This window comes from Apis laboriosa, unplaced genomic scaffold (genome assembly GCF_014066325.1).
Source record: "Apis laboriosa isolate Shangri-la unplaced genomic scaffold, ASM1406632v1 scaffold1_cov151, whole genome shotgun sequence".
Taxonomy (NCBI): Eukaryota; Metazoa; Arthropoda; class Insecta; order Hymenoptera; family Apidae; genus Apis; species Apis laboriosa.
Window position 1 is genome coordinate 597,239 of NW_025222279.1, and position 288,358 is coordinate 885,596.

Consider the following 288,358-nt stretch of genomic DNA (forward strand, 5'->3'; position numbering starts at 1 on the left):
ATTCGTCAATCACTGTCACGAACAGTGACCTACACGCTTCTCGTACAGGTACGCAAACTCGTACGCAAACCGCATCTCGAACCAGATTCCCTTCTATCGTCTCGTGTCTCTCGAAATCTCTCCAAGTCTTCGGTTGTCTGCGGTTAACCGCAACGGAAAGCTCACAAGTGTGAACCCTGTATAAAGGAATTTCGGGCATCCGTGGCTGGGCCACGGATGCACTCGAATTCCTCCCAGGAGAAAATTCCTGAATCGCGTGCGGACACGAACGTGGCCAGAATCCGCGTAGGCGAGGAAAATACCATCGGCAAAGCATTGTTTCGACCGCGGCCGACCGTGCTATCCTACTCGACCATGAATTAATTATACGCAACCGGGTTTAATTGTTTAATTGGCAACCACCGACCGCCAAATTATCCGGGCGGAGGAATCGTCGTTTTGTCCGCGATTCGCGCTACGGGGTGGTTCTTTCCCCGTATTGGAGAAGAATTGTTATTGCGGCGCAGGGTCGAGTGGAGGAGGTAAGGGGAGAAAAGGGGAGAAACGATTCAGAAAGAATTACGAATACAGTTATATAATTATAACACGGACGTAGGAAGAGAAGAAGAATTTAAGGATTTTGATCATGGAGGAAATTAATTGAGTTGTTCGAATAATGTTCAATTATGGTGGAAATTTGAGAAGAAGTTACTTTCTCGTTAATCTACGATGAAACGATTGAATCGTCACGAGAAAGGTATTAATTATTGAAGCTCTAACTTGTTAACTTCAAATTAATTACCGAGTCTTTTAGGAATTTCTGTTATTAATTACTATTAATCACATCTTCGAGCACGTGGAAATATTCTGTTTTCCTCTGATTCTGTAACTTCGAGAAAGATTCCTTTCTTCCTAGCTTGATTTAGAAATATTCTTCCTGAAATTTTCTTTCCCGTTCAGCTACACTCACGACACTAGCTTTCTCGTCGCGTACCTAAGCGATAATAGCGTAACTAATAAACACGATTTCGATTCTGTGTTTACTTTCCCACCGCTCATCATGTACGTTGTACGTAGAATCCGTACACAACACGGATTATAAAACGTTAAATCTTCGCGATTCTCCGAATTTCTTATTCCATGTATCTATGTACATACGAGGAAAAAAGAAAAACAAAATAGAAGAAGATTTATCCTTCGAGAGATTCTCACCAATATTTACGTCGTCTTTTGGCATTACGAGCATCGTAAAACTCGTCGTATCGTCGTGAAGAATATTTTTCGCAACTATCGAATGAACTTTATCCTAGTTCGAAGGATACTTTGTCAAAGTTCACGCTAAGACGATCTATAAAAAAATCGAGGGAAGGAGAAAGAGAGAGAGAGAGAGAGAAAGGAGGAAGAGTGCGTAAATCCCTCGGATTTTTTTAAATGTAAAGCTCGCGCTTTGGAAATTCAGGCGAAACCTCTCCACGCTCCTCCACCCGACCGTGTCGAAAAATTCTCATTTGCATCTCGAGAGAGTGGCCTCCACTCCCCCCTCGGATACATAAATAATTCTGAACACGAGGAAACTAACGTAGCCGCGGAAGCGATTTATCTCTCGTTTAAGACACGCTTTGCAATTGTTTCGCTTAATAATATCTATTTGCGAACGGATCTTATTTGGGTCAATTATTCCTGTAAAAAAAAAAAAAAATAAAAAAAAAAATAAAAAAGAAAAACTAATTATCGTATTTCAATGTCCCTTTTGAGAGCGAGCGCTCCTTTGAATAAAGGAAAGTTGTCAGCGTTGTGTATAATCTCGTTCCCTCTTTTCTTGTCTCGAGGTAATTAAGTTGAAGGATTAATTAGAAGGAGAGTGCGAGGAAAGAAATAAGGATACTTGGATAAAATCAGGAACTGTTAGTATTTTTCGAATGGATCAAAATTTTCTCGAAATTGAGTTGATGCTTATATTCTAATACATTGACAAAATATGTTCATTAAGGAAATAATATCTTCTTTGTTTCCATTTCATTATCATTTAATGATACGTAAATTCTCACATCTGAATATTTTATTTTGAAAATAAAAAGGATTATTTATTAACCACCTTTTATTCTGAACTCGGTGTTCACTTAGATGAAATTATTTATTTAAAATTTATTTAAAAATTAACCCATTAATCAATTCAAGTCAACTATAATTTTCAGTATTCGCAAAAAAATGTGTGAATAAATCATTCCTCTTGATAAATCTCAAACATCGGTTCTCTGTATTTTTCTTAGTACAATTTTCTTTCTGGAAACAGAGTCTTTGTTTCGTTATCGTTTCATTCTGAAAACTTCCTTTTTCTCGAGTAAATCGATAAGAAACAAATTTAGAGGAAACTCGAACGTTCTTCGTCGATGCATTGGAATGACGGAAGCAACGATCCACGAATAACGGGTATCTTCCTGCATGGAATTCGTTTCGTCCGCGTCACTTGATACAATGGCAAATCGTCGGGTAAAACTATCGATCCATGACCATTTTAATGAATTACAAGGTACGAACATCCGTGCTCGATCGATATCCAATGAATCAAGATCCGTCAAGAACCGAGATCCCGATGAAACTTCGAGGTTATGTCGAGGAAACTGGATCTGATTGACGAAGAAAAGTGTGACAAGGTTGCTCGACGATCGAGCCACGGAATGTTCCTTGTGGATAAAATCGGGAACGCGAGAACAAAATCTCACGTAACTTTGAATAAGATGAAAATTATATCGAGATTTTTGTTGAAACAATCTTTTTTGTACAATCTTTTAGAGAGAAAATGGAAGAATTAGAAGACTGCGCGTAACATTTTCCATTTATTAATAGAAAATTTTAATTTTCCATTCTGAAACTTTTGAGAAATTTTTCTATACAATTTTAAATAATAATTCCCCTCACTGCTTCTTTACGGAGATAAACTATTCCTCTGGAAACTAATTAGATATTCTTTTAGAAATTGTTCACCCCATGAGAACGTGACTCCATCTCTGTTGTGACGCTTGACGTTAATGAAACAAAACATAAATGAAGAAAATTAAGAATTGGAGTTAATCCAGGAAAAGGAAAGACCAGGGAAAACAATTACAACAGTGGAAAGAATTAATTATTTCCATCTTCACTTTTCCCCGGGTTTTAAAAATTCAATCCTGTTGAATAATATTCTCATAGATGACTCTACTTAATAGAAGCACGGCAGCGAGAGCCATCAATCTCGAATATACCACGATCACGTATCCCTGATATACTGATCGAGACAAATGAAGGGTAAAGATCGCTAGTAAACTAAGGAATTAGGGGCGTGCACCGCACAATGTTAGTAGAACGCAATCTCGTTACGCGTTACACCATCGAATCCACCATCGAATTTAACGTATCAACATTGATGTAGATCATTGAATAAACCGTGATGATTCACGGATAATTATCGTGTGCTCACCGATCATCGTGATCGTGCAGCTCTCAATTAAACGACATCGATAAATTTCTTTTCGATTCGAAACGAATCGTGATTGAACGATCGTTTATATATTATTTCGTACATCATTTTGTTGTTGTCCGGTCGAACGATTTTATTTTTTATCGAGGATGGATAAAGATCGGATATCAACTGGGAAATCCGATTTTCAATTTTCCCTAATTTTCACACTCTGTTTGCGCGTCTACAAACGGCGGGCAAAGCTGCCAATCAATCTTCAATTCCATCGATCATCAGCCGAGCGTGATCGGGATCGTTGGTCGTTGGAAAATTGTCGACTAATAATCGTGTGAAAATTCGCAGGAAAATTGAATAAAGATGGCTAGTCGAACGAAGGGGGATAAGACGCTTAACGATCCATTAACTGGTTCTGAATGCAGTTCGCGTTAATCGGACAGGGAAATCGGTGGTAACTGCGATCCAGATGGTGGTGGTTCGGGTAAATTCGAGTAAATGATTGGATTAATGAATGTAGTAATGAATGAATTGATATATTATATAGTAGGTTGAATCAAAATATAATTTTTTTTTTTTTTTGATTCGTCTGTGGATTTAAAAGGCGAGTGGATTTATTAAAATGAGATTGATTAAGGAGGTTGTAGGTGAAATTTATCATCAAAGGGAAAATCATTTTTAATGAGAATTAAATCCTCGTTCCACGTTATTATGTTAAAATGTTTGTTCTTTTAAGCTCGAACAATTTTTTACAACGTTTAAACTTCAATCTGATTCCTCGAGAGATGTTTTTTTTCACGGTTTCAATTTATTTTTTTTTTTTTTTTTTTTTTATATATACGTTACGTTTCAATCTCGACTTTCTTGAAAATTCTTTTATAAATTTAATTAACTTTTTTTGAAAATTCTTTTCTACGGATTCTATTAACTTTTTAGAGAAAAAAAAAAACAAAAATAAAAACTAAAACTTCTAATCAAGTTTTTTGAAATATTTTTTTCTTTCACGTACCGTTAAATTTATAAAAAAAACAATATCTCAACTATTGTTATTCTTTACCATATACGATCAAACAAATCTTTAAATGATACCTTCTTCTTTTACATAAAACATAAAAACGAAGCAAAAAAAAGCAGGAATCAAATTCTCGAGTAAAATTCTCATTTGTCGGTCATCAGTCTCATCTTCATCAATTTTCAAAAAAAAAAAAAGAAAAAATAATTTCGAATCTTCCATGCAACATCCTTGCATTTAATTTTATATAAGAATTTGCGCTGCATTTTCGGATACCTCTTCAACAAGGAATTTTCCAAGAGCAATCTTCGATGCCACTTACGATCGTATGCCACATCAGAAGTACCAATTTGAACATAAGTCCCCGTTGAAAGGAGCCGCGTTTGTAGTCGTGGAATGGAATCGATTCTTGCCTGGGGCAATGATGAAGGGAACGCGAGGTCGATCGAGACAGATATTCATCCGTTTAAACATTCTTTCGTTTTCGTACAGTGAATCGTTCGACCTAACTTTCTATAAGATGTATAATAGCAAGTAACAAATAACACGTAACAGGAAAACTGTTATTTTTATTAATTTAACTTACGTTCAAATTGGTACTAGTGATGTGACGATCGTAAGTGGCATCGAAGATTGCTGTTAGAAAATTTGATTTTTGCGCAATTGGTATTGCACACGATACGAATCCGCTTTGTTGCTGTAATCGAATTATAAGGAAACCTGTTAATTTAATCAAGAGAATCTATCGTTGCAACGTTCTTCGTCGATTCGTTAAATTTTTTTTCGAATTTCCATTTTGAATTGAACCGACGAACCGAAATTTTTCTTGAAATTTTGAGATTGAATTTTTTTCACTCGAAAAATTCCATTTCGAATTTTACGAATGAATTGGATTCTTAGAATTTGTTTAAATATCTCTTCGAATACAATAGCGGTTATCAATTCAGAATCGTTAGAAAGAAAATAGAATATTATTTTTTAATTAATATTGGATGGAATTCAAGAACAGCAAGACGCGTTGATAAATTTTTCACGATTCTTCTCGTTTGCTCTTTTCCTTGTTCCACAATTCAGGAACAAGAATAAACGATTCGATTCACGTAAGTACATATTACATAGTTGGAGAAGTCGTGCAGTTTGTACAACACTCGAGCCCAAAGGGGTCACACGATCCGGTTGCATAACACTGGCGCGACTTTACGTCCTTCCGGCCCCGATGTGTAACAAGCACACATCCTGTGCTCCCTATCCCTAGAATATCGTCGCTTGTTCCAGGAAAGCGAGGAAATTTTAAGCAGATTGTTGGCCACGAATGCAAGTCGAATCGTAAATTTAACGAATCGGATTTTCAAATATTTTTTTTCGACAAAAATCCCTATCCGTCGTCTTTTCCCTCTCTCCACGATTCGTAGCAAATTATAACATAAAAAAATAATAAAAAAAAATTGCAGAATAAAAAAGATTTCGTTCTTGGGATAAAGCGAGATTTTTGCTCGAAGCCTGTTTTATTTTCAATTTTTTTCTCCACGTTCTCTTTCGAGTCATTTTCACGAAAGGTTAGTCGCGCGACTGGTCAATGAAATGAATGGAAGAGAGAAAGAGAGAAGAGAGAAAGGATTTTATTATCGCGTATCACGCGTTTGGTCGCGATAAGTCGTCGACATTCGACGATACCACGAATCGATTCTTGGAAAACGAAAAAAAAATTGAATTTGCTCATTGGCGGGGCGAAATTGTTCTCCATCGATTTTCCATTAATCTCTGGAATATATAGTTTATTGCTTCTAGCATTTTTTTAAAGTATTTTTCGAGAGTGAAAGAGTGTAATTTTCTGCTAGTGGATATTATGTTGAAAAAATACTTTTCGTATTCTAGTCAAGTCTGTTTGTACTCTTAGATGATACGATAAATGAAACGAATTGAGAACGAACCCTCGAAGAGAAAGTTTTCATTTTCAAATTATTCGAATTGCGAAGAAATGGTTTATTTCTGGAAAATTTTTTTTGAGGGAGGAGAAGAAACGTACGTTCTGACCGACTTTCTTTTCTTTGTTACTCATTGTCTTTTGGAATTTCAAGTAATTACTGAAAACACGCGATGGACCGCATGTGAAAACAGGGTCGGTCGCGATTAATCGCCGGTGAACCGTATCTTTTCTTGTTTTAGCACTCGTTGTTTCTTGAATCGTGCAAATCAAGACACGTGTCTGATTTGCAAGCGAACCATGAAGGGACAGCGAATCAGAGTGAACCACTTTCCTCTTAATCATGCTCTCTTCGTATTCATAGAGTGTTCTTAGTGTCTGTTGCATAATCGAAAAATAATATTTTTAATGGAATCTTACGAACCACCGGTATTACGAATTACCAATATATTAAAAAATTTCTCTTCCATAGTCAGTAATAAAAAAAGAAAAAGAAAAAAATGAGATTTTACATAATTTTACAAATTATAAACCATCTGAATATTTTAGAGAATATTTTAAAAAATTGTTCGACTAGATAATTAATATTGTACGTTGATTTTTCAGAACACGCGAATGCAGGATAAAAACAAAATTGTATCTACAATTGAAAAATAGAAAATTCGCGAATTTACAAAAATTTCGAGAATAAAAATTCTATTTTGACGAGAGAAAATAATTCTTGACGATAATAGATTCCAGAAAAAATCATGATATGCAAATTCATGCATATAAATATTTTACACGTCTTTTCACTTCATATAATTTTCATTATTTTTTCAATTTTTCCGGATATTACGAGGAAACTTTTAATATTTAAAATTTTAATATCGATGAGATATATCCAATCGCAAACACCTGAAATTCATAATTGAGTAATGCAAGAGCGATGAGTAAGCTATTTTCGCCTAGATCCGTGAGATTGCATGGAAATTACGTGAAATTTTTCTGGAAGCGCCCCACGTGTTTGCTTCCTGTCAGCCAATGTTATTAAAATTTATTAAAATTCTTTCCTCGAAAAATAACATCCTCGATATTTTGGATACTTTTATAAGAAATTTTCAAGATTTATGAGATTTACTCAAAAAGTTTGCGCGTACAGTTCTCTTTATTGGAAAAAGTAAATTTGATCTAACTGTTTAAAATATCTAAAATTCTAAGAAACATAATATATTTGTATATATTGTACGATTATTTCTTCCAGTTTTGAAACAATTGGCAAATTTTTATACCACAGAAAACTATCTTATCCAAATGTGATGATTATAATTGCAACAGTATGATAATTAAGATGGAAATTCAACTTACAACAATTTAATTAAATTTCTTTAAATCAAATTTCTTTTTCGCCATTGTCACCCAATTACATTCTATCGTTATATTTCTTTCATGTGTAGATTTTTATCCATCGATGTTTGAAACGAATGCTCGTCGGACACGAATATTCTTGGATTTTTATTGAGTTCGTCCTCGAGAAATTTTTCAGATAAAAGCGTTACGTTGTGATCGTAACGCAGAGTTTCATTGATAATACCATGGCGTTAAACTCGACGCGTAAAGTTGGAGGATTTTAATTATCGTCGAGCATCACGAGAATCATCAACGCCCACGCTCACCTCCTATGTAGGATAACTCTTGTTTGAAATCGAACGAACGAATTCCAATCTCGTTATGATCGAGAGATAAATAAATACTCTCCTCTATTTTCCTTCTTTGAAAAACTAATCATGGTTTAAACTTTATATATATATATTTATGCTACGCGATGATATAATTGAATTTCATCAGAAATTCTTTTCTCTACTTTTTTACTTTCCTTATAAAACATATTCACCGTTCTAAAATAATTAATAAATCAATTATTCTTAAATATTTTTAAAACACAAGAAAATAAAATCAGAACTCTATTATATATATATATATATATATATATATATATACATTTCACAAACACGAGAAGCAATTACATCTTCTAAAATCTCTCTATCAAATTCCACTCTCATCACTTCATTCAAAATGTAAGAAATTTCCACTTGCAAAAGAATTCGACTTAATCCCGTCCAATGAAACCTGTCCCTTCGTCGAAACTTATTCTTTTGACCCGATGCAAACGAGGGACTCCTTTTTAATCATCGAGTGGATACCATTCAATCCCTCCCTCCCCTCTTCCCAGGCTACGTTCTTTTATAAAGGCATCGCGATAAAACGCCCTCGTAGTAACGCCCTGCTCCACACCACCCATTAAAATTGAAATGTGATTGCAGTTTCGTTTAACGATGTTAAATAGGAATTCCGTGGACCGGCCGCCGCTTAACGACCGTAACGACCGTAACGCCACCAAGGTTACGCCTCGTTTCGCCTCCTTGTTCCACGGATGGAACTGCAACGGAAGCGAAAAGGTCCCATCGCTCCTGCTTCCTGCTAAGAGGTACGGTTGTAACGCAATTACGTGACCGCGAAATATGGAGCTTCGATAGTTACGGTTGATGCGTCATTCGTGAATGATTGGAGAAAACGTGTTCGTGAAGAGGCGATATATTTTTTCCTGTAATTAATTCTTCATTCGTGTTGTATACTTGATTTGATCAATGGGTAACATTCTTTTTTACCGTGCGAGAGTAGAGAAGTATGTAGGAAAAATATAAAGGAAAGGAAAGTGTGGATCTGTAATTTTTTTAATTTGATCAATGAAACTCGCGTGATTATGAAAATTATACGTCAAATTAGTCTTCTATCGATTTTTTTATTTAAGACGCTTCGATGAAATCGTAGTCATTGATCGTGTTTTTTTTTTCTTTTAAATTCGTTATAAAAATAAATATCGTATACGGCCTATACAATTTTGTAATTTTGCTTTACTTTCTTCAGGTAGAAAAAAATCCATTCTCTTGGACGATGGTTTGAATTCCACGGTTTAAATTTCACAGTAGATTAAGCTCTATCAGATGTTGGCGCGATAAAGTTTCACGGGAAGTTTCTTTAGGCGTTTCAAAGATACGAGAAGAGACATTGCACGGGGTAAATAAATCCAAGCGTACAAGTATCTCGAAATGTTGTCTGCGAACCGAACTCGTAATATTTATCGGATATCTCGAAAGGAAGATTCGCCATTCTTCTCGTAAATCTCGCTTAGTTTATTAAAGTTTCAAAGTCGAGATGAAAATTTGAAAAATCTTTCATAATAAATAAACGATCGTGTCAGATAATTTACATGATTAAACATCGTTCGATTAAATCGACTATTATTCGACTTTTCAATATTTGCGTATCGCGTCTCGTATGCAATCTTTTAAACTCAATGTAAATTATTTAAATCCTCTTTGATTTCCTCGTAATTCTGAATTCTTTGAATTATGATTATTGACTCTTTGCGAACTCTCTGATTTTAAATTACGACTGTTGACTCTAGCGAAAGTTGTTAACCTCTTTAAGAATTTATTTATTGAATCTCTGGTTTCCCTGTTGTCCAAAAGTTTCAATAGTTCTCATTTTTTCATTCTCATTCTTTCAAGAAGAGGTTGAACTTTACAGGATATGAATTATGATCTTTCATATATAATTCAGAGTTTATTTCAAATAATCATAAAAAAGTATGAAAAAGTAAAATACTATCTGAATAACTATTTCTCTTTAATCATTGTTTCATACTCAGATTTTCAGCAATAATAAGAATGATCTGTATCCTATCCTAATGGCAAAATCAGACACTGGTTTCCAGCTGGTTCCACCAAAAAAGAGTAAGCCAGTATGGATTAGTAACACGACCACGGTTCATACAAAAACAATCAACCACCAAAAAAGTGACAATTTTAGCTAGCCTTTCGACACCTGAGAAATTTATATTGCTACACTATATTACTTGTATTATATCCATAAAACAAATACAATAAAATAAATACTTCAAAAATCTTAACTAGCAATAATAGATCATAAAAGTTTCCAAAATAAATATTTCAAAAATCTTAAACAGCAATTATTGTAAAGACCTTTCAAATTTCCAAGTCTCTGTATTACGTATTATCAATATTATCAATATACATTTATAAACAAACGTTTTGTTTCAAAATCGGTCAAAATACTCGATCATACTCTTCGAGATGTAAAAGTTGTATCAGGAAACGTGTTCCAATGGAAAATCTTGGACCGCTATTAGAATCATTATCGGCTTGATATATAGATATTGTTCTTAGCGAGAAAGTTATGAGAGCGTGGGATACCTGATGGTATTACCTCTATATGGTGGGAAGAATCATGTCGAAGTTGGCTACTATAAATAAACAACCGTGAAAGAAATGGGGAAAGTATGGCGATGTTCGATCCGAGGATTTTCCCTGAAGAATAGCCAAAAAAAAAAAAGACGAATTCGTGAAAGCGTTTCGTTGTTCTTTTCACGCGTTTTCCTTTTTTTTTCTTTCTTCTTTTTTTTTTTTTTTTTTTTTTTTTTTTACAACTCTGACGTTATTTTCCAAACAATCGCCTCGGTGGTTATTCGAAAATTATTGAATCGTGAAAATATCACGCGATATTTTTCCGTTTTACAAGTGTGATAAATTGAAGCGGCGACGTTGAAATTGGAAAAAACTGAAGTAATTTCATTGTGGTTTACTTGTTATTGGAAAATGGTGTGATTTATGTGGTATTTTTAAAGAAACAAAGAAATGTTGAGGATATTTTAGCTCGGTAAAAATAAAAAATTATAAAATAAAACGACAAAATTTGAGAAAAAAGAATATGAAGATATAGATACGATGAGAATAAAGTCTTGATGTGATGACAACAACTTTTTCGTTCGTTCGATTGTGTAATCGTGTAACGTTAATTTATCAGTAATATGTTTAACTAAATAAATCCATCTCCGGAAATCTTATTACATATTCAAATTATATGTAAAATTGAACATAAAATAATGTATAATCTCGATTTAATTGAATTCTGTATCATAATTTGTTTTTAATTTTAGAAGAATATTCCCAAAACATACAGGAAAAATATTTTCACGAATTCCACGAATTTTTATTTCTTTTTTTGAAACTTATGCATCAAGCAAAATATTTATACTTTATTTTAATATATGTTGCTTCGATAGATCTTCGAATTTAATGTATCAATAAAAATTCATACCGCGTTTCTCACGGTGGAATCACCTGTGGAATCACGAGAACGCGACGATAGATTTTTCGAACAATTTTTCAAAAATTTTTCCCCTTCGAGTGCTTTTTATATTTAACTTATATCCTTTATCCACGTTATCTATAATTTTTCTCCAACACAAATGGAGTGTTACAGATGGTTATCGATGCTGGTAATACCGTGTTAAATCTGCTCAAATTATTAAACAAAGATCGATTGAGATAACGTTGCCAATCATGATCGAGAGAAATTATTCTCACTTCAATTTCAAATTTTTCAAAAATATCTTATATCGCTCGATACAATTAAATATCGACAACCATTATCATTGTTCACTACACTTGTATTGTTCAACCCTTTCGTATCGACGATCCAATAATCAATAGATAATTAAAAAAAAAAAAACAAGGAACATTTTCTCGTTCTCTCATTCTCATTCTCACCACACAGTTACAAGAACAAGTCTCTAGATTCATTCCCTCATTCGTTCTGACAGTTCGAAATAATTATTTTTACAGCTTTTTACGCCCTCTTTTTTTTTTTTTTTTTTTTGAAATTCTCGTCCCCGTGGATATCGCGAAGAAACACGCCACGTAATGCTTCGTTCTTTACAGTATTTCTTGCAGTGTGTCGACTGAAATTAGCGAGCCGAAACAAACTGTGCTCGCACGTGATACGTTGAAAGCCCGTTTTACGACTGATCCGATTGTGTAAACAGCCTTAAGTCTTCTTCTTTGACGCCGCGTTTGTATAATAATCAGAGTTTCCAGAATGAAAGCTTAGGCTCAGTTGTTTAAATTGGCTCGATCGTTGTTCTCGACGTATTGGATTCTTCGTTCCAATAGGAATTGTTCCGTTTCGATGTTTCGAAGTTGCAACAATGTACTTTTGACAATTTGTTATCAATGTATTGGTGGTTGGAATAAAACGGAATTTGGAAAATTTGAGATATATTAATATTTACATCGTTCGATAATTTATTGCTGCGCGTTGAAAATTGGAACGAATCGGAATTTTGAAAATTTGAAACGGTGACGTTTGCGAATTTATTTCGAAAATTTGATAATAGTAAATTGGAAATATGGAAATTAATGATACCAATATTGGTACCATTCGATATTATATTAATTTGTTGAGAAATATCAATTCTTGTAATACCATTTTTTGAAATTAATTTTCAGAGGAAATCTCTAACGTCAATGATGATGAATATAAAAATTCCCTTCTTAATTCCATTTTTTCACGAGTATATTTTTATCTGTATTCAATTGTATATAATATTGAAATTAATTAATATTAAAATTAATCAATATATATAATATTGAAATTATTGAAAAACTGCATTGAATGACGCTCGGTAACATCATGGTTGCAGTTTACTTATTTCTTATTGATCTTTCTTTATTAAAGCCAATGATTCTTGTTCTTCAAAACACGATGGATCTTTCCTGCGATTATTTTCTTTCAATTTTTCAACGTGTCACCTGCGAATACAAACTCGTTCCTTCTCGAGATTTTATACATTTATGCGCTAATTAATTTATTTTACATTACACGACTTGTATGTAGGTACAGAAAATTGATACGATTCTTTTTTTTTTTTTCTTGTTCTTTCATAAGACAATTGATAGTTATAAAGTTGATCGAATTCACTCAATTCTCGTGAAATGATTTATTAGGTTGTCCAGAAAGTAATTACGTAATACTTTAATACTTGAAATAAAGATTTTCAAAATTTATATTTCTTAATCTCAAGCTGTGTCGCTCAGACTTGTACAAAATTTTTAAAAGTACTATTTTTATACTATCTTTCTTGCAAACAAATTTTTTTGTAACGAGTTAATTAAAAAACTTTTTACTTATTTTTCAATAATTCACAAAATTTTTACTTTCATTTTCATTTAGGACAACCTAACAATATTATTGGTGTAATGCACACGAATTTTCGTCTTTTAAACTTCCATCGAGTCAAATAAGAATCACAATTCTCTATCTAATCTAAACGACACAACACCAACAAATCAAGTAAATAAACTTCATTTTTTTTCTTTTTTTTCTCTTTTTTTTTTCTTTTGGTGTTCACTTCGATGCAATAATACATTGATCCTCTGTTTCAGGAATTCGATTCGTGATTTAATAATTCCTAACTTAGTACCGATAAATTCTTCGTAACGCGTCATTGAATATTCGCCTCCGTCCCATGATTTACATACGAATTTCATCGTTCCAAATCTTCCACCAACTAAATCGATCCGAAACACGCCGATAAAATACCCGAAACGCGGCCGCAAACCTCTCGAGATCGCTCGCGAGATATTCTTCTCGAGAGTCTCGGAAACAATTTGATCTCGATCCCCGCCACGATTTCCCCCCTCTCCTGCGCAACGCGCGTGTTGTCACGAGGGTGGAGGGTGGAGGATGGAGGAGGAGGAGGAGAGTCGAACGAGTGGAAATAATGGAGGAAGGACAAGGAAAATAAGAAGAAGAAGATTATGCGAGCCGCGTTTTGTCCCCGGAGAGAATTCGTTCCTCCCCTCGTGGATGTGGCGTGTTGATCTTCTTTTGACCCGTGGATCGAATAGAATTCTTCGTGAAAAGGCGCGTCGCTGATAAGACGCACGTCTCCTCTTTCGAAACGTGGCTCTGTTTTTTGTTTGGCACCGGGAATCGTTCGTTTCCTCTTCGCTGAAACGATCGATATCGATCGATGATTATGTTGATAATTATATGGTATATACAAGATATATTTTTTCTTTCTTGGTTAATTCATACGAGGTGTGCGGAATGCATTCGTGAAAGACATGGAAGATCGATCTTGGAGGAACGAATGGAAATTGTTACACAAAAATGTCAAGTTTCCTGTAACTTTAATATTTTATTGTTTCGGATGGAAATTTTTGTATTCCTTTCTTTTTTTCTTGTTTGCTTCTGAAATCGATTCTCCAAAATTGTTTCACGAATATACATCGATGCATATTGGTGCAAATCATTCCCCGAATTCACTTACGGAAGTCAAGAAAATAGAGAAGATAAATTTCGACTTGTCTTTTCACGTTCTTACGGATATTGTGACGATATATATATTAATATTTTCACTGAAATAACGTTCATGTTATTAACAGGAATACACGAATGTGAAGATACAATTAAATTCGAAACAATGTAAGCAAATTGGGGGATGATTGTACTTTCCAATTAACGTTCATGCTCGATCCACGAACGACGGTTTCCTGTAAGGAGATTAGTCTCGCCTGTTCAGCTTCTTCCAAAAGAGGTTAGTTCGCAATATCTCTGCATTTATGGATATCGAGAAGTTTGACGTTCTTGGCAAAGTTACGCGAAACACCCATGTTGCTCTTGACCTATATTTCCATCGAAGAGTAACGGCTCGGGTCAAGAAACGCTTCATTTCATTTCTCAACCGATTTCCTCCCATTTCCTGCGTCCTTTCTCCTTTTAACCGCTCGAAAATAAATACGGGAAACGGACATTTACAGTCGGTTAACGCTCGAGAAACTTTTTTGGTACCACGATCACGAGGACAAATGTGAATAAAAATTCGATGATATAATAATAAAAATCCTTTCTAATATCGTACGATATTAAAACTCTTCTTAAAAAAACAAATCCTTTCTCCCTCCCCTTTCTTTCCTCTAAGAGGGATTCTTTCTCCACGCGCGACGAATCCTAGGCTCATTGGTCCACCGCGACGAGGAGAAGAATTATAGACCGTTGTTTCCACACTACTTTGTTGAATCGTCGAATTCCCCCTCACCCACCCTTCGTCTACACTTGAGTCAACAACGTCAGCTGCACCCCGTTCTTCAACGCGTCTTTCTCCCTCTGGCCCTGCTCCTTCGGCTCATTGCCTATGGTGATGTTCGATCGTGACGTCATGGTCACCGTGGTCGTCGAAGTTTTGCTGATCAACAGCCCCCTCTCCGCGTCCTCGTCCTCCAACTCCAGCCTCGAGTGGCCGGATACGACCAACCGATTCGATTGAAGCTTGTCCGCGTTCGCCTTGTTCCTGCGGGGAAACACGCTGTTCTCGATGTGCAACGTGGCGTTCACGTCCTTGCCAGCGGCGCAGGTACACGCTTTCAAGAAACTCTTTTTAAAATTATCGCTTAGAAACGCGTACAGGATCGGGTTCATCGCGCTGTTGCTGTAACTGAGGAAACCGGCGAGCAGGAAGCTGGTGATCGTGATCTTGCTCTGACACTGTTTGGGCGGGGTGTAGATGAGCGCCACCTGCATCAGCCAGTAGGGCAGCCAGCACAGAACGTAAACCGTGATCACGGTGAGCACGAGTTTCGTCACTTTGCGATGAGATCGTTTCTTCTCCTTCGACTTGTTCTTCGGCCCCACCGTTTGCAATTTCCTGATCACGAGGAAGTAGAAGATCAGTATGAGCATCAATGGGATGGCGAAGCCTAAGATGAACGTGTACAATGTGAAGGTGGTGTGACCTCCGCGATCGTTGGGCCAGTAGATGTTGCAGTTGATCCCTTTCTCCGATTCCATGGCGTTCGCGTACAGGAATATAGGTATCATGAAGAGCGCGCTAGTTGCCCAGGCCGTCAACGAGACCACCTTCGAGATGAACGGCGTCCGAATTTTAGGCGAGGAGATCGGATGGCAAACGGCGATGTAACGATCCGCGCTCATGATGAAGAGGAATATGCTGCTGGTGAACTGGTTGATACTTGTTGTGGTCATGTACGCCTTGCACATTATCTTCCCGAATATCCAACTGCGCAGACTCATCGTTGTGACGAGGAACGGTATACCTATCAGGAAACACTCGTCCGCTATCGCCAGGTTCACGATGTACATGTTCGTTACGGTTTGCATTTTCGAGAATCGCAACACCACGTAGATGACGAGTGTGTTGCCGAGGAGGCCGACGATGCAGACGATGGAGTAAAGAATCTGGTTGACCAACGAAATGATCGGCAGATCGGCCTCGCAGTTCTGGATAGTCGAGTCCTCTTGACTCGTTATCTGAGAGTAATCGATACTCGTGCCGCTTATCATGGTAGTTATCGTGCTTGTCATCGTGGTGTTCATCTTGTTGTCGGATACTTGTTTATTAAATTGTATTCCTCGAAAAAAAAAAAAATTTCTCGAAACCGCTCCTTATTATTTCTTCTTCTTTCTCTTTGCGTCGTGGAGATTTTTCGCTCGCTTTATCTCGCGGATCTGACCAGAAATCTGTCTGTGATCGATCACTCAGGGAAGATGGATCATCGCCACGAGGGAACGAAAGAATCCTCCAAGATTTCTCGGTGTTCGTGTGTCGAAGGGTTGGATCGGTTTTCACTGGTTAAGCGCGCGTATTCTATCGGGAATCGAGGGACAGACGAGGGATGGCTGCGTCGACGACGACGATGCGGAGGACGGGGCCGACGTCATTCCGTCAGCCGTGAAACGATCGCACTTCCGGCGATAACTCGAAACTCACTGGTTTGCACTGTTGATGCTGCTTTCCGGAACGAATCTGGAACAGAAGGAAAGACGGATTTTTAGATTTTTAAGATTTAAGGTTTCACGGAATCGATTTCTTTTGAAAATGAATTTCTTGGAAAGGATTTACGGAATTTCACGCGTGAAGAAATTAATTTTCTTGCCTTTATACCGAAAAAAAGAAAAACCTTGTGATCAAATTGCCCGAGGTTTCGAATCGATTATCGACAACAATAGAATCAATTTGTGTAGCAGTTTTTTTTTTTTTTTTTTTTTTTTATATAAGATTTATATATATATAGGAGAAAGGGAGCGATTGAAAAGTTTGAATCGCTTTAATTTCAAACTCTTTATCGCCTTTTATATCTACTTTTCCAATCGTAGCTTTTATATCCTCTTAAATGTATTAATTTTCTGCAAATAAAATTTAATCAGTTTTTGCCGACTCAAAAAGTTTCGTCCGTTATTTCGAAACTTTTATTTTAGAATCGTCGTACGTGTTTGGATACGTGCAAATATTAAACAATTACATGTTCTACACGATTAATTAACTATTCATTTAAATAACCGAGTATTATATAATACTTATACTTATACTATAATTATTATATATAATTAACAAGTAAACAGTTGTTTACCTTGTTATTGCAAACAATTTCCAATTTTTCCTGTCCGCGGATGAAATTTCACGTTTATTATTACACAATTGACGCAGAACGTTGAATTAAACCTGCGCAAACAAACTGGAACATCCGAAATATACACTATACACTAAATAAATAACAATATTGAATGATTGTACAATTTTCTAAGGTAAGATGAGTCTTAAAATGTGTCTAAGTGATTAGTAACGATTAACGTGAATCTCATAAAATTGAAGTCAAAGATAATACAGCAATTTTCCAAATAATTTATTATCTCGAAAGTAAATTAATAGCGATATTTACGTGCAATCTTATGTAACACTTTCCCTATTCAGTCAAATGAACCTTAACAATTTAATATCAACTTAATATCTTGTGATGTTTTATAATATTAAAAATATATAAAATATTTAAAAAATTCGAAAATGATGTACAATCACGGAGAAAAAGAAAAAAAATTCTTAAGCGAAGCAAAATATTAATTTTTCCTTTGCGCAAGTAAGCAAACTTTAATATAAATTCTCTTCATATCCTGTCACTTTTATCTCCCTATTAATACATGCCTCTTATTCTACAAAAGACGCATAAGATCATTTTCTTCTCGAACAACAACGCAACAACTTCTGACGGAATACGGATCCACGGGAACAAGAAGAGGAATTTTGAGGTTGAGAAAGCTATAAATCTCGTTGACGATTCGAGGAGAAGGGGGAGGGAGCAGGGAAGAGAAACGGGAAGTGAACAAGCTATGTGTCGACTTGAGAGTTTGGCGTTTTGGAAAACCGCAAGCTCACCACCACGTTCGTAAACTGAGCAAACAGGTCGAGAAACTCGAGATCTCCTCGCGAAATCGCGTCAGGTGTTCCCTGTAACTCTCGAATGTTTACGGGAACGAATGGACGAAACTAAGCTAAACGTGTCCTGGATGGTTAAACGTTTCAATTGCTGTAACAGATTTGGACGGATTCGTTTTGATTTTTCGCTCCGTTATTCGTCGAGAGCCAGAATCGAGTTCAGAAGCGAGAATCTTGTTGGAGAATCTGAACGTGAGAGATCAGGTTTAAGGTTCGATGATTGTTTCGTTAATTTTTTTTAAATCGTACTCCTTTGAGAAGAGAAATTTTATTAAGGATGTACGAAGTAATTTAAATAATAAGAGAGAGGCCAAGCGATGATTACATATATATATATTTAGGGATCTTTGTGTAAGAGGATTAAGGTTTTAGTTGTGCTTACAAGTTCAACAAGTTATCTATTGTTAAGGATCTTGATGTTGCTCAGCTTAGGAATAATTTATGGGGGATAGTGGTATCGCGGGTGATGAATGGATGAGAATATTCAAATGCTTAACAATGGTTAATTTGGAGGCATATTATAACTTTAAGTTTTGAGAATTTAATTATGAATGATAAGGATTTGATAAACGAGACGATGCGGAGTAAGCGACGAGATAAAGTGTTATGGAGAAAAAGATTCTTTAAAAATATGAATTTGTTCTTAGAAAAATCAGAATAGAGAAATCAAGAATGATTTCTGAAAAAAGAGTTCTGAATCACACTGAATGAGTATAAATATATATCCATCAGATAAAATTCTTCGTTTCTCCATTTTATTTTATTTTATTTTATTTTTTTTTTATCATTTGTAAATTTTCCGGTTTCCATGTCGTTTCCAATTTGCTTTATGGATTTTGCACGGAAGATCTCCCATTACGGCACGTTCCATTAAAAAATGCAACTTTTCTCCCCCGACTCGAATCATTGGAAGAGGTTGATTTCCATGAAAGCGGCACGTTCTATGCTCGGCTCGCTACTTTGCATAAGCTCGTATCAACTACAACCATAGCGGACGGATGCAACGAGAATCTCGATTCATATTCGTAAATACGATGCGCTGTTTGTGCGTCACGTTTTCACGGCCCATTTTCGAATTTCATCTCCTTTTTTTTTTTTTTCTGAACATATGTAAAATATCGCCCGAGAAAATTGGTAATTGGCAAACTTGGCGCTTTATTTGTTCCGAAAAAAAAAAAAATAGGATTTTATCTAGAAAATCTTTATTTACTCGAATGGATAACAATATCCAAAGCAAAGTTTAAATTAAAAAAGTACAAGTTTCTGTTAAAATAAAGAGAGATATTTTTGATGTTGATTTCATTTGATCGTTCTGGAATTTATTTATAATTAGATTGCGGATACAACTCGTTTTTGCACTTACTACAAAATTTGAAATTTGTACTTTCTTTAAAAACTTACGGAATATATGATAAAAAAACACGAAATATAGCGATATTTAAGGAATAAAGAAAATTTAGTCATATTCGTATAAATTTTATATAAGAATCTACGAAAATGCAATGTGGTTAGAATTAAAACTAAGAATTAAAAATAAACAAATATATATATAAATATATCCATGCCTCGAGGAAAATTAATTTTCTTCAACAATATTCAATAATTATAAAATTAATAGAATAATAATTAAAATTCGAAACGAACAATACGAACTTTTTATTTCGATTTAAATTTTTTCATTTAAACTTCCTAATGATTGTTCTAAAGAATAATCATTATCGTTTCGAGAACGTATTCAGAAAAAGTATCATTATCAGAAAAATTCGTCTTATTTGGTATCTCATTTTCGTTTATCACGCTTCGTGTATTCTCCAGTTTCATTAAACGGGGAATCATTATCGGTATCCAATGAAAAAGGATTTTATCCGCGGTTCTATCAATGCGCTGAAATATTATTCGTTGCCCTTTCCATCGGAAAGTTCATCGAAATTTGTATTAATATACAAACTGAACTGAAGATGATAGCCGAGAATCTGCTAGGAAATGCGAAATTTCGAACATTCGATTTGTTCATCGCTCGATAAGCTTCGAGATGAGAAAGAGGGTGATATAATTCGAGAATGATGATATAAATTGCATCCTTATCGATATTATTTCACAGGCTAGAGAGAGTTAATTTTTCAAATGCGATGTTGTTACGTAAAAAGTCATAAATTATTCCAGAATATTCAGAACTGATCAACGGGATAAGAATTGTGAAACATATTTCTTGAACTATTATATTTTCTCCACAAATTTGATGTGAAAATATTAATCATTATAGTCATGATGGAATTCAATGTACGAGGCCTTTCGCATTACAATTTTCTATTGTAAATTCTGAAATAAAAAATGTGAAACAGTAATTATACAGAATTTGAAAATAAATGTTTTGCTATTAAATATCAAATTTTTAACGAACTTAGTCTTCATTAAAAGATCGGAGAAGAAAAATTTTATTTCGATATCTGTCCTATTATTAAGCATACATTAAAAAGAAATGACAATTGTATGGAAGATTCATTTGACTTGCACTTAGAAATTCTTAACGAGGAAGGAAAGAAGTAAATGACAGTATGAGAAACATTTCTGTGAAAAAATTCGCGCAATGTCGATTAACGAGGGTCGATCGATCGCCATTATTTTCTTTCCTAGCAATTACTCGTGGAACAATTGTCTTAACGTTTCAACCATTTGCTTTACCATTTCCTTTTAACGCTCGTTAATTTATTTTCGCATTGTTTGAGAAACGAGTAAACGACAATTAAATGTAAATATGGAACGAACGAATGCTTTGATCAAATATTTTGAAAATTATTTACAAAGCAATTAACTTCATTCATCGATATTTCAATATTGCCAAGATTAAATTCGATCGTCGTCGTCAAAAAAATATATATATTTAAAATAAATAAAAAACACCGTGTGTTGGAATAATTTTATTGCTAGAAACGCGAATTCTTATTGTGTTCTCGATGTACAATTTACCAGAAATGATCATCAACAAAATTTCGATCGAATTATCGCGATCAGGATACGAGAATTGACAGGATATTATTAGTAGATATCTCTGTAAGGTTCCAGATAATCAACGACACTTACTTGGCTGAAATCCAAAAGTCTCGTGGATAGCAACACGTGGAATTTCGGTATTAAATTTAAACATTTCACGATACAACCGTCTTTTATTACTTCTTTTATCCCTCCTTTTTTCTCTAAATCCCTCATTACATCTTACATCTTCGTTTTCTTCTTCTTATTATTATTATCTACATAATGGCTTCTGTCTCCTTGTAATATCATATAAAAAAAAAAAAAAAATGAATGGAGCACAATATCCAAGGAAAAACTAATAATAATAACACTTCGCATTGTATCCGTACTCTTTTGTCCCATTCTTTATCAGTTCCCTTTATTCTCTTCTTTACTTCAGAAGGAAGAAAGTCATAATTCCATTCGTGTCTACAATTAACGGCCGTGTATCACGAAGAAGAAAAATATCACGGTAATATCTTTCTTCGTATAATTTTCTTGCTGTTTTTAATGAGATGCGGGTCATAAACGAATCATCATCGTTTTGAGCGATAAACTCCTCCGATATTAATCCGATATCGTATATATCGTATAATGGAGAAAAAGATGATTAATTTCGCGATATTTATTTTCTCAATAAATTTCTATTCCACTGTAACTTTATAGTTAAAATGATTAAATCGGCTGTCTGTTTATGATGATACGCTAATTTACATAGATACGTGTCTTATTGCGATGAATTGGCCGGTATATCACTGCGAGTCCGACTTATGAACGATGCGTATCACTGAGGATGGATTCACCGTGGCCCGAAATTGATAGTGTGAATATTACGGGATTAAATATTTATTGGACTACGAGAAATAGAACATGTGGATTGATCACGAGGATTTAAGGTCGGATTAATATTAATTTCAAGCTTTGAAAATATGCGCGACCTTGCGTTTTATATTGAACACCGACGATTGAATAATTCATTTAGGCTATCAATGAAAACAATAGTTTCGATCCGGTATTGAAATTTCAAGGCTAAATATTTACCTATATTTCCCGTGAAAATAAAATAATTCTTTTTCTTTCTTTAGTTTTGAATTTGCAAAGTTGAATTTTTATTCAAAATTCAAAAACAAAAAACAGTATAAAACTCTATTAAGCGAGGAAACATGATGCCTCGGTTTTGATATCTTCGAAAGATGGAAATAGATCCGCCATCCCCCGTGAATCCCCCAACAGGTTGTAAATTTATCATTGCAAATTCGAGTGGGTGAAGGATAGAATAAAAAAAAGAAAAAAAGAAAAAACTTTGCATATCGATATACGATCCCGTTTCTTGTTTCGATACCTTTGTTCAGTCGATCCTGGATCCAGTTAAGCGTACGTAAATATTGCCGGAAACGTTTAATTGGTCATCGAGAGTTGCAGTTATGAAATCGATAGCGTGGAAATGAATTTATTCATATGAATGTTTATCAGAAGATCAATCCGTATTTGAAACATTTTTGAAATGTTATTTGTACCGGCTTGTTTTATTCGAATATACGAGTAATTTGGAATTTTACCTTTATTATAAAAAGAAGTAATCTTCGTATTTAACTTAATCAAATCACGTGAATTATATCGATCCATGTTATTTATTTCAACTTTAATTTTATGTTAACTTTAAGTCAACTTTAATTTTAGGTTACGCTATTATTATATCGTGTACATTTCGCGTCATGGATTTCATTACATTATTATATTTCACTGGTTATTAATTATTCCAAGAACAGGATCTTAAATCATTGCAAAATAATTAATCATATTTTTAATCTATTTTTCTTTCTTCCAATATTCAATAGAACAATATTATGAATAAATAATAAATGTATACATAATTTATAAATCGTATAAAGCTCATAGATAATTAGCCAGTAATTAACGGGAGAGCAAAGAGAATAACTAAAACGTCCACAGCGATGGAATCTTTCGTTTGATTAAACAAAATTCATATTTTACGAATATCCAGCAGGATATTTTCATAATATTATTTATACTTTGTCGAGTAAAAATCGTTCCACTTCGCACGATCTATTCTATAATATATTTCGACTATACTATCGTTCTATCTAAACTCTATCGTATATAGTATTCAGGAGTTCGATGACTCTTCTCGTACATTAATAGCCATAATATCGTAAAATTCGGCAATTGCACTTTCTCGTGCAATTTCGAGATCGAAACAAAAAAAAAAAAAAGATCTCGTCGTATCGATATTACGTTAATAACCTCGGTACATTCCGTCGAATGAAGCATCGATTAAGGGTTGAAAAAGATGGAATCGATTGCGAATCGATACGAGTGAGCGAAATACGAAGCGAATTACATTTACGAAGACCGTAAACTGGTTTTACGATCGAACGCGAAGATTCCAGTTACCACAGGAAATCGGTTCACGCACCGATGTAACGGTATTAACTTGGAATTAAATTCAGAAAATGCTCCTTTCCTTCGTTCGAGAAATGTTTTCTATTTTAAAGATAAACGGATGAGTGAAATAAATGTTATAAGATAAATTTGATTCGTGTTGCCCGTGAAAAAAATTTGCGAAAAAATCACAGTTCACTCTATAATTTTCAAATGTACAAGAGTTAAAATTTAAAGATGCATAGAAATCTCTTCTTGATAGAAAAAATTAAATTTTATTTTTCCTGAAAATATTATTTAATACTATCTTTGCCATATTTTTAAAAATATATTATGTGCAATTTTAGTAACGTGTACAATTCGCGAATTATAGTACAATATTTACAGAGAAAAGTTGTTTCGATCTATCTAACAATTTCCACGAAAAATCAAAAATCATCATCAATCATAATTATCAAATGAAATTCAAATAAAGGACATTTTCCATAGATCCAACAATTCAACATTAAAATTATAATCACAACAATCCTAAGCTTTCTTTGCAAAATCTCCAGCAACATATATTTTTTCACGCGCAATTTATTTTTCTTTCCCCGAAAACAACTATGATTATTGAAAATCTGAAATGCGACTTAAACCACGATCTCGCTCTCCTATTCATCCCGTGATTAATGCGCAGTCTTAATTCCTCGGATTCCGCTAATTCTATTGCCCCACGTGATATACAACCATGACCTAGACAAAGACATATTATTACTCCACCGCATAATAGCAAGGTCACCGAGTGTTCAGTTGTTATTGCCGCCGTCTCCGAAGGGAACAATGCCTGTATTTCCGTGTTTCACGCGAACGAAGAACCCGTGAATAACGTGATGTCTCCGTAAACAAACTCGTCGTTCAGACCGATCCTCCGCGTCGCCGGTTAAAAAAGTAACGACTCGATGGATTCGATATCCGAGCCTTCGTAACCGATACGAATACGCTTTTCAACCGAGAATCGAGGAATCGAATGAAGATGAATATATCGATTTGAAAGATCCAGATTCTCTCGACACGGTTTCAAACCATTCGTTTCCGCTTCAACTTTTCCCTTCTTTCTGGCCGAGGCCCGATTTTTCGCGTAAAATGAACTGTGATGAATCTTGATTTTTTTATTTTAGATTGGAAAAGAGGAAATTTTAATCTTTCATTTTATTCGTATTCAAGGGAAAGAGTTTTCGTGGTAAAATAAAATAATGGAATTGAGTGGAAATGAATTGTATTGGCAGTTATTTTAAATTATAATTGTGCGAAAGAAATGATTTTGATTATGGATTATGAAAAATATATTTACGAGAGGATTAATCAAAAGACGATTTATTAAGAGAAAGAAATTCTTATGAAGGAGGAAAGTATTTTAATTCTAATAAACTGCGTTTAATTATACTAGTTGTCTATGTAGAATTGATTTTGTTGATATTGTTCGACTTCGAACGGGATCAAATTGATCGAATTCTATTATCATCGAACGTAAAGTATATCTGTGAAATATTGATCCTTTGAAGAATATCAGTTCTGGATATCAAGATAAAGATAAAGTTGTCGTACAAAAATATAAGTCGAGACTTGTTTTTCAAGTTATAAGCAATTTAATTTTCCACTAGAAGCAACTATATATAAAGTAACCTGAGACAGTGAACTCGGCTAGTTGTTCGTAGAGAATATTCAATATTCCGTTACAATATTACTTTCAAACTCGCTCAACGAAAAATTTTCAGAACTATGCGCTCGTATCATTTCAGATACATATTTGCAACGATACACGTGGAGAAAAGGATATTAAATGCGAGTGAAAAAAACTTCCACATTTTCACATTTTGCTATAAATTTAACATTTCGTTCTGTATCGTCGATAATACGGTGAAAAAGAAAAAATTGTAAAAAATTCTTAAAAAATGATGACGTTCCACGAAAATTCGTTCCACGTGTATTTGTAGAAAACACACATTTGGATACACGCGAGGATAATACAATTCGACGCTCATTGGTCCATGTGGAGGCAAGCCAGGGAGAGGGTGTTGTGCATCGAATCGATAACACGGCAAGATGGATGGACGTGTTAAATCGGACGGCTACAAAAGGAAGGAGGAAAACTGAAACGATGATCGTCGAGTAAACACGCTACAGCGAATTTTGTTTCTCTTAATAATCCTCTATCAAAAAATTAAATTTCACAATGAAAATATCCGTCAATGGGATTATATCCATAACGATGATCCTGGTAGCGATTCTTGACGCGGTAGATCGACGTTATATAAATTAACTGGATCCTTCGAACGCAAAAAGACATTGACCGAACGATGAAATATCTTCGAATAACTTTTGAATAGAATCACAAGACGACCCGTCGACGGGATTAATTAATTAATAATAAATAACGATCCAATTCTCGGATTAATTTTTTAATTACCAGACGTGGAGAGCGTCTCGAATTATTTTCTCCGAACGACAAAATTGGCGAGAGAATATTTTCACCGTCGTCGAGAGTTGAACGGGAATTTCAGAGTCGTATGCCTCTTCCAGCGACACGGATTCTCTTACGATCGAGCAAGTACGTCGGTCCTCGACGTTGAAAATAATGTCGGATTCGCGATTATCCTCGCCAAAAACGTGTCCATTTTTAGTGGCAATTTTCCAAACCAGAAATGTTGTTTTCGTTTCTCGCCTCTCGTTCCGACATTTGGCCAACAATGAAATCTGACTTTGGATATCTGTTTGCCGTTTCTGTTAATAGCCTTCCGGTTCCAACAGTTTGATATCTCGTCGAGAAGAGACGAGATTCGAGGAAGGAAACGACTGAAAAATAATTTTCGTTCGGCAAACAGAGGCTGGCGAGAATAACAAGGTCTTTCATATTCTATGCCAATAGGATTATTCTGAATCGAAGTTTTTCTACAATTATGTAAACTGTTTATGTTTCACGAACCAGGTTCCTCGAAGTTATTAAGTTTTTAGAATGCCAAATGGCTTGTTGTTATTTGTATATGTATTATATTAGCTGTATCATGTGAAAGTCCAAATCATGGAAGAAGGACTTTGAAATGATTTAATTAATTTCACCGTTTTATCGTAGAATATTGGAAAAATGATAGTAATTTTAGTCTTTGCAGGATTTATGCTTTGGTCGAGAGAAAGACGAATAATAATAGAAATATTTGAATATTCTTTATCATAAGCTTGCTACGCTTCTACGCATTCTGTTGAAAAGATATTGGATTATTGATTTAAATTATTCGTATTCGTAAAAATTCCACGAAATCATTCATTTTGTTTAAAATATATTTCTTCGTTATTAATATAATAAACGGATAAATTTTTACAATATCGTTATATAAAAGAAGCTAATTAAAGTATTGATAATAAAATGAATTCTTCAGATATAAAATAATTTTTCAGACAGAATGTAGATAGATAGATGAACAGATTCTTTAACAACGAACTTTAACGTTGTATTTCTCGTTCTAAAAGCGATACTCCATCATATACATCATTATACTTATTTATTACTTCATCATTATCCAGGAAAATTATCTAAATGCAAACGCAGAAGTTGCACACGCACAAGATTGTTCCTTTGACTGATGGCGACTGATAGATGGAAAAGTTTCTAGACACGATGATTAATGGAACTAGTTCAATATTACCTATAATCTTGCTAAAAGATTCACAATTCTTCTCAACGCCTGTCCAAGTTTAATTAAATTTTTTTCAAACACACGAGCCTTCTCGTCCAAGTAATGTTTTACAAATATCAAACTGGGCGAGGGGGCAGTCATGACATTTCGACTTGGTAATTTACTTTTCTGTATGGGACGTTAAAGCTAGTTCTACCAGTTTTCTAGGTCGGATACAAAGTTTTTAAATCGTCCCCCCTTCGAATTTCCAACCGGTCTCGTAAAAAACAAGTTTCCTACATTTTAACTTGCTTCAACTTGCTTCAACAAGCCAGTTGTTGGAACATCCACGACACTACCTTTATTTTTAGTTAAATCACTCGCGGAAAAGTTTGCGCGATTATTAATTAAAATTTAGAAGTTTATGTGGCATTGTAGAGGACAGTGTAATTAAGTAATTTCGATATTTCAAATGTTATCGCGTTTTCGCGTCCATCCTTTTAACACAAGGTTTCGTGAAAAAGAAAGGAAAGGAAAAAATAAAATTTGTTCACTTGAAACTTTGAAGGTCCGTTGTTTGCTCGAGTAAAATTTATTTTTTCATCATCCTCGTGCATAAAGCGACTTAATTATATTTTAATAAAAATAAAAATATTCAAATTATTATCTCACTATTACTTTTCTTTGTAAAATTTTTTTCTTACTAATTACGCTTTTAAACTTTTCTCCATATTCGCAAGAATATCAAACATTATATTACATTATATCAATCGCCATTAGACAATTCGAAGGATTAAATTCGAAGCGTGAACCAGATTCCCGAGAGGACATCATCGTTCACGCGGAGATTGTTCCGTCAATAGCTCTCAATTTCGAGAATTGATCTGTCCCAAGGGTTGGTTAGAGAACTTTTAAATCGTTAGCCGTCTGTTATCGTATTTGTTCGATCGTGTCGGCCGAGTTTCGATTTTGACTCGGTGCATGTGTGAGCTCGAACTAGATGGAAGAAAATTATAGCCATTCGAGATTAATTCATCAACTGTGTAACGTTTTTGAAGAATTTCTGAACATCGTGGAAAATCAGTTAATTTTTCACGTTGCACCAGATTCGCGATAAAAACAAATCAAGATGATGGTTCTACAAAGGATAAAAGTTTCAAAATAATCGGTATCGATTGGAAAATTTCATCGGATTCGACTGAAATTCGTCAAAGGATAATGCATTCGTGAATATTGCAGTCACGAGACAATAACTGTTTTTTTTACGAGCACGCTCGTAAATGCGCGCTCGATGCCCAAGGGTAATTTTCAAAACTTGGATCTAAGTTTTTCAAGCCCGAAGAAAAGAAGCGATTTCGAGTTTCGGTATCTTTACGACCTAAATATTTCTTCGTGTCTATAAAAACGTCGAGAGCGTACTTTCTTAAAGGAATACGTCGAGGTTGATTTGATGTACGGAGGACTAGAGAAAAACGTTGAACGAGAAAAATGCAAGATTTCTTTAAGATATATCTTCTTTAAGATAGAAGTTGTTCATTTTTCTTTTATTTTTTTTTTTTTTTTTTTTAATATAATATCTTTGCGATGTATACGGTTGGATATAAATTCAACGTCCGAAACTTTGCTCGAAACTTTCTCGATTTTGTACTTAGGATTATACCCTCGTGTCGAGGAATCTGTTTTTGGAGAAACTCTGTTTGGAAGAAGTTTGGAAGATTCGATTGGCTGCATTCGAAAGATAAATGTCAGATAAACGTACGTGCAGACATAGGAACAGTTCTATTATTTTATAGATCTAAGGTATTATATATACCTTCTTTTGATCATCTTTTTTTTTCACTTTTACATGATTTGAACACGAACAGTTGCGTAATTTGTTTCAAAACTCGATTAAAATTAGGAAATCTTTGAACCGCTATAACTTCGAAGATAATGACTTTTAATCAACGTACGAACGATCATTAGAAACGCAGAATCTTACCCTTTAAGATGTTTTTTTATTTATCTCGATACGACTTCTGGTTCTTGAGATATCATCGTGTAGAGAAAATGGTAATTTTTAATCTATTCACTATCTCTACCCTTGTTGCTTACTCTCGCTCGCACCTTGTCTCACTGACCTATCCCAAATTCTGGACAAATTCGCGATTCCTGAAAAAACAAATAGTATTTTTGAGGAAAAAATATAGGTCACTGAGTCATTGACTTATTTATAATTCCAACGAAACTGTGTTAAATGCATATTATGCACACTTTGAATCTTTATACAAATCTATATATCGAACGAATTAAGATATCGAAATAGAACAAAAAAGAGATTCAATGGCATGATTTCCTCTACTTTACGAGTGTGTTTTAATAATATTTTCTATATTATTTGTACACGTTTTCTTATTAATTGACATTAATAAATCATAAATTTCAAATTGCATTTCTCGTTTCTTAAAATTATCAACACACGTGCTACTAACATTGAATTAATTCTTACCTAATCTTTACGAATTTTTAAACAAATATATAATATATACTCCATCATCCACACTGATAAAGCGATACATACAAACAAACATACATACATACGTATATCGATCTTCCCCTGCTGCTTTCCCATAAACGTCTATCCTTTTCAAAGTCTATCGAGATTGATGCGCGGTTTTATCGTTCGGTCTTGCATCCGAAATCTCCTCGACGATCGAATCTCGTCGATGCGTCACTCGAGGGTATATCGGAAGCGGCCGATCGATCGATCCCGAAAAATTTCTCGTCGGCGCAGGCTGGCTCGCGCGAATCTCCACTTTCACGAATTTATGCGCGACAAATTGAAGGGAACGGCGAATCTCGATCGAGGGACGATTTGCCAAATTTTCGTGTCGGGGTGGAACAACTTTTCTGGAAACGCGATTCTCGCTTTCAATGGTGGGGGGAGGGATGATAGAAAACGTGGCGGAAGGATTTACGAGGGAATGGAAGGAAGAATGCGTGCATCGACATCGCGAAGACGAAGAATGTTAATTAATGAGGGAAATCCGTCAAGGCATTCTTGTTCCTTGGTTTTAATCGAAAATTGTAGTGTGTGAAATTTATGGTGAAAGTGTATATTGAAAAACGAATGGAATTTAGATTGGTATTCGTTGTATAATGTAGACAAAAATAATATATTTAATTTAAAAGAGGTTTTTTTTTTCGAAATTATTGGTTTTGTATTTAAGTAAAATAAATAATAGGTTAGGGGAAAGTGTAAATCAATATGACTAAGTCTGAAATTTTAATCGGTTGCTATTTTTGGAATAGTTAAAATCTCGAATTAATAAAATTAAAAAAAAATTGTCGTTCGTTTTTTTCATTTTATAGCTCGTTCAATCGTTACACGTTTTTTCGTAAACGAAATATTATATTATACTTGTCACTTCCTTCGTGTAGAAAACTTGATATATACTTATCGAGTTATGTCGTGTAAGAGAAATGAAAGAAATTTTTCAAAAATCTTTCCTTTCGCAAAGGCACAAACGTACTCTTTACTTTGAACTATTCTCTCGAGAAGTCAGGTTCTTTTGAATAGAAGAAAAAGGGCTTGTCTCAAAGGGCGATGTTTAAAGACGTGCAACCAACATTCTCGTTCTAACTTCGTATTGTTACGTCGAGCAAACACAAATTGGTGAAATTTTCATGAATCATTGATGTATTTCAACGTTGTGACAATAACGAAACACGCATCGAAACAAACGCTAAATTCTTCTTGCAGAAGAAATTCTGTTTCCAACACGATGAATCGCATCTTTAACGAAGATGTGCGATCTTTTGATGAAGAAACTTATGTTTCTCCTATTGTTTCTTGATATAATATAAAGCAATTTTGTTGCTTGAATGAATGAAACATTGATCGTTTGAAACTACACAATATATATTTGTGAAAGTTTCGAATAATAAAATTTCAAATACACAATGGATGAAAAATCTGGCTTCACAATAATTTGAGAGTTTTATATAAAATATCGCGCCAAAAGCAAAAAAATAAAACAGTTTCTCGAATAGGAATAAATTGAAAATATGGAATAACAAGTTTGAATTTAAATTTCTATTCTTATTTAAAAATTTTAAAATTATTTATTTAAATACTTTTAATCAAATTAGTAAAATTAGACAAATAGATATTCTTATTATCAAATGAATGAAACAAAGATCAATATATTCAATTGTACGAATCAATAAATCGATCATTCAACAAATCTACACACCAGATTGTCAATTCAAAGTTTAATAAAAATGCGAATCAGTGCACGTTCAATTAAATTTTATTAAAACTTCACTGAATTGATAACTATAATGATTATAATTACTTTAAATTTTAATTAAATTTAATCTCTTATCGATTGAATTTCCTGTACTATATATTCCTCGCTGTATCGTCTATTCTATGAATATTTTATCGCGTTCTCTTACAATTAATTCTACGCGTCGCACAAAACGGAGTGTAGAAATAAAACAGGTTGAAACGTATCGAACGACAAATCGCCGATATTTGTCCTCCCCTGGAATGCGTCTGAAATAACAAGGGGCGTCTATCTGGACAACGAGACGCGAATACCGTTTTTGTTTAAACATTGAAATTGGAAATACGCGGACAGAAAGATAAACTCGTGTGTACGTTGAAAAACGTCTGCTCTCGAGGCGGATAACGATAATTCTAAACGAAACGGGGATCCGGATTGGCCGGCGAGCGAAAATACCGGGAATAAAACGAAAAAGGAGAACGATCATCGCCGTGGATGGAGATTTGTCGACGAAAAATTGGCAGCCAAATGATTCTCGTGATTGGTCGAGTGGATTCAACTCGAATCAGTTTTGTCTCCGGATTGATAACCTAACAGCATCCAACTATGAACCATGGCACGTTTCGATGCAGTTTGTGCGATTTTTTGTAATCGAAGCCTCGATTTATGAAGTTTCGAATGGACAAAGAAGGATTATAAAGAAGTTCTATGATGTTTTACACGTTCTATGATGACACGTTTTAATATTGTTTGTATTTGTGAAATTGAAATCGTCGATGTGATTTGATACATACTTGTTGTGGATTATTTTCACGCGAGAAATGTTTGAAAACCGATGATTTTTGACATTGTGCGATGAAAGGATTTGAATTATTACAATTTAAATGAGAAATATTCAAAATTTTTATTTCGAATATTTTATTATAGAAGAAATTAATATTGAATATCGATATTAGGATTAATTTATTTGTCTATATTGTCTATAATTAATTGTTTATATAATATATATTGTATATAATATTATATTGTATAATAATATTATATATTTGTTGAAGATTAGATAATGAGCAATAAGGACTAGTGCAAATTAGCATATTGATGATTCGAAAAATAAAGATTTTCAATGTAGTGAGAATGTTTGAATATAGAGAGAATTTTTAATTTTTCATCATCTGGTGCAAATCTCTTAGGAATAACAATCTCAAATGAGAAAAATGAAAAAAAAAAAAGAATATGCATATGCAAAAATAAAAATTGAGAATGCATGTGTATAGAAGTTAAAACTTGATTGAGAGTTACTCGAGAGACGAGATTCACTCATGAAAAAAAGTTCTTTTTCACTCATGAAAAAAAGTTGAATGAGAGAACAACTTTTAAAAGTACCATGTCGTTATCTATTATCTTATTTCTCGTCATACGTAGTTTTATTTAAAAATCTATTCTCGAGTAAAATTTTCTGTCTATAATCCAAGATAGCTGCAATACAGACAAAGTTTCTTTAAATAAAAATGAAGATGAATAAGAAATAATAAAACAAAAAATTTCGATTAATGATCACAGATGTTAAGCTTCTCTTATTAATCAAATTTGATTGAAAATCGTAAAATTAAGGAAATATATTTCAAGAAATTTTTTTTAAGAAAATTTCTAAATTATAAATATGTCTGATAATTCCTCAAGTTCTTTAAATCGTTTCACCAGATTTTTCCAAAATAATAAATTCGTTTTCAATAGACTGTTACAATAGAAAATGTTTTAGATCCTTTAAAATCTCTTTTTTGCTCTTTTATCATTGATATGCATTCTACAAAATCTTGAATCACAAATACATTATTATTAAAAAACATCTAACAGAAGATGGATCAGATTTTTTATTAAAAATATTTTAAATATAATTTTTTTGTATAACGAATAATCTTTTCTAAAATATATTATACGATGATCGTAATATAATATTTCAACGAAATGTACCTGAAACTTTCCAATTCAATCTACCCGCGAAGAGTTTATTTTCTACGCTTCGATCGATCGACGAATGCTGATCAAACAATTCATGGATGAATAATTTGTGCGTAAACGTTTCTGACTGGTGGCTGTTTGCAAATTATGACATTATTTTTGCTCGAATTTCATGAGAAATGGCTATTATTATTTAACCACTCGAAAAAGACGCATACATACATGCATACACACGCACACACGCACACACGTCACACACACGTGCACGCACTGCACGAACATACACATACGCCTCGCATCGCACGAATACACGCACACGCCACGCATCGCATGAACACACGCAGATACATATAGGGAGAGAGTAGAGTTCCATCATAAATGTGCCCTATATATTCGAGAATAAATAACACGATTAAATAAATTATCAAAATATAAAAGGATTTATATAAATGTCTTTGTGCGGAATTATTTGTTTTTATAATATAAATTTTCCTGCTATTTTCGAACGATATGAGCTTTCGTTATGCCAATTTTATATTATTTGTTTATTTTTTTTTTTTATAAATCTATACTTTCTTTTATGAATATTGATATTAAAAAATTTTTTAAATATTATTAAGGTTATTAAAGTTATTATATTAAGAGCATTTTTTATTTAAATAAAAATCATATATTAAATTTTGTAATTAAAATTCCAAAAATAAATTATTTCCTCATATATATATTTTATTCATAATTTTATTCTCTGATTCAGAGAATTGTTAATATTTTTCTCTAACTATGATTTATAAATGGAGAATTGAAAATTTATTTAAGTGATATAATCTGATCGAAAGAAAATAGAATTATATTATAATTTCACATTATTTGAAGTTATTTAATAAAAGTTATTTTAATATATTAATTAAAACCAAATTAAAATCAATCCAATACTGAAATTAAATAAAAAGATACGAAAAAAATTATACTTTTTTAAAATATAAATTTTATTAAATAATTCACTTATATCATTATATTTCTCAGCCAATATTTAAATTAATTTATTAATTTGTGAAATAAATTTAAAAAAATCAAATTTAACTTTTTTATTTATCCAATTTATCTTAAATTTTTTCATCTAAATCAAAATAAATTAAAATGATTTTATTTTCTTAAAACTAATTTTTATCAATATTCATCCAAAAGTTCTAAATTATCTTGTATAAATATAAAATTTTGTTAGATTAGTAGCTTTTTTTAATAATTTTGCGAAATCAATTAATATCCAAATACTTATAAATAGGAATATACATCGATAAAAGTTATAACAGATAAAAGTTTCTACAAGATAACAGAGTGCCAGGTAATCTGCAAGTTAAACAAGACGAGAAATGGAAGTTGACGGGAGCAGATTGAAAACACGCTTTCGAGCCTTTTAATGTCCGTCAGCTAAGATAAAATGCATTGCTTTAGCGTTGTAATTAAGCAAGAAACTCATTCGATGTATTAATTAAATTGAAAGAAAAAGCGAAAACGCGGACAAAATCGTGCTAATCATACTCAGTTACCATGGAATGGAAACAGACCATTGCTGATAGAAATAAATCTTATCAATATAATATTAATATTAGAATTAATATTAAAATTATTCTTTAAGAGAAAATTTTCATTTCTTAACTTTAACTTTTAATTCGATGAAACGTATTAATCATTTCTCAATGTACCTACCTGGATAATCTGGATTTAATGAATTTCCATGACCGTTAAAAATAATTTATGCAGTGAAAATATCACCTTTTACACTAAACTGATATTTTAAGAAAGGAAAAATATTCCCAATTATTTTAAGTATTTTAATATTTTAAGTCTTTAATATGCATATTTTACAATATGCAGAATTTTTAATATTATTCCACTTTTGATTTTAATAATCAAATTTAAAACATAAAATATTTATTCATAGATTATTCACGTTGATTTTTGTTTAAACTTTTTAAAATTTCACAAAATAATTAAAAATAAAAAGAAATAAAATTTAAAATAATTTTAAATAAATTTTAGAATAATTTTTAACACTTTATTCTCATGCATTGTCGGTTCAAAGATTAAAAGTTATCCAATAAAATTTTTATCAATTTTAAATTGATGAAACGTTAAATAAACTATATTTGCCTCAATCTACGTTTATTTGTCGTATTTTAACATTAATCTTACTTTAATATTACAATTACATCCTACAATATTTATATATATAATATTTCTAATCTCACTCGCACTTTTTGATTGTCTTCCATGATATCCTTCTATCTATATTTTCTTCATCGTTTTTATAATCATAAACGGTTACATTTCTTTTGTATAATAATAATTTCAAAATTTGATTGGTTACTTTACAAACAAAATTAAACTGAATTCAACCTATCATATTTCTCGATTCATATATTCGTTCGTTTTCCATGTATATCTCACTCATCATATGTTCCTACAATCACGAACAGTTACATTTCTTTTGTATAATAATAATTTCGAAATTTGATTGATTGCATTACAAACAAAATTATACTAAATTTAGCCTATCATATTTCTCAATTCATATATTCGTTTGTTTTTCTATGTATATCTCACTCATCATACGTTCCTAATCACGAACGGTTATATTTCTTTTGTATAATAATAACTTCAAAATTTGATTGGTCACATTATACATGAAACAAAATTAAGCTAAGCCTATTATATTTCTCGATTCATGTACTCGTTCGTTCTTTTATATATATCTCACTCATCATATGTTCCTAGAATTGTGAATAGTTTTATTTCTTTTATATAATATTAATTTCAAAATTTGATTGATCACATTATAAATAAAATTAAACTAAATCTAGCCTATCATATTTCTCAATCCATATACTCGCTTGTTCTTCCATGTATATCTCACTCATCATACGTTCCTATAATCACGAATGGTTACATTTCTTTTGTATAATAATAATTTCGAAATTTGATTGGTCGAAATTTGATTATACATGAAACAAAATTAAGCTAAGCTTATCATATTTCTCGATTCATGTACTTGTTCATTCTTTTATGTATATCTCACTCATCATACGTTCCTAAAATTATGAATACTTTTATTTCTTTTGTATAATAATAATTTCAAAATTTGATTGATCACATTATAAATAAAATTAAACTAAATCTAGTCTATATATCATATTTCTCAAACCATATACTCGCTTGTTCTTCCATGTATATCTCACTCATCATACGTTCCTATAATCACGAACGGTTATATTTCTTTTGTATAATAATAATTTCGAAATTTGATTGGTCAAAATTTGATTATACATGAAACAAAATTAAGCTAAGCCTATCATATTTCTCGATTCATGTACTCGTTCGTTCTTTTATGTATATCTCACTCATCATACGTTCCTAAAATTATGAATAATTTTATTTCTTTTGTAATAATTTTTTTTTTTGTAATAATAATAATTTCAAAATTTGATTGATCACATTATAAATAAAATTAAACTAAATCTAGTCTATATATCATATTTCTCGATTCATATATTCGTTCGTTTTCCATATATATCTCACTCATCATACGTTCCCATAATCACGAACAGTTACATTTCTTTTGTATAATAATAATTTCGAAATTTGATTAGTCGCATTACAAACAAAATTAAACTAAATTTAACCTATCATATTTCTCGATTCATATATTCGTTCGTTTTCTATGTATATTTCACTCATCATAAGTTCCTACAATCATGACAGTTTTATTCACTTTATCGCTACAATAATAATTTCAAAATTTAGTTGTGCAGTGACATATGAAACAAAATCAAGATAAATCCCATATTTCAATATAAATAATAATACAAGAAGTATATGTGCATCATGAAATTTGAATAAAGTTTAAGTGTCCCGCTAAATTTGTATTATTCTCTGATGACGTCATACGATTCGTCAAAAATGATCAGTCTATGCCTGTTTTTAATTTCGTTTTTAAATTAATTTGTTAACGAATTTGAAAGTGCAAATTTATTTCAAAGAGAATCTTTACTGCTATCTTCTCTTTGACTCGTGCCATGAATGAATCATCAAAATCATTGTCAAGTTTTGCATTGTGTTGCAACAATTCTGCTGCTTTGCAGAGGCGTTGCACGTGTTGCTGTGTAACAAGCTCGTTTCTCGATAAATTTTCCGACGAGAGTCTACAGACGACCCTTTGCACAACGTATTGCGTTACTCAGATTACATGTGGACCTGATAAATAAACCATACATTGCGCATCATCCTTGAAAACCCTTTTCATCTACGAATTTAGCAAAGGTAATTTCATTTTATCCTTTAGAAATTAATTTATATGCAATAATTTATATGCAATTTTAATGCAAACTAATGATAAAGATTTGAAAATTTCCTTTATTGCTTTTTCTTCTAACTTTTTGATGAGATTGAGTTCAATAGTATAAATTGAATTTTTCATAGTAACTTTCTTTTCGTGAAAGTTTTTTGTTATGTTAAATTGTTCAAGTATTATTTAAATTGTTCTAATATTGAAAAGTTTTTAAATTATGAAAAGAATTACTTATCAAATTTTAGAAAAATATTCGTTGGAAATTTTACTTAAATTTTTTAGAGTATGGAAAAATTTACCATTATTAAAATTTAACATTTTTCGTATACATTTCGTATTTTTCAAATTATAAAATTTAACTTTTAATGAAATCTTCTCTATTATATAATAGAGTGTTATAGTTGTGCTAAATTTTCGAATATGAATTACTACTAAAATGATAACCAAGTTGTAGCCAGTGTATGAATTTCATTTTCTTACGTTCAGTTTCGAGCGAACAACTTTAACTATTCTCAAGTTGTTTACGAACAATTCTAATCAATGGCTATAATATTATCTACCACAACTATAATTCAGTTATTTGATTCGAGGAATTTCATTTCATCATTTAATATTTCTCTTTTCTTAAATCAATGAAATTTACATTCTGAAAAATCTTTTTATAGTTACATTACAGTTCTTGCATATTATCAAAATTTTATGCGTATTTTTGATTGATTATACAATAGCGTGTCTTTTTATTAACTTTGCAACTAATTGAGTTTGACAAAATTGCGATGTAATGAAATGATTAATCAACAGGCATGACTCGACTACTTTGATATCTCAAACAATGTGGAACATTGCAGACTAGGATTGACGTTAATACCATGATTTCCCGTCAAAGCATCTCTCCGACTAAATCGTCTATCTGCAGCTTCGTGGTTGTTTGAATCCTTTATATTCTATATTGATTGACAATGATTGAACGTAAACCTATTATTAACTATTATGGGTAACTATAATCATCAATACTATAAAATTCAAAAGTATTAAATTTATACTAATGGTTTTTCAAAAAAATGATTCTATTACAAATTTTTATTCGAATAGCAAAATTAATGAAAAGATTTAATAGCATTTCAGATAAAAAATATAGAAACAATTTTTATTAATCAAAACAAATTTTTATTAATCAATCTTTTTCAATGATTTATAATTTAATCACGATACGTGACAATTCGAACGAATTGATTAATAATATTTTTGAGTTTAACTTTTGCTAAATCATGCTCTCGGTGTTAATTAATTAATAATAACAAATGAACTGTCTCGTGATTTGATACCCGTAAATCTTATAAAATTAATGCATTCGATTCTCATTTAATGGCTTGATATTCTACTTTGAATATTTTAAACGAGATTTTACTATATTAATATTATTTTTGCAATTCTATTAATTATTTTCGAATTATTGAATTCTGCATTTAAATTTTAGACTAAATCTTTTTAATATTTGAATTTTAAATAACATTCATGATTATTTTTCTTTTATTTTCTATCATATATAAATTCTAATTTTATTTTTTCCATATATAATTCTATACCATAATAAATTTTGTATTTTTATTATTCGTTCTTAAATTATTTGTAATATTTTCGTCTCTTTATTTCGATCATAGTTTTAAATTCTAAAAATATCAAATATAGAGCTTTCGAAAAATATTATATTATATTTAAACTTATAGGATATTTATATTCCTTGTTTTTAACAAATATAACTTTAAATTTTAAAAAACCTTTTATATTATGGATTCTAGATTTTTTTTTTTTTTTTGCTTCAGAAATAAAGTTTTTAATATTTAAAAATTCTTGGATCTATATTTGGATTTAAAAGATTTATTTTTTCTTTTTTTTTTTGATTTTAACAATTGTAGCTTTCAAGAAACATTATTAATTCAGAAGCATTAAAAATATAAAGTTTTTCAATATTTAATGAATTTTAAATTTGAATTTATACAATATTTTTTTTCTCTTCTTTTTCTTAAATTTTTAAAGCAAAGCTATCGGTAACCAAGAATATTCTCAGTCTTCGAACTTAAACTTTTCCTTCTTATCTTTCACTTCCAACAATTACACATTTAAATCTTAAGATCGTTGAGAAGTTTGTGCTTGCAAAATCTAATGAATTCTAAACTCCAAGCTTTTATTCTTTATTCTATCCAACATTATCTAATATTGAATTCTAAGATCTTTAAATCTTCAAATCATATTATTATTACTTAAATTTTTAATTGATTTTATTTGATCTTTAATAAAGAAAAAGTAAAATTATATCATGAATCATATAAACTCGAAATGTTTTTATGCTTTGTTGTGCCATTGAAATTAATTTCTAATAAATATAATTTTTCCTTCCTTTTCCATTTTCAAAATAATGTTAAAAAAATATATAAGGAGAACAGTAATTTTTAACAATATTAAATTTTGGTTGATCGTCAGATGTCTAATTTCCATTATAAAAATATATTATTCAAATTTAATAACTTTCATCGATCTAGTTCATCACGATATACCAATAAAACGCTTTCAAAAGTTCCATATCAAGCTTGTGATTAATAAAGCAGCATTAATGCGATTAAAAGGATAACAAAGTTCGCAGCGACGAATGAAATTTTCGATTATAACGCGATTATCTACATCGTTCTAAGTTCAGTTCTCACAACTGAACCGCGAAATTATTGATTCATTGATTTTTTTACTATATTTTCTATGTCTCTATGTGAAAAAAAAAAATAATTCGATCGCCATGAAAAAATTGAATAAACGACATGCACGGAAAAAAACAATATCTTCATTTTCCTTATATATCGATGGCCCTCGAAGCTTGACAATTTCGAAATAAAAATGAAAACTTTTTAAAAACAATTTTCTAACGTGTTTTATAAAACGGATCATTTGCAATAGCATAATCAAAATATTAATTTGATTATCATTAATCTTATAGAATTCACAAGTGGATACGGATGTTTCATTAAAACTGAAGAAAAGAAACTTCGTTGAAAAAACGAAAGTTAATATATCTCAACGGAAATTCTCAACGGAAGTTGAGAACGGAACTACGAAAATGGACGAAACTTTCAACATTTACACTTTAGAGAAATTCACGAAGCGATCTAAACTTTTCGTATCTTTTATCTTGTATTCGAAGCAGACTTTCGGATAGAAATTTCTCAGCAAGCGAACGGAAAGAGAAATGAAGAAGAGACCTCAATCTTTAGAACTTCGAATCGTTTCTCGAGAAGAAACGAGAACTCGATAATCTCGAGAAAAAAAGGATGTTGATTGCTATAATGATCGAATTCTGATTATTTTCAGCGGAACTGGTATTGTGAAACTCGGGATATCCGCTTTAAAAAGTCGCTTGTTTGACGATAAAAAGACGAGATCTCCAAGTTTCGTCGAAAGATCAAAGAACGATTCGTGGGATATCTATGGGGGATATTATATCGATTCTATAAATGATATGTATATTTTCCAACAGATTTAATTACTCCATATTCCTCGTCGTTGATATTCAGAAATAAATTTCGAATAATTAATGTCGAAGAAGGACAGAGTTATTGTGTTCTGTGATCTGATATGTTTTTTGTAAGTTATTTTATATAACAATTTCATTTTCAATTTAGTAATATATAAAATATAATAATATTTAATTTTAATTTAATTTTATTTATTGGATATAGATTACTGGAAAGAAAGAAAAATCCACAGAATTCAACAGGTCAGTATGATAAATATTAATTCTATTATTATTACCTCGCATTTTTCATTCTATTTTTTCTCTCTTCTCTAAAATAGAATTTCCTCGTATCATCACGTTAGTTGGCACAACAACAAGCATTCTAAGGGAATTCTCGATGGAATGGAAAAGGACTATTCATTCGTGAAAATTTCGTATCGAAGCACGATCGAAGCAAGCGATCGACGAGAATTCGAGGAGGAAATAGGTGAATTTCCATGGTAGGCCTTCTACTGTCACTTTGTCGCGATCGAGCCGATCTTCGACCTCATTAAGGATCACATCCGACAGTATTATCGTCGGTGAGGCATAAATGAAGTGTACATTAAGGTGAACGAGAAGATATTGAGCAAGTATTCGAGGTATAGTTCGATCATTGAATAAGAAATAAGCGATGTATCGAACAATTTATTTATGTTATGCTCGAATAATACCAAAAATAAATAATTTGATTCTTTCTTCTTTTTATTTGGATTAATTATTTGGAGGATAATCGAATTAAATAAATCGAATTAAAATAATTGATAAATCGTTAGACGGATGTTAATATATTCATTAAATAAAAAAAAATTAATCGACTTTTATTTTTTAAATTAGGGACCAGTTTAAATTTGTATTGAAGTGAGAAGTAGATATAATGAGTTCCTTTGATATTGAATTCAATGTATGCATTAAGTTTCATCTGTTTTATTTTTTTCATTTTGATTCCATATTCTATTACAATTTATTCTGTCATAAAAGATATCGTAATATCGTAAAGAAAATTATTTATAAAATAAATATAAAATATTTTTTTTTAAAATTAATTTTAAATTTTAAATAAAAGTTGTCCGAATAATCAATGACTCAGATAGGGAAATATTAGGAAACTCGAGATCCTAAATATTTATTCGTCACTATACGAGGTTGAATTTTTTATAAACCACACTCATGAAGATAAAATAAGCGTACATCCTCCAAAGCAAGCGCGAAGTAAAACGTCAAAAATGTATATATCTCAAGGGTAATTTGATTTGCTTCATCTTTTTCTGTCTTTCTTGCTTATCTGTCCTCCTTCTCGAAAATGTATCTCATACGTGGTCACCTACATGCAGTAATGCATTTTCTGATAAGACCAGACCATAGGGAACATTTTAAATTTAATTGAAACGACAATGCTTTCATTTGAAAGTCCTGGAATTGAAAACTTTCAATTTTATCATATATTGCACTTTTAAATAGATATAACTTCATGTGTACAAAACTTTTCTTTAGAAAATTCATGATTTCTGACAAAACGTCCAGCCTTAAAATGGTTTTTCATGCATATCTTTGTTGATGTTATTTTAACAAAAGTAATTTATTCGAGTATAAACAAGATTTACGATATTTTAACTTGTTCACAAAGGATTGTAAAAGGAAGAAATTTCTTCCGAAGGCTGCGTTTGACAGAAGTAAATTCCTCGTAGGTTTCTCCTTTGAGACAGAAAAAAAGAGTCATTGATCGTGGAAGGATATTCACGAAGTGTATTTTTCTTACTTTTGATAAAAACTTCATCATTGATTATTTTTTTTCATTTAATTTTTTTATTGGAATATAGAGAGAGCATGTTATTTTTTTTTCTAAGAATTATGAAGTATATAATAAAGATTTAATCTAATTTAGAATATCTTTCACTTGAAGCTGATTTCATTATCTTAGATCATTTCAGTGATCTTAAATTACTGATTATTAATAAGTCAAAAAAGATTGTTTTCTTTTCGCTCTATTTTTTTTAATTCTTTTTTTTATAGCAAGATTAATCTTATCTATTCAACAGAATTAGATTATCAAACAACCAACAATAGAAAATGTTTCGTCGTAACAAACAATGCTTTCTACGATTTTGCTCTGTATCGCATTAATAAGATGTTGGATCAGTTGCCATTAAGAGAAGGAAAAAAGAGATTTGGAAGCGAAAAAAAGAAAGAACGGTGCCATGATGATAACGAATGATAAATTTAGTGAGGAGGATTTTGCATTCATTCACATGTATCAATAAGATCTTATGAATATGGAACACTGCCTCCATAATCGTTTCGCAACAATGCATTGCAACTATTCAAATGGATCAATTCAGATTTTCTTTGCATTCTGACGAAATACATACAATGGCTATTTAAATAAATGCTTCATTAAATCAATAATGAAGAGGTAATTCGGATGGTATAGATAATTTAAACAGAATTAAACAATTAAAATTAGAATAAGCAAAGTTTGAAGAGTTTCAATTTAAGTTTTCATCATCAATATCATAAAATTATTCCATATATAAAATATTTTCTTTATTAATAGTAAATAATATATCTGAAAATATTATAACAAAGAAGATAATGTGTTAATAAGAAATTTCAAAAGTTAGAAAAGAAATGGAATATTTGATTTTATTCAGAACAAATTTTCTGTTTAATAATAATACTGGAGGGAAAAAGGAATGCAAGAATATCAGAGATATAATAGAAAATCGAATGAAACGAATTCGAAGGAAACGTTTAAAATTCAAGGACCAAAGAGTTCAATTAAATATTAATGACACAACTTTTCCCACAGTTTCGTATTCGTATTCTGATGCACGATATATTAAATCAACTACCGTGAAAGCGTTAACTATATATTTATAACAAAGCAAAAACAGCCAATGAGTTTTTCATTTTCAAGATGACCTCGATCCAACATATCTCCGGACAATAACAAAAATGTTTAATTCAATATCTGTATCTCGTCGAATATTTCCGTGTAATCTCATTTCGACATACATATATGTATGGCATAAATCCTTTCTATTACTTCCTATATATGTATGTTTGAACATTTATCCATCCTTCGTGATTGTTTCTCGTTTTCAAGATTGATTACACGAGCGTCTCATAAGGGAAACAATATGAAAAACATCGTTTCGTTATTAATTGATTGTTACTCGCATGAATAAAAATGGATATATAATATCTGCATTGATCAAATCGATTTTAATGATCGTAGAATTTATTTCGAAAAAAATAATACGATATCCATTTGTAAAATCTATGCATAGAAAGAAAATGAATATCTCTAGTATTATTCTTTGAAAAGTATAAATTTAAAAATCCTCGATCGATCGTCAAGTATTTTGACTTATCGAAAATTATACATGTTTTAAGAGAAAATAAAAATGTAATAGCTATTCATAAGAAGAAGATGAATATCTCTGATATTCTTCCTTAAAAATCAAATCAATAGAGATCGAAGTTTCAGGAAAATTTCTATAGAAATACGTGCAATCGATGCTATTGCATAGTTTCCGAAGAGAGAAAATAATATTTCGTTTAAATATGTTCCACGTGCAATGAATATAATATTGAGAGAGATTTGTCTGTAATATAAAAATTAACCTCCATCGGATTGAATTTTCGTTGAAATTTCGAAATTCATCTGGTTTCTCGTTAATGAATATGATAAATACGGTACACTGGAGATATAATGATACATCGGGGAAATCCGAATAAAAATTCTGATTTAACGATTTAACGAATAAACGTAATCGGAAATCGCGCATATTGCGATCGATGAGAAATATAATAAATGGATATATACCGAGGTCAATTCCTCGCTGGAAATAAATGCGTATGATTCCATTATTAACGCATTGCGATTGTTTTAGATATTTTAATGCGAATAATTGTAATAATCAGTATTTGGTTGGAACTGATATATAAAAATTAAATAAATAAAAATTAAGAATATTTCTTATTCTATTTTATAATTTTAATTTATTCTTTTTGACTTAATTCTTGAACGATAGTTCAGAACAACAATGCTAAATTCTGATATAAATTCGTCTTCGATTATATTTTATTATGTCAATGCAATTTTAACATAATCGTAACATAATCGTATTAAAAAAGCTACTATTTAACAAGTACAAGAATAACGTTCCATTTATTCTCAGTAAGTTCATATCGAAATTAATTAAAAAAGGTAGCTCTCTTTTGTCGCGTAAATTTAATTATATCCGAATTTCTCAAAATGCAAGTCAAAATCTCGTACACAAAAATTTTTAATCACAGATTGTGATTAAATTGACAGAAAAAAATTTCACAAAACACGAAAATTATTAAACACGAACAAATTTTATTTATAAATAATTATTTTCAATTTCAGTAAATTCTAACGATCGCGTAATCATCAAGGATTTTTTTCAAACGTTTTAATTTGTAACACGAGTATTATCTTTATACCAAAATTCGAATGTTTTACACACCAGTTAATTTCTGTAGTACTAATATTATACATCATACCAACTATTATAATATTATACATTAGAGTTTTATTTATTGAAAAATTCATGCTTTACCTTTCAATTAAATGAATTATGATTAATGATGTTAGCAGACATATTTCATCGCTAGATTACGGATTTTCATTTCATTTCATTTATGAAAAATTTAAATTTACAAAAATCTGCACGAATAACGTAATAATATACAAAAACGTATAAAAAAATTACCGATCTCGTGCATTCATGCATATCTTATAATGCATCATCGAAAACCAAAACCAATTCGCAAAATAAAATTATTTACTAACCTCATCCTTCTCGCAAACCAACTTATTGAACCAATAAAATTCCCAATAAGTCAGCGTTCGATTCCTAATAAATTCGAGAAGTCCGTCCATCGATCTGCCGTGTCGTTATTTTTTCGCCAACGATAGAAATATTTTAGGAACGAAATATAACCGCGGTGTTGTTCGACACGCTCTCGAAAGCGGCTCCTTAAGAACTGTGGCAAAACACTAGAGTTCTATTTATCCATCGCGGACACTCGTTTCGGGACATGATAAATATTCCAAGGAATAACAATATTACCTTGTAATTATTTCGACAGATATAAACATAACCCGTGTGTTTATCTCTCTTTTCGTTATATACAGTATACTCGAAAGTTATTATATTTGAAAGTGAAGATACGGAAAACGAAATAAAAGATTGTTCGAGCGAAACTTTCGAAACTCGGAGTTTCGAAGAGAGAAAGAGAGGTGAATCGAAGATGAAGAGGGTGTACGCTTATTCTGGATATTTCTTTTATTTTGGAAATTCGTTCCGATTTCCGGGTCACCGAGATCTTTCGAGAAGAGAGTGGAAAGTTGATGTTGGCCTCTGAAAAACGAGCAAGATCCATAAAACGTTCGACGTTTAAAACGTCGGGGTTCCTGAGAGATGAATTGAACTCTCTTAGGCTGCCCTACGATTGTAAAAAGATTCTCGGAATTGGATTTACCGAAATCTCGGATTCGGGCATCTTTCGGTCGACTCGAACGATTTGAAATGCATATCTCTGAATCCGATTAAGATCCCTTCTAAGGATCGTCCTTAATTATCCATCTTTTATCCACGATAGCCAACGTTCTCGCAAATTAAATCGCGATCGCGAAAATGGAGATGAAACGAAAATCGGCGTGGATTTTGTAACATTGGAAATAGAACATTTGTGTTTTGTGTTCGAAAAGGAGATAATTTTTTGACCAATGTCAGATATGAAACACATAGAAGCTGATCGATTCCTTTGAAGCCAATCATTTGAATTCTGATGTAATTAAGTTAGTTATAAATTATTACTATTAAATTAGAAAGTTGATTTGTTTGGTTTTTCAATAATTTATATGGTATAATTTAATTTCTGTGTTCAATTATATATGCAATTGAAGAGGTTCAATTTAAACCATAAAGAAATCAAACTGATTAACTTCAATGTTTAATTCTTGACTTAATTATGCGTTTTAACTGTGAAATTATTCGAAATTATTAGAAATGATTAATCTGTTTTGGCTTTTAAGCAATTTCATATAGCAATCACGAATGAATTTAGTATTTTAACTTGTGTACTTGATTCTCGTATCGTATATGTAATTCAATTTTCAAATTTCAGGTCCATACATTTTCCAGGTCAATGAAGGGATGTTATTTTAATAACAACACGTAATTTCACATCGCATGGAGATATTATTATTTATTATTTATGATCGTAATATTATTATTTACGAATTATACTTACGACTCCGCGGCATTTTTATGGCGATACTATAAAAATGACACGGGCTGATTCTTGAAACAAGCCGACTTTCGTCTCGCCGATCCGGCTCTTCGAATAATTGGCAATAAACCCAGTTCTACAGAAACGGAGAAACTTATATCGAGTTTGATACACGTGGATCAGTTGATAAGTTTCATCACGTGTTTCTTTGCCTCTCTTTACGATTATTTTTTTCATTTAATTCGTTAGAGATTGATGTGTTTGATAAAATTGCATTTATCGTATTTGATATTCATTTCTTGTCATCTTGCAAAGGAAAGATAGACAGAGTGAACATAATAAATTTACTTATTCCTTTATTAATCATAATTACATTTTTAAAAAAAATCTAAGAATAAAAATACTAGAAAATAGTCAATGCCACGAATAAATTTTTTCAATGAAATTTTCTTTGCGATTATCTGGAACTAATCTGTATGCAAGAGAATAATGAAAAGATAGAAGGAGCGAAAAATAGAAAAAATAAAAAACCGAGAGAATCTTCCCTTAATAACGTAATACGTTAAATTGATCGCTTTATCTCTGCACGACGCGACGTCAAATCACGTGTTACGTAAAAAAAAGTCTCCCTTTTTTTTTTTCATCACAGACATTGTCGTCTGTAACTTTCTTGAAATCTCGATAATCCATTATTCTTTGCGCGCTGTCTCTCCATTAGCAGCAAATACAATAACAAAAACTCGATTCTTTTTGACCTTCTTTTCTTGTTAAACTTTATAAATGAGATCTCTTTTTATCAAGTTCGAGAAACTTGACAGGTACTCTGTTCTTAGAAGAGCGATGGAGTTTCATAAAGATGGAAATTGCTATCTTCAAAGCGCGAGTCTTTATGATATTTCTACCAGGCAGTGGAAAAACGAATGGTAGAAGCGAAATTAGCTGCCAACCTTAAAAATTCTTCTACATTCTTCTATCTTTGATCTACAGTTGCTAATAAACATCTTTGTATATTTTAAGAAATAGTTATTTTAAAATTAATTATATGTCGCTATATGACAATTTATTTATCAACGCACAAAACAATATTAAATAATTATATTTATATTATTATTATTTAATATTATTTTATTGTATGCAGCTCTGTTTCCTATGAATTATTACTTTTATTGACGGTGAAAAAGAATTAACTTGGAAATACTGGTTCACCAAGAAAGTAAGAAAGACTAAACTACTTTTAATTAGAGGCAAAGAATCAAATGATCAAAGAACCGCGAATTCTACGTTTCCTTTCCTACATTTTATTTCTCTGACCATCTCAATTCCATTACAATGGAACCAATTAACACAAAGCACCACTCGCTATGAAATATCCAACCAAGACGAAATAATTACCCAAGCGAATCAATCTTATTGTTAATGAAAAACTCGTTAGTCATAAATCATTCCTATCGCAACATACCAATAAATTCACGAGATTCTTGATTCGATTTATCACTGATCCATTTCTTCTTCGTCGTGCCTCCTCGTATCTCGTCCATTCGTGAAAAATTCTCTCCTTTTTTTTTTCTCTCTCTGTTGAAAAAGTCTACGACAATTACGAAGATTACGTAATCCCGGAAAATCAAGCGTCGAAACCGTGACGGATGTATTTTCCGACCGATCAACGTTCTTTCGACACGATCGAGTTCTTTGCCTCGATCGCTCCATCCGATATGCAAATGCGTGGACGATTAATGGCGGTCGGCCAACATTTCTTCGCGATGTATACGAGATAATGCTCGTTGCTGATTTTCCGCCGGATAATCGGCGAATTTTATGCTGTTTAAATCCGTGAAACAAAAAAAATTTATACACTCGAAAGCACAGTAGACAGGTTGTGAAATATATTTTAAGTTAGATTTAAAAAAATTGTTATAGATTGTAATAATGTTAGGATCTCGATCATCGCGAAGAATTGAATATTGGAAATATATCGAAATATTCTGAATCGTGACAATTACGAGGATAGATTAAGAGATTCTTAACGATCGACAATTTATTATTTAATTATTAATATTGATAACTGATAAAACAAGTTATTAAAAAAATTGTTTAGAATTAATCAAAATATTATTTCATCTTCATTTATTTGGAATACTCTCCATAACGAAGTCAATTGTCCTCGCATAATTTCCACTTCTTGCATATTCGGAATATAAAATATTTCTCCAAACTCTAATGAGAAAATCCGGAACTGGAGACGAAAAATAAGGGATAAGTTGGGGGATCTGTCGAGGGAAAATATGGATCGTTAAAAACTTCTCGATTTCAACGAATCAGTTTAGCCAACTTTCAACGAATCTTCGAACTCGTTTGTAATATTGAATCGAGAATTTAATAACTCCAATAAGACGTCTCTATTCGCGTCGAGGTATAACATTGTATCCCATCGTTGACCCATCGAGATTCGTGATTTCATGGAATCCAACGCGATGGCTTTATATTCTGTCAACGTAAAACGAGACTGATACGATTTTTAATCCATCATTCCTCGCTTCGTTTCGTGGTAACGAATGAAACACGCCGGTGTTTTATAGGGGACAACACCAGGGGAAATTCGACGAATTGGATACGTGACAGAGAGAGAGAAAGAGAGAAAGAGTTGGGGATAGGATGTTTGATAAAATTGCTGTCACGCGAATTCTCATTTTTCCTTGTCACCTGACTATTATTTCGAGCGAAATATTTAGAAATATCGTTAATGGTTATATTAATAATATTTATTTGTTTATTCGGCATCTCGATGTTAAATGGAGGGAAGGATATGGAAAAGGATTGTTATTTTATGATATTTGTTCAATCGTGTTTAAATTGTTTGAACGACGATGAGAAAAATTGGACGAATTGTGGTGGAATTTCTTTGTTCTTTGTTAAGTTTTTGTTCTTTTGTTCCGTGGTCGAATGTATTAATAAATTTGTTTGCTTTTTCGATTTTATGATTATTATTTAACGTTCGATTCGTTTAATTTGTGCAAATGATGGGAAGAAGATTGGACGAATTGTGGTGGAATTCTTTTGTTCTTCTTAATTACGTATTGATTGTATCGGTGTGAATATATTAATTTATTCGTTTGTTATCCTTTGTTCGAGTAAAATTAACGATTGTATATGATCGTTTTATAATTCGTTTTAAAACGTAAATCGTAAGATCAACGTAATATGGAATAACGTTGGAATATTTGAATTTGATAGGATTGCTCGAAATGCAAACCACTTGAAAATTATTATTTTCATTCTTCATTTTCAACAAATGTAATATGCAACAATAATTTCGGAGAAAATTAAAATATCATTATTGCATAGCATAATAATAATTTAATACTCTTTTAATTTCGAAAACTTAATACTTCTTCTTATATAAAAAGATAATCGTACAATTTTTATTTATACATTTTCAATACTTTCTCTCTTTTCCATCAGCCTTTTTTTCTTCTTTTTTATAATATATCTCTACATTTATTTATCTACTTAACAAAAGTAATACTTTTCATATTACAATTGTCAATATCAAAGAATTTCAAAAAAATAACAGCAAAATATTTTCAATAGCTTCTCCTTCGTCCATCGCCATCCTTCTTTCCCACTATTTATTCTTATATTTAATAAAAATACATAAATTCATCTCTCGCGATTATCGAAAATCTATAGAAAAGCTCTTGTTACGTTCTTTTCATTCCTCTCATAACGTAACCCACCATGGAGCCGAATAGCGGTCGCGCTAATTGCCAGGCGCTAATACATGTTTCAAAAATGACACGATGAACCCAATTAAACTTACCCCTAACTCTGATGAACACGTATCGAATGGGGGATTAACGATACGACAAAAGCAGGAAAATCGAATAGAACCGGGTAAGGCGATTAGAGCCACGATGAAATTTTCGATATAATATCTTATCGAGTTTCCACGCTCGTTACAGCGTTTAATGCTTGTCAATTACACGAAGGCCTCGTTAAACGATTACGCTTTTGTCATGGTCCAGTTAAAAGCGGATGCGTTTCGTAAAATTTCGAAAAAAACAGCTGCGAAATGGCCGACCTGAATACTCGAACGTGATAATGATCGATGATACACGCTGTCAACATCGTTTCACAATCGACTCGTGAAACTTTGATGTTCTTTCTTTCGTAGAAAATCGATCGATTAAACCGATCTTTGAATCGAGAAAATCGAACGAAATATAAATTGAGAACTGATTCACGATGGAATCGAGTGGTAAAAAGAAGTGATTTTTGAAAAAACTTTTAAACTGATATATTTGATAAAACGTTTTTAAAATTATACGAATTTTTTCTACTTGAATAATTATAAAATGGGGAAGGATATTCAAAAAGCGATTTAAACAAAAGTTAAATTTATGGAAAGAAATTTTTTGATCCAATACTTGTCTAACTCCAAAGTGGAATAAATCAAAATTTTTGTCAGTTCAATAAACAATTGTTGAGATGATTTTATAAAAATCAGCGAATACACGAATCATCTTTCTTTTCTCATCTTAATAACTTTTTAGAAATTGCAATAAATTCATTGTCGTTTCGTTGCGATAATTTGGAATTTACCCGCATCTGTTCTAAAATCTACAACCGTTTACAAGTGAATCATTCACGATAAACGTCATAGATAAATTCAAAGCGCAAATAGACAATCGATAATAACAAATATTTCTAGTGACTAATGATAAGCAGGCGATGGCCATCACGATTTTCTCTCTCGAACAGATGTTAGTTAAAAATAGAGCCACCATGTTTCGCATTAATACGTTATCGCGTAATAAATGTAATAATTTAATGTACGCCAACATGGCGTCGAATGTTTGTTGCTCCATTATTCATTGGGAAATGGATGAAAATCAACGATCGTTGTTCAACGTTATCGTTTCGGCGTGATCCATCTTTGCTTGCTTAATATTAATGCAACTGTGGCACGTTTACACGATTAGCATTTAGACAATGTTATCCCCACAGGGTAATTACATTTTTCTGACATAAATTTTAAAAAATAATTCTTATCGAATGTTTTCGTTATTCCATTTTTTTTTTGTCTTATCGATTTGTTAACTCCCTGTGTCAATCTGATTTCAATTCCAGTTTACTTTTTACCCTCCGCGTCGTTTAGATCGTGTAACATGCACTCTTCCAACAGTTCAACTTCCTCTCAACGTGTCGTTACCACGCCACACAAACGCAATAATGTTCCTATATACGAAAGCGAGAGAAAGTTCCACGATAGATGGTTTCTCTGAACTTCAAGCATTTCCACTCTCGCAAACGGTCATTCGACTTTGCAACCCCCGAATAAATTCCTGACAATTCGTGACACGTTTTAAATGTTGCTTGAAAAAATTTCTTCACGTTCACGTATGAGAAAATTATTGATAAATCTTGAATGATCAGATGAAAGACATCGTTAAATTAATTGATGAACGTATTAAAAATTGTATCTTATAGAATCTTTGTGACTAATTTTTTATAAACTTAACTTCAATATAATTAAAAAATTATCGAGGAGAAATTTAAAAAAATTTAAAGAATATTTGAATTGCAGATGTAAAAAATCTCAGCATCAATTTTTGACTTCGATAAGAAATTAAAATTCGTTAAAATCCTTTTCTCCTCCAAAAAATCCATAAAATCTAGTTAACGCATTAATCATCTACAACCTAAAAAGAAAACGTTTGAAATAGAAGAAAAATTAAATGGAATTTAAAAAACTGGAATGTGAATAAAACAAAAAAAACTTCGCGAAAGATGCGCAATCGAAACAAAGATACGGGAAAAGGGATGAATTTTTCAACAATCAGGGAGAGTTAAATTAGAATTTGTAAGATAAATCACCCTGCAAAAAGTGCGGTCAGCGCACAAATAAAGGTGAGAAAACAGGATGAAACAAATATCGCTCTGTTTTTGAGGGCAAATATAGGGGTAGCGCAGTCATCGATTGGTTATCGATAATATGTATATGTCTCTCTATTTGCCCAATATTTGGCGTCTTTGTGGCGGTGACAGATCGTGTGCTCGCCACAGATTGAACCTTCTCGGCGTGACGCGAATTACAAAGGGTAGCCGCGTGGAAGAGGGTGGCTGGAAAATGCCGCCATTTCTAAATGCTTTGTTTCGAACAAAGCAAATATCAAACTCTCTCGTGCGTGTCACCATTCCACTCACCTTTTTTTTTTGTTTCTTTCGTTTTTATTTCACAATTAATTAATTGGATTCCCGATTAATCGATGCGCGAAGAGATTAATACAATCAGAAAAAACATAATCGTCTGTTGATGCTATTCGTCTTATCTGTTTCTTATCTGTTTATCATCGATGTTACTTTTGCAAAAGTGAAAATGAATAAAAAATAAATGGATATATTGTGGAGGATAAGAACATACGCAAGGAGAATAAACAGGATAGCTTAGTTTCAGGGTTCATTTTGGGGATAGATCGTATGAAACTACCCTCTTAACCACAACTCCACGTAGAATTTCGTTCTAGTAAAACTAATAATATAGGAAAAAGAATCTAGTAGTGGTAGTGCGTTTTTTTTCTCGTTTTCGTTCGTGATTATTCTTCTCCAACCCTCAAAGGTTGTAACGAAACTAATAAACGCAGGAGGAAAACAAAAAAAAAAATAATTGACTGGTGCTGTATTTTCATTCGTGACTTTCTCCTCCAATGAAAATGAAACGTTGTAATGAAATTAATACGAACGTAGGAGGGAAAAGTAATCGATTAATGACACTATAATTTTCTCGTGAATTCTCTCGATAAGTCAAGGATATTAAACAAAGTTATAAATTAAAGATCTGAATATATTATGAACAAAGAAAAATATATATCATTTCTTGAAAATTCTATCATTGTACGTATTACTTAATTTTATTTAATTCGATGCCTATATTATATTCCTTTAATAGTTAATCGATTCTGAGAAAGCGAGGGGATATATATATATAATGGCTCTCTCTTCAAGACGAGAAACAGGTTGCACGTTTCCGTGACGAGACATCTTGTTGACTCCTCGTGGAATTTCGAATTTCGAGCGTTGTGACGAAACTAATGGACGAACACCTTTATACGTGGCAACTTCTCTGAAAACGGGTGTTGGGGATGAAACGTGGCGTAAAGTCAGTCAACGCCGCATCAAAGTGCGAACACGGTTGCCTTTATCGGCCATCCGACGGTTAATTCCACCTACGACTTTGGCCTTCGGCCTTGCGTTTCGATTGGCCACACCCAGAAAGGACCTGTTGATGTCGATATGCCAGAACCCGCCCTATTTCCGCGACTGTCAACGTGAAAATCTTCCATTTTCACGAACTTGATGGACGTGTGTTGTGCCTAGAGGTGAAGGGAAGCGATGGGTTATGTCTTAATGGATCGAACGTTTCTTGGAATTGTTTATTCTTATATGCTATTGTATTTATTGCGATCGATATGTGATAGACTTTGGCAAAGTAGAGTGTCAATTTTCTGTAAAATATTCTTATTCGAATATTTTTATTTTATTCGAAGAAGATTGTTGTATTACGAATTCTTTCTTTCTTTTTTTTCTTTTGGTAGTCAATTTTCTGTAAAATATTCTTATTCGAATATTTTTATTTTATTCGAAGAAGATTGTTGTATTACGAATTCTTTCTTTCTTTTTTTTCTTTTGGTAGCTTGGAAAGATTAGAAGAAGAAGAAAAAATTTTATTATTCTACCATTTTTGTAAATGATTAATCCTATTAATCTAAGATTTGCAATTAAACAAAGTATATTAAAAAAAAAACAAGTACAAAACGTAATGGATGTTTCCATTACCTCAGCCACGCCTACGGGTAAAGATAACGAACAACTACGGGAAAGAAAAACGAAACAAAAAGCATCCTTATAATTTTCCAGAATATTTCCAATATATTTTAAATCTACCGCCACTGATTGATATAAAATAATTAAATAATTAATTTGATTATTTCGTTCAAAAGTATCTCGATTAACAATGTCCAACAATTAATTAATTAATTTTCACATTATTTATTTCATATATTCTACCGTTTAAATTTAAATTTTTTTGAAGATTTACACATTTGTAAAAAAATTCATATTTGCCAATGCGTAATCAAAGGCAAGTTCAATATGTTATATACGGGTATATAACTACTTCTCGATCAACATGCTATATCAAGGCTTTCGTAATCAAACTTTCGACTACACGAATAGTTTGCACGAAATGGATATCGATGTTTGACAGTTTCGGTCGAGATTAAATGGTTCTTGGCCACTTTTCGCATCGGTGGATACGCGTGGAATAACGAAAGGGATGAGAACAGAATTCATTCGTATTCTGCGTTTGCCGATAGTTCTCAATTCGAGTCGCGTCACCGGTTGCCGGGGTTAATTTAACCGGAGGGTTAATTCGCGTTACCCTGTAATTACGTTACCCGAGCGAAAGAGATGCGAAAGCTTGCTAAGATAAAGAGCATGGATGGAAAAGTTCGTTTAATTGCGATTCCAGTTTCAAAGAACGTTCAATCATTCGTACAATCGTCCCCGAGTTTTTATGACTTTTCTTATTTATGTACAGTCCTTTTCGGTCGTGGTATTATCCTCTGTTTGACAAGAAATAAAAATTTCATTCGATGAATATATGGCTTACACGTAGATCTTATTAAACATTATCTTTGAATTTGATATGAAGGTAATAAAATATCTCAAATTAAATTTCTGTAGAAGTTAAAATCGTGTAAAGAAATATGTAGAACGCGCGAAATATTTCTTTGAATTCGAAATGTCTGTAAGTATGCAATTGTAAACGTGAAAAAAATAAGAATTTCGATCATTTTGCTTACAAAATGAAAAAAATTATAAACTCTACAATACAATAATACAAAGTATTTGCAAAAATCGAAATATTTATGAAAAAAACTAATTTCGTGTTTCAAAAATTAATAAAAATTTTTTAATAAAAAAAGTGTAAATTGTATCGCATTCTCAGTAGTAGAGGTCGTTGTTAACTCGGCCGTATTCCATGCCACCAAGACCATTCTGCGCCCCTGTTTAATAGCTTTCGCCGTGCCATTTCTTGCTCTTATTCTTTCACTATATTTGTCTTCCGTCGTATATAAAGAAACGTTGTAGGGATTGTAGAAAAGGGACAAAAGGGAAAACCGAATATAAATTACAAACAACGTCTGAAAGAGAGAACTCTTGGTTTAAGTATTTTCAAAGTTGAACTGTTCGTCCTTTTGTCTCATATTAATCTCGTTTTACTTTTATCTCGAGAGTGATAACTTAATATTCGTTATTTTCTTTGTGTCGAGATAAATTTGATGTAAAAATGCGTTCTCTTTACAAAGAAGAAAATCCTTTAAAAACCATCAACTTGTAGTTTTCTGCATATTTTTCATCTTTTTAATAAATAAGATAATCATAAAAGTCTTCACATTGTGCAAATTCAACTAAGTAATATTATCTAATATTAATACTGTTTCGTAGGAGCAGTAAAATTTTTTTAATTATCTGAACACTAAATTTACTTTTAATTTTAATATTTTTCAAGTGGTACGAGATAAAGCAAAACTTCAAACATATAAATTATTCAGATTTTAATTCTCTATTGTTCCTTCTTCTAAAAAAAAAATATTCCAATTATATTCAAAACATAAAAAAGAAAAAAAAAAAGAAAAATTTCGAATCCAAAGAGAAATTGTCTCAAGTATAACCCATCTTCTGCTTTACATATACACAAGATCTTCAGATTTCACGCATAAATTTCCCTGTAAGACAATATACCACTAGATTTTACGACTGATCGTAAATATCCATTCTCAAAAACAAAACAAAAAGACAAAAAGAAGAAAAGAAAAATGCCGTAGCCTCACTTTGTCAAAGTTTTGCGCGATAAAAGAAAAAAGTAAAAAGATTTCACGAACCTCGATGTATAAATTTGAAAAAACGGGCATATTTAATCTTTCTAACCCGGTTCCACTCTCGCGCTACTCGAAACCTCTCCATCCACATAATTTTCTCGCTAGATTCATAGCGGTACAGATTCATAGATCCACAGCTCCGGATCGTTATTTTCGGTACGCGAACTTTCTTACAATGGTTACGTGACACCGTCGACAACGACGTTCTGGTGGAAATCCTGTTATCTGAAAATGGCAGTGTAGACCGGCGCACGGTGCCAATAAAGGCACCAATGCGCGTTTTCACGGTGCAATGTGGTGTCAAATGAAAAGAAAGGATCCCATTGCGATAATCGACTATACCGTTGCCGAATTACCTCCAACCAATTGAACTTTCGCGTGAATAACGAATAAATGAATTAAATCGTAGGTAAAAGGAATTTCGAAATGAGAAATGCATTCGCGTTTCAACGTGAACGCTTTTTGTTTGAAGCTCTCTGCATGCTTTTGTTTGAATTCGAATTGAATCTGTCGAAGAATGGGTCGGGCTTGTAATAACCAATTCGTCCAACTAATTTTCCCTGCAAATTATGATTAATCCATTAGAGAGTATCATGTTTTTGAGAAATATTTTTTTACTCGAACTTACCAATTTTCTTTTTTGCTTGATCGTGAAATTGGAAAAGATCAAGTAGAAATTTTAAAGATAACGTAACTTGATCACGTTAACTGATCCATTCAGAAATAAATTCGTACAAACTCGTTTATTCACACAAGTAAAGTGAGTACAGTATATGAAACTCAAATAGATATCGCTAAAGTTTCTATTTATAAATAGAGTTCATATAAACATAGCTTTCTCTCTCTCTGTATTGAATTTCCAATACACGTTGATTGGTGGTAATCTCTCTGTTGAAAGGAAAAGGGAGGAGAAATAACAACGTGTAAGAGACACTTGGAAAAATTATCGGACGAGAGAGATACTTGATGAAGGTTATATACCACGCCTCGCCTCTGACGTGAAGTGGAGACCAGCGGAACAGGCCTAAGCGCCTTTCCTCTTCCTCGAATCCTACAAATTTAAGGCTTGTCCGAGATGGAGCAACAAAGAGCAGCGCGATAAGATGGATATCCCGAGGGCAAAGTGTTGCGAGACAAAGTGACAGAAGACAGGATTTTTTTTTTCTCACGAGACCAAAGCGATTGTTGGTGGGGAAATTGCGAGGATAATTGAATTGCCTTGAGCAATCCGTAAATTCATTTTTAATCATATTTTTAATCAACACGAAAATTGTTCGTAAATCACTTTTAATCCGTCGATCATCGAATGGATAAATACCGTTTGACGAAAAATTCTATTACAAAAGCAAATTTCGATTACATAAAATATAATGACATAAAATTGAAATTGATTGATAAACGTGATTTGAAATTCAATTCACGATTTTTTATCGAATTGTAATCTATCGACTCGTTAATGTAAAAGCTCTATAATTTAAAATTGTCCAAAATAGTTTCGTGTGGACTAAATTTCAAGGGAAAATAAACGATTCGATCTGGAAATTGATTAATGTAAACGAATATCTCCTATTCTGAGATTTCTTTAAGGATTAGGGCACGCAACCTCGTATATTAAAATAAACTGTTTGTGAAACGGTTACCCGGAATTTGCTTATCTCTATGTATTGCAAAAAGTAAATTGAAATTTTTTCTCTCTTGTGGTTTTTACTTTACGTTAATGTTGCTTCAAAATTTGTTCAAATGGGACCCTTGAAAGCACTCGTGGAGAGGATGCAGGATGTTTAAAAATGTAATATCGTTTGCTTTGTATAATTTTGCTCTCTTCATAGTGCTTTTATGCTTTGATAATTCTAGCTAGATGTGATATAAAAAAAAAATATAATAATAAATTATAATAAAATTTGAATTGGAGAATGAACGAATGTTTTAATTTGAATTTTTTAAATATATATTTTATACATTTTATTAAAGTAAAAGAATCTTTCAGAAAACTTTTCCATTATAGCCATATCTATATTATTTTTGATTTATTCAATAGAATAATTCTTTGCCAATCATAATATCCAAAATTAGAATAAATTTTTATTTTTATTTTCTCGAAACGAAAAAATTCTATTCCTTTTCTTGAATTTATCGAGGATATTATTCAACTGTTTTTTTGCACTCTGAAAAATAAAATATTCAAGATTATTTTCTTTCAAGCTTAGACCATCTAAGTTACATCTAATCTTTGCAAAATATTTTCTATTGGAATGAAAGTAATTAGAAGGTGAGCATCGAAAATAGAAACTTTAATGGATTTGATGATTTCCTTTCTGATAAAGAAACATTGTAAAAAAGTGGACGTTGTCCATCGATCAAGAAAAATTTTCAGATGAGACAAAACGAACTATAGCCGCATCTCGTTCATCTTGCAATATATCTTCCTTTATTTCCCTCCTTTCAATCGTATCAGTTGGTTCGATATTATAGCAAGAATAATGTTGGATGCCGTCATTGCGTCTGGAAAAATCGGAAATTCTTTAATAACTGTTCCGCAATATCGAGATTTTCATCAAGCTAGTTTGATTCTTTTCAATTGAACAAACCGATTCTTTTCTCCAGCGTTTTATTACTATTAAATATTTATTTTATTGTATACATAATCTTGTACTAATTGTACAAAATATCCCAAAAAAATATAAGAGAAGATTGATTTTCCTGAAATAATTAAAATTTTTCTTTGCAAAAACTTTAACGAGTTATTTGTAAGAAACACTAGCCAATTATCAAACAAAATCATTTTGTTGGAATAATTTTTCTTTATGCAATTATAGTGTATGCAATATTCTCTATGTATCCTTTGCAATTTCAAAAATTTGAGTAATCCTATCATCCAAACTTCTAAAACTATTAACACTTTTCAAAAGAATACCTTTTTAATTTTTGTTCACACACATACATGTACATTCAAGTTTTCAATAATTTATTTTTATTTTATTTCTGTAACTCATACGTATATTATAGAATTATAATATAATTATAATAAATCGTACATGTGAAATTTTTATGCAAAGATACGTTGTACGTTGCTTTTACCATAAGAGCAAGGTTAACGCACAATGTAAAAAGGATTCTTATGTCACATAGCGAGTTGATATGATTGAGTGGCAGTTATGAGTGAATAAATTTTCATACGCATAAAGTGGATCTTTTCAAGTCAAGTGAACCAAGCTTAAGTAGAAGCTGAAACATGAATAAAATTTTGCAAAAATTTCATAAAATATTTTTCTATATATCAGGATATTATTTCATTTCTGTATTCCCTTTCCTTGACAAACTCGAGCTTTGAAAATTAGCGATTTCATCCAGAAAAATCGTGATTTCTCGAACCAATTGTTGAGCAGCATTATGAAGATGGATTGAATGTCGGAGAATAACACGATTTATTATTCGAGAATGTAGATTCTGTAAATATAAAGTAAATATTGAGAGTTTAATTTAAGTAAGTTGTCGAAGAAAAAAATAAGCTATTATTTTTTCGCTGTATTTTTCTTTAATATTAAAGTATTTCAAGTTATTCTAAAACTATTAATTTATTTTTTTAAATAGTAATAAAAAGACGATAAAAAATCGTAAAATAACTTTTAAAAGATCGTAAAAGAAAGACTTTAAATATCAAACTCTTGGTACAAAAATTCTGAGTCAAAAAAAAATTTTACGAAATTTTATAGAATCGTTCAATTAAGTATAAAATTTTTGAGGAAAATTTCGAAAAATTATTTTTGTTTCCTCAGTGTAAATTAATTTGGCCAAATGAAATTATTTTATTATCTTTTGTTCAAGAAATTATTAACAATTCAGAGGTCGAAATTTTTTTCTGTAAATAATTATTATTTTTAGAAAATATCACTCGATCTTGGTATGCCACGTTGTTACTTGCTCTCACGTGCATTAAGAACTGCATTCACAATAGAATAAAAGTCTTATCCTAGGAAAGAAATATCATTTACAATCCTCTTCAAAGACAAAAAAAGAAAACGATATTTCTTATAGGATGTTCTAATGCTTCTATCTTACACAGTCTTCTTCTTTTCGCCATTTCTTGTATCAACTTTTCAAAGATATCTCTCTCATCAGATTATATACGCGACAAGAAAAAACAAGAAAAACACGAAACGATTCCTTGATTCTTATTCGAATCAGTAAATTTCCAAAATAAAATTGCCGTTAAAAGTAATCACCTAAATACACTGCCTATGTTTTTATGTTTTCACGTTAAGGATCTTCGAGAAGGTTCGTCGAAAGGAAAGTCTTTTCATCTTCCAGAATTGTTGCTCCAAAACGAGGGGGCGGATTTATGATGGTGGAGAAGCGCGAGAAGATATAAAAGTAATCGTCCAAAATAAAATCCAGAAACGTATTCCCGAGAATGTAACTACGAATGTAATTAAAAAAAGAAAATTCATCAAAGATCACATCATCGTTTTGCATTCAAGTTGCATTTATCGATGAAAGAGGGAATGAATTCCATTTAAGAGTGAATCAATGGGGGTGGAATTGTGTAAACGCGAAACTTTTATCATTAATGTCATTTCTGTGGCAAAAAAACTTCGTCTGAAATAAGGTAATTTCATGCGTAATCAGCATGTAAAAGTTCAGTGGTTTAAGATTGAAGAGTATTTAAATAAAGTTCGCGGATTTCAGGATTCTCTTGAATCGTTCACTCTTTCGTATTTAACTTTCTCATAAAATGTTATTAAACCATTCTTTAAATTTTTAATTTTTAATTTTAATGATTTAAAATTTTATATAATTTTGGATATTTTCACACAATTGTTTCGCCCTTGTCATGTAATTTATAATTATTAAGGATAAGTTTTAATGGATAATATTGATTATAATTATATTTTGAAAAAAACAATACTTCATTTGCATTGATTTAATATTTATTGTATTCAAGATGTATATAAAATATGCGTACATTAATTATCAAATACTTGTATCAATTTAATTTTAACAATTTTTTAAACTCTGAAGCTTTTGATTGTTCTTGGGAAGAGATATATTAATTATCCGGGATATAACGAGTTTTTCTTCCACTCCGTTTTTTCAATTTTTAAACGACTTATCCTTTTAAACGACAGAAATCCAAGTTTTATAGCGAAATAAAAAAAATAATGAATTATATATCATAATTCCCCACAGAAAAATTTGAATATAAAATAAGCTCGTTTTTCAAGAAGCACGATGTTAAAATTATTACGATATAATACCTGGAAAAAAATTCGTATCACTTTTCCTGGACAATAAAATTAATGTAATAAAATCAAACGATTATATATTTTTTTTTTGTTTTCGTCTATGCAACTCGATTCAAGAAATTCCATGGAATGGAAACAGGAATTACGTTGATATTGGAATTCCGAGAAATATGTAGTTTTATTGATCTCCCGAGTGTACAAAGACACGAGTTGGCATGCATATCTGAGGTCAGATATTCCGCTATAATGCGAGATATGTGTGTCCATAAATAAAACTCTTGTATAAACGAATGTTTCATTTATACGAAATATTTCAAAAATGAATTTTATAATTTTGCAATAACAATGGTATACTTTTTAATTGAAAAACATAACACGAAATATTGACAGGGAAAAAGAACAGATATTATCTTGATAGTTTTTCTTTTTTTTTTCTTTTTTACACAAAAGTACAATGCACATATGGTATTATTTTAAAATTCAATGTTTATTTTTATCAGACGACAAAAAGCTGGCTGTGTAAACAAATAATAGATAGGAAAATTTGAAAAATTCGATCACTTCGAAAAATAAATATAGAATGTGTGAATGAAAAATAAAATAAAAGATCTGCTTTCGATCGAATGTTCACAGTTGCGATAAAGAACAACACTTGTTCTATCAATTTTCACGTAAATTCTCTGTTGTGTAAAAATAAAGACGTGATCCATTGTTATCAATCTTTTATCAATCTCAATATATTCATTCTTTATGTATTTCTTTCCGTTAATAGCCAATGCAACTTGCATATAATTGTTCTGAAAATTTATATAAATAGACATATATATATAAGGATTAAATATATATTGATTTTTTATAACACTTTGTCGAAAATTTGTTCAAAGTTAAACGTATAAAATAATTTTGTTATGAGTCAACAAATTTATAATTCTCTACAATGTATAATAATATACAACAAATATTTTGCTATACAAAAATTTAAATCTATTCGTTCGAAAGAGTTAAGGATATTAAAATATTTTTCCCAAAGAAGAAATCAGCACTTGATTTTTAATCCAAATCTTCGAAGATTTTCCTAAGTAAATTCTATAAAATAGAATATATTTATGATGTTCTATTTCTATCAATCAATGAGTGATCACAATCAAAAATTAATATCGCAAGAATTTCTAAAATAGCACAAACAAGTTTCCAACGTTTGAAAACACAGTAACGACGCATAATCATAGAAAAGAGCATCAAAGTATCCTGTTGCGAGTATCGATTGTTGCTCCATGGGACGCAAGTCAACACCCCGATCGTAACAAGGATATACCTCCCTTTTTCCCTTGCTCTTCACGTTCTAATCCATCGAATGTCGTCCTTCTATATTGTTTACAGCTGCTTTATTACACGATAATCTGGACAAGCCGAGCAAGGAAGGAACTTTTATAGAAACCGAGTAGCCATATACGTTACACGCTTCGTAAAGAATATACATCGTTAAAACGATAATTCGATTGTTAAAACGACCATGAAAGAAACTCGTCGTGCAAACTTTCTATACTTGTTCAATGCGACATCTTGTCCTTGAAAGTCGACGACTATCTGCATAGATCCTCGATCATCTCGTGTTATTGCTGACCACGCGAGACGATATTCATTATTCATTGCATTCGAGCAACTTCCAAGATGAAACTCTTTATGGGTCAACTGTTATCGCATCACTGATTTTTCAAAGAACTTTTGGCACCTTGAAAGAGATATAAATATAAGTCGTACACGCTTGATCCAATATTTTTCGCCTCCTTACCCCGCTGGATCGATGATCGCAATTGCTTTGGTATTTCTTTGAACGTAATCGAGTTCCAGCTTTGGCGGGTCACCGAGTATCTCTGATATCCCGAGTGGCTTTGAGTGGTGGGTATAATGGAGACAGAAGCCTCGGTATGGACTATTCTCCACTCGAAATCCAGGGATTCGAACGATGATGCAAGTGCATAGGAATCGTGCACGAGATATGGAGACGTCTTACGTTGGATAATTAGAGATGCCTTACGGAGAATATTCTTGTTTTTGAATTTTAATCTTCGCGATTTACTCGTGATTTGAACGAATTATTGCACGATCGCGAAGGAAAGCGTAAATTCAATAGCGAATTGATGAAATTTGATAAAGAAACGAGGGTTTCTTGTCGAATGAAATTTCGTCGAGAGATGTGAAGAATGTTCGAACTAAACGAGTGTAAAACTTAACTCTATTTGAAGATGTTACTCTCAGATTCTTGGCAACTGTCCATTGGTTACCGAAGAGTATTCTTGGAATCGAAGAATCTATTGTGAAAATTCTTTAATCGATTCATCCATTATTCCCGAATTAAATGTAATTTGATATAATTCATTTTATATCGATAAGGAAATATTTGTTGTCGAATCGATTTTTTTCGATAAGTTATTACTTATTGCATATTCGACACTAATTTGACACTAATTTGACACTCCAGTGTTTATAATAATTCTTTAACGAAAGATTTTACAAAAAAAAATTTCCATTTGATCGATGTTCTCATATTTGTGTATACACAAAATATATCTTTGTTACGGTATATTTCCTACGCGCCCATAAATTAAACTAAGTTTTTATTTATTCAAAGTTCCAAGTTCTAAAGTTTCATTAAATCTAGCAAAGTTCCATGTACGGTATCTGGCAAAGTTTTGCAAGATGTCTGACTACGGACAACATTATCTACTTCGCGCGACCATGTCTACTCCGCGTTTGAATTTACGTCCTCTATAAATTTGCTTTACGTTGAAGACATCCAAGAGGAGATGTGAAATTTATCTATTCGAGCTCGTTCGAATCGGTCGGACCCAATCGTAAGTAGTTGGAGCGTGGTCGGGCAATATCCTGACCGTAACTACTTCGAACCGCATTGAATTCGCGCGATGAATTTGAACTCGTCCAAACCTATCATTCAATCTTGCCAAGATTAAATTACCTCGTTATGATAGATAGACGTAATCACGACTAATACGCATCGAATTTGAACGCACACGTTTAACAAACGACCACAGATGGCTCGAATTAAACGCGATTACGGGCCGCTCAATCATCGAGCGAAACTACTTTGTCTCGAATCTCGTTACAACTGTTCGGTTACTATTAATTTATCGAATTTCATCGTCGACCGAAGCCACTCTGCTTAAACACGCCAAGCATTCGAAACTTTCTTCGTTTTAATTCGATTTTAATTGGAATTAGTTTGAACCAGGCATTTGAGAATAAGATCGGTCGAATAAATAACGTTTGTCTTCGGCGATAGGAAAAAGTACATTAGGTTAAATTCGTTTGGTTTCAAAGGAGACATTATCCGATATTAATAATCTTTTTATACGAGACGTAGAAGAGTTATTAAGGGCAATTTCCTTTTTCTTTTGAACCTTTTGTAAGTGACTAAAATAATCGATTAATATATTTTGTTTTTCGTAATTGAATTGCAATAATTATCAACTAAGTTTATTATTTTATAAAACGTTTTATCAGAATATTTAGAAAGACAAAGTTGATCTTTTTTCTTTTCCTTTACATTTCTATATATTAAAAAAGTTATTAACATCAAAGCGAACAATTTGTTTAGTTTATAGTTTCTTTTATCCCCAAAAACATGCAAGTGACCTATTTCGAATTCATAATTATGCTTGGAATCATATTTGCAACAGTTTTGCATGTCGTTTGTTTAAACGCAACTGTTATTTTCCACTGTTGTTTCCTCCTCTTGGAATATATAAATGCAAAACAAAGAGAAGTAACTGTAAAATCTTATATACGTTTCTCCACAAGCTTTTCGTTCTAGGAAGTCCTTTTCGTGTTCGAAATTCATAACGCGTGTGCAGCAAAGTTTGATCTCTAAGAATTTCGTGAGATAGAGACGTTTCCACGCTTTTATCAGAGATTTGCATGTATGGATGGAAAAGAATAAAGCAGAAATGAACTCAGCTGCTTTCAAAATGGTTGATTCTGATATTTATACAAATTCAAACTCACGACTCGAAAGAGAGAAAAATCGAGCGCAACTTTTAAATTGATATCACAAATTTCAAAGAAACTCATCCGATGTGTTAACTCAATCGATACAAATATCTCGAACTCCATCAAATTTTTTCAACGCACAACGAATCGTTAAAATATCGCATTTCAATAACTGACTACATTGTTCTCGATGATCATGAGATACACGTTCTATTTTCTATCGTTTCCTCCACCAAGCGCAAAATTTATCAAAACGCAACGAACCTGTTCATAAACTCTTTGTTCTTTTGTTTAGATTTTTATTCTCGTATGAACACTAGAAAGAAAAAAAAAAAATACTCACAGCTCTTCCTTTGTATCTATTTTCTCGTATAGTTTCTCTTTTCTTGCCGTGAACGCCGACAGACATATGTCCACGCGATAAAAAGAAACTATCAAAATCTATTGAGAGAAAAATCAATTTTTTCTTCAATAGATTTCTTTCTCTCTTTTTTCTTTCTAATTCAAAAAAAAAAATTGTACATTGTAACGTATAAAATGTTTCGATAACGTTGCTGATAAAAAGAAATTCATCGGTTTCTCTTTACAAAGAAACAAATACCAGCGCGAATGAAAAGCACAGTTTTCCATCCGTAAAGACTATCATTCGCAACCCCTCGCGTACCTTTATTTTCATACACCCTCTGCCATTTATTTCCCTCCTCTTGAATTTTCTCATAAAGTCGTCACAATTGATGATCAGATTTTTTCACATTTTCCTTCGTTATAGGGAACGCGGATCGAACTGAACCGTGAAATTTGTCGGAGGATCGATGAGGGATCGAGTTTATCGATCTTCTTCCATCTCGCTGCAACGAAGAAAATTTCGAAATTATTATTATAAACACGCTTGTAATTCTTTTATCGCGCGTGTGGTTTCATCACGAATACGTTGACTCGACAATTACGGGCGTGAAGATGAAAAAGGGAAGACGATCGAACAGTTCCGCGAAACGGTTTCACCGTAATGGCGACCATTTTCATTTAATTCCACCGCGGGTAACAATACGATTGGCTTTAAAAGTTGATTGCGGGAACTTCTGGTTTAATTATCTGGAGAAAGTATGTGTAGATATTGGTGTCTTTTTTTTTATGACGGTGAATGCACTTTGTAGTTAGATTAAATGATCGCTTAAATGTCGAAAAAAAGAAAAGAAATTGTTCTAATTTTTTCGTGAAAAAAATGATAATTTTTTTCATTCTCAAAATATTAATTTAAAAATTGAAGACAATAAAACATTGAAAAAAGCTTTGTTTTAAAAATATTTATTTATTTAATTTTTTTATTTAATCATAGATTGAAAATTTAGTATTTCATTATTATGTTTGGTAATAATTTTGTAATAAAATATTAATACTATTTTTTTAATGTCTTTTTTTTTTGCTTGTATTATATTGAAACGACGTAGGATTCAGAATTATGAGGCAATATTTTTTATTCAAGAAAATCGTGATAAATTATAAAAGAAATATAAAATAATACAAGAAATATAAAAATCTGTATATTTCATGTAGAATTATTTTTCACGTTTTCATTAATCAAACTCATGTATTTAAATTTTTTTTTTTACATCCATAAATTAAAAAAATTATTCAAATATATCAAGTTTTTCAGGAGGAGAAATTAAAGAGGAAATAAAAGAGTACAACATGAAATACAACGTATAATAAAACTTCAATAATGTAACAAAATGATTTTTACGAAAAATTACATCAAACTCTCTTATGAACGGAAGACATAACGAATTGCTATGAACAAAGAACAATTTTCAACGTGCTTCAAATTCTTTCCTTTTTTATTCGCTAAAAAAATTCAAAAAAATGATAATAAAATTAATCTACATTTTTATTTATTAAACACATATTAATAACATGTAATCATAACATGTTTCTTATTCACGTTTCGAGAAAAATGTCAAACGAAAAATATAATTAAAATCCTTCTCGAAATCGATCTTATATCTGCGACGAAATAATTAATAATCGTCACCTTATCGAATTTAAACTAAAAACAAAGAGACAAGATGAATTTCGAGACTCTCGTGTTTCTGAGAACCATTAATTCGCTTTGAGACCACTAGTTTCATTCGCTGAGAATAAAAATTAATACGCCAATTTGTACGAGCTTAAATATTTTGTTACCGGACGACAAATGATATCGTAGATAATATTTTTATATTATACAAGTTGTTAAATTCTCGACAGTTGGATCACAGATGTTATCCGTGACAAAGATGCGGATAATCGCTCGAAGTTTCACTTGGTCGACGACATGATCTCTCATAATGGCTGTGACAAGTAATTGCCATAATTAAGGCGCGGTGTGCGGGTTTAGGATTGGATTGGCTTGAGTGCTACTATCGTTCCTTGAAATTCGATGCTTGGACGATTCGAAGAGAGAAGATTGTGTTGTATAGAAATAAAAATGGAAAAACATTCATTTTTTCTGTTCAATAGAGTTATTATTATTGTATTGTATGCGAGTAATAGAATTGGATATCAAGTGGATGAAGCGAAAATGAATGATGAATATTTGAAGAATATCAGAAGATAGAAATAAAAACAATATTTCACTTGTGAAAATATTGAATTGTAGGAAGAATATTATAAAGATAAATATTTGATTTATATAAATATGATAAAATAATAGATACTTAATATTATTACATGAATCTAAAATTCACAAAAACTTTTTTAATATCCTTTAAAAATGTCTGTACTATAGCAATATATTAGAAATAAAGTGGAGTAAATGATTTTGAAGAATACATGCATGAATTAATTGAGTTCAGAAAAAAGTTGGAAAGGAGTAAGAACTGGAAAGGACTTCGAGAAGAATTAATGAGACTTTTTATTATATTGGCCCTAAATCTTTTGAATAAGAACTCATTTATACCCTATAGTTCTCAGTACTATTGTTAATTTCAATTTTCTCTCAGCTACACTTCTACTCGATAACAAGACAAATACATAAAGGGAACATACCGAAATTGAGGAAAGCTTTGCGGATTTGAAAGCGCTTCTTTCGTTACGTTGATGCAAACGGAAAATAACCCAGTAATATTCCATCCATGTAACGTGGCCTTCGCGCTTTCCCTCTTTCCACCCTTCTCTCGCCCTGTCTTTATTCCTTTTTTTTATGTTTGCTATTTTGTTTCCCACCCAAATGAGACGAAGATAAAAACGAACGAAATCCGGCATTTTATCTGAAAAAAGAAAAAGAAGCAGAAATAGCACTCGAAAGAAGACGAGATAGCATCTGCCAACCAGACCACGTTTAACCCTTTTATCGATTAGGTTGCCAACGTCTGGTAACAATGTTTGCTTAACGCCAGTTCACGTGGCTGTTCAAGGAACTTTGGATCTCCTCTCATCCTTGCAAGAAGATCTTTCTTCCGGATACACCTGTCTACGTATACATTCTATTTGAAAATAAAAAACTGCAAATATGTTTTATCGTTTTATCGTTTATCTTTCTTAGGGTGATTTTCTATTTGAATATAAAGGTTGATTGCACAAGATATTGGAAATCTTGGTTTGAATTGTTTTGGAACTTGGATTCTTTTTAATCTAAAATATTAAAGTTTTTGTATTAAAGTTGTATTCTATTATGTATTTATTGAATGAAAAAATGTAATTCTTAAATATTTGGTTATTATGAATGTATTTATAAAGAATAAGTTAATTGATACAATATTGGCTATTTTAGTTATGAATATGAATATTTGTTTAGAGAATAGACTACACGTAATTGTATCGATTGGGTAGCAGCATTGTTAACTTTGAGTCCACCATTGATAAAATTTCGTTTAGAATTCCATTTAAAAGTCAGTTATGCGAATGACTTTTACTTCTCTTTCTTGCAACCATTTCAAAAATTTCATTTTCTTTGTATGTGCCAGAATTTAATCGAATACACGATTTTTTGTCCAAAAATATAGCTATATATAGTATAACGAGTAATTTGAGAAATTCCTGTACAATGTACAATTGTTTTCGCATTTCTTTTTCTTTTTCTTTTTTTTTCTAATTTTTAATATTAATATTACTCCACAGTCTATGTGAGATATAACATACTCACTACAATATTGCATTAATTATTAATTTAATTTTAATTTTACAATGTCGCTATATCTTTGAACATATAAATTTCATTATTTACATTTTTATAATCATATATATTATGGACAAAAATTTTTTGTCCAGCGTTAAATCGTCATAAAATAAGATAAGCAAAAAGTTCACCCCATGATATAAATTACGCGAATTAAACACAAACGCTACTTCTTCCCTTTTATTTTTCGTGCCACTATTAAACTGACTGCTTTTTATTGCTTGGACAATTAACCTCGTTTAGATAGCGATGAACATGAGGGTTTTCGCGAAAGCTTATAGGGATAGTTATAGAATATATACTTCGTTCTAACACCTTTTTTTTTCGTGAATTGTCGAATAGGGAATTGAGGGACTGATGAATTTCCGTTACGAGACATCTTGTGTTTATCCATCCTTCTGGAAGAATTCACAGAATTTAGAGAGACAGGAAGTTTTTGTACTAAATTTCTATATTCATTTTTAATCGTTTAATCAACGAGACTGGAAAGAGTGGACAACGTTAATTGAAGATTAAATATAAAAAACATCTTATTTTGCTTCTTAATCTTCTTTTTTTCCTAATTAATAATTTCGAGTTATTAAAATGAAAATATCGAAGTGTAGAACATTTAAAAAGTTTCTTCATATTTTTTTTTTTTTTTAATAAATGAGATTTTCTCAACCTTTCTTAATAACTTGTTATTTAATATCAAATTATCTTCATGAATTATTCACATCCTGTGAATTAAATAAAAACAGGACTGCATCTGGAATAAAACTCAATTTTAATGCTAACTAAATCTGGTTGAAATTCAAAAATTTTAACTCATTAGCACAATTATTTTTTAATATCGTACAATACATAATTAAACCTACCGTTTAGTTTAGTATAAACTTTAAATAAAAACAAAGCAGATTTAGTAATACACATATCCTTTTTCTCGATCAATTCTCCAAATCACTTTTACAACACGATTAATCCTCCTGCTCTAATCTCACAGAGATACGAGAAAATAAATTAAATCAAACTGCAAATTCTCCTCACCCTTATTCCGGGATCGAACGTAGAAAATTGAAATTAATAATCTGTTTCAAACGTTGTTCGAATCTCCAGCGGTGCTCGACTTGTTAGTCGATTAAGTCGCCTGATGAATTCACTCGAGTTCCACTCGTATTTGTCGCGTAATATGTTCCACGAGAGAGTTACGCGATCCGAATTTCGCTGTAGGGGGTGGTGGCGCCGAGCGTGTTACTCGTGTCAGGGAGGAGGGGGAAAGGGAAGGGGGGGAGGGAAAGGGTAGGATTCGCGTGAGTGGCGGAAATTCGTGGCGTTCATCTTTGGTCTATGGCGAAACGGGTGGCAATTTTGCGATCGTGAAAGGGATCTCTAAACATCGGCCACGGTATTAAAGCAGTGCCGTTCAATTTAACCGGTGGCGTCGTGTTAATACCGGTGGGTTTGTAAATTTCTGGCGCAATCACGTTTATTAGTTCTCGTCGATGCCGTGGGACGTCTTGTTTCAAGCCGTGGTCACGAGGATTTGATCGAGGAAGGGGGACGAGTGAAAAGTGGCAACGTATATTTGCAATGAGAGATAAATTACATTTTGGAATCGAATGAGAAGTTTATGTCCGAACGGGTTATATCTCTCGTATATGATGTTACCGATAATTACAGTTCTTCTAAGCGAAGTAAATTTATCGTTGGTTGCGTAATAAACTATTTCACTATTTTCTTTCCGTTATAAATGCTTAATGTAAATATTGATTTTTTTTTTAATAATATAAAAATAAAGAAGAGAATAAAAATAAAAGATATTTTATCAATAATTATTTGCTAGATAAGAAAATAATATAAATTCGTAGATGATTAATTAAACTTTATTATTTTTTCAACTTAACAACGTATAAATTCTAGATTAAGCTTATTAAAATCTTTGCTTTCTTTCTTTTTTTTTTTTTTTTGTTTTCAGCTCTTGTCGAGAAAAAAGACATTCTTCAACAGCTTTCATCGCAACCTATACGAGAAGACTGCTAGATAATGCGAATCATTGCCAACTCGGACGAAAGGATGCGTTTGAAATTTGATGGCTTTTGTCGGAAATAAATTCCGAACATAATACCGGCGTAAAGTGAGATAATTGTACACAGGATAGTTTGTAAAACTTTATCTCTGTATATCCTCCTCTTTCATCTATCTCTCCTTTCTTTTTTTTTTTTTTATTTGTACTTTCAATCCATCTGTACGCTTCTCTTCGTATATTTATTTTTCTTCTTTTTCGTTTTCACTTCTCTCCACTTTAGCATTCCTTTTTTCCCCTCTAATCCTTCCGCAATCTCCTCTCTTTCCGCACTGTGTTTCTTTTTTTCCTCTTATCTCTTATCCATTTTGTATATACGATTCCCTATTCCTCCGCACTTCCATAGAAGAATATTCGAAAAGAGTCAAGGTTCTGTTACGATTTAGCCGCAAATGACGAGGAGAACGGCGGAAAGATGATCTAAATTCGATAAATCCAACGATGCCACGTGTATGATCCGCATATAAATATAATTCTCTCGCCTATTTCGACAAATGGCAAGAGGCGAAAAATCGATTTGACCGCGTTCGATTTACATCGAAAAAGGGTGTGCCTCCTCCGTTTCCCCCTGTTTTCCAGGAGATAAAGACTCGTGCGTGTCACGTCACGTAATCCCTCGCCGCGAAATTTAGTGGAAAAATGCGTTCCATGATCGCTATAAATATTCCTGGAATTCGAACTATTTTAATCCACGAGTTTGATCGTTTAATCTACATTGAAAGAAATATATGGTTCCAAATACGGTATGCCTCTTTTGAAAAATTTCAAATTGACAAATAAATTCTATAATTAAATATTATAAAACTGAAAAAAAAAGAAAACAATTAAATTATATGAATTATCGATCTTTTAACTTGACTTAACACTCTGTATAAATACCAATTAAAAAAATATACTCTGGTCTAACGACAAGATAGCATCGAGATCGATTCTCGATCAAAGCAACGTGCATATCGTGCAACCATTCGTGTCAGGGAAATTTAATATATCTGGTAACCAGCATCGCATTGGCACTCGACCGACTTGTGCGTTTCATCAACAAATTCCAAGTGGATTTATCTGTGACTGGAGGAGAATGGAATGGACAATGGACTCGACTGAACGCACCATCGTGTATACACCTAATAACATATATAATAAACATATATAATAACAATATCATATTTTTTATACTCCTATTTTTCTACTCGTGTTCATTTCTTTGTTAGGGCGAGAACCTAAAAAAAGGGTATCGCCTGGCAATGTTACTTACTTCGAGAATATCTTGTGAGAGCAACTTTACTGTTGCGCAGAGATTATAGAAAAGGGTACCTGTAGACCATAGCATCGTACCTATAGAAAGGAATATCAATGAAGAAAGCTTTCTATCGGAAAGAACTATCCACTCCAAAAAGTTACCTATGAAAAAAAGGTACCTATGGCAGAGAGCTATCTATGGAAATAGCCTTTTCTGAATACTTACAGCATGGATGCACGTTTTTCACGTATTCTTTCACACGTGTCCGTTCCTATGGATGGAACAAAACGAGAGATAGAAATAGAGAACGAAAGAAAGTAGAGAAAGAGAGAAAGAGAGACTACGGAGAAGATACCTACCTATGAAAGTTACCTATATACGGGTCATGGCGCATGTCAAACCTGAGAGGGTGCGGCAGAAAACGGTACCTCGAGGACTAAACCGCCACCAGGGTGGATCCGTCCTTTTCTATGCTCGTGTTTTCCCTTGTACTCGACTCCCGCAAATCCTCCGGACGCGGACGTTCCCTTTATCGGGGTCCACGTTTCAACATGTGTGTGTGTGTGTGTCGCGCGCGCGTCAGCTCGGCTAAATCTCGCTACGTGCTCGTTTTCGATGCTCGACACACTTTCTTTGTTACCGATCCCCGCCAATTCGGCCCGTTCCTACGATTTCTTCCCCTTTTCTCGCCTCTTCTTCTCTCCATCGCTTCATTCTCTCAAAGTGATCACTTCCTTCTCTCCTTTTCCCCCCTTTCCCCTTCCTTTTTTTTCTTTACACTCTTTTTCTGCTCTCAAATCTCGCAAATAATAAAAAGTTGGTCGAATAGCCGAGCGTTTCTCTCTCTCTCCGATCTTCTTCTCGATTCTCCATGATATAGAATTCCAAAGGATTTTTCCTTCGATTTTCTTCCCTCGATTTCTCTGCTTTTGAATCAGGAAAAGGAAATTTCACTATACGTTGACCCGAACTGTTTGCACCGATTTATCTCTCGTGCACATCTGTTTCTTCGCAAGTTCTCCCCCGAAGTTCTCGTTGGTTTTTTTTCCGATTAAAATTTGAATTCAGGTGAAAATCGAGAGAGAAAGATGAAACGTCTATGTTTGTTGGTCTTTTGCCAGAAATCCCGGTTCTGTCACAGCTTCCTCTATCGGATTATCCCTTTTCGTTAGCAATATGGACTTGTTTGGGAAACTAATATAGTGGGATCTGTGTTTTTTTTTTTATTTCTTTTGATTTTGCTTGGCTTATTCTTGAATTCTTCCTTCAAATCTAATTTTATCAGAGTATTTCTCCTATTTAGTCCTTTTTTCCTTTCTTTTCCTTTTCTTCTTTGGATCTTTATTTGTTTCAGGAATCGACAGAGAATCTCTTCGTGTTTCGGAGGAAATTCTTTCGAATTTCAAGCTCTTCAATTAGTAGTGGGATTATTGCTTTCTTTGTTGAGAAAAAAAAGACAAAGAAATCCTAGTTTATCCATGATTCGTTGCCGTAATCATGCGATTAACTGACTCAACATCTCTAATCTTCAAATGCAAACAAGATTTCTATCTAACTTACGGAAGAAAAGTTTTAAAACTTTTTTTGTTTCGAGTGATTGATTTCTCGTTCACCAGGGCAACTTCCAACGATAAACTTATTGCCATTAACTTTATTGGAAGCTTTAAAAATTCTATCATTCGATTAAATATTCATCATCCCTTCGATCGATGCTTCTTCGTAGATCATTAAATAATTTAAATTTCTATATTTATTCAAGAGATATTCCCATTCGTTAGGATCTAGCACATTAATGAAAATATCCTCCTTTGCCTTTCATCGCTATTTGCTGGAATAAATCGAATTTACAAGAGGTACAACCGACCAGAAGGAAATGCAATGCTCCAATACACGCATCATCGACCGGAAAGTTGAAGGATGGCGTGCAATCGGAGACAGCTTTGTAAATTTCTTGTGTAAATTTCTTTCTAGTGTCAATGTGAATTACAATTAAATGTAAATATGAATTCGTGAAAATCACACGAACGATTAAAAATAAACGAAAAGCAATTTTTTAAGCAGCTAAGTATCCATAAAATTGCATATTATATGGAATATCCAATTATTGATAAAAATTTGATTCTATCTGAAGCAATTATCTATTTTATGTAAATCTACGCAAGTATGATAATCTTGATTGTATTAGAATGAGGTCATTTTATAATAATTTGATAGCTATCGTGGAAAAGGAACAGTTTGATTAAAAAAATTTGAATATTCCAGCAGTATGCCATTTTCCAGAATATTATTGTACAATGGATGAAGATATGTATTTTATTACGTATTTTATTATACGTATTAATTGAACGTTAATTGGAAAATTAGATAAAATGTTTAATTACAAATCGGTCGAAAGCAATATTATAATTCATAATTTTTTAATATCCTTTCAAACAACTCGTGATATTAAAATCAATCCAATTAAAGAAATTAGCGTTGAATTCGCAATTTAATTTTTTTTTATTTGAAAAAATTTGACTTTTGTCTATCTCTATACCAAATTTAATATCGAATGATTCTTTTTGTTCTATTGAACATCGCGAAAACAATGGATCCCAAAAAATTTTTACAATTTCAATGGAAAAATTTTTATGATGCATATGAAACCGCAACATAACCGATATAGAATTGTTATTTTTCAACGATGGACAAAAAATCCATAATAGTGAATATTTCTAACAATTACATAAATTTTAATTCTAAATTCTTAATGGAGAATTAAACCGTACTAAAGAATATTCGACAATTAGAATTTATATATCAGAAGATTTAAAAATAAAAAGAATCCATTTCTTAAGTTAAATTATTTTTCTAAGAAAACATATTTACATGAAAAAATGCTGATAAAAATATATAAGAGAGCAAAAACCTGCCTCGTTACAAAAGTTTTTTTAATTATTTAATTTTAGACATAGGACAAACGAACAGAGCTTAACCTCCTGAAACAATATTTATAAACATAATTACTTACAACGCAGCAGGACACGATCGATCCATCAAATTTTCGCAACATATAGGTCATCTTGTCACATATTTATATTATTGCCACGTATATATCTAGAAATCTAACCGAGTTCTTGGTCGAATCACAGCTGTCACACTAATGAACACGAATCTTCTTTCATAGCTTTGCTCCTGTGACGTGTTATAAGAAAAAGAGGAATAAGAACGAGGAAGATGGCAACTCGAAGATTATTCGTAGCTGGTTGGAAGATATTTAGGGATCCTGACGATGACGTGAAGTTATTAAACATTGAGCAAGTTACGTAAAACTTACGTGACAGCACCGTGACAGTGAATGTGTTCTCACGAGTTCAATATGTATGGTGTACATAGAGGTAATTCGTGAAGTTTAGTGGAAACTGGCTTTGCTGATAAAACTTGCATATACCGCTTCTTCTGCTTCCATTGAGCCCCTGGATTATGCAAAATTTAACCCCCCTGCTTAGCAATTTTAGTATCGAATCGTTTTTAATTCTTTTAAAGCCGGTGTTTGTAATTCGAAGCTTTAATTGGATCATGGATCAATTTTTAAAAGCTTTTGGCATTAGGATGAAAATTAATAAATATCGAAATTATTTCTTATCAAACAATTGCGATTATATTTGTATAATCTTTTTCTGTGATTCTTAATTATCTGCCATTTTGTTTTTTAGTGATAAAATTTTAAAATATTTTCATTTAAAAAATATTAGAAAAACTTCTAATGAAACTTTAATATTTGGTATAAAAATTATAAATTTTAACTGTGTGCATTTTTAGTCAAATTATAAATTAAATAATTTATATTTGTATAAATATATATATATATATTTTTTTTTTAAGTGAGCACACATATTGAAAATAACCAACGAAGAATACTAGATCGACTTATTTTTTTTAATTTAACTTTATAGCATATATACTGCACTAAGCAATCCCTTAAATATCGTCTCTATATAATATATAATATTTTTAATTTTCTCGTTTCCAATTAATTTAATCATTCATCTCGTTATTACTGATAGCATTTGATAGAGTGTTATGTAATTTATAGATACTTTTCCCGATCGATAGAAGTCTCGCACACATACGTATTACTCATGATTAATTGGAAGTAACAACACGTTGAATTTGATGGATATTTACTTAATCGAGATGAAACTTTTCCACTCATTCCTTGACTTATTCGCTATAATATATGCCAGAATGGAGAAAATTGTATATCGTGTTATTGAAAAAACACGAATGTTGTCCATTTTATGTAAATTATCTATATAATTTTCACAGGTGAAACAACACTTCTTTGCAACCATTTTTGACGATGCTTTATTATTCTTTATTATTCTTTATTCATTACGTTTTTTGCTTTTCTTCTATTCTCCTCGAGATCTATTGTTTCGCTTACCATTCCAAGATTCGAGCTGTTCGACTTTTGGAAACAATAGCAGAAACAAAAGATCTTTATCTATATACAATGTTTTCGAAGTTGTTTATTAAAATTTCAAACTTATTTCTTCGAAATAAATAGAACGAAATGATTGAATCGAAAGATCGAATCCTCAAAGTTTTCAAAGTTTTTAACGATTATTATTTTTTCATAGAATTATAAAGATGCCACGGTAATTTTAATAACAATGCTTATCAATAATTATATACACAATGGAATTCCATTGTGATTGAACAAAAATTAAACAGCAATATTTTATTTCCATTTTAATTTACTTGAAAATAATAATGAGGCAATTTGAAATAATTGAAAAATATTTGTATGTACTTGTTCATATCTATTTGAATAATAAATTTGAACGCAATGATTATAATCTATTTACTTCATTTACTTATCAGAGTACAAATTAAAATTCCAATACATTCTCAGTTCCTAGTAGTGTAATAGTGCTTATTCTTCCTTCCTCGCTAGTCAAACAAACGCAATCCCTCCGGTCACGATAATCTCGGTAATAAAACCAAGTCAACAAGCTCATTTTTTTTCAACTTCAGCGCAAACACATTCGTCATAATGGAATCTGTTTACACGATGAACACACGCCGAAACAGTGCATTTTATAGGCTATGATCTAATTCCATCGCATAAAATATAGAGTAGGAAATATTCTCTGTCAAACTCACATATTCACGATCATTCGTGTAACGACGTGGCAAATGCACGGCTACGAGAAAATCGTGAGACTAATAGGGTGAAAAAGAATGGGGTAGAACAAGTTGCATTGTACGCGAAGTCAGATAAAATAACAAACGACCCAGAAAAAGGGGAAAAGAAAGGTGAAACAGGACGACTGAACATCGTGAATATTCTCTCGCATCCGTGATGAAAAGATGTATCGAAGCGTGGAACAAGGTCCGCCATTTTTTCGCACGTTCGCGCGTATTCGCGTTTCGAGTGTCACCTTTGACAATTTTCCATCCCGCATCGTGCGACCTCGATTATTACGAGTCGAATATGAAAGGAAATTTTCTGCGTTGGATTTGTTCAATCTTGCAAACAATCCGTCGTGATAAGAAAAAAACTATTTTTGTAAGCTTAAATAAATCTTTTGTGTAAACGGCTAATCAAAATTTTCGATATTCAATTCCTGATTTCTGAATAATTCTAAAATCTAAAATCTCTAATTTTAAACATTATAATCTACAGCAAGTAAAAACAAGTAAAATATATCTAAATTTAAAAAATTTTCGAATACTCAAACTTTTAGTTTTGTATAAATTAATGTAACTTTTTGTGAAAAAAAATTGATATATGCAAAAAGTTATGAATTATCTTTTTTTTTATTATAGAATACTTGATTAAGAATAAGTTCAGTTCGACTGTAAAAATGTAAAAATATAATTTCCAAGAAAAGAAAGTTTCAAGTACAGATTTTTAATAAAAATCGTATGTAAAAGGGACTAAAATTACAAGCTTCGATCTACTATATCTATATATCCGAAATACAATATGTTTCATTCTAAATCCCAAAAGCGTATCGCAAAAGTATTAGGTTGCCAGCATTTCATCAAGTCAAGTGAAAAGAAAGTATCGATGGAAGTTTTTCAACGTTGTCCCGCTTTTCCATCTCGATGAATATCCCGCCGAAATTCCAGTTTTCAACCGAAGAGTAAATAAAAGTGGGAAACGGCGATGTACACGTGGAGCTTCGGTCAATACACCCTTACCGTTTAAAAAGAAAGAGTGCGATACGCTCTCTTTTCAACCTTCTCTCGACGACGAGTTTACAAAAAAAAAAATAGAATCGCTTTTAACACCTGATTTTTCCTCTTTCCTCCCCTTCCGATCTTTCGACGCGAAAAAAGATCGTTCGAGATCGCTTAAAATAAATAAATAAAATTTCGAAAGCGTTCAAGCGTCGACATCCGCCCGTATCAGTTAGCATGCAACATTTATGCCACGAATATGCCATGAAAATGTTCGTTCATAAACACATGAATTATTCAACTCCATATTTCTTTCATACCACCCGAGTATAATTTCCACGCGTCGTGTAAATAAACGCGTCGCGTCGTCTCGTTTACTCCAGCATATTATATTTTTAGAGAGAAGAGAGGAAAAGAAAAAGAGAGAAAGAGAAAGATGTCATCACAACGATGTCGCATGTGAAATCATCGTGCACGCACGAATTTCGTGTCTGGTACACGCGTTTTACGACTTCGTTCAACTCTGTCTGTCAACGACCTGTTGGAACGTTAACAAGCTCGCGAAAGATGATCCAGTCCCACGGGAGTTTCTCTTGGATATATCGAGAGAGTTCGATCAAGATCCTTGGGAACGTGACACTCTCGTGGTCCATCCCCGCGCTCGAAATTCGCCCGCTAAATTCAAGTTTCTCCCTACCCATCTCCAATTTTACGACGTTCACTTCATCGATCACTTCGAACTTCCGCGATCAGATTATCATATATCCCCTCTTACCTTCTCAATCTCCTCGACTCCTGTGCGACGACACGAGTCGACCTGTTGGCCACATCGTTTTCCGCCGAATGAAGAAGAGACGTTCACAGAAGGATCTCGTGCACAGGGAGGAGAACGGCACGACGAACGAAGATGATAGAATCTCGTACAGGATCACGTGCACAAAGGGTTCAACGTTTCGATCGAAATTCACGAGCACTCGAGGATGGAACGGCGACTGGGTGCACGATCCGAATCCGTGTCGTCGCGACGTGTGGACGCGTACTGCTCGAAGAGACGCGGACGGCACGGTCACTGGGCGTCGCGACGACGACAACGAACACCACCACGACGTCGGCGTGTGATACTAGAGCATGGTCGGTGGTGGTCCAGGAACGCACGACGGCTGCGCAAGCGCCTCGACTCAACACTCTTCAACACTCTGCCCGATTAAATTAAACCTCGACTTTCAACCATTTCTTTTCTTCATCCTTCTCGACTCTTCTTTTTTCTTTTTTTTTTATTCTTATTCTCTAGCCTCGTGGTTCCTCCTCCCCCTCTTTCCAAGGATTTCCAAAGATTCGAAACTGTTCCTCTCCTCATTGAGATTGCTGGTTTCGAAGCTGCTTCCGGTGATGCTGGAACAATAATCTCGAGGGAACGGTAAAATCTCGCGAAGATATTGTCTTGTTGCCCCTTTTCCCTCGATAGAAAGATCTCTGGACTTTGTTGACCCCCGTTAATTACGTGTAATGCTCTTTTGGGGCTCGAAAGAAGTTCATGGATTGCTATGGAACAAATAAATTAGGTGAGAAGATGCAGAGGATACAGAAAAGTATTAAGATAATTTTTGTTAAGTTGGATGTTCGGGAATTTCATACAAATTTTGGATAATTTTCAAATTATCTGATATGAGTGCGTATTTTTTTATGCAAAATTAAATTTATAAGTACGTGTCTAAAAAAATGTAGCTTGGAGTAGCTGCAGATTTTTGTACATTTAAATTTTGCATAAATGCTTATCCATAGTTTAGTTATAAATTTTTATAAACAATTTGAAAGATTACTCTCTTTTTATTAGTTAACATTCAGTATGAAAAGTAAGGTTTTCATCATTTCCTTTGTATTCCCTTTCCTAAAGAAGAAAAAAATAAATTATATCATTGATTCTAAATCCCTATAAAGTATCCCTTTCCAACTTTTTTTACTCAAAACTTAAAGATATTTCAATGTATCTTGAAAGGTTACGGCAAAAAAGGAACGCCAGATAGACAATTTTAACTAAGGAAAGACGAGATAAAAGGAAAGATTACAAAAGTCAATCTAACAAAGAACTAAGAAATTTCCAACTGTGGAATGCTACTCTGTTACTTGATTCAAAGAATCAAATTTCTACGAGGAAGATACATATCCTTCCATAATCCTTATCTCCGTAATGCCTATCTTCCTAAACGCGGCACGTAACAGAGATTCAACGGCAATATGCCGCATGCCGCTTTTCGTCCACCGTCTCAATCCGATTTCATCCGAGATCTTAGCAAAGAGACAAAGACCTTTGCGCGACGGTACATCGGTTATTCTCGTCGTAAAATTTCGACTCGGTGAACTTGAATCTCTCTGGACGAGCAAGAGCTTTATCTTCCACGTTTCGTCGAACGATTTACGAATCTCTTGCGGTTGATGATCGAAGAGTAACTCGACACGACGGGAAACAGATATCACGCGCGATCACGTGGATAAAGGATATAATAATGGGATGCTGCGTTGCACAATTGCGCAATGCGCATATGATCTGTGGTGGTCGGAGTAACATTAAAGAAATACATTCGTAGATATTTTCGAAGCGAATAATACTTTCGTAACGGATTGTTACGGATGTTACACGCAGAAAAGACACTTTGTATTCGTGAAATTTTCAGTGTTTGGTCGAATTACGGAATGCACTTTGCCAAAGTGGCGCGGTTTATTATCGGTACGAACGTGGCTTGCTTAAAGAATATTATGTAATAATAATGTACGATGGATCTTCAGCGTAAGTGGTCACGTATGAAGTGCGTCCAGTGATAAAATTCGTGACTTGAGATAATGAATTCTTGAGATAATGAAATAATGCTTGAGATAATTCGAACAAATCGAAAAATTCCTCTGTTCTTCGCACGCGAATTCCTGAAGATATTCAAAGTGGCAAAAAAAGCTTTATATCTTATAGGCTTTGACTTATTTGCGAGAAAACGCAACTTTATCGAACTATTGTTGTTTACTTGTTGATAAAGAAGCGAGAGAAATGATAAAAGTGCAAATCAGAGGAAGATATATAATGAATAATTCCGCCCATCGAGGAAAAACAATATAATTTTGAGTTTCGCCAAATAAATTCTCATCCTCGCTCGATATTCCACCAATATTTATACAAATCTTGTACATAAATGCACGTTATTATCTTGATTCATAAATATTTAAATCAAGACAATTTCGATTTTAAAATATCGAAAAGCAAATGAGACATTTTATTTCGTACGATAAACGAAATGTCCTTATTTATATAATCATAGAAATTTCGCTCGATATTAATAGATTTTAATATTGTGGATTAGGATTAGACTCAATGCTGAATTATGGATTCCAATCTCGTATCAATATCTGTGGGAGTGCAATAGCAATTACTTTAAAGGATCTATGAGGTCGTCTAGCTCATTACCATGATATATTATTCCATTAAAAGTAATTTACATTTCGGTTTTCTCCATATAATTACTTATCTCCATATAATTACTAGTTTACTCCCCATTCGAAATTCATTTGAGAATCATATGGGAAAGAAAATCAGTTTATTTGTTTCGTAATCGTTGTTTTCGTAATAAAATCGATTTAATAGTTCATTAAATTGATCGATATATGTTTAGCAACAATCGTGATGTTATAAAAGTTTTTTTTTCTCCCAAACTCAAATCGTTTGATTTGATCTATATTTTGATAGTTTCTTTTTATTATTATTAGAATAATCAAAAGATTATTGTAGAATAAAACAAAGGAGAAATTGAATTACAAAATAAGAAAAAATTAAACGTTGCAAAATTGGAATTTAATTCTAAGGCTATATAAAGAATATATCCTATTTATATAGCCACTTCGTCTCTTGTTTCGAAATTATTCATACCAAGATAAACGAGTAGAAAATAAAATAAAATACGAGGGAGAGCCACGATAGATTTATTTCTTCGAGTAATCTTAGAAGCTCTACCTCTTGTGCTGTTTTATTGATTATACCTGATATTTTTTTTTTAATCCCCTCGCATTTCCTCTTAAAAGGAAGCGTTTCAAGGATGTTCAAAACATCGACAGACGATTCTTTAATGGAAACTTTTGCCGCTCATCCTTTCACAACAAATATCTCGGCTATTTCGATCAAACTTTTTCAAAGATTATCACTAGTCCTTTTTATCAAGGAAATACTTCCAAGATCCTCCTTTCGTATCGATAGATTTTCTTTAAAATGTACGATCAATTAAAACGTCGAAATTGAGTTGTGGGATCATTAACCGACTATTTTCTTTCACAATGTGTACTGTGAACGTCAATTTCCAGTAAATCTCTGAGAAATATTACTTAAATCGCCACCGATATCTTGCCAACCGTGTTTTCTTTCCCTACATTTTTGCTACTGCGCTAATGCAACTCGTCGCATCGAATATCGAGGTGTACTACTGGCAAATCCTGTACACTTTACAATATAAATCTTTTTAACGTCTCGTTTTTCGTTTCCATCGTAAATCATTTCAGAAGGATAAGAAATCGTTCTTTCTTCCTTTCAAAATCCTGTTAGTCCTATATCCTGTTAGTTCACACCATTGCGTTAATCCCGAATTATACTTTTTTTTTCACATTTAATTAATTTCTTTCCAAAATAAGCCAATCATACATCTACCGTGCAACTAATTGAGATATCTCTTTAATAAACACTCACGAACGAGAGAACCGTATAAATATCAGGTTGCGTAAACACAGTTTCCAACCCCTCGATGTCGATAAGAAACGATCCATTTGTTAATTACTTTTTTACTCGGCAACTATTTTTAACGATGACCCCGTGCCGCGATTATTGATTTATTCGACCGAAATATTTTTGCGTCTCGAGGAATAGGGTCGTCTTCCTTAGAATAAGGTCATATTCTAAAACAGACTTATCTTAAACGGGGGAAAAGAACGCGAGAAAAATCTGTCGATGCGTCGGACATTTTTAACTTCCTTCCTCTCCAAATAGCATGTTTTTCCGGTTGTTTATCGGAACGGGGTCGCTGATAAATAACCATCGTCCATAAACGATACGAGGTATCGATAACGTTTTACAGTAATATTCGTTTCAATTTACGACGCCGTCACTGGCGTCTTTATGCCGTACTTCCGGTGCGAGCACACGTTTTTCATATCGCTACAAATTTATATCAATTTTTATGGCCAATTTTTGTATCTATAATTGAATAGCGCCATAATCAAAATCTTGACAAATGCAAGGCAAAGTTTTTCTTCAAAATCAATTTTTCTTCCTCGAAGGATCCTCTTTTTCTTTTCTTTTTTTTTCTTTCTCTTTCTTTCTTTTCTTACGAATTTCGAAGAATAATTTTCTCTTCGAGAACTGAAGGGAATCAATTATCGCCTGTCACTGTAACGATATACATCCGATATAAACCTTTATAATACAACGATGATGGTACGCGCGAATGCACCACGATAATGGGATGGAGAAAAGGTTACCTGGAACGACCTGGAAGCCTTCAATCTAGCCAACTTCCTGACTGCACGACGTGCACCAACTCACGGATATAGACGCAATCATCGCGCACACCACCCTTGAACAATTGACCCTTTCGTCCGGATACTTGGCGAATTTACATGAGATTCGTATCACGTTGCAATCTGTGAAGAGATTGAATCGACCTTCTTGTGGAAAGCCGTTTGAGCATCCTTCGCACAAAATCCGTGCGAAGGATGATTAAGTTTAAAGGAATGCAATCTCGCGGTGTATCGAAGCCAATGATGGACTAGTGAATGTTTTTTTTGAACAACTCTCAAATAATTGTTTGAAGATCGATGATAATATCAAATTGTATCGATGTAAATGGTCAAAATTATCGAAATTATTCGAATTATACATTTCTCGTTTACAATAATTATTAATTTGAGTCATTATATTAAAATAAGTTTTGATATTGCATCTATATGAAATCGAAAATGGAAACATAGATTGCATTATTAACAAAAAGTAAGTTTTTAACATTTTAAATTGCTCGAAATCAAGTTATAGAATCAAAAATCATTTAATGTCATTAATTTTAAGAAAATTTTGAATATTTCCATAAAAATTCATAAGATCATAATATCAGAATATAATAAGATCAGAATATTTCGTAAGAATTAAAATTTCGAATGGAAGCTCAAGTATTTATAAAAGTTTTTATAAAATTCCATTAGAAAAAGATTTTTTTTATTAAGAATTGATAACTGTTTGATGAATGTTACGACTTATTAACCCTTGACAAGACATAACAGTAAAAAATTTTCAGGTTGGCGGTAGTTTGGCAAAAGTTTTTTTTCTCGAGAGCAGATTTTATTAACAGGAAGAAGATCGTTAAACGTGTTGGAATCGAGCGTGCTTTATGAGCAACCTTTTTCATGATAGAGCTACCAGTGTCTATCGGGATGTTGCTCTGCCCGTAAATTTAGTGGATATTATATTATATTATGGCTATTCGGTTTTAGTATTCGTAATTTTCCTCCTGAACTCTTCGAGAAATCGAACGCTTCGTTACAGGTTACAAGAAAAATTTTCTTATAATTTTCTTATAAGTTTCGTATTCTCAAAAATATTACAAACGAGATCTTGGATGACTTAATTAACTTTAAATACTATCAAAGTTATTGCTTTGTAATCATCGTTTAATTAAGAGAATAATGTTTTTGCATCTTCATTTTCAAACTAGAAAATCGATAAAGTATTCGTGAGATGGGCTCGAAAATTTTAATTTTAATTGAAATATTCGAATGGTTTTAATAGGTTACACTAATAAATTAATGAGTTTGCATCTCTTCAAAGGATCTTGGTCAATTTGAAATTGACAAATATTACTATATTTCAATATTCAATAAAATCATTAGAAGAGATTGAAATCGATCGAATGAATGTCGAGCAATGTATAAAATCATGCATGAAATTACGTGTGAATCAAAAAAAAGAATGAAATGTTTCCAAAAGTTATACAGAGACAAAACAAGACAATGTAAAGATGAAATTACACGAATTATCAAACTTCCTCTATTCGGTCAGCGCAAATATTTACACTGTTACGTTGTTAGTTCCGCGATGATTACCTCGGTTGGCCTTTTATTTTTCTACAGAGAAGAAGGAAATGCGAAAATTGTGTCGTGGACACAATGTTTAAATAATAACTGTATTATAGAATCGTACGTTGAAAGATTCGTAATTGAAGAACGGGTTAAATTTCATTGATAGACGAGTGCACAGATACATGTGTATATATATCATCGTGTCAGGAATCGTGTATCATTCGATATATGTACACGATTGTAACCTATATAATCGGAAATATTACTTATCTATGAAATTATCGACATATCTAGTTTCGATACACGGAAAATGATGTCGAATATTGGGAACGATCAAACGATGGAACGAACTTTATGAGACTCGTTTCCTTTTCCTTTCACGTGATACATGTTTTTCGAAATTGATGGCAATAGATTGTTGGTTACAAAAGAGAATGATATCAAAAATATCACAGATAGTGAGTATTATGGCGCCAGAATCGACTGTGAATCGAGTTAATCTTCATCTTATACAAGCTATCCATGGCTAATGAAGTATTGAAAGGAGACGTGACAGAAAGAAAGGATGTAACGTAGAGTAAAAATAGTTTTATAATCAGAGAGTTTGAGAAAATAAGGGAAAGAGAAAGAGAAAGAAAGGAAAGTAGACAGAAATAAAACGAAGATTCTACGATAAGTTGTAATTAATTATAGTATTTCATTTTGCTTGGTCCTTTAATTGATCGATTATGAGAGATAAAGGGCGCCAGATGAAGGAATATTAAGTCTAGATTTTCAAGAGAGTATTGCCATTTTCTTTGAGTAAGTGTTATTAATCGTACAACTGGAAAAGTTATACGAATACATGATCACTCTCTGAAGTAAATTACATACAAACTGCTTTCTATTAATCCCTATTGCGTTCGTTACTACCCTGAAATTAATCTCAGATATCTCGTGATTAGATTCGTTGCCAAAGGATGAATGGTTCGACAATACCGGAAATATGAAAGCAAATTTAACTGCATAACACGATATCGTACGATGATAAATTAGTTAGCCATCGATTAAATTCAAATTTCAATTTGTATTTTCGTTTTTGATTGATAATAAAATATAGATGCAAAATTATTTGATTTTATTGCGCAACATCATTTTTAATCAAATTCGTATAAATATAGAAAAAAAAAAAATAAATAAAAATAAAAGAAGATTAATCGACGCATTATTAATCAATTTATTAATCTTTTTCATATTCGTTAAATATGGAAAATATAAATCATAAAATAAAATATGAAAAATTTTTATGATAAATATATACATGTATATTTTTACAAAAAATACTTCTTCAAAATTTAATTTTCATGACTTCCATAAACTTTAGAGACAAAGTTTCTTTCCTTTAATATTATTAGTTCACATTATATGTACTGTTATATTATATCAATACTACGTTGATTAAAAAGTATCTATTAAGTTAACGTAAACTGTTTAATTTATTAACAGAATAATCATAAGATATATATATTGTATATATTATATATTTGAGTAATTTTTATTCTTTTATTAAAAAAAAATATATTTATGTTATATTTCTATAAAATTATATATTTCATGTTTCTAAGAATAAGAATAAGCGAATTATGTAAGATTTCAATTATCCAATATTTCAAGCATTTGAATCTTATTGGTGGAACGAAATCAACCAATCAAAACGAGACTAAGAAAAAAGGTTCGATCAAGCTTGATTTGACGGCCATAGTTATTAAAATTTTTAAAATAAAGTAGAAGTGATTGTAAAAGTGATTATATAATTTCTATTTTAAAGTTAGTGATTTTGATTTTGATCAAAATTAACGATAGAGTGAATACAAAGTTGTCGTTCGTGATAAAATTTATTTATAAATAATACGTCTTTCAGTTTATGTGAAATTAAATGAAATTTACTTCATTATTGTTGCAATGTACAATAAAATTTTATTGAAGTCTTTAATAATTCCAATTCAATCAACGATAATTGCTCATATCAAGAATTCTACACTTCAATACTACAAAAAATGTACGTATTACAAATAATTCTATTATTTTCAATCATCATATATAAATTATATATCAGTATGATAATGAAGCAATATATTTTATTCTCTTTTATAAGAGCAATATTCTATTCTCTTTTCTAATATATTTTCAATATATTTTATTTTACATAAAAATATTTAATCTGTAATATATAAAATATATATATTTATTTATATGTATTTATTTAATACATAATCGATATTTAATTAACAATTAATTGCTTTATTTAAATCTGGAATAATTGTTTTATCTATATCTGGAGTAATTGTTTTATCTATATCTGGAGTAATTGTTTGATCTATATTTGAAGTAGTTTCTTTATCTGTATTATGTATAAATATAGATCGAGGTTCCATTATTTGTGCATAATTTAATGTAATTGTATCATTCATTGTTTGTTCTACTGTATCTTCCATAACTGTAAATTTTCCTATTGGTACTTGCACTTCAGATAAACCTCCTATAAATAAATATGTCATTATAAATAATCAAAAATATATAATAATAATTTCTTTTTTGATATATATATATATTAATAAAAAATCACATACGTAATATTTTAAGAATATATACTGATGTTTCTGGACAATAAGATAAAATCTCTGCTACAATAAAGTCTGATATTTGTGGTGTATAATCTGATCCAATTTTGAGCATCTGAAAATTAATTAATTATATATATATATATATATATATTATAATAAATATTAATATTTTAAATTACCTTAAATGCAATAATATCCTTAAGTTGTGGTTTTTCTATCATAATTGGATATGTTTTGAAATCTATATTTAATAATTTTTCTAAATTAATATTATTAGTTGAAGCTATGCTTTTATTTTCATGAGATTCTATTTTTTCACATGGGTCCTGTATTTCTTTTACTTTAATATTTGTATTTTTAATATTTGTAAAAGTAACAGGAGTAGAATTATTACTTAATGATAATAAATTAGCTAATTCATGAGAAGGTGATACATGAGTTGTATTAGTTCCATTCATTATTTGTTGACATTTAGGCTTTCTTTCCTCAATATCATTATCTTCTAAATCATCAAAACGAATATGTTTGCCAAAAGGAATAATATAAGAATTAATAATTTTAGGTTTGTTTAATTCATTTTCTTTTTTTTGTATCACTGTTTCTTCATCTGTTATTTTCTTTTTTCTATGTCTTACACGTTTTCTTTTTGGACATGTGAAGAGATTTGTAGATATATCAAATTTTTCTGTAAAATTTATATCAATAGATTTTAATTTGATTATGTTAATTATTTCATTATATGTTCTTACCATTTTGAGATATATTCGTGACACTTGATATTTTTAATTGCTTTTGACATAAATTTTTAGTTTCATTTGGGCTCCTAAAACTATTCTCTAACTCTTGTATATTTTTCTCATTTGGTGAAATTGTAATTGAGTCGAAGTGATTATTTATAGATAAATCAAAGTGGCTATTTAATCCAGATCCAGGAGAAACCCTGCAACAGTTTCATATAAATAACACGATAGATTTTTATATATATATTTTTTTTAAATTCTCACAGAATTATTTCATTTTCTTTTAAAATGCGTATATTCTCGCTGGGTGGTAAATATTCGTTTTCATTTAGTAATAAATGGAATGGTTCATTGATATTCAACAATTCCGTAATATGCTGTTTTAAATGACTAATTTGAAACATATTTGTACTGTCGACAAAAATCCAAGAAAAACGACGCGCATCATTGTAAAATTTACTTAAATCGAGTTTAACGCGAAAATTCGGCTGAAACATATTTCTTTTTAACGTTATGTTTCACTTATATCTAGACAATCGTTCACCGAGCTTTATCGAAACGTACTTTATCAAGACTCATATGAAAATAAGCGTTTTTTAGGTTAATGTACATTCAGAAATTATTACTCTGCTTTTCGAAAGAAAAATAACATTTTATGCTAGATAATATCATATTTATTAATAATTATATAATTAAATTTAAATATGTGAGAAAAAATTACATCCATTCATTCATAATTAATATTTTTTTTTTAATAATAATAAGAGATAGAATAAAAATTCGCGAGCGCCATCTCTATAATGTCGTAAAATATAAGTATAGACAAGGAGAATAAATAATGGGAGAAAGACAGAGATAGAATAAAAATTCTGATATCAGCGCCATCTCTAGAGTGCCGCAAATGAAACACAAATTTAAACAAAGAGAGAAAATAATAGAAGAAAGATAGAGATAAAAATAAGTTAAAAACTGATGTTTAGCGCCATCTCTCGATTTGAAAAGTTTTTATTCAAGAAAAATTGTTCTAAAAATAATTAAGAGATGGTGCTGATAGTCAATTCTTACCTATTTTCATCCTTTTTCTATTTGCTTTCTTTATCTACATTAGTTTCATGTACATTTCACAGATGGCGCCAGCATTAACATTTTTATGCTATTTCTGTCCTTTTCTAATATTTGCTTTCTTTATCTACATTAGTTTCATGTACATTCCACAGATGGCGCCAGCATTAACATTTTTACGCTATTTCTGTCCTTTTCTAATATTTGCTCTCTTTATCTACATTAGTTTCATGTACCTTCCACAGATGGCGCCAGTATTGACATTTTTACGCTATTTGTCCTTTTCTATTATTTGCTCTCTTTGTTTACTTTAGTTTCATGTACCTTCCACAGATGGCGCCAGCATTAACATTTTTACGCTATTTGTCCTTTTCTATTATGGCGCCAGCATTAACATTTTTACGCTATTTGTCCTTTTCTATTATGTGCTCTCTTTATCTACATTAATTTCATATATATTCCACAGATGGCGCCAGTTTCAACATTTTTACGCTATTTGTCCTTTTCTATTATTTGCTCTCTTTGTCTACACTTGTTCCTCAAAATTTATATGTTTAAGTGACGGTTCCAATATCTGATTAATTTTATTACATTCTTTATCCAGTCTAAATCAAATCAAAGTTTATTTTTATTAAAAATTATATATAATTCTACGCATTTGTATGTTGTATACGCGAATTTATATATTTTTTAATTAGTTTTTTTATTTATCATACTATACAGGATATTATATTATATTTTATATCTTAATCATAATTTAATGCAATAATATCAAAAGTTTTTTAATACTTTATGTTACACGAAAATTTCAAAGATTGGGAATAAATTGAAAGAAAGTTTTCAAGAGGAAATTGAATATGACACTCATCTTTTATTTAATTTCTGATAACGCAATGATATAAAGTCAAAGGCTTAGACTACTTATTAATTTGTCACCACATATTTCCTCCAGATCTATGCTAAAAATAATTGCAATCGTGTCAAATACCATCTGCCTTCGAAACTCCTTATGACGTAGATCTATTGTTGTTCTTATCTTATGATATTAATAGATCTTCGTAACTTGTTAGATTGTTCGCACGTTTGAAACCGGTTCATCTTATTACAACATTACAACATTATTAATCTAAGTAACACGAAATAATTGCACAGGTCAGGTAAACGTATGATCTCAGCGAAAAATTCGTTCCAATAATTAGAGAGTTTGGAACGATCGAAAAATCGTATTGATTTGATTCTCGTGATTGCGAGTTTTTTTTTTCCTTTTTTTTTTTATATTGAAATAAACGTTATCCAGTTATCGTGATGCGCGACATTTTTCATTTTAATCGCGTTGAAACGCGTTAAATTATATGTCTGTTGCTTAATCGTATATACGTATATGTGTAAGTACTTTATGTAAAATTATACCCAATGTGGGTTTTCGATTCAACGAGATATCCACATCGCAAGGCTCTTTTATTTACATAGAATTTCTACCATTAAATAACACTAACGTGTATATTATAGATTTTTTTTTTTTAATCTGAATAATATATTCGAAAAAACATTTCTTTCTTCCCAAACGATAAATTATACGATATCATGCGATACATTATTTAAACGTGAAATCGATAAATCTTTCCATCTAATATTACAAAATCAATCAACGATCGTTGCACGATATTTTCATTAAAATTTATAGACACAACGTATACGTATATCTCTCACGTTTACCTAATCAAGTGATGGAAAACAGAAACTCATCATATTCTACGATTCCCGTTTTTATTCACCGTGTCAATTACAATGACACAACTACTTCAAAAGCTATATGCGATCGAATAAAATTTTTTGTACATGATTACGTTTCATTTTTTACCTTTTTTTTTCACATTTTTCAACTTTTTTTTTTATCACGGTACTCGCGGTTAACTCAGGTTTGGAGCAAAGGCAATCGGCGTACTATGCGCGAGTCGTTCACGTTCATCGTTTCACCTTAATTGACAAATAATTCGATATTTTTTGGCGGTAAACGGGGGAACGATACTTTTGCCATTTTTGATTTTTTAGGGATGTAACATGTCTCTCTTCGCGTACCCTTTTTACACATCGAATAAATCGAACCAATTATTTTGAAATAAATTATATGTATAACACGGGGTATATGTATAAAGAACAGCATAGACAATTGCTCGATGTAAATTCAATCGAATATAGCCAATAAAACTGCTTTATAAAACGTTCTTTGGCCGTTCAATGTTCGTAAATGGATAATAAGAGTGATGGATAATAGTGAGTGAATGGGCAGTGGGGAACAACCCTGAAATAGGATACCTTTGTAAGATACTTGTTGATATATATGCAAAGATGGGAATCCCTTCGAATAATTCGGAATAATTATGTTCAACCATATTTCGATCGACGATAGAAATCGTCGTTTGTTTCCAGTTGAATACCTCTCGTCGATCTTGAATAAAATCGGTAAATAGGTGTGATGTTTTGCATCGAGGAAAGGGGAGCAACGATGATTTCTTAATTAAAACGAACGACTGGGTCGTCACGAGGAATAATTATCTTCTATATTATCCTTATTAAAGTCGTGATAAAGCGTGTCTCTCCATCGTGTTCGTGATTTCCTCTTCTACCTAGGAACGAGAAATTTTCAATTTTTCGACGAAAAAATTTTTTACTTAACATCAAGTACGTAGATTCACTCGCTATTCACATCGAATTTTCGAACGATAAACATCGAAATAATTGTCGTTCGTTTCTTTCTTTTTTTTTTTTTTGTTTTTTTTTTCTTTTTTTCAATAAGGAAAAATCAGCTAAACTCTCGATTCAAGATGATATATTATCGACGTAAATCGTAAATTTCTTAAAAATCGAATGAGAGGCCTGTACGAGACGAAAGTTCTCTTTCGAATAGGAAACAAATCTTCGATCGGCATCACGGTTTCTCGCCCCCTCTTCCTATATTCTTTCGACTATCATCGTTTATATGAGTGTTCGATGGGAGCGTTTCGAACGATCGATCGATCGAAATCATCGATCGCGTGAACGTCGTCTCGATCGATCGGTGTTAGAGAGAATGGGCGATCGTCGATTCGATCATCCCTTCCTCCTCTCGAATCAGATGAGAAACGGTTATCGATGCCTTTGGATTTTCGTTTACGACAGTATACAGGAATTCCTCTTCGACTCGGAACGTTCACGGATCTGCTGCAGATGCTGGAGCTGGGCCGGGGACGGGACGTGAGCGCTGCTGCTCCGAGAATTCAAATGCTGGGGCGGTGGCAATGATTGCCTGCGGCGACGTCTCAATGCCGGGCTTAGATTGTACTTCAGCTTGGCCTGGATCAAAAGCTCCTTGAACACCTGTGAAATGTTCAAGTTCTCTTTCGCTGACACCTCCACGAAACCGTTCTCCCATTTCATCGTTACCAACTCTCTCGTGCTGTCCGTATCCACCTGCAAATGTACGTTCGAGTAAAATTGTAGCGGGGGGAAATTGTTGCACGCGGATCTGAAATTAATCCTTTAAATGAAATTATACATTATATATATATAGCTAATTATTAATCAAAAAGATAGACCTTGCGTTTATATTTTTACACCGCAATTATAATCAATTTTGAGACTTAAGATAAACTTTCTAATAAGTGTGTGTAATTTTTAATTTAAATTCGAAACTAATACACTAATATATATCGATAGATAATTATTAATCAAAAGGGTAGATCTTTATATTTTTATACGATCAATTTTGAGACTCGAGATCTCAATGGACTTTCTAATGAATGCGTAATTTTTAATACAACTGATTATTTTTCTATAAAGAAATGTCGAGCAATTTAGACAAGAAATGAAAGCATATTTTTGAATTCAAATACACTCTAATACACTAATATATATCGATAGCTAATTATTAATTAAAAGGATAGACTTTCATATTTTTATACAATCAACTTTGAGACTCGAGATCTCAATGGACTTTCTAATGAATGCGTAACTTTTAATAAACACAGCTGATCATATTTCTATAAAGAAATATCGAGCAATATAGGAAAGATACAAAAAAAATGAAAAACATATTTTTAAATACAATACACTTTGATTTTAAAAAGAAATCGAATTAGGTTCGAATTAGGTTCTTCTCTACTCTCGAAACAGTTGTTCGAAATAGCAATAATTTTTTTCGATCAGTTTTTACGAGAAGACACTCCGCGTCGCAGACAATAATCCCTTTTTTCGAGTTAAAACCTTTACCTGTTTCTCGGTGTCGATCAAGTCGACTTTATTGCCAACGACGACGATCGGCACCGCCCCCTTCGTGTTAAGAATTTGCGCCCTCAGCGTCTTCACCTCGAGGAACGTGTTGGCGTCGTGGACGTCGTACACGAGGATAAACGCGTCCGCAGACTTGATGGACAGATCTCTCATCGCGGGGAACTCGTACGAGCCCGATGTATCCAGGATGTCCAGGGTCAATTGTATGCCGGAAACGTTGAAATCCCCGTGATGCATCTCCTCCACCGTCCTCTTGTACTTGGGGGTGAACGTGTTGTAGAGGAACTGATTGATTATCGCCGATTTCCCCACTTTCGCCGCCCCCATCACAACGATCTTGTGCCGTATCGAACTTTCCGCGTGTTTCCCGCCACCGCTGTCCGACTCCGACAGCCTCTCGTTTCTGAAATTTATTTCGATAAATTTGCGCCACTCCGGAGTGAAGAAATATTCTGAGATTTATTTCGGTAAATTTGCACTACTCCAAAATGAAGGAATATTCGTTTCTCCCCTCCCCCCCAAAAAAATCGACGATAAGAATATTCTTTGATATTTAACGAGTATTATAAGAAACATTAGAAATATTTGTACCGTGTATTATATTTGAGTAATTCAACTTAAAAGAGAAAGATTTGTGAGAAGATAGAAAGTGCGTGATGCGCGCATCTAATAATGATTTAATTAACGGATTGAATTAAAGATTGAATCACTACTAGACGAGCAAGAGTTAAATAAAACTTGGTAACAAATGTTGGTCCTTTTCTCACGGCTATTTTTCTTTAGCGCGGCGAGCGAGGTAACCTGAGCGCGAGGGTGCTAATAAGACAGGAAACCTCGTTTCATATTTAAGGGGACAACGTCCCAGGGAGGAGAATAGAACGCTAATGAACGTTAAAGATCCCCTTTCACCGGGAACACGAGTTATTGAATACGTTGTTTTGTACACGCGAGGTCTGAATTTCTGAGCCGCCATTTATTCCCTCAGAATATACTATATATAGTCGACTAGCATCGGGGTGGAAATTGCGGCGACGATGATGGGCGCGCACCGGCGCTTTTGCATGCACCAGATAACAACTGTTCCCTAAGTATCTTCGTAATCATCCACGCTTATTACGTGGAGGAGGAGAGCGAGACGCGGTTATTACTTGCCCGTGCACAAAGAAGAGAAGAACGCGAGCTTCCCTTTTTGCCAAGAACTGGCCGCAAAATTAAAGCTCTGGCCTAAGAGTGGAGTCAAGAGGGGGGGAGGTCAGGGGATCGAAGAGGGAGAGGTGGAAAGAAGAATGGAGAGAAAGGATGGAGAGGGAGCGAAATATTGCGAAAGAAACTTGCCAGAACTGTTTCTCGAACGATGGAATACGCAGTTTACCTTGGAAATTCGTTTTTCTTTTCTCCCTTATCCGCGTTTTCAATCCTTTTTTTTGTTATTGTTGTTGTTGTTTGTCTCGAACTAGTATTTCAGAAAGATTGAAATCAGTTTGCACTTTTGTGAAAAGAATCTCGTGATTCTCGTTCTTTCTTTCTTTTTTTTTTTTTTTTTTTGAAACAAAATAAAAAGGAGTAATGACACCTCGGGGACGAAAGGAAGGAGGATTCCTTTTTTTCTTATCGGAGGAGGTGAAAGATTTTCGAGTGCGAATAAGACAGATTTGGAGAAGGAGTTGGAAAGTATAAATCTTCTTACCTAACGTTTTTCGTCGTACCATCTTCCTGACCCTCCTTCAGCGACGATGGTTGTAGACTGAAACGACGCCGAAATTGATGCCGACCTTTCATCATTTGTGCAGGGATTTTCCTGTAAAACAAACGTAGAAAAAGAAATTCTTAGATTAGCGAAGGAAGAGATAACTCTATAGGAAACGTATTCATTGCAGCGTTAGGATCTTGTATTTCAAATAGCTGGCGAATACTTTTTAATCTTTCACGAGTATCTTTCAAGTATTTTTTCAAAGCTAAGGATGAATCTAAATCACTTCTTGGATGGTTTTACGTGAAAAATGATACTTTTCACCGTCGAATCTTGATTAAATAGATTTAATCCTTTCGCGAATATATATTATATATTCGAATGGATACTCGCTCAACAGGTACTTAAACAAATTGACCATCATTTTACGTAAAACGGATCCTTTACATTAAATTTAATTTGCTTTCGTGACCGCATCTCATTTACCGATATAAATATTTTCTTACGGCAAGAAGAAATTGCAAACAAAATATCGCGCGCTGGATCGATATTAAATCGACGTGTTCGTTCAAAGGGGATACGAGGACGAGATATCCATCGTATCGTTAAAAAAAAAAATCACGAAAATTAATCACGAAATCCGTTGATGCGAATCGAATAAACTTACAAAGGAATAACGCACGTCCATTATTTTCGCCATCTTTTTTTCGCGTTAATTATGTTTCTATTTCGAGGTGTCCTTTCTCCTCTTCCGAGAAACGTTCTTGAAATGTTTATTATTATGTATAAAGCGAGCGTTAAATTTAATTCTCTCTTATCTTTCGTCCCGTGACTTTCGAAATTAGTTTGCGTAAATTCGCACGCGTGGTCGGACACAATTAAGTTTAGGATCGAGATTGGTTTCGAGCGTGTGTACGCATATCGTTAAAAAGTTTGGAACAGTTGGCGCAAAGCTGGCCGGCGTGGTCGGCCAATGGAACCGATTGATCCACCTACGTGGATAGGCGGATGTTCACGTTTCTCCTGATAAAGTGGAACGAGCCACACGTGTCAAATATCGTATCGATCGGTAGTTTAATCGCGCCACGACAATCGAGATTGTCGATACACGATGTGAATCCATTCGTTGAATACGTGCCGTGCTTCTTTCGATACCCGCGAATCTAATTTCAAGAGGAAATCGGGACTCGGGATTTTGTGGATTGCGTCGAAGGAGGATGCGAGGGAGTATCGGTGATTGATGATGAGAAATGATTAAGGAAATGGAATTTAGAGATTTAAATATTTATAGTTTTCGTGGGTAAAGATTCGATCCAATGTTTTACGTAAATTTTTCAATGTTGTATCGCTCGATAAGTAATATCTATCTATGAATGTTTTGAATGGAAAATCACGAAATATACGTAAAGTTTGTCTTTCATATTTTATCTTAAGGAAGAATATTTTATTAATGGTGTTTTCGTTGGGAAAATTTTATCTTATATTTTTTTTACGATCATTATCATGATTAAACGATATAACATTTATTCTTATAATTAATATATAATATAATATATTATACGTAATATTCGTTCGCACTTTCCTGATTAAAATTACTCAACACGAGTAATTCTATAGATGGTCATTTTAATTTCCTGTTGCTTCTAAGAACATTTCCTCATTCCAATGTAACTTTAACAAGTTTTTCCAGCAAGCCTTTCTTCCCTTCTGTCCCGATTTTTCTTGCATTAAATATCTACTCTCTGAGCAATCAGGTAATCAGCAATTTGAAATTCTTGGAAGTGGAAGTTTGTTTGAGATGGCGTTATTTTCATATTTTTAACGAATCGCGAGAATTGTTGTACAAAAAATTGGGACGGATATCGTGGAATTAATGAAGATTCAGTTGCATTCGTCCAAATTTTTATCTTCCAATTATTTTTTAAAAAAGGTATTAGTACATACGTTAATCTGATAATATTTTTCGTCTTTCTTTTTTTCATAAAAACGAAAAGTGAGCCGCAAAGTTTATGGAAGAATGAATCACAATTATACAAAAGCGAGATTATTCTTATTTAAATTTTGATAACTAATCCATGCTTCGCTCAAATCCAAAAGTCAAACCAAGCATTTGTCTGATTCAACGCTTTTCCAGTTTTTCCTACAGTAGAATCCCATTTGTACAAATCTTAATAAGTCAATATAACGAGAATTCATTGCTATTTCCATAACTTCGAATAACCAATATTCAGATTTTTTTTTTTTTGATAATCAAGAAAAATTTATATCGATGATTAAAAATTCAACAATTTTTAAATATAACATAAGAGAAATGCTTGATACAACAAATAAATTAATCCATTTTCAAAGTATCAGCGTTTAAACATTATCGATAAACATTATAGTTTAAATAACAACGTATTTATCCTTTGTTCAGAGACGATCATAATTTCATAATTTTCGAATAATTTTCGACGTTCTATTTATATTTACAAATAAAACAGATCGATATAAACGACTTTCTCCCCGTAACTGACGTTTTCTAATCTCGGTCCGTCCGGTTTCCCAATTCCCCGTGGATAAACACGTGGAACTCACCCTTACGAACGTTCGCAGCCGCGTAACACAATTTCCCATCGAGATAAACGATACGCGTGTTCCACGACGTGCTCCTCGTATTTGCTAGGAAACAAGACCTGGTAAATCGATAGACGTCCACCGATAATTTCCAGGCAACCGTGTGAAAACTTGATATCACTTGTTTTGATTATACTTTTCGAGTTCGAAATGCAGCGTACGTGCTACACCCTGTCCGTACTATTTACGTAAGATCGCGTATTAAAGAAGGAAAATTTAATTTTCACGAACAAGGGGAGATACTTTTACTCGCGTAGTTTTCATTATAAGAGAAAGCACCTTCGTTAAACGCGTAACATCGTATCGAGCAACAATAAACTATTTATCGTTTCGTTGAAAAATTTGATGGATCGTTTCCATTGTTTAAAGAAAATAAAAAAGAAAAAAAACAGGCACGATTTTGAGCAATTTTACGGGGTACGCTTTAGGATCAGCATTGTCTGCGAATACTGCGTAGGAAGCTCGCCTCCAGCCATTAAATTACATCCAACGCTAAGACACTTATAATTAAGACAGTTTAAGTTAAAGTTCGTGTTAATATCTCCTTTCTAGTAACGCAGTAAGGAGGAGGTTTCCATTTCCTTTTTTGACGATGAAATATACTTAATCGCGCAATTGAAACTTTTCGATAAAAATTTTGGATATTTCTCGACGATATTTTTGAGAATTAATGTCTTGGAAATATCGTTTTCCTTTTATCAAAACCAATATATTATTTATTGAGATGAAAGATGATATGGAATGTAGCTAAGAAATATAATTCAAACTTTCGACGCGATAATTTTGGACAATTGAGAATTAATAACCTGGAAATATAGATTCCTTTTATCAAACTATTGATTAAAGTTCGAATCTATTCCGGTCCAAGGCAATTCGAACGAAAAAAAAAATTGCTTTAATAACTTTTTCGAAATATCATTCACGACGAGAATTCGAACTTGCTCGCAATATTTTTATATCGTCCATTTCGAAAGTGGTAAAATAAAATTGGCCAGGGGTCGTTTCTGGACAGTGGCCGGGCCGCGTTTTAATCTTCGCCCCCTTATTGCGCCCATAAAGCTTGCAAGCAGCATCGAGTTATCGATTCACGAGTATCGATCAACAATTCCCTTCCCCGATATTACGCTCGTAAACCATCGATCGGTCGGTACAACTTTTAATCTGCTTCCTCGAGAATTTATCTCCACCGACGCGAAATCGACGCGTTTTCGAATTATATTGCATAGCTCCAGATATCGATGCCGCTCCACGTCCCCGTTAATCAGCCCCGTCAAAATCTATTTGGTCGATTCCCTTTCCTGGTGTGATTCGTATTTCGATACGGTTGTCACGCGATATAAATTACGGTAATTAGGGGACGTGGCACGAGCGTACTAATATATGCGTCCCGATTTGTAATTAACCGTGGGGAAGCGATATCCCTCTCCGGGGAGACTCGGCAATTACGCTTCTTTCCGAGCATTCCCAATAACCGGGAATCGGGTTTATTATTAGAAACGGAACGTGCATCGTAGACGATGCGGACTATTTCCAGCGTTCGACCTTCCTCGCCGAGACGTATCTCCGAGAGATTAAAACGTCGTTCACGAACGAATCAATTGCATCTCTCTCTCGATTTCAAACACGAAAACGTAAATCCCATCCACGAAACAAAGCATCCTTCCTTCGACGCAAGATCGAGCCAAGGAATAAGTTCCTGGAAAAAATAATATGTCGCAGTAATCGAATGCATCTCCCTAGGAGATCCCTAGGAGGATTTCCAGGAATAATCCTCGGCTAAGTAGATTCTAAAGGGAATTCTCGTTACACTTCTGTTTTTCTTCCATTTCTCTCCTTTGAATGGGAGGTGAAAGAGCATGTGCAGTACGCGGTTTCCGTACGAGTCGATTAATCCATCGCATCCAGCCTCGTCATTGGATTCGAGATTGGTAACGTGTGAATCGTGGTATCGTTCGAGAGGATGATGAAGATTATACTGGAATCGGGTGATACATTTCGGATCGATATTCGAGATTATTCGGGAGGGAGGGAGGGGGAGAAGAAGAAAAAAGTGATAGGTGCGTTAGGTGTTATTGAGACTTTATTGTGCCGCGTTTCGTGATAAAGTCCTCCTAAAGATTTATTGCCAATATGACGTGCTCTCCCCTTTTATCTAAAGCTTCGAAGCTCTCGATCGTTTTTTCGATATATATATATATATATATATATTTGTCGAAAGTGGATGGTTTGAATTAGGTCCTCTCCCCATATGTATTTGTTGATACATTGTCATAAACGAGACTCGAATCGACAAAAGGAAAGCGTACGGATGGGGGCAAAGAATGGAAAAAGAATAGAATAGATATAGCCTCGGTGGAAGGAAGAAAATTGACGTGCAACCCTTGAACCGTGCGTCGTGGCTCGACGCGTCCACGGTGTGACATTAATTAAATTCAATGACTGCGTTAATGCCAGCGTTAACGGCTCGCTGAAAAAGTCACTTGACTGTTTTCCGATAAAGGGTGTCGCGTCGGTTTAACGTTGAATCCAACCTCCGACACGGATAACCGCTTGATCTACATGTGTATCGGTAGGAAAGCTGGACCTTCGTTAGAGAATGAATTTTATTCCAAATTAATTCCTTTCCTTTTTTTCTCTCTCTCTCTCTCTCTCCCTTTTTTTAACAACTCGAAAACGTACTATTCCTGCAGTTATAAAAATATTTCTGCATCCTTCAACGTAACGATTCAATTAATTTCCAAGTTTTCTCGAAGTTTAATTTAGTATTTAGGAATATGTAGAAAAAACAAATATACGTGTCTCGTTGGATTATAGAAAAAGTTAGTTAGACAAATTTCGTTTTAAATTAATTTTCATTTGATTATTTTTAAAAAATTCATAGTCATTAATCATTAAATATTTCTTTTCATTTGAATATAAAGTTATGAGGTTCGTTTAAATATTTTTCTTCGTTTTCTCGAATTTACAAATAATATTTCGTACACAGATAGATTTGAAAAAGATGCTTGTGATTATCGTTGGGTTGTATTTCGAGAACAATCGAATGTTGAGTTATTTCAAAGGTGGCAGAATCTCGAAGGGAGGTTCGAGTTGAAACCTTTCGCCTCGATTCTTTTCGAGGATTTTATTCTATGTTTTTCTTTTTTTTCTTCTTCTTCTTCTCCCTCTGCGTGTGATTTATGGCGAAGGGTGGGTCACGAGGGCGGTAAGGACTTTCGGATGTTGAACCGTACAAGTAATTTCGATTCCGCTTCGGGGATTGTAAGAATCGTAAACGTTAATTCCCAGGACCGATTTATATTTCATTTGGTACACGTTCGTGGCAAGTATTTCCCCGAGTGAACTAAACTTTCAGACCTTTTTAAACTTTTTCTCTTTTCGAAAGGTTAACTTCGATCGAATGGATAAGGATAATTAAAGGGGAGAGTAAAGGAGAAAAGGAGAAAAATAAAATTGTGAATTTGGAATTGAATTTTCGTAGAAATTTTCGCGATAATATATTTTCTATTTTCTATTATCGTCGAATTAACTTTGCTCGAGCGACAATGGTAATTGTACAGGCGAAAGAGGGAAAAAATAATTAAAATTCAATGATTTTTATTTTGATATATTCTTGAGTTAGTTCTTTTCCTTTCTGTGCAATAAACGAATATGTCAGAACCAGACTTTCTTCTTCTTTTTCTTCTTCCTCTTCTTCGTAGAGAACGATGACTCTAATTACGATCTCTTAACATTCTCGTAACGGAGACAAAGGGTTTTAAGAAAATTTCTGATAATTTAAGATTTTAAGAAGAAAAGGCCAGCCTCATTATCTCAACTTTTCGTCAAGAAATAAAAATAGTCTTCATTATCTGGCACTTATTCTTCTATCCTCGAGCGAATGACTTTTCAATTAAGGAAATTGCACATGCATATTCATAGAGAATTCGTATAAGAGTAAGCATTCTCAACCGTTTAAAACTGCGCGAGATCTGTACTCCCATTTATTGCCCGATTTTTTTATCATCGTGATATTTTATTATGCAACCAATGTTGAAAACGTTAATCGCAAATCGAATGTCGTTTCATCTTGGAACGATCGCGATAGGAAGCATAAAGGGTAGACAGCCGCTCGTACAATCCCTTGTTTAAGGTGTGCTTACGCTTCGATGGAAATTTTTATGCAATGTGAAAAGGCCTGGCCGCAATACTATCTCAAAATCCCCAGCCATTTTTGCCGTCATAAAGGTGTTTACTAGTGGTAAACACACGTAAACACGGTATAAATGGCCGGAGCTTTAGCTAGAAAATATCTTTATGAACCTTGGCCTCGTGAATTTAGCATGTATAGTACAGTTCGAGGCAACAAGTTCGCGACAATTTCTCTCTCTCTCTCTCTCTCTCTCTCTCGAATTTACACGAGATCCTTTCTTCCCTGTGATCGATCGTTTTTTACGATTTCTCTCAACTTTTTCTCTACGTTCGTTCAAGGATTGATTAATTGTACGAAATCTTATTCTATATTATACAGGATGTTCTCGAAATAATGGTACGAAAAAGGATGAACTTGCACAGAATTAATTAAACACGGAATTTTTCGAATTATTTAAATTGAATCTTTTTTATTATTTTATAAAAAAGAAAAAAGAATTTTTTTATAGGATAAAATAAATATAATATTATTCTGAGAGAAGAAATGAATCAAGTAGGGAAATATTGAAAGTTTGGGTCATGGAAAATAATAAAAACAATATGAAATGTTTAATATGCATGAACACGATGAATCTTTAATATTTTATCAGTATTCGTTACGGACTTTGAGTCATTTCCATTTATTATTCACCCATGTAGTATATTGAAACTGAATAAATTTTCTATAAAAGTAATTGCGTCAAGTCTACAAATATCACCATAAAGTTTTTTAATACTTTTATCAATCAATTCTACCTCTTTCAGCGTAGCATCCACTATATTAAGATAGTATTCGATGAATTTTTCAAATTTATTTTTCCAACGTACTTCTATTTTCAATTTACAATGTTATCTCGTTTCAATCTTCATCTCCACTTGTGCAAAGACCTCTACACGAATAAGATCAATGTTTAACAACTTAGCAAAGATATTTTCGAGATTTTCGAGACTTCGAAAATTCTAATTTATTGCATTCCAAACTTCCACGGAACAATCCCTTGCAAACCTGCAAACTTTCGAATAACTCGTAATTTAACACTGAATACTGAACCAAACTACTCTTGAACCTACCTATTCAGAAAGGGACAGGCCAGATATTAATTAAAATGTGTGTACGACTTTCAAATTCTAAATGTCATTTCAAATCTAATGAACAGTGCAAAGTCCATAAATTATTAACCAACAACAGATTTCACCTCTTGGAGCAAATATTCCTAACGATGGGCGCGCTAACAGACGAGAAGTTTAATTAATCACAATGAAAACATAGAAAGAGGGAGAAAGAAAGAGAGAAAGGAGCAGGGACGGCGAAATTACAAGTCGAACCACGTGGGGTCGAGGAATAACAAGATATCCGCATTTCTCTCGAACGATATTTTCCTCTCGCTGAGTTAGCCGGTTTATTTTCTGAAAGTAACGCGTGGAGAAACGTTTCCTACTGTGACATCTTTCTATAACGTGTCTTCGAGGGAAACGAGAGCAACGAGAGAGAGAAAGAGAGAAAGAAAGAGAGAAAAGATGGAAGAAGGAAAAAAGAAAGAGTAGGTATGTGTATTTGGAATTTCTGACTCGACAGGACGCCAGAATCTAGGAGAAAAAAAAAAACTGGAAGGGAGAAAGCATTCTCTCGCACCCTCTCGTTCGACGCCGACGTCTGAACTGGATCGGTGCAATACGACGAAACCCGACAGCATGGAGCCGGCCAGTTCCGTCTGACTTCCTACGGTCGTTGCTCCACTTTGCTCGTGTATTCTACATTCATTCTATGTATCCTCACACAGAGTCCCCTGATTATCGTCCAATACTATATTCTAACTCGTACACACACCCTCTTTCTCTTTCCTTCTGCGTCGCATCGCGGTATTTACATACATGCAACGACACATTCGTGAAATTACGCGTCAACTTTCACCCAACTTTTCGTAAACTTCGACGTATTCATACTTCGACGTTTTCATCTGGAGAATATATAAGGTGTGCAGAGAAAATAGATAGAAAATTGAAGGACGAGAGTCTGAGAATTGGAGATTGAAATAAACGGGGAAGTTTATGGTATGGTAGAATATATTTTAGCGGTATTTTAGAGGAAATAGAGTAATATTGTTCTATCTCCGTTTCAAAATTTATGCGAAATTGAATTGCTTAATAATTTAATCAAAATTTTCGGTTTTATATACCAAAATAAAATTTGATTCTATTCTAATCTCCGAAAAAGTCGTTTCTTAAATTTTCTAGCTATTCTTGTATTTTGGAACACTGTGTACAGGGGGGGCGAAAACTTTAAGAGAGAAATTACGATCGAGCGTGAGTTACGACTATTGGTTGCCAACGAGATAGTTGGCCGGCTTCCGAAAACCAGCGACACGCTGGCTTTCGTTGACCTTAATGTAGCGGACAACCGCGGGGATATTAATGGGGGTATTTCTTCTTTAAGGGAAATGGGGTTGTTGATTACGGGTCGACGTATTTTGGTCACTGTCTTCCAGGATCCGTCGAGAAAAGTTTATCGTTTCTCGTCTCGATGAGCAAGGGTTCCGGCTTTATTATAGACCCTTCGTAAAATGTCCTTTCCTGCGGGCTTGCTCTCCGCGATCTGGAATTACGTACACGTGTACGTTTATACAGGGTGTTCGAACGAAATAGTCGAAATGATTCTGAAGAACAAATATTCTTAACATTATTATTATAAAATTAATTTGTATATATTAATATTTATTCATATATTTATTTATTATTTAACGTAAAATTAATAATTTGTTATTTTCCTTTAAACAAATTTGCGAAATTTCAATTGTTCTTATTTTCTATATTTCTTTCGTATTCAAAATGTTCGATTATCGATCATTAAAGTAAAGATTTGATCAATATTTTTACAACTTTTCCATTTGTTTCGGAATCACTACTTATACATTTTTATTCTTTTTGCCCGAGTACCAAGCACATAAATATCAAAGGGTATCACGTTTCTGAAAGCCACACCTTTATAAATGTACGGTCACCGTCAATGCTTGCACAATTTTCCGCCGGGGGTTTCAATAGCGTTCATGTACGACCAAATGTCAGTGGAGGTTGGTTACACATATGTGTACTTTACCCGATAATGGGAGCAGTGAAACACTTGCTCTGCTTTCCTCCTCCTCCTTCTCCTCCTCTCTCTCTCTCTCTCTCTCTCTNTCTCTCTCTCTCTCTCTCTCTCTCTCTCTCTCTCTCTCTCTCTTGCCTCCATGTAGCCACCCTTCGTTGGAATCTTGACACGCAAGAAATTTATTGTAATATTACCCTCGACCGAGACTCGATCCAACTGGGACGTTCAGGGCATTACTCCACTTTTGGTCATGTTTTGGTGACATCGTAGACATTCGTTGTCCTCAACGACACGAGCCAGTTATTTCTTCTTGTTCTTCTTCTTCCTCCTCTCCGCCCTGGAAGGAGATGATCGTTCGAGTGTGAGAACGATTCAGAGATGAGTTACGAGGCTTTTTCGGATGAAGCATCGTTGGTTGCGTTTATTGGTAATCGTTGCGTTTTTACGACTAGACCAGCTGAAAATTTATAGCTCGATATTTGGGATGAGTCGCTCGAGAATGGTCTTTTTCTCGCGTACTCCTGAAAGTATTCTAATGAAGTAGAAAGCCATCGTTCGCAATTTCGTTGCCCTGTTTCGGGACAGGAAGTTGGAGCATCCTCGTTCGATGCTAATGACGTGATGAATCCTCCTTTTAAGAACGCTTTTTTTGGACGAGTGGCATGGGAATTTGAGAGGATCGAGATTGATAAATGTGCTCGTTCTCCTGTCAAGTAGATGAATCGCTTTTTGTATTTGCCTCTGTTATTCCCTTATATATTAGACCCTTCCACAAGTTTAACACCGTTAAAGAAATCACTCTGTCTTCTCGCAATTTCGCTTCACATTTTGCCAACAATAGAGGATACATCACACTGACACTGTAAAATGTTATTTCAACGATGTTTCCTTTTCTCGTTTTTATCAGTATCGTTTTTTTTTTCGTTCTTCTTTCGCTCTTCTAAATATATTTTTTCACGCTCATCATTTACATTTTTTTAACATCGATTCTTTCTTTCATCGCGATACGATCTCATGGTGATCTCTATTTTATTAAAGATTTCCACGAAAGGAAGCAGAATACGTCCATTTTCGTACACCGTCAGGTTCAATTATTTATCGAAGCTTATCTTAACCACCCACGCTTCTATTTTCCCCTTCCTTATAGAGAATCGTATCTCCCGGAATCCTTCGATTTATAAACTTTAACTCGACACACCGATCTAAACCTAAGGTTCCCTTCCTGACACTGACAAATAGTGGAAAAACGAACATGTTTTCTACGAGGAATGTAGATCCCGCGTCACGAGATCCGACGCGGTGGTAAATACCGTTTCCTCTCATCGAGGAGAAGGTTTCTTCTCGGTTCAGAGAAGATTCAATGTTTCCTTCCTTCGAGTAGCGCAAGTCGACCGACAGTTTCGAAGAAACGAAATCGAGATGTAAAAAGACGACTAAAATTCTTCGTTCTCCAACCTTTGAGAGGAGAGGAGAATTTCTGAAGGGCTATTGCTCGAGTGTGTTGATTTATGATATATTTTTGAAGTACACGGAATACACAGACTTATTGTTGGAAATTGGCGAGAATTGATGTTTTCTTTTGTTTTTGTTGGCAACGTTATAACTAGAGAGTTACAACTATAAAACATGTCAAGATTTAACAGACAAGAAGTGTTTGTATATTTGCACGGGACGTTAAACGATAGTCGAAAGATAGATACTTGTTAGTTAGCTTGAATGGTGGTTTAATTTAAACTAGAACTAAAAACTAGTAAGTGCAAGAAAGTTTCAAAGTAATAGCTCGATATTAAATACGAGAATCTTCTTGTCGCTCTACGCGTATATCTTAGACAAGTATTGCTTCAAACTTTTTTGTAAAATTTCTTTCTGCTGATTTCGACCGAATCTTCCATTAGTATTTCTTTGAAATGAAATCTTAACTGAAACATTTGTAGATACGGAAATCCTTTTGCTAAAATCGAAATCATATATAATTTAAATTGCGCACACTATCCTGTTGAAAGTAAAAATATTTCTGTATTTGAGGATAAGATTGAATTAAATTCAAAAGGGGTAAACACATGTTCACGTTATTTGAAACTCAATTTTATCCCTCGATTCAATCTTCCATCAAGAATCGAAACCCCGTGATTTCGAAGACACGATCCGCAAATACCATTGATTAAATCAGACGAAAAGAAAACCAGATAAATAGAATCCCCGCTATATCTTCTCTCCTCTCCCTCTCTTCTCTCTCTTCGATTTTCTCCAGATTTTTCCATTTCGTTCCTCCCAAAATCTTCAAGTTGCGTGTCTGATTGCGGGCAAATTGTTTTACGGAGTGTAAATTGTACGTGGCTAAAACAAATTGTACCGAATAACATGTCTCATTCTGTATTCCACGTAGGACATATAGGAGGAGAGGAAGCACGTGACATTTGTTAGTGCGTATTTAGGTTAAACCGCGATAACGCAGGCGACGCAATACTCGCAACGACGCATAAATTTCAGATATCATTAAGAGATCGGTCTTTTTTACATCAGCGGTTCTCAATCTTAGATACGGTTAGTCAAAATTCGAGGATACTATAAAATCTGTTAGCTCGGCAATATCATTATTGACTGAACACATTTAGTTTAGGTATTGAAAATCTGAGAGGTAATTTTGGGCAAAAATTGATTTTTTGATATGTAGAAAAAAATATAAAATATAAATATTCGTACTGAACTTGTATATAAATGGAAATCTCGATATTTGGAAAATTCCAATCTTTTTTTCAAAGTTGAAGAGCAAGAAAAATTGAAGGGGTGAGTCTTTGATGGAGCATCATCGATTTTTTGATATTTTATAGATCTTTATAGAAGTAGTATTAAAGAACAGGAATAGTCTATCGAAGTGAAAATTATGATATTCTCTGTTTTATAGAGAACTGAAGTATTTTTCTTTCGGATACGCGAAGCAATAAAGATTGAGAATCGTTTTTCTACAGGAAGAGCCTTTTTCGATGTCGTGAAAAAAGATCATATCTCATCCAGGGGGGGAGAAAAATACGGCGCCAGCCGCTCGTTAAGGGTGCCGACCTGTGAAACTTTGAAAATGACATTGCGATATGTCGCTTCGTAAGGCGCAATTAGGGTTGTCTGTTCGCGATCACCATGATTACACGTAGTCGAGCGGAATTCACGATATTTTCCTGGACATTTGCGGTAATATAATGATGTCTCTACTGTTATCCGTTCGAGTATTAAATTCATTACTCTGTCGTATTTTTGCACTCATTTTCCAGAAATATTATTCGTATTAGTCGTAAATTTCATCGATTTCATTTGCATTTCGTTTGATTATGCGTTAACAACGGATCTGGTGAAATTATTTTCATTATCTTCGATTTTGTTATTCCATTTGCAGAAGGATTATTTAAAGTATTGCTCGTTGCGACACAAAAATATGAATCATTTGTAATTGATAATTAAGAAAGAATCTGTCATCTGGAAAAAGTTACTTCAGGTTTATAAGATCTCCTAAAAATAATTTTTAATATATTATATTTACTTCTACTTTTTCATTATACATATTTAAAATATATTTTGAAAATTGAATGAAAATATTAATATTAATGCAATAATAACTCTTCTTACCATTATCAGTACAGAAAGGAATATTTCCATCATATAGGAATCATAAAAACGTCTTTCAATTTCATCTTCCTCGATGCTATCTAAGTTTCGATTAACATCGAAGCTTTAATTACTCCGGATCGGGTTAAATTTTCCACGAGAGAGCATGAATCTTAATGTCCACTTTCCATAATTCATCTTTCCAAGATGCCATTTTTCTTTCTCTTTCACGGATCGTTTTATCCCTTTCTCCCTTTCTTGCCGAGCGTTCGATTCGCACATCCGCGAATCCTCTTTCAATTTCAATCTCCATTCTATCCGCTCTCTTCGTTTCGTAAATCCACGCTTACTTCTTCATGCAAAGGAATCGTTCTTCCAACGAATAATCAGGGTCAAATGCGGGTGGGATACAAACCGAATCGTGAACATCCAGTTACCCGGAAACACGATGTCCGTGACACTCGACAAATGAAAATTTCTTCGCTCACGAGAGCAAACAACGAGGGGATCGTGACTCGAATATCAAAATTCACGACTATCCCTCGAATCGAGCCAAAAGAAAGAAAAAAAATTTACAGCGCGAATATCGTTCACGTTCCACATAAAATCTCTCCACTTTCAAAGTTTAACGATCTATCTACCGAAGAATCCAGTATGGGTAAGGGTGACTCCTTTTTCCAGGAGCGACCAGCCAGATATTGCTTCTCGAATATCGAGTTTTGTCGATATCGACTCGGGTGAGTCGGGTAAAGTAGGTTGGGAAACAGGATTGCGCGATGGGAAAGTGGAGAAAAATGGTCGAAATCGGTGGAAATTTCGCGGTGGAACAATAGAGGCTATGCTTGGGGAGATAAACCACGATCAAGGATGACTGCAAATACGGAAAACGGGGTGGAGAAAGAGAGTTATCTCCTCGGTGTTCAATGAAGATCGACTGTGGTTGGGACGCGTTGGCTAGCAAATGGAGGGAAAGAAGCAGGAGACGAAGACAAACCGCGCAATTTTCCACGACACGCGAAATCCATTCCAACGGAGAAATCGGGATTCCTCGCGTTGCTTTGTAAATTCTTTATCCCCCTCCCCCGTAAGGTTGTCTCTGCCTCTTGACACTCGAGATTTATTCGATGACGTTTGCCCTCGAAAACTCTTGACGAATAAGCAGAAAAATTTCGTTGTACGCGTTTACATCGCGATAAACATCCCTCATCCATATTCAGCAACGTAGTTCCTGAAACGTGGTCGAGTTATCAATGCGAGATAAAATGTAAAAATAAATTGTAAAAATTGACTCAGTTGGGAATTCGTTAAAGGAAAGAAGAAAAAAAGTGCAATTTATAGGAATTATTGTTGTTATGTTATTGTTGTTTAAGATTTTATAAACGATTGTTTCCTTGGTCATTGATTTCCTTGGAAATCAATCGTTTAATCATTTCGAGAGATTAATTTTTTAATCGAGAGATTGAAACGAGGACTGAAGCTCGATTTATTATTATTATTATTATTATTTTTTAAATTTATATCGAGAGAGATTGTCGGTCATCGAATGGTCGTGATTTGTCGGTCGGGAAATCTGGTGGAAATATAATATTTGCGGACAAAGTGGATTAAAGATTTGAGTGGATTTGGCCGATTCGTGAAATCGTGTGCGAATTTGAACATTTTAATTTGTCATCTTTAGCTGTGATATCCGATCGATACGGAATTAAACGACGATGGTGATCCTGAGTGTTATTCGTTTATGCAATTTATATCTAAAATTGTATGCCGTTTTGTTACGATAACAATGTGGATATTGTTATGGATTTATCGTCCATTACGGTTTGATAATGAATAACAATTGAACAATTGAAACGAGAAAAGAATAAATATTAGATAAATGATTGAACAAATCACGATATAATTGTTTATTAATTATTACATATTAATTCCATTTTCATCGAATGAAAATGAGGCGAGCGCGACATCGACGAATGCGTAAAATTTGCATACACTCAGCCAATCAATTTGCAAATTACTAGATAGTAAAGGGGGATAAGTAATTCAAACTATGGGTTCAACGCGTAAGTCTTGAAATTTATAAGCCTTGAAATATATATATATATATTTTACAGTGTATCGTTGTATTAAATTTTCATATTAACAATTATCCGTTTAATCCGATTTTATCTCTTAATAAACAGAGAATCCCTTCATCACTTTGTTCGAACCTTCTCCTATCCCATTAGCTAGATCTCATCGGATGGATCTACACGCGTAGAAAACTTTCTGTTCCGTTATATCCCGGCTTTGACATTCTATCTTCCACTTAATACTATTATTAATCGGCCAGATACAAATCTTGGAGAGTTACACGAATTAATTATCCGTTAAAATGTACTATATAGAGATTAGTTTCACCTATTACGGATATTCGTGTCGGAAGTAATTTAAATTTCAATAAATTCAAAAGTAATTACTTAATTACGCTTAATTAACCAGTCGTTTCAAAATTCAACTTGTAACGATACATATTGTAGCATCCATTCAAATATTAGCGAGATAATGCCGCACGGAATCGTGCATATTCCACTTTGCGCCAATGAATATGAACTCGTGGTGGATATTAAATTGGCGTTGTAATGTTATTTATTATGGACAGCGTATTAAGCGTCCACGCACAATTCGATTTCTTATTATCACGTTCTATTATTACGAAATAATCCTTTCTCACTCGTCGAAATTTATCACTCATCGTCGAATTTTCAAATGGATCGAATTTTATCCTGGCGAACACGAATTGGCACAAAATATTCCTTATTTTAAGCCAGCTATTCCTTGGTTTAAGCCAGTCTCGTGTCATTTTTTAATCCTTGTCCATTTTTTAATTCTTATCCATTGTTCGTAGACGTTGGTTTATTTGGGATACATCCATTCATACACGGCGCGAAACAGTAAGCTCCGTGAAAAAAAGGATGAATAACCCTTTCAAAACCCGCCCAACTGTGTGTACATGGTTGTTTCACGATGATATATTACACGGAAGATATTTAATCCTTCCTAACGGTGAAAAAATATTTCCCGCGTTAACAGGATTTTGTAATGGCACTCGAACTCTCTTCGTTACTTTTTATTAATATTCAATCTGCTGTTAAATTGACGTTAGAGCTTCTTACGTAACTTAGTCGTTAGTTCGTTACTTTGCCCGTTGTTGCTTATGTGAAGAATATTATTATTATTATTTAGGGGCTGAGGATGTTCATGCATTTATGCATAAAATTTAAATGAATAAAAATCTATATAGAGTGCAAAAAAGTATGCAAAATGTTGGAAATATACTTATAATATATATATTATGATGTTTGAAGAATAAGTTGAATATTTAAACTGGAATTATTTGATACAAAATTTGTTTCTTTTTAACAAACGAGGCATGTTGCAAATAATGTCATGCTTAAATATATTTCGATTGGAAGATTTCTTTGATATAGATAGAATGAGAAGATAGATTTTGTATGTACAATGTCTGATAATTGTGTAATTTTTAATGTTAATTTCATTACTTCCCACGTGAGATAATATCATGTGAAAAAAATTAAAATGTCATACGTTGGAAATGACATACGGTTTATTAAAATACGATATATTAATAATAAAGATTTCTAACTATATTGTTTATTTAACTTTGAAATTTTAAAACAATCATGTTGACGTTACGGAAAAAAAAAAGAGAAAAAAAAATTTCGATCTTTTGTACTGGTCGAAACAACTTTAGAATTTTAAAATTTTAAAAACTGTGGAAACTTCATGGGAAGTCTCTTCATAAAAATTCAAAGAAACTTTTCTTTCGTGGTATCTTTCTTTCAAGAATTTTCTTTACCACGAAGAGCTTAGCAACCTTCCAAAAGAAATCCGTAGAGGTAGCATGATTGATCCCAAGGTAGCGATGAAAATTCCCTCTACTATGTTTCTACCTACTAGTTCAAACTTGAATGAGAGAGAGAAAGAGAGAGAAAGAGAGAGTAATTGAAAAGTTACAAGTACGAATCTCGAAGTACATGAAATGTTCATCAAAAGCATTGCTACGATCTCATGGAAACTATCGTTCATCTAACGTTTCATTGATCGAATAATTCGCGGCATTAAGGAAAAAAAAGAATGAATGTGAATTTCTGTGTCGTAAATTCAAAAATCTGCAACGTATATTCGAACGAGAAAAGTTTCTATTTCGTACAATCGATGTAAGAGCTTCTTCACCGGGATATAAACTCGACTTGGACTAACTTCGTGAAACTCCCCTCTTTTTGTTCGATCGTATTTCAACGATTGAAAAGATACAAGAGATTGAAAAGTTTACGAGTTTTTTGAGGTTAATTAATCGATGATCGACCGACGTTTTTGTTTTTCACGCATTTTCATTATCTCAGTGAAAAATCTATTTCACATGTTTGGAATTGGATCTAAATCGATAGTTCTTTAAACTTTTGAACCGTGGAATATTGATTATGAGAAATAAGAGATCACAAAATCGGTAAAATATAATATGTGCGAATCTTTTATTAAAAATTGTAGAAAATCAATGTTATGTTTAAAGTAGAATCACGAAATATCTTTAGTGACGTCAAAACCATTATTAGAAAATATTTAAGTCTAAAAAAAAAAGATCATACATGAAGCGTGCCCAGAGTGCAAAATTATCTTGATCTGTAGTTAATTTTAAGCTTCGTTACAATTTGAAGTTTCCCAGTATAAATTGTGCCCAAAGAGAGAATTTTCCTGTCGTTTCTCTGGCATTGCAGCCAGACATTTTCATGAGCCAAAAAACACATTGAAATTGTTTGACCCTAAACCCTTTCGACCTTTGAAGAAGGTAACTGCAATGCTGGCAAAACGTGGAAAAAATACTCTTTTTTGGACACTATTCACACCAAGTAGCCTTAAATTACTAAAATAACCTAAATTGTTAAAAAATCTTGTATTTTCTTTTTTTAAATTTTAATTTTATAACATTTAATAAATTCATAGAATAGTAATGTCCTGAATACTTATATTTAATGAATATTATCAAGAAAATATAAGGGATATCTAATAACTTATAGTTATAGTAAATAAATTATCAATATACTTACACGCTTTACTGTTAACATTAATCGTGAACATTTGATGTTGCAAAGATATAATGCGTAATTATACTAAATTACTGTCGTTGATGCTATATCGACAATGTTTCGATGGACGTATTGAACAGCAATATCGATATTTCTTTCTTCGAATAGTGATTTGTCGATTCTTATTGATGAATGGACACTAGATATAGATGGATGAGCACACAAGGCATACTAATTGTAAATCGACAACGTTTCGATAACAAACGTCGTGTCGAAGAATGACATCAATATTTCTTTCACAGTTACGATATATAGATAATTTATTGTATACTATTATTATCGATGTTCACAGCATCGTTAAATCGATACGTTAACTTCAACAAGTGATAACGAATGTTAAGAGTTCAATTTTTTTTTAAATGTTTTCATTTTTTTCTTATTGTTGTTACTTATTATCGAGAAAGATTAAACGGGGAAGAAAATGGAGAAGGGGGCGAGGAAGCGCGACGTCATTTTTCACCGACAAACTTTCAACAGCTGCAGCACGACAAATCGTTCCCTGTCGAGTTGATTTCGAAACGATTTCTCATTGGGCGAATTTCCGGCTACGAATATCGTCGTTCTACCATCTCGCGCGTTATGAAATGTCATTGAAAACGGACGGATATTTTACGCCGTATCCCTTCCCGCGGAAATAAAATCTGTTGTTCCATTGTGGCGAACGATTTTGTCTTTTTTTTTTTTTCTCTTTTTTCTTTTTTGACAAAGCTTCATGCACGAATAATTACCACATTCTAAGTTAATCACGTGTACGTTCACTCGCGGTTAAATCCGGTTAACCGCGATTAAACGGTTGCATCGTCGTGGATTTTTTTTTCCTCGTACACACTTTGTTCGAGAATAGGATTATTCATATGTTAATTCAAGTAACGATTATTCAGATTAAAATTAACACGATCATCTCACGATTATATTTTAATTGTCTTTGAAATTTTGTCAAAGACGATAGAATTTCATTTTTAAATAGATTTTCATAATTATCCTCAATTTCTTTTTACATGTGTCTTTTTGTGTAAGATGAATTTAAAAAAGTTTTAAAGCGAGCAATTTTTTCATTTCATTTAAGAAAATAATTATTATAGAATTAATCGCGAAACAAGTTGAAGATAATTTTGAAAATTTATTTGATAAAAAGATTTTTGCTTTAGGAAGATTTGTATTTAACGATTTTGATTGAAGGGATACAAGAATTAAAAATAGTCTGAAAATATAGATCGCATGTAAAAAAAAACTTGGAAAATTGCGTTGCAATTTTATCTCGTATCGTAAATTGCAAGGAAAAATACAATCGATTTATAGTTCCTAACGTAGTTGTATATTCCCGAAGTGAACAAGTTCGAGTTTTCGATTGAAGAAAATGGTTTTTACCAATGATAGTTTTCATTTATAAGTTGTTATAAAGTACGAAAAGTGGATCACGAAGCTTATCTTAACAATAGACGTGCACGGTATGAGATTAATCTCGTGTCTGCTGCTGCTATAATTAAAGAAGAAATGAAGGGGCTAGAAAAGGTGACCATGAGATTACGTAGTAATTATTATCGTGTCGCAAGAAATCGCCATCAGACGAGAGAAGGAGTTTTCATTCCAGTTGTTTTTCCAATATTCTCTATTTTTTTTTTTTTCAAATCACTTCCTTTGGATAATACAGGATATCTATATTGGATATACTTTCGTTTATTTTCTCAAAGATAAATTGAAATTCGCAAATTTTTTTTATTTTCATTCATTCATATTGGCAAGCATTTTCGAGAAAAGATTATTGTATCAAGTGTTATCTCTCTATTTTTGATTTCTATGATGTTTCTTATTATTGTTATTTTTAGCTCCTATTCATCTTTTGGAGAATAATAAAATATAAATAAATTTTATTAACTCGTTTCTTTTGTCAGTAAACGTACACGATGCGTATTGTATTTTCAATTTTCTCACAAATATATATCTTACTTTACTTTCATTAAACGTACTTCTATATCTATACAAACAACGACAAATTATCCCTGATATGATATAATAACACGTTACGTTTGATTATTATAAAATATTTTTTTCGATTGACAAAAATTATACATATATTCGTTACGTTATTCAATATATATTTCAATATATTTATATGAACAATGACTTTTTTTAAAAAAAGAAACTTTTGCATCGGTAAAAGAATTATAAAGATTTATACTTCGAATTATACATCGAAAAATACATTGAAAAAAGTAGAAATATGCAAAAGAGATGTTACAAAATCCCGGTAACTGATACAAAACTTTTTTACGAGAGACCCATTACATTTACATCGTTACAAAGTTAGTCTGAACGAGTTGAGTTGAGAATCTGAGCGAGAGGATTCGTGCTTTAGCTGATCGAAGCGAGGTAAGTCGTGGAAGAAATCGAGGCTGGTTAAGGAGAAATGGAAGGTGGATAACGCGAATTTGAATCGATCGCGAATAGATCCGTCTCACTCAGGATCGAAGTCGCGAACGTTTTGTATGTATATGCGTCCGCAATCTTGGAACAGAAATTTTCTATTCGAGCCACGTATATCACTCGCTCGAAACTGTGGGAAGAGATGAAGGAATTCGAAGAAGGCTGGCTCGGGACAGATCGATCTTTTCGAGGGATGGGAGCCAAGAACACGAAAAATGAAAGGTGCACGGGATGAATTTTTCCCGTGGTATCGTCTATTCCCACGCAGTTTCAATTTCCGATCGTACGACGAGAAAATTATCGTTAAATACAATTTTCACTGGAAATTTATATTTCAATTCATTTCACCTCCTGTTAGGAAATTTTAATTTTATTTCTCTCGTAGAGAAAAAAAAAAAAATGAGCGATTGTCACATCGTGAAAATATTAATGATCAAAATTTGTATCCCGTTGTACAGTCGCTCGTAAAAATTTCTATGTATTTTATATAAGTTTAATGAACAAATTATGTTACGAAAATCTGTGATAATTTTAATGAAAGTTTAGTACAGATTTTATAAATTTTTTTTTTTATTAGTGGAATATTATTTTGAAGGATTGATTGTTTTTTTTTTTCGTTTTTTTAAAAATAAATAATTTTGTAATCGTATAGAATAGAATTTCGGATAGAATAAAACTTTTATATTATTACATGCTCATATTTTAATGCTCTATCACTGCGTAAAACAAAAAGAAAAAAGAGAGAAAAGAAAATTTTCTTTTGAAAAAAGAAATTGTTCCATACATAATTTATAGTTTCATTTATGAATTTTTATTAAAACAAACATTTTTTCAGTTATTTGAATTTCTTTATATAAGAAGATTGTATGTATTTTTGTGACTGCGCCTAGATAAAATTTTGCTAACGAAATTTCAATTAATCCTGGATAAAATTAAATATAGTAATCATTTCAATAATATAATTTCTATAACGTGAACAATATTCTTTATGAAATCTTTTTTCGCGATATTTTATATATATATTCAGTACTTCGATCCTAACTAAATTTTCAAGAGTATTCGCTAGATAAAAATTTGATTTGCACGGAGAAAATTTGATTTCCTTGGTCGAAATTCGTTGATACGTTCGAATAGCGGAATCCTACGTTTTCTTTCGTAAAATAGATAGGAATTGATTGATAAACTGATCCTAAGTAAATTTCCTCGAGCACTTTCCAGAATAAATTCTCTATCTAGTAAAGTAAAGTTTCATTTATTATTATATACCCGAGAAAGAATTTAATTTCGAGCGATATAATCCCGTTTGTTTTTTAACTGATTTGACGTTACATTCATCCCCTTCGCTTCCACGGGTATTAACTGTTAAAAATAATCTTGCGTCTTAATCCCACTCTTCTGTTCCATTTGATCAAAATTTCATTCTCGAAACTTAATTGTATGTTTAATACAATACTTATTAACATATCAATCGACACATCGAAATATTCAGGATATCCTTTGCACGAAAATCATTTATAATATTAATTCCAGTTAATTTTTTCGTCAAATAAAAAAATTACAACTCACTTTTTTTAATTTTTCGAGAAACACGAATAAATATATAAAATTGATGATCATCACTTGTCACAGAAAGCGATAAAACCTTCTTCCCTTCTTCTTTCTATTTAATTTCTTTTTTTATTATTATTATTTACCACTTATAAAAATTCAACAATCGTTGATTCTTTATGCCGATAATATAAAAGCAGAAGATGAATAAAATTCAAGAATTCTGTCCGTCCCAAAAAATATTAAAATTCATTTCTCAAGGGCGGAAGATCAAAGGCAAATCGATCCAACCCCACTATCGCCGACCAAGTCCTATCTTTTCGTGGTCGTGTTGCCCCGGCAATCGATAGGAGTGTCCGGACGCAGAGTGCACGAAGTCAAACATTATTATCGATAGTGGCCCCCCTCGTCCCTCGTTTCGTTGCGTCTAGCGTGCAACGTTAATTGGACATGCACGTACATCCTGCGGGTTTATGGCTGGAAAGGCGTCGTTCAACCGACGAGTCGCTCTCACGATTGTTTCTCGACGACGGCGTCTCCAACGAGCCGTGTTTCATCGACTTTGTTATTCCAGACTGACAATCGAGACAATTAATACCGTTCTAAATCTATCTATTCGAATTGGCATTGTGATTGTTAAAATTTCCTCGTGTATCTCGCGATACGAAGCGAAAACACAGATCAGATTTCATGATATGTTTCGAAAAAGTAGGATTAATAAAGAATGAAGTTTCTTTTTTTTCTTTTTTTTTTTCTTAGAAATTGCAGGTGATTCACCTGAGATCTTATTTTAAATCCTTCTTTCCCTGCGGTGTTATTTTAAAAAAATAAGAAATGAATAATTGATCAGACTCCCTGGTGGAAAAATGGATGTAGGATGATACGAATTTGTCTTTTGAGAAGATATGGCAGCCTTGCTAAATAAAGGTTTCTCACCGGTGTATTAATAAAGATAGCGATCTTAATGATGATATGGCATGCAAAGATATGGATCAATTGGAACGTTTGTATTTTACCATAAAATCAAAACGTTCTATCGTTTGTTTGTTTTTCATTTCATATAAATATATATATAGATGTATTTTGAATAAGTGATAGCAAACAAAAAGTGATAAAAATATTAATTTTCAATTTAAATTGTCGAAACTCGAACCTTGAAAGTTAATATTTAAAATTTTTTATTTTTTATTTATACATAAATATATTAAAATATTTCGATTAAAATCAGAGATACATTTACGTGAATCCCTCTCCTCATTAATTCTGCACGTTCGATACGAATTGACCAACGGTATGTAACATTTATCGTTTGTCACCTCGGCTTGTTGGAAATGCAATTTGCCGAAACGATCATCGTGTAATATTGGCTGGAATGAGATATGTAATAGAATGACATTAACGGATCCCGACCTAAACCTCGTTACAATTTACCGTGATCGTTATAGAGCATCGTGTATTGCCTCGAATGCAACAGATGTCCCACGGAGAGCCGTGAATTTGTCATTGGATTCAATTAATACGCTTATCCTAAAAGATTACGTATTACGATTGTTCATATGTTTACAATAGATACAATTGAATATCGAGAATAGAAATGTTAAATCTCGCATTGTTGTTGCATTAATGTTGTATTGTAACCGAAGATTCAATCCGACAAATTCTGGTTTGTAGTTGTAAGGAATCGATTTATTATTAAGCTCTTTACGAACGAAATTATTAAAATTATTATCGTTGGTTTTTTAAATGAAACCAGGCAAATGATAAAGGAAATTTTATCTATTGTGTTATTTCAAGCCGGCGACAACCAATTATTCTATTGCGAAATTTTATAAAATTTGCCACATAAAGTAACAAGTTTTAACAATTGAAAATATAAAAAGGATTAAGAAAAATTTCTTTCAGACCAATTTTTAACATCTTTAAGAACCAATTAAGAAATATTCAAAAGATTTCAGATACTATAATTATTTTTCTTTCGAAACTAAGTTTCTAAAAATTTTTATTCATAATACCATCAAATAAATATATTTATCTAAAGCAGTGTACTGAAAATTAAATTGTTCAATTCATTATCAACTCTATACCCTTCGAATTATACAGTGGAAAGATGAAGATGACCATTGGTACAACAATGATAAATCGTAATCACGATGAAAACATGTTCAACGCGTTCTCTCGCAAACTCAAATGACGCGAGATCATCTCGCCCCCAGCTGGGCCTACAGTTATTCAGTCCAGACCGTCGTTACATCGTGGGAAAATACACAATTGCGGAACCGAGTGGAAACAAGCCGCGTTTTCCAGAGGAAAAGTTGACGAGTGGGAATATACGTGGCGTGGGCGAACGAGTTAAATCGAGGATCAATTAATTTGTGGCGAGGGAAAAATGAACAACAATGACGTATGTTGTGGTTTCGAGACGAAACGTGAATAGGATACAGAGGTAATGGAAGATTTTTTTCCTTTTTTATTGCTTAATTTCGAAATAAGTTTTAATTGCCGACGTTGTTAGAAAGCTTCGAAGTGTGGTGGAATAAATATAATTAGAATAAGAAACCCGTGAAACGTGTTATCTCGTGTCTTGTTTTATACGTCGTCCTCGAGAAACTTGTTTCCGGCGATAGTAACGGTAGAACGATGATAGTGAAAATTTTCCACGAGTCTATTTTTTTTTTTTTATATATATGTATATAGTTGCTTTTGTTGAATTGTTTATTGACAGTTTGATGAAATTTCAAAATTTCTTCACACAAATCGATCATTATTTAAATTTAGAAAGGGATGATGCTACGAAAAGCATAATAGAAAATAGAATAATTTTAAAGTTTTCGATCAAAGTGTTCGATCGTCCGTGAATAAATCTTTTGAATTGAATTATTAATTTTAAAATCATTCTCGTTCGTAACGGTTGGAGATATCTTTTGCAAATAATTCCCTTTTCGCACACGCGAATTCAAGATTATCCGGTAAATTTACATTGATGATGCTCTTAAAACGAATGTTTGCACTCCAACAAAGAAAGACAACAGATCTTTATATTCCTTCGCCTTGCAATTTTATATCCAGAGGAATTCTTCGTTTGGAAACAACAGGTTGAATATAATTCTTTGGAATATAATTCTTAATTAAAATACTTTCCCTTCGAATATTCGAGAAAAAGTTAATAAAACATCTTTGGAGATTCGATAAGAAATAGTGAGTTAATCGTAAGATGGAGCAGTTGCAGAAGATTAGTCGATTGAACTTGTTCCCATGATACGTCTTGTTATTTCGAAAGTTTTTTTTTTTTTTGCAACATAAGGCGCACTTCTCGTGAATCATCAACTAAAATGTAATTATTTCGTGACAAAATTTACAAAACCATGAACCCATAAAGATACCTAATTTTTTCTACAATTATCCAAATATGAAAATATGGATGAATTAAAATTGAAACAGGAAATTACTTTCGAAAAAATAACGTAGAAAGTGTAAATCTTTTCTGCCAGGATTTCGATTGACCGAAAATACAGAGCTTGTTGTATAAACCCCTATCCCCTTGTTCCTATATCTTGGTTCGAAAATAAAGAAGGGATGAATCCCCTGCACGAAATCGAATCGACGATAGCCGAGATACGCAGCGTTGAAAGTAGCACGCGTACGAGCCAATCCATTTGCGAAGACTATACCGAGGACAATACCGAAGTACATAGTACGAAAGGATTTTCGTAAATGGCGCAATCTACCGCATCATTTACGACACCTGACGGAATAGTTTGATAAAGTGAATAGTTTAGATAATGCTGGAGAGAAATGAGGAAACATAAACGAGGAAATGTATCGAAAAACTGGCACGTATATAATATCCTTTTGTCCTCGAAGAAAGAGAAAATAAGATTTCAGAAGATTGAAAAAAAAAAATACACTTTTAACACTTAATATCTAAACATTGTTTGATTCAAGAATTCAAAATTTTATCAAATCCAATTGGTTATTAATTTATATTTCAATATTGAAATTTATTGATTGTTGATTTTCCCTTTTATTTACCATAAAATTAAAGATTTGTTATTATATATTCTCCTCAAGAAATTTCCAGAAAACCAGATACCGTAATAACGTGGAAAATTGTGGCTATTAAACAACAACGACACCAACTGCTCCTTTATTCGGAGGGTATCGTGCAATGAGTTTAATTAAAGATGAAAATTCGCATCGCCTTGTGGACGATAAACGGAATTTGAATCATTCTTAAAATAACACAGAGCATATAATGTCGCATTAGCATATCTCGTCCTACCCCACTGGGGTACTTGTAAACACACTTTAAGGCGGAGCGGAAAGGTGTTTACCGACTGTCTCGCCGTACATTAATTTCGTCCCTCGTTACATAAAAGTCTCCTGTCTTTCCTTCGTTGTTCAATTACGCTCTTTTCCCGACCAGGGAAATAAGTAGAAGGAATTCGAAACGAGTCCCCTGCGAAAGGGGACGAAGAAGAAATTGTTTCGAAAATTGTTTGAACCGTCGATGGAAGTACCGCATCTTAACCTTTCTCATTCTATCTCAGACAGACAGAATACAGAAATCGTTCGTTAAAACGTAATTGAAATTCAGATGCATAGCCAATTTCACACTCGAATACAATTTGTGCTCGTCTGAAAGTCTGCGTGGGAAGATTAAGAAAAGTTACGCTCGGGGGTTGCGGCGAGTAACACGCAACGAGAAAATATCTCGGGTGCAATACCATTAATAATCCACATCAGGCATACCTCAAAGTATAAAACTAACGCTCCTCGCGCGAAAGTAATCGAATAACTAGGCACGGTATTATGGAAATTAATTATTTTACTAGAAACTGTTGTGCTTCTGTATTCCTGCGATAGAGCGATTCAAATGGGAGTCGTTTCCTTAAGATTCATTGAAGTTTCCTGGGCGTAGACAATGGTTACCGGTTAATATTTCACAAAGGAATATTGTTGTTCAATTGTAATTGCCCGGAGTTTGAGAAAGTTTTCAACGGCCGGCCACTAGACATTGTGTTTTCACTGACTCCCTATGCGGGTGTATGTATTTTGGTACCACTTTCGGTCGAGCGGAGTGATGAATTAAAGAACTAGGAGGGAATACTAAAAAGGGCCCGTAGACTATTGTCTCTGACATCGTGACGAGACTTGTGAACATTCGCCGACTTTTCCTCGTTATATATCTTTTTCAAAACTAACACGAACTATAAACCTGTACACGATCGATAAACCTAATCGATAAACCTTAAAAAAGAATATCGCGTTTAAAATTTACGAATTAATCGAAAAAAAAAGAAAATACGAGATAAAAATAATGAAATATGATATAACAAGTTCTCGTATCACTTTCAAAAATCTTCGAATTTCATTGCAACTCGCGCGTCGTCGTTAACCTAGCTTAACACAATCATAGCCGAAAGAAATCATGCCCGAAAAGTTTTCCAAAAGTTTTTCACATCGTGGAATGTTGAAACTTACCTGAACACTTCGAAAAGAGAAGAGGAGCGCGACGGCTCGGTTAACAGGTGAGAATCGAATCGGGTTGCGGGAGCGCGGGAAAGCGGTCCCTCGTTGATCAGCCGGTAACTCGCGAACTCCAAAAGTGGTTCGACTCGGCCGGTTGACGTTGATCGCTCGCGACCAGTAACAACTGTTGTTGCGTTTGCCGAGGATCGCGCGTTCGATTTCGATTCCGTTTTGGGGGGTGAAGCAGGTGAACGTGGCTCGTGCGCTCTGGATAAAGACCGGATCCGTTGCCAAGACGAACACACCGTTACGGACGAGCTAGCTCTGTCCGGTACTCCGCTACGGTGCCGGGTACTATCCTCGATGCTTTTAGTCGGCGTCTGCGCTCTGGTAACCTTCCGACCTTCTCTTCCACCTGCACACCCCCACCTAATGGCCCAACGTATTTTAGACTGCAGCCGCGCTAGCTGCTCTCTCTCTCTCTCTCTCTCTTCTTCCACCCTCCGCTCTCTCCTCCGTAAGCTTGTGTCTGTCTCCCTCTCTCTTGTACGCGCACCTGATTACCCCTACCACAACAGCACCTGATGCTGCACCTGAGCTAGTAGTAGGGGTCAACGCTTCTGCTCCCATCTTATGCGAGGATATATAATCAGCCCGAATATAACCTGTGGACCATCGACTGAGGCGCTTTGTATCGCGTGTGAACGGTAATTACGAGTGTTTGCCGAGAAGGTGTGGGGGATATTTAGGATTTTGTACATGCGGCTGTGCAACTGGCAGGTGGTTACTTTGACGAGCGTATCCGTACTTTGACGAAGAGGCAATAAATTGGAAATGTGATTGATTATCGAGTCGTTGGGTAATTAGATTCGTTCCACGATTTTCCTCGTGGAAATCAAGAATGAAAATCACCGCAGACGCGGGAAATCTATCCTTTCGATGATTCTGCTGCGATTGGGAAGGAGAAATATCCGATTATCGAGTGATTTGAGTGAATTTCGTTCGATTTTAATCTTAATCGTGAAAAAATTAAAGATCAAATATTATTGAAACTTGTGTTCGTTCGATGGAGAAAATGAATATATTGGAAGGAGATTGGAAGGGGAAATATGATTGCGAAGTCTTTTGTTTTTTTGAGGAGGGGGAGGGGGAGAGATAGAAGAGAGAATGGGAGGATAATTAAATTTTATTTTGACTTTGCTCGTGGAGAATTTCTGTTATACGTTTAATGAACTATGTTTATGGACTTCTTGGTTATTTCATTAACGTTTATTTAAGATCCATTATGTGAATTATTATTATTGGAGTTTTTAATCCTCCTCCACTCACGCAGCAACGCTGCTTTAACTAGAGATTGTATATAATGTCGTGTTGGCATTAATATCGTGAAAAGATAAAGGTGTCTCGCTTTTTTCCATTCCACCTCCATTCCATCCTTTTACTCGTTTTGGTAATATACCTTACAACATCATCCGCTTCTTTCTTTCTTTTTTTTTTCAACCAGTTTTCAATCTCTTTTACAAAATTTTATCGCTGGAACAGATTTCCTCTATAAAAAATACATACTTCGATTCGCGAAATTACATATTCAAAGGAATCCTGAAGAAGTATCGGGGATATATAGCGGTTGTTTACTTAGAATTTAGATGAGAGATACACATCTACTTCGTAGAAGGGACCAGAGAAAATATTACCAACATTTTCATGCAAATAAACGTGTCATTTATCGAAAAAGACCGATAAGGAAGAAGTATATCGTCTTCTTCGCTTTTCTCGAAATATTTTGTCAACAATTCAACCACAGTTTTTTAAGGTAATATATCCAAATATTCTCTCTTTCTTTCTCTTATATTTACATACTGTAATCGGTACATCGAATTTTTCAAAATATAATCAGTATTGGAAGCCATCGAGAAACTTTGGTTTGAGGTTGGTTGAGAATTCAGTTTCACATTTTGAATTTTGTTGATTCAGTCACTACTGTATTTATACGCTAGACAAACTAATCAAACTTCAATCTGTACGTGGGTGGAACGTGAACCGTGTCTCCGACCGCAACTCATTCATAAACTCCAACTCGAGATTAATTTTATTTTTAAAGTTTCTATTTCGATAAATTCTTCCTCAACGGGAAAAAATTCGAGCTTAAAGCTATTCGAGCTGTCTGGGTATTCGCATCCCCTGGGTATGTCAGACACAGGAGGTAGTTACCACGGTATCGATGCACCTGAGATACAGAGGGGTCAATGTTTGCACGCACAACTTTGATGAGATTCAAGTTACTTTCCAGGCGGGGAGGTATTAGGTAGGATGCAACGGTAGAGGATAGGTTGATGCAAGCACGGAGTCGAACGACGCCGCACGGCCATTCAATTCTACCAGCTCGTCCAAAGTTTTCCAATTTTACGTTTGCCGTTGGACGGATCACCTCGGATCATCTCGTTTCCTGCTACTTTTTTACACCCAGAGTTATGCCAGTATCTCTTCTTCCCCGTGTTTATTTTAAAAATTGATACAAAGAGAGAGAACGTATTTTTTCGTTTATATTCTTTCATTTTTTTTCGTTTCGTCTCTTTGTTACGTTGTCTCTTTTTTTTTTTCGTCTCTTGTTAACAGAGAATATCCTTTTCTTCGTTTCTTTTTTTTTTTTCTTTAAATCCGATGATATTTAAAATTTTTAACCAAATGAGAAAAATTTTCATCAAACGAGTGCATTCCTTTTTGGAAATATATATTCTTGCAAAAAGTTGTCTTCTTTTCTTCAAAAGTTTGTATCCATTGTTAATGATTTCAGTATTACATACAAATCAAAATCTTATTATCTTCGCCCCATTTCTATTTTTTTCTCTCTTTCTTTCTTTCTGTTTCTCTTCTTTCCTTTTGAGTCTCGTTAGTATCCCTTTTACCTTCTTACCTCCCCTTCCTTCTTTTTTATTTTTTCCTCCCCAATAAAATCGACCTTTGAGATTTTAAACCCTGTAGCTACGCCAAGGAGGACGGATGTGGAATGTCAGAGAAGAGAATCTTCGATGACGAGGAAAGTTCTCCTCGTTCTGGAACAGAGGCAACGACCGAAATCGAGGCGACTTGTTTTCTTCGTGGAAAGGTGGATTTCGTCGACAAACATCGAACTATTCACTTTGAGAGAGAGAAAGAGAGAGAGAGAGACCTGGATTTCCTTTTCTTGCGTGCTCTCCTCGACACGACCGATCGCGTACGTGTATCACTCGAAGACACGAGGCGATGATTTACGGTTTAGAGGAAGGTTCTTCCGGTTCGATAGGATCGGTAGATGCGCGTTGATGAATGTTTCAAACTGATGGACGATAAATAAACGAGATTCGTTTGCCGATGTGTATCGCGATATAATCAATTTCTCCGGGAGACGCGAGAAATTTTTAACAAAATTTTCTGTTAAACGAATTGATTAATCGAGAGGGTGAGAAATCTCGTTTCGAACACGTGATTGAACGCGAGATTTCAAACATCCTCTGATAAATGATTAGTTATAATGAAATTTCAATTAAATCGTATGCATGATTGGCTTCGTCGAGTCGTTGATCGCGATATAAGGATTAATTGCGAAATTTATGAGTCTTTATTATTGCCGATTGCTTATTTCAATTGCTTATTTTTCTGGAAATTAATAGAATAATTTCGATATTTTTTCCTATAAGTTACTCTTTTGCTCATTTTGATTGATTTTCATTTGTAATTGATTTTTTCATTGCAACAAATATTTCTCGTTAGACTTAAGACAAAGTTTTGGAAAGAGGAATGCACAATAATCTTCAATTTAAAAGAGATTTAGCCTGGCATGCTAATTATTTCCTAGAATATCGTTCAAACCTGTTCTCTCTCCAAATGATCTTTTTCAAATCCATAAAAAATATTCGCATCCTGGAAAAAACAGGATGGTGCAGCTTATCGCAAATCAAAAAAAAAGCTTGGCAATAGCGAGAGAACGATCGTTTGGAATTGCGATGAAATAAAATTTCGAACGCGCCCGCTTCTCATTCGATCGTTCTCAGTTCGAGCTGTAACTGAAATACCTGGAGGACGAGAAATTCCTCGATACCGTTTTCGCTTCGCGAAGAATCGCATCACTCTTAAAATAACTTAGAAACCTGTCTATTGGGTCCGATGAACCCAATAGGTAGCGTGAATAATTCATCCCTATTCGGGACTCGAGTTGTTTTCCTCCGCTCCCCTCTCCTTGAATTGAATTTCCAATTCCCTTTGGATCGAAAATGATTAATTTTTGGCAGAAGATAAAAAATAAGTTTCGCGCCTTGTATTTAAAACACAAGCATACCATGTGATAAATATAAATCGTCCTCCTGATTGAGTCGATTTGAGCTTCGATCAAATTCCTTTGACTCGAGATCCACGCGAGAAAGGCGCAGGAGAGGATTTTATCCCGTATTAGGCCTAGGAGTTTTCCCTTTCGTGCCGGTAACTTCATCATGATCGGGTGGAAAGTCGTCAAGATCGACGATGGGGGGTTAAGTGATAAGCGACTAATTTTACGATCGAGGCTGAGGCGCTTCATTTTAGGATTATTAAACGCTTTGAGACGAAAGTCGTAATTTAGGAAGTGTTAACGTGTAATAAGTTATGGGATGTTTTAATGAATCGTGAACTTTCAAAGTTGCCACTGGGTCCCTAGCTTATGATTCTCATCTAGCAAGCTGAAACAGAAGTAGAATTAAAGATGGAACATGTTCGAGTGGTATAAACAAAAGTGAATGGCTGCAAGTTTTAAAAAGCATAAAAGTGGGCGTGAATGGTCGTTTTATTTTTCTTTTTTTTTTTCTTTTTGAAAAATCGGAAAATATCGAGTTTTATTTCTGATCAAATGTTTTTCTTTCTTTTTTCCTGTTTGTTTTGCGATATTGCGTGCAACAATTTTTAATGGATTCTTTATTCATCGAGAAAGATAATGGACCTTGAACTATTTCTATGATAATCCGCGATGATACACGTTCGAAGGTGTTACCATAGTTTCATCTCCACGAAAGAAATATCGTTTTAATCACGATTCGCCGCTTTCGAAAATTACAAGACATCGAATCTGTCCATAAACGAATTTATTAATCTTCGTCGATATAATCCAGGTTTAATTTTCGACCGTTTATTCTCCAAAATATATTTTCCGCCCCTTGATCAAGGGTGAAAATGTTATTGAATTAATTTACTTGCTTTATCGGACCCACGATAATAACAAAGGAACGCGTCGTCGCTTATTCGTCAATGTGAAATGAAACTCGACGTTTGGCTGGTATGCCTTTCATCCGGCAGATACGCCGATGAAACCGAAACGCGACAGAACGGAATTTCCAATTTCCTCTTATCTTCGGATGAAATCAAACCTCGAAAAGCGGCGCGGCGATGGTATGCGACCAACTTTCCAACCTTGTCAATGTTTGCGTGCATCAACGTGCGTCTGAACCGTTCGCGAACCGCAACTTCTCTCCTCCCTCCATTTTGCTAAATATTCGACCAGTCCAAGTCGAATAATCGAGATTCGATTGAGCGAAAAGTCGATGTAGCGATTGTTTGTTTTAATTATGCGGAGATACCGCTTAGAGTGACGTGATTTTTTTTTTTTTTTTTTGAATTGCTATTATTGAAAGCTACGATATCTCCACCAACGTCTTAAATGATGTGGATCAAGGCGGTGTAATTTCATAAATTGAATTTGAAATTTTTAAGCTTTCGAAGGGGATAAAAAAGGAATACAGGAATCGTAGAAATGTTGAACGTGAAATGAATTCAATACCAACGCCAAGTTGGACCTGGAAGAACGCGCTTTGATTTCATCTATCCAAACTGAATTCCCTGTGAAACGAGCCATGCGTATGCGATTGTCTCGCCTTATTGCCTGTTACAACGTCCCCATCCTTTGGATGGAACGTTATCTAGAAATAGAGATTCTCTTTGCGGAAATTGGTCCACCTACTTAGAGTAAAGAGAAGATATGTTTATTATGTTTATCGTGAAAAATTAAGAGAAGTTGAAGAAATATATTTTCATCCATTCCTGTTCCATTCCTTATTCGACAAACGAGTAGTTATGACATAGATCTAGAAAATGTATGGAGTATACCATTAAAAAAACTATTTGTGTATAAAGATCTAATCTTTATTGGACTGTTTGACATAGGCACAGTCTTGTATATTTATCATTCGTTACAAATAAATTGTAGATTTTTATGTAATTATTAATTTTATGTAATTAAAATATGTTCAAATATTCAATTAATAATATTAGAGAATGTTAAAAATATGCTTTATAAATTATATATATTTTGTATCAATAACGGATCGTTGTAGTTCACGAATGAAACTTTGTAAAAAACATCACGTAAAAAACATGAAAAGAAATTAGAAGAAAAATTGCGAAACTATGCCATTGAAGTATCTTTTTGTTTTATCTCGATATCTCGATCGGTTGTCGAGATATAAGGATTCAAAGTGCTCGAGACGGTATATAGATTGAATGAATGAACGCACGACTCGCTGACCTACATTTTTTTCCTGGAAATGTGTACTACTATATTTTTCTAGGAATCGTATCTGTTACTTGTTTGGAGTTTGGGATAGGTCAGTGAGACGAAGTGCGAGCGAGAGGTCCGAGTAAGAAACAAGAACGGAAATAGTAAACGATTAAAAAATTACCTTTCTCTTTGCACGACGATATCTCACGAACCACAAGTCGTATCGAAATGAATCAAAGATCATTTTAAAGGGCAAGGTTCCGTGCTTCTAATGATCGCTCATTCGTCGACCGGAAGTTATTATCTTCAGAGTTATAGCGGTTCAAAATTTTCCTAATTTTAATAGAGTTTGATTGAGATAAATTAAGATAAATTACGCGATAAATATATTTGTTTCTGGAAAAATATCGCTTATAATCGTCTTACCAATGACTTAAGAGATAATTCGCAGTTAAAATAAATTAGTTTTCACAATTGGAAAACAGAGGAAGCAAGTATACGAATGCAACCAATTAAGTTTAACTGCTGTTACATTTTATTTTATTCCTTCGTTTTTACACTTTTAAATTCATGATTTATAAAAATTTTCTCCGTTAAATTCATCCTCTATTCTCCATGCACATTTGATAGATCGAGATAAAAATATCATGGAAAACAAACGGGATGAAAATAGCGACGAAAGGGCCACTTGAATGTGTTTCCAACGATCGGGACGCGTTGCATGCTCAATCGCGAGGTATGAATAAAGAAAGCACTACAGCCATGTGGGCGATTCAACAAAAAAAAAAAAAAAATCGAACGAAACGTGTCACGATTCAGAACTACCATTGAACCAAAAAATACTTGAAATTCGCGATAAAGTTTTTCCATGCAAAGTATTAAGCTTCTTCTCTTCGAGATTAAAGGGAATACGATCATACGATGCACGAGCGTATTCTTCTTTTGTTTTATCCGTTTTCTTTGTCTTTAAATTGGCTCCCACGCGTATATCGTCGATCGTAAAAAAATTTATCGACAAGCGTGAAATGCTTCTGCTATTATAGGTGAATTCAGGATCCTGCAAGCCGTTGATATAGAAAAATATCATTTAACACTCACGACGGGAAAACGATAAAAATAGAAATCGTTTTCTTATTTCGCGCGTTTAACTATTAATTCTCCGTTAACGGAAGAAAAATGGTGTATCGGTTAAATCACGAGATTTAAATTACCAACGATTTAACTCGTTGCATTTCGAAGCTTCTCTAATCACTTAAAACTATTAATTCCAAATTTAATTAAAACGCGTCCTAATTTTTTCAAATCAAATTTTTATCGTAAAAAAAAAAAATATTCCCTCGCTTTTCTCCGCCAAGTGTGATATAAAATCACACTTTTTTGTAACGTAAAAAAGAGGACTGTATTCGATATAGGACATAATTTTTACGATTGTCTGAGGAATCGCTCGTAAATTCAGAAATAAGCGCAGTTGCACGATATATTTGTATCGTTAGTTACCTTCCCTCCTCCCTAAAAGAAAAAGAAAGAAAAGAAAAATGGTCGTAAAGGAATGTAAAACCACAAATGACAATAATCAAAAAATGTATCGCAAATCCATCGTGAATTACGTTTCATTGAATTTTCGAGTCGAGTCGGGGGACACGTTTTCAATCGTCCTCTTTTAAACTCATCCGGACTTGATGCACAGCCTCGTCGTGGAATGGCGGCCAAGTACTTTGACCCGGGCTTATCAGCCTTAAGTCGGGGCTTTCCCTGGCTCCTTGTAATGGCGTAACGATCCCCGGATTTTCTTGCCAACTCGAGGGAAACGTGACTCTAGCGGGCATGTCTCTGAATAAAATTTAAGAGACATTACTAAATCATCTCGGAGACGCGAGCGTAGACACGCGTTGCGTAAGGGGCTTCGTAACTTTCTTCTTGGAGTGGAATTACACGCGATCATTCGTCATTCACACGCGTGAATATCTAAACGGTGGTCTTTCTTTCTCTGGCGATAAACGAGAAAATATTTTTATTATTATTTTTTTTTTCAGACGAAGGAATATCTTTAAATCTTGCAAAAAAAAAAAAAAAAGAAGGAAAGGAGATTTTTGAAAATTTTTAATTCCTTTTAATTACAACGCGTAAATTTTGATCAATGGATTTTGATAGTGATGATGGATAGGGTGACAATTTCGATAGTTTTCGAAATCGTTTTCAGATTTATCGTCCTTTATCGAATTGTCGATGAGGATGGTATTTTATTGCACCAAATATTCGCCACTTTATGAACTTCCTACTCGATCGCAGTACGGTTTATATATCGAAATTGCAATGGTTTATGTTCTCCAATGAACGCAATATATAAGCAGGTTTGAATATCATCGATTGTGTGCCATTTACCCATTGATAGTCGAGAAGGTATTAACGATTTTATTGCGATAATATTCCGTAACATCCCTGATGAACAGAGGCATTGTTTCGAAACACACTTAAAGATTTATTTCATTGTAACCAAAGCAAGCAAAATTCGAAATTTTTTAAAATTAAATTTTTAAAAACTTGAATTTCAAATTTAATCGATTCTACGACTTATTACAATCCATAAAGTAAAAATTGGATTCTATAAAAATTCCTCTGTGCATTCGTTCAATTTTCAATTTTTCCTCTCCATTCTTGATTTAACATTCATTCAAGAAACCTTGTGCTTGTTCCAAATCTTTAAATATTTGACGTGCTTGTGTTTTATCGTCGCATTTCTATGCGATCTTCTTTTTTGCTGATTCCAATGGAAACTTTGAAAGGAAAACATGTCGAGACCTGTTCGACAAAGGATGCCTCTGTCTCGTGCAAGAAGTAATTTCCGGATGAACGAGAAACAAGGTAGAAAATTGATGGAAAAGTTCTCTTTTATCGTTCTATTACAAGAACGATCCGATTCATAATGTCAATCAGTTTTTTGGATTTCGGTTTTTCGATAATCAGGCCGCTTTGTTATCACGATTATAGAATATAATTACTCGTTTATATTACTCGCTTAACTAACTGCACAATTGTGCGCGATCTACACAGCCTACGTTCTCTGCTGCAGCGAATATTGAAACCTGTTGCAACCGGGTGGAAGGATTTAATGTTCTCCTCTTCTCAATCGAATCCGTTTACTCCCTTTCTCTCTTTTTCTCTCCATCTTTGTCAAACGATCGAGAATCAATTCTTGTCACGCTCGATCTACGATTTACTTTCCTTCGTGTGGATCCTAATTGTCATACCGATTGTATCTCTCTTCTCTACTTGATTTTATTGGATCGTGTCAACGTTTGTCAATTAAATCAATTATTTCGCTTCAATCAATATATATATATTTCTCATCACGTTATCCACGTAATATCGTGTTAATATCTATCGAACTTCTCTGAACAGACAGACATTGTATCGAGTCGACAAACTCGAGCAGTTTTTGATCAAAACTTTTTCAGAATCTCGTGACAGGAATGATCTCGTTTCCGTTCGAGAAACGAGAACGGAAAATTGAAAAAAAAAAGAAAAAGAAAAAGGAAAAATTTGCAAAGAGGAGAAATGGACGGGGAAGGAAACAAGCGTCGCCTCGATTTGATCTCATTGTCAGCTGTTGCAACTTGGCGAAGTCGAAGGAAATGCGGTCTGAGCAGAGATGGGAATGCAATTGACTCGGCAACTTACGGAAAACACCCTCGTTCCTCGCCGTGCTGCCCTTATTAGGCTCCCTCACCGTGCACAAAAGCTTCGTTGAAAAGTTTCCCCGCGAGAGAATCCGAGGAACGTCCGGCGAAGTTTCAAGCTGATTTTCCTCGGTAACGATCTTAAGATAGTAATGCCATTTGTTCGTGCAAACCGTGGAAAATACAATTAGAGGATTATAATGGTTGTCGACGGATCGATGAAACTTCTTCTTCGTTTATCTTGCCATATAATTGGCATATCGTTCTAATAGCTTTCTTCGAGTTGTGCCATCGTTTTATTTCTCAAGAAACTTTTGATACAAACATTTTCGAGGAGATTTGCTTCCTTTTTCTTTTTTTTTTTTTTCTTTTTCCTTGAAAGATTATTTGAAACTCGTTTTATTTAAAAAATTGTCGTCGTATAAAAGTTGTTGGGGATTGTTTGAAGGCGAAGAGAAGAATTTGGAGATTGTTTCAAGAAGATACCTTTAAAAATCGCGTGAAAAATGTATCGAGAGAAAAAGGATATTCGTAGGAAGCTCGCGCAGAAAATAGAAGATTAAGAAGAAAGGAGAAGGCCTTTGAAGAAATCTATGAGAGAAAAACTTTTAAACTTTTAAAGCTTTAAACTTATATAAAAATAATTTAATATATCTTGAATTTAAAATGTCTCTTCGTCTTCTTTTTTTAAAAAAAAAAAAGCAATTTTAAAGTAAATGAGCTTCAGAATGGCATAACGGGGCCGATAACAAGTAATTAAATATGCAAAAGTGGAGGCGCCGTGCGTACCGATTCGCAGCTCGCAATCAGAATTGTCAAACTGCGCATCCATCCGATAATAGAATTGAACGGGACACGAGGACTTAAAATTGATCCTGATTGTTCGTGTCACAAATCCAATTGAATATCATGATGGCATATTCCCTTCGTACGGATGTCAACCAAAAGTCTATTTTCCATTGTCGGGTATCCGCGTGTCAATCTCGCTTTGTTTACCTAATTGCCGGCACATGATGATCGGACAAAGGTAAAAGTAATGAAGTTTGGATGTTAACGGTTCGTTAAACACGCTCGATAAACTGCACTCCATTGTACTCAACTGCCACGTCCTCGGTAACAAACACTTAATATCACGCTTTACTTTATCGAATTATGAATGTGCTTCATCATCAAATGGTACAACGTGTGCATATATATATATATATATATATATATAATTATTTTTAACACTTAATTATTTTCAGCCACGTGGTTGATCCACGTTTCTCTTTTTTTTTTTTTATTTCACAGCCGATTAAAATATTTTTACACTCTACTCGCGAAGTACGACCGCGAATAATCTTGGATTTGCATGCAACGATCCCACCTCTCCCTCGCCCTCCCTCGACGCAACACATTCTCATTAATATTCCCCACTACATTATTATGCTCGAGCCGTGCTGCCCTGTTTATATGCGCATGCATTTGCAGGAAAACCGCGCTGCCCTCTTGCTTGTTTTTCGAACCCGTTTCGAAATGAAATTTCCACTCCGTGTTTCTCCTCCTCATGGAAATCTCATTAATTTTCACGTCACCGCGTGGGAGGGAGAAAAAGAAACTGTCGCCCCCGTAAACGGATGCGCTAATGGCGCGAACCGGTGTAATCCGGAGTTAATATTCTTGCTCGTTCTTGGACCGTTCATCCACCGTTCATTCCATAACCATATTATACTCCTTCACGCGAATTCCTCTCCTCTTTGCGCATTTCCAAAAATTCCTTGTCGAACAATCGATCGAGCTGATCAAATTTTTGATCAGATTTGATTAGGGGAAGATCTCGCGAATTTTTCATGAGAATCTTTCTTCGAGAGGTTCGACGTGATACATCTTGAAAATATAGAAAAAAATATAGAAAAATCGGCGAGCATTCCAGGACGATGTCTCGGATTCCTTTGCTTCTCGTCGAGAATTGAACGATGCACTGCTCGAGATTGTAATTATAACGAAACATGATGGTATACTTTCAGCTTGGTATTCGGATGATAATAGGAGTACACGAGTATCGGGTATAGATGGGAATAGAGGGAAATTTTCGAAGTGTTCCGCGATAAAGATTTTCTCGTAATTAAGGATCCTCGGCGCGGAACACGTCACTCTTGGAAACGAGGGACACGTTCGAGTTTTCGTAATTAAACGATGCAACGTTGCGCGTGACGCGTGTTCCGAATTTCTAAACAAATATTGATTTCGGATTTTTTCTTTTTTTTTTTTTTTTTTTTTTTAGCTCGGGGAGAGTTAAAATACGAAGAGACACGTGCGATTTACGTATTCGACATGGAAATGGAAACGAGTGTGCCTCGAACAGATTCGATTCTGAAAACTTTTAATTTTCTTTTCATTATGGATAAAACGTTTCCTTTTCTTTCACTATAATGTTCAATTGTAATTTGATACAATTTGTTTAAATCTTAAATTGTAACACGTAAATATTATTATTATAGATAAAATTTTCTATTCATTTACGAAACGAATAATTTTCATGTAAACAATACGATATTTGATTTTATAAAGTGACAAAATTAGTTGATTCGAATTTATAGTATTCAATTACGTATATTTTTTTTTCTATAAATTATTTCAGATACTTACAACTTAAACTTCTTATTATTATCAATAAATAGTTCCAAAGAATTAAAACATTTTAAAATATTATACAAGAGATGAAAAGAGAATTTCTCTTCTGTTCAAAACTTGTCGACTTCGATTTGAAATATTTTTTTTCAGAGCGTGCAATTTTGCGGATTATTTTGCATAAATGGCATAAATCCTTTCACGTTCATACTTAATACGATTTCACGAGTGCGATATTTAATTCGATCCCGACCCTACCGCTCGAACTTGATTCGCAAAACACGGGGTGAAATTAATTGACACTTGGCGGGACTCGAGCGTCACGAGTTTGCCCGGACACGATCCGCGCGGAAATAGGTCATCGTTAAGTCAAATTTGTTCGCGAGCCGAGCTAATGAAGCGTGTCGAAGCTTCGTGTTCCTCGCGGAAATTCACCGGAAGGATACTTGGCATCGGTGAAAGTTTTCGGTTAATGCCGGCGGAAGCTTCCTTCCTTGCTCTCGTGCCGACCGAGTCGACCGATTTGCATCCGAATAAAAAGAGGAGGAACGGATGAAAACCGGGCGAGGGTAGAAAGAACAGGAGAATTGGAGCGTGGAAAAGCTCGAAAGTTTGGAATTTGCTCGGGAACAACGCCTGATTCGATCGAAATAAAAAATAAGCTTCATTTCCATATCCATATATATCTTTTTGAGATTTCCATACAATGGGTAGCTTAATTGAATCCAACAATGGATTCGATCCATATAGATATAAAACATACATGTATACATAACACTTCGATAACGATCGACGATTTCGTTAAAGAAGAAGAAACGATAATTCTTCGTCCTTTCTCGAACTTCTTCTCCCACGATGGAAAAGAATCTCGCAACTTCGCCCGTTATACGCGCGAGCAACGTTTCAAGAAGGTTGAGAAGTTGAAAAGATGCGTGCAATGATCGATTATTACATAATACAACGGTCATTAACTCATCTCTATCGATGGTCCTCGATTGCATAACTCATTGCGGTCGTAAACAGATTGTTTATCACCGTTCCATGTCGAAACTCAAGCATGGGTGGAGCGCGCTAATTAAATTTAATTTTCCATAGGTAAAGGAATTACGGACGTGACGTAAGTCTGTATATTTCAACAGATCGCTTCCATCTTCTTGCGAGCGCCTTGTATTCGAAATTTTCGCCCCGATCCCTCGATGGATAGAGGAAATCCTGGGGAGAGAAGGAGGATCATTGCTTAGATTTAGACGGAGACAATCATGGATTTGCGCGCCTGCTCGGAATTCTCGGCTGGTTTCCCGGCAAATTATTATCTCTCGATCAGAGGTTCACTAGAGGATATACCCATTACTCCTGTCTCTTTAGCTGGATACGTTGATAAACAATCGTTCCTCGATAAGCTGACCGTTAATTAATTGCGCATTGAAAGTAATCGTCTGTTAATTGTTCGAATATGAGGAAGATTATCGAGTATGAGGAATCAGCTAAAATGATAACATTTTCATTTTCAGTATCAGACTTTACTATAACGTCTCAGAATTACTTTATATATATATATGATTACTTTTAATTTTAAAAGCAAATAATAATATCGTAAAATTGTTTTGAAACAATTTTATGATTCAATTCGATGATAATTTTTTAATTTCTTAAGATATTATATTTATTTTTTCACGAACAGCGTTGAAAAATCATTCAGAATGGAACGTTTGAAATTCAACTCGAAATGCAATTCGATTATAGTCGATATCTCGAAAATTAATTCTTTAATCTCGCGCAAAGATCTCGGATTTCCTTTTATTTATAATTCTGAATATATCTTTTCGTTCCAAATTCTCTTCCATGAAATGCAAAAGTAATAGAGAACTGAGAATAATCGCAAAAACAATGTTCCGCCTTGTCACGGTTGCTGTTGTATGATCTTGTTAGAAATTCATGGTCTTGGTTACTCGAACGTGTACATTCGATATCCAGTCTGCAGCTATAAATATGAATTTTTCATACGACAAATGCATACGCGCGTGCACGTACATTTGTTTGAAAATATACTTCCTATAGTTTAATTTGAAGATTGATCCACAAATTTATGTATACACGAAACGCGTTCAACACGCAAAACTTCCAATTTTGTTCCATCTGTTTTTCGGATTGTAGATTTATCAGAATTTGTTTGCGGTATTTTTTAATCAATGATCAAACGACACTTGTTAAATGGCCAACCCGAGCCCGAAAAAATATTTATTTCAAATAATACTTCGTTGTCGCGAGTTGGCAACGTTTTTGTTCTCTGTTTTCCTTTTTTAAACATTATCTCCACGATAACACTCTCGATTCTCGATTTCGAGCATTCTATGTTCCGTCGAATTTAATTTTTTCAATATTCTCGTGTTTTAACTTTTAACTCTGTCGGCTTCTATGAATTTTTATATTTTTCCGGAATTCTTCTATAATGTTTCGGGAAAAATGTAATTTAAAATGTAAAAAATTAGTTGAAACTGAAAAAAATGATGTACGAAATCTATGAAATTTTTAACGACAAAAGATTATTAGGATCGTATATAAATTTCGGAGGAGGAACAATTATTTTCCATGGACAAATTGATTTTATGCTAACAAAGAAAAAACACACATTGTCGATAAATTGTAAATGTAAACTGTGTCGAAATTTATAGCGCCATCGAACGAACATCGTCCAAAATTGATGAGACGATTAGTTTCCGAGTCGTACGTCAGTTTCAGAAAAGAGGTTTCGAGAAAAGAGCGTTCCAAGTTTTTAAATTAAGTTTCGAGACACACTTACGGCCAAGAAATCGATTTAAAAAAGTTAATTTCCTCTTCTAGGATTATAACTTAATCCTTCCTCTCTATTAAAAATATTCTGCTGCATGATTTTCTTTTTTTTTTTTTTCAATTTTTACTATCCGTGCAAGATATTAAATATTTACATTTAACTTCTACCGTTTCTACCAGTTCCATCTAAAGTTTTACAAAATTTACCCTCATTATGTGAATCCACTCTTAATCCTTCCATTCCAAGCATTAATAATCACCGTCACCCTCAAAAACATCACTCTCATTAATTATAAAACCGTGAAATTTCTTCCATCTTATCGGTCAACTTCTTCTTTTTCTTTTTTATTTTTAATTCTTTGGTTCCTCGATAATGGACGAAAATAGCACAGATAAGCATTATACCCTTTCGAATCATTGCACTATTGAGCACAATAGTGCTCGCGTATCATCGTTCGAAACTCGAAGAGAAAATTATTAAGCGAAGTTTACATGAATTAACAATAACATGTTCGGATTCACGGACGAAGAAACTTTCGAGATTTTCTCAAAAGCGTGCTTCGCGCGAATCCTCGAGAGAAACTTGGTTTCCTCCACTTTCAACCTTCTGATCCCGGAAACTGCTCGCGAAATCGTTCAACGTCGAGCAGACGATCTCGAAGCTGTCGTATCGCATTTTCAGCCACGATTTCGGCGTCTGTTTGCCTTCAGATCTTTTCTCGTGAATATTTCTGCCCGCGTTAACTCGAAACATTTCACTTACATCTTATACCTTCGTATATTTCGTACTCACTTGAATTTTCATTTTATTTTCGTTTGAAATGCGGTTGACGATTATTATTTATTTTTTTTATTAATCGAAATTATGAAATTATCGAAATTATTGTATATCGCGTATATTGTAATCTTTTTCCTGTGGAATTATAATTCTTCTTGTACGCGCGATAGCTTTTTCTAATATTACGTATGATTTTACATGCGGAGGGAATACTGTTTGCAGAAGCAACATCCTTGTTAAACATTCTTTTAATTCTTTCCATACTTTCCATCGTTTATTCCATAATTCATTCTAGTATACTACGTATTAAAAATTTTATTAATTTTGCTTATTTTTTTTAATATACTTTATCGTTAAAAATTTCATTAAAAAATCTATAAAATACTGTAATATTGTTTAAATAATCAAGTACATTAAATAGATTGATGTCAAGATAATGATTAAATATGACCAAAAGCATAGGATTAAAACGAAACATAAATCAAGAATTAAGCGTCTAAAGTGTGTAATTGAATGGCGTATTTTGAATATAAATTATATTCATCCCCTCTTGGATGGGGTCCTTCATACTTTGAATAATCGCGCAATTTTTTATTATTATTATTATTATTATTTTTAGATAGATGCTTGTCTGCTTAATAATATACTCTGTTGTTATACTCTGTTATATTATTACACCATTCTTACAATTTTACACCCTCTTTTTTTGTAATTCTAAAGATTCTCTCTATTCCTATTATTCTGTCATTCAAAAAGTTTCGCAATTTTCCGCAACAACACCTTAATAACATTCAACCCCTCGAAGAGGATAGCAGTCCCGGAGAACAGTATCTAAAGAATAAAGTGAATAAAATAGAAGTACGCGCCCGTGGAATTCCCGTTTTCAGACAGGAATACGAAACGAGGACTTCTTGCTTCTTGATTTTCATCCCTCGAAATTTGTTTTACTTCGAATTTCAACGGAATCATTACAGCATTGTTCGAAACATTTAACACGAGAAATAAACGAGCAAAGTTTTAATATCTTTTAAATTGTTTTTTTTTTTTTTCATAGAATGTAATTTTCTCCTACTTTTAAAAAGCTGATCCTCGAATATTCCAAAATTACATAAAAGTCAATCTCCTGTTTTTAATTACAAATATAATTAAAATAGGAGTGAAACGTGTTTAAATCTCGTGCTTTTCCTCTCTCAATTTTCCTTTTTTGAACATAATTTTTGAACTCTAAACCATATCAATTCTTCGCAACTCTTTATTTTTGCATTATCCTCCTTCATGTATATTTTTCTCGTTTAATACAACCGTCTTCGCGAAACAAACTTATCTACGTCTTGAATAAAAAAAAAAAAAAGAAAAGAAAGAAAGAAAAGGAAGAATTAAAATTAAAAATTTTCTCGTTTTAATTTTTTTCGATATTTCAAAACGCTTTACATTCGCTCGATAAAATTTTCATTTCATCCAGGATGTTCACAGTCCGGTGAAAATTATTATCACGTGTAGCGAAACAGTAAATTTCGAAACTTGGGAAACGATCGTAAATGATCGTATTTCGCCGGATTTATGAATATTCCGATTGGATTCATCGGACTTTTCGAAGATAACACGTGTCCCAGCCAGCCAGGTTGGCTCGGTTAATAAATAATTAACGGATCGTGGAGTTGGTGCGAGCCATTAGCGTGCGCCCAGTAAACTGCATGGCAAAGTGACAACCGTGCGTGGAGGTCCGTTGAATTAATAGATGCAGCGATACATGTCAGTCTGTTAATACGAACTATGTGTAAGCTCCGTGCTACATATGTATTCTCTTCAACGCGTGTCCGTGACAATGTAGTAATATTCAAGTTTCGGTTAAATTCGGAGATTCGTGGTGTCTCGATCCCTCTCGTAAATCTTTTGTCCAAGAATCACATTAAACGAGATTTAACCAAATTGTTAGATTTATTTATTCTGAAATATTTCGAAATGAGTATTCGAAATTTATCTTAAACTTACAAATAGATATTCGATTACCAGTAATGGTGAATAATACCGGTTGGTTAATAATAATAATAATTCTAAAAGTTAAGAAATCGATGATTTAGTATATATTTGTCCTGGAATGCACAATATTAAAATTTAGAAATATTTAGAATAATTTTCTCTTTTCGTATCCAATAATGTTCCAAAATTTGTTTCAAAAGCATTTCGCGATTCCTTATTTGTAAAATTTCTTGCATACACCATGAACGTGTTGTATAGAGAAATTTTATTGCCAGATCTCTTTGTTCTAAGTATATAATAAATCTAAAATATGTTCTTGATATTCCTCAGTAGCAAATTGCTGTTGAAATAAATGTCACTCCGTTACTTATTTAATTACTTAGCGATTAAAATGCTTACACCTCGTTTATTTTCGAAAGATACAATGAGAAATTTAATCTTTGCTTTGAGATGGTTAAACAGATGGTTAATAATGTTATATTATTAAATATATATGTTTATTGAAAAATGAATAATGCTATTTCCATTCATAAATTTCCATTCAATCATGAATTATTTAACACGATTATGCTTCGATATACAAAGAATTAGAGCCATTAGACAAAAGCAGAATCTCTTTTCGAAATCCTTTTTTAATTCCAATATTCCAAATAACTGAGAACGCTTATTCCTCCATAATATTGCTAGCGCGTAGACAATGCCACATTCAAGAGAAATTAAAAGATTTTTCCAGACTTTCATATTTTTTTCCAATACTTTGGATCTCTCGCTTTGGCTCACACATCAATCCGAATTTCACACACTTTGCATAAATTTTCATTAAATGAGTAATAGGCGCAATCTCATTGCCAAACAAATGATTCCACGAACGTCTGGCGTTAACAAATATATTCTTGGAATCTCGCCGGAAGCAGTACGCAGCTCGCCACCACCACAATGGAAACAATGAATTTTCTGCTTCGAATATAAGCGTTGATCTCTTGTCGTGAGACAGGAAACGAATGAGAAGAATGGTAGAATTTAAAAATCTTTCTTTCGGGCAGAGTAATCGTGCCATCGATTTCGCGACAGACGAAAACAAAACTACGTTCTCTCGAAAAAAGATTATCAAACTCGATCTTTTCTTCACACACGAATCTATAACTGTTTCCAAAACAATACGAGGTACGAACACTCGTCGAGTTGAAATTAATAATTCGGTTTAACGAACGAAGGCCAATCGATGCACGCGTGTGCATCAATTAATGGAAAAACAAGGGATATTCGATCGGTGCCTCGTTAAGTTGGAAGCCATGTAAATCAGAATTATTGCAAATCGGCGGCCGGCTCAATGCGTAATTAATCATCGGAGATATCAACAAAGGGAGTGCGAAATTTGTCGAGCGCACGATACACGCACTGTGGCGGCTACAATCAGCGCGATTCAGTCGCCTAGATTTATCGAATATCGAGGCAGAAATTCGTTTGAAATTCGAATTGGACACAATTTCGTTCTGCGTAATGATCTTAAATTTCTAACACTTCACTTAAGTGATTGTTTACTTAGAAAGTGATTCGATTGTGAAAGCAACAAGATGGCTTAAGTAACTCCGATAAGAAAATAAACGAACAATTTAGCGTCTTTTTTTTCATTATTATTGTTTTTGCAAATAATCTAACTTACGATACAAGACATTGATCTTTGATAATTCTTCTCATTGATCTTTGATTATTTAGATCGGATTCTCAATTCAACTTTTTTCTCGATTGGATTAATTTATGGGTAGATAAAATATTAAATTTTGGAAATATTAAAATTCTGGTTGGAAGAATTCGATTCCTGGACAATCCGATCCATTCTTTTTCTCTTACAAAATCTTATCGCGGTTTTAAATGAATATTACGAGCAAGTGGTGCGGCACAGTTATTCAATGGTTATTTGAAATTTCATTTTTATGCTAATGCTCGTGGCGCCAGGCTTGCATAGAATCTCAGAAATTTTTATTGATTTTCATAGAACGAGAGATCCAACGGGTCCATATATCACACAAGATGAAACGGCGTTTTCCTTCGAGTTTTCAATCATGCCAAAGAATCAATTTCAAAACATCGATAACCGTTTAATAATAATTTTTAACAATTTCGAAGATAGATGGACATTCAAAATGGAAATGTTTCTCGAACATCGTGACTGAGATTTCTGATGGATTTTACAAGGAAATACGACGCCAATAAATTCTTCTCCGAGCGTACGAATTAGTTACGAAATAGTTTGTTAAACCCAGAGTTCGTGGACGATGGTCTTCCCTTTGAATAAATTCAAAGTTTTCGAGTCACTGTCCTGGTTTAAAAGAAACCCTTTCCAACCCTGTTTCTCCTTATCAGTCTGATTACCACATCAATAGAGAAAGTCTCTGTTTGGCAAGGGACAAATAAACCAAATTAACCAGCACACCTACACCGTGGAACTTGGACACGATCGATCGCTCGCTCGGCGAGAAAACACTTACGAATCCCCTTGGTAATCGTATCACGATCCTGTTACAATGGCCAAAGAATCGTTTAATCGTCTCTGTAGAGCGCAGTTCGAATACTTCGTTTAAGAAAACGGTCGTTATCGGTTAATGGATCGTTGGAATCGAGACAATTGTAATCGGGTCAACTTGTAGCGTTACGATCGAGACGATTGCGACGCGTGTTTAGATGGAATATCGATCGTAGTCGTTACAATATAGTCGCTTGACGAATGGAATATCGTTTATTCGGATAAACTAGCTTTAGTGGCCATCTTTTCTTCGGATAATTATGAAAGATTGACGTTTCGATGAATTTGATTATTTTTTCTGTTTTTTGATTCTGAATTCGTTAAGTGATCGTGATTATTCTTTGCAATTTTTAAAATTGCTTTTGAATTTCCAAAAATTCATCTCCTCCTATTCTAAATCAACGTGGCAATAAGAAGAAACGTTGAACGCGCGATATCAGATTTATTTCATATCATGATATTTTCATATCATAATTTAATCGAAAGTCGAAATTGTCCCGGAATTTCTATTGACATTGTGAAACACGGGATTTTTTAGATAGATTATCTTAGAACTGCAATTCCGTTTTCCTCTCGTTATTATCGATTGTAGTCTCTCAACTCGCGAGAATAGGTAGGAATTTGGAAGGGAAACGGGGATGATGGAGAGGGATAACGAAAGAGCGTTTAATCACTGTGTTCGTGTATCGAAATGGACGTGTTTCCTTCCGCGTCGAGACCGTCGAAAGATGGATGCTACAATCATGCACTCCGCGCCGGACGAATCAAATTATCGCGTCGAAATAGGATCGCGGCTGAATTATGGGGCTATGTAAATTCGTGGAAATTGGTCTGGATTCGATCGAAACGCGGTTTCCTTAGCGGTCAGACGCGTCACGCTTTCTATTTAACCCCCTGCACTCGCCAATTGTTCCCTTCTATCGATTTTAATTCCTTTTTTTTTAACAATTAAAATATAATTATAATAAGATGATACATCAAAATTAAGTTTTATAATAATTTTTTTATCGTTATCAAGGAATAAATTTGGGACAAAAATTGGGACAATTAAAATGTTTAACAAGAAACATTGATATTTTGATTTATCATATTGCATAATTTTGTTGTCGCATATTTATATTTTGTTATACGTGTTATGTTTGAAAATAAGTTTCTGGATATTTCTGTACCACGTGTCGAAGTACACAAAGTGGTACACAACGTTTGCCAATTGAAAAATGAAATAAAATCTATTATCGAAGGTGTCGAATGCTGGGTTTATTGTAATTTCGGTATTCGAAAAATCTCCAATTAACTGCAATTTTAATACCTTTTGTACACATAATAACCTTTATCGTGTATTCTTTGTGTGACAATTTATTAAACTTTCGCGATCGATTTCAAATAAAAACTCTATATATATATATATATTCGTTCTATTATTCGCAATTCACAGCGTGCATAACGTCGGTGCACAATTCGAATGCAAAGAGATAAACGTGAGAAAAGCAAAGAATTTTTATCTCTCTTCCTTTGAAATCTTCTTTTCCTCGACTTCCCTCTCTATTTTTATTCCCTTTTTTCTCACCTTGGGTATCACTCGCTCATAGATCCTTTAATTAAACGCGTTGCAAATAATTAATTGAGAGATAAGGAAAGAAGGAAGGAAGGAAGGAAACGTCGCATTCGACAAAAATAAATCGCGAGGACTGAAAGCTTCTTTAATGAATTGGAAACTCACTTTATATATATATTTTTCTTTTTTTCTTAATTAACACTTGTCATTTATCAAACGGTGGAATTTATTAAGCCGTCAATTCGTTGCGTTCCCTTTTTCATTTTTCACACGTTCGTTCAAATAATTCAACGCGAAACAAGGTACTCCAGAATTATTACTCAAGTGTCGAGGGGAAATTGAAACGCACAAACGACTGCCGGGGATCGTTTCAAACTCGTTGGTTATCGCTTAACGCGTTCTCTTCCGTTTGCACCGTGGTTTTTTGAAGAGGTAGGAATGAAATTCATTTTCAAGAGATAAAATACGATTATACATTCCTCATTAATGGATAAAGAGAGGGAAAATAATTCTTCTGGTATCGCTATTATTATATACACCCTCCTCGATGATGTCTGCATTACGTAGAGATGAGATCCCAGTTGCGCATTTCAGCTTCCTTTTGCCGCTTGCATTTATTTACCTTGCATTTGGCTTCGGTTAAATATTTACATAATCGTGGAAAGATGGGGAGAGATAAAGAGGAAGATTAATTGAAATTATATGCACACAGTAGAACTTCTACTGTAAATATTAACACTCGAGCGAAGAACATTCTCCAATTTTTTTTTTTTTTTATTATTATTATTTTCGAATCACGAAAAGAACTTACAGTCTAAATATTTAAATTCTAAAGAAAAGAAAAAAGAAATAGACAATTTTTATTAGATGCATTTGTTAATGGATCGATATCAGATTTATTTCATATCATGATATTTTCATATCATAATTTAATCGAAATTGTCCCGGAATTTCTATTCAATCTATTGATATTGTGAAACACGGGATTTTTTAGATAGATTATCTTAGAACTTATCTTAGAACCCCCCATATTATATTCATTTTTTTTATCAAAGATCAGGAATCACAAAGAAAATTACAATTGATAATACCTGATAGATGTTCATTCTCCGATTTACCCGAGAATAATGATAATCGAGAAGTATGAAAATGATGCAATAACGAGTTCCTCGTTACATAATATTAAACGTAGCTCGTATTTTTCAAGTAATATTCCGCGTAACTCTTTATAACCGCGATTTACGAGCCACGCACAGGCTAATAAGTAACCGAGGAGGCATGGCCACGGTTCCACCCTTTCTATCTCCGCGTAATTCACCGTGGACCTTCCGACAAATGGCGTTGCATGGAGAACTCGTAAATAATAGAAAAATAAAAAAAAAAAAGGAAAGAAAGAAAAAAATGGAAATCTCAAGGACGAGAGACAATAAATTTGGAATAAACTTGTCGTCAAAGAAGAGAGATCGGTGGGGGAAAAATCGGCCTCCCCCGATAAAATTTCGGCCGAAAAATAGGATTTGTCGCGACAATTGTTCCAAATGTATTACATGTCGCGTTTTTCGCGATTTATCTGCCTCGCTAAATAGATTTATCTGGGAAACAGGGGCAACGTGCGTTCGGGAACGTTGTTGCATCACAAACCGCCGCGGAAACAAATAATTCCGGCCACGGGGCTAAACAAATAATTCTATCGCGAGAAATCGGGCCGCCCCGAAAACGAAACCGAACCAAGTATTTATTATGTTATTAGGTTGTGCACGAAGCTGGTTCGTTCGCTTTCTGCCTCGGGGGAACGATTAAAGTCGGAAAGAATTGTAGTATGCTGACTCGATCCCGTTCGAATCTCGTTTTAAACCTCTTAAGACTAAGTTTACCGTCTTAATATTTGTCTTGACTCTTGCTTTTGCCTTTCTCTTCGTTTATTAATTTAAAATTGTAAAGTTGTGAATCGTTGTACATACGCTTGAATGATGAAAATCGTTCGCGGAAACTTCAAACGATAACAATTAACAATACGATGGGAAAGAACTTGTTCTCAATTCGTATGCACAAAATTTTGGATTTGCATCACCCTTCTATGACACGTTTAAATAATTCAATCGAATCGATTATCCGCTTATCCTCTTCGATTTTTACCATTTGTTGGAAGATTTTGGATGAAAAAGAGAATACAAAAAATCGGTAACTTACATCTAAAATATCAAATGTTTTAGAACATAACAGAAAAGGAAAAAATACTGGTATTTCTCTGGTGAAAAGTTCGTCGTGATAAAAAACCAGAATCGAGTAGTTTTGGTTTCACATCCAACGTGATAAAGTTGAACGATTCCTCTCACGCAGCTTCGTCTTTGGAAGAGAAGGCAGGATTTTCGCGGGACGACGACTCTCGAACATTGTAGGCTGATTTCGAACCGTTTGACTTTCGTGTCTCGTCCTTGCTCGCCCCGTTTCTGCAGATCTCTCCGTTCGACCTGGGTGGCACGCTGATTACTTCTGTCAGCTGCATCGCTGTCGCGAATCTCAACGCCTGAAAACCAGAATCGTCGATTGAAGCAAGTTGGCAACGTAACTTGGCAAACTTGTTTACACATTTTTCGAGCCCTTCGTGTTCTGCGTCAATCGTGTGTGTCTTCTCTTGATGAGAAGATCGGGGGCAAAGGTATTGTCGATCGGGAAACTGTGTGTTGTTAAGCCAACAAAGAGAAGAGGGGCGCTCATGCATCGACTAGGGCGAAGGGTGTCGTCGATTCGAATAGTTGTCGAGTCGCGCTCGAGTTTGAAAAGGAGAAGAATATTTGTATTTCGTGAGTTGAGAGGAAGAGAGGATTGAACGAAGGATTGACGCGTTTGAAGTTTGTTCGTGTTTCTCGAGTTGTTTAACCTTTTTTTTTTTTCTGTAAATAGTCACTCGAGAATTTCTTTTCACGCGAGATTTTAGATTTTGGATATAGTATAATGTTTCTTGTTTTGAGTATTTTTAGAAAGGTGGAATAAGAAGTCGATGTTTTTCGATCAATAGTATATCGTTTGGTTTGATTTTTTGGGAAAGTGTAATAAAAATCGGTTTGTCTTCCAATTAAGAAATATATGTTTCATAATGATACAAATCGTGATTATTAGTTTACGAGATTATGAATGGATAAAATCATAAATTTATGTTAATGTAATCAAAAATACTTCGTAAAGATACGCATTAATTCTTGACAAAATATTTTTCATCAACTATTGTCTTCGTTTAATAAATTCGGAATTTTAATTAGTGCAGAAATTTCTCGGTGATTAAAATTTCGCGAGAATTATATTACGAAGCATGTATTCAATTTTCTAAACATTTAATATGCATTACATTTTCTATTCGCAAAAAACTTTAAATTTCTTTCTCAAAATTCGTATAAAATTAATAGAAATTGGGAAAGTCTTACTATGAGGTAGAAACGAGGAAGAAAGAGGAAGAAAGTGGCACAGAAAAATGGTGACTAAAAGTTATTAGTAGGGCAGGAGAATTCAATAACTTGGCGAAAGAGTTGAGGTAATCCTTTTGCGTCGCAGGAAAGAAAGTTACAATTTCCGTCGTCTTGCATAACGTGGATGTGATTCGATTAGTTAGCCCGTTGGGAAGGGTGTTAGAGGGAAGTTAATTAAAAAAAAATTGCATTTTTCGCAATTTTTTCAAGGATGTATTTAACGAAAAGAAAATCTGCGGAACTGGCGCCATTCTCACCCATCGTAAATCACGAATCCTGTTCACGAGAAGATAACCTCGTTTCGTATTATCAACTAACCTTGTTCCAGTTTAGACAAACTTTCCCGTGTACCCCTTCAGTTTCCTTGTTTATTGTTCATTTTTTTTATCTACCGATAATAATCCCCTTTTTTGTATTCGAAGACGTTACGTTAAATACCACGTGGCTCGACAGAGGGAAAATGGGATGGAAAATTATCGCTTATTACAAAAAAAAAGAAAGAAAAAATTGCAAATCGAGTCGCGAAATTATTTTTAACGGACAAATGGAACACATTTTAATTTCGTTGTGTTTAATGAACGCGAAAAATTGTTACCAATGAAATAATCTTGCGAAAAATTTGTTGAACGATTTGTTCCGATTCTGTATTATTTGATCGCGTGTCACACGATCGATCGCCACTGTACGAATAAAAACAAAAAATAACGCTTTATCGAATCAAAAGATTTCAAAAAAGTCGATTTTTCAATCTTTGGAACGAAATTTTTGGAATTGAATTCTCCTTCATGCGTTTTTCTCGTGAAATTATCAATTTACGAAATGAGACAATCATCTTAATTATTTTTGTTTTTAGAGAAACTAAATTGTGTAAAAAACGATTTCAGAAGATCCTTATTTATCGAACTCTCTAATTAACAAGGAAGGAAAATTTATTTCTATTTGGCAAATAATTTAGATAATTCACCCCATACGAGCCACACGAGAAAACGTAGATCGACGATGAAAAATTACATCGAGTGCAACGAATTTTCATTTCTAAATTAAAACTTAGGTTTCTCTAAAGCAACGTAAAGTGACGTAAAGCTAAAGGGAAGATTTCCAAGCGAAAATCTATATTCAACCGATAACACTGACGAGGCGAATACGATTTGTCGCAAGTAAATCGATCTGACTCGATCGCGATTTCCACGAGACATCGAGGTTTCCACGCCGATTTTTCAAAAACGATCTCCGCGAGGCCGATCCCAGTCGAATTCGATTATCAGTTTCCGCGCCGTGGGGCGCGCTGCATCCCACGTGGCTTATTTACAAGATTAAAAGTAGCCGGGAAGCGAAAAAAAAAAGCTTCGTTCAATTCGAGGTTGTTACTCGCTCGTGTTGCCGTTGATTTGCTGCCTCCGGTTTTTGCGCATCCTCGAAAATGACATTTATTTCCGAACTTCGCTTCCCTCCCTCCTCCTCCCCCTCCATTCAATTACATCGTAGGAAGGGAGGGAAGTTTGGGGTCCATCGCCCGAAACTTTCCACGAAAATTGGACGGAAATTCGGCCAGTGAACGTGGATTATGACTCGTTGGAACGGTCGCAACGACGTTAAGAATGTTGGGAATGTTGTTCGTTTATTGCATCGATGATGGCCGGTGTTACGTATGTGGATAAATGTTTGAAAGCAGGATATGATTCTGGAATAGAATAATTAATTTGGAGTAAAAAGGTAAATTATCGAGTAAATAATTTTTTTTTCGAGTAAATTTAAAGGGGTTAATAATGATGTATTCGTTAATAATATATAATACGTAGGTGGATAAATATTTGGATGTAAGGAAGATTGGATATTTTGCAAAGAATTATTATAATAGAAATTAGATAGGTAAAAAAAGATTTGCAAGACTTTTAATAAATTTAAACGTCGACGTTAAGAACGCGTATCTCGTGTATTTATTGCTTAGACGTGGGAGAACGTTTTGAGGAGGAGGATATTTTGTTAATGGACTTAAGACAGATTCTTAAGAAGCAAGTAAAAATGATCAAAGAAAGAATTAACGGAAGATTAAGTAAGAATTCAAGGAAATTGAAGCATGGCGAAAGGATGGGGAAGACGCTTTAGAAAATTACTTGGCTTGAATGACGGTCTAGTCTCTTTATGAGAAAGCGTCAAACTTTTTTTTTTTTTAAGAAAGAGACGAAAAGAATCACGAGAAAAAAGGAGCTCGAACAATTCCTCCCTTCTAATATTCTTCGCGAACATTTGCTCGAAAATTTATACGCTTCGCTTTATGCGTTTAATTAAAAAAGTCTCGCGCGCATCTAGTTCGCAGAACTATCAATTTCTACAAAAAAAAAAACTAAAGAGATAAAAAAGATTTTCTTTCTCGAGATCGCCATTCTAATTTTATCGAAAATTTTATCAATGAAATTGACAAAGTATCGGAAAATTTTACTACAAAGACGGAAAAAAATTTCCAGCTCTCCCGAAAAACCCAATATTCCAAGATATCGAAAACATTTAACGAATCTACTGGCACTGGTCCAGGAAGGAGGAACGGCGAACTCGTTTGAGGATCGTAGCGGCCATTGTTCGATTAAAAAAACACGTTACCTTTCGTCTGTCCCGATGGGCGGAATACAAGATCCATATAATGTAGGAGATCATTATTATGGCCGGTATGCATACACCAGCTATGGTGGACGCGTCCCTGAGGAGCGCTTGATGCACGGCCAGAAGCATGATTGCCAGCACAGCACCACCCGCGACGTATCTTCCGGTCCGACGTCTTTCCTCCTGTCGACAAATGACAAATATACAAACGATGCTCCGTGAATTTCGATTTCGAACTGTTACACACATGTGAAAATTGGACGAAGAGAATGTATACTCGAAGGATCGAATATCTTTTTCGACTATTACTCCGCAGCGGTGATTCGTTCGGAGACACGTGAAGTGGATGTAAAATGTGGGATGATGATAACGTCGATAACGTTGGAACATGTACACGAACGACGGCGTACGAGGAGGGTCGGGATGGAAATTCTAAAGGAGAGATGCTAGTTTTGATGCTGACAGTAAATTTATGAACGCTCGTTGAGGGAAGACGTGCTTGAAAAGAGAATAAATACGTCTTTATAGTTGAAGAGGGTAAAAAGAAGGGATAGTCGCGTAGAAGAGATCGTTGTATTAAAATTACAATTACAAAAGAATGTTTGAATTTACTTCTCGAAAATTAGATTAAAGAAAAAAAATAGATAAGATGGTATTTTTTTAAAAATGATTAAGGTGTTATTAAAATTAATATTTACAAAATATCTTGTTGTCTGAACGATGAATCTCTTTTTAACTTTTTCTTTACGTATCGTTTCGTATTTGTACGAAGTCCTTTTCTTCCGAATTATTCGAATACTTTAAAAAAAGACACTTTGTCCTTTTACATTTTATTATAGTACTCATTATAAAAATAAAAACCATATTCACTAATAACGCAAGGATTAATATTTACCAAAGTATCAAAAATATAGTATAAAGAATTTCCAAAAAATTCCTTTTTAAAACTCCCTTTATTAAATCTATATTAATCAAAATTCAACGAGAAGGATATCATTGTTCCAACTTTCCTTGAACGAAACGAGTTCGAACAAAAATCGTTTAATATCAAAAAATTACAGCTTGCAGAATGCTTCGAAGTAAGGAAGGAAGGAAGGGAGAAAACGGGAATTCGCGTATTAAATTTTGAGTAACGATCAGTGGCGGAAGTGAGAGATCCATTTCCAGTCCCACGACACTGCATCCACGACGATGCAATTCGAGGGATCGCTTTGCATTCTGCGTGCATCCGCGGCCATCATCCCGACACGCGTTTTCCTATTATTATCGTATTCAAATCGGGGATAGTCGACCACTCTTCGTCGCCGATCTATTTCGTGGGGCGAGCACAAAGTCGCGAAGGCGTGAGTCCGTAACCGTACCGTGTGCAGATCGTTTCCGACATCTGCTTCGAGGATCGAATCACGAGCGTGTGATTATTTTCCTCGACTTCGATTGGAATACGTGGCGCGATGGAAGATCACGCACTCCTCTCTCTCTCTCTCTCTCTCTCTCTCTCTCTCTCTCTCTCTCTCTCTCTCTCTCTCTCTCTCTCTCATGATTTTCTTTCGCTTTGGGATTTATTGACGATTCGAGGTTTGATCCGATTTTTGGTTGAGGTTCTAGAATGATGGAGATGATTGGTATTTTTAGATACGATGTTTGTCTTGAAACTGGTATTTTATTGTTGTTGTTGTTGTTGTTGTAATTGAAAATGGAATGGAATAATTAATATATGGGAAATGTAAATGGTTTATGTAGATTTTCAAGAGTTTCAAAATAAAAGAGATTTCTCAAAATCTTTGTAATCTACGTTAACAATAGAGCTATATTAAATGAAATTACTGGGTATTTTTAAAGTAAAATATTGATTTAAGGAAAAGTGAGAAAAAGAGAATAATTAATATTGAAATAGTTAATCGAGAAAAAGATTGACGCGTAATGGAATTCTCAATTGTCAGAAATCCGACTATGTATCTTTAATTAAAACTAAAAATAATATTAATGTTGATAAACGCACCACGAAGCAGATGTAGAGAAATGAAGAGAGTTAACAATCCTCCAAATTGGATAGAAAATACCGTAGTGTTCTCTGTTCCGCTTCGCGCGAGCATATGACTCGTTTCCATATAAATGCGAAAACAAAGGATTAACATTAATAACGCGACTTTGCTTTTGTATATATTTCTATATTTTGATTTGTAAAGTGTATATCGCCCGTTTCACGTGGAAAGCTACGAAGCTTATAAAGCGATGAGAGAAAGGCGCGATAAAAAAAAAAAATTGCATTTCGAGATTTCATCATTAAAAACTGTTATATTCGTACGAATATAAGCTTTTTAAAAAGTAAACATTATTACTCGTTCCTTTGTTGCAGAGGAAGCTGAATTTTTTATCTCATTTCGAAAAAAAGAAGAAAAGGGGCGTACGACGATATTATTAAAAAGAGTGCACGGATGGGAACTATCGATGCGAAAAACCGTTGTCCATCCGTCTTCGATGTTGCGGAGAAGTTTAACACGGATGGTTGGAAAAGTTCAAGGCATCGGGTAAGGAAGCGTGGGACCGTAAAGTGTGGAATGGAACTGTATTAAATTTCGTATCGCGAATAAAACGTCCAATTCTCTTTTTACCACACCTTCTTTCAGCTCTGTCCTTTCGAAAATTATTATTACATGTATACACCGATAATTTCGCGCGAAGATAAAGAGAATATCCTTTCGAGACTCTGTATAAATATAATCGTGTGTAAATATCATTGTTGACTAACCCTGGTCGTGACAATATTCAGGGTGTTCCTCGAGGAGGTCGAGTTCGATCTGAGAGGCACCGCGCCCCTGATCATCATACGTAAGATTACCCTCTTCTGACAGATTTAAATAATCTTCAACGATGAAAGCGTCCTTTTTGATAAGTACGAGATTTCACGAGATCATCGAGGTATACGCGTTTTTTTTTTTTCTTTTTTTCTTTTTTCGATCCCGATTCAAACGACGACACGAATCATTGAAAAGACACGTCTCGCAACGAGACGAATGCTCTTATGCACATCCGCATTTTATCGTACACGACAAAACGCTCTCTCGAACGTTCTCCGTTTTCTTCTCTCGTTCCTTTCCCTCCGTACGAGGGGAACACCGCCCCTTGAAAAACTTTTACAACGAACAATTCGCTACGCCTCAAGAGAGACAATGGAAAAATTTATACCAGCCTTAATTAGAAAATAATATAACGAAGAAAAAAAAGAAGAAAGAAAAATACGAATCACTGTATACGTCCATGTGGAAGAAATCATAGAAATCGCACTACAATCTTCGCAGAAGAATCTCGAGTTCATCCTTCGAAAGATGTAATCACCTTGGAACTTCTGGCCGAATTTATGGAGACCATCTCTGTTGTGGATCCATTCTCGGATACGGTCATCCCGTGATCTCTCTTGTCTCCAATTTGATCGCACCAAGCAAGAGGCATTCGTCTTTTTTTCTTTTTTCCTTTTTTGTTTTACACGAATTTACACGAATTACACTCGAGCCGCATTCGCGGAGGAAGGCGAAATAAAGATAAAGGCGCGCGGTGAGAACGATCGATCGAAAGAGTAAACCGAGCTCACTGTCGACTCGAAAACTACGGGCATCTCGCGCACGGTAATTTTTCGAGGCTGCATCCGCGCCGAAACTCGCGATTGGGGATCGAACAGCGTACACGGGCGCACCTACGCGAGTCGTGAGTGGTTGAGAAAATGGGAACTGAGGAGGCTGGAGGAAGGAAACTGTAACGGGCGGTGGATGGAAGAACAGAGCCAGCCGCGCATTTACAACGCTGCCCGGCACAATATAAGCCAGGCAAACCAGCTAGCATAATAAACGAACAACACGACCGGCCAACACACCTACGTTCGATAAATCCTCGTCTCTCAAACGTTGCGTTGCGTTGCGTCGCGGAACGAAGATCGAAGGTAAGGCTCTGTCTTTGCCAAAATTAGACGATCCCTTTTCTTTCTTTCTTTTTTTTCCTTACTTAAAAATCCTATGGCTGAACGCCTATCCGTGGGAAACGATCGATTTTACGAAAGATTGTTTTTCAATTACAAAAAAAAAAAAAAATGTAATTTATCTCGAACACGATCGAAAGCCTTAATGTATCATTCTGAATATGAAAAAGAATATTTATCCGATTATGGACAATTAAAAATATTGCAAGAGTTTAACGAAGCATAGATATTGGACATGACGTGGAACGAAATGACACGTATTTTTGAAAAATTAGAGGAAAGCTTGTATCTCTCAAATTATGACCGTTGATCATAAGTCAAAGTATAACACGTATATTGGATTTTCTTTCCTGGCAATTTGTCAATTCAGTTTCACGATTTTGTATCCGATGATATATGGTAACACGTTGAGGCACACGTATGGCGAGGTCGATTGGTAAGCCGCGTTACGCCGAAATCGAATTAGCCTTGTTCCTGTGGTCCATCGAGTGGGTTTGGTGGAACGGAATGTTGACTCTCGAGAATCTGATTGGAGATACTCGAGTGAAATTGAATGCTCCTCGCGCGAACCTATCGCCAATTCTGTTCCACGAATCTCCGATATACACTCCGGAGAAACTGGCGCGTCGATGATTAAAGAGAGAGGGAGGGATTTCGTGGATATGTATTTACATTTACGCGGGAGGGGCCCTCGATTCGGAACCATTCCCGTTTCAAAATTTATGGAAATGCCTGGCTGGCGTTCCAACGTTGGCGCCGGCGTTGCGATTTCAAATTCACGTGCATTCGAACCGTGCATTTTACGTGTTACTACGTACGTGTAATTCAATTTTCAAATGTCAAATCCGTTAATCCGAAATATTGATCGATTTAACTTCTTTACGGTTCAAGTAACATTTTGTTAAGGAAACGTTGGAAACATTTGGACCGATTCGTAACGGAGTTTCATTCAATAATTACGTTCCGCTTAGTGAATTGAAAATCAATATTAAAAGCACACTAACAACGCATACGCCCAGAGAATAATATATGAATAATATATTACGTGTAATCAAATGTACATAATTATAACTACTGCGTAACTTCGAAACTTAACTCTGACAAATCTAACAAATACGTTCAGTTCCAAAGTGTTGATTGCATTCGTGAACTATTTATTCCTCGAATTAATTTCGAAGTGGAAAAGAAAAATCGTCCAAACAGGGAACGAATCGAATATTCTCCTGTGTAAGGGTTGCAATCCTGCAATCGTTTCCTTGAACCATCATCCCCTGAAATATCGGTCGTTACTGGCCTGTCGTCGTTTCCACGCCAATTCAAACGTTCTAATGAAGAAATAAAAGAGGGTCGATTCGAGATGGCCGCAACAATGCGATCGAATAGAGGGATTCATCGTCGCCGCGTTTCATCATGGCAATAAAGCCACAGAAGCGATATTCGATCGATTTCTTCCATTTATCAAACGCTTCGTCGTGGCCCGGGATGACGATTAACGGCGATTATATTTCTGCGTAGCCTTTATCTTTCCTCCGGATGAGGGCCGGATATATCCTCTTTACGACATCCCTTAGCGGCCCAATTTTTACGGGGATCCCTGTAACAATTCCACGATATAATTCGGACCACGTACCGTCCACTTTTCAATCCTGAGTATCGTGCAACCGTGTCGTTTAACGAATAAACTGTTTATACAGGATCATCGTATATCAGGTAAGTAAATGTCAAATATTCGATCCACGGATTTACGTTTCAAACTCGGGAAATCGAGTTGCAACAAAATAGGATTTTATTACATTGGATAATGGTTACAAGTGTGTAGAGAACTCGAAAATATTCGATTGGATTGGGTGGAAGATTTATCGAGATTGGAATATTCTTGGAAGTATTACGATTGCATATCAAAAATGCTACATATTACGATTCGGGAGATTCTGGAAATTTAAAAGAGAGGAAGTTTTGCAGCGTTAATAAATTTACTCGAATATTTTATCAATTCGAAATGCTCAAAGAGTTAGATTTTGAAAATCCTGATTCTGACATTCTTTTATTAAAATATCATTTTCAAGATTCTATTCTTCGTCGAAAATCGCGGATTAGAATTAAATTCTGATTAAAATATCTATTTGCTCAGAATCCGATTATATTATCATGAAGATACAATTATTTTTTTTTTGTTAAAATATTAAAAAATTCGAAAGTTATCCTATTTAGTTATAATATAATCTCATCGATGAGTGAGGTAAAGGTAGAGGAGAAACATCCCTCTGACTTTAATAGAAAACCAGGTTAAAAATCGCCAAAGATCGTATCTTGTATTCTGATTCGAAAACTTTTCGAATGTCCCTTCCTTTCTTATCTTATCGTATTTCCTTCTTTGTCAACCTCTTTTCCCCCTCTTTGCTTCCTTCCTTCGTCCATCCTCCGTGACCTGGTTGTTCGCGTTAAAATTCAAAATATCGCGGACACGGGAACGATCGTCGAATTTTCGATGTTCCCTATCGGTCGTCGTCCATTTTCACGAGGTATCTTTTCGAAGAATTTCGAAGAAGAGAGGTGCAACGTATATAACGTACATAGAATTCGCGAGCGTAAACAGAAGTTGGAAAACACCTTCTGCTGACTCTTATTCAAACAGCGTAAAACGTAGGCTGAAACAATGTTTCCTCCTCTCCTCTTCGAAGATGCTCCATAAATATCGATATTTAGTACATATGACGTAACATAAGATGCCCGATATTTTCTCGGTGACGTGTCGAAGGTGAATCACGAGATAAATCGAGGAGGAATGATTCATCGATAGAAATTTGTTGTATTGAACGCTGTGTTCAAAGAAAAGGAATTCTTCGTCGTCTCGAATTTCGCTAATATTTTCAACAAATCTCTTTGTTACGTCCTCGTTTCCACGACGGCTCGAGGCAAGAAGCATCGAGGTGAAATCACGATGAAGGGTTCCGTAGAGAAACTTTTAATTGCCAACTACTCTTGAGAATTCACTGGCAAATAAGAATCTATCGTGGAACTCGTAGGCGAACGTATACGCTCTGCCATTAAATACGAAAACGTTTCGACGAATCTAACCATCCTCTTGTTCGAACAAGTGCATGTAGTAAGTTACGTGTAACAAAATCAATTTTCGAATAGACGATGCGGATGTCACGTAATTCCTCTTCCTCCTCTCCTTGCCTGGAGAGATCCGCTCTCCAAAGCAAACTAACCGAACACGTGTTTAAATTTCGAAGGAATGATGGATTTGATCCATCAACTGAGAAATCAATCATTTCTCTCAAAGATTTCGAGAATCGTCCTTTGGATGTCGGATCATCTTCGTAATAAAAAATATAAATGTTTTTTTAATTTATTTGAATATTTAATGAAAAATTGTTTAAAGTATGCTTATTTGAAATATATTATTGCAAAGAGATAATCATCTGCTTAAGATTTAAAAATAATATTCTATCTCGATGGTAGAGTGGTAAAAGTAAATTTAATAATAAAATTTGGAAAAGTTTTGAGAAGAGAAATTTTTTCCAAAGTTTTTCTCATCGAAGAATATACATCGTTCGATTCGTTTCCGTTTACATTTCACAAGAATACATGAATATTAAGTGGTTTCCCTCAACGATAATTGATTTCCACATAGTCAAGATATCACATGTTCAAGAAAGGGAGCCGAGAGAGAAGCAGTGATAGATAAGGAAAATCATCGAGGTGGAAGCACGTAGACGATTTAAAATCCCTAGACGAGCATTTTGCTTAGCACCTGTGTCGTCTATCACATGGCGTGATAATAAATTTTAAAGCCCTAATCGAAATTTAATTTTTCGTTTCAAAAAGAAGGAGGAAAATTCATTACAAAAGAACTATTTTCTCTCTCTCTCTCTCTCTCTCTCTCTCTCTCTCTCTCTCTCTCTCTCTCTCTCTCTCTCTTTCTAGTTGATTGTAATTGGTTTTCTTTCTTTTGAGATCTCTGGATCGTTTTCGTTTGTAACAACGTTTACGAGAATAATGACTGGCCTGTACCCTGTTTATCTTGGAACGGTAATTCGCGAGAAGGAAGCGGATACGCGCGTGTTTTTTGTCAGTCGTCGCCTCGTAAAACGTGGAAGATGGTTGGTGAAATCGAAACGATATAAGCCGGATATTCGGATGCGTCTTCATATTTTGCGAGTCACGAGACATTTTTCAAGGATCAACGAAAGAAATACGATTTTAAAAAGATTTCGTTGTTTCCCCGTATATAAAAATTTAATGTAACGATAGTTTCCCTCCGCCGGGGAACGCATATTTGATTTTAGTACGCTTATGTATATTTTCATTTTAGAATCGATGCTCTCTTTTTACTGTATGTACATTAAAAATATTTGCTCAATGCACGTGTGTATTCGTTCGTTTCCACAGACTATTCCGCCTGTGGAACGAGTTGGCGAATTTATTTCATTCGTGGGGGAATATGGAGTGCAGAATATAAAATTTATCAAAATTTAAAAAACGATTCACAATATAAGATTTTATTTTAAGTATACGTGGAATGACAGGCGAGATGTAGATATTAAATTATTGTATTATATATGTATATATATTGAAAACTGAAATAAAAACTCAATCTAAAATTTAAGTTTTAAGTTATTCAAGTTTTCGAGATGTGCTGCTTAATATTATATATTAAATAATATTGTATCGTTATATCATAATTTTTTTTAAATAGATATATAAATTTAAAAAATTTCACTCTAACTACATTTATTACATTTTTAAGTCTACAAATGGATAACAATATATATAAATCATCAAATATGATCAAACAATCCTTGTTTCAGTTATATTACATAACGTCTCGTAGATATAAGTCGATGTCCTGTGAAAAAAAAAAATTTATTTTTCCTTTTTATTATCGGATAATATCAAACGAAAATGAACTACAATCCAGGATACAAATGATTTTCAATATTTTTCCAGATTAAAATTTTTTATCTAAATTTTATATACGTACCCACGTAAAATAATTCCTTGTTTAATAATATATACCAATTGATACTAATTTTTTTTAACCATTTCTTTTAAATAAGAAAATGATAGAATACTTACGAAAAAATAAATGACTTTTTTGAAATCATGAAATAAGCCGGAAAAATATCGTGTAATTTTGTCCCAGATTGTATATTGTAATATTTACCTCATTTGCATCAGGAGCAGATACAACCATAGCAATATAAATAAATACTAATGTGAGGGTAACCCTCCCGATGAATAATTTCACACTTTTCATGTTTCTTTTCGACACCTTCTTTCGAACCTACGTTCTTTTATTAAATCTGAACTCATATGTACTTATATACTTGAACGTGAACATTAAAACAATCAATTACATAAGCAATATTTGCTTATCGAACGTAATTCATAACTATATTTAATGTCAAGATATAATTTTACTCGTATGAATGTCGTATGAAAATTTTATATCTGTTTGTTCAATTTTAATATCAGAATCGTGACTGAAAATTAATTAAGTTTCATCGATAAAGATTACTTATGAAAATTAAAGTGATTAAAAAAATTTGTCTTCAATATTCAAACACTTTAATATTTAACGTTATTATTAAAATCTATATTCAGTCATAATTGTTGTGCACATAATATATTGTCAATAATTATTTTCTATTTCCAAGATAAAACTTTTATTTCGTATGGTGATTATTCTTGATCGCTATCGATCAATGTAACTTGTGGCTATTCTAGAATTATTGTTGTCTTTTAAATAATTTTCTTTAACAAATAAATTATATATATATCGATTGTTGTTCATACATTCAAAAAATTCATTGAACAAGATAAAAATTTATAAATTGGATTAATAACTGCGGTATTTTCTATCACATACAAAGATATTTTTAAAATTAATAAATTTAGAAATGTAGAATTAATAAATGATAAGTTATTATATAGCTGATAAAATTTTTGTATCGAGTTAATAAACTTAATAAATTATTGTATTATAAATCATATATCCATCGATAAATTACAAAATTAATAAGATATTAAAAATTATAAAAAGTAATTATATTTTATAAATAAGTTTTAAAATATTTACTTGAATCCTGGACAAATGTTATTGATATATCCGTAACATTCGATTTTGCCAAGATATGGTTACCTGATAGAGAAAAGTCAGTTTTATTCTTTCACTCTTTAAATATCAAAACTGTTTAATTTCATGTATAATTTGAAATTGCGTGCAAATTTTCTATTTAAAATATAGCTATTTTATTATATTTATTTGCGTTTTATAACAGCTTTACTCATTAAATGTCGACATACTTATCGATTATTGATAGTTGAGAAGTTATTATTGCGCCAATGTATTACTCTACGAACGGTAAGTCACATACTTTTTGACACAATATAATTTTACATTTAGTCCATGTTCTCTTCTATATTGTTTAAATAAATTCTTCCGTTATTGGCATAATTTCTAGTCATGTGAATCAAGAATCGAAAAACAATTAAAAAGTATAGACAAAGAACTACAAATAAAAGAATAATAGAAGAAAAAAGATAATGTAATATCGAGAATTCCACTTTAGAATACGTGGCGCCATCTGTTGCCTTTAAAACTTACTTGTTTGTTTTGGAATGGCGCCAAGAGATGGCGCTAGTAGTACCGTTTCTGCTCTATCTCCATCCTTTTCCCATTATCTTCTATCCTTTGTTTCTATGTTTCATTTGCGGCACTCTAGAGATGGCGCTAATTTCAATATTTTTACTCTATCTCTGTCCTTCTTCCTCTATCTGTTTTCTTTGTCTTACTTTATACATTTATGCGTATAAAAGTATATAGTACCGATTTCTAATTAATTTTATTATTGTACAACTTATTAATTAAAAATATTAACAGAAACTATTCTATTAATTAAACTATTCTATTAATTTTTATGTATAATAAATACTTTTGAAAAATAATTTGCTTATAATGTATTTCATATACAAAAAATGAACCGATCCTTAATTTTTATCTTACCTTATCCTATCTATACAGAAATTTTATGATATATTTATTTTATAAATTCTATTTAAAATATCATCTGGTATTTAAATATCATATGATAAAAATCTTTAAATTTTTTAATTTTTAAATCTTCTCAAATTCTGTTATATTTATAAATTTATAATATCACATTTTAGTATATTTATTTATATTAAAAGTACAATAACGTACATTTTTGGATATGGAATTTCTTGCAAAAAGTTGCAAAAACTTTATCTTCAATTTTTTTCTATATCAATCAATATCTATATCCTCTGTTCTTAAAAAAATTTTTTCTCTCTTCTCGTGCAGAATTGTTTAACAAATTCCAAGCATTATAATCAAGATATTCGCTTGAATGACGATTATCCCAGAAAAAAGAAAAGAGCATTCGACTCTATCGAAATCATACTTGCGTAAACCTTTAATTAACATGGTTGATCGAATATATACTCGAAAACCATCGTTCCGCATCGAAAACTTGATATCCTTGAAGTTGCGTATCGTTAGACGTATCGTTATCCTTACTGTTATAACGAGAATAATTATTTTCTTTGCCTGACTTCTGCCTCTCGTCAATACAGAGGAGAAACTGATCTGCGAGACAATTTAGATCAAAGATCATCGAGATCAAAGCCGCATAGGCGTCACTGTTCGTTGATATCGGCTTTCCACTCTCTGTTTCCCTTCCGAAACTCTTCCCTTGGTTAAGTAACTTTCCCATAACTAAGTTTCCATGATGTACAATCAATTATTGTCAGATTTGGCGAGCTGATATTTACAATTAAAAAAGGAAATCAACGAATAATTCTTTTCTTCATTTTTTATCGAACGAATCATCCATATTGTCCATTCAAAATTCCAAAATAAATAAATCATTCTTACTTGTACTTCTGTACCACATTATAAAATTTATCTCAAAACATTTGTCCGATAAATAAAAATTTCAATAACGGATCAGAGTCCAAATTTTAAGTCCAAAATTTTATTCGTTAAAAATTTATTCGATACTCCAGCCTTTCAAAAATACTCACAATTTTATTTAAGCCAACGCTTGGCTACAAATTTACATCGAACAATCTCACTGACAAAATCCAATCAACATCCAGCGAAGAAAAATATCATCTGTCCCCTTAGGAGACAGAGAATCTTCTTCGAGTTTCAAAGAATCGAAGAGATATCGGTAGATTAGAAGAAGGCCGTGGTCTTATACCGACGAATCCCGTGGGAATCACCCATCACGGTTAATTCGATTCGAAGTTAATAACCCGCTCAAATCCAAACAGAAACAGAAAGCGACGCGTGTTACGACGCGCCCTGGCCCAACGGCGATCATCAATCTCTCCTCGCCGTCTTCCGGTGAAATATTATGGGCAAGCCAGTGGCTCGACGCGAATTTGCACGCCTCCCCGTTTTACTCTCTCTCCCTTTTCCGCGTTCCTCCTTTTTCGACCCCTCGTTTCCACGTCGCGTCCACGTGGAAATAGCCACTGCCGGCTGAACGATGCGAGCTGTCGCCTCCGCTCCTCGTTTCGCTCTTCTATACACGCTCCTCGTATACCCGAGACTGTCAACGAGTATCCATCCAGTGGTCGGTTAAGTCGTTTGTATAAAAAAAAAGAAAGAAAGAAAGAAAGAAAGAAAAACGAGATCCTCGCCTCGGTGTCATTTTGGATCGTGACCCACATTCGAAACCAAGAACTTGACGATACCAAGTGAATCGAAACTTTGCAAATTTGAATTTGTAAGAGAGGTATATTGGATTATATATGTCATTACATTATCGTATATTTTGAAGACTAAATATATGTAACAGGGAAAAAGAAAGCATAGTGAAAGTAAAAGGGGAGATTATAAGATGCTTATATCAGATTTTTCTATCGAATACCTAAAAATAATAGAGATAGTATTAGTGAAGATATCGGTAAAAAAAGAAAAACGAGGTCCACATTCGAAACGGTATCAAGTGAATCGAAACTTTGCAAATTTGAATTTGTAAGAGGAATATATTGGATTATATACATCGCATTAACATTTTTTAAATTTTTTTATCGAATACATAAATAAAATATAATAAGTAAATTATTAGCGGAGATATCTTCTTGGATGGCAATTTGCTAAGTTTCAAATTTCGCGCTTAATCGATCGCTTAATCGATTCCCGCGAAAAATGCGATATTTATTAGGTCGTAAACGCAGGATGAAGAAATATCGACGCGGAGTCACGTCACAATCGTGCGTCACGCGATCTTAATTAACAACGTAGAACCAATTTGCTGGGTTTAGAGATGCGAAAGGCAAGCGTCGAATCGGTCCCCGGCCGGGTGGTGCAAATTTATAGCGGCCTGTCCGGGCGCAACTTCAAAAGCCGGCTCCTCGATATAAATCAGCGAGAGAGGGGGAGGGATAACGGTGGAAAGGAACCTGGACGAGGAGGAACGAAGATGTACGGCCGTCATTGTTTCGCCGTTTTGGTGTGGCGGTGAGTTGAATAGATCCTGAGCCGAGTCTGAATGAAGGTTAATCCGCATTCATAATCGGCCACGCAACGCGCGCGCACGCACCATCTTAAAGGAGACCTCGTTCCCTCGTTCATCCGTTAATTCTCTCTTTCTTCTGATGCCTGAATGCAGCCGGAAGCCCTTTCACGCGTCCCGATTTCTGTGTGAGAGAGGATCTCTCTCTCTCTCTCTCTCTCTCTCTCTTTCTATTTCTTCTTCCTTCGAATCTTCTTCTCAGCCTCTTCTTCAGCGGCCTCGATCAGCAGCTCCAGCTGAAAAATAAAAAAAAAAAGAAGAGTGTATATGTTCGACATGAAAATCTCGATCTCGATCCTTGGTTAAATCCTGGGCTGGGGCTAACCTGGGACAGTCTAGCCAGGTGGAAACGAGAGAGATAAATGGAGATCGAGGGATTTCGAGGCACCCTAGGATTATTCCCTAGGATATAAGGGGGACGAGTGTGTCGATCGAACGATATTCCTGATGTGTACAGTTTAACCGTTGCCTCTATTATTCCAACTTTTGTTATCCGGATATTGTCGAACGTTCTGTTATCCTTTTTCTTCTGTACTGCTTATTCTGTGACCCAGTATTACGTTCGAGTGGGAACGTGCTCGTGTTAAATGTGAATCTGTTTGTTGGATCAATGTAGTTTAATGTAAATCTGGTGTAATGCTGGAGAGAAACTGATAAGCAGCTTTTACGAAGCTCGAATTTTTTATTCAGAAAAAAAGCTCCTATCGCATTTATAGGTATAATTCTCCCTTATTAGAAAAATTTAGATATTTGTAAAATTGCAGTAAAAATATAATTAACGCAAGTCTTTTTTTTTTAATTTAGAATACAGAATTTCGTTAACGAGTTGTGCTCGATCGTTCCCATCGAACATTCTCTCTTCTCGAAATTCTAGAGATTCTAAAACACGCGATTCAGCACTCGATGAACGGTGAGAGAGGACGGTTACTTCTCTTGGTTTACGTTTTCAGAACTAGCTGGACGAACGTTCGTTCGTTTCTTGGATCTCTGCACTCAGCAGCCGCGTAAACACCGGCCGGCAGCTGCAGATCCTTTCCTCGTAATCGCATCTTATGCACACCTTTGTTCCCAACGTTAGAAATACGAGACGACGGACTTGGCGAAATTTCGTCCTTCTCCAACGTATTCCACAACGTATACAGGCTGAATTTCATCTCGTGTGAGAATTTTTGTTCTAATGTTTGTAATTAAACTGTAAAAGCCCGTGTATTTACGTACATTTAACAGAAATATATAAAAATGTGCATGACACGCATAGAAAGATATAAAATATTCGAAAATAAAGTACGTATCATGAAACAGATCTTTGTTTCAGCTTTATTTCTGTAATTTTGTTTTTAAAATTTTAAATTTCCAAATTATAACACGATTTATCTTTTTAATTAAATCATCTTTCAATTACCCTACATGTATCCCATCTTTAGATCTCGTTAATCAAAAAGACTGAATTATGAATTAGCTTGTAACATTTAAAAACCATCGATCTTAGCTAATTATTAATTAATTTTCTTGCACAAATAAGTAAAAAGTAACAAACGATTGCAAAAGAGAGGGAAAAAAGAAAAACATCGCTAAAAAAAGTGTGTTCTTCGAGATAACTCTGATCCTAGAATCTTTCATCCATTTTTTATTCTTTTATCACAAGATTCTCTGGCAATCTGAAATTCAGTCATCCTCGTTAACCAATTCTAATTATATCAGGAGGCAAGATCGATAGTCGATTTTAAACTCCCTTTAGGCAAACACGTTTGAAACGTTGCTCGATAAACAATCATCGCGCTGCACGCCTCTCCGTCAGACTTTAAAATAGTAACTCGGACAAACGGCGTACATAAGAGACATAACAATGTCGTACAGCGTGCACAACGTTTTCATTGTGTCGTAAAGAAAAAAAAAAAAAAAAAATACGTTTTCCAACGTAATCGAACGTCACGTGACATCTTCATGACTTTAATTAGCAGGTAAACGTGCAATTTTTTTCAGGCACGAGCGAGGCCTCGTTGGACGCTTGGCGACAAGAATCGCCGAGTCGATGTGTTACATCGCTCGAGGATAAGAGGAAGGGGACGGGTGTATAACGGTGACTGTTCGTGATTCGCGTTCATGCGGATTAATCGAACCTGCAGGAGGTCGTGCGAAGTCGATATGCGTATTCGTTGTATCGTTGCATCGCATAAATAATCAAGATATAGAAGGAAACATTTCGAATATAATGATTTTTTTTTTTTTCTCGTTATTTCTCAGGGTTTATTATATGCGAAATGAAGTTCTCCACATGCATACATCTTGGATTTCTAAGTAAGTGAATAGCTTTTTAAATAACTCTACGGAGGAAGTTAATGTCGTTAATCGTGATTGAAGCTATTTTCATTCAGAAAATAAAAAATTCGTCGATTTCTAATTGGTAATTGTTTATTCTATTATCCTATAAAATGTGCGAAGAGATTGAAGAATCATTAGATTATTCAATTGTTATTGTATGCAAGATGTAAAAATATTTATAGAAAATATTATTCTTTGTGATGAATATTTCATTCTTTTAACGAGTGGATAACGAATATTTTATAAAATTAAATTTAAAAATAGAAAAATATTTCAACGAGTTGTTTAGATTAATTATAAAATTAAAATTAAGTACTATGATTACATCCTAAATATGATGAAAAAGACTTTACAAATTACAATTTATAGAATATCAATATTATTAAATATTTTATCCCAAATAACTAAGACTTCATAATAAGAATTCTTCGCAGGGAAACACGAAGATGAATAAATCGTATTTATATTGGAATAGAACCGAACGTAGATTAAAAATTTCATTTGTAGACTTTTATTTTGCTCGATGATTTTATTCCTTCGTGATCAACAATGTTAGAAACTATGCCTATACGAAAATTTATACGATTAATTAAGAGGATTTTCAGGAGACGTGGTTATCGAGATTAGCCAACCGCGGACAAATCTCTGTTGATCCGTCCGTGATACCGGATGGTATCGGTCACGATGCACGTGGTGTAAATAGATAATAAAAGCAGAGGGAAAAGTATCCGGGATAGGCGACTGACCGGCGTCGAATACGACTGCAATCCGTGCTGTTTATCTTCTGTCAACTAGCGATAGGAGAGCTTGCGTTCCACTCCAAAGTCTCGTAACGCCAACTCGACCGAGCACAGCGTTTGGTGCCGCTTTGACGTTTATCGAAGATCAGTTTTTTTTTTTTCTTTCTTTCCCCTCTCTTTATCTTTTCGAGTTGAAATAGCGGCAAAGTTCCGTACCGAGGAATATAAAAACGTTTTAACAGAGCAAACGAACGGATAAAGCGAACGATTTAGATTTCGAATGGATTGGAATTTATATATTCAATTGTTTGAATTTCCCCTGCTATGATGTTATTAATGAGGGGTATCGTTTTATTTTAAAAAATAAAAGAATTTATCCGATTTTTAATATTCGGAATATTGGATAACTCTTTCATAACTTTGATCGCTTTTAACTTTATTCGATGTCTCGATGAAATTCTGAGTAAAATACGGTTCGTAGAAAAAGATAACGCAAGACGCTCTTGCATTACGTTATACTTAGTATGTTAACACTGATATAGTAGTAGATACGAGGCGAGAGAACGGCGATAAATAATATAAATAATCGAAAAATACAGGTGGTTAAACCGTTTTATCTCTTCCTTCGAGATCCACTCTCGATCATTCAATGAACGTATTAAATTCAAATTACACGCATCGTCTACGATGGAACAATCGTAGACGAGAATTGTGCGACATGATTGAAAAGTGAAAAATCTATTATACCAAAGAAAAAAAAAAGAAAAAAAAAAAAGAAAAAAGATAAGAGAGATGAACTGTTACGATGCTGGGTCTGGAGTCGGCATCGTTTAAACCCTGAAGCCAAACATCGCTATCTCATCAAACGCCCACCACGCTTATTTCCTCTCTTTCTCTCCCACGTGTCAATTAGTATCCATCCAAGATTTTCGTCGTTTCTACTTTTTTTTTACTTCCTTTTTTCTTCTTCTTCTTTTTTTCTCACGAAATTCTCTATTTGGAGAACGGCAGGGAGTCATTGAACATTCACTGTAACTTTTAAAATGGTCGTTAAAGGAAATTATACACCGAGGACGTTGAAACGAGAAGCGTTACTTATCCCAAGCAATTAGATACTCGGAAATTACCTTATTTTCGAATCGTTGAGGAGGCTAGTTAATTGTTTGCCGATTAAACTTTGCGGGAAAAATGGCCGTGGTTTATCGTTACACGGCAAACACACACGCGCGCACACGATTGTACCGTCTGAGCAAACATAAACCAAGGGTGTCAGTCATCGGTGAAAAAAGGCACGGGATTTGGTGGAGCGAGTTGAAACTCGCAATAAACGAAACGCACCCTGCTGTTTTTTCGATTGAACGTATCAACTCTCTCCAATATACATCCTTCGATATCACATAATTCCATAGTTCATCGAAGATGTTGCGATTTGATATCCGTTAATCCTTGGTTAAACAAAAGATATATTATTGTTCAAAGAGGCAGTGACAATTAATCGATCGGACGACGTTATTTCTCTTCAACTCCAAAGAACCTCGTTCGATATTTGCGCTTCGAGGTGCTTAATAGTTCATCTTAATCTCCTTCCGGTTTTTGGAGGAAGGATTTTTAACGGAAGGTCGCTCTATTATACGCGTGATAAGAAAGCCATTATGTAAATTATCTATAATGGAACGGGTTGCTTGAAAAACTGCATTAAGCGAGCCTTAAAAACGGGAGTCCGCATAAATAAAGGGCGCATCGATCGGTGATGGAAGAACCGCCATAAACAGTCACTTGCAGGATTAACTACTTGCGCTGGTGAATAAATTTATGATGATTACGGTGAAATTATTAACGAAGCTTCATTACGTGCACGTAATGTAAGGAAATTATGAAGAATTTACGAAGATTTTGAAGGTGTAAATGCATGCATAACGTGCAAAAAAAAAATACATAAAACGTTCAGATTTTATTTCTTCGATATATTAAAGTTTTTATATTCTTTCTTTAACGCGATAAAGCATTGTCAATTATAAATAATAAATTACGTTTACGCGGACAATACGATCTTGCAAATCATTTGCAAACAATAATTCTCATTATTTCAATCAAATTAAAATTCAAATTTCATGGAAAATCGAGAAAAATCTTAATGCATAAATTACAATTTACAATCTTTATTATACGATTTCATCTTCTAAATTTCGCGTCTTTCCAATCTTCTTCCATCGCTTCGCTTCGCTTTATTTAAGTAACGGCATAAATAAGGAATCGATGTTTTTATCTCGGTTGTCTCAACCGAAATTGCAAATTCTCACGAGATGAGACTGAAACATACTTGTTCGAGCATCGAGTACCTCTTTGTTATTATTCTCTCGGGCGGTTCAACCCCTTCCAACACCGGCAAAGATTCCTTCTCGAAGGAAAAAGCGTGCACCAGACGAACATCATCCTCGTCAGGGAGGGAAGTAGCACGTTGCCATCTGTTTCTCTGCGATCGACGCGCGGCCAACCGAGGGGTAAACAGCCCCACGAGGGATCCTCCACCCCCCCAGATCCCTCTCCTCCACCCCCGTGGCAACGTAACGCGTGCCCCACGGAATCGTTCATCCCACGGAATTGCAAGAGTAATCCCCGCCCGGCGCCCTTTCCCCATTTACATAAAAATAATTAAACGGCTCGTTCCAACCGACCCTCAGCCATGGTTTCTCCCATTTTCCTAGCATCTCGTAACACTCCTCGTGAGCGATGGTTTCTCTCGATCGAATCGAGATGCAAATTCGGATTCGGCGACTTTTATAAAATTATTGTAATGTATGTAGATGTCAGATGTGCCAACTTCATCCATCTCTTTCACCATGAATTTTAACGTCCGATCGTAACCGATTGGGGACGATCTCTCGAGAAATAGATTCCAGTTTCGAAGAAATTGTACGTCTCGCTAATCTCTGTCTACTTGGATATCATCCAGTCCCACGTTCTTCCCTATATACTTTAATCGATGTCTCCTCGGATGAGAGAAGTTTCGTTCCATTAATAATTCATATTACACGGCCGATGCATCTCTGTCATCGGTATCGAGGATACGATCGATCCGTTCCCCAAGCAACGCCACAAAAGAGCCAGCCCCCGCATTCGGTGTTTTATTCGGCCTCATCTCCCACTCGGTCGTCATTAACCTCCCCCCAAAGTTCCTATTACCACCACGGTGGGCTCTAACCATCCCTCGAACGATGACATCGAGATGAAAGGGAGGAAGAAGAAAAAAATATATATATATCAAAAAGTTTCGCTCGTGGGACGATGGTATTGCGCCGCGATCGAAGCGTGTGATTCTTTATCGAGAAACAAGTGGAAGAGGGTGGAATCGTCATCGTGGAATCGTTTGAGGAGGGGTTGGAAAATTTCGAGGGTGGGAAGTTTCGATCGGGTAAAAGACGATGGAAGGAAAGAATTCGGTTTGGACGTGGAGGATGGCACTGTTGCACCCCGCGTGGACACGTGTTACGTGAGGCAGAGACGCGTGAAAGCATCCATCAAGACCAGCATGGTGCACCGCGAGCGAGCATGGTACAGCTGGCAAGCTCCGTTCTACCGTGTCGAAGCTCCGTTTCGCTGGGTGGGCAGCGAAGCCTTGGCTGCTGGTTGAATCGAACGTGGCCCATGAGGGGTGGGAGAAGTGTACGCGACTTGGGGGCAGAATTCGCGAGGGTTGCCCCCAAGACGAGGGACAAAAGAGGTGAGGAGGGTGAAGGAGCGGCGGTATTCCGGCGGATAACGTTGGATCGCGTTAGGTGAACTCGATTGGGGTGCCTACGCAGCCGGAACCGAACGGTGGATGGAAACCTCTTCGTCATCCCCGACAGGCATTTTTTTTCTCCAACAACTTCCACCCCCTTATCGGACAATTTTGATCGATATCTTTAATTTTTGCTCGACGATTCGCGACGATTCCTCCCCCATTCCTCCTTTGATTTCTCTCGTTAAGAAGAACGTGGAGAATGAAGGAAAAGGCGAGAAGAAGAATCTTAACGTCTTGAATCGTATTGTCTTGGAAAATTTTGCAAATGATTTTCTTTAAATTATAAAATAAAGATTTTTCGCGCGATAATCGAGTAGAAAGGAAGAGTAGAGTAGAATTGAGATGGAGAAATGACGATTATGGGAGAAATAGAAGTGTAGAAACATCGGATGGTTGGAAAACAGTTTACCTTTTCGTAAATTAACGCGCGTTTACCTCCCCGTTTTACGATGTATCCCTCTCTTTGAAGAAAATCACGGCCATAGATTCGCCCCGCGTTGTTCTCCGCCCTTGTAGCCCCGGCTCCTTTGTCGACCGGTTAAACTTTCATATTTCTATGCATCTTGTAACGAGTCGAAACGCGCCAACTTCATTCTTCCTGGCTGCGTACCTTCTTGCCGCCAGACACGCTAGAAAAACGATGCTATTAATATTAACGCGGCTCCAAGCGGGATCCAATGTTCCGCAAGTTTCGAAGTTTACCCCCGACAGTGAGGTGTATGAAACGTTTTGTTATAGCGAAGTTATAGCGAATTTCGCGCTTGATTTTTGAAATTAACGAACTACAGCTTCGTTCACGAATATCAAGATATTATAGAAGATACAACAAACTGGTGACATCGTTGACGTTAGTAAAAATTTTAACAGTCATTGTTCACTCGAAATTTTCGATTGGAAAAAATACAAGATCCTAAAACGCTTTCTTAATCAAAACTAACTGTTCTCTCTTTTGATTTGAAGCATCCTAAGTCCTTTGATTTTGATACTTAAAAAAAAATAAATAAATAAATAAAAACCTTTTTAGCTTAAAATATCTTTTTATCTCCGCTTCGAGGCTAATTATATTGGCGAAAGATCGCCAGGTATTTTAACGATTGCCCACGCGCAACAACATCGTCCGGATATCTCGGAAAATTTCAAGGGGTGCGGATCAGATAATACGTAATCTAAGGATCGCGGAGCAAGGGGTGCATTGTGCGCGACGTGCACGAGGGTGTATTAAGTGCGCGTCCGTATATAGCTCATTCGACGGAATCACGATCGTAGATAAAGTCCCTGTCACGATCTCTGGACGGCCGTTCGTTTTCCTCCGTGTTCATTATACAAACGCGATGGTTTACATCCGGAACTCGCTTAACGTCTGTTCCGTCTTCGCCACGGACGATCAACAATCTGGTCGGCGGACGACGATGGAACGAGCTCGTCGTCGCTCCGATTCATCGTCATATCTGCGATTTATCTCGGGCAGGATGAGACGCGTTCAGACACGGGATAGATAATACGTTCGACATATTTAACGTTGACGTTGGATGGAACGAACGAATGGCCCATTAAGCCGGCAAATATTTCTTAGAATGTCGAATCAAGCGTAAACGTAGCGATGAAATTACGTTGGCGATTGTGAAGAAAAAAAAGAAACGATGAAATATTTATTTATGCCTCGTCTATATTCGTATCTCTTTTGTATCTGTCGTGGATCGATCCGGTCGATGGGTTCGTTTATCATCGATGCTTTTTAATATGGAACCCGTGGCTCGCTGATTCGAGGCGAGATTTCACGAAGCAAGCGGTGAAAGCATCGTCGCCTAATATTTTCGCCATTTTCACGGCGATTGCACGTGGCCCCATGGTCGAATATCGCCCAATGAAACATCCATTTCCGGGAACTTGTCGATTCAGGAAGGCTGGCAAATGTTCCAGAAATTGCATCCCTTTCATTCCATAAATTCGATCGTGATCAACTACCGGCTAAAATTGCTTTCGCCGATTTATTTCGCTACAGATACAATCGATCGTATTCGTACGTAAGTTTCGAAAAGAAACGAAGTTGGCGACTGTGAATCTGTAATGAGGTTGAAACGGACCAGGCGCCAGTTCCGCGCGCGTGATGATACACGGAATGACGGAGGGCAGTCTCGTCACAATCGTACAAGGCTGTCGAAACGAGGCAATTCATCATGTACCTCGTTCCATGAAGAACGGAAAGGGAAGAGGAGGAACGATGAGGAGGCGAGAAGCGGAAGCAGGAAGAAGGGAATCGTTCCTGAAAAGGACGGAAAAACACGGATAGTTGAGAGGACGAAGAAGGGACGAACGAGGAAGGGACGAGATGAAGAGAGAAGTGGAAATAGGAAAAAGAGAGGAATGGTTGCAGGGTCTACACCCTTGCACGCACTCGACGCATCAATCTTCTTTGCCAACAATGTTCGCGTAAATTACCCTCATCGATATCAAAGTGACGAGGGTGGCAGCCGGCTGCGTCGGTGTTGCCTGGTGTGGCGGAAGAGAGACCAGCCCTTATCTCGCGCCAGTCAGAAAATTGAGTTTACAAAGATTCCATCGAGGAGCAGAAGGCTCTTACCGAGGCAGCCGGCAAACGTCACTCGCACGATACCAGCCTTTCCTGTTCCCCGTTCTGAAATTCTACGCTGTTTCAATCCCTATTCTCGTATCTAAATTCCTTCTAAAAGGTATATACTGTCGGAGCACCAAGTCCGTTATAAAATCGAGAGATATCGACGGAAAGGATCCAACAGATCTGGAAACAATGAGCAGAGATATGATGAATGTGATACACGTTTCTCCGCGGCAAGAGTAGAAGGTCGAGTTTTACGATTCCAAGGGTCATCATATACCTGTACGAGCTAAGTCTTAAGTCTCTGTCGGTCCCAACCAAATATACCTGCATCAATTATTGCCTGTTTAGAAATTCTACGACCTTCTGGCCTGTATAACCGATCCGGTCAACGTGGTAAACTCTCTGTGAATCCGCAATTAACCGGTCCGGATCCTTTTCCAAGTAATCTTTTACTCAAACTTTTTGTTCCTGCCATTGAACCTTTGGGAACTTGTTTCTGTTACACGACATTGGTATTCGAGTCGTTTTACAAGCTCGTTCAGTCGCGTGCCTGCGTTCACTTTAAGTGAACTCCCAATTGAGCCACGTACACGTCTTATCTCCAACTTTATGATTTTCATATCGAAGGGTCGTTGTTTCAGGGGTAAAAATTACCCTCGATAAAGAAACGGGGCGCCGAAGTTTGGAAAAAAAAGTAAAAAAAAAAAAAGAAAAAAGAAGTCTAATCGTTAAAAGCATGCGAGAAAATTCAACGAGGAAAGCGTTGGATCTCGAGGAATACACACGAGTTGACCAACGTACTGAGCGCGTACAACAGACAGCGCAATCGGCCCATAAATTTCCAAGCGATAGCACGGTTCGGTGGTGGCGTAGCCTAGCTCGAGCGTGCTTCCGATATGTATGTACGCTCGTCCGAAACACGGCCTTAAATTTTCTTCAGACGCTTTCGAGCCGCGCTAAGCAAAAGGGAGAACGTGGACACGGTGCGAAGTTTTCGCGGGGAGAAAAGATTAGAGGCGCGCGCGAAAGTTTTCGCGGGGCTGTTTTGGCGTCGACGATACTCGGTTTAATGTAGCGTTATGATCTTTATGGGGAGGGGAGGGGAACGTTTATAGGCCATTACGATTGAGTTTTCGCCCTGGAACGACGCACCCTCGAATATTTTTCTACCGCTCTTCTCCGCTCCTGTTATTGATAACTCGATCTCACGGAAGAATTATACTGATATATGATCGTGATTATCGTAGGTAAGATTGGTTATAGAAAATATAGCAATCGAAAGATATTCTACGAAAGAAATCATTTTATGTATTTTTTAAATATCCGATCGATATTCGGATATTGTTTCGCGCGGATAATCGTTCGGGATATAAAAAAAAGAGGGTGAAAAGAAAGAAGAGCTCGTTAATCGTGGCTGCCCTCTTTCTAGCACCGTTCTTCATGTTTAATTGCGCCTGCGTATAATTTCCACTTTCGCCGGCTCTCCTCGGCTACTACTCTCTCTCTTCGCGCACTAATGAAAATCTCCGGTTAACAGGATCATCAGCGACGAATTAAGCGAATTTCCGGTAATCGCGAAGCCTTCCAGGATCTTTAATTAACGAAGCTTATTTTAATCATCCCCGATCAGGACCGTGACTGATTCTCACTGCGTTAATAATCGCGTTTCCGTTGGAAAAACTTGTATCTGAGTCGCCGTGTTGAGAGCCGGTCGTCGGTCACGACACGATGATAAATTCTATCGGCGTCGAGTGTATCGCGCGATCGCCACTGCGGACGAAATTAATTGGTCCAGGAGCCGGCCTTGTTTTTTCATAGATTTATCGGCGCCGGATATTAAGACGATATTATCTTTAATTTTCGTCAGAGCAACGTCATTTCATGGTGTATTACGTGTTGATCGTACGATGATAATGATAAGAAGGATAATTGCTACTAGAAAATGTATGTATCGGCGTATAATTACGCGGTGAAACACGAGACGTACAAGGTGGACCACCTAACGCGATTGCTTCGATTATTCTTGTTATTAGCCAAGATCGATTGAATCTTTTTTTTTATTATGGATTATATACGATTTTAAAGGATCATTAACTCTTTCGTGTCCAATTTCTTTTTTATTAAAGTAATATGAATCTACGTATCAATAATTTTCTAATAATTCATTGATTCTTCTAAATTCAAACGGATTAATCGATTTGATAAATAATGATTTCATTCATTATTTTATGAAATTCGAATATTTAGAACACGTCATGAATTTTAATCGCATATATTATCTGACAAAATTATTATATCGAAATTTTCTTTCGCGTATTAAACTTTATTTATTAAAGTTCTAAAACTTATGAGCAATGGTGTATGAAATTTCCCAGTTCTGCGCAAACTCTTGACGCCACGATTATCTCGGACGAGAGGTTCCTTCGACAAGAAGCGTGTTAATTTTCCCCGGTTGGCCGTTGTTTCGTGATCGCTATGATCGACGACGTTACTCCCACGAGTCCTCGTATTTATGGGGCTCGAGATTAGCTCGCGAGACCCCTGCTGTAACCTTTGAAACGGCGACGAGGAAGAGACTTTTACGACATTGCCACGTAATCGAACGACGTTATCATAAACCCTGCCGCATGAGTAACTTTATTGCCTCGCGTTTACCCCTTTTCTGGATGCGTTGTCCTACCTATTTTGCATTCTTATATATACGTATATATATATATACACATTTATCCACCATCTCTTAAGCCATTTCCATATATCGATACGTCGAAAGGAACACGAAAATTCGTTCGATAAACCCTTACTAAAAGCATTCTAAAGAGAAATAACAGGAGAAACAAAAATTTCACGGTATTTCGCGTACACCGTATGCGAATACTTTGCAGAAAATTCTACGAGATCACCCTTATAAACTATCGCAATCATTCACGACGATTCCTCCGCGAGACTCCTGAATATTTCGCGTCGATCACCGTTGCATCTTTCGTTTCATTTTCGTCGTTTCGCCACCCGTTCGATTGGTTCAATTAGCGCGTTGAAACAAAAGCAAACGAAAACCCGTTCGATCGGGTTTTACAATTTATAAACGAGATAAAGGGTGAAGGGAGGGATGGGAGAGGGGGTAGGATGCGGATTATCGTTTAGCCCCGAAGCGCATTATTTTCGCGATACGATCACCGGATACGCAATATCCTCGATTCCCTTAATGAGTAACGGTCGATCGAGCAATGATTTCGCCGGATTTCGAAATCGTCCGAGCAACAAGGTTCGATCAAACCTGACCGTCTGGCCCTTCTCCCTACTGGTCGAGACACGGCCGAGCCATGGGGGGGTAGATAAAATCTGTATTACGTTTAGGGGGATGTAGCGCGTGCGCCCCCGTGCGCAAACCTATTAACGTGCGTGCACGCGTTACGTCGGTGCGCGTATATGTACGTACACGTGAGGGAATGGGAAAGAGATAGAGGCGACCCGAGCGAGATCGTTCCTCGATCCTCGTGATTTACGCGTGCCAGTGCTGCTTCGAATTCCAAAGCTGCCTATTAACCCTGGTGCAGCGGGATAACTGCACCTCTCTCTTCCTCTCTCTCTATATATATTATATTATATATATATTGTATGTGTATATATCTCGTGGTGCGTTCGTACGAAATTTGAAAAACGATTTTATCGGTGAGAGCCGATTGCACAGGCTGGGCTCGAGCGGTAGCCGCGATATTTCAACCGTTCGGGGACAGCCGCGTAATTGCGGCATACATCTCCGACCTTAATTTCGTTATAAGCTTCGCATTAAGGCGGAAAAAAAATTGCAGCTGGCCTAGCGACAAACAATTTGCCTTTCTTAAGCCTCGTTCAGATTAGAGTCATTTAATCTTTCCAAGTGAAGGTTTGTAGTTAACGAATGTTCGTAACAAATTCGAATCGTAAGATTCTTAATGTAATAAGGTATAGTGTATTTATTAATATTATTGAAGATTTTTTAAATATCTTTCTGCTTTTCTGAAAGAACGGAAATCGACGAGAGTTTTTTCTTTCGATAAGAATTTTTCGATAATTGTTTAAAAGTATAATAATTATAAACGGCGTCGAAGAAAGTTTCGCGTAATGTTCCGTAATAATTTCAAATAACTCTCTGACTAATCTAGACTCTCTGGTTAAACGAGACTTGACGTTGGTTTTCCCTTCTCCTTTCATCGTTTTTCGACTTTTTTCCACGACTCGTAACACTTGGCGGTTACTTGGCGCTAAGGATACTTTAATTGACAAAATTTCGCAGACACACCGCCAGCAAACCGCGGCGGTAGACATAAATTTCCAATTTTCGCCTCGCAGAAATGGCGAAGAAGTTTAATTGCCACCGTCCGAAAGTTTTAAAGCGTTTCCGCTTGTCGGCTCGGAACAGTGTCTTGTTTGTCCCTTCGACGGTGGTAAAAAGGCGCCGTCCAAGCGGTTTTTACCCCGAGAAAGCTTCTCCTCCCCGCGAGAATAATGGCCGTCGTTCGAAACAATTTTCAACCGTGTTATAATCGAACGCCCGAGAAACTTTCGATGTTTGCGCTCTGATCGATCGTCAGCCGGAAGTTTCGCGAGAATTTCTTTTTTTTCTTTTTTTCTTACAACGCGTTTCTTCCCTCCCGCAATACAGTTTGCCAGTTTAATTACAAAATACCGGCGAGAATCTCGAAGAATCTCGTTTCTTCGGAGGGATTTTTCTTCGTATCGAGATTAAATCCGCGGAGAGGAAATGGGTGAAATAGCAGGATTCGAGGGATATAGGCGGTAACGAAGATCGAAAGACGGTTCACAGAACAGTGTCTGTCCGATCTGGCCTCGTTGAACGGGATCGTGCTGTACGCTGTTAATCTCGCGCCGCACATAACGCGACTATAAATTACTGGAACGAGCGGGTGAGCACTACGTGGAAAGTGTGCTCACCGTGTCTTGGGTAGGTAGCAGCCTTCGGTGGATGGTTTATGAACTCGGTCTTGCGTTACTGTTACCTTGATTCTCGGTCATTATCATCGGTCGACCTGCACGCGATCGGAAACTCACCCCGTATCGGTGGATCGGGTCGCGGCCAGGAAGTTTGCACGGTGAAAATAAATAGGCGGAGATGGTAATTTCGCGATATCGGTGCCCGTATGATCGTGAATGTATTTATTTTGTCAATAATAATGAACGCAAGGGGCGGCGTATGTATATTTTCTCACAAATTCCGGCCGAGCATTGTATCATCCCGGAAGCGGCGTATACATAAGATTTCAGATCTTGGCGAGCGATTTTCTCTGGATTCCCGGCTCGTTTAACTTGCCTAACGTCGTGCGAAATTTCCAGATTCTCGTCGTTATTTTACGCTAGGTATTTTTAATCGAACGTGTTCTCGGTCACGTACGATTTCGCGCGTGTATTGTTGGAAACGATATTTCACCGAAAAATAATTTGAGCATTGGTTACTTTGTAATAACAGATGTTGACTTTGGGTTATACGAGTAGATAGAAATTACTTGGATATTCAAATTTCTCGCGAAGAGAACAGAAATTTGAACAGATGAGTAAAACGGTTTAAAATTTCATCCCATCAAAATAAATTCAAGTCAAGATCTATTCTAAATTTTCCCAAATAAATATCTTTATTTCGATTTTAATAAAAGCAAATTGAAATAATAAACAGAATCGGAGAATTTTAGTTATTTTCGTCTGATACATCGATAAATTAATCAATTAATTAATCTTAAATCTTTCATCGTAATTTTCCCAAAATAAGTTATCGAAAAGAAATATGGAAAAGAATTTCGATTATTTTTCTCATTCGTAAATTAAAAAATTCTCCAAAAGAATGAAATATCTTCATCTTAACTTTCACCGACATCGTAAACAAAAGTGCGGAAATGGCGAGAAGAATCGAAAAGAAGAACGGAAGACAAGTTTCCCAAGGAACAACGGAAGGGTTCCACGCAAGGTACCGTTGTACTTCCGGCAAAGAAGCAAGGTAGTGGGAGGAAGCACGTGGTTGCTCGAACTCACCCCACGAGAGACGAACATTATTGTGAGAAGATCCGACGTGAAGAAAGAAGAAGGTTAGGTGGTTGAATAAGGGCGGGAGCGGTGAAAGGCTGCGCGCGCAACACCGAGCACGCTGCCGCCGGTGGCTCGAGAGCCAGCCGCGTGGTCGGCCTGCTTCAGTAACTTCGATACCTTCGAGCGAGTGAGTCACGTCCGATCTCGAACCCGTCCGCCTATCGAGATATCGCGCCAAAATATTTCTATCTACGATTATTTCGTGTTAATTTTCGTCGATATTCTATCGTGTCGTTAATAACGTCGCGATTCGTTTGTCCACAATGAGAAAAAGACTGATTGGCTTATTGCGTTTTATATAATGTAATAAACGTATACTGGAATGGTGTATAACCTGTTTGTAAACACGACAGACGCGTGACCCAAACGACTCAAAATTCTCGTATATTCTACGCCGAACATGAAATTGAATATTCGTCGCGAAGAGTGAGTGAATTTTGACGCAATTATATACGATACGCAATTATTATATTTGTGAAATTTTGACGATAGTGGCGTCTGTGGCGTCTGTCCAAACATCGAACAATCGAACTTTCAAATCGATCGCTGATTGGCTATATCGAATGAGCGATTTTTCCATGTAGTGTCGTTCGTCTGATTTTATTCTTCGGTCACATTCGTTCATTCCATTGTTTCCAAAGTTTTCACTATGAAGGTGATCTACTTTTTCACGATTCTCTGGACACTAGCTGTTTCTACGTTCTGCGAGCCAGTGAACGAACCTCCGAAAACGAAACTGACGATTCTAAAATGTTGTCGACACATGGAGGAGTTGGAGAAAGAATTGGACAATGACATGGACGCCAAGTCTCGTTGCGTATCGACTCAATTCGATTGGAAACCTGTCATCTATTCGCCTTCCAAACAAAAGATGTTGGATACTCCGCCAGAAGAATGGAATATCGTCGAAGGAAAGAAGCCAGATTGCAAAGACAATTCGGTGTTAACCTATGTGCCGTACAGACACACGAATCCATTCGTAATCATGGACGATGGTCGCGTGCTTCCCGACATACACGTGAACGACACATTCGAACCGAACGAATACTGCGCCGATTCTAATGCCTTGCTCGTGTGTATGAAAAATAAAATGAACGGCAGTCATGCAGCTAATACGATGAGGCCACGAGTTAGACAATGCTGTGGAGAAAATGCGGCTTTCTACGAAGAAATGTAAGTATTTTGATATAATCTCATCTCATGGAATTTTCATAGGTCTTGTTTATATTTGTTTAGTTCGCGTGATAAGAAAATAAGTCTGATAATTTAGGTTATTGGTAAAAACGTTAAGGATACATAGGATAATAAGGATACATACGGATACATAGTTCGATAATATAATTTGTGTATTTATATTTCGTTCTTAGAAAATATGAAACGTAATAATTTTTGTTTTGGCGACGATTAATATTTGTTTCACAATGTTCTATATATTTATATATAGAAATATATATATTTATGGTGCAATCGCGAAAGAAGTTTTCATTTGAAATTTCGTTTTTAAGAAAATTCGGTTAATTCTTGACTGTATACGGGATTATTTCGATTTTACAAAAATAAATAGAAAATAATATTAATAATATAATAAATAGATAAATTCGAAGTTATATTTTTGTTATATACATTGATTGAACGTATTCAAATTCGATTATCTGATAGTCGAGGTATAAAAAATTAAAATACTATCAAATATCATTTTACCAATTATTCATTTAGTCAAGAATTAACAAAACTTGTTAAATTTTCAAACCTATTTTATCTCAAAACACGTGTTCGAATGCGAAAATTTCTATTCTATTCTACGTTTTCGATTTATTTTTCAAGAAGAATCTCGAATACTGAGTCACACGCGAAAAACAGCCAAATATCTCATCGGCACAGTTCATAAGCACACAAAACGTGAAAACACGGAGGTAAATTAAATTCATATGGTTTAACGTCCAAACAGACTGCATAATTTGAATAAGTTATCGGGGTTCGATATTCTTTGCAGACAAATATTCACGATGATTCGTATTCGTGGTGGAGCCGGCTATCTTCGGGAATGTAACTGTAATCGTTTCGGTCGGTTACACAAAATTTATCGGTTTACCCTGCTCCCGGTGTATTTTTATTGAGAGGCACCGGTTTGTCGTTTGACGCCAACCCTCCTGGAGGGGAAAAAAAAAAAAAATAAATTCGTTCGAAAGTTGCGCGGACATTTCCCTCGGAAAATAGCCCCTGTTTGCGATGCAAGCGTGACGCTCGAGTAAACAAAAAATGTCGGGCTTCGTTTTAATCGGGCACCCAATCGCTCAAGCTTGGGCGTTCCGTGGACTTTGTTGGCATTCTATGCAGCCAGCCACCGCGTTTCCTAGATAAATTCTTGCGATACGATATATGTGCACCTTCTTGTTCCTTTTTCCATTTGTGGCTCGTGGTAGCGGTTTGGGTGCTTGCTCTTTCTCGCTCGAGACCTGTTCGTTCACCGTCGAACACCGTGTACATACGATATGCTTGGAAATTCCATGACGAAAAATGACTCGACGTTTTTCTTAAATTATTACGCTTCTTTGCCGATTTTTTGAACTTTTAAAAGTATCGTGATGTTGGGCAAATTCGAAAGAGCCGGATCAGATAAATATTTTTCTATTTATCAAATATTTTAATTCTGTTTTTTATTTAAAAATTATAGAATATTATTTAAAATTGATTATTTTAATTTTACGAATTATATATAACTAAACAGGATTTTGAAAATATTTTGATATTAATCTTAAAATATACGGTAGAAAACAAATTTCTATTTAAAAAATTGAATCGTGAATCTTCCTAAAACTTTTTAAATTTATTTTTAAAAAATAAGTAGCCCATTCTTTTTTTTATTTATACATCGAATTCACGTCTTCGGGTCAATTATCTCTTACACAAGAAACAATTTATATATTCAATAAAAACTTATTACTCTAAACAATGAGTTTACGATTTAATGTATCTTAACCTTACCCAATTCATCTTGCTCAATCCACCACTCAATAAAAGTCCATAAATTTCCAAAGCGCCTCTCATTAACACCTGACCTGTATACACTCGCTACCTAATCCTTTCACCTCAATTTCATCTTACTGAAACTACGTTCCTACATCATTAATCATACCTTCTACTAGCACCAGTGTTTCTTTTCCTTCATTTATATCCCTCGCGTTAATCCATCTTAATCGATGATTTCGAAACAAAGCAGGAATCTCGTATTGGAAAAATTTTTACCAATCGTTTCAGACATTCGTGCGCCCATCTGAAGGAAGCCGCGAATCCAACACCTTTATTGCCGAATGCGTCCGCCTCTGTTGATATAGTGCCTGGTTTCCCAACGTGTCCTCGTTCCGACAACTTTACGATTTTGGGAGATGCGAAAGATGCCGTATTGTTGCCGGATGGAGGCCTGAAAATCGACGGAGTCACTTTACCCAGTGGCAAGTTCTGCGTCGAGAGGATCAAGGAACTGAATCACGTGTCCAAGGTCTTCGCTTGCTCCGAGAACGCATCGCAAAGGTGAGTTGGACACTTTGATCGTCGTTTCGTAGTCCGTATAGTCGATCGTTTGACGATCAAAAATACGGAATAGGGAAATAAAATTTAATAGAAATTGAAATATTGGATTAGGAAAGGGTATAATATAGGGAAATGAAAATTTAAGGTTTAGAAATTGAGAGGTTAAATATATTTGAAAAGGTTATAGTATAAGGAAATAAAATTGTAAGGTTTGATTGAAGAAATTGAAAGGTAGAACGGATCTGAAAGAAGAAGAGAGATATTGGAAAAGTGATTACATTAGAGGTGCAAATCAATGTAAAGGTTTTAAATTTATCCTTTAATTATGGTCTTTGAATTATGGCAGTTTTGAAGATGCATTTATCAAGTATTTTTTAAGTCTACAGGATATTGAATAATGGAGGTTATTTTGTGAAATTTTAATTTACTTTGGAATAAGGTCGTATTAATTTGCACGTCTAATGTTAAATAACTCAAAGAATTTCCTTAATGAGCGAACTAGGTCGTTAACAATTCGAACGAAATTTCCATCTAATTTTCCTATACAAAATTTCTTATTCAAAATCTCTTTAATAGTCTTTAATAGTCACTTTATAGTCGAAAATATGCTAACTAGAATTTTTTTGGATTATTTAAAAATTTGATACGGTGAAAAAAATTAGTATATCAAATATTAACGATTTGGTTTCTCTCGCGTATCATGAAAAAAAAAAAGAAAATGTAGAAAATTACTTAATAAAAAATGAAGAATATGGCTCTTGAACGTAAGCCAACTTCCTGAAATCCTGCTTACGTAATCGTACATAGGTACGCATCGATCTTTCGCTATTTTTCCTCTAGTTTCCGGCCACGTTACAAGCTGATTTTCTCTCGTTATCTCGCGGTCTCTCCTTCTCGAGAACGAACGCAACGAACGTTCTATTCAACGTACGTATCTTCATTAAACGAAATTAAATTAACGAACGAAATATGACTGCATAACACACGAGTACTCTTCTAAATTTTTCCTATTCAAGAAAAATGAACAATGAACGAAGCATTGTCCGCAAAACAATCACGTATAAAACAATCTGTTTTACGATTCCGTTCTTTTTATTAAATTTATTTTTTAATCGATCGACAATCGTTGAATTCATCGTTCGTTTTTTAAGAGGACGTGCTGGATCCAAGTTTCTGTCCTACTTGGAGGTTCGAGGCACGAATCGGCTTTTTGCCCGATCTCGATATCGGCCGCCTCGATCTGGATTTATCGCACGGCTTAATTGCATGCTCGATGAGTGAGACGAGGTTCGGTTGGCCGTTTCTTCGAGAAAAAGTCGGTCCCTCACTTTCACTCCTCTCTCGAAGAATTTCTAGGTCATATCCGTGCGCTCTCGGCGCGCCGCGTCATCCGTTTACGTTGAGGATGATACGTATCGTGTATTATCGTATCGATTACGAAGAGAAATGTTGATCGAGTTTTTCGTTCCTGTCTATGATTTTAGAAAGGTTTGATATGGATATTTTATACGATAGAAATTAGATTCTATGCGACATAGTAGAGGAGTCTCCTTGTGAATTGTCATCGTGATTAATCAAGATATTCCATCCGAATAATTTTTTAAAAATTAAAAAAAAAAAAAGAAATCAACGAATCGTCAATTTTTATCCAAAAGAAAAATAGATAGAATCAAGTTTTTAAAAAAGAATTTTTACAAGCGTTGTAAGTAAAAGCATAAATCTTAAATTAATCTTCCATTTGAACTCGCATTCATAAGCGAGAAACGAAACAGAGCGGAAAGATAATTAACCTCATCAAACAAACTGCAAAAGTGAGAATACACCCCCGGAAGAGGAAATAGTCTGATCTTGCAGATCTTAATTATCACGAGACACATTCCGGAAAGGAGATTTCTTCGAGATTCTTTTTCATCTATGTGCCACTCTGGAACGGATGGCCGTTAATAGAAATTGCACACACGGAAACCGCGTGTGTGCTGGTTTCGCTCGCAATTTGCAAAACAACGCTCGAAACTAGATTAACGCGATCATTTACATGCGAAGAGGAAAGCTTTCGCAAGCAAAACTCATTCGCATTCCTACCTCCTACTCTCAACTTTTCATTGAAAATATTCTTCTTGTACAATAACTTCGATCTATTCTACGAATGGAAGTTAGATAGAAAGAAAGCGAATACCATCGCGTAGAAAACACCGTTCAAATATATATCCTACATAACGCGTGTTAGCGCGATGCATGCCTACACGCGCTGATTAACTAGGAAAAGTCTGGTGTTTTTTTCTTTCTTTTTTTCTTTTTTTTCTTTTTTCTCCTTTTAACTGGTGTTGGAGACACCAGATTGACGATGTGAATGTGGGCCTGGATCGCTCCACGAAACTCGGAGAAACGATTTCTCTGAAACTTTCACTGGCGCGGTCGTAGTTTCTGGAGAATGGGTCATGGATTTACGTCGAAATTTGAGACACGAATGCGCGTTTCACGGAACGAACAGGATGTTACCGAAATAGAAAATGTCGATTCGGTGTTTGAAATAGCATACTGTAACGTTACGTTCAATGTCACCGAATGATTTCTAATAATTTTTAATTTCTTGATATTGATCCCCCTATATCGATATCCAATAATCGTCCTAGTTAATTACAAGTCCTTAATTTTAATGCAAATGTAAATAATGTAATGAAAAGCTTTTAGTTGAAATAAAATTTACAATCTTTTATTTTTTAAAAAATCTAGAGTACAATTATCATTATCAATCATATTTGCTTTCAATTCAAATTTATAATCGATAGATTGCAAAAGGAATCAAACTAACTGATTAAAAAGAAATCGTTCTGGTTTGAAAACTTTTCAGACCTATAATGCAAGCGGCCGACATCAGGTTCACCTTGTACCCCGTGGGCTTCATCATTAGCGTGGTCTTTCTGGCAGCCACGTTGGCCGCCGGTTGGCTGCTGCCAGCCTCTCATCACGTTCTGCATTGGCGCTGCCAGACTCATCATGTCACCTGCCTGATGCTCGGTGATCTTCTCATGGCCATCATTCAACTCGCCGGAGACTCCCTTCACGGTGTAAGCTGTAAAGCGCTCGGTGAGTCATTGTGTTTTACGATAAACTTTTATCGCTCTTTTATACCTAACCGCGCTTATCCCTCGACCTATCGATCGTGTCGTTCCTCCATGATCGTGGCGTTATCACGGAGATTAAATCTAAATGAACCACGGGATAGGATATTTCTAGAATCACGTAGCGAGGTATTATATTATCCGCGGTATCGAAAGCCATTTTTTTTTTTTTTTACGTGGAACGGTAGTTGGAATGATAAAATTAGATGAAATTATGCCGGTGCATTTCGTTGCAACAGGATGTGCCGTATTTTCTGCACGATATCATATTAGAGACACCGTATAACGGTTAAGTATACTCGTTGGAATTAGAGTAATTGCGACGTTTAATCATGTCTAATACAGCCCCTTGTCACTAAATTAGGATCACGTATGAAAATTTAACTATGTCATAAATGGGAAATTATCCTTGACTATTTAAAAGAGATTTTCGTTGACAATTAATTTATTACTATCTACTTGTAGGAAGTAATTACTCCAAATTTTTAATTTCCGAATTCTATAAATATAATGATTTTTTAGTCATCAAAATATCGCTCGTTCTTTTCAATTTTACTAAAAAAAACGGGAACGTGTTAAAAATATTAAGTGATCCTAATTGGACAATTGGATAAACGATATATTATTATAACAATAGTCAGAGAATTTCATCTTCTCGCTCGTATCAAAAAAAAAAAAATTTCAACGATACTTGATAATCTTCAACCCTTTTGCCTCATAATTCATATCATCTCCAAAATGCAAACAATACGAAATTTTATCACCGTCTCTCTTTCTCGATTAAATTCCAAGGGGCAAAAAGGGTCGTAGAAAATCCTCGTAGAAATCAAGATTTCGAGCGACGTTTATTTGTCGTTAATCATCCCGGAAATCGATCACGCACGATTTCTCACGAAATTAATCGAACAAACCACCGCCCCCATCGTCGAATTAACGTAACTCGCTCGTTGCCCCGGCTCGTTTCCCCGTTCCAAAATTTTTACCCCTTTTTCGCGGGGAAACAATGGCACGTCCGGGGGGCAACGCGTGCAACGCTTGCTATGCGAGCAAATATACACCGATGGAATTCGAATTCGGACGGAAGCTTTATTTGCCGTGCCATCCTCCCTCCCAACTCCGGGCTAATTATTCGGATAATCGTGCTAATCCCTCGGCAAAGCTTCGCTTCTCCGCGCTCGTTTCGATCGCGAGAATCGATTACATTGTACACCTGCGAGCTTTCCACCACCGGGATGGTCACCGTGGATCCTCCCTCTCCCCCCCTCTGTTTCTCGTCTCTGTCCACGGGTAACAGCGACTCTCATTTGCATCTCCGCTCGTTTCCGGCATTATCGCTTTGTAGTCGGCCTTTTTCACGCTCCTCCCGCACCCCGGCCAGATTTAACCATTCCGCGAGGTAATTATGTTGCAACGGGGAAACCGAGGGAATTTGCATCGAGCGTATTTCTTTCCCTTGTGTCCACGCTCGCGCCCTCGATCCCTTTGCAACCCGGATCCACCAAGTCTCGCGGCTATTTCCGTTCCCCATCGCTAAATTTCCACCGAAGAACTGTCTGTCCGCTTGACAGAGCGCGCCGATTGCCATCCTTTCCCTCGTTTCACCTGATGCCCCTTGTTCCTTCCATCGATCGGATCGATTAAATCGTGCTTTTTTTTCTCTTTCTTCTCTGCCTTGCCTCGTGGAATATTTTTCTGAATAATGGCGGAGGAAGAGGTGCTTACACTTTAAGGTTATTCTCTCGTTGCGGTTATGTATTTTCGAGATAATTTTGTTGAACGTTTGTTAGCAAGTATTTGGAGAACTTTGAAAATCCGAGTTGTATAGAAGTAAAAAAGTTTCTTCTTTGGAAGTAGAATGTAGAAAAATTGGTTTCTATTTGCGAGGTATATTTCAGCTTGTAACACGAATATTTATAATTATCTTCGCTGTGATAGTAGTCGTCGACAATCGTCTGGCAAAAGGGATTTCGGTCTCAAAATCAAGAGAATGGTGTGTTTAGACAACGAGATATCGTTTTGGTAATTTATCGATGGGAGAATCACCCTGTTTGCGAACTCTGTGGTCAATAAATATTACGAATAGACAATACCGTCTCAGTTTTTCCTCGCGTATACGCTATCCTTATACAAGAGAATAGATTTCAACAAATTTTTCTCTTCATCCATAAATCAAGAAAATGGATTGTTTAACTTAATGATATTGCCTTTGTAATTTATCGATAAGGGAATCCTTGTGTAACTACTTCTCTCCATTCCTCCATAAAGGAGAGAAGAGAAAGTGGGACATGGTGTGACCCACAATCGGACTCTTCACGGCTTGCTTCTTTGCTTCCTTTTTCTTCCTTTTTCTTTTCTCCCTCTCTTCTTCGACCAAAGTTTTCCTTCCCCCAAGGTCTTATCGGTCTGTTCTGAAAACCTCTTACGGGGCGAAGTTTATTGTATTGACACAGTTAGCTGATGAATTTGTTTGGTTAGAAGTAAATGGGAGTTACGTTGTTGATTATTCGATACGAGGGAGGAGGGGGAGGGGAGAGGCTAATGATCTACGAGTGATCGTTCAAAGGATTGTAATAGTGACATCGTCGTCTTTATTTTAATTTTAATTTTCAGATTTTTCTAGGCTTGTTATTCCATTTATTTCCATTATTTGTCCGCGCGTAGACAACGTTTTAGCAGTGATGGAGGAATTTGTGTTCGTAGGTCTTCGCTTTTGCGAAATACTCGTTCTGTTTTCTTCGTGAGGTTGCATAATCGTGTCACGTTATACTTCCGACGTGCTACGCGTGGAGAGATAAAATGAACAAACAGCAAACGCATATTCAAGGAGAATCAAACTCCTTGATGAGAAGCAGCGATCTAACTGCTTCTTTTATCACAATTGTGTCAATTTTTCGAGTCTCGCGTACACACTATTGTTGTTGAAACGTAATTTATTTTCAAAATTATTAACACGAAATTGTTCGATAAAGTTCTAGAAATTTGTTAATTAATTTAAAGAAATATTCTGGAAAAACGAAAATATCGAATCCAGAAAAATCTGAAAATTAAAATTACGACGATATCATTATTACAATCCTTTGAACTTTGATCGCTCACAGTCATTAGCCTCTCCCCTCCCTCTCCTCCCTTGTATCGAATAATCAACAACGTAACTCCCACTTACTTCTAATCAAATTCATCAGCTAACTATGTCAATACAACTTTTAAATATAACGAAAATTAAATCGTATAACGAAACTTGTTAACAAGAATAATATAATTATAATATCTTGTAATTTAAAAAAAAAAAGAAGTTTAATTTTCTTACATTTGATAGAACCCATTTATTAAAAAGTTGATCAAAGTATCGGGATAGGTATTCACGAACAGTAATATAAATCCGTGAGACACGGGCGGAATACAAAGGAGAAAATAACATAACCTCGCGCGTAACGTCGGGATTGCACAATCGATCGATCGATTCATTCCGGTTGTTCGTCGGGATCGAGACGGAATCGGTATTCGGCTGTACTCATTTCACCGTCGTGGCGGAAGTATTAAAATTCATGAGCGTTTTTAATTCGATTAGTTCGTTCGTCTTTCAGAAACCGGTTGTACGATGCCGGCAACAGTAGGCCGATTAAAAATTCAACTCGATTATGCCTCGATGAAATCTAGTTTCCACGAATTGTTAACTTCTTCTCCCTCGAGCCAGCCTGCTCGTGGACAGAATAATTCGAGATAGCCGGAAAATTTCGCTCGATTCCTCGAGTCGTGGTTGGGGACTTCAGTTTTGACGAAGGAATTTCGTTCGATCCGCGACAGAACGAAACCGCGCTAAATTGTTGTTGGAAAATCCACGGACGATATACGAGAAACCACCGACACTCGCATGCGTGTCGAGTCGATCTTCGAAGTTGGAATTTATTTTTCCATCGGCTCAAATTCCCGGAAGCTCGTTTCCTCGTTTCTAGCTACCTGTTTGCTCGCTGAAATTCCACGCGCGACTTGAGATTTTGCTGCTCGTTTTACGCCATCGCGTCGTCGATTTACGTAACACGAGCCTTGAAAGATAGATCGAAGAGTAAGAATCGATTTCTTCTTGTTAGAGAGGTGTCCATCCTGGTCTGTGCGGTTTCCCCGCGTAAACCGCTTCGAGTTGTACGCGGATGCGAGCTCGAGATCGTCCGAAGCGAAGATAATATCGAAGTTTGATATCGATATCCCGGTAGTCGAGTCGAGTTTAATTTTCATTTTTAGAAATCGATCATTTTGAATTTTTGATCGAGACGACGACATTCAATCTTTTGCCCCCAATAATCCATCAATTCGATGATCAATTATTATATGCCATAAGTATATTTTGTATAGCACTTAGGCAAGATTCTCAATTGCGATTCTCCTCCATTCCAATTGATCCAATTTCAAAAATTTGCAAAATTCAATTCACAAAACGATAATATCTACGCTACAACGTGTGTGGAATTCGTATCGATTCGACAAAATTTTTAAATTTTTATCATTTCGCATATTATTATTTGTCAATGATTGTATCTCGTTCGCACAGCTTAAGATTCACGAGACAGCTTAATGATTCAACGCTCATCGCTTTCGGTGCGAATTCGGTACGGCGACGAAAGGAATTTCATGCGACAATAACGGTAATAAAGCGAGCTCTCCTCTCCTCTCCTCTCCTCTCCTCTTTTCTTATTTCACCGAGCATCGTAGGAAAACGTGGACGCGGCAATTATTGTTGACAGAGGCGGATTGTTACGTATCGATGGCCTTGCCGCAATATAGCCTCGAATAACGGGTTAAACGCTGGTTGGCGCAATCGCGAGACTTTTTCAAGCGTTTTAGTCGGGAGAGCAACTGCCGGCTATGCGACCCAACCGTTTACACGCACGGGTTATGCCGGTTTTTTTTCCGTTTTTTTGTTTTTTCTTTTTTTTTTTTTTCACCGTAGGCATCGCGACGCGATTTATGAGCACGCGTGTATTCGACGCACGCGAGTTGCGTGCGAGATACGCTGCCCTCACCGGATCTTTGATACTGTTAGATGTGGAAATGGGAGGTGTGGAACAGGTTGATCGCCATGGGTGTCCGTTCGAGTTGATGCTCGATTTGGAATCCGGCGATCCTGGAAATTGGAGATCGCGTGGAATAACGATTTTAGAAATTTCGATAAAAATGGATGTAATTATTTTATTGTTTCTCGTTGTTAAAGGATATTTCATCTGGATGTGAAATCGAAGAATATGGAATAATAATTTTAGGAATTCGACGCGAAGGTGGAGAATGTTGAAGTTTATAATTGATGAATAATTTATATCGATACATATTTCGTGATTGTAGAATATTTCATTTCGTTTGATTTAGAATAGTCAGAATTTGAATTTTAGAAATATTAAATTTTAAAAAAATTTTATTTTTCATGTAATAGTTGAACGGTCGATGATTCTGGGTGATTTATTTGTTTCAATATTTTTGCCTGTAAATAAAAATAGTTTCGGTTGAGAGGCAATAAATCAAGTATACCTTCACTTGCCCATCCAGGAAAAACGTCCATTTTTGATCTTATCGATCCATTCATAAATACTTATTTGCAACACTGAGTGCACCGCTCCCACGTTACACCGCAAGTCTTGGATAGATTTTTACCTCCTGATAGCAAAGTAGCAATTTTTTCCTTGGCTTATCCTATTAAAGGTACGGCCATTTCCACATTACTATTACTAAAATAATCAATTAATTAACGCGAAACTTGTCGTGGTAACGAAGGGTAACGAAGGTAAAAGTCACCTCGTTTTATTATCCCCCAATTTTCACGAAGTACGAACAAACAAGTCGTTGGCGCTCAAGTTGGCGCATAAATTTCATCTCGAGAACGACTTAATATCGTTGAAACACCCGGTACATGAGGGAATGCCTTCATCTCGTAACGCTTTAATTGCGCTCGCCCGCAAGTATCCACGTTCTCGCGGCTCCACTCTTTCTCTCTCTCCTCGATTCACTTTTAATTACTTTCGACCTTGCGCGAGTATCTGTCGTGTCTGTGAGTCGGATGACTTCATGGAAACTCTCTTCTTCCGGCGCGCAACTTCGAAAGGCGTGACTCGACCTTCGCCTAGAATCGTCTCCAACCCTTTCTAATCGATTACCTAGTCGATTTCGATATCCATGGAAATAATCGCACGTCAAGTGTCATTGTTGTCGTTCCGCAACGCCTAAGAAAATTACTCGAGATCGGCGTCATCGACGTCTATATTCCATTTATTTTACACCGAGAATCATCGAGATTGATCATTTCTTCTTCTTCTTCTTCTTCTTCTTTTTCCGTTATACCGAGAATCGAGATTTTTTCTTTTCACATATATTTCTTCTTATATTTTCCTCCATGTTATACCGAGAAGACGATACTCGTCTCTCGTTGCTGGTACGTTTTCGATGGCGTGTACCACCGAGTATTTTATAAGAAAACACTCGTGACCCGACATCGCCGTGACTTTGGCCGAGACTTCCACACTGCTGTGAACACCCTTTTATGGGGAATGGATAGTTTATTTCCAAGCGAGAAACCGAGAGAGATCGAGAGCAGCACCGGTTTCCATTCTTGCCTTTCGATTAGTTCCATATTTTGCCACGCTGCTTGTGCAACGTAGCGTATAGTGAATTGCTAACCTTATGGATGACCTGTTCGAATAGAGTTAGACAGGATGGGATCGTTTCGTTCGATATTAATGGAAAGATATCGGATGATAACTTTGATGTTAAAACGTTTGAAAAATTAATTATGAAGAGATTTCTTCATGCGGGAATTGTTTAATTATTATTTTATACCGATGAATTTTTATTTCGAATAAAAATATATAAAATATCAAACATCGTGAAATATCAAACATCGCGCAATTAATTTCCGGATAACCTGATACTTTTTTACTGGGAAAATTGCTAACACTTCAGTAACGGTTTCGGAAGCATACGTGTGCGGTAATATATACATCAGAATTGATGATTTCGTCAAAAAATTTATCAGTAATTCAATATTCGTAATCCACATCGAATTAAGGTAAATTAATTCGATTGGAGGAAAAATTAAATTATTAATTAGCCAAGGTAAGATTAATAATCGTAGCAATTATCGTTATATATTTATATATTTATGCGTATAGTAAATAGAATTTTTTTTCAATAATTCGAAATCATCATTTCTTCGATCCCCTTCTTTTTCGAAAATCCTTTTTCATTCATCCTAACTGCGAAAGCTCTTTCGATGATATTATATCTAATCTCTTAATGCAATCTCTCGTTTAAGAAAGAGTTCTCCGGGTCCACCCATACAGCAAGCCACGAAAAAACGTTAGAGTTTTTTCTTTTCCAACCGACTCGTCCACGTCTTCCCGACGTGGATCCATAATCTCTCTTTTCGTGCGAGAAAAGAAACTCACCCTTGCCGTGACGCCGGCGATATCCTCTGAATTAATGACTGTAAAAACGACACTCCCTCGACGAAAACTCGACCGATTTTTGTCCTGATGCCGGTATTTGTTCTGCAGCTCGTCGCAAGGCTGTTCGATTTTTCACCGGGTACAACGAATATTTATACGTTCCAGATGACGAGCTCTTAAAAATTCTTTTATGTACGTATATATCTGTCTTTTCGTCCTTCTTGGAATCTGTGTACTATTCGAGAGAAATTCATTTTTTAACGTCCATTATCTTGCACGTTGTTTAACCGGTTCTACGTAAGAAGTAATGAATATTAAGAAAGAATCGGAAAGAAGGGTGGCTCTGAATAATATTTCCTCGCTCTCCCTGTTTTGTAATTTCGATAAGTCAATCGCGTGGCAAGCTCTGTGCTCCTATTGTACCCTTCTGTCCACGTACAACGAACCATTTTATAACTATTATAACTTATTGCCTGACTGAACAAGAAACAAAACTGTAATCGTCGAAAGGGAAACGAACGAAGGAACGATATCGCTTCCGAGAATCAATTTCAATCGTACCAACCCGGAATTTACGTTATGAGCCAAAAATTTCCTTTTCCCCCCCTTCACTTGTCTCGTCTATCCGTTAATTTTCTTAAAGTCATAAAATTCTAATCTAATTCCAACTTTTTGATCAAATTTGCGAATTCTTGGAAACACGTTCTTCTTGGAAAAACTTCGAAACCAGCTTCTTTATTAGTACAATGTACTTTCTAAAAAGAACCGTTCTCAAGAATTGAACTTTAAATTTTATAGATAGAATCCTTGATTTAATCTTCATTTTAAACGTATATGAATTTAAAAAAAAAAAAAACGTGTTAACGATTTCAAATTTTCAACGAGTAATATATAACTTCCTCTGAAACGGAAAAAAAAAAAAAATCTTTATCGCGTCCACTAATTTCACCCCTTGATCCCTCGGTTAATTAAAAGATTAGATGCATATACAGAGGGAGCGACACTTGACGAAACCCGTTATCGTAGGTCGCTTTCTTTCGATGTCAAGCTCGTTTCCCTTCTCGGTTGATTAACGACTCGGCTAATTAGCTTAAAATAGCGCGGCACGAGCGAACGCGACGGATTCCGTGTTCCGTGACGACAATGCTCTTTTTCATCGAAACGTGTGTCAGTCCACGCTTATCGTCCCCTTGCTCCCTGCCCTCGTTGGGGAGGGGAGGGAAACCCTTTCCGTGTTCCCTTGTCTCGAACACTGGTTACGTTTCAAAGTCGACGGGGAGAGATAATCGAAGTGTAATTGTTTCGCGGCAGATTTATAGGGCAAGATGCGTGAGGATCGAGAGAAAGGGGGAGGTAGATAATTATTGGCGTAACGATAACGTGGACGCGTGTTGGATAATTAGAATCTCGAAAGAATTCGAACGAGCGATTCTTGAGAGATCTCTTTCGTTTCAAGAGAATCATTTTTCATTTCTTTCATATTTTACGAAAGAAGAGTTGATTCTGTGAAATATGATTTCAATTATTGAATTGTTATTCGTCTAGGATTTTCAGAAAAAAAAAAAAAAAATCTTCGATTTTTCATAGAGATCGATCTCAAATCTTTAAGTTGTCTTGCAATCGTTTAGAATTCTTTCTACGAGAAATCCCTTTTCCAATTTTTAAAGGCTTCAAGGCTCATAAAAGAACGACTGCCGCGATTTCTTTACGAAGAATACGACTTCAATTTTTAAATTGCCCCGCATTTGAACTTTCGAAGATTTATGGGCAGGGAAATGGGCTATCCGTCTCTAGGCCGGAAATTACACAGTTCTTAACAAGTTGAGAGACTCGGTTGCCCGGCAAACTTTCCCTCTTCAATGTTTCTTTTTCATCGCGATGTTGGAAAAACACGAACTCTCGATTCGTTGGGTTTAATATACCTTTCCTTCCTTTTTCTTTCTTTCGTATAACCCACGGAAAATTGTCACGGTTTTATCATCTATCGGATACACGATGCACGGTCCGTTTGCTGCGGACAAGGCGAGTCTACAAAGAGCCGAAAACCGAGTGGAGGAAGCAAGATTTGAACGACGTGAAATTTACTCGTAAAATGGATGAATACTTTGTGATATTTATTTGGCACGCGATGAGCGGACATTGCTAATTGGATGCAATTTTACGAAAATTGTCAAAATATTGGGAAGTTTCGCGTTATCGTTACGGTTTATTGGAGCATAGGAGTTGAATGTTGGAAAAAGAAAGATAGGATTTCGCAGTTTTTATGAAAGAGGAATAAAGGAGAATGGTGCTTTGTGTGCCAAGAGGAGGCCGACCGTATTTTGGTTGAGAGCATGTAATATCGTTTAGATAAAAATTTAAACGGTGGTGGCTTCTTTGAAAATATTTTCATACAGATTTTATAAATCTGAATCAGCTTGAAAATTTTGTGAAAAAATTTAGAAGATGTTCAAATTTACATTTTCGTTTAATTTATCGAATATTGAAGAACAAGATAAAAATATATTAATTCTCCTCAAAAAAATGATATTTGGAAGAGGAATTATATTATAAAGAAGACGAAAAAAATTTTTTTCCTTTCCATTCCATTCCATCACGCGATTCCGTCGCATTTTAACTTCCACGAATCTTTCCACTCATCCAATTATCCGTACGCCGTACAAAGTCACATATCCTGGACAAAATACAACGTGCAGCTTGAAAAATAGTTCCATGCGCGCAAAACCACGCTGGTCCCTTTCTATGCAAAGCTCACGGGCAAGGATTTTCTCTGAAGTCCGGATGGATTCGCGCGCGACGTTTTATCCGGCGGCAAATCGTGGTGTGCCATTTTTATGTTTGCAGTGAGGACGTGAGGGAGAAGAGAAGGGTGATTAAAGAGCGCCACGGCGCTCTCTCGCAAGAAACAAGCCCGCGAGCAAAAAAAGAAACGAATCGTGTGTCATATACCGTGGGCGGGGTGCGAGAATCGCGCGGAGGGTGGCGCAATTGGAAACACATGGGCGCGTTGCCGATTCCTTTTTTCCTCGGTTTCTCCTTCCCTTTTTTACTCCCTTCCTTCCTTCCTTCCTTCTTTCCTTCCTTTCCCTGTCTTCTATCCTCTACGTATTTGCAACAATCGAGATTTTTACTCGAAGAGATTTGGATTCTTATTTACCAAACAAATTCATTTTATTATTCCTTTATTTCTTTCCCCAAGTATTTTATTTCACTGCCATTTCTCGAGTTTATAGCAATAAATGATAAATAGTATCCAATCGTTGGTCGTCCAAAAGTTAAAGGATATCAAATTATTTCAATAATTTCTCGTCTATCTATTAAAATCAATAACAGATAATCCTTCTCTATTGATATATATATATAATCGGAAGTAAGACAGAATATTTCTGGAAAATGGTCCTCCCATGGAGGAAGACACCTTCGCGATTGTCTGGCACGGATAGTCGCAGATGGACTGCGAATGTCGGCGGTTGGGACACGACGATTGTCAAATAATTGACCAATTTAAGGTTACGTGACTGGAACGTGTCTCGTCGAGGCGAGACGAAGCAGGGGAAAAATTCGTGGGGGAGAGAGAGAGAGGACTTTGGTGGTGGTCCCCTGGCGCCATCGTCTTTCTCTCGCTTCTCTCTCTCTCTCTCTCTCTCTCTCTCTCTCTCTCTCTCTCTCTCTTTCCATCAATTCGCTCCCTTCTCTCCCCCTTTCTCTTTTTTTTCTGCCTCCTCGATTCGGCCTCGCCTGGTCGATCCTTGTCGACAAGCAGATTACGCTTCCTCTCGCATTGTAAATATGATCGATAGCTTTCGTTTTCGCACCACAATTGAAAGGGGTGCGAAACGAAGATGGTCCGTTTTTGGGAGCGCCTCTGCTACACTAATTAGAATTGGAAATGCTCGTGGACGAGTTGATCGAGATGGAATGAAGAGAAATGAGCGAGCGTGATGAAAAGGATGGAGGAAGGGAGGAGATCTTTCATGCGAGATGATGCTTGGTTGGTTATTTCTTGCTCGCGCGTCAAGGATTAATTGTTGAAATAAAGATTTTGTTACGGAATTTTGACTCGGCTGTCGTGGAAATTGACTGCTGTATATCGCTCTTTTTCCGAGCTATTGTTTAATATATCTCTATACTGAAATCTTTGCACAAAAAAGATATTTTTTATTTCTACTTATCACGGTATAATAAAGATTCTATGATAAATATTTTGTGCCAGAAAAGAGAAGCGAAACGAATTATTTCAAAGATAAATTTCCACTATTTCTTATAAATATATATATATATCTGTTTGTGTGTGAAAGAAAAGCGAAAACTAGATTGAAACTTAATAAAATAAAAACTTGGTTGAAAAATGGCCCGTTCAACATCGTCCGTCTTCGATAAATACCATCGGTCCTTTGAACGCGCATCGAAAATTAAAAAAAAAAAAAAAATGGAAGGAAAGAAGAACGCACGACTACAGTTGAAAATCCCCGATAACACAGGGCACACGGTCGAATTAATATAACAGATGTATCTCGGAAACGGCGTGGAACGGCTTTTCAGACAGATCGTCTCTCTCTCTCTCTCTCTCTCTCTGTATCGGTTTCGAGGGATGGGGCCGCGTGCTGTAAATATGATAGACGAGGCTCGTTCATTTGCTCGTAAGGACTGAAAAATATGTTACGCGGCCTGGTTGTACACCATAGGGGAATCTCAATATGAAAAATTGGCCGTGCTTCCATCGGCATGGAAATTTCATCTGTGACGGAGCCAACGATCATAAATCTGGGTAAACAGTGTGCAGAGACGAAGGAATATATTTTCTTTTTATTCTCCTCTTCCTCTCCTCCCCTCCCTCTTCGCCCCTATTTCCAACAATGTTCGAATGCACCACGAGAGGGAGGGAAACTTCAAGCCACGCGTGTCCACGTCCAAAGAGCAAAATACGATCCCCCATTTTCCTCCCTTTTTTTATTTTCTTCTCTGTCTTCCTCTTCCCCCTCCCTCTTTCCTCTTCCATCTTCCTCTTTCTTGTTCCCTCCAACAGCGGGCTCTCGTTCGTGCCAGAAACCTTTGTTCCACGGCGCATAAAAGCTGGAAGGCCGGAAGAACCGTGAGAAATCCGTGATAAATAAACCGTCCTCCTATACGAGCGATACGAAGAGGGACGATTTACTTTTTTTCACAGTGGAGGAGCACGAATCCTCCACTGTGGAAGCTGGAATCTGTGCGCGGCTTTCGGATGATTCCTCGGCACAATTCACTCCGCCAGGATTGCGGAGGAATCGTTTGCAAGGGATGATAAGTCATTTACACCCGTATGGACATCCGTGGAAACGGGGGATCGAGGGGGGATACGTTGAATATATATTTTTTTTTCGGATATGGAGGTTGATTAAACTCGGGGAGGGGGGAAGGAGGGGGAAGAAGGGTGATGGAGTATGCGCGCCTAGATCCTTTGAAGTATGTTTTCGAAAGCAGGCAATTTTGTCCGGGATAATCAGGTTTCGGGGACTCTGCTGTGCAAAGGGCGGAAAATATTTTTCCTGGAAATGAGGTTTATTAGGAGTTCTGGCCCTCAAGTGTGTACGTCCTTTGAAGGGTGGCGCGTTCTTGAAAAAAATATTTCGGGAACGTAATCGAGGGTTTACGTCAGGTATCCGTGTAACTAAAGAATTACGGTTGTATTGAAGAAATTTTAATGAAAAAAAAAAAAAAATCTCCTCTCAGATATAATCTGCGAAAAACAGTTTTTCTTTAATGTTTAAGGGGAACGTCTTTAAAGACACTTTTGTGATAAAAACGAAGACGGGTTAAGGGGGTAGTTTCCTCTCCCTCGATCAGAGAGATGTTACCCACGTGGAGCGAGGTGAGAGAGAGAACTGTCAAGGGATAAAGAAATCGTTCTCTGATTACGTTCTCTCTCCCCCATCCCATCACACACGCGCGCCGTTGAAAATCCCTTCTTGAGAGCCTTCTTTCGTGTCCCGGAAGGTGTCTGCCACGGGTGGATCTGAAAAGTCGATGGTTGCCCTCCAACTACCCTCTTTAATGCCGCCACTTTATCGCGGGGACGGCTCTCTTTTAAAGTTTCTCGAATTTACGGTGTTCACCTTCGCTACTCCTTTCGACTATATATATATATATACTCGCGCAATTCCACTTCTAGCCACGATAAACACAACTTCAAGGGTCGATGATTTAGAGAAACGCATCAAGGAAAATATCGCGGCGTGGATCGTGGAGCTCGTGAGAGCTTTTCGCGGTACGTTAGCGCGAACGAAAAATAAATAACGGCGTGATTTCGCGGGGGATGCGGAGGCAATCAGTTTCTTGCTCGGCTTTTCCAGCTCCGAGGAGGAAGAGAGGAGGAATTCTCCGGTTGGAAAAGTGAGCACCGGCTCAACCGGAGGAAGATCGAGGGAGAGGCGAGAGCCTGGGGCCTTCGTTGGCCGCGAGAAAGAATTATTTCCGCCTGTTTCTAACCTCGTTACCAGATGAAAAGGAAGCTTCCCTCCGCTCGCGACGACGCATACCCGGCAAGGTCGCGTGGAAAATCGCGAGCCCACTGCTATCGAGAGCGTTCCTCTCCTCCACCCTGGCCCGAGTGCTGGCGAGCGGACGATATTCACCCCCCTTTGAAAAGTATGTGGGTTCCGGAGGGACGAAGGTCTCGGAGAAAACGCAGTTACACGCCCTATTCCACACGGTTTACCCGTAGACACGGCCCCCTCGCTCTATGCGTCGCTGCTCGATGACAATTATTTTATTCTCCCGTGGAAGGGAAAAAGTCTGGTTTTTCGACGATTTTAATTTTCATCCCTTTTTTTTTCGCTTGTCTTTAGAATTTTTATTATTTTAGTAAATTTCAAAATGAGTTTGATTTATTGTAGCAAAATACTCGAGATAGATTTTGATAGTTTTATTCAAAGAAAAACATCGATATATATCTGACAATTTCAATCAAGTTCGAAATTTAATTGGTATACGTAATATTGTACGAACATTTTCTATACGTTGTTCGCGAAATGAATTAAACAATGCGTTCCTCCGAGATTGTTTATTTCGAGGAAAAATCTTGGCTGCGAATATCGAAAGACTCTTTTCAAGATCATTCTTCGAGAAACGCAACGAGAAGAATGAAAAGAACAATTGGGCATGGGTAGGTTAGGGGGTAAAAACACGGAGCGCAAATTGAAAGCAAAAGGACGGGCGGAGCAGCGAAAACGAGAATGGATGGTCCTGTTCCGATTGCTCTGAGCGACGCTGGCGTCGCGACGCCACTGCACTCTCGTTGTTTTACCGCCGCCTTGTGGAAAACTAGGCGGCGGCGAGACAGCTTCCTTCCGGAAAATGGACGCGTTCCAACCGGCCAAACTGCCGCCGTATACTCGATCGCCGTGTTTTCTGGACCCGCGACCGATTCCGCCATATTCGCAAGTTGAAAAGTCGGCAAAAAAGATGAGCTCTCTCTCTCTCTCTCTCTCGGTTTTCTGCTCGAATTCGAGGCGACATTGCTGCCGGTCCGTTGGCTCGAATCGACGAAATTGTTCGAGCTGTCATAAAGCTTCCCCGTTTTCTCGTGTTTTTCGCCGAATTTTATTATCGCGAAGTTAATTTTTTCGATTGAACTCACCTCATCTCGATTGCAAATTATTTCAATTTATTCGAAACATCTTAAATATCGGCCAACTTGTTATTTTAGCGACGATAAAATTATAAATTTGGAATAGAAATCGAGAGCAAATAAGGACAAAATCTTTTATCCTAAAAGATACAGTTGTGGAAAGAAATTATTTACAACACTCAATTTCTTGCAAGTGTTTACATCTCTCTTAAACATTTAATTATTCTTACAATTTTTCAATAACGTATCGTGGTTAAAATATAATAAATAGATAAATAGTGGAACTTGAATTTGTTTAAAGCGTGTGTCGTCAGGTACGCGTAAATGGCGGTTTGGGGATACCACGCTGGCCCCTGTTAATTCACTTAAGGGAAATAGAGAGAGTAGACTGGATACCATAATCGACGACGAAGCTGTTATATTCGCTCTAATAATAATAAGCGATCGGTCCTCCGAGCGGTTGTCCACCAATTTATTATAGTCATAATCATGAATATGGTCGACGCTGTCGCGGCCAACGACAATTTATTACCACTATCATTATTATCGCGACTCCACAGATATATATATATGCATACAACACCGGTGTGTTGGCCGTATTCCCATAATCATCGTTACGCTCGTCCTCGGCCAATCGGCAATCTTTAAAAAAAAAATCTCCTTCTCTCTGTAGTTTTCAACGAATAATTTTGCTGTTCCAAGAATAACGTTTAAACGTTTTTTCGAGGAAAAAAACGAGAGGATAAACCTCTCTCCTAACGTTTTCTAAATATGGATAGCAACGAGAGCGAAGAAAAATTGGCAACAATTTCCAAGAATACTAAACATTTGGGGGGGAAGAGGAAAGATTATCCGTTTCTGTGTATATATATACGATAACTTCTCCGAGTATTTTCCAAACGTGGATAACATCGATAACGGAAGAAAAATCGTAAAAATCCATCTGGAACGGCGAATGAATCACGAAGTTGGTTGCGTTGAGGAGAATGTTTAAAAATTGACAAGACACGCGGAAATCTCGACGCGGAGTTAGATCCGGCTTTCCGCTACTCGTCAGGCTTTCACGTCCGTCAAAAAATAGGCAGATTCGGGATTTGAAGCAGTGGGTCGACGGACAAAGAAAGATACGCCTCGAGCTACGCCCGAATGAACGTAGGCCTGCCGAGCAGGAAAAACTGGAGGAAGAACGCCGACGAAGCAAAAGGGAAAACCGTTCTGATGATGCTGCTCTCTCTTTCTCTCTCTCTCTCTTTCTTTCTCTCTTCGTATTGTCCCCGAGATTCTCCGTGATGAGGAATACGCTTGATACAACGGGACAAACGTTTCGAATATCCCTCTTACAGAAAAATCGATTCTTTCAATAGTGAAGAGGGAAAGAATCAGTGGCATTAATCCTACCAATTTCAAGAATCGCGACAAACAATTATTACAATTCTGAAGCGTATATAAAACAGTCTGCAATTTCCTATAAAAACACGCATATACACCTATACATCCGCCCCAATAACTCTCGAATATCATGAATCATGTATCGCGAGTTCGATATTATATATATCCTGCCTACTTAATAAAATCGCGGTCCCTAGATTAATAATCCAAGCATTCATAATGCTTACGAGCTTGCTAAAAAGAAAAAAACGAACTTATAAGAATTCGTGCTCCCTTCCTTCATTCGCCCCCTCCCCCAAGGAGGAGTTTTACCCTCCGTTATTATCCTCAATTCCCAAATGCACATCGAGCCGACCGCCCGACAATGAAACTTATCTCGCAGCAAGACGCGTTGACGACATTAAAATTAGCAAAAGCGAAGAGGGGATATTTCTTCCCCTCCCTCGGGGGGGGGGGAGAGGGGGAACACCCCGATGAAATATTTTTCGGCGCGGCGCGCGCCCGATTAAATTCGCGCGGCCGCGTCGCGCAATAATTCACGGGGTTCCGCGCGCCACCCGGCTCCCTCCGTTTTTCCGCAACCCGACTCCCCCCTCCTCCCCTCCTCCCCCTCTTTTTTTGGCAACGTTTTCAAGGCTCCACGCGCGGCTAATAGGAAAAGATTGTGTCTCGCTAGGGTGACCGCGCGCCCCAACCTCGCGCTCGATTTATCATCGCGACGTACACTGCCGCGCTTCTCCCTATTTCTCCGTTTCGGGGTGGCTTTCTCTGGATCCTCTTATTCCCTTAGCAAGGCTCGCTTTTCTCCCCTCCCCAATGGTAATCCCCAATCCCGTGAAATTAAGGCGAATCGCGGAGTTTCGTATTTCGGTGATCGTTCCCTCTCTCTCTCTCTCTCTCTCTCTCTCTCTCTCTCTCTCTCTCTCTCTCTCTCTCTCTCTCTCTCTCTCTCGTGCAGTCGATTATGTTTACGCGATACTCTTCAGTCCCTGGATAAATCCTTCGTGGCTAATAGCTAGGCTGGTTGCGTTCGAGGGATTGAAATTATTTTTTTTTTTCTTTTTACGTTTGCTCTTCTTACCGTGATCGATTTAGCTCGGTATGTATCTTGGTATAATATATAAACTTGGAAGAGAATTTTAACTTTAATTTTAACCAAGTTGTGAGTGGTTTTATATGGAAATTCGTGAGTAAAGTGTGATAGGATATATGTAGAACAGTTTTCTTTTCCATTAGCGGAATGTCATTTTGACGGAGTGAAATCTATTCTCAATCTCTTCAGGGACTTTTTTCTTTTTCAATTCTACATAATAGAATAAAATTTTGAATATGTAAAATATCACAAGGTTCTATTCCATTACTTTAGAAAATATAACGAAAAGAGAGCCAATTGATCGAGCCAATTTAATTCAATCATATTTTTTCCTACGAAATTCGACCTACGAAAAACGAACGAACGAGTGAAAAATAAAAAATGAAATTCTTCCCGATCCATCAAGAGAAAGAATCCCATCGAAGATGAGGTCGAATTGATCGATTCGCGCGTGTTCCCGAAGTGGGCGGGAAATTCGAAATAAAAGGAGCGCAGAGACCGGAGTTTGGGAAATTTATTCACCGCGGCCGGTCGAAGTTAACGCAGGAACCAACGGGAGGAGGAGAGATAGAGAGAGGAGGGAATCGGCCGTGAAACGGTCGATGGTCTCGCTGCGCTTTACCCTACGCGAAACACTGGCCAGTCGTGATCCGACTGTATTCACCGTTTCAATACATATTCGAGGGCGAGAAACTGGCTCGAAGATCCTCTTACTCCCTGCCTCTGCTTCCATTCCCCCGCTCCCGTGTCTTTCTCGCGTGCATCCGGTCCCATTCGGTTATTCCTCGTCGAATATCCAACGAAATGGGGACAGGTTTTGCGTAGAATTTGCGGAATCGATGGAACCCACCTACCTGCGGGAGGATGGTATATTCCTCTATCCACGCGCGGATAGAGGAAGTTATGAATAAGGAGAGTGGAGGATCGGTTAACGGAACGCGGTTATACTCGCTCGATATAGGAAGAGGAGGGCTTTCGGAATATCTGTAGTATCTTGGAGAGGAAACGTGGAAAACAATTGAACGATAAATCGAGCGATGTTTGCTCGTATAGTGATACAAAGTTGTTGTTGTTGTTATTGTTGTTGATAAATGCGAGTTACCTCGAACTCGCTGAAAACTTTTACGTTTCCTGGATTAAATAGAAATATCGCTCTCTTCGATAAATTTTCCTTTCAAACATCATCATCGTATATCCTCATCTTCGCGCGATTCTTCTCTCGACAAAGTTGTTCAACTTTATTATTATTTCGTGTTTACGATTATATATATGTATATTGGGAAGAAATAGGAAATTTCACGTGCACCAATCAACAGGGATATCCAAAATATCGACAGAATTTCTTCGATATTATATGGTGGTGTATAGATTCTCAAAGGCAAGACGTTCTATCATATCAAACAGGAGAGAAAATTGCGAGCAGCGTAGCACAATGCAACGAGTATTTCATCATCGAGCCCCGTCTCTCGTTACCTCGGAAGCGGTTCCTTTCAACGACGCCTGCCACGGGAGCGGCAACCTGATTTCATTGCAGCGACCGGTGGTGGAAAGGCAAGGGAGCCGGATAGAGAAAGTTTCTTCTATCCCTGTTCACCGAAAAATTTGCCGAAAGAGACGCCATTTCTCCGATTCCGAAGAACGTTCAAACTGTTCTCATTCTCTCTTTCTCTCGCTCTCTCGTTCCCTCTCTCTCTCTCGTCCCCTCTCTCTCTCTCTCCTCCCAAAAAAGAACCTTTATTTGACGCGAGGAAGTCGCGCGCGAACATTCGAGATGGTTTCTCGCTGGTGAAAAGCGCGTCGAGATTTTTCTTTTCCTAAGATCCACCCGCTCCTCTCTCCTTTTTCCAGTCCGGATAACTCTCCAAGTTTTCTCTTCTCTTCCTTCTCTTCCTCCCCCATCTTCTTCCTCACCCTCCGTGTTCCACTCGTCCGCCATGAATCTCTCTCTCTCTCCGCTTCACCCTCTTTCTTCGAGCTTTATTTACGTGTTTTCCTCCGGGTACAAGTGTCCCCGTCTCGGGGTTGCAAGTTGTTTCGGCAACGAGGAATCATTGCCCTCTTGCTGTCCGATTCCGTGGGCGTGTCTGGGGGGAGGCCAGCGTGTGGAGAGTAATGGGATCGGTTGGATTTTTCTCTCCACTTTCGCGAACGGGGGGAAGAAAAGAAAAGGGACGTTGGCTGGCGAGCCTCTTTAGAGCCTCGCGGATTCTTTCATCCGAGGAGAGTGGCGCTTTGAGGGGGGTAGCTTTTCCGGAGGTGGATTTCGGTGAGGAATGTTGGGTTATTCCTTTAGTTTAGACGAGGGGGAGGTTTATATTTCCTCGTTGCGGAGTTTATGGACAACAGCTGGTTAGAGATTTGAACACTTGGCTAGACTTCTGTGAACGAAACATCCTAATTACGAAGCAGCCTCTTTCTTCGAGCAGCCGCATTCGAAACCGAATGTTCTTTTTTTTTTTTTTTTTTTTGGAAAAAAGACTCTCCATTCTTTCTTCTTCAAGAGAGAGAGACAATAATCTCGATTCCAAGTGGACGAATTTTTTTTATTTCCAATCGATGGTAAAGGGAAAAGTTTCGAGTTTCTAACCCCGGAGTTCAGTGGAGCATGGTAATTAAAATTGATGCTCAACGCGAAGAGATGGAGAGAATGAAATATTGGGCAAATTTCGAGTCGAGACACGGTGGGGCAAAGGTGGAAATCGCGCGTCGGCCTCGAGGAAATTGAAACCCATAAAACATAATGGTGAGCGACATTCGGAGAGGATTTACGGGCATCGCCATTTCCCATGACCACCTCATTATTTCTCAGTCGTGTCATTTCGCATTCGTGGAACTACGCTACGTGCCTGGAATGGACAACGTCGGACGTTGTCGCCGACGCATGATCGTCGTGCCGGGCCAAGAACAGGATCCGCGCCAGGTGTTGCTGGTCCTACCGTACATCCCCATGCATGTGGCTATACCTATAGCGCCATATGGCCTCGCTCGTCCCTGCATCGATGCCATAAGAATTCTGGAAATTGTTAACACGTGTTCTCTTTGTACTGGATTGATCTCGAGCCGATGTGTTTACGATCGTGCATCTCGGATTTATTTAGAAGATCGTACATCGATCGCATGAGAACATTTGACGGGAACAAAGAAAATATTCGTATATAATTTTCGTAGAATAATAAATATCGTCAAATCTTATTCAACAAAGACCACAGTTTATCAAAGAAATTTGGAAAACGTTTTTTATTCGCGCTTCGATTTACGATCTTATCTGGCCCTCCTACACGAATCAATAAAAGAAGAAACAATCTCTACAAAAGCAACCGAATCCATCCACCTCCTCTCCGAATACGGACTTACGGAATCAACAATCACGCTCGTGGAATCAGATCCGCGCGTGGAATCGCGTTTCTTGCACCACGTCCATCGACGCATCGAGCCGATTTGCATCGAGCCGGACGACTCGCGCCATTGTTTTCCTCGATCGATCGATCAAGCGGATACGCCGCTAGAACACGCTCGCTTCGAGAAAGGAGAGAGCGAGAGCGAGAGAGAGAGAGAAAGAGAGAGAGAAAGATGCACGGCGAGACGACGCGTATTTACGAGCCGGTTGTTAATGGCGTTCACCACTGTGGAAATCCGTGAAACGCGAAAACCATACTCCCGGTGGTGAGTAGAAGCAAGAAGCGCGTGTATGGTGGAACCGATGCGCGGAGGGGAGGGAAATAAAGGTGCGACCTTCTACGCGCGGGAGGTTAATCGCCGTGGCGAAAGTACACGCCTGTGTGGTATTCGAACGCGCTTATGCGCACGATCTAGACGGTGGAGAGAGAGAAAGAGAGAGGGGGAGAGAGAGAGAGAGAGGAAGAAAAAGAGAGAGAGAGAGAGAGAGAGAGCCCACCTTGTGGTACACTCGAGACGCGTGTATGCTCGCCTCCGCTCGCCACTTACGCGCGCTGACCGACATACAAAGAAGCGGGGCTCAGCGGTGCTCAACTCGGCGAGTTTTTAAAACAGGATGTTGGAATGCCGCGAATGGATGGACGGATGGGGATACGCGCGAAGGTACGTGCGTGACTGAAAATCCGTCACGGTGACGGAGCCGGTGCCACGTCGCATTGTCGGAGGCCGCACAATCGGTGCCATTATACTATCCATCTCGCAGCCATGAAAACAGTGGGCCTCGTGTTTGATGGGGTGTTACGGTTCCGTGAATATTCCTTTCAGCTATCCAATTTTCTCTTCGCGGCTCGTTTCTTCTCGACGGAAGAAGAATCTTCTTGCGCGCGATCGGCCTTGGGATCGGATCGGTTAGAGCGATTGAAATTTACTTTATTTTCTTCTCGATCGATATTACGAAGCCAAGGATGATTAGAGAAGGGGGTTTTATGTGAGGGGGAGGGATGGGGAGAAAAAAATTGAGTGGAAGGAAGATGTCGTTTCTTTTGTAAATTTCTTTTGTAAATTCGTTTTCGTACTTTCTCTTTTTCCTCGATTCCTTTTCGTGGTGTCGGTGAATATTTTTTATTAATCGAATTTACTTATAACTTGCACGGAAACATTAGCCTCGGGCTAGAAGAAATACATTTATTCTTCCTCTCGCGTTATTCTTCCACGCGCAACAAATATTTGCTCACATTTTACATATTATTTCATTTGCAAGAATACCTATTATCGAATAACAGATAGAATAGAATCGCCTTATTCCGCGCGTGCACAACAGATCAAAAACTGTATAATTCGCGTCGGTGAATTTTTTATTTCTTGAAAAACTTGAGTGGAAACTTGTTATTTTAGAGTCATTTGTTGGAACGACCTCTTCGGTAGCTCCGTTCTGAGAACGATCGCTTCGAGGGCCCTTCAAACGTGGTATCGCGTTCGACTCTTTTCGCGCGGGCAGAGTTTCGCGTAAAAAAAAGAGAAAGAGAGAGAGTGAGTGAGAGAGAGAGGGGGGAAATGATGAACCGCGCAGAATCACCCCTTCGTTCGCGTTACGGTTAACCGATAAATTGGTCCCGCTTCTGAAGCACTTTCGAGTGCCGCGTTCCCCGAATCGCTATATAAAAACGAGCGAAATTGCGTTTGCACGCTATTTTCGGTAGCCGATAATGCCGGAACGCGGTTTGATCGTGCAAAACGGACTAGCCTCGTTTCGACCTTGTGTCTGTGTGTGTGTGTGTGCGTGTCTATTTTTCTTTCTCTCTCTCTTTCGATCGAGCGTAATTCGTCGATTTTTTTTTTTTTTTTTTTGCCACGAGCGCGTGCTACTGACGGCTCTTTCGAACAATACAGCGAGCCCTCCCGCGAGCAAAAATGGCTAATATAACTCGCGAGAAAAACGCGCGAGTTTGGGCTTTTGCCTCCCTCTGTCGAATCCGTTCAGGACAAAGGGTGTGAAATGGGAGAGTCGATGAGGGAGGTGGAGAAGGATCGTTAGGGGATAAATCGTGGAAGGCGAAAGAGAGGATGAGTCTGGGAGAGGGAGGGCGAGAGGAAAAAGATCGAGGAGGATCTCTCGTGTCGTTGAGCGTGGCAACGAATTAAATGTTGCCGCCGTGAGCAACGGATTTTTTTAATAAATTCCACGGGATGATAAAATCGTTGGCCGTCGTGTCCTCTCTGCATCCCTGCTCGCCTCTTTCCCTCCCTCCTCGAATTCCTGCGCATAATTCCACGACGGAGCGAGGTCGGCGGGTAGTACTGGGATTGCGCGGATTCCTCACGTAACTGGCTCCGATCGAACCCAAGAAGAATATTTTAATAATCGTGCTCCAATTAAACGTCTTGACGATCGTTCCTGCGTGGAGGGTTCATCGATTTCGAGTCGCGTTCGTCGCTTTTTCTTCCCTCTTTCGTGTCCCGTGTTTTGGTAAGAGACGATGGCCTCGATACGATTCTTTTAAAGGAATCTTGCGAAAGCTTTGCGAAATTTTTCGTCGTTCTTGGAGAGACATTTTGAGGATTTGATTTAAAAAAATAATATTGATTTGGTGTTGGGTTAGAATTTAAAGATTTGCGAAGAAGTTATTTGAACGTTTCTTGTGTAAATATTCCGAATACAGGTTTGAGAGATAATTTGGATGTAATAATGATAAATTTAAATAAATTTACATGAGGTTAGGGTACGCGTCATGGGAATGTTCCTATCTCAGGATGAGCGACGTGTCATGGGTCCCAAGTGGAAAAATGTGGAAGTGGACAGAACGTCTTCCACGTGTCTGTGATAAGAATATTTTTATAAGCGTATATATTTTGAATTTCGATAATTTCTTTTCTGCTTCCCATAAATTGTAGGAATATTTATTTTCATTGTTCTAATATTTAACAACACGAATTATATGAATTAAATTGTACAAAATAGTTGGCCTATCGAAGTACTCTTAACAATGTAGATTATGTAATTCCGTGGAGTAGTTGGTCTATTGAAGTCTATCTAAAATTATACAGCCTAGAATGCACTCGAAAAAGAGAAACTTGGAGATTCTCCCATTTGACACTTGAAGAATATAACAGTTGATTTATCCAGATGTCGATCTAAAACGCTGTTACTTCTCCGTTCCTTGTAATATGGTTTCATTCAATCCATTTCAAACTGCGACCTATTTCCTCGTGTCTAAAAATACCATAGTTACGCTGCAGTCCATCTTAGCAAATCATAGAACATGAACGCGAAAGATCTTTATTGGCCAATATTGTGTCTTTCGATTTTCATGAAAAATATTATTATCGCAATCGTTGTAACAGAATTGCATTACTATATCGCGCACATTATCGTAATATTTAATTCTGCATAATAATTTCCATTGGTGTGTCGAGTGTGTTTCTAAACACAAAGTTCCAAATCCCAAGAAACGCGTTATCGATCGATTCAAATCCTTTCAATTCTCAATCCTAAGACCACTTTCCTCTCTGACTTCGCAATACTCTCCCCTCCCCATCCAATTAGACCAGAAATCCCTTCAAAGATCGATTCATCCGTCTTCCACAGTTCAAGACTCATTAGATTCTCGCATTTCTTCGAGAGAATTACAATATTTTTAAATCAAAATCACAAAAGAAGACCACAGATAAATAGAAAAGTAACCACGATGACATTTACATCCTCACGATTCTCAAAAATTCTTTTCAAAAATCACGATAAAAAGAAAATCGATTCAAATCCTTAGAACCTTCCATCCTCATCGAACACCACAATAAAAGAAAAAAAAACAACCACGCGTAATACCTCGCATCCATTCTCACCAGTGTCCATCAACAAAAACTATTCTCTGACGATTCTTAAAAATTCTACTTTGAAATCGAAGCCTCCACAGAACACTAACGATAGAAAGAAAAGAACGCAATCACGATGGAAATCCATCCTCCAACTCGATCCGACAAAAAAATATTCCGTCGCAATGTTAAAAAAATTCTACTCTGCGAAATCGATCGAAGCCCCCACAGAAGACTAACAATAGAAAAAAAAGAGCGCAACCACGGTGAAAATTCGGCATCCATTCTCAACTCGATCCAACAAAAAAATATTCCGTCGCAATGTTAAAAAAAAATCCCACCGTGAGCTCGATCGAAGATCTCAAATTACTCGAGCCCTCTCCCCTTAGAGGGAGACATAGGAAGAAAGCGTAACCGCGGTGACATTGCATTAGTCGACCGATTACAAGAGCAGCGCGCTCACCTCGGGAAGGTTAGCAATCTCGGTCGTTATTCAACGGGCACGGAACGATCGCGTTACACGATCGGCGGACTAATAGCGCGAACTGGAACGCGCAACAAAGGCCCGCGAGCAGGCAACAGGGAACTCCGGTTCTCGATAAGTAGAGCATGAAGCATAAGTAAGTGAGCGGCCGGGTGCGCGGCGCACGGGGAAAATAAATCGTTGGGTTCTCGCAACGGGCCGTTGCGCACACGCGAAAAAAACCACGAGGATATTATAATCGTGGGTATAATGGGTATATCGCGCTTGTTTACCCGATTCGCCGCTTTTTTCACTCCCGGAAAACGCGTCTGTCCGATCGTTCGTCTCGAGTCGGTGGCGTTTCGATCGAGTCCTTGGTTCCTTGGACAAGAGTACCTTGGATGAGAGAGAGAGAAAGAGAAAGAGAGAGAGAGAGGAAGAGAGAGGCCAACGATCGTTGGAATTGGTTGGAATTTCTTGGCCAAGGAATTTATGACAAGGTATTGTTTCTCGATGAAAGTGGACCAGCTGGAAAAGCGAGACTTTGCGGTTAGCTCGATTCGTGGTTTCGGAGAACGAGCTTCTTTGACGATGGGTGGCTGGCTTCCGGTATCCGGGAATGTCGAACAACTGCCGGGGATTTTTGGGATGAAAGGGTCTTAGAGCTGGAGTAGATCGAAATGGGTGGTATTCATCGGGACGATATTCGCGTTTCCTCACTATTTCTGGTATTTTTATCTCTGGTCCAAAGATTATCTTGGTTATTGACGATTCGTCAGGGTTCCGCAAAAAAGTGGAATCGATAATCGTATTTCTTGTTAATAATTATGAGTTTATTGGGAAGATTCCAAGGATCATAGGAAGTGGAAGACTTGGAGGATCTGGAGAATTTCGCGAATTTCAAAACTTTCGGAACTTTGGAAATCTTCTGGGTCGCAGAAAATTCGAAAAACTTGGAAAATTTCATATGAAAAAATTTTACATAATTCTTTCTCAAAGCTTCGTCTTCTTCTCGAGAGGCTTAATTAACAAATTTCTAAAAATTCGGGAATATGAAAAAGTTTCTATATTCGCGTAATTTCTTCATCGATATATTATCTCCGAGCGACAAGAACCAAGGACGGAATAAATTGACGATATTCTCCAGTCTTGTTACCTCGAGTATCGTTTATTGAAACGATTTAAAGTCAACGACGCTTGTCCATTTTTCGAGCGCAACAGGGAGCTAATCGTCGTCAGTCGTCTAACAGGGTCACGATACGCTCTTGTACGTGCAATAAATCAGAGAAAATGGACGCTCGGACAATCGCGCGTCACCCTCGATTGCATCGTTCTCGATCCAACGGTCGGTTATCAGTTATTAAAAGCTTGAAATTGGAACGGGTACGCGTGTTCGAGGAGGTGTACGAGGCGCGTTGGCGCGGATTAAAAGCCGCGGAATCGATAATGCGGTGTGCACGCGTCCTTTGACGCGATTGAACGTTCATGCGAATGACTAGCGATGGGATCAAGTTCGACAATCTGTTGTATATCGATGGAAAACACTTCGATTCGTATAGAGTATCATTTGCTATAAAATTGCTTCCAACGATCTATTCGAACAGAATTTCTTAACAATTTTACTTGATACAGTTTCGTTAAAAAAGAAAAGAAAAATGATACTATCTTACCAGGCACGCCAAGAACTTTTACATTTTTTATTTATAATTTCCAAGTACTCGTAAATTAGAACTTTCTTCCATGTAACTTCTTTCCACTTTTGTCGCCTCTAAATTTACAAAAAGAAGATTCTTTCGAATCTGACACAGTTTGAAGAATCTGATACTTACTAAGACTTACGTTTTTTCTTATTTCTAATTTCCAAGTACTCGTCAACTTTCTTCCACGTAACTTCTTTCCACCTCTTTTTTCACCTCTGGATCTCGCAAAAAGGAGATTCTTTTCGAATCTGATCCAGTTTCTGTCTCGATGCACGCTCGATCCCATCGCTAGCGCGGGGGTATCTTTTTAATACGGGGCGTCGCATGAATAAAACCTTGGTGGATGGTTACACGGGCGAGCGGGAATTAATGCCGGCGAAAAATCAAATGGACGGAGTGCATATACGCTTTGACATCGGGCGCTTCGAAGCGCGGCTACTTTCTAGTTCACTAACCCGCCGGTTTGTTGGATTAATCCGGCGCACCGGCCATCCACCCGATCCGCCCTTTCAGGCGAGATGTGTATCGATACCTTTGCGGAACGGTGAAAAATAGCGCAGTTCCTCTTCTTGTTCGTCGACCAGACGGACCGTTATGCTCGCTGCGAACCGGCTTTACGTAGCTCGATATTACGGAATCCGGTCTTCTAGGCGCAGCTCTTCCAAGTCCTCGAGAACGAACAGCGGCCTGGTTTCCGGTGTCGCGGATCGAGTAACTGTTCGATGGTTCTTTTTTTCCGAATTGCAGAACAAAAATCGGAGATAAAGTTTTGCAGATATCTTTAAATTAGAAAGGAGACGATTTCTCACGCCACTGATATCTCGATTTTTAAAGATTATTAAAGAGCCTCGACATTGCGCGTATATGGAAAATCTCAAAGTAAAATATCGTTCGATTATCGAATATTTATAAAGCGGATGTATAATTAAAAATTATTTCATTTTGTAACACTTCAACAGATTAATCGAATCAACTAAATAATTTTAAACCCTAAATTAAAATCGCGATATTATGAAAACTGAATAGAGATATATTTTCGAAGAACAAGTGTATCGCATTGGCATTTATATTTGATATTTTCTTAATTTTTAATTTGAATTCCGTGCGAATCGGCGCGAGACGATCAACAGACCCGAGTCGAACGAGCGTCTGTGAAAAATCGGCGGTGAAAAAAGAAGCGATTATAAAAATTGGCCGCCGGTTTAGTTATCGGCGAAATCATCGGCGGGAGCGTGAACCGTGGCGGCCCGTGTGTTGCGCTCGGCATGCGAGCAACGTCGGAAAGGGAAAGAGTGAATCAGAGATGGTCGGTCCGGTTTTTTGCCGGGCCGGTTCATTGGCATTCAGCGACGCTGTCGCTCTCGAAAATTAATATCGAGTCGCGCCGATCGAAGCCTCTCCATTGCCTACACACTGGCAGAGGAACTTGGAAAGGTGCTCCATCCGGCTTCTAATTGACTCGCGTCATCCGCGAAATTTCCGGCCAAACACTCGAACTCGTGCTTGCTCGGTTGAACGACCATTAAAAAACCGGCTGTCGGGAGGAAATTGAGTAGATGGTAAAGGACGTTTTAAAATGCATGTACTCTATTAGAGTCCTATACCTTTCTTGGACACTCTTATTGCGCGTGTGTGTGTGTTTCCGTTATCGAGGGTTCGATAAGAAAATAACAAGATACGCGTCGAATTCGACAAAACGGGAAATTAAGCGTAGTTTTTATATCTAAGAGGGTTCGAGGACCCTTTGCTATCGAGAAAGGAAATAAATAAATATGCAGGAAGAGAGGAAAGGATCTTGAGCCTAAGATTTAAACAAATATCTCAAGATATAATTGAATTTTCGCCAAGAAGTGATTATATAATTTCAGAAAGATAGAAGAATTTATTAAATTTCCCGAGTAACGAATAGAAAGAAAGAAAGAAAGGAAATTTAAATTAAACGTGGAAAACAAATACAATATCTGTAACTTGAGATGTTGGAACGAAAGATTGGTAAAAAAAAGCAATTTATTTCCGGAAATCAAATAATATCCATTCTTCGATCACGAGGACGAAAAGGAAGAAAGAAGAAAAAAGGAAAATTTGATCGAGAAAAAAGAAAAATAATTTGGACGGAGGCAGCAGAGTTTCTCCCGCGATGTCCAGGCCGCATTAAAATAATAAGCAGTCGCATTAAAGTGATTACCGCGCGAAGCGACCGCAGGAGGCGGAAGTTGAAGTGTCTCCGTTAAAAGGATCCGCGGCGGTGTTGGTGGCCGGGGCTGTCGCTTTCGTCGCCATTGTTTTTCTTCCCGTTCTTTTAACGAGCTCAACGAGCCACCGAGCGGCCGAAAGAGTTAGGAAGTGGGAAGAGAGAGAGAGAGAGAGAGAGAAAACAGAGAGGCGGAAGAAAGACTGCATCGCCTCGCCACGTCCCGATGAACCAGCACAATCCGTCGGTTCCTTCTCGTTGAAATTTCTCCACCTTTTTCCATCCAACCGAGTCGCCACGTTTTCTCGTCTACCTGCGCCAACTCGCCGACATTCTTCTTCCCTCTCCCCTCTCCTTTGCCTCGCTCCTTTTTCCACCTGCGTCGTGTCGAGCTCGTCGTGGCTCCAAGCCTTCCTCGCCTCGACCCTACCTTTTGTGTTTTCCGCGTCTTAAGACGAGTTTAAGACCTAGCCTTTAAGTTGTGCCCCAAAGAGGGTACTCTCTCGGACAGTTGACGCTGCAAATCGGTAGTTTCGAGAAACCGACGAGTTGCTCGGTCGAAATTTCGTGAAAAGGGGACCAAGAATTTTTCCCTTCAATTCCCCATTTTCGCTCTTTCTTCTGATGAAAACGAGAGGAAATGCTGTAATCGGTAGTTTCTTAAATTAAACGAGTTTCGTACGAATTGTAAAGGAATCGAAAGAAATGGAGCACGAATTTTTTTCCACCTCGATTCTCGTTATTTCACAACGATTTGTCGAGCATTCTGTTGAAAAAGTAATCGAGCAACGGAGAGAACTTTCCAATTAGAATTAATCATGCAGATCGGTAATTTCTCTTGAACGAGGTAAAAAAACAAAAGGAAATTTCTCGATCAAATGATTTCATCGTGGAAGAAAATATCGATTAACTGAATGTCTTCAAAATTTCTTCTCCACTTTCCAACTTTTTCATTTCTTAACTAAATAATTGCAATGTCTTTCGTAAAAAAAAAAAAAAAAAAAAAAAAAAAAGAAAAGAACATCGATCAAATCAAAAAGAATCTTTAATAATCTTTAAGAATAGGTAACTTTCGATCACAAATTTTCACACTTTTCTCGAGTTTCATAAGGGTTGGTGAAAAAAGGCATCGGGGAACGGGGGTCAAGGGCGAATTTCGCGTGGAACGAAGATGGCGGTTAAGACAGAGTCGAAACACATGTCGAACACACCTTGGTAAAACAGATGGTCCGCAGACTTTGGAAACGGGAAGAGGGCAGGCCTCTCTCTTTCTCTCTCTCTTTCTCTCTTTCTCTCTCAGAGCTGAAAACTGGAACGAGAGAAACGCCGTGGCACTGATTTGGCAGCTGTCGAACACGTTCACGAGCCTCGTCCAGCTGCCACGTTAATTTTACCCCGCCACCCTCGCGCTGCGGGGCTGCAATTACGTCCGCCTCGGTCCACGAGCAAACTAATCGGTATACAATCTGGGGAGGCGAATTTACAAGGACCACGTTCAACTTTGGAGGGCCCAGCCGGGATAATTGGAATGTCGGCTATCCTCGCCTCCCTGAGGATCGTTTGCTTTTAACGATACTTAATTTCCGTGTTTATCTGTTTGCACGAATGTGGCGGCCCGCCCGAGATTCGAGAAATTCTTGTTTTCTTCGAAAGGGTAATACGTTTTGATGAAAAACTTTTACCCAGAATCGTTTTTAAACGTACAAAATGTAACGTGTTTGATGACGACTAATCGGGTGAATAAGAAATTTTTATTTAAGGATCGTATTTCGTCTGTTTTTTCTTTTAATGAAATTTAAAATTTTTTTTAGGGGAAGGAGGGATATCGTGGAAGTTTAATATTTTCTTTGAAATGGAAACTTATTCTTAAGAAAATTTAAAGTCTCGAAAAAAAAGAGAAACGATTAAAGTTAAAATGATATAGCGAAAGCGAATATTTTATTTTATTTCGCATTCATGTTTATTTCGCTTTCGACGTGTATGAAGGACATTAATTAATTCCTCCGGATTGATTTACGAGAGCAAGAAATAAGGTATGCAAAGGGTTCTATGCAAACATAGAAGAAGTATACACGCGGATGAAATGGACGGTTGGATTACGAGCGTGCTTCAATCTTGTGAAGCGAGGCAGCCTCGAAGGCCGAAGCAGCGCATTTTCCTTTCCGTGATACGCAACACAGCCTGGCACAGCCGCTTATTACCAGGATCGATGAAGTTTCGTATTCGCCGAGAGGAATGGATTTTAAATGCCTTGGTGGATCAAGCTAGCTCGCCATTCGATACGGGAGAAAGTTGCAAAAGCGTGTAATCGGTTGGCGTGAACGCCTTCGGCTGCTGCGCCCCGTGTAGAAATTGGCCGTGTAATTTTCCTTACGTTTCCCTCGCCAAAGGTACCAATTTCCCTGGTCACGATAAATTGCTTTTCGATCACCAGGAGGAAAAATTCGACGCTTGATCCTATTCGTGTCAAATTTTTTGAAACGTTGACCTTCGACCGTTTCCCAAATTTTCGTAAATCAAATTACGGAGGGAAAGATAGAAAATAGATCCGTGTTTTCAGAAGACTCGACAAATTCGTAAACGATAGATCGTAATGGATATGTCTGGAAATTGTTTAAGGATTACTTTTCCACAGTCAAAGATTTCAATATATATATATATATATTCATATATAGGTTTGAAATTTTCATTAAAAAAGACTATTTTTCATAAGCGAAACGATATACTTCTATAGCGTGTAGATCGTTCCATAGATCTAATTTCATCTAATTTTTTTAAAATACCGACTCTTCAATATTCCGCACGGGATCATAATCAAAACGAGATTCCGCAAGATTCGCTCGCTCGCCTTTAATGCACCGCATTAATTAACCCAGGAGCGCGGGGTTGGCTCAAAAGATCCCGCGAACCAACGAGTTATTATATCGTTTCGTGGAAACGGCGGGGATACACCTGTGCACACAGAAAGTAGCGGAATAATTTCTTTTGCTCGAAAAGAAAGAGAAAGAGAAAGAGAAAGAGAAAGAGAGAGAGAGAAATAGAAACGAAAGAAGTGCGCCGCGTCGAATTGGAAGGAGTGTAAATAAACCTTGAACAATCTTAAACCTCGAGAGAAGATTCTCGCGAATCTTGGCCGGATGAAAATTGCATTTCATCCCGATACACACGAGGAGTCGAGCGTTATCGAGTGGCGTGGATTCGAATAAAAAATTCGAGTCACGACGACACCCATGCGCGTTTCGGATAAGGCGGCCATGAGGTAAAGGGGTTGAAGAAGCCGAGCCCAGCCGAGAGGAAGCGAGGGTGGACTCGCCTCGTCCGCGAGCTGAATATCGAATAAATTCTCCTCGCCGCGACGATAAACGCACCCTTCCAACGCCGAGATAGGGGATAGGGGGTGGGGGTGAAACTACTTTCGGCTCCGATTCTCGGGGCTCGGGCGACCGTGCACCGATCGAGTGGTCGTTCCGCGGAAATTTCAGTAGACTCGAATGGATCCGAGTAAAGCATTTCGGCAAATTTGCGATCGTCCCGGAGAGAGAGGGATCCCCGGGATCCCCTTCTTCCTCAACCGAAACGTACCGAAGGCGCGAAGCTTCGGGGCTTCTTCCCCTCTTTCCGACGAGAGCGTGAGAAATGAATGGAAAGTAACTATTTAATGATGGGATTGCTCGAGGGTTATGCAACGGTTTTTATATTTTTCCCATCGATCCAAACTATTGTCGCGGTGTTTAATTTCATTTATCTCGATGTCGAATACCATTTCGTACAATTTTTTCTTTCTCAATGATAACATTGATAAAAATCCACAGACATTATACATTTCAACTTTTCGTTCAAGAATTCTTCTATAAGTGTACAAACGAATCGTATATAATCATACGTATAGCTCGTTTTTAGAATTCGCGTGTTCCACATGTAATAAGAGCAACATGTAAATGAAAATTTCACTCCCGACAAAATACAATTTTACTGGAATCGCAAAAAGTTTAGAAATGAAACGGCCATTCTGGGCCGTTTAATACGAACGAAACGAATATTAAGATCGAAACGAAGGGATGAGAATATGGAGGGAAAAGGAAATTTCTGTTGCGTGATCGAGCAAGGGATCCGTACGAGTATTTTTAAGAGGTTATCATTGCCGAAATAACAGGGTGGTGGGACGTGCAATTCCGGGAGGATGGGCAGCCATCCACGGTCGCACGAATTCGACCACGATCCTCCGTTGTGTACATCGCGCGGCTCTCACCTTGATTACTCACCTGGGGTTCAGGGCAGCAGGTATGCATACCCGCATGTTTGCTCGAATAATTGGGAGGCTATACATGTGCCCCGGAATAACCCCCCCCCCCCCAGCGTGGCACGATCCGCTCGAAATTCAATCTACCTCACGGCCAACCGATCGGACCGATAAAGATCTACGCCGTCTATTTGTAGCTCGCGACCCCGAAATCGTTTTGCGATCGCGTGTTGGATTCTGTTAACGTTGCTCGATCCAATCGACGTCTCTTTTATATATATATATATATTTTTTTTTTCTCTCGTTCCTCCGCCTTTTTCGGAGAGATTTTTTTTCTTTTCGAAGGCGAATAGAGGTAAAAATTGGCGAGATAACGAGAAGGGATGCGATATTCCAATAATATTTTTCTCCCGTTAGTAATTTTGAGAAGTTCTTTGTTTAATGGGTTTCGCGAGTTTTGGTTTTATTATTGCACATTGTTTAACATATTTTTCGGCTCGTTGTTAACGACGTCTCGAAAATTTATAGCTAATCGCCAACGTTAGGTTAGAGAGGCAATTTATATATAATCCCTTCTGTTTTTAAAACAAAGTGGTTACGCGCAATTTTAAAATTATACGTTTCGTAACTGGTAATATTCTAGGTTATTTTATAATTGCAAAGTTTTTTCGTTCCATTGAATAAATACGGTAACTTTTTAATGGAAGTAAACATCGCGATATTGATTATACAAGCGCAAATTCAATCAAGGGGGTTTATTTGAGGGAAAATGGACCGATTCTTTTTTTTTTTTTTTTTTTTTCGATTTAAAAAGCAAATGGTTACAAACCTACCATCTAGTTTATTTTTCCTTCCATTTTTAACATTTGTACAGCGGTATTCACCTATAGATTTTTCCAAATAGATTTTTGCAAATAGCATTTGACCAATGTTTTCAGAAGAACTTTTATCCGTGTAAAAAAGTGTTAAGGAATTAATTAAGAAAAGATTTGGAATTATTTCGATACGAAGAGAGAGAGAGAGAGAGAGAGAAAAATATATGTTTAAGCCTCGTTAGATGATATCTGTAAACGTGAGTTTACGAGATTTTCGACAATAAAGATCCTGTTTCACGCACAAAGACATAAAGTATCCGTGACTTTAATGTGTTTTCGAACGAGGTAATAGCCCAACGAACGCAACCCCAGTCGCCTTAATCGATTAGCCTCGAATTCAATTTTCTTCATTGGAGATATAATTTCAGGGCAAAAAGGTGTGGCGGAAGATATTTAGCGATAAAGGAAGATGCAATCTTAGCGTTGAATCGTATACCAATTCCTTAGAGCATTGGATTAATTCGATACGCAAGAACTTTATTTTAATCCCATCTTTTCTCTCATGATGATAAATTTAAACGAAATATTCTCGTTAATGATTAACGCTTCATCGATAAAATAACTAATTTCTAATCTTCTCGTCTTATCAACGCTCGTAATTCGCTAAATAACATAGCATAAGTCATTAAAAAGAAAAAAAAAAAAAAAATCCAAGAGAAACTTCAAAAGGATATTTAAAACAACAACGAAGTAACGATAAAGTAAAAAAAAAAAAAAAAATCATTGCGTATAAAAATTCGACGTAGAAATAAAAAAAAAAAAAATAATAATATAAAGATCAATATCGCGAGAACGATATCTCCACGAGACACTCTCTTCCTCGACAACCGAATTCCACAAAAATATTTCCCCAACACAATACCGGCGGGAGGAAACGTTCCGCGTATAAATCCTTTTTACGTGGGAACAATTATAATCCCAATCAAACGCGAAATTGAATCACGTCAAAGAGAGAGCCGGCCCATTCATCCCGGAAAATCAGCCCATCATGAAAGCGGCGAATTTTCGATCGGTAGTTGAAAATTGTCCTTCCACCGAACCAGACCTCCCCCGAATCTCGATCTGCGCGCGCACGCCTGTTAACGAGCAAAGTTCCGAATTAATATCGCGCGATGCCGCCACGATAGTGGACGGCACGGCGACGACGGGGGTGTTCTGTCGTCTAGACGACAAAGTGACGAACGATGATCGCGGCGGTAATTAATGATCGTGTCGCGCGTTCGAACGCTAATTTCGATCGCTGTCATAATTAAATAGGCGCGCGTGCACCACCGTCTATGTATTTCGAACGCCGTTTTCAACGTACAGGGGGACGTGTAGATGCGTTTCTCTGTAATTTCGAGGGACTAATAATAATAATTCGCGCAAAAGCGGCGTAGCGTGGAAAGCTTGGGAAAATATTTCGAATAGCGGGGAGCGCAGGGAAATTTCGATTAATTCCAGAGAGGAGGATTCGTTTCGACGCGTTCGCCCTCTATATGCACAGTGCATATTGGAAAGAAGAGAACGCGACGAGGCGGTTGCGCGGGAAATCAAAGAGGGAGATAACGAATTTCTCTCCTTCTTTCCAGCCAACTCGTAAAAGAGTTTTAAAACTCGAGGATCGGTTTTCGCGTAGGTCCTGAAGCCTCTCCTCCTCGTGAGAGGAGCGCACTCCTTCGCGATCCACTCCTTTCCGCTCGCGGTCTTAGAGATGAAGGAAGAGGATGAAGTGGAGGAAGGGGAGGCATCCTTTTCTCGGTATTACGACCGCTTATTTTCTTCCGTTCGCGTCCTTTCTTCTTCTTCTTCTTCTCCTCCTCCTTCTTTTTCTTCGTTCCAAACGTGCCACTCTCTTTCTCTCTCTCTCTCTCTCTCGAGAAATTCCTCCGCGAAGGAAGAGCCGCTTGAACGGAGGAGCACGGTCCAGATGGAACGGTGGTAAATTAATTTCCGCCGATGAGGAGAAGAAGATTAAAATTTTCACGGCGAGTGTGTTTTCTCTCGAGTGGCCCTCTCCGTTCGTGGATAATCGTTACGACGCAATTCCGCGGCGGGGTTAATCGAATCCTCGGTTGGATCGGATCTTGAGGGGGAGTCGATTCGCGAGGATGAAATTCGGAGATGAAACAGAGCGAGCGGGAAAGGAAGAGGAAGGAAATGGCGTTTCTGTAAACGCGTTCGATAATTTGGAAGCGGAGAGAGGGGAGGGAGGATGGAGGAGGAGAGCGTGGCCGACAATTTAGTCGCGATGATACGGAGGTACGATCGTTTTCGGGGGTGGACGCGGGGTCGTTTTGGACTTTACGCGTGGATCGTGTAAACACGTGGACGTGACGCGTGCACGATCGTTTTCGATGTACACGCGCGTCGTATTGTGCGTGCGTCGGAAGCGGCTTTTCAGCCGTTTCCAAAGCCGAACAATGGCAAAGAAACGGCGGCTGTGCACGGGATACGTGCCGGCCGGGCCTGCATACCGGGTGCTCCCAAAGAATTCCGGTGCACCACGAATACACGTATATTCGCGCAACTCGAGATAAAGCAATCCTTTGCGAGTATATATAAGTAAAAAATGTAGAAAGTTTTATTGAGCCATTACCAAGTTTTAGTATTATTTATAGATTTTTATTCTTAATCTGGAAGCTTTAAGAGAATAATAGAAGGTATTAATGGTCTGGTAAGCCGGTAATAAAATAAAATTTGTATATTTTTCGCTTTATAGGTAGGAATTATAGTTAGAAATTTTATCCTTTGAACCGGCCGGAAACTCTAGGCGATAGCAATAAAGCCGGGCTGTAAAATTCTCTTGAGAATTGCTCTCGCGAGTTATTTTTCACGAATGTGCACGAATCGTTGAAAATTTGTCGATACGTTCGTTCATCGATCGCGATTTTGGGCAAAGTTGGATCGCGTTGAAATCGATTAATCTTTTCGAAAGAGTGTAATCATTTACGATCGAACGAGTGATTCGACTTTTGCCCACTTTTGACTAATGAAGCGGAATATTTGAATACAATCGAACCTGTTATTCTATCAACTCGCTCCTCGATTACATTTCACTTCTAACGCATTGCCGACAGGTCACGATAGTCTATCCATCTTCCGCACCCACATCGTGCAATCCCGTCATGCGCCAATTCGCTCACGTCCAAAAACTTTGCGCACCTTCTGGGAACTCATTCAATCAACCCGAACTGGCATTCTCTCTATCTCTTTAAACAATTACCCTAACTATGCTCGGCCTATCATCCAATGCGTTTTATTCTCTGTAACGCGTGTTACGAAAGCGGATTATGAATTAAATTATATTTTGGATAAACCTCTCTACTTGCGTGTTTTACTTAATTTTAAATAAAAAGATAAGAAGGATTAGTAGTATTTTATCTCGAAAATTTTTTTCGATAAACGATTAAAGAATATAATAATCAGATTCTCGTTGCGAACGTGAAATATTCATTGTTCGGTGGATCGTATAAAAGTTGTAAAAGTCAACCATATATAAAAGAATTAAAAATAATTGTCCATCTGATCGATAACGAATCGGAAGGAATGTCGTCGCGGTAATACGACGTGCAATCGAGTGACAGGAGAATAATAAATCCGCCTATCGCGTATCTACGCTCGTGAATAAGACGCTGTATATACCTTTGAAAATGTGACTTGCTCAGCCTCGTCGGCTAAACTATTACTCATGCGTTTACACATTCCATCTACGTGTTTGAACGTACGTGTATACACCGGCCAATCATTACTCTCTGCCGAACACGCTTTAATAATCCCTCGAAAAGGGAAGAAAAATCAATCTAAATCCTTCTTCTCTAAAAAAAGAACGCGAAGAAACGTATATATATTCATATATATATATATGTATATGTATACAGGCAAAACGAAGGGATAAGAGCTTTGTACAAAATTTAAAAAAACAAAGAAAGAAGAATACTGCGAAATGATGGGTGATTTCCTTTGAAGAACAGAAAAAGAGGAGAAAAAAAGAATTTTTATATACGATCCGATCGATCTCGCATTTTTGCGGAGTCGCTTTGGTATGCCGCTATTGGTAGAATACACCGTTTGATTTTTCACGGTTTGCACAGTGACTCTCGTATACCAGACGTCGCACAGGACGGGAAAGAGAGGATATAGGCTCTCTCGAGTACGTATACGGAATCTCTCTGTACCGTTTGCATTTTTGCTCGAACCACACTGGATATTCGATAAACGGCGTATTTCCTACTCGTAATCGATTCTCTGTTCCCAAATGGTAACAGCATTTTTTTTTCTTTTATTTCTTTTACTTTTTTTTCGAATTTCGAAAGATTCGATCTTGTGGCTTGTTCGAAAATTGTTCCAAATTTTAAAATAATTGAACTGGCCGCCGTCGTCGATCTTTTCCTCGTTCATTCATTTAAATTCTTTTATTTTACGAAATTACTTTTCTCGATCAATATTTCACTAATTTTATCGTCGTATCGCGAGAGAAGCTTAATCCAAGAGTAATTGGTATTTTTGAAAAATAATCTATCCAGTTGTTGAAAGTTTGTACATACGTGTTACGCGAGAAGAAGATGATTGCACTCTGTTAAACGCAAATAGCACGAAAAATTAGGGAAACGGCAATAAAAATAGAGAGACGCGATGGATATTTTTCGTTTTAATGTCGAGGATGAAGAGGTCAAAGGTCGGTATCTCGTCGAATTTTGACGAGGAAGTAGCGAGCGTTGGATCAAGCGCCGGCCGCTATTTCGACGTCACTCTCGTTAATTATAGCGGCCAATTAACCGTGGTTTCTCTACTCCCCCCGCGTCCATCCGTTTTCCCGGTTTGCCGCGTGGCTAAGGACGAGGCATCGCTCGTACATTTTCGCACGTACACATTTTTCACAATCGTATCGATGTTAACGAAACCCGAAAACCGGGCGACGCGGTCTTTCAATTAATCCTGTGCCCCGTTTTGTTTAACGACCGGCGACGAATTGAACGAATCGATGTGGAAACCGATCGATTAATTGTTTGTTTGTTTGTTTGTTCTTTTCCAAATTTCGTTGCGCGAACAATGGGAAAATCGATCGACGAGAGGAGGAGGGAAGAAGGGGAAATTTGTGAACGAGACGCGATTGGGGAAGGGGGAGGGGATGGGATCGTTGAATGTTAATAATGGAAGATCGAAAAAGAGGAAAAACTGGAGGGGAGGAGGGGATTAAACGTATAGCATATCGATACGACGTGATGCTCTAGAGCTGGGATTTCAATTGGAAAATTGAATTCCTCGCGTGTTAAATATTCAAAAATGGAATATGAATATTCGGAATGATGAAGCGTAACGACGAACTATAATATATTAATGGAAATGTAGAATCTTTCATGAATCTAATATCTGTCGAAAATCTTTATTTCAATCGATACGTGCGGATTGTATAAATAAACCAAATGTTCAAATATTCAATATTACGGAACATTATACGTTATATTAATATATGTTATACGTGCCGTATATATTTTCATTTTGAAACTTTGTTATCAAAATTCGGAAGGGGAAACTGTATCATTGAATTTTCGTTTAATCCAGTGGTTATTGATATTAATCAAACTGGATTCCAAGCAACTTTTTGACATCTTTATAGTTTACATAACGATTAATGAAATTTTAATTTTTCTTCTTTCCTTCAAAATTCCACCAAATTGCACGCATCAAAGTCACGAGTAAAAATGAATAATGAACGAGGCTGGAGTAATTGCTGCTCGATCGATATATCTCGGCGTGTTAACGAGGTCGGAACCAGGTTGATGATCGAAACACGAGGGTTTTGGAGGATGTATAGCAGGGATCTTAACCGGGGATGATTTCGGATGCTCTCATGTCCATCAGGACGTGAAACGAACAGGCTGCTGCAGGCCGAGCAATTGGCTGGCGCCACGTTGTAACGGAGTTTCGAAGCGTCGCCGTGTGTCAAGGCGCATCCGCATGTCGGTCGCATCCTTTGGCACGCGTAAATGCACAACGCGATGCACATGCAGCCAACACGCGTGACACGTCCCATTGACAGATAATCGATACTCTGCGCAAGGCATCGATGATTCCTGTCATTAGGCTCACCTCGGCCTCCGATATAAAATTAATCCGCGACCGATTCGCCTTTCCTCCCCTCGTCCATATTTAACGTGTATATTCCTCATGTTTCTACATTATACAAAGTGGGTCTTGGTGTCAGTGAAAGACACTCGTGGAAAGTATGATTTCTCTGGTAATAAGTTAGAAATTTCTTCTGCGTTTCGCTTCATTTATGTTTACTCGATAAATTCGCTGTATAATATTCGATCGATGGTAAAATACGTTTAGTTAGTCTTCTATGAAGTTTCTAACGAGACGATTATCGAGGCTCCCCTCGAACTATGCACGATAAACGATCATCGGATATGAATAAAAAGAAAGAGAGAGAGAGAAAAAATATAGCTAGATATAACATCAATCATCAAGTTCAGCGAGTTGTTAAACAGAAATCACAGAGAAGCACATCCCCCTGTCGGAAACAAATCACCATAATCATCGTGGAATTCGATCCCATACATCAAGAAGCCCTTAACAAGCTGTCACAAACTAATTGCACCGTATTCCTCGATAGGCTATCTATTCCCAATAGACAATCCCTATTGCCTAATTATTCCATCGAGAGAAAGAGAGAAAGAGAAAGAGAGAAAATTCCCACCCCCTTTGCTGGCAAAAAACTCCATACCAGAAGTCTGGAACATCTGGTAGGAAATCGAACGATTTCGAAAATTGAATCAAACCAAAGCGGAAATTGCGTAATCGTGCGAGTTCCCGTGGGTAAAGGGGGAGGAGAGCAGCATGGCGGGACGAGTTCTGCGGACGAATATACACACCAGGGGGCTCTGAACGAAAAGCTCCATCGGGAGCGTCCGGTACGTCCTCCCATCCCTCTCGTCACTCTTCTGGCTGCCAGCAGCAGAGGGACAGAGAGAGAGAGAGAGAGAAAGAGAGAGAGTCGGTTTGCATTCGAAGCGTGTCCACCGGCCGAAACGCGACTCGAATTCGCCGATAGGGTCCCGGGCATCGAAGCGCCGTCGAAGGAACGACGTGAAGTGTCGCTGCTGCACTATTGAATCGTCGCGGTTATTAGAAATCCCTGGACACTGGCAAGCGTACTTAGACCGTGTTTGCTTAGGACTTCGCTGACATCGTGGAAAGATACTCTTGGACAATGCGACAATGCCAATTTTTTTTCCGATCGATCGATTTTAATTCTCGCAGAAGTACCTTTCATATTATATATTTTATACGTATATCTCTTGCTTTTATTATTATATACGTACAGACTTTTAAGCTTCGATTGTCGAAACATGGAAGGAAAAGAGAATCAGAGAGATGAGACGAGACTCTTCGTTGTAAGAATTCATTATCGATCTATTAAGATAATACGTATATTCGTTACGTATCTACTTACGTCTATCATTTCTCTACACGAGAATTTTATACATGGATTCGTAAAAAGGGGTACCAGCTCGTTTACCAGCATCGATGGTAACGCAATAACAAGTTATCAAGTCGTGGTGTAGCCCCTTCACGTATCCTGCGAAAAGGAAAGCACCAGGCTTTCATAAAACACCGGCAAAACGACATCTCTGTTTCCCTTTTTCTGCGATTTTAACGAGTCGAATCAGCGTGCCGCGAGAGGGGGAGGGAAGGGAGTTTTTCACGAGTCCGTCGGTTTAATAGCCCCGGCTGTGTACTGCGTGCTCGAGCAACATTGGAAAGCGGCTTAACCCTGGAGGACCCTCGACTCGGATACGATCGACCGGTGTTCGACGTGTGCGCGCTCGCACACGCGCGTGCCATCACGCGTGGATCAAGAATACACACGTGTGCGGCGCGTACGAAAAGAGACGGAGAATGAGAATGAGAAAGAAAGAGGAGGAGAGAGACGTCAGATCCTGTCCTCTCGCCTTTTCTCCCTTTCTCGCTCTCACTGTTTCTTCTCTCTCTCGATCTCTTTCCCTCCGACCAGGGACTGAGGACGGAATTCCTAAACTAGAGGCCGCGTTATTATATCGCCCACCCAACGAAAATTCGAACTTTGCCCCGGTTTCTGGCCACTCGCCAGAACGACAATCTTCCGAGGCTAACCCCCGCGTAAGCCGTTGTGCAATCGTGCGTGCTCCGCGATACATATTTTCCGTGCCAGCCTTTTGTCTCTCCTCGACCTCTTCCGCCCATTTCCATCCCGTCCAAATCCCTCCTCCCGATTTATAATCGTTCCCCTTCTCTCCTTTTCGTCATCCCACGATTTCTTTCGTCCTCTTCTTCGCTCCCTTTCTTCTTTCCCCACGAGATTCTTGCTTTCGATTCCTTATTTCATACGCGAGTGTACCCGCGCGTGTGTGCGTGTTTGGGGCTGGTTAGGAGGGGGGAGGAAAAAATTTGCAGCCCCGGTAATTCCGCGCGAAGGCACGATTCCCTCGTTTATTTTCGTTTTACAACGGGCCGATCGTTCTTAATTTACGAGACAACGGGTCGGGCCCTGTTGGCTGGTTCGTCGCACCCTTTATCCCGCCGAATAAAACGATCCGCCAAATTTCTCCTCGATTCACGCCACCGTTACCTCCTCGAGCTTCGTCTCGCCTTTGACTCGATGATCGTCGGACATCCGTTTCTTTGTTCTTGCCTGTTCGGCCCGATCAACTCGACGTCCTCCTTTAAGAAGAGAAAGAAAAGAAGGAGACAGGAGGAATGAATGAAAATGAGGCTGGTTTCGAGAGCAAGCAAGCAAGCAAGCGGAAACGATGTTTCCTCGCGCGAAAACAAGGATACACAAACAACAACCAGGAGGAGGAAGCCCTCTTCTTCAACCTCTCTTCTCCTCGCCGAGTCCTCGTATTTTTGGAAATACTCCTCCTCCATTATTCAACGCGAACACCGGTGGAAATCGCGTAGAGAGATACGGGCTCCCCCCTTCTCCCATCTGGAACGAAGGTAAAGCGACGGAAGAAAGGGGAAGAAGGAGAAGACGAAAAACGAAGGGCGAAGAACTCGCTAATTGACGTCCCGCGAGAGAGGGCCACGTCGTTGTTTCTCTTCGGCGACAACGAAAAATGGTGGAGAGCAGGAACCGTGCCCCATCCATGGTCTGCTTCGTGCTTCGTTAATTATCCGGACATAAAAAGGGGGAGGGAGAGGGGGCGTCGTAGTTTGAGGGCGGGGGAAGAAAAAAAGGAAGGGGAAAGCGTCGAAGTTGCGAGTGGGAAATTAATTAGGCGGGGGGTGGTTTTCCGTTCGCAAGAAGAAGCGGCTTACTCTCCGCCGTAGTAATTCGTCACGTTGAACGTCACGAAAGGGAAGCGAGGCCGCGTTGAGTCCCGAGAGGGATGGTCGAGCAACTCCTCCAGGAGCTGGGACGACGTCATTCGGCGGCAATTTCGGCAACACTCGAGACTCGGGCCGTCAGGGCTCTGTCCCGGTGTTCACGCTGGCGTCGCACGCCTCTCTCTCGGTTAGCAACCATAAGTGGAGATCTCGAGTGGCGTATAGCGCCAAGTTTCCCCGTCATTTGTACTCTCTCTTGCCGCGTCTCTCCTTAGGCTTTTTTCACACTGGATATTGACTTTATGCATTACGAAACTCATACGCAAACGCAATAGCATCTTTTCGAAATAAACGCAAAATATCTCCAATTGAGACTTATTTATTAGGTTGTATAATAATTCAAGTTCGTTAAACTTCAATCGTGACGGAATGAATAAGTCTTAAGCTATCATTTTCACGTGCTCAACTTTTGTGTTTTATTTTTGCATTGAATCAATTTTTCGAAAAAATTCCTGAAGCCAGCCGAAGTACACCGTATCATTACACGCGCTTTATTATTTATACAAATGAGGAAAGGAGGAACAGCTTTGAAGTTGATAGGGAAGAGATCGATCGAATATGTAGAATCGATATCCACGTTTTCAACGACGCGACTGTTGCAGTGTGATAGGAGCTTTACCGATGGCGAATTCCTATTGCGCGTTCGATTGGCTCGTTACGTCTAAATATAACAGAATTTCGTGGGCGCGTTGATTGGGCCATCCTCGAGAAACGTCGCGGCTCGATTAGAGCGGCGACGAGTGGCGTGACGAATCTGTTCGGGGAAAAGTCGTGGCGATTTTCGAGGGGCTAATCGGAAGCAATCGAGACACGCGACGCTCTCTCTCTTTCTCTCTCTCTCTCTCTCTCTCTCTCTCTCTCTCTCTCTCTCTCTCTCTCTCTGCCTTTCTCGTTGGACCGTGCATTCGAGGCTTTCGAGGAGGAGGAGAAACGTTGGAACGAGGAGGTGGACTCGTTTGCATATTGCTCGTCCGCTTATGGCAAGGGAACAATGGGAAAGTCGAAATTTATTAGCGAGAGTTCGCATTGTCCGGATTACCGGGGGTAGCTTTGAGATGGATGCTTAATCCTCTTTCTCTCTTTCTCTCCGTTTCCCCTTCCGAATGTTTTGCGCGCGTTAATCTCGATTAGAAATTATTCCATTTTGCATCCGCTGGGGAATTCCGTTGGAGCTGCTTCCTTGCAACGAAAAAAATATAAGGTTACGTAACGTAATGTTTCTTTTTTCATTTTAAAAAAATGAACAGAGTTATTTGGGAACGTATATAAATACGTAAGAAGTAAGAAGTGAGAGTCAAAGGTAAAAAGAGAGCGGATTTTTCGAATAATTTTTAAGATGAAAACATGGATAGATTCCATGGAATGGAACGAGACGATAATTAGTCAAAGAGGTGTTCGTGTATTCAGCCTCGAGCGAATATACGTACGTAGTTGCAAAATATTGGTGTTTAATAAAACACGGTGTCAATTATATCACAGTCCATAACATCGTCCAGCCAAACAGCGCACCGTATGCGAGAGCGCAAAATAATCATCGTGTTTTCCTTGATAACACAAGAAACGTCGGCCCGGATAATTTACACGGCCGTCAAATTTTCTTTTCAAATATTCAGAACGCGCCATTGCGAAACATCTTTGTTTCCTTTGGCAACAAGGAAGCGTGGTGGAAAGTGGCCCACCCCCGTCGAGTGGATGATTTGCAACTATTAAGCGACAATGTGGCGATTACGCGAAGACGTCTGCAAGTACATTGTACGTTGTTGCTTGGCATTGTTCTCTGTGCAGCTGGAAACTGTTCCGCTCTCCATTCTCCTCTGTTTCTCCTCTGTCGACGTCGCGAAAAAATGAATAAATTATTGCTCCTCTCTTCGACGATTGTGTCTCGTTGGGCGGTCTCGTGCACCGGTTCCGTAGAAACGAGGGGATAGTCCGTGTGTATTTATACACCCGGTACGCTGATTCACCCGCGCGTGTTTCATTAGACTTTCTCAGCCTCCTCCTCCTCCTCCTCCTCCTCCTCCTCCTCGCGAGCTTCCATCTCGCGTAAACCTCGCGCCGGACGAAATGGATCCGAATATGGGCCATCCCCGCGGTTCTCAACGCGCTCCATCGGATTCCGCTTCTTCCTCTGACCTCGATTCTTCTATTTCCTTGTACGCGAATAAAATAAAAAGAAACTCGAAGGGAAGAACTTGAGATAGAATTTTCTTAATCGATTCTTGAAATTCGTGACGATCGAAATGAGAGACGATCGATTGATTTCGATTTTTTTTTTTTTAAATTTGCAATTAAAATTTCCAATCTCCGAAAGAGAGAAATTCGATATTGGCATCGTTCGTGTTTCTGTGAAATAAATTTCTAATAATATAGATTTTTAAGAGTTCAAGAGGTTGCAGCCCCAAAAACCGGACACCACTGGCCTGTAAATTGGGACAATTCGGGGTGGGTGCAAATGCAAGAACGATGTAACCGAGCATTTGTTTTTCTTGTACCCGTTATCGAAGGGGCAAAACTATATACAACCGCGTAATGCATTCTTTCAGCGAGTTACATTATACGTAGTCTCCCCCCTTCTTCGTGGCCCCATCTTCGTGGTCCAAACAACGTTCGCGTCGCTTTTACCAAACGTCCTTTCCACCAATTTCAATCGTACAACTCGTCTCGACCAACCTCGACGAAACAACATCGAACAAAAAGCTCGATAAACGTTTTGTGAATGGAACGGATAGAAATGGACTTTCTCTCTCTCTCTCTCTCTCTCTCTTTTTTCACATCTTTTATTTATTTTTTTTTTTTCACGTTTCGCACTCCATAAGTTCGTAACGCCAGCGTAACACGTAGCGTATTTCACGCGGGATTTATACTAGCAATCCATTTCGGAATCTAATATTCGTCGCATCAGTTTTATCGCTGGCTTGATTAAATTGGTTTACAGGCATGCGCACCCTTTACCATGTTGTTTGTTGCCACGGTCCCGGTGGCCCGTTTGTCCCGGTGGCGGGCGCAACCTCGAGTGAAAATTGTCCGTGTGGGCTGCACGATTATTAATATTAGAGGATGCATTATCCGATTTCCATGGATAATGGAAATCGTGCACGTATCTCGTTGCTCTTTTTTTCGTTACGCTTTTTGATTCGTCTTTCGTATCCTTAATACGACGAAAATTATTGATACGAGGTATGTAGATAATTAAAATTCTCACTGGAAGTTGGAAGTATAAGGATTGATGCTTATTCTTCACAATGAATCGATCACGAAATTCGTATTTTAGGAATAAAAAAATCATTTCTAAACAAGTTTATCGCTCTACTTTCACGCCAATTAAATTGTTCAGAGAATTTCAAAGAGAATCTATATCCGTCGAGATCGATTCGTTCCCCGAGAACCGATCAATCCTCCATTTTTCCATTAGATAAATTTTTACTCCCTTGCGTCCCGCAACGCGCCCCCCGTTTATTTATTCGCGTTAATCGTTTGCGTTTTCGAGGGTTGGCGTATCGTATCTCCTCGTCGCGAAATGATTTTCGACGTCGAGGGGGAGGGTAGTAGAGGTGGCACCAATTAATCCCAGCCGGAATTATGGATGTAAAGCGCGCGGAGGCGAGAACGCCCCGATTCTCGAAATAACGTTGGCCGTAAAATCCGTGGACACGGTCGGCCGATAACTCGTAAAAATCGCCGATCGTAATTTCATGGGGGGCGGGAGCTCGCGACTTTTATTAATCCGGTCGAATTTATCCGTTTGCTTGCGCTTGTGATTCCCGCCAAGACGACGAGGATTATTTTTGTTCCACGTCAAACGCACCGTCCCTTGACCCGGATGATCGAGCGGATTTTTTATCGCGTCTCGCGATATCGATATCGCGTCGGTGAGATGAGAACGTGAAGCGAGGTGGTATTTTATCGACGAAGGAAAGTTGTTGGGAATTTTGTTCGATGATACATCTCTTCTAAAGAACGAACCAAGTATTTCTACATTTTCTTTAATAATCTCTCTCACATTTTTGTCCGACTGTTGTCCAAGGAATGTGGGTACGAATCAGTTCCATCGAATTCTCAAAATTTATGAAAATTTTAAACGCTACTTGATAAGAATCGCGCCTCCAACATTCCAATTATTTATCTTTTTATCAAAAATTCGTAAGATAAAAAAAAATAACGATTGATAAAAATTTCAACTAACAAACCATTCCAATTTCTCTCTCTCTCTCTCTCTCTCTCTCTCTTTTCTGGCAAGAGTCGTCCACAAACTGGTTTCCGGGAATCAAGTCGTTCCCCCGTGTTCCCGTCGTTCTTTTCTCTTAATATTTCAACTGACCGATCGAGGGTCCCCGAGGGCCTGTCACTAACTTTCATAACTCATCGCCGCGCAACAACCCTTTCCGGGGCGGGCGCATTCTAGGCGCGTTGAATCAAACTCTAATCCCATCGAAATCGGGACGGCGCAATAAATCCGGTATGATTTAATTACGAGTCGTCGCGGCGCTATTCCAAAGTATTTAACTTAATCACCGATGTTAATGCGCCGCCATTAATCTCTCGAGTTGTTGCTGCTGCCGGGACAATTCGCCGCCCGTTCAACCGTGCCAGAAGACCCCTAACGAGTTTCTTCCGTTGCACCGAAGACGCTCGCCGATACACGTCTCGCGTCCCCTAAATTCGGCCTGGAAGCGAATTAAACTGTCCGACATATCGACGCCAACTTCTTACGGTTATCTCGAATCGGGCGGCGGTTGATTAATTCCGCTTGTTTGGATTCGAAGGTGGAAGGAAGCACAAGAGAACGAGGAAAGAGAGATTAGGGGATCGGATGGGTTAAGGTTATTTAGGAAGTTGGCGAAGGATTACACAGCTTTCTTTGTACGTCTTTCTTTGTATCTCCTTGAGATATTTGTTACACACTAGAGAGGAATTAATTGTAGAAAATGCTCGCTTCTTCTCTTCGAGCAATTTTGGGAGCAGTTAGAATTAACATTCGACGAAGAATTCATAAGGAGAATCGATCGCTGTGACAACACCAATTTGAAAAAAAAAAAAGCAGTCATCTTCGTCGATAACCATTCAATCGATAAAACGACTATTAAAAAATCAGAAACGCGTTAAGAAGAGAGTCTTGGGGAGACATATTTCATCCCCTCCTTCCCGGGCCGGGTGAATAACCAAGAGCAATCAACCACGAGGAGATCATAAATCAAACAGCGATTCTGCGAGAGGCGCTCGGATAGTCTTAGGCTGCATTATTCATGTAGCGTGCGGAAACAAACTTAGGGGTACCAAGTTTCGCTTGATCCGACAGATCAAACAGCATCGCACCACCCCCTCCGCCATTGCGCGAATCTCGCTAATGTCTCGAAACGAAAACGTTTCCCCCCTCCCCCTCGCGAAACCTCGAGATCGATACTGTTTAGAGACGTTAAAGAGGGGAAGGGGAGTGTTAGTGCACGTAACGCACGATCCCCCTGGCAATTAGAGGAATGAAGAAAAAGGATGAACGCGGTGGGTCAAGGCGGCGCAATCTAATTCCAAACCCCCCTCATGCAAATCGAGGCCCTTAACTAGCCGACGTTTCAACCCTTGACGCTCACCCCAGGCATGGGGTCGCCACGCACCATCCGCTTCCTTCGACTCTCCTCCTCCTCTTGGCTTCGATTAACCACCTCCACCGTTTTTCTCCTCTCTTTGTTCCACCGTTTCGTTCCGTTTCGACCGACCGGTGTCATATTACTCGCCACGATGACGATGAAAAAACATTTTTCGCAAGTTTGCTAAAGTTAACTAAGACGTGAACGCCAGTTTTATCCACTCCACGTTTGAGTTTGAGAGTTTGATGACTGTTTAACCGTCCTCGTGCAAGTATAGTAGTTAGTTCAAGGAATAAGTTTATTAAACGAGAATAGTTTCGAATAGTAAAATTCTTTTTGACGAATGTGCTTACTGAATCACTTGGTGGTTTAAGGCGTATACTGTAATTATTAAATATTTATATATTATTTGCACAAAATGGATATTGGGATAATGGTGGAATCGAGCTCAATTAATCAAAGAAATCATATAAATTCTTTTTCGTTCGTGAAGGATAATTAAAAAAATATCAATAACAACGATACGATCGGAGCCAACGAAACCGTGAAAAATTCTCTCACCTCGCTATATAATTATCGCTAGCTCGAGGAAAAGTGGTGTACGTTGGAATTAAATAAATTTCACGGCTGACCTGGATACCGTTACCACGCATCGAACGCTCAAGAAATTCCATTCAGTTGTACGGATGGAAATCGTGTCGCGGCATTAATCAGAGCCTGACGAAGTAGGCTCCGTCACGATGTTCGCAAACACGTTCAATCGAATCCTCTCCCCCCGCTTCTCTCTCGAGCACGCCCGTTCAACAATCCCGGCCGGGGAAACGGCAAGTTCCGAAGAAAGGAAAAGCTCGGATCGTGTCCCGGTTCGAAATCCCATTACCATATCAAAGGAGGCCGCGATATCGCGAAACTCTCGAAACTACCTTCAACAGCCCTTCTTTCGACCGCTGTCGCTTTCAACCCTCCTTCCAGCCCTAATTTCCGACGAAGGAACTTCTCCGTTCTCTCCGTTTCGAAAATCGAGGAAAACAGGAAGTGTGACTCGATTATCGATATTATAATCGATACTATGTCTAAGGTTAATCCTATTTGTTTTTTTTTTTCTTTCGAAGAGAATCCAGCGGACGATAATTTTATTTTGGAATATTTTTAGAAATTTCGATTTGAAAATTGTCTTATTTTTGTTCGTATTTATTTATATGTAAATAATATATAACGGTATAAGAATCGTTATAAGAAAATCGTACGTTTTTGTGTATTCTAATCTATCGTATTTTTAAAGATATTTTAAGCATGTACATGGATGTAGACAGGTTTCGATAAAGAGATATAAAACATCTCGAGCACAATTTAATAAAATACGTGAATGAAATAGAAACGGGGAAATACTTGTAATGATACAATTTGGAAAAAGTGCACGTACGTTAAAAATTAAATGGAAACGTAGTTTTCATTGAAGAATCGTTGCGAATTTTTAACTCCTGTTTCGTGTTCGATATTTATCGGGAATTTTATCGGTGGGACAAAGGTTTGGAAACGCGGGGCGGAGGCCAATCCTCCGTGTCCGAGCGGGGTAAATTTGGAAAGAAGGGGGTTGAAAGAGGGGTGGGCCGGCGGTTGGAAACGATTTAAGCCGAGGCGCGAGGGTGTGTCGTGTACCCGCCGTTCACGGATGAATGTCGCGGGAGTTGTAATTGCAACGAGGCGTAATTAGTTTTGGAAATTTAATTATTTCCGGAGCGCGCGATAAACGCCGCAGGCGGAAGCCTTTCGACGAAGAATTATCGGACGACTTTCCCGACCGTGGCGCCCGTTAATCCCGCTTCGAGCAACCTCGAGCCAATGGAAAATCCTCGTGTTTCGAAACACTCTCTCTTTCCGTTCCCCGCGACGACACACGGGGAGTCTCCCCTCCCCGCCCCGCCTTTTCCGCCTCGCGGAATAATCCGCGTCGACAAGCGTCATTCGGCTGCTTTGTTAATCAACCTCGAACGCCTAAGGACAAGTCTAATTTTGCGGCTTCGAGGCTGAGTGTCGAGACGAGGATGAGGTATGGATGATTTCGTTATGGATGATCGATTTTCGATCAGATTAGGTCGATCGTTTGTTCTCTCTTCGATGAACTTTTTAAGTAATCTGTTGGGTATAATAGATAGGAATCGAATTTTCTTGGGATCTTAAATGTTAAGAGGAGAGGAAAATATTGCGGGATCTCTTGTCGATTCGGGTTAAAATTAGTTTTATTGAATTTCAAAATCCTTGACACGATTCGTTATATTATATTTTAATCGGCGACAATTAAAAATAATTCCAAAAGATTTACTCTCTTCGGCTATTGAAAACATCGCAACGTCATCGGTTCGAGGTTAATTTCTTGTATCATTTCTCGACATCCTGCCTCAACTAAAACTGTTCAGAAAATTTACAAATCCCTTCGATTCGATCGGGCGGAACGAATTGTTACACGTTTGTAGTAGTCGTTTTTTCCTCACATTTTTATGAAACGATCTTTCTCCAACACGCGGTAATTACTTGGTACGGTTGTCCATTTCATAGTTGCATAATTGGGAAGGGGAAAAGAGAGAGAGGGGATTACGATTATAAACATTCGCGATTGGCGGTATACATTAAACGAGAAGTGAATGCAAATCGCAAAGCGGTTACAAAACTTTCTTATGCGTCATCGGCGTTCCTTGAGCACACGTTCAACACGATTTTTCTCGATGTGACGTGTGGAGTTGCGAGATACGACGCGAGCAAGTACACCGTTAGAACACACTGCTTATACACTTTATAAACTACTTTTTCAATAAGTAAACGACGAAGAATATTCGAACAGTGGTTCTTTCATATATGTCTTGTCGAGATATACATATATATTATTCGTGAAGGTAATTAAAATAACTTGATGTCGATATTGCGATCGCATAGAGCGAATTTGGATACTTTGGATACCGCTACTCTCGGCATTGTTTAAAATTTTCAAATAATTATAATATTGAAATTTAATTTTCCAGATATTTTTAAAACACGTTTAAAAGTGTAATTTATCTCGGAATATAATAATGATTATTACCCTATAAAAGATTGTTCGGTTAAAAGCTAAGATAATTGTTGCAATGCAATATATTAATAAATAAAATTTTACGAAATAGTGTAACGCGTACTTGCATTTTACGGGCGGGGAAAAAAAAGAACGCGTATTGTTGTAATAGCCTTTTACAATATTTTCCGCCATTCTACACGCGTTCCGAATTGGCGAGTATTTATATCGTGTTTGATGTCATAGGAGGGTGCTAGAAATTTGGATACATGGGAAATAACAAACGAGGGGGGGGGGGAAAGCTATTCGCGCAGATATATATTCCATCGCAAAGGATATCACTGCGATGCTTTTATGATTCGAGGCTGGACGAGTAGGGGGTGGAAAATAAAATACCCGACGAGACGCCTGGCATCCGACGACGTAACAAACAGCGATTTCCAAAACGCGAGTGCCATTTTGAGAGAAATTTAAAATTTGCCCGATTCATCCGAATTTTTCGAGTGGGGAAGGAAAATATGCATATAGGATGCAATTTCACAAAAGAACGCAACCCTTTATATACGATATATATTTTCATACACGTATATTCACATCGATTGCTTTGCGCAACAACGCTCCACCACGACGGCCTCGTTACAACCTTCGTTTATTGGAAAACACCGTTGGCCCAATATTGATCCAATGAATAGAGGAAAACGGTCGGTTGCAACAATACCTGTGATACGATTAAATATGTACCTACGACAATTCAATTCTATTAATTTAGATGTCGAAACTGCCCCGCCGTATTTATCGAGCCCACTCCACCCCTATCAAACTTATTAAGCGGCGAACAAACGGGGCGCGCCATCTACGCCAGCCTTTTTGTTCCATCCGCCATTATACAAACGCGTCGATTGCGTTTTTATATATTCATCGCGCCCTTGCGCAAGCAAACTTACGCGAGCTTCGACGAGTTCACCCCTCGACTGCCACTTAACGACTACAACTAAATAGAAAACCTTCGGTTCCTTTGCGCGCCACAGGCCCATTCTTTTCTCAAACGTGGTACGCCACCCTTTTCTCTTTTTTTTTTTTTTGTATTCTTTCTTCGCTTTTCGCAAGGGTCCTCCATCGAAAGGACGTCTCTCTGCCACGTGTGTTTTCGTTCGCGATTACGTTTTCAGAAATTAATGGCAAACTTAGAAGGAGGCGGGGTCCGCTCCTTCAAAGGGCCGTTTTCTTTTCCCCCCCGTGTATATTTTTCGTCGACGCGCGTTTCCACTCCAGATTAAGCTTTGAAAAATTGATCGATTTGCAAACTCATCGAAGAGAAAAATCGAGCGGATAATATTTTTCGATCGATTTTCGCGATTAGCCTTTCAGAAATTAATGCCAAGCCAAGATCGCGGCTGGATCCCTCGACGAGCCCGTTGTATCCCTCCACCCTCCACCGCGAATTCTAAGAACGAGTGCGGACGACAGGGTGAAAAATTTATCGAGTCCAGACCCCCGGTGTTACCCCCGAAAGCGTTCCCAGTCAACCGGTGCGCGGCCGTCTTTTCAAACGGATCTTTACAAAAGCTGTCTCTCCCTCCGAGCTTTGTCTGGATGAGCCACGGTCCTGCTACCTTTCCCCTCCACCTTCCTCTTCCCCTTCATGAATCTTTGAAAGTTCATCGCGAAGCTGGGAATCGGCGTTGTCTCCTTTTGTTTCGACGGGGTTCGGCGTGCCGTCAGCTGGAAGCACGCGTTTGGAAGGTCGATGAGCTCTTTTGTATCTACCCGGTTCGTTGATTAGGGGGATCTTGGTGGTTCTTCGGATTTAGAATCGTCGTAAGAAGTTGTCAAGATATGCTTCTTGAAGAGAGAACGATGACATTAGTTTATAATAGTTTGTCTTAAAGGGCCGTTTAATCGAATAATTTATTTATATCATTTTATATCTTGAAATTCGCGTTGATCGATGATATAAGTAAATCGTTTGTAACTTGGCGATCGCTTCATAATTATTTGAAATTTTTTTAAGAAGGGACCAAAGGAAATCGCTTCCTGGCGATTTCCTGCTCCGTTATCGAAGCGTTATTTCCTCCTCCGTATCTCGAGCTCCGTGGGAAAAATAATTCTCCCAGGGACGAAGAAAAGCGGCGGGCTGGCCTTGAGCCCTCTCCTTAGAGAGACCATGAAAGAACTACGTACTAACCGAGTCCATTTTTCTGTTTCAGCAATCATGGCTCACTTCTTCTTCCTTGCCGCGTTCTTCTGGCTGAACACGATGTGCTTCAACATCTGGTGGACGTTCAGGTGAGTGTAGTATATATATATATATATATATGTATCTCTCCCTTCCCTTTTGTCTGATCATCTACAGAGTAACGGAGCACGTACGACGTTGCCTATTTGCGGCGGGAGATTTTGCCACGTGTGTACTCTTCCGTGCCACTGGCCCCGAATCGAATCTACCAACGATTGTGCCCCGCTAAGATTTATTCGATCGTACCACCTTTCCCTCCGTATTTTCTCTTTTAATTTTCTCCGCTCGAAATACTCAAAGCGCGAACGTTCAAACGTGTCCCCGTGCGAGCATTTTTCTGAGAAAAAAGAAAAAGAAGAAGAAGAAGAAAAAGAAGAAGAAGGAGGAGGAGGAGGAGGAAAGAGGAGGAAAAAAAAAAAAAAATAGAACGGCACGCGACGAGCGGTGGCGTCACGTTGCAATTAAAGCATCCGTTTGGCGGAGGACGAGCGAGGGAATAAAAAATTATGAAAATTCGCGGAGCGGTAATTGGCAGAGAATTTCAGAGGCGAAACGAGGTTGGTAACGGGAATTCGTCGAGCCTGGCCCGAGTTGAGGAACGAGTAACCCCGGTGGCTCGTGTGTACGCCGTTAATTAACACAACCGGGCTGCAGGTTATCGACCTGGCCGAGTTTCGTGTCGCGTCTTCGATCGGAAGGCCACCGCTCGCGATTATGCAATTGCCGTGTTACGTTTACGTAACTCCGCAGCGCCATCTGGCAGTAATTCATAGGATCAATCGCGCGGGAAAGTGCGACGGTGGTTGCATTGCTAAGCGTGAAACCGCATCAACGTTCGCTTTAAAAACATATATCATACATTTTTATCGAAGCGGAATTCTTCCCTATATTTCCCTAGAAACTTTCTCTATAGATAATCTAATCTCTATAGATAATAGATGTAGTTTTTAATCGTTTTAAAGTGTAAAAAAATCTCGTTTCTTATCCTGTCGCGATTGAAATAATACCGTCTTTATCTTCTATCCCGCGAGCTCGACAAACGAATCGAATTATCGCGATTGTTAACGTAACACGATTAACGATTTATTATCGTATACACGCTACGCTATGATCGCGTGTTGACCTTTATTCACGAGAATCGTGTAGGGATCGAAGAAGCAAGTGGCAACGCTTGCGAGAAATCGGTCGTGGCGGTGAGAAGTTACGCGTTACGCCGAACGGGTGCGAACACGTAGAGCGATGATCGTTAACGGCCGGATCACGTTTGAGTTTGAGGGATCGGAAGGGGAAGAAGCGGAGCGCCGTCGCGGTGAGAGATGGGATCAAGATCACTCGGTCGACCGGTTAATGGGATGCAATACGGTCGCCATAACGGGCCCTTCCCTTCTTTCCTCCGCTTCTTTCGCCATTTTTTCTTCTCCACTTTTTCCCGTCTCTCCCCTTTTTTGCTTCTCTTTTCTTATACCAGCTATATACTCTTTACTTGAACTTTTTCGTCCGTTTTCTTTTTTTCCCTTCTTCTTCTTAAATCGAGGCACTCTCCCGGAAGAGTTAGAGATCTAAGCGTGAAAATTCGTAAGATATTCGATGATTCGAGTTCAATCGAAGATCGAGGGAAGGTCGAGTCGCTCGAGTATATACTCGTATAATTCACGGAAAGAAAATATTTCATCATTCCATTTATCTAAAATTTTTATCTAAATTTATCTAAAATCGCGGTGTGGCGCAAACCAATTCTCAGTTGCAACGAAAAGCGGTGCATCCGCGTCGATGACTTGGACGTTGCCCTTTTATCGGCGATTTTCTCGCAGCGTGCACACACACTGGCGGTACGTGTGTCAGCGACACGTGCGCACGCGTTCCGTATCCACTTGTTGAGGTGTCACCGACACGTTGCGTTTACGCTACCTGCTCTCTGCCCGGCTTCGTGATTTTCCGCCCGGAAAATTAGCTCGGTGTCATTTGCGGCTGTGCGCCCCGCCGATCCACCCATCCCGCCGGGGTTAAACCGTTTCATCCGCGGTTTTTCCCCGCGCTATCTGCGCCTAGGCGGCGCTCGCCGCGCGCCTCCACCTTTATTCGAAAGGAAGGAGGCACGATGGATGTCGAAACGGGCAATAATTTATCGAATTTAATTAGCCGGGTTATGAGAGCCTTCATAATTGGACGGGTTGAGCAACAATTCTCCACGTCGATCGTAAAGTAATTGCGTCGCTTCGCTTGCCCGTTGCCGCGCAATCATCATCTATCTCGGTTATCGATTGCATTTCTTTGTTCCCGAACTTGTGTCGATTCTCTACGCGCGTTTATACGAGTCATGATCCGGGGATAAATAGTAGGAATAGAAGTTGCGCCGATTTCCATTGCTCTTTTTGTTCAAATTCAGGGTTCAGGGGATCGGATGTAATGATCGATGGATTCGTTCGGTGTATTCAGCTCGTGTTTCTTTTTTTTCTTTTTTTTTTTTCGAATTATGCGTATGAAACGAGTCTTTGTTTCGCATCCTCTCGTAATGGAAGCTTAGAGTTTGTTATGAATTATTCATAAGGCATTCACGGGGAAAATTTCGTTCCAATAAATGGATTTCCTCTTGAGAAACGTGTAGCGAGTTCAATTACGAGTTGAGAAAAATTTATTGAAAATCATTCGGTAGAATGGTTCGTAAAGAAGAAAAACCTCGTTCCAGTGGTTTCCATTCGATTTCCACGAACGATTTTCTTTCGTTCCTCTCCTCCCGAGAAACGCGTGTATTCAACACGCCTAGGAAAATTGCACGTGCGATTAAAGTATAAGCACGGTATCCAAGCCATGAATCGATGGCATCGCGTCACGCTTAATTGCCGACGAAGAAGGCAGCTGGTCTTGAAGCGTCTGAAAGAGCAAGACTTACTCGCTTCTTACTCGCCAGAGGTAAACTCTTCGAAACTTGCTCCGCGCGTGCGCCCATTTTCTGAGAAATTCTTCAATTACCTAACATCCAAGACAGCTTCCCACGGTCAGCGAAGTCGTTGCACGCTCGCATACCGACCAACACGTATTCACCACGAAGATTGACCTTGTCGTCGTCGTCGTCGTCGTCGTCGTCTTTGTCGTCGTCTTTGTCGTCGCTCGTTGCTCTCGACTTTTGCGCGCACTCAACGAGAGAGCGTTTCTTCTCTAAACGAATTTGCATTCCTACAAGCCTGGCTGGTAGAGAAGATCTCCTCCGCGAGAGAACTCGCTCGTGATGCGTGTCCTTTTACGTGTCCTGTTCTGCCTCCGCGAGCTCCTCGCTCCGGATTTTCACGAGAAAAATTTCATGACAGAGAGTTGATCGTTCTCGAAATCTTTCACGGAAAGATTTTTTAACGAAGAAGGAGAGGGAAGGGATTTAAATTTAAAAAGGAATGTTTGAAACGAAACATTTTGGAAAGATTTTTTTCTTAACGAAGAAGACGAAAGATGATATTGAATTATAGATAGAAAGTGGAATATTACGCGAGGCTTTATTTTTAAGAATAAGAAAGGGAAGAAATGAAGAAGAAACGAGATAAAAATCGGGGAGATTTTTTCGTACGATTTGGATGAGTTTTAGAGAGAAAGTCTGGTCACGAAGGGAGATCGTTTTTCGAAGGGAGGTTAATGGAAATCGTTAGGGCGAAAAAGCACGGATTTCGTGTGTTAACTCGAAGTAAAGGCACGATCGATCATTGTCAAGATCGAAGAAGAAACTCGTCTAATCTCGGCCGCGAAACAATGGTCGGACAGTGGGACAGAACGAAGAACAAAGGCGGAATGTATCGTTCGAGGATCGTGGTCAAGTGTATATTGGCCTTCCACCGTGTGTGTGTGTATGTGTGCACGTGTACGTGTTGCTAGTTAGGGGACTTCACTGTTCTCGAAGAGTGGCTCATTAACTTCGTTTATCTCGTCCCCGATAGCTGCATCAGGGACTCGGCTTCTTTTGCCACACAAGATCGCGCTACACTGCCAACGAGTTAATAGCATCGATCGTTACTAATATATATATATATATATATGTGTGCTCTATATGAGGAAAATTCCTCGCAAAAAGATGTATATTGCACGGATGTAAAACGTATCCACTATTCCCGTTATTATTCGCTTCGAGATCTGTGTATTTTCAAACACTCCAAAGATTGGCAATATGAGAAAATATGGGTCCATAATGTAGCAGAAATGTTTTCAGAATTTTTACAAGGAGCTAGACAAGGAGAAACGGATAATCAAAATTACTTTTATTCGTGTTTTACGATTCGAGAAGATCTATCGCGTTATTTATTATTGGCTTCGAAACTTCTCGATACGAGATCTGTGTATTTTCAAATATTCCAAGATTCGCAAACTGAGAAAATACGAGTCCATAGCAGAAATTTTACGAATTTTAACGGCTAAACAAGGATAAATCTTGCCTCTCTCTCTCTCTCTCTCTCTCTTTCCATTTCCATTTCCTTGCGTTTAAATCCATCGCAACCCCCGGCGCAAAGTCTCGTCACGGATCTTAACCTAATATCGTTTAAGACGATCAGGAAACGGGACGCTGGGTCAAAGATCCGACGTTGTAGTCGGTGGCGGATGACAGAATTGATAGAAGCGAGGGGAATTCGCGATCCGTACCCCAACTCTTTGCCAAGATTCGTTTTCATAACTAGAAAGTTTGTGCCTCGAGGCATTCAAGGCGATACCCAAGGCGAGGCGGAGTTGGCAAGCGCGGTGGCGGATGAGAAGAAAAAGAAAAAAGTGAAGGAAGGAGGAAAAGGGAGTTTCAGAGACGCTTCGGGGACGTGATCAAGAACACCGGCCGGTTTGTCGTGGCGCGCATCCCAACGAAGCTTGATTAAGGTCCCTTCTGTTCTCGAACACAGTAGCTCATTAATTCCGTTATCTCATTTTCTGCAGTCACCGGATCTCTTGACCAACGGATCGAACCAATTGCCCTCGCGTTACCCCGTGCGCGCTGAAAAAAAAAAAGGAGAAAAGAAAAAACGTGCCGGGGAAATCTTCATATTGCGAAGGAGCAGAGGAATGGGTTCCACCGTTTTGCCGGTGGCGATAGAAAAGCGATCTCTAGTCGGGGGGTCGGTTATAAATAGATTAATTCTCCGTCCATCGGCAATTCGTTGGGCCGGCGAGGCAAGAGGGGAGTGACCTACATCCTACGGACGATTGGCTGCACCCACGAATTTCTGTGTGTGTATGCGTTTTTTTTTTTTTTTTTTTAATTTTACATCCGAATCTTCTTCGAATCGAAAATAAAATTCTACGTGTTGGTGAGGGTTAGCGTGAATTTATTATTCGAGCAAAATTTTCTCTTTCGCGAGGAAGATCCATGATAATCTATGAAAATCTTGAGAAGAGGAAAAACACAATCGCGCTTCTTTACGTGTCGAAGAATTTCTTAATTTATCGCTAATAATACTTTCTTTTTTTAGAGAGAATTATTCGTCTTACTTACGCGAGATCGATCCTATGTCGAAAATTCTCCGGCAACTCGACCAAACGTTTAGCTCAATTCTCCCGGACGTCCGGACTAATTAATCGAATTAAACAGTTCCCGCTGGATCTCCCTTCGCCCTCCTCTTCCCGCTCCTCGAAACGTCTCTTCTTTTGTCGCGCGAACATCCGTGAACACTACGGATTACCAGAAAGACGAAGAGACGGATAGAGAGAGAAGGAGAGGGAGAATCTCGAAGAGGAGATTTCCAGTTCGATAGATTTTCAAGGGGCTAAGGGTGAATTCTCGGGTAAATTAGTTTAACCCGACGAGTAGTAGGTCGGCAGACTTGCTAACTCGGATCCAACGACCATCTTCGAGGATTCCTCGAGACTGTGAACGCAACAAGATATCTCGCTGACCACGTCACGTTTGCGGTTGCTTTCGGTTCACCCCCTCGCATCTGCCTACGTGAAGAGAGGGAGGGAAAGAGAGCCGTCTTCCAAGGCGAAAGTCGTCCATGGTCCCCCCCACCATGGAGTTCTCGAGGCAAGTTTCGTATAATTCTGCCACAGGTTCGGACCAGTCCATTTCCTCGCCTCTGTTGACACATCTCGACCCGACCTCGAGTCCAAATATTGCTCTCGACCGACCAACCGTGTCAAGACCCGTGGCCACGTGTTTGCCAACGTGCAAGTATCGTTTCCTTCCGTTCGAAAATGTGCGTATATATACCATATTCTCCCGTTTTCACCAATTGCTTTTGGACAAGATTTGCCAAGATCGAACGCGTGTTCTGTCACTTGTCACCTACTCGATTTTTTCCAACCATGCAATCCGTGGATCCTCCTTTCCTTCTTCGTAACGATGATGAAGAAGTGGGCGGGAAAATGATTCTCCTTGTTTCCTGTCCTCGTTTAATTTGTCTTCTTGGTGGCTCGTTATTTATATCTATATTATACACGGTGTACAGAAGCTGCGCGTGGGTGCGCACAAACGAAGGAATTTGTTGGTCGCAAAGACGATGTGAACGTTTTCAAACGCGTACTCGACATCATCTAAATAAGTAAATAATAGAGAAATATCGTAATTACGCGGAGTATGGAAAGAAAAATTCTTTCGCGATTCTTTCTTTCTGCGCGCAACTATCGAGGACGGGATCGATGGAATAAAATTGAAAGCAGATAGGGTAATCCAGGGATTTACGAGGAATCGTGCGGTGAAAGTGTTTATAATCCATCGGCGTAACCGGGACCGCGCCTATTTCTGTTCGCCATGAGGAGCCTACAGATCCCCGTGGAAAAATTTCTTGGCACGGGGCGGAGAATCAGTGCCGCGAGGCTTGACGAAGTATGCGCGTATATATATATATTCAAATAGACGCACGAATTCGTCGAAGATTGTAATTAAGAGCCATTTAAAACAATTTCGCGAATTTGATGTATTATGTAATTATTCTAAGAGGCAGAAAGCGTTTTGATAGAATTTTTGAAAGATACCAATTCGAGAGAAGATTAATAAAAAAAGAAGAACAATAAAACAAGCCTCGACTCAAAACCAAGTCTCAATCCCTCGCTTGATAGTCTCCGTTGATGATGGAATTTTCGTTAAAAAGAATCGGTCCAAGGGTAGAAGAAAATAAAAAAATTCAAAGGTCGTAAATAAATGCCATTTAGAGCAACTTTGCTAACTTGATGTAATAGTAATAAAAACAGAAATCGAAGAACAATAAAACCAAGTCTCGTCGAAACGAGGAACCAATCGTGATAGATCGATTGCGCCCTAGAATCTAAATATAATCCCTCGCTTGATAGTCTCCATTGATGATGGAATTTTCGTTAAAGAGAATCGGTCCAAGGGTAGAAGAAAATAAAAAATTCAAAGATCGTAAATAAATGCCATTTAGAACAACTTTGCTAAATTGATGTAATAGTAGTAAAAGCAGAAATCGAAGAACAATAAAACCAAGCCTCGTCAAACGAGGAACCAATCTTGATAGATCGATTGCGCCCTAGAATCTAAATATAATCCTTCGTTTGATACAGTCTCCGTTGATGATGGAATTTTCGTTAAAGAGAATCGGTCCAAGGATAGAAAAAAATAAAAAATTCAAGGATCGTAAATAAATGCCATTTAGAGCAACTTTGCTAAGTTGATGTAATAGTAGTAAAAGCAGAAATCGAAGAACAATAAAACCAAGTCTCGTCGAAACGAGGAACCAATCGTGATAGATCGATTGCGCCCTAGAATCTAAATATAATCCCTCTCTTGATAGTCTCCATTGATGATGGAATTTTCGTTAAAGAGAATCGGTCCAAGGGTAGAAGAAAATAAAAAAATTCAAGGATCGTAAATAAATGCCATTTAGAACAACTTTGCTAACTTGACGTAATAATAATAAAAGCAGAAATCGAAGAACAATAAAGTCTCGTCGAAACGATTGCGGCCTAGAGTCTAAATATAATCCTCCGATTGATACAGTCTCCGTTGATGATGAAATTAGCGAAGATGGTTGCGTTAAAGGGGAATTTGTCCAAGGGTAGAAGAAAAAAGGAGAGATTCGCGGCAAATGGACGGTATAATCGAAACGTGGAAGGGCGTGACCGGACGTCGATCGGCTTTGACATCGCTTTGTCGTCTCTCGGCCCGTTTCTGTCGCCCCATGCGACCCTCCTCCTCTCCTTCCTCTCCCTTTTTCCCTCTACAATCGAGGGATCAGCGAGCGAACGAGCGAGCGAGCGAACGAACGAGCGAGCGCGAGGTTAACGACTTGGTCCGTTGCTTCTTCTTTTCCATCGTTCCACGGGACTGCTCGTTACCGCGTTAGATAATGCATGCAAATTGCATTAAGCCAACGTGACTACCGGTTCTCGGTTCAACATCCAACCTCTGTCTTTTTCTCCCTCCCCTCCCCCTACCCCGCCGTGCGCGCTAGTCAACGACCTGTCCATGTAAAGATAGACGAATCGCCGGCGCAAGTTTACCGTTGCAGTTTCCAGCCCAATCTATTAAGCCGGCTGTCAACCGGGCCTCCCTCGTATTATGGATGTCCGTGACTCGACCAGTGAATCACTCGAGACGTTTAGAAACATCGAAGACCTCGCAGTCTCCGAGCCTTCTTCTCCCTTTGAAGCCTCCTCGTTCGTTCGTTCGTTCGTTCGTTCGTGGAGGAGGAGAGGCCTTACTGGTTGTACAGTAACACTCATACGCGCACTCGGTTTCGTCGAAACTTGGTCCTCTTGTTGGTTCGGTGCGGCTTCTTCTTTGCTCGGTCGCGTCGCGGGCCACGAAGTCGTCGTGAAAGAACCGGCGGCGAGCAATGGACTGTGCCCCCGTCTCTCCACAGGGTTTAATTACTCCGGCAGAGGCAGAGGGATCCGCTCGTTGGTCTCTCTTGGCCGAGGGGGAGGGGGAGGCTGTTCTTGGTCCGAGGGACGGGGAGTTCTCGTTTTAATGCACGGCAATTAGGGATGGCTCGAGCGCTGGCTAGATAAATTGCCAAGTATTAGCGGGCAAATTGCTACATTTTGTTATTGCCGCGTAATAATGATAATCGGCGATAATTGACGTTCAACGGTTGACGATGTTGCGATCTCCTCTCTCGGTGATCGATCGTTTCTCTTTCGGGATCATTATTATTATTATTATTATTTTTTGTTTAATTGCGTCACGTGTGGATTACGCGTGGGAGATGTACAAGTTAGAAAAATGGTTTTGTGGAGTTTGTGAGAAATGGAAATTTTGATGGAGATAACTTTTTTCTGTCAAAAGTATTGCGATGTATAAAGCATTGTACGATTTCATGAATATTCAAAAGAATACGGAAAAATTCGCAAATTGGAGAGACGATATCATCCCTATAAAACCGTCTCGTTATTCGCAACGTTCGTTCTGTTGCAATCTTTTCCAGCTACATCAACAATTACCATTTTGTAAAGAAGAAGAAAAAAAAAAAAAAGAATCAATCTCCTCAAAAAGAAACTGTATCCGGACTTTTGTTACATTGAAATGTATCCGATCAGTCCGATAATAAGAGCGCAATTTGGCATAAATATCGATCATCGAAATATCAATCAAAGGGAAGTCGATCCGACGCAAAAGACCGGTTTACCCTGGTGTTAATACGCCTCGATTGTCCTCGATTTGCACACGGTCGGATGTAAGGGCACTCGTTTTCTGAGGAGAAACTCGACGGTCGATCCTCGCTGTCACGCACCACCATTAACCGGTGCGATCGGAATTATACTCGAGTGAATCACGCTGTGGTTGGAAACCGGCTTCCTTCCTGGCCCGCGTTACGCCTGCCTCGGATTATTCTATCGATGGGATTTCAATTTCTGCCTCCGCGTTAATACGCGCACCCCGATCTTCCTCCCTTCGGGTTATTTGCATTTTATACGGTCCACGAACCGTGGCTTATCGATCCTTAATAGCCGGCCTGGATGTTGATTGAAATTCTGAGACGATCCTGAAAATCGGCCGTCGCGTTATCGTCGCGTGCAGGGCGCCGCCGATCGTCGATCGAATCTTTAGCGTCTTTACGGATGAAAACTTTTTTTTCATCGATTCCCGAGATCGATTGACGAGAATAACGATTTAAACTTCAGATGACTGTTTATACGAATGGAACTTTCAAATTTCCACCTACTTTTTTACTCGAAGTACACTTTTGATACGATGAGTAATTCAATTTATCAACGAAGGATGAGAAACGCAAGAAATATCGTAGGATGCAACAAGAGAAGAGGTTACGCGATAAATTTAATTATCAAACTTCCGTGCAGCGCGTAACCCGTCACGTTAATTGACACATCGTCACGCAGCGCTTCTCCCCACGAGGATCTGGTAACCATCCACAACGGGTACCCGTCCCGTATCGCAACAGCGAGAGAAAAACCATCGTAAAAACGATTTTCCATCCCCCAAACTACCCCTACGTAGTTTAACCTAAACCAGACGCGCCTCGGGATCCGGATATATCCCAAAACAAGGGATCCGGATATATCCCCCCGTTCTAGCATGAGAGACTGTATGACTGTGGCGAACATGGTTGGTAGATAAGAGGCATCATCGTACGAGCAAAGAAATGGCTTTTTCGGAGCAAGTTAATACCGTGGAACCGTGGTAAATCGTGAACGGTCGTTAGGATTTGGAGCATGATTGCCGAGAGGGAATGGGAAATTCGAGTTTCTTTCGGGGATCGGTGCCAAGCACTTGCGCCCAAGTTTCCCTCCCTCCAAGTCGATCTTCATCTCTCTTTCCTTTCCATCGGGATGGAAAGCTCGCGATGATACGTCTCTTCTCGTTCGAGGACTACGTAATGCCGGTGGTTCGTTCTCCTCGCTCCGTATTTTCGGTCGCCAAGATTTCTTGCAGGGAAGAGGCCTCGTCGTTGGCGTTTTTTATTGGCTTTGAAGCGGCAGTCGAGTCTCGTTCCTCCAAGCACGGTTGTACGTGCGGTAACTGTAAGCATTTCCAACCAAGTTGGAATCTCGTTGTTGAATTTTGTCATTGGCTCCAGATAGCGCATTTGTCTTGAAAATGCCTAGTTCGAGTCTGTCGACGCCTCGAGAACGTGATTCGCATGTTTCGTTGTTGGAGAGATTCCTGTTACGTACGATGACTCGATGGACGTTTCGCTTTAGGAATTCTACGATTATCTTTTCGATTATGTGTTGTAATGTTCCTCTTTTAAAAATTCTCAAATTCAGGAGAAGACACTGTCTACGATACGCCTCGAGGCAAATTTCGCTGGAGAATGAAAATATCGTTCGCAACAACTTCGATCGTTACCTGTCCTGGTAACAGATTTCCAAGTCCCGATTTTCTCTGCTTTTCTCGACTAAACGTGACGAGAGCGACGCCCTCGTCGCTCCAGATTCTGTTGTCTTTGGAAGGATATCTCCAATTCGATTGCACAACGTGGGATACAAGTTTGTCACTCGGCTCTGTCCGAAATCGGACAACTTTCGCGAATGCCATCGGTATGATCGAACTTCTACGTATGCGCGACCGCATTTAATCGAAGGATTAAATTTCCGTGTTAACATAATACCACCAGGTATCCTATTAGCCAGCTTTCACCGCTTATAGCCTTTACATCTAATATATATATATATATATAAGTGCAGACAATCCAGAGAGGAAAGGTTATCCAAGAGTGATAGCATAGAGAATGGAAAGTGACTTTCGACATCGTTTGAAACTTTCGTTCTTTCGTTCTTTTTATTTTTATTCGAATGTTTTCCTTAAGCTCTTCTTTCCTCTATTTTTATCTTCGACATTTCATTTCGTATGCCTATCGAAAAGAATATTCTTGTCTCGAGCCACCTATCGATATTGATCCTCGAAAAAGTGGGAAAACGTTTTGCGCTCTCGCTTCCATCTTCGTTAAACTTGCACCACCTCGCAACAAGAGGGAACGGAATTCAACGAGTGGTGTACGTCGTACTATCGACCCCCTGTTGAGACGAGACATCGTTTCGAGTACTAGAAAAACGAGGAGCAAGAGTCTTCGTCGGGTTCTCTCTCTCTCTCTCTGTCTCCCTTCCACTACTCGCGTTGGCTCGTCGCACAAATCATGCGTGTAACGAGTGAGGAAGGCATGCACGAGAGAGGAGGCGGGCCATCCCAACCCGGGTCCAGGTCGAGCGGGATAACGACGTGAACAGCGCGAAAGAGATAACGAGGAGAAATTTAGGACGGCCGTTCGGCCGGTTTCAATACCGAAATGGCGAAACTGTGTAACCGTGAACAGTTAATTAGCCCACGTGTCCACGTGTGCAAACGAAACGAAAGGGTGGAATTAACAGCGACGATCGTCTAAATGTGATCAACACTTTGGAATTGCGACGAATTGTAACAGGAATGGGTAACGATGATAAAATGATAATTGAATGATCAATATTGACACATCGATTTTAATTCAAATTAAAATTATTAAAAAAGTTTTTCAACGTTCAATCGTCTATATATTTATTATTACCTCAATTTCGTAAATTCGAAGCTTCGATTTACAAATTTGACAATTTGCCGAAGAATCAGCTGAATCGAACCGAAATTTCACCATCGACACCCGCCAAGTTTCATCCTGCTTAATCATCAATCTGCCGTTCAATCTTTATATCCAGATAAAATTCGCTGTCCGATACGAATCGATAGATAGGAAATCGCTTAATAGAACGGATCGATCACGTTCAATCCGAGTTTCTCTGCGGACAAATCGCGGGAAACCGCGGAACAATCGAGCTAATTATTATTTCACGGCTGGATTGCAATTTCGAGCACGTTACGCGCGTGAAATGCAATCCGGTTCTGGAGGTCTGGTTCGATAAATCCACGACGAATTTCGACGAAAGATAGGGGAGAATTAAGAGTGGCTTCTCCCTCCTCCCTTCGTGACAGCGAACACTCTCTCTCTCTCTCTCTCTCTCTCTCTCTCTCTCTCTCTCTCTCTCTCTCTCTCGAAGCGTGACATTGTCACGGATCGTGTTGCACGATACGCTCATCTTCCCCGACCGTGATCGCGCGCCAAGCCAAGCCAAGCCAAGCGAGCTGAATTTCAACCTAGACGCTATTGCTGCTGATGCCTGGCTTTCTCCTGAACGGCCATTACACACTTTTCACGGAACTTGATCGATCAAACCGTTCAGTTCGGTGCTCGGATTGGGATTTCGTCGACGATGTTTCCCTGTACATCGAGAAACGCTATTTACGGGAAGGAGGATATGGAAATTTGATACGTGTTGAAGTGAAGATGTTTATGCGAAATAAAATTTCACATAAAATTCCAAATTACTATGGAAAAAATCTTCTATGGAAAGAAAGAAGAATGTAAAATAATCTTACATAAAGGATACATCGTACATAAAGCGTATATCGTATCGAATATTCTTCGTACGATTCGTCCTTAAGAAGAAGAATAATTCATCTTCGAGAGGAGAGGGGGAAAGAAGACAGCACGGTTCGTTAAAAAAAGACTTTGGAAGCGGGTCAAGCGCCGAAACTTATTTCTCTGCCGCGATCGCAAACTCGGTAACACGGTAACGCGAGGGCACGAGGAAGCGGAAAGTGGGATGGAAGAGGCGGTGGAGCGGTGGTGCGAGAGAGAGGAGGATGTCGATGACCCCGGCCTAAGGCTGCACCTGCATCACCTGCGGCCCGGAGGAGAGGTGGTGTGTGTGTGTGCGCACGTCCTCGTCGACGGAGAACGATCGTCGCCGTTCGACCGTGCGGTGAACTTGATCTTGAAAAAAGTTGCTCGGCCATCTGTGCCGGCTCTCGAGAGGGGGAGGGAGGAGAGGGGAGGGATTCCGAGTCGGCGAGAGGCATCGACGACGATCCAACACGCGGAATCCGCGGATTTGTCGAGCGTTTCCTCGTTCGTGATCGGCAGATCTTGCCTCGTTTCGACGTGGATCATTAACTCGCGCTGCGTCTGAGAATTCCCGGAATTATTTACCATATGGGAACCGATCGTGATGGTTGGTTAACTTGGATTACGATAGCCGGCTCGTTGGAATTATCGTGAATTGGTTGGGATGATGGAAACTTGGATTTATTCGTACCAGGAGGAGAAGAAGGAAATCAGACTCGTTTTGTTTCCAGAATTGTGAAAAATTATTATCTGAAACTTACTTTTTTGGGGATTCTTTGGGGATTTGATTTTGAACGTTGAGAAAGAATCGTTAGAGACTTTTTAAAATAATAAGATACACAAGTGGTAATTAAATTAAAGTTACAAGAGTCGAGTTATAAGAACGATCGATCCAACTTTAATATATTCGAAACGCTATAATACATCGTTCCAGGGGAGCATTCTGTCAATGTTCCAGACGAAGAATTACTCGATTAATAGAGTTCTCGATTTCTCGAGCGAATGCCGTAGACGTACTCTCAAAGATGATTAATGCCATCAACGGTAGCCATTTAAAATACAGTATAGACAGTTTGTCGATACTCTTAGTTAGACGTATAGTCCGGAGAAATAAATTACTCGAGATCCGGGTCAAATCACCCGTTTAAATTAAAATACTTAAAGTATTAAAAGAAACACCTCGAAAATATTTCTTCCTATTTTCCATCATTTTTTAATCACGACTTCGATTTTTACTTTTCTTCTATTATATTATTTTTCTATAAACACAAAAGCATGGACGAAAAAGAGTGAATCCTCGGCAAGTTTTACTTTAAATCGTAACCGATTCCCCCGATTATTAATTTCACTTTTCGAAACTCGTTCGTTATCTTCGTCGAATTTCTCACGATCGAAGCATCGATTTAAATTCGAAAACAGTGTCGAAAAATTGGTGCAATATTTTGCCCGCGTTCCAGGAACGAAACGAACCAAGTGTTATGTTTACGTTTATATATTATTTAGTCGAACGGCTGAAAGTCGACGTCCTGTTTCTCCTCCCGATGATATTGCGTAGTTGTTTCCTGTCTGAGTAACGGTAACCCCGGTGTACAATTCTCGTCGCGCAACCTGTGCCTAAGCGCAGAGATGTTATCGAGTCGCGCTTGTGCGCGGAACAGCCGCGCTCTCGACCGCGATCCCGACCAGAGATTTTTCATTGTTCCCTCGTAGAAAGTGCGCGCAGCCGAACGGTCGGCTCTCTCAACGTGCCGTTAGGCCACGTGCTCTCGAAACTTTAATAAAGGTGTAACGCCGTCTCCCCCGTTGCTGCTTGCTTACTCCTCATCGAGGAACAAGAAGCATGGATAATCGTGGGCTGCCTTTGAACGCGCACGGGTGGAAAAGATTCCCGTCGCGAATCGAACGCAATAGCTAAAAGCGGGTGAGGATTTATTTGTCGAAGTCGTTACGGTTGGGAAACGGTGTAGGTTTGTTTGCCAAAGACACTGGCAAACGATATTTATTTGGTGTGGCTGAATTGAAAAATAGATGGATGGCCGTGCGGGGAACGCTTCTCCTTCTTCTTCCTCTTCGTCGTCGTCGTCGTCGTCGTCCTCTTCTTCTTCTTCTTCTTCTTCTTCTTCTTCTTCTTCTTCTCGCCTCGAGAATGACGAATCTCTCGTGATTTCTAAAATTGATACTGAGTGAGTGGTGGCCTTAATTTCGTGCTTGTTACTTGTTAGGCGAGAAGGAATGTGCAAAGAATGTGTATTTTGTTAAGACGACCCGTGTTGGTGCAACTATTATCGTGTTGGCAAGGTTAAACGTAAGAATGTGGAAAATTCCTCCGACATTTTCGCACCCTCCCCTGTGGTTAATGATCAACGTTTCGATCGTTGCAATATTAATTTTCGACGAGAAAAAGGAAGTAAAAGTTATTTTGAATACATGCTCAGAAATTCAATTGACAAAGTCAAGATTGTAAAATTATTAAATATTATAAACAGAGAGAGAGAGAGAGAGCTTCCACTTAATTTTATCATCGTGATATGAAATAATAGCATCAATCAAATCAAATCTTTCTTCTCTGATATTGCGCAAGCACAATTTCCGGTAACGTAAATTCAACTTGGAAATTCAAAAAAAAGAAAAAAGAAAGAAAATACACGTTCGAAAGCGCGTTTACGAGGGTAACTTTACGCGAAGCTGTATAACTGGCGCAGAAATTACGTTCTGGCTAATTGTTCCTCCAGTAGTACGGAACTGTCGGGCTCATTGCGATCTCACGTTAGTCGTTCTCTCATTTCCTAGCGGAAACGAGGAAGGGTGGTTCCACGCGGGGCCGCAACCACCACCAGGTCGATCCTCTCGATTTGTTTACGCACTCTGTTAATTAACCTCGATAATTGGATACGTGCCAAGCGAGTTGCCAACTCTACCCCCTCCTTTTCCATGTTCCATTTCTCGCGAAAGAGAAACTCGAACGGACTCGTATAACTCGTATAACAACCTGTGATGTATTATTCTAAAAATTACAACGTCCTTTTTTCCCGAGAAGGGGACACCGAATTAATCAATTTGAGTTGTCGAACGAACAACTGACTGACACCTTTGACGAACCCGAGAAGCGAATAGAATTTGTTCGCTTTGCGAAATATCTCCTCCGAAAAGAAATACACCGCTCCCCTTCTCCGGTATTCAATCGAGGCGTCTTCTTCTTCTTATCCTCCTCCCAGCGATCCACCTTTGAGCCCATCATGGGATCCTCGTTTCATTTCCGCAAAAGAGGACCGAATTCCCGTGGAATTTTACCGAAAAAACCATCCACCCTGCCATATTCCGTACACGTAAATGCACTTCGTATGCAAGCATCGCGCGGTCTACTCTTCTTTATTTCGAAAAAATTCCGCATTCCTCGCCGCGGGATAATGGAGGGACGTCGTTTTCAACGATTCATCCGCGAGCAATCTCTCGGCCCGCGACGACACCCGGTCACGAGCCGATGAAACAACGCGAAGAATGCCTGTTCCGGTCCGGCCAACGTTTTAATAAACTCCAAAGCTCCTCTCAAAGGTCCTTTGACCTTTCTCGGAACCGGCGTGGTGAAACGCGCGGAGAGGAGGAGCGGAGAGGGTGGAGGAGTTTCTTTTCCCTCGAAGCGGAGGGAGAACCATCTCCGGTTCGCCGTGAGAATCGATCAAAAGGATAAGATTGAACGTTAATTGGCGACAGGAGACGAGAATCAGTCCGTGTCTGATTGCTGCAATCGTTGACCCGTTGTCGCTCTTTATTAAATCGAAGGGAGTGGGACGATATGTTTCTCACAGATTTCATTTTTCCTTCGAGAGGAAGGAAGGATCGATTTCGTATTTGTAAGAAACATCAATCATCGTAAAAGTATCCTTTTGAGCGTTCCAATTGTGAGTAATCATTTCCACGTTTATTCTTATATAAAATTAATTTACTGTCATTGAGGATAAATAACGTCTTAAAACGAGCGTGTTAAATTTATTAATTATCCTCGTGATTGCTACGAATCGTCCAAAGGATCCTGAGAAACGGTGTAAATTGACCGCGCGAATTGGAATTTCGAAGAGGAAAGAGGACCTCGAAACCTCGAGGATCATGATCAGCTGACGGAGCAATCTTTTCGGTACGATTTCATTCCTCTTTCTTTTTTCCCCTCGTGGAAATCACGGTTTCTCGTTAACCGGGACACGATTCCAGAGAGATAGTGGAGTACGCGTGGTCGCGTCTCCCCGCGGATCACGGCTGCCAACCGACCCCTCCGCCGAAATAATTGAATAATTCAGGCGGAGTCGCGTGGTGCCGCCAGTTTGCGGAGTGTCAGGGTGTCTCTGCTCTCGTGGCCCCACGCACACACGGGAAGCGAGACGTATTCCGCTTCGTATAACCGGCTGTTTCGGTGTCGCTTTTCGCGTCCGCTTGATACCGAAACCTTTCTTCCTGCCTTCAACGAGGAGAGAAGGAGAGAGAGAGAGAGAGAGAGAGAGAGAGAGGAACGAAAAGGGACAGGTTCTCGCGTTAAAAGGACACCCGATACGTGGAAGTTGGTTTAAAAGGACATTTAATACCCGCTCCAGATGGTGGCCGCAATTTTGAAGCTGTCCTTTTCAATTTTTTCTCTTTTTCCCCTTCCCTTTCTCTAAACTGGTCATCCATTCCAGTTTGGAATTTCGTTTCGAATTCGTTTCCACGCGTGTCGATGATAATCGGAGCGATCGTTTAAGAAAATATCGGTGGAAAAGTTTGGCGATTAATCTTTCCTTTTCTAACGAGAATCGGTAATTAAACGAGGCAGGATAATCAATTTAGGGTTTAATTTGTTATGTGATAGAATAAGTTCAAATTTAATGATATATTGTCCGAGTTTATACGATAATATAAGTGATTCTCCTGATGAAATTTGATGATAGGAGATGATGTTTCACTTTTGTGCTTGTCAGGTATCTGGATCGTCTTTCACGCGCAATTACCTCCTCGAGCATTCGTTATTTCAATAAACGTATCGAGTAGAACTTCCTTTTTACTATGTAATTCGATAAATGAAGAATTTCGTAAAATTTTTACCCGTGATTACACGCAAGAACAAATTATTCGTCGTAATTATCGTCCACGATAAGCATTCTGAAACATTCATAATTTAACAAATATTGATTACTCCATTTTTCGCGATTCTCATGCGAAAGAAAATAATAACGCGCGCTCGTAAGATCGCGAACACCTACGAGCACCACTTTCTTAAATAATCGTTAAGCAGAGAAACGTTTATCGAGGAATCGATTTATCACGAGAGGGGGGAAGGGACGGAATCACGTCAGACTGCCAATTAAACGATCGCGTATCCCGATTCGTTAAACCGACCGAGCGCGAATATGAACGTCTCGATGATAAAATTTGAATTGTCACGGCACATTCAACCGGCTCTATCGCGTTATTAATCCACAGACCGAACCGGTCCGCTCGGAGAATCGGTTGGATCCGTGTGGCACTTATCAAAAGAGGGAGGGAGGGAGAAGGAGGAGGAGGAGGAGGAGGAGGATGGTGGTCTCTCCCCGAGGATGTGTCACTCGCGGCACCGCTCAAATCAGATTTTCTTCGCTTAACGCCCTGTCAGTTCTCGCTTTGCAAGCGCGTTGCTCGCTTCAGGAATCACGTCGGCGTCCGTCAGCCCGGTTTATTGCATTTCCACCGGGTTTCGTCTCGTTTTCACGGTTTGTTTCGCCCTTCATTTCCCCGCCAGCCGCGCCTCGTCGCGCTCCTCTCTCTCTCTCTCTCTCTCTCTCTCTCTCTCTCTCTGTTGTAACGCTCTCCACGAGGAGGACGTCGACGACGTTTCGAAGACGCAGCTCTTGCAGCTTCTGACACTTTTCGTCGGGTCGCGTCACCCTTGTATCTTTCTTGGCGCGTGCACTGCTCCCTCCCCCTCGCCCACTTTGTCCTCGAATCATCCCCATCCACAGGCTTTCCTTCCTTCCTTCCTTCCTTCCTCCCTTCTTTCCTTCCGTCGCGTCAATCTCGATACAAAGAATTCGTCTCCTTTAACCCGTCAAACCCTCGGCCCCCTTTTTCATATTCACCCCGCAAAAGGGTGAATCGGATCAATCCGCGGCGGTGGAAAATTTATAAGCGCTCGAAAGAGGTGTGTATCGTTTCGTAGGATAGAATCGAGATCGAGAGGTGGATATAGAGATGGTTTGCTATGAATTGAAATCTGATGATTATTATTAGTGGGGTTGTAAGTCAAGTTGATCATTGGAATTTAGGATTGATCAATGAAATATCATTTGGATATCAATCGGTATCATAGCTCAGTTCTAAAATTTCGATCAAAAACGATGACTTTTCACTCGCTTTTTTTTTTTTTTTGCAATTAAATTCTGAAACAAAGCGAGTGCCTTTCCGACACTGGAAGACACCTAAAAGCACGAGACTCGATACTTCCACGTTTTCGTATCCCGATATTCCCACGTTGAAATCCCATCTCGAGATTCGATACGATCTATCTCGAAACGGAATATATACTTTGACGGAAACTCGAACGTTTCTAGAAGACAAACGTGGCACGGGATCCACCATCCACCACGCGTTACCGCGACTCTTTCTCCGGTTTCCCTTCCATTCAACGGCGAAGAATAGACCTCATCGAGCCGGGCTTGATCGAATCGGGAAAGGAAAGAAAAGAAAATCGGAATCGAGCGGGTCGTTAACGTCGAGAAAGACGTCGCCCGGTTATTTTTATTCCCTCGGTCCACATTTTTATTCGCCGAATACCATTCGTCGTCGTCTCTCATACGCGGCCATACGTTAAAGGCGCATCCGTTTCCCCGCTCGAGCAGTTCCTCTGCCTCTTCTCTCTCTCTCTCTCTCTCTCTCTCTCTCTCTCGCCGCGTCGTCTTTCGCGAATCGAATCAACGTTCGGGGAGGTGGAGAAAAATCCGCGCGACGAGACGCGCCACGAGGCACCGTGACTCGCGCCACTGTGTATATCATCCATATGAAATTCTCGGCTGGCCGAGCTGAGAACCGGCGAAAAAGGAAGAAGGAAGAAGGAACGGCGATGGAATGCGACGTTGGCACGCGTGCCTCGCCAACGACCAACCTTTATTTGCCTTCCTTCCCCCCTCTTCTTAATTGAACGCGTTGCGTTGCGTTTCTTTCGCGTCGCGAACGAGAAGAGGAATTGGACGGGTCTTCTTCTCTTTCTCTTTTTCTTTTTTCGTTCAATTCTTCTCTAATTAATTTTTCAATTTTTGGAGAACAGGTGTAAATATTTTTCTACGAAATTTATCCATAGTGAAAATATCTTCATCATTGATATCGCGCCTGTGAAAGATATATATTGGAAATACATCTCTAAATCTTGATAAAACGCGCGAGATCAAACGAGGAAATAAAACTCTCTTACGAAATCTTTTTTCCCATTAGAAAAAAAGAAAATTCGGTACGCGAATTTCGAATCGAAGAGGGGTGAAGAAACAGAGGGGTGGAACGAGTTCTCGTTTATTTCGAATTAGGGAGGGGTTGTCCCCGCGAGGTCCTTCCTCGGATATGAACGAAGGCTCGATGCCGTTGTTCGAGGAGCTCGCGAGGGGGGAGGGGTCCTGGATGGGCCCCTTTTCGGCGAGCAAACATGCGGGATTATTAAACCGTCTACGCGCGGCGGAGACGTTTCATCTTTGATTGGCCGGGACGTAATGGGAATTCCCGGTCGATCCCAAGTTTACGAAGGGTGATACCGTTCGCCTCGACTTCCTACCGTGTATATTACACGCACGCACCCCCTCGTCTTTCTCTTCGTGTACGTGTTTAGCTTCACTCTATTTGTGATTCGGGCTTAATTGTGTAATTTGAAAGGCTGTGAATGTACACCATTGTGTTCAAAAATATCCGAAACGTAGTAAAGGGAATTATTTTCCCCTTTTGCGATATTATAATTTGCGTAAAGCAAATGTAATATGATTTCTTAGAGATCGAGGAACGAGCTCGTTCGTTAAGAAACAAGAATAAAGTTTGGATAATATTTATCGTGGCGATGAAAGATTAATCTTAATCACGATATTATAAATGTTTAACTAACATTGACGTTATTGACGTTTCGTAAGTATATTTTTGAAGGATCTCCACGTACAGGAGTAATCAAAGTAACTTTGGCCAACCCCAAAGTGAGGATAGGGAAAAAGCGACGCGTAATATAAACATCGTAGAAGCTTTTGATATTCATCCCCGCTTCGTATTCCCCGAAGTTTAGGCCGATGATTAGCCTTGATTAATTTTCGCCGTGGTTAATCCCCCCCTGCTTCGTCCCGGAAACAATCCGCTCCGACCATCATCGACCATCGCTGTCCAACATCAACTTTCCCAACAACCATCGTTTCCCAAACACGAACCAACTTCCTCCAACTATCCGTAATCCGGCCGTGGAAAAATAACAACCCCCAACTTGGCTTCGGCACGATTAAAAGCGACCGCAATTACTCGATCCCTGAAAGAGCGGGAGAGAGACAGCATCCTATGTATTTGCCTTCCCCTTTCCTACGAGCAAATTAACCCTTCCCCCCGTTGGAATTCGTAATTGACCCAGTGAACGACCGATAAATCGATAACGGTAAACAGAGCGGCCGATTCCAAGCGCGTGCCTCGCCTTCTTAGACGTGGTTTTTCCACCTCAACGCGAGGTGCTCCCGTATGCAAATCTCGATACTCCCGTTTCCTATTCAGAAACGTACGTTTCGGAAGCTGTTCCCAGCGGGGAACATTGGCGCGTATATATATATATATATATGGAGGAGCGAAGAGGAATGTCGAGCGCCGTCGGGGGTCGGCCGTTTTGCCAGCCAGATTTATGCGGCAAATATTTGCAAGGCGGGGCCTCTCCTTCCCTGTTTAACGGATTGGTCGGTTCACGTGACTCCTTGTTTTTCGCGACACCGTCTAACCACCCTATCGGTGGTGAGGTATCGCTTCAATTCCCTCGAAACCGGCCGATTTCTTCTTCTCGTCGGGGCCCTGCCGTGCGATGATTTACGACGGCCCTTTTCCTGGATCTGGGGGACCACGAGGAGGCAGGTTTCGAGGAGGTTTGGGATTGGTCTTGGACGGATACAGGTGTCCAGAAAAGGTGACGAGTCGGTGGTAGGTCGACCTTTGATCTTTGTTTGGTGTGGATCAACGGCGTGGATCGACTGTGTAAATTTATCGCCGTCGTGATTGGGGAGTGGTACGATCGATGAGATTGGAATAGGATCGAAGAAAATTGGACGACGTTGATATACGTCGTGGTGATTTCGATAGATGTTGGATTATATTGTAATAAGGGCGTGAGAAGAATATGTTATGAATTTGCTTCTTTTTCATCGATGACGTTACCAGAATTGAAATTAACGATGGGAGATGAAAGTGTATTAATTAAATTATCAAAATTGCAATAATTTGTCGCATGAATTAAATGCAAGGAGATAATAATTTCCAGAAATCGATAACACAAATGAAACGCGCACGAGACAAAATACAAAGTATTATTATCCCTCCGCAACATCAGATTATCGAAACTCCACAATATTTAAATTTATTTCATTCCGCCAAGGTAATCCCTTGCCCAAACAGACACCCTTCTCGAACAAACGATCGAATAAATAATACCCAGCTCGATCCAACTGAGAGGACTGGAAAAATCATCCCCTCCATTTGCTCGTGTTCGCGAGAAACACGAGAAAAAGCTAACGAATCCTCGCGAAATCAATTAACGGGCCGTCAGGTATTCGATTACGGGCGGGGAATCGGACGGGCAGCAATTAAGTTCGAAATTAATTTAACCTCGTCGTAGCATCGGCGTGTCCCTGATTCGCGCGCAATTAGCCGGTGTTTTGTAGTTGTTAGCAACCGAGGGTATCGTTCAGGACTCGTGCCGGCGTGTATCGTGCAGGCTCGAGGCTCGTTCGCCGGAAATTGAAGGTCGGCCCCGTCGTCTGCCGGCCCCAGACGGCCACGGAACAGGAGGAAAAAGAGGGGAGCGAAAGAGAGAGCTTGGAGAAAGGGTAGACGAACGATTTTCTTCCATCCATCTCTGCACTCCTCCCCTCGTTTTCTTTTCCGTTTCTCTTTCTCTTTCCCGTTTTTGTTAACGGCTCCAGCCAAGCACAATGGCCCATTCAGCTGTTTGGCGTGTAAATTTGGCGCCGAAATTGCTTCCCGTTGAATAGAAATTCTCTACAATTTTACAACTTCCTTTTGCCGGTATTTCCTCTTTCCGCGTCTGTTGCGGGATCTATAAGAGTTGCAGAATTGGTTGATGCTAGATATTAGCTCATAAGTATATGTTTATGATACGTTTATACTTCCATTTTGATTCCCTTTCGAATAATTCTCTCCGTCTTTCAACTCGTCGTCTTCTCGTTTATAATTTTTCCACAAAAATTAAGAGTAGCTGAGTAAAGGGAAAGAAAAAAGGGGGGAGGGCAACCTTGAGAGTGAAAATGAAAAAAGTTCTCTAGACGAAACTAAACGAGACTGTACGAGAAGAAGAAAAAGAAGAAGAAGAAGAAGAAGAAGAAGAAGAAGAAGAAGAAGAAAGAAAGAAAGACACGAGAGGAGAAAAAAAGACTTGGCGATAGAAAAGAGGAGGGAAAGAGAGGAGGGAAGAGGGGCCTCTTGCGCCTGGCAGTACATGGAGAAAGAGGGGATAAATGAGTTAAGTTGGAAGGACGGAAAGGGAGCGACCTCTGCAAGGCGCCGTGTCCGTTCGAGATTGGCGTTCGAGGCGGAAGAGGAAGACAACGAAGAAACGAATCACGGAACAATAATGCTCGAGAGTTGAGGGCGGGTTGCCCGGTCCACGATTAAAGTATTTCCTCTTTTGCTACACCAGCGGGATAAGTAATGCTCCCTTTTCCTCCTCGTAATTCGATTTTTATTTTTTCTTCTTTGCTTTTTTTTTACTTTTCCTCCCAATGAAAAGAGTCGACACCGTTGCATTACGTCGAATCAGACTAAACGGGACGATATTTCTTCGCTCGGCCTTTTCACCGATATCCACCCCGACTAAATCTTGTTTGCGAATTGTATCCTTTGGAGGAAGAGGAATCCTCCTCCTTTTTCCTCTCCGGTTACTACTCTCTCTCTCTCTCTCTCTCTCTTTTCAGTCTTATTCCATAGCGCCTCGAAGAAATGAAATAATTCCCTCGGTTCGGATCAAAGGGGGAGCGTTTAACCTTAAGACGTTCGCGATGAATGCGCCACTCGGAAACTGACTGAATAATTCTTTCGACGAGCAGAACTTTCCCGGATCCGTTTTCTTTTGCGACGCCTCTCGAAACGCGATTTCGCGTTGGCTCGTTTCTCGACGAGCCTTCTTTCCTCCCCCGAAAGAGACGTATACATTTCGAAACAATGTTCAAGGAAAGAGGCATGGCTTTTTCTCCCTTTTCGCGTGTCAGTTACAAGGGAGAAAGAAGTTGTTCAGGGACAAATGACAGCATCGCCGGCTCTCTCGCTGCCGGAAATTTGACTTTGAAATGAAGACGTTCTGTTCGGTGCTCCGGCAACCGGAAATCGCGAACGAACGCGACATTTTTCCGGTGGTTTGTCCTCTCGTGAATAATGCGATTCAGAATCGGGGGTTGAGCGGCGGAAGACGTCTCACTTGACGCGTACTGTTTTTTTTTTTTCGACCCCTGTTGTAAAACAGAAGGAGAGAAATTGTCTCTGAAATCCTCCTCGTCATCAACCCGGTTTATTTTTCGACTTCTAATCCAATTTCAACGCGATGGAGGAACTTCTCTCTCTCTCTCTCTCCCTCTCTCTCTCTTTCTTCCTTCGGGCAAACTTCTTTTTTCTTCTCCATTCGCTTCAGACGCTTCCGCGGCCCGTGGATTCCTCGCGTTCCTTTAGATTCGCATTCCTCGTCGCCATCTAGGCATTCCTCTTAGTCGACCAATTAATAGCGACACGAGGGAGAAACAAGGAAAAAATAATATTCCACTTATCCTCGTTCCATTCGATAACGTTTTAATGGATCGGTTTATTCTTCGAGTTTTAGTTAGTTGACGGAACACCGCGTTTAAACTCGCGATGAAATTAAATTTTTCCTCGAGTGCCGGAACGATGACCTGAATTTTCGCGTAAGCGACGAGGAGCGGAGAGTTTAGGAACTAAGCCAAGTGCAATCGAGCTTCTGGTATCTCCTAAACTTAGTGCGATGATGAGGTAATCTTTGTCCAGTACACGATGTCTGGGGTAAACATAGATTTAGCCAAGAGTTGGTATTATTTCGGTAATGCTCCGCTTCACTAAAGACTCGGACTGTCCAAGTTCAACCGTGATCTAGGTCTAGAACAGTGGTCGGTTAAATATCTGTTTAGATATTGTACAATGGAGCGTGGCATAAATCGAGGTCCCGCGCGGGTCACGTTTAACATCATTCCGTTAAACCCAGCGGAATTTTGGTTTCGTGTTTCTCGAACTTAATTCAGTGACTAACGGCGCCTTAAGAGATCCGTGTAATTCCTCGTGCAATTCGAATTCGACTGCTCTTCGAGACGAATAATAAGAAATTCGAATCTTATCTGACACGTTTACTTTCGTTTCCTATTTCAACGAATTTTAACTTTCAAACTTTACTTTAAAGGAAACGATATATCTTTATACATATGTATCAAAAAAAAAAAAAATATTCCAAAAATATCTCCCCTAACAACATACGATCAAATCGAGGAATATTCATAAATAATTGATTAAAAAAAATCTACATAGACCAGCACGAACATTACAACCCCCCCGTGAAAAATTTTATTCGGATCGACGAAGAAGCCATCCCTTCTGGTGTTATTCTATTCACCCCCCACCTGGAACAAACTCTCCACCTATGTAATTAAACTAGTCTCCCGCTGCAATCAAATCGACGATTAATGTAGCGCGCGGTAGTTTTCCCCTTTCGAGACTCTCGAAAAGTAACCGGTAGTTGCAACCACCCCTCTTCCGCCCTCTTGGATCGTGACTCATCGAGGGAAAAGGGATATGCGTTTATATACGTTGGCGCGTGTGCACGCACATTTTAATTCGGCGAGGGGGAGGGGGAGCACCGGTTGTGTTATTATGCGTGCGGGTCAACACCTTGGGCGAAGGTGTACGCGCAAGATTGGTATCATCCTGGCCACGCCGCTGAAGAAGGGGTTGGCGGGGATGGTGGACGTGACGATGGCTCGGTCTCACGCGAGAGGAGACGAGAGAGAGAGAGAGAGAGAGAGAGACTTATGAAAAGTTCCCTAACGAACTCGTCCACGCAGGACGTGGAGCCGCGTAGGCAGAGGGTTTCCTCTGGTAGCCAGTTGGCAACGGTTAATACACCGTGGTCCAGAAGTAGCGGGTAATTACGGAGGATAATTGCAAATAAAACTTGTTCATCCCTTCCAGCCGGATGAAAAGACCGGTTCCGCATATTGAATAGCTCGGTAATTATTCTGAAACTTTTTCGACTCTCCTCCTCCTCCTCCTCCTCCTCCTCCGGGATGATACCTCCCGTTTTTGCTTTGGATGTACGTTTAGCCGTTTATCAAGTGGAAAAGTGGTGGAGGGATAATGGCAGTGGTGGAGGGAAGATGGTGAGAGGTATTTTTGCGAGAGATGTTTATCGAACGATTAAATAAAACTTTGTTCTTCTCTTTTCTCGAAAGGGAAGTGATTCGAAGCTTTCACATCGCTTTTTGATTAATTGAAATCAATTTTGGCCGAGGAAGGTTACTCGTGGCCTCGTTTCGGATCTTTATCGGATCGAGTGTCATCTTTCGTTGAGGATTCGAGTAATTAGTTGATAATTAACATTGCGAGACTCGGATTGTAAAAACACGGATGGAATAATAAAATCTCTCGATGTAAGATGGAAAAGATGGTTACATCTTTATACGATTAAATATTTCCTCTTCTGGATTTTATACCGTTTATTCTTTCGCGAGCAAATAAAACGCGGCTGTTTGAACGAGATCCATCGCTTTATACAAGTTCCACGAACAATTCAGTCCCGTATCGGCTTTTGATCTACCTGTGGTCAGGTAGAAATTCCCATCCGACATCTGTTCCATTCGCTGTTCCACGATGAAGCGAGACATTTCGAAAAAAAGAAAAAAAAAAAAAAAAAGAAAGGAAAATCCGCTTGTAGAACAAGCTTGAAGAATTCATCCAAAGTTATGCACGTGGCGACGATTTCGGATTCGACCTTTCGCGATCAAGATTGCAAGATCCGCGGCGTGGAATTCCGTGAAATCTCCCGTCTCGCGTAAATATTGATGTAAAGCTGTAATAGCGCGAGCTATCTCTATATTGCGATCGATCGATTGCGCAACGCTGGGCAAACACATCGGTGTGCAAACACAGACTTTCAGCGCGTGTACAGAACGCGTATTAATCCTATAATGGAAAGACACGTAATTAATCCGGCGACTGCGGTCACTCGTGCGCGTAGGAGAATAAGACGAGGAACGAAAAAAGAGAGAGAGAGAGATTTTTGCAAACGTAACGAATTGCCGAGATTTTTGCCGCGAAATCCAATTTAAACCCTGTTTACGCATCGAAAAATGTCCAAACATTTACTCGCGAGAAACAACCAATTGTATTTTCCTTTACACATTTCCGTGAAACTGTCGATAATCGCTGGTTTCTTTCTTTTTTTTTTTTTTTTTTTCTGATAAAAGAATTATTAAATACTCTCGAAGGCGGCGTGTTACGGTAAAAAGAATCATTGAACGACTCGACTTCGTTACTTGATGGAACGACGCGAAATCGACGGAAAATCGATACGGGATAAACGACATCTACGCGAACGATTATCTTCCATGGTTGGACATCTATGAGCGAGCGGATGAGAAAGGCGGAGGCGTCGAGGTTCCATGATCGATCACCGCCTAATCTATCTCGGGAAGAGATACGTGTCTGCCTACGTTGATAACTCTCTCCACGGGATTTTATATTGCTCGACGATCGTTTAATCCCTCTGTCGGTCCGTCTCGAAGCGGGACGGATCTCTTTCCGAGGATAATATTAAACCTCCTTCCTGCCACGAGAGAGAGAAGACACTACGTTGGCGACACTCTCGACGGTTCTCTCTCCAATGTTGAATTTTGAATTTTAAAAAAAATGGGAGGAGAGGAGATTTTTTTCGGAGAGTTTGGTCGGTCGAATCGTTGCGCGATAATTTTAACTTCGCCACATCGACGTCGGTTCCCGATATTAAATATTAGTTTTGAATTCTAATTCCCGGAAGCTGTGAAAATATTCCAAAGTTTTTCGAGCAAACGCACGCGGAAATCGGGGTCGAAGCGATCCATCACGGATGGAAGAAGTGGGCAACCGTTCGACATATCTCGTTCGATTCTCGATATTAAATATTAGTTCTGAATTGTAAATCCGGAAACCGCGTAGATCCTGAACAAACGCCGAGGAGAATCACTTGCCGCGAGATCTTTGTCGCGACAAACATAACCGAGCATACTTCTCGAATAATTTAAATATCGAGTTTTCGATCTTTGAAAACCCTTGAAACTGTGCGGGAATTTCGAAAGGTTGGCCGAGGAAACGGGGCGTTGGAAAATCGGGGGAGCGTTGAAAATGGGGATTTCGATTCCTCCAGTTCGTGCATCCACACCCACACCTCTCCACACCGTTGCAAATTTCCGCCGAGATTAAAATTATATTTACACGAAGGAAGGGGCGTCGAAAAAGACGATCGATCCGCGCGACTTTTCCCTTGTGTACACACGATGCTCGTGACGAGTCGTCGACGTTATCTCGTGACGGGATCCGATGGGTTAGAGAACCGTTCGAGAAGGAATCGTCAGGGTATCGAGGAGGGGGCGCGTCGAAAATGGTTGTGTTCCCTACCCCTTCGTGGAAGAACTTCGAATCTTCGTTTCGAATCTCCTAGAGGGGTCCATAAATCATGCGTTTCAGGATTCCGAGGGTCCGGCAATTAGGACTCGACCCCGCGTTATCCGCTCGACCCATCGCTCCCTTTAAATCCTCCGCCTTTAAATCCACTCGAAACTCTTCGATTTCGTGGGATCTTTTGTGAAATTGGAAATCGATCGGCGGTTAATCGTCGTTTCACGAAAATTCGAACACGATCGATAAGGGTGTATTGCGTATTAGACGGTGGAACCCTGTGCAATCCATCAAGTTGAGTGCAATTCTTAGTTCCGTGCACTTAGGCAACCATGGATATTTATCACAGTCCATTAGAGAAAGTTCTACCTGTGTCCAAGTCCAAGTTCTTTTCGAAAAAGAAATCTAACGAAATTTCGAAAAGATGTTGATCTATCGATGACACGCACAGCATTTTCGAACATCTTCCTCCATTCTCCATTTACGTGGAATAAATTTTCCATATTTGTTTTACATCCCAGAAATACGTATATTCGCAAGTTTAAACGATAAAGATAATAGGAAGGATTAAACGAAACACGGGGAAATGGCGGGAAAGCAGAAATGGTCAAAATTCATTTCCACCCCGCAAAGTCGATTCGCGTTTGACCGATCCGAACGAGGACACCACAAACATCGAAACCCTCCCCCAAAAACCCCAAACGCAAACGTTATATCTATCCCGCACGGATCGACTTGTGTGCCCACCTCCCCCTCCCCCTGCAACGATGCGTTTAGATTGGCCAGAGGCGTCTGGAAAGAAGCGGGAAGCTCTGGAAAGCTGTGGATCCCTTGTCGCAACGGACGGGTGGCAAGGGCCGCCGCCAGAAAACGACGATTAAGCGGGATCCTTTTGATGTGGGATAAACAAACATCGATGGCGGCTCGATCGCGGCAACATATTGGGCCCGGGCTAATAAACAGAGACGGTGCCTTCCTTTCGGGCCGGCCACGTACGGATTAATTAAACGTTATGGGGAACCGATCGATCCTCACCCCGGAATTAATCGAATTCCGTGGGTGTACCACGGCCAGGAGCTGCCCCCCTCCTTGCCTACGATTAGCTCCCTCGATGAGCTGCCTTGAAATATATTATTCCAAATTGGACGAAACGTCGTCTCGCCTTCCAATTTTTCCCTTTTCTTGCGTCGATCGATTTTAAACTCGTCGAAAGTTGCTGATTTTTTTTTTTTTACGAACGAATGGATTTCTCAAAAAACTTTTGAGAAATTTACTTAATTTAGGTATTTAATTCTTGAACGATATTATTAATAGCGAAACTTGGGATCCGTGAAACAAGCTTATTTAACAATTCAATTTTTTAATTGTATATCGTTAAAAAATAGAGAAGTTAGAGTTCGATTATCGTCATGTATAGATAGAATTCAATGCTGTAGTGTCAAATATTTTTCGCGAATAATTCGAAAACTAAAGCCGACCATCGATTGTGCGTAAAGGAAGAAGTTGCTGAAAATAGAATTACAAAAAATACATTAATAAGGAAGGAGATGGAAGTCTCGTGTCCGATCGAATAGAACTGTGTGATGTGTCTTGGAGGAACGCGACAGATACGGGACACCTCGAGAAAAAGGCTGGATGAAAGCTCGACGAGCTTAGACCAAGTGTATGAGTTATAACAGATGAGGATAATATCTCGTATGGTGAAGAGTCTTTTATTTGTTGATTGCATATGAATCTTCAATTTAGAGTGAACGAGTAGAGACAGTATATCTTGTATAGTAAGAAGGATATATTTTTTTATTTATTGATATTATTTATTAATAATTTCTTGATATGTAATATATATATATATAAGGAAATGATTATTTCTGTAATTAATTCAAAGTCTTCCAGTTACACCATATTAAAGTGTCTTATATCGATAAAGAGACGTAGATGTTTATTAATGAAAAAATTTTTGAGAAATGAGAATAATTTTCAATCTGTTTGGAACTGTCGAGTTTATTTTGCATCGAGTGTATCAATTTAATTTTTCCTCGTTTCTTTTTAAACTTATATAATTGAAAATAATGGTGAGCATTCAGAGATCACAAGGAGTATAAAAATTACGATGAAAATGCGAAGAGATATCGAGTAGCTTAATTAGGAGAAGCAGCGACGCGAAAAACAGATTTTCGGGATCCGGAATCGGTTCAGCGACCCACGTGACCCCGTTCCACCTTTAGAATTTCCCCGGACAATTCGATCTCTCGAACGTGGTTATCTTTGTCCCTTCCAACGAAGAATCGATCGGATTCTCGATATCGAGGAACGGGGAGATCTATTTCCACCATCATTTCGAAAGAGCGCTCGATTTCCCTCTTAAATATTCACCACTGTCCCAATTCCTTAAAACTGGAACAATCAACCTCATCGCGATCAACAAACGTGTCTCCCTTAAAAAACGTACACCGTCCGTCGAAAAATTAATCGAACCGGTTACAGTCGAATGATCGATCGAAACAATCGCGGTTGTCGAAAAGTCTTCTCTGGCCCCGGGCTCGTTCGTTCGCCCTCCTCCCCTTCCCCCTCCGGCCATTAATTAAAAATTATCCGGGATCGCAATTAGCCGGAACCGGATCGATCGAGGAAATACGGTGAATTAATTAAAACGGCGCGCACAAACGAGACAGGCCTGTACCTGTACCAGCGTAAACGTATATAATATATGACCCGTGGCCCTGTTCCAACCGATCGAAATTACCTTTTCCCGCGACCGGATCAAAGTCGACGACCAACCCTTTTCGTCCTAATCTTGCAACTCTCTGTCTTGCGGACCTCTGCCTAATTATCCTCTGCGTCGCTTTTTCCCCTTTTGGCTTTTCATCGTGGATTTTCTTCACCTGCCTCGGTGTACCGTAAAAACTCATGACTCACCGATAGATTTTACTACGCTCGATGGAGCTTTATCGGCTCGATGGGACGACGGCGTCTTGGCGGATCGCGGAAGCGATCGTTGGAGCAGAGAAAGAGAGAGAAGGAGAGAGGGGAAGGGAAAGGGAAGAGATAGAGAGGAAGTGGAAGGTGGTGGGTGGCGATCAACCGTGGAAAAAATATAGGACGGTGAGACGGGGAGATTTATCGGGTTAAGAGAATTGAGACTTTGACGGGAAGTTTTTTACTTGACAAAATTTACTTTGGATCTTTTGGCTTTCCCTCTCTCTTTTTTCTTCGCTCGTGTCCTTTCGAGGAGAATTAATCGGGGTATAGATAGAAGGAGCTCTTGGACAGCCAAGAATGCTGACCAAGAGTCTTTTGGTTGTTGAACTGTTGTTCTAATTGAGCTATTCAAGCTGTCGACGGATTCCCCCTCTCCCTAATATTCCTTGACTTGCCTCCGCCTACAATCTCTTGGCTCGAGACTCGTCGACTCTTCTCTTAACTAAATATTATACAGCAAAGCTTTCTGTATTTTGAACTTAAGTAATAAAACTCGATTCTCGATTTTTCTCTCGTCTCTTAAAATGAATCACTTCTCGATAAACGAACAACAATAGTTAACTTTTCCAAATTAAATAATTTCTTCTTTTCTAATCCGTGTCGTGAATATAATCAACCCTGAAATTCCTGTGAACGAGTTACATCGAGAACCCGGTCGGGTACCAACCAGATGTAAATATTCGCGAGATACAAAGCCGGGTCGTCGTATAATAATTACGGCGTAATAAGTACCGTGACACGTAATGACTCTTTTGACGAGGCGGTAATTAGAATCATCCGCGCGAACATCAAAAGGAGGGGAAGGGGGAAGGAGAGGGGGAGCGACAGCTTTTCGGGTTAACGTCCATCTCGCTTGGACACTTGCCGCTGCAATTTGACGCCAACTGTCCTACCGGAAGTGGATTCGGAAACCGCGTCCGGGGAACAGTTAGCCGAGTGTTAGCGCAACGACACGGTTCACGAAACGAGCTTTCGAGAAGAGTGGTCGTAGTCGTCGACGACGACGACGACGACGATGGTCGCGCTCCAACGGCTCCTCGAAGTATCGAAATCGCGTTCGATCGATCAGTGGAGGGTTAACGGTTGTTCACGAGAGGCGAAATCACGTTTAATCGATCTGTCGCGGCCACGAGAACGGTCCAATGATTCCTCGAAATTAGCCTCTATCGATCCCTGTCTCGTGGATTTATTGTCTCTCGAGCGCCATTTCGGTCGATTTTTTCCCCCTCCAACCGAACGTATCAATTCTCTTCGTCCTCTTTTCCACGTTGATGGAGGTTATTCAAGAAATTTCTTTGGAAAAATTGTTTAAAATGCTGTCTTTAAAATGCTTCGAATCTCTCTTTCTATCTTTATTTTTGTTATCCTTATTTTTGTTTCTTGCACGGGACCAATCGAAAGTTACATACATCTCACAAACTTTTTACTTTAAAAAAGAAATTATTAACTTCTTACGTTCTAACCTCTTACGAGATAAGAATGAACCTCGAAGAACACGCTTAGAACCATCCGGTTCCCCCATCCACTCTGACGTTAAACAAAATCCCAAATACGTATCTCTGAAACGATGGAGCAACTTAAAAACTTCTGGAGAAGAACACGGACGAATCTCTCCACTCACAGAATCCTGACAGATCGAGCTTAGCCTAACTAACGCCTTCGTTTCTTCTTCAACGATCGACCAGCGAAAGATCGATCGTTGTACGAGGATTAACGAGGAAAATTAGCGGACCGATGTCCACCCCGATAGATCGTTTCGACAAACGTGGCGTCCCGACAGGCGAATTCGTCGCGACGTGTGCATACGCGCTCGCTTCCGGGTGCATCGGTGAAATGGAAACCGCAGCCAATTGCTTAATTGCACCCGTGACGTGCCGCGTAATCAGGATGCCGTCGTTTAATACATTTACCGCGCACCTACGCCAATTCGTCCACACTCTCTCTCTCTCTCTCTCTCTTTCCTTTCGTTTTTTCGCCGAGGGATGAGAAAGGGGAGAGGGGAGAAGAGGAAGGAGGAGGATATGCGAATCTGGGATATTTCTGTCGGATGGGTTTCTTGATTTATCATCGCGTTTTAGAAGATTTGTGAAAATGTTCGAGGTATAGATTTTGAATAAAAATCTGGCGCAATTTCGATTCGGATGATATCTGCAGGATATTAATATATTTATCGGATCGGTTCTAAAGAAAGAAAGAAAAATAATAAATTACAGGGTACGTAAGAAATAATACGTAATAATACACGTTCATTCGTAAATTGTATATCACGTAGAAAAATGTTTAGATTTATTTGTCGAGTTTTTTTTAAAAGTGCACTTTACAAGTGCTTGTAATTTAGTAGAAATAAGCTTCAACTTATTTAACAAATTTTCTATACGATACAACTTATGAATGAACGTTGTTAACATTCTTTACGGATATTCTTTAAAAACGGGTCTCCAAAAATGTCTTATTACGAATGCAATTAGAATCGATCTTCGAAAGGCATTCCACAGATGCATCAATACCCTGTAAACTCGAGTTTAATTAATTAACCGGATAAACGATGATCTAGATGTCTCAATTTACGTTCAATCTGGAATTATTATGGTAATATATCGTAATGTATTAATAGATGGAAAATAGGGACGAGCGATTAGAGAGACAGTTCAGATAGTCGAAGAAGCAGTTCCAACGGCGCGAATACACGGTCTAAGAATACTCGTACACGTCGATTCTTGGGACGACGGGCATCCAGAAATAAATCCGCGGTTCGAGAAAAGATCGTAGACTCCCTACTGTCTGGCGATCCGGTTCCCAAGAATTCTCAACATTGTCGCCACTTTACGTCCCCCTCTCCCACCCGTTTAAAAGAGAGACGGCCAAGAATCCGAAGAGTTCAATCCTCCAAGGAATCGTAAACTCGCGTTTTTAAACGTTGTGTTGTTAAAACTTGTTGCGATTCCGCAATTTCATCGATGTCACGCGCCTCCTCAGATTCTTCCTCAGATCTCTCAACATCGATGGAAATGGAATGGCTCGAGAAATGCTTGAATTTGATTTTCCCCCGTGAGAGAATTCAGAATTTCGTGTGACTCGAAATTTCTATCTAAAAATCGAAGAATTCTTTACTCTGGTGAATATTAATTTTTTGGACGAGAATAAAAAAGGATAGAATTGTGAAAAGTGGAACGCATATAAAATCAAATATTGGAAATCTAAAAGATTTTTTAAATAAAAATTCTCTATCTTTTAAAATGGGACCGTGTATTTTTCACGCCAGCTCGTGTTCTCTCGCGAACGAGCAGCGGAAGACCGATAGCAACGAGGCTACTTCTGGCGGAAATCGCATAATAAGGTAGATAGGACTGGTTCGCGGAAGGATCAAAGGGAAAATGGAACGGTGGCACGATGACGCTTGTACGTGTTACAGGCCGATTAGCAAACCTGGTGGGATTAATCGATCGGCTATTTTGCCATTTCCGGCGACAACACCGCCTGTCATCGGCAATTTGCCAAAATCGGAACGGCACGTCGAGCGATCGATGGGGCTGTTGCTAATGGATTTATGATTTCGATTCCTGCGGCATCTGGAACACGATCGCATCTCCGCTTTCCGTTATCGCATGCGCGCCTCCTCGCTTGCTCCCCAAGACTCGTACTTAGTTACTTAGTTAGTGCGTCAGTTAGTTTCTTACTAATTCACTTAGACGCGGAATTATCCCATAAATTTCTGGTTTTTATTCAGGTAAACAGGTTTCCACTAACTTGCAAATGTAATCTAATGTGTTCCTATACTCGTATAGATTGTAGGAAGCAATTGAATTCTTTAATATCAAGAATTCCATTGAAAATAATATCGATGTCAAGGATCGAAATTAATCGAAATTAATCGATCTTTGAATTTCTATGGTGGTATTAATCATAAATTAATATCCATCTTTTGTTTCACCTCGAAATCAACAAAAATCTTATCCAAATAATGATCTCTGAGCATACGATACGAATTCTTTTACACAATTCCTCGCAATTTTTCTCCGCGATAAATATCTAGACGATCCTCGATTTAATCGTCTATACAACCAACGTCTCGACCCTTCACTGCTCCACCACATTTAAGAGATAACTTGAGGGTTATCTTTCCTACGTATCCTCGAAGGACTCTGGGTTACTTAGTTCGTTTTGGCACGTGCCGCAAAGTTTGTGTCGCGGCCAGCCAGACAATCGAGACGAGGCAATAGCATGCGAGTGACAGATGGGAACGGGTTCAAGAGTCACAAGTCCGATTGGACTCCTCGGAAATCGGAGACTTCTTTCTCTCCTCTCTTCCTCCCTTCTTGGAAAAAGACTTTCGACAACGCGTGGACCCAAAGGAGGGGGTGGTTGGTCGCGAGATTGGGAAGGGATGCTGCGACAAACCTGCTGCTCTGCCGTCCCCTCCCCGCCCCCCGTGGCATTTTTCTCCCGCGGAAAAACACGTGGGGAGGGAGGAAACGCGTTAACAATGCGTAATTGGACGTTGTTGCGTGTTCGCACGCGATGGAGCAGGCCAGGTGTAAATGCGTCGCGTGTACCTTTTACCTCCCTTTTTTTTCTCTGTTTCTCTCTCTCTCTCTCTCTCTCTCTCTCTCTTTTTTAATGCCCCGTTGCCGCAACGAGCGCCGTTAAAACGGAGCTCGTTGGTTGAACAGGTTCTCCGAAATTGAAGGGGGTTGGTAAATCGTTGGCGATGAATGGGCTCGGAAAGCTTGTTGATGATATCGCGAATTTCAGGATTATTAACCTTGATTGCGGTAATTGGTCTATCTGTTTGTTTCATAAACTGTTCTCGTTAGAGTTGGTTTGTTGTAGAGATGTATACGAAAATATAGAGGAGAATTTTTCTCGTGGAAATATTTTTATCTGCCCGGTAAAAGATATAAATATAATGCAATTTGTAACGTGTATAAAAATCGTGCATATAAGATAGAAAATATCATATTCGAGGAATATATCGATTCTAGCTACACTTTTTTTTTAATTATCTATTAGTAACGACGAAGCTAAATAAATTTAAACTATTTGAAATTTACACCCTGTCTCAAAAAATTCGTCAGCTTATCAGCAGTTCTTACGAGTAATAAGACGTAAGTAATAAATATCGTATTCAATTCTCTACCTCGAAGAATTAGTAATCGTGAAAATAGAGGGAATCTCTCGTCGAAGCTCTTGGAAGAAAGCTTAACGAGGGATCGAATAGGCAGGAGGAGACGCGAAGATCCGCCCACGACGAGATCCTCGGCATCTCTTCGTTTATTTACAAGGAAATCCCGTCGCGAGGCTGGGGAGGGAGGAAGAGGAGGGGGTTGGATCGCTGGAATTATGCAAACGCGTACGAAATACGCGTACGCTTGGTGCGAGAATTACGCAATTCGCATGCGGAAGCGACGGAAAATAGGCGCATCTCTTGGACGGGGCGATCGATCTCGAAGCAGGAGGCTGATGGTTACAGTCACGAAACGCCTACGATCGAGGAGAAGATTGCTCTTGTTAATGTCTTGCTCGTGGCTGGATCCGCCTTTGAATCTCTACCTCTGCAACGCGCCGATTAAACGAGACTAATCTGCTCGCAATCTGGTGCGTTATTTGGAAATAACGTTAGATTAGAACTTACGTCTTATTAATTTTATTAATTAATGTTCGATAATCGATAATGGTATCGTTTACAATTTAATTTAAATAATATCGAATTATTAAAATCCTTGTCACGCGATGTGTCAAAATTAATTATCAAAAAAATACAATGTGCTTATATACGAATCAGCAAAGTTATTATCAGCCTACTTAAGACAGCGTAACAAGTGGTCGATAAGTGATCGCGCCATTGGCACGTTTAATAACGAGCGGCAAACTTAACAGCATCTTTCAGTTATCTTACGTAGGAGAGTGCGTCAAATATTATTTCGCAATAAGACGAAACGAATAAGCGACGAAGAGTAATCATGGTGCGCGAGCAGAGCAGTGTTTTGATTAACAAAACATTCGAGATGCCCACCCACCATGATTTACCATTTTGATGCACGCGAAGAACGAAGAAACGTAATCCAACGTTTGGAATATATGGAAATATATTTTTTACCTCTGGCACGTGGTTACAGACCACGTTAATTGCGAGAAGAACGAAAACATCGTTAAAAAGATTTCGATCGAAGGGTGTGCAACAAGGTGCGTCCATATTTCCGCCATTTAAAATTCGCTTCTGTATCGTTTTTCCATTTGCGCGCAGTTTTTATTGGGGAAACAGGGCACCGAGATTTATCGATACGTTCGCGAACCGGTCGTTGTCGTCGATTGACAACGCGTAATACGACGCGCGATACGTGAATTAATAAAAGAAGAGAAAGTGAGGGGAAAGAGAAGGAAAAAACAGAGGAAAAGGAAGGAACGAGGGGGAGAGAAAACTCGTGAATTTCGCGTCGATCGGGAGTGGCAAGTGTCCGTTAGACGCATTACGAACTCGTTAATAACCGGCTTGCGACGCTCTGGACCGTAACGCGATACGTTTACGAAATCGTGAGCTGGAACGTCCGGACTGTTGGACGCGGTGCGACGGCGTTGTCTCGCCGTCCATCGCGGGTACGCAAGTGTTCGCGTCGTGTTCGAAGACGCGCGGTGTCGTCCCCCGCGATATTTTCGTCTCGTGTTCCATAAAACGATGATTACGTGGAAACGCGGATCGATTTCGCGTTGGATGACGCGTTAGCTTGAATTACGCGCCTCTGTTCGCTGCCTCTGTCGCGTTGAGATTCGTTTGTAAAGATAATTATTTATCGCCACTGTGCTCGGTAAATTGAAAGAAGATCGTGGATAGGAAGCTATCTCTTGGCCTTGGATCGAAGAAATTCGAGGAAATGTTCGCTTCTTTTTTTTTTTTTTTTTTAAATGCAATGGGAACAAGCGATGCGTGAATCTCGTAATAGAAGGAGAAATTAAATTAAAAGTAAGCAAAATAGATTAGAGAAGATTTTCATTTTCCAGCTAGAAGTTTCAAGTAGGCAATAATACTGGGATAGGATGATACGGTAGTAGATACGTTGAAGTTAAACGTGAACGTGAAGTGAATGGATCTAACACACGCCTTTATTGGTATTAGGCGCATTGTATTCCTAATTAAGAACACGCTCGGCTTATTTCCTGTCAACCAACAAAGATAAGGATATTAACCCTTTGACCGGGCCAGACGAGTTAACTATTCGTCAGCATTGTTGCGTGAATAGCGCACAAATTCGTGCCTTTGAAACGATAAATCTTATTGATCGAAATCCTAAGAATAAAATCAAATTATCGTGAAAAATTGCTCGATACCCAATTTTCTTTTTTTTTTTTTTTATTTGTCTCGTTTCGTTTGAAGAGACATTGACAATGAACAGAGACACGAACATTTACGAAACATTAACATTCCTCTCGAAACGAAAAATACTCTTTCGAGATAAGTAAAAGTCCGTTAGAAAAAGCAATTCGCAAAATCTCATAAAATCTAACGTAACCTGTAATCATTATTGACCAATCCATGCTCGACCACACCCGACATTAAGTAACTGAAAATTCGAGCTGGAGAAATTGGCATCGTCCGAGTAATCATCCCCCGGCCGATGATTACGCGCCGCGCGGGTTCACCGACGATCGATCTTATCCTCGAGCCAAGGGTTTTATCGGCGATCGCCGTGGACGTGGCCGTAAATATTCGCGAAATAAATGCTCCCCTTTGCCGCGGCCCAAGGCGTCTCAACCTTCTCTCAACCGTCGGCCGGTTTCCTTATCTAATCAGCCGGCGAACAGTCGCGTCGTGAATCACGATCCCCCGATCGAGCGGAAAAACGCGTTCTCGACTGGTCCTTGTCCAAGCAAGGCGACTTTCGCCATAACAGGCCTCGCACCTTCCACGTGCACGCTTCTCGCATTCCTCCAACTCGCGCCATCCTTCTCTCTTTCGTTTCTTTCTTTTCTCTTCTTTCTTCGAGAGTATTTTTCGTTCCATTAAAAGAGAGAATTTTCAATTTTCAATTTTGGCGAGGAGAAAGGAGAAAATCTCCTTAGTAAAGATTTTGGATAATAATCTTTCCATTCCTTTGGTTTTTTTTTTTTTTTGCCGTGGAGAAAGAATCTTGAATTTGTGGAAAAGCGTTGGATGACGTTTCTTTGTAGAGTAGAATTATTAATTTCCACTTAAAGGATTGTTTTGTCGTGATCAAATTTTGTTTATCAGATTTTACAAATACAAACGTTATTATCCAATATTTCTCCTGTTAAGTAATATTTAAATTGAAAGATTTCGAGAGTTCCCTTAACATCCCTCCGCTATGATAAATAAGTGTGATCGAGTGTAATTGCTTCCCGCGAGAACGTATCGATCCCTTCATGGTCAGAGGGGGGCGAAACCGCGTAAAGGCGCCACCCGTGGACACCACCGATCTAGATAGCCCATTTGATCAGATTACCAGGCTGGAAGACGGAAGATCGGGGATTCGAATCCCATCGCACCAAAGCAATCCATCTCTTCCTTCCGCATATCAATTTCACCCTTATCCTTGGTCGCTTGGATAAAAACCAGCCGAAAAATTATCTTGCAAAACTTCTTCCTCGGATCGATCATCCTCGAATTTATCCTATCGTCATCTCTCATCCATTTCTCAAAATCCAAAAATTGTCTCTCGATGTTCCTTCATCCACGTATCGATTTCAAAATTATATATCATCTTCCAAATCGTTGAAATTAAAATTATCGATCCTTCTTCACGATTCGTTCACGATCGATTTCCTCGAATAAAACCATGTCAAAACAATCCTTGTCAATCGTTTCGAATCCTTCTCATCTTCATCTCCGTCTTCGTGGAAAAAAGAAACGCGGATCCAAGGATGCGCGGAACACGACTACGTGTCTTTTGGCGGCCACCTGGTCGGAGGTAAATAGTTGGAATAATTGCGCGACGGTCGACGCATTCGGCGAAGGAATGATCGCCGGTCGTATTTCTTGTCGCGGAACGATGCGCCTTGGGGTCGTCGACACGTCGGCAGAAAACGTTGCACCGCGATGGTGGATGTTGCAATTGGCAACCGCGGGAAAGAGGGGAGGGGGGACGAGCCCTAAGGACAGCCTTCGCTTGATTATGGCCTTCGCGTGGGTCGCTGCTTCTTTCGCGATGCCGCCGAGAATAATGCCCGACACGAATGACGGCCGCAACGACGACGATGATTGCGACCATCGCCAGAACCTTCGTATTCCAGTGTCTTGATTGTCGGTCAAACAGACCCACACGCCTCTCCTCTCGTTCGCTGGACGTGGGCGCCGTTTCCTGTCTTCGGCCCGTTCCTCCTCTGCTTTTGCTTTTCTTTCCGATTTCCGTTTCAACGTAGCGGAACTCGTTGCCCGCCTTTTCCTCTTTCTCCAATCTTGGCAAAGTTGTTTCTCCGGATGTTGTTAATCCATACGTTTTGTAATCGACGAATTAGAGAGGATTAATTTTGTAAACGAGCTTACTTCGATTTGTGAAGAGTTTTGTTACTCAAGAGGATTTCGTTTATTGGATATGTTGAATATTTACTCGATATTCGTACTTGTTGTTCACTTTTTTGATGGAGCAGAGGATAATCAAGAGGTGTCTATATTTTTAAGAGATTTGGAATACGCTTAGAGATAAATGATCGACATTCGGTTAATATTGATTCGAAATTTAATTCAACTCGATCTTAACGAAATCTTAATTAATTGCCTTCGAAAGATCTTCCTTTTCGTTCTTTCGAAACGTTCGATCCAAGAAAAAGATTCGATAAATCTAGAAATGAAACCTGGTATTACTTCTTCTCATTTCTTTTCATTTCACACTCGACGACAAACCCTTACATCTCTCGCAAGGCCGACAGTTTGTCGTTGGCAATTTTTCCTCCATTCGTGGAACGATGATGCGACGATTAACGCGTCAGAATGGGAAGAAAACGTTGTCCCCAGCTCGAGAGGGGAGGCACCGTTGCCGGGAAAACACGCGACGCGTCTGGCGGCCACGCGGGGACACCTTTTTCTCTAAAGGAGGAGGTCTGACCATCTGCCGCCAGTGCCTCTGGAACGAGGAGGGGCGTGCAGAAATGCGGGTTACTGATTTGAATATCGGAACAGAGAGAGAGAGAGATAGAAAGAGACGGAAGGAAGAGGGAATGATGGGCCGTCGAGGACGACCGCGGCTTTAATTAAAACCGTTGTTTCGCTCGAAGTGCCGCTACGTGTCGTGTCTAAATGAAAATCGAAATATCGTGGAGCGTGTCGTGGCCAACGCCTCCCCGTCGCGTCACGAAACCGTCTCTCTTTTCCCTCTAAACTCGGCCGCCGTTCGTTTTCTCTCGAGTACGACCAGGACCACCCTCTCCCCCGTGTCAAAATCGAGGTGGCGGATCGACCCCGATGGAGCCGACCGAGTTATTCGTCATTCGTGAAATTGGAAAGCTCTCTGCGACCGGATATTGGATCAGAGAGCAGCGAGACTGATTTTGGACGATCGTGCAAGGGGAGTGGTTATATTAGACGAGACTCGGAGGACCTTTTGGGGTTTGAAGGAGCGATCGAGGTGCTTCCCTATCTTCTTGTTCGATTTAAATGAATCGTTCGAAGATTAATTTTGGGGATTAGGAGGATTCTTTGGAATGTGAATTTTCGTTTATTTGAGGTAATTTAAGGTAACGAATCGATGTGGTGGACTTGTATCTAAAATCTTGTCGTCTTCTAAAGTTTCGTCTTCAACGAACGAATGCCATAGTGTCGAAGTTACAATTGAATGAAATCAGATCAAAGTTCCAATATCTAAGATCTTTAATTTACTTAATCATCTCTTCTCGGATAAAAGAAAGTATCGTCGAGAATATTTTATTCGAAACAATAATGGAATAGAAATAATTCAATTTTATATGGAATAGAATTGCAGAAAAAGAACTCGATAAACAATCACTTATTTAATAAATCGCAAAAGAATTCAATTCGTTCCACGAATGGGGCGAAGATTAAAAGGACGAATTCCAGTTCGAAGGATTATTCCGCTTCGAGGGATCGATCCGATCGAAATCTGTAGGAACTATGCGGAATCTCTGGGAAGCAGAGAATTTTCGATCGGTTTACCCGGTTCGTGGGGAAAAGAATTATACGAGTGGTTGGATTGGCGGCTTCTTCTCCTCGCCGGAATATTCATAGAGGAGTTAATTACTGGATCTGAACGGATGAGGACGGAACGCGTGGAAAGGGGAATAACAGGTAGCGAAGAGGAATTGTGGCGGAATAAGGGGACTAATCGGCCGCGAATTCGCGGAACGAAAGTGGAGAACGATCGTGAAGAAATTTATTGGGCATCGTTAATCGCGCGGGA

The 288,358-nt window shown here is 37.4% G+C and overlaps 5 protein-coding genes and 2 long non-coding RNA genes across 11 annotated transcripts in view; 3 read left to right on the forward strand and 4 right to left on the reverse strand.

Annotated features, from left to right (window-relative positions):
* Nucleotides 1-15,321: 15,321 nt before the first annotated feature.
* LOC122712373 (somatostatin receptor type 2-like) lies at nt 15,322-81,825 on the reverse strand. Of its 2 annotated transcripts, XM_043931956.1 has the most exons (3): nt 81,541-81,825; nt 29,549-29,718; nt 15,322-17,035 (listed from the first exon to the last, which is right to left on the reverse strand). In XM_043931956.1, exon 3 carries the CDS (start codon nt 16,603-16,605, stop codon nt 15,322-15,324), a length of 1,284 nt encoding a protein of 427 aa, XP_043787891.1. In that variant the 5' UTR covers nt 16,606-17,035; nt 29,549-29,718; nt 81,541-81,825. The 2 variants fall into 2 exon arrangements, with proteins under 2 accessions (XP_043787891.1, XP_043787892.1); XM_043931957.1 differs by lacking the exon at nt 29,549-29,718.
* Nucleotides 41,497-42,276, forward strand: LOC122712374. Its single transcript, XR_006346328.1, has 3 exons — nt 41,497-41,772; nt 41,868-41,905; nt 41,983-42,276. It is a non-coding gene; the product is annotated as an uncharacterized LOC122712374 (long non-coding RNA).
* A 7,741-nt stretch (nt 81,826-89,566) lies between the features above and the next one.
* LOC122712252 lies at nt 89,567-157,363 on the forward strand. Its single transcript, XR_006346293.1, has 2 exons — nt 89,567-89,898; nt 157,109-157,363. It is a non-coding gene; the product is annotated as an uncharacterized LOC122712252 (long non-coding RNA).
* On the reverse strand, nt 90,083-91,784 carry LOC122712249 (coilin-like). Its single transcript, XM_043931734.1, has 5 exons — nt 91,468-91,784; nt 91,213-91,403; nt 90,643-91,148; nt 90,470-90,575; nt 90,083-90,378 (listed from the first exon to the last, which is right to left on the reverse strand). Exons 1-5 carry the CDS (start codon nt 91,698-91,700, stop codon nt 90,125-90,127), a joined length of 1,290 nt encoding a protein of 429 aa, XP_043787669.1. The 5' UTR covers nt 91,701-91,784; the 3' UTR covers nt 90,083-90,124.
* Nucleotides 93,130-126,558, reverse strand: LOC122712250 (ras-related protein Rap-2a). Of its 2 annotated transcripts, none has more exons than XM_043931736.1 (4): nt 126,290-126,558; nt 98,222-98,332; nt 96,514-96,937; nt 93,130-95,715 (listed from the first exon to the last, which is right to left on the reverse strand). In XM_043931736.1, exons 2-4 carry the CDS (start codon nt 98,314-98,316, stop codon nt 95,416-95,418), a joined length of 819 nt encoding a protein of 272 aa, XP_043787671.1. In that variant the 5' UTR covers nt 98,317-98,332; nt 126,290-126,558; the 3' UTR covers nt 93,130-95,415. The 2 variants fall into 2 exon arrangements, with proteins under 2 accessions (XP_043787671.1, XP_043787670.1); XM_043931735.1 differs by lacking the exon at nt 126,290-126,558 and adding an exon at nt 116,798-116,927.
* On the reverse strand, nt 149,483-162,112 carry LOC122712251. 3 transcript variants are annotated; one of them, XM_043931740.1, is made up of 4 exons: nt 158,089-158,214; nt 157,502-157,909; nt 154,753-154,935; nt 149,483-151,217 (listed from the first exon to the last, which is right to left on the reverse strand). In XM_043931740.1, the coding sequence occupies exons 2-4, from the start codon at nt 157,577-157,579 to the stop codon at nt 151,023-151,025; spliced, it is 456 nt and encodes a 151-aa protein (XP_043787675.1). In that variant the 5' UTR covers nt 157,580-157,909; nt 158,089-158,214; the 3' UTR covers nt 149,483-151,022. The 3 variants fall into 3 exon arrangements, with proteins under 3 accessions (XP_043787675.1, XP_043787672.1, XP_043787674.1); XM_043931737.1 differs by lacking the exon at nt 157,502-157,909 and having other exon boundaries at nt 158,089-162,112; XM_043931739.1 differs by having other exon boundaries at nt 157,502-162,112.
* Nucleotides 162,113-183,922: 21,810 nt separating this feature from the next.
* Nucleotides 183,923-288,358, forward strand: part of LOC122712209 (probable G-protein coupled receptor Mth-like 1) — a 154,757-nt gene continuing 50,321 nt past the window's right edge. Inside the window, exons 1-4 of the mRNA XM_043931655.1 lie at nt 183,923-184,951; nt 187,037-187,309; nt 190,161-190,396; nt 244,808-244,886. Coding sequence (XP_043787590.1) covers nt 184,428-184,951; nt 187,037-187,309; nt 190,161-190,396; nt 244,808-244,886 — 1,112 coding nt within the window. The 5' untranslated portion in view covers nt 183,923-184,427. The remainder of the gene's footprint in view (nt 184,952-187,036; nt 187,310-190,160; nt 190,397-244,807; nt 244,887-288,358) is intronic.

What these genes read in the sequence shown, in the direction of transcription:
- LOC122712373 (XM_043931957.1), bottom strand. Translation starts at nt 16,605, where the DNA reads ATGAACACCACGATGACAAGCACGATAACTACCATGATAAGCGGCACG.
- LOC122712249 (XM_043931734.1), bottom strand. Translation starts at nt 91,700, where the DNA reads ATGTTTCAGCCGAATTTTCGCGTTAAACTCGATTTAAGTAAATTTTAC. An exon ending in AAAGAAAATGAAATAATTCT is followed by an intron (nt 91,404 to 91,467) that starts GTGAGAATTTAA and finishes AAACTGTTGCAG; the next exon opens with GGTTTCTCCTGGATCTGGAT. An exon ending in AGGATATTATTGCATTTAAG is followed by an intron (nt 90,576 to 90,642) that starts GTAATTTAAAAT and finishes ATTAATTTTCAG; the next exon opens with ATGCTCAAAATTGGATCAGA.
- LOC122712250 (XM_043931736.1), bottom strand. Translation starts at nt 98,316, where the DNA reads ATGATGAAAGGTCGGCATCAATTTCGGCGTCGTTTCAGTCTACAACCA. An exon ending in GGTACGACGAAAAACGTTAG is followed by an intron (nt 96,938 to 98,221) that starts GTAAGAAGATTT and finishes AATAAATTTCAG; the next exon opens with AAACGAGAGGCTGTCGGAGT. An exon ending in TGATCGACACCGAGAAACAG is followed by an intron (nt 95,716 to 96,513) that starts GTAAAGGTTTTA and finishes GTACATTTGCAG; the next exon opens with GTGGATACGGACAGCACGAG.
- LOC122712251 (XM_043931737.1), bottom strand. Translation starts at nt 158,202, where the DNA reads ATGCCTCTTGCTTGGTGCGATCAAATTGGAGACAAGAGAGATCACGGG. An exon ending in ATTCGGCCAGAAGTTCCAAG is followed by an intron (nt 154,936 to 158,088) that starts GTGATTACATCT and finishes ATTTGTCGACAG; the next exon opens with GAGGAAAGACGTCGGACCGG. An exon ending in CCCATCGGGACAGACGAAAG is followed by an intron (nt 151,218 to 154,752) that starts GTAACGTGTTTT and finishes TCTGGTTTTCAG; the next exon opens with GCGTTGAGATTCGCGACAGC.